Here is a 261,895-nt window from a genome sequence, read left to right on the forward strand (position 1 = left end):
TGTAGTACAGAAGAAGGCCATGAGAGGGCAGTATGCCCTGACTTTCAACCCAGCTTTAGTAGCTTGGACTTTTTCCATCAGGATGCCTTACTCTGTACTGTACGTGTATTGTGAGCAATTACATCTAGACAAGGAAGGACTCTGCGCCTCCTAAGCAGCTTGCTTGATCCATGTCCATCTTCCTAGGATTACAATCAGGTGGCCACTGATGGATTAAACAAGCCCTTGGGTTCCTTCCAATGCACAGGTAAAGTTGACAGGTTTTATGCGGCAAAGACATTGTGGATTTCTTGGTAACCCTCTGGATCAGGCATCCCCAAACTGCGGCCCTCCAGATGTTTTGGCCTACAACTCCCATGATCCCTAGCTGACAGGACCAGTGGTCAGGGATTATGGGAATTGTGCCGAAGTGGGGATTTTGTGTTGTTGTTTTGTAAAACTTCAGCTAGAGGAGACAGAGGCCACCACCTTGGTTGTTGAACGGCTTGGCTCCTGAACAAATCAGCTCCCAAACACCGCAAACCCAGAAGTAAGTGTTCTGGTTTGCAAACGTTTTTCGGAAGCCGAACATCCGACACAGCTTCCTATTGAGAGCAGGCAGCTCCTGCAGTCAATCAGAAGCCACACCTTGGGGGGTTTTTTTGTGTGTTTGGTTGCAGGGGTGGGGGGAAGCTAGATGCATTGTGAAGAGCTGCACAGTGGCTTTCCGGGTTGTAGTTCAGCCATTGCATCGAGGAGAGATCACCTAAAGTCATGGATGTAGGCCCAGGGTGCCTCGAGGAACTGGAGGAAAGGTCAAGAAAACTTCCTTAGCTTTGCTTCATCCCACTGAAATTCTCCCGTGCAAATCAAAATCTTTCAATAATCGGTTAAGTAAGTACAGCTGACCCAATGCAAATGCAATACGTAAGCGATAAAATGCGTGGGGGGGGGGAGAGAATTGAGTTGATATGGCATCCTGTCCTTAAGTTTGCTTTCCTGATAGCTTGCTTATGCTGCTGCATTGAAATCGTGTGAGAGAGGGAGAGGGAGGGAGATGCCAACATTCCAAGACATTCTGGTATCCGAGGCGGACCCCAAAATTGTGCCCTCTTCCCTGCCAGGTAAGAAGGGGTGAGGGAAGAGCTACCGTACATCAGGAAGCAAAGGGGAAAGAAAGTTTCACATTGGGATCTGTTGCCTCTGTGGATCCTACGGTATCGCCTCACCTTGCCTCATGCGTGGGCTGTGGTGTGTATGTGTTTTGAAAGGTAATCAGTGATCCCTTTAAAAAGGCAATGAAAGGAGCCTTCCCTTCTTTTGTTCTCCACTATCACATCCTGTAGGGGATTGATCATTTTGCAATATCAACAAGCCTCAAGTCCACCCTTCCCCAAGTTGTGCACTAGTTCTGAAACCCATGGGAGTCCAGGTCGGAGGTGCTGGACTTTTTATTTATTTATTCCAATACAGTCATACCTCAGTTTAAGTACGCTTCAGTTTGAGTACTTTCAGTTTAAGTACTCCACGGACGCATCTGGAACGGATTAGTCCACTTTCCATTACTTTCAATGGGGAAGTTCGTTTCAGGTTAAGTACGCTTCAGGTTAAGTACAGACTTCCGTAACCAATTGTGAACTTAAACCAAGGTACCACTGTAATTTTGCAACCATTTTAACATTTTGAAACTCAACTTCCTTCTCCCTCTTCCTGCGGTCCTTAAATTTTTTTATTTTTATTTCCTGCATATTCCAAATTAACTTAATCATTTGTTCTGTCTATGTTAAATGTATACTCTTAATAAAACTGCAGATTATTACAGTAATCCTACCAAGGTTCTTATCAGTTTACAGTTTTTTTGTCAAAACTGACAAAAAACCTTGCAGAAAAATAACTCGGGTGATTCTAAATAATGTCACCTTCACCCACTATTGTGAAACAGATGTAAAAAGAGCGCTTTTCAACCATTGGCTACACAGCTTTGGGCCACAGACAGCCAAAGCAATCGTTCTCTTAGTGCTGCATGGATTAATCAGAAGCAGCGATTCCCTATGAAATGTCCCCCCTTCCTTCCTTCCTTCTCTCCCCTCCCTGTCTTGGAGCAGAAACAATACTCGGATTGAACTTGACATTCTTCCTTTCTGAATAGACTCTCTAGGAATGGGGAAGGGCTTTGAATCACCTCCGCATACCATTTAATTTCCTATAGTGGCTAGAAAAAGAACATTGTTTCAGCCAATATAACTTACCACAAGGAGAGTATTAGAAAGAGTAGCATCCCCCACCCCCGGGGAAAAAATGCAGGATGGCATGGAATAGATTATAGGGTTTTTTAACACACACACACAAACATTTTTAGCTTTACTACTTTTCTTATCGTTGCTTAGTGTCACATTTTGTTATGCTCATTTGTTGGTCTCTCCCCCCCCCCCTACACCTCATTTGTTGGTTATTTCTTCTATTCATATGTTGTGCGAATTAACCTCCCCCCCGCCCACACACACTTTTCGCTGCCCTTGAACCTTTGGGCAAAAAAACATTTCAAATAGAAACAAATAAGGACCTTTTTGCACTGTGAACATTGCAGCCAGGTTTTTCACTACTACAGCCTGTATTTTGTTAGCCCCAAAATGGAAAACGAGTGAGGTCCCAACTAAAGAAGAATGAAAACTTAAGCTGATGGAATATGTGCAGCTTGCAGACTTAACATAAAGAATAAGAGAACAAGGAGAACATACATTTAGACAAGATTGGAAATTTTTTATTGAATATAAGGGGGGAATTTGTGTACACTTGAAAACATTGGCAGCATTAAGATAAATGCAACAGTGCAAATAATTTTTGGTGGATGTAATAATGAAATACTGAAAGGTTTAGTTGTTGTAAAATATGCAGGGATTTCTGATATGCAAAATGAACCATTGAAAGAGGAGGGAAGTCACTGATATTTTAAGGATGTATTCTAAATTGTAAAACATAAAATTCAATAAAAATTAGATAGATAGATAGATAGATGATAGAGATAAATTGGTCTTAAAAGCTAAATAATAATAAATCTCTGTTAATGTGTTCCAGTAACCAAGTAGGCAGTTTTCACAGCCCAGTGTTTTATGTGAAGAGGCTCCCCTGCTATGCAGTTCAGGAGATATTTAACCAGGTCAGTATAGCCTTTTCTGCAGTTTCTACCCCAAACTGCATTAATGATCCACCGTGCAGAAATGCCTCCAGGGTGCTTTGTGTCTGGCAGCCTTCTGTCGCATATGGCTGCTTGAAGATATGAATCAATACAGCAGGAATCCAGATGTTTAACTAGGCAACATCCTGATGTCGCAACTGGACAGGACTCCGTGTGGCGAAGTTTCTGCATGTGAACAGGTCAGCCTGTGAAAGGTGCTTAGCTGCTTATGCATTCGATCACACAGGAATCATCATCATCATCATCATCATGATATTTTTTTAAAAATTGATTTCTTGCCTGGCTTTTAGCATAAGGACCCAAGCTTGGGTTACTATCATGTAAAATGCAATATTTGCATAATGGAAATGTTTAAGCATACAGTTTAGTCTTGGTGATCCATATCTTTGTAGATTCTTTTATTACGTGGTAGATCAGAACAGACAGTGTTATAGTGCTCGTCTCACTTTCAGGCCGAGGGAACCGGCGTTTGTCCACAGACAGCTTTCCAGGTCATGTGGCCAACACGACTACACTGGTACCTCTAGTTACAAACTTAATTCGTTCAGGAGGTCCGTTCTTAACCTGAAACTGTTCTTAACTAGAGGTGTGCTTTCGCTAATGGGGCCTCTTGCTGCCGCTGTGCTGCCAGCACATGATTTCCATTCTCATCCTGAGGCAAAGTTCTCAACTCGAGGTAACTCTTCCAGGTTAGCGGCGTTTGTAACCTGAAGTGTTTGTAACCTGAGGCATTTGTAACTCAAGGTACCACTGTAAACTGCTTCTGGCGCAATGGAACACCGTGACAGAAACCAGAGCGCACAGAAATGCTGTTTACCTTCCCCTCGCAGCGGTACCTATTTATCTATTTCCACTAATGTGCTTTTGAACTGCTAGGTTGGCAGGAGCTGGGACAGCACAACAGGAGCTCACCCCGTCATGGGGATTCGAACTGCTGACCTTCTGATCAGCAATCCCAAGAGGCTCAGTGGTTTAGACCACAGTGCTACCCATGTCCCGCTAGATCAAAACAGACAGTGCTATAGAGTTTGGGCTAAAACCTCACCTCTCGGAACAGTTCCTGGAAAGGGGAAACATTGTCAAAGGCCACATGCTGAGTCCGTTGGGCATTGCTAGCTCACCAGGATTTCAGGAGCTAAGCTGGGGCAGGAGAGTGGACTGTGGACAGCCTCAAGCTATAGGGTCCATGGGTCTAACTTAGTATGAAGCACACTTTTCAAATAGTGTTCAACGTTCGGGGAAGGGTAAAAAAACAGTTGACCTTCAAACACAGCAATCAGTTGGGCTGGCCTAGTTTTGAATTAAGTTAGAAAAGGGGGGGAAACCAGAACAGGTGAGGGTTGGAAGACATTATTACTTTGTGCAAACAGTTCTTCAAGCAAATAAATTATTATGGGACAAAGTTAAGAAAGACCTGAGTGGGACAAGGTATGGGGAATCACCCAGTCCATTCTCCACAGCTCAGGGACATTTGCTTCCAATGTCATATTCCTCCCCCCCCCATTGTACTTTGTCCAGACTAGTTTTGAAATACTTTCAGTCTGGTGTAACCAAGAGCACATGTTGTATTTTAAACAAGCAGACAAGGCTCAATTTTGTCTGCTGCTAGACTGCAATGTACTCTTACTAGATCAGTGAAACAGAGGGATGGGCACTCAAGTCCTTCGCCGCCATTCGTAGGCACCTTATATTCATTTGAGATGGTCCTTACTTTTCTCCCAAAAAAAAGCAACAAGAAAAATGAGAAACCCCGATTGAAGCATTCTTTGCACACACAAAAGCCTCTCTGAGCAACCAGGGGGAATTTCCAAAAAGCAGCGCTTTGTCCTCGATCTTAGGCAAGTTAATTGAAAAGCTCAACAATTTTCGGGGGGTCCTGATTTTTACTTTTTGAAATGGGGCAATCCTACTACTACTGGTATACACGGATAGGCAGTAGCTCGCAAGGATTTTGGATCAGGGCCTTTCCAAGCCCCAGGCATCAGAGACACTAGGGATTGAACCTGAGAACGTTTGCATGCAAAATGGGGGCTCTACCCCTGAGCTACTCACCACCATGGCATTTTTAGTTGCATTTGTTCAGTACCAAGCAGCAAAATGCAGCTTTGGATTTCTCAACTATTACAAAAGAGGCAGCCAAGCCCATTTATATGCTTTCCTTCGCTCTACATGACCCTGGATAACAGCTGAATAACGATGAACATATCTACTCAGCATTCCAAAACATCAGATGACTAAGAATTGTTTGCATTATTGTTTCCGAAATAGTTTCCATATTTGGAAAGCTAGTTGACATTTTTAGATGGTAGAACTAAGGTCAGGGATATGAACAGATAATTCAGTTCTGGGGTAAGTTCACAGTTCATATGGTATTCATCATCAACATTGTGATGTAAAGATACTTCTGAGTGGGTTACAGCAACTGGAAGTGAGAATAACATTCTGACTTCTTGTGATATTTGACTTTATTGTACCATTACATCATTCATATATATATATATATATATATATATATATATATATATATATATGAGAGATATTCAACAAAGTTTGGGAATAACAGTTTTCATAAGAATGCATACATTTTGATTCTTGCATCATCTACACCCATAATTTCAAAACCTCAATATCTATAAAATAATAGATCAGATGGTGCAAGGCGCAATAAAACACAGACAAATAAAGCAGGGACAGGACTATCGTTCCCCCAGCTTCCCTTCCTGAATCTTTACCAGCAGATGTTCAAGGGTATGATGTGACATATTAATACATCCCAGAATCTAGGGATCTTCAAGGCCCACCAGCCTGACCATGGTTTTATGGATCAAAAGTTTCATCCACATTTCCTCAAAGTTTGAAATTGCTTGACAAAACACAGCATTGCAATCTGGTGTGTGCAAAGGTTTATCTTGCCTCTTCCACCATTCCAAATAAGTGTTTCATTTCAGGCCGCTTTGAAAAGGAAAAAGTGATGAGTAGGAAAGTCAACTTATGAGTCAGCTTCATCCTCAAGATAATTGGATAATTTGCAAAACGCGTCTAGCCACCTGGTGTCCCTGATCCTATATATTTGGGCAGCTGCAATGATGGCAACTCTAGCAAGTGCTTCTGCAGCTACAGCTACATCATCATTTTGTGTCTGGTAAACAGGGCAGAGCAGACCTGCCAGTAGAAGCCTCATTACCCTTCCGACAGCAGGACTTAGGGCCTTTCCAGACGATGTTCCTCTTGCATAAGGCATATGTAATTGTTATCAGTCTGCCGGAGGGCAACCAGATGATGTTCCTCCCACGTAGTGTATCCGTTCCTAGGAAATAATATTTTCCCTGCAGTCAGAATCCAATCCTGAGAGGGAGCTAAGCAACGATGGGCTGCTTGTATAAAGGAAAACTGACACACACACCATTCTAAGCCACTCCAAACTTCTGAACTGAAGATTGGGTTTTACGTACAGAAAATAAACATTTAAATAGAGGACTTGATTATTACTTTATTTACACAGAATTTACTTCATTGAGGTCTCAAAGTCAATGCATTGTAAGTTCTAATTTTGGCATGCTATTGCAAGAGTGTTTTCCAATTTTTGGACCGTTAATCAAAGATGTACTTCCTTTTCCTAATAATCTGTATCACCACCTAGCAATATATTTTATCAACATAGTCACGCAGAAAGTTCCATCAATGCATGTAAGGAACTGAGTATCTGTGCATCATACTCAAATATGCAAAGGATGGACTTGTAGGGTGACTAACTGTTGGAAAATCCTGTTGAATGGCAGCTGCTCCCCCCCCCACTCTCTTCTCCCTCTGGCCACAGCTGCAGTCATTTCCCTTTGCAGATGCATAATTTTCCCGAGACACATCCTGTCTCACAGGGCCTTGGTGTCTGTGTCTGTTGCTCCAATTTTTTGTCTCATTCATTCAGCAGATTGCCAATGCGCAAGGTTATCTTCTGATCCTGGTCTTAATTTTACTCACTAGTCTCAGTGACTTTTTATAGAAACACTTATTTCTGCAACTCAGAAGGTCAAGATTAATCCTTAGGAACCTGTATAAGTGTGTTGGGTCCAGTACGAGCGCATTGACAGCTTCAACTTGTAGTGACACAACTGAGAAATGGGTACTATGACCTTTGAAGTGAATCCTAATATTTGAGATGAATGCCAGTGGCGTGCGGTCATTGGACTAAGGGGACTTAATAATCATAATTAATTAATTAATTAATTATACCCCACCCATCTGACTGGGTTTCCCCAGCCACTCTGGGGAAGATTAAAAGATTAAAAATACCTTAAAACATCAGTCATTAAAAACTTCCCTAAACAGGGCTGCCTTCAGATGTCTTCTAAAAGTCAGATACAGTAGTTATTTCCTTGACATCTGATGGGAGGGCGTTCCACAGGGCAAGCGCTGCTACCGAGAAGGCCTGGTTCCCTGTAACCTCGCTTCTCACAGTGAGGGAACTGTCAGAAGGCCCTCGGAGCTGGACGTGAGTGTCCGGCAGAAGGATGGGGGTTGGAGACGCTCCTTCAGGTATACTGGACCGAGGCCGTTTAGGGTTTTAAAGGTCAGCACCAACACTTTGAATTGTGCTTGGAAACGTACTGGGAGTCCCCCTAAATGTTCCCCTGGCGCCTCCTTCCCAAAGCCCAGGAAGCTTCTGCCTGGCTTAGGGAGGGAGGCGCAAGGCTCACATCCGCAATGTCAGGACGTCACACGCATGACATCAACTCCCCCCGCCCCTCGCACACTCTTTCCTCGCTTTTAAGAACAAATCATAAAACTGTCTGTGAACTTACCGCCATTAAGGAGTCCTGTGTTTTCACGGTGCATTTATACTTCGTTCATATGGGATCATCCAGATCCCCGACAGACCCTAAGGATTTCTCCATTTCCCCTTCGTTTACACATTCCCTTCCACTCTGGAGACACACATGCTCAATTACTATCCTTTTGGCGGCTGCAAGCTCCCTTTTGAGCTTGTCAGTGTTGTGATCATCCAAAAAGTGAGCTGTTGGGTGATGCAAGGCACTCCCTTCCCTCTGGGACTGTGCTCTTTACCTCATCTTGAAAGGATTTTGTTGCTCGGTGATATCAGCCTTGAGTGAAACAGAGACCACTTGACAGAATTTAATGTTAATACTTGAATGCTCACATCACAGAACCCACTCCATAAAACACGCACAGTGACTCCTATTTTTTAATTTTTTATTTGCCACTTAGCTTTGAACGTTCAAATATGCCTCATACATCTGGGACCATCCATGCACAATCTTAATTTAAGAACGAATGCCTCTGTCAAAGTGTAGATGATAGCAGGGTGGAGCAGCAGGGGGATCATTAGAGGTGAAGACAGAAAACACCCTGAGTTACCACCGGTCACAGAATTTCCATTGCATTATTTCATGGAGAAGGAAGATGACTGCTTTGTAGAAGTGCCAAATGTTTCATTCCATACCCTCCAACATTTATCCGATGGAAATAGGGACGTCCCATTCCATAATGATAATTTTACTGTTTATACCCCCACCCATCTTACTGGGTTGTCCCAGCCACACTGAGCAGCTTCCAACATATATAAAAACATAATAAAACATTAAACATTAGGAAAACTTCCCTATATAGGATTGCCTTCAGACGGCTCGGGTAACTACATACCCTTTGACATTTCTCCAATGAAAATAGGGACGTCCTAAGGAAAAGCTGGACTGGGTGAATCCCAAACTGGAATTAAGATTGCCGGAAGAACTATCCACAGCCTCAGATATGCTGATGACACAACATTGATGGCAGAAAGTGAGGAGGAATTAAAGGACCTTTTAATGAGGGTGAAAGAGGAGAGCGCAAAATATGGTCTGAAGCTCAACATTAAAAAAAACCAAGATCATGGCCACTGGTCCCGTCATCTCCTGGCAAATAGAAGGGGAAGAAATGGAGGCAGTGAGAGATTTTACTTTATTGGGTTCCATGATAACTGCAGATGGAGACAGCAGTCACGAAATTAAAAGACGCCTGCTTCTTGGGAGAAAAGTAATGGCAAACCTAGACAGCATATTAAAAAGCAGAGACATCACCTTGCCGACAAAGGTCCGTATAGTTAAAACTATGGTTTTCCCAGTAGTGATGTATGGAAGTGAGAGCTGGACCATAAAGAAGGCTGGTCACTGAAGAATGGATGCTTTTGAATTATGGTGCTGGAGGAGACTCTTGAGAGTCCCATGGACTGCAAAAAGATCAAACCTATCCATTCTGAAGGAGATCAGCCCTGAGTGCTCACTGGAAGGACAGACCCCGAAGCTGAGGCTCCAATACTTTGGCCACCTCATGAGAAGAGAAGACTCCCTGGAAAAGACCCTGATGCTGGGAAAGATTGAGGGCACAAGGAGAAGGGAACAACAGAGGACAAGATGGTTGGACAGTGTTCTCGAAGCTACCAACATGAGTTTGACCAAACTGTGGGAGGCAGTAGAAGACAGGAGTGCCTGGCGTGCTCTGGTCCATGGGGTCACAAAGAGTCGGACACGACTAAACAACTAAACAACAACAAGGAAAAGCAGAACAATCCGGAATCAAACCAGAAACCAGGATGGCTTCTCTAAATCAGGGGCATCCCTGGAAAATAGGAACACTTGGAAGGCCTGTCATTCCACTAACATGTTGTGGCATACAGATTGTAGAACAGGGGTGGACTGACATCAGAACTGTGTGATGGTATCATCATCATCATCATCATCTTTATGTTTACAAAGCAAGAGTGTGTGCTTAGGATTTATCCGCAGTCAACTAATCTCTGTGCAGTGATTCTGAGTAATGTTATGTACCCTAGTTTAAGAACTGAAGAACATCCCAGCTGAATTGACATCTTGCTGTCCTTGGAAAACCCAGGCCCCAGAATGAAATCTATTGTGTGCATGTAAAATATCAGAGGGTATGTAGCAGGTTGATGCTCCCATCCTATCTACTCATAAATTAAATAGATTTGTTATAGACTACAAGTTAAAGTCTCCTAGCTCTTTTCTGCCCATAATCCTGTAATTTAGATTAGAACGTATTTGTGAAAATATAACAGTCTAAAATGCAACACGTATGGTAAATCGTTATCTCTTAAACTATGTAGCAGGGACAGCACAGAGACAATAATTAGTATCGTGTATATAACACCAGTCCTAAAGGATCTTCACTGGCTCCCAGCACGTTTACAAGGACAATTCAAAGTGCTGGTGCTGACCTTTAAAGCCCTAAATGGCCTCAGTCCTCTATACCTGAAGGAGCATCTCCACCCCCATCGTTCAACACGGACACTGAGGTCCTTCTGGTGGCTCCCTCCCTGAGAGAAGCAAGGTTACAGGGAACCAGGCAAGAGGGCCTTCTCGGTATTGGCGTCAGATGTCAAGGAAATAACTACTGTATCTGACTTTTAGAAGACATCTGAAGGCAGCCCTGTATCAGGAAGTTTTTAAGGATTGATGTTTTAATATGTTCTGATATGTGCTGTGAGCTGCCCAGAGTGGCTGGGAAATAAAATAATAATAAAATAAAATAAAATAAAATAATAATAATAATAATAATAATTATTATTATTATTATTATTTCTACAAAGGACTCCTCCCACCTCAAAATCTGTACTGAGTGGATACAGGTAGCTCAGAGATGCATAGTTACACCTATATTCAAGGTAGACAAGGTAGAATCACTGTGCCAATTTCTGTCACCTTTCCACTCAACCCTATTGAGACAATATTAGCATCAATACCATATATCCATTGAGGTAAATGATTTTTAGAATTACCACAGCAGTTGATGCCTAAATAACGAGGGACATAAATGTGCTTGCTGCTTTTTAATACTTCCTTTGAGCCATTATTTGAAATACTGACTTGAGTCACGTTCTTCTAATCATGCTTAATTGCTGATACATTAAATAGGAACGATGGCTTGTACGCCTGTGACATTCTTAAACCTCTTCCAAGGGGATTGCTCTAGAAGTAAGTATACATTAGCATGGATGATGTAACTATCAGAATATTCAAAAGAGCAGAGGGGCAACTTTGAAGTTAGCCACATGCTATCTCATGTAGGGTGAGTAATAATAATTCCTTCTAGCTAACTAGTTGCCAGACCCTCTGATCAAGCTGCCCTGTGACATGGGGATGGGTGGATGTTGTTTTTTTGGCATTTATCTGCAAGTGTACCTCATGGTTTCATTAAAGGTCAGGATGATGGGAACAGATTTGCTTCTGCCAGACTGCTGTATACAGTTAGGTATAGATCTCAAGAATGCTAGCAAGGCATTCTTAATAACCCCTATAGATATTAAGATACCATCCCAAAAATCTTCAACAATTCCCAAAGATATAGAAGGAATGTGTAGGAGGGGGGGAAATCATAGTGGAAAACTATACTTGATGATTCTGGTGTGCAGATAATACAGAAATTATTTCCTCTGAAACAATAGTGGATTAATTTTTGTTGGGAGTGAGAGGGGGAATATATGGACCTATGCTACAAGCAGAGTAATCCAATATGACAATATGAAGATATGCCATAGTGGCCAACTCCCAAGAGACTGCAATCTACTCACAGAGTTAAAAACTGGCAGTGATCTACCCCCTTTTGGGGGGTTCGGGTCAAAGTAGTTGAGTTTTTTCAGGGAGGAGGTAAAATGTTGAGCTTTTTTTAGGGGAGCCACAGTTGTTCAGCTTTTTTGGGGGGGAGCCAATGGTCTACCAGTGATCTACCGCAGACGTCCAGTGATCTACCGGTAGATCACAATCTACCTGTTGGACAGACCACCACAATTTTTTACCAGTGTATGGAGGGAGATCTGCCTAACTCCCATCTCTATAAGACGGGTAGGGCTTACACCACTTCCAAAAGCTACTCAGCTGACATAACTGCAGCATAGGATTGCTTCCTAAATCTATGAGCTAACAGCAAGAACGTAACAATTGCTCAGAAATGGGAAGCCATCACTTAATTCTGAAATTTAGCTCTGCAGAGAATGAAACACTAATGCACCTGAAAAGATATATTAAAACATTACAATAACAATAAATTTATTATTAGTACCCTGTCCATTAGTACCCTGTCCATCTGGCTGGGTTTCCCCAGCCATTCTGAGCAGCTGCATGGCTTGGAAGACATTAAACTCATCAAGGGAAGCAGAGCAGCTAACTGGTCCATCTAGCATAGGACTGTTTATTTCAACGGCCAGAGGGTGTAACAAAAGCTTGATTTATACTAACCTGTCACTTTAAGATCTCATTCTTCATTCCCTCCAAACAGGAGGTCAGATTTCTTCTTGAATATACTGAATAGGTTCTGCCTAGCAAAGGAAATGGAGTAATGGGAGGTAGTTAACACTGTAATCTTTCCCATCTTTCTGCTTCTAAGAGGTGTCAAAAAACATTTCTGCAACTGACTCCTGCTTGACTAGACACAAGACTTGTCAATCAACTCACCTAGGTCAGAAACTCTTAATTTAAATGACTGTTTCCAAACAGTCATTTGTCCCTCAAATCCCCCAAATGATCATCTGCTACAGAAGTTCAGAAATCTGCCTGTAAGCACCGGTAGCTGCAATAGGATCGTCTTCAAAGGAACTGAAACATTTCCTCCCTTTTTAAAGTACAATTCTGCCTTTACCTTTGTCCTCCTTTCTTTTCATTCACTGCCTTCGCCACGACAACGCAGTGATCCATGAAGGGGTTTTCATTCAAAATAGACTTCTTGAAATTGGTGTTGGGCTCTTGGGTACATTTCTGCAAGCCTCAAAGGAAATGTTCCCTTCAAGTGCCCCTGGATTGACTTCGTTCATGCTACAGGTGTGTTTAGGTGGGGGTTTGGCAGTTAAAAGAAGGCTACACCAATCTCTGGAGAGAGACAGGCAAGCTGGATATTCTGTTTTCTCATGTATTTGCCTTGGATCCCAGGAAAGCATTTTCCTCTGTTTGGCATGACTGGCCTACCCAAACTGGAAGTTGGGGAAGAAAGGGAGCAAAATGTCTCCCCACACCCACCCTGCTTGCCTTATCAGCTCTGAGATCTAACTAGAGAAGGGTTAAACCTGGTACCATGGCTAGCTCACCCATGAGGTGAGGCCTCGGGCAACAGATCCCAATAAGTATTTGATCCCCTATCAACCAGCCAGGTGTCAGGCTATCTGGTATCTTCACTGTATGTAACGAGCTGAGGTTAGAAGCACCTGCTGTAAGGGAGAGGTCTTACCTGTAATCCCAGCTCGTTACAGTACCTGCGCAAAAAACCATGTCAACAGAAGCCATCAACCCAGCAGATTCCAAAGCAGCCACCATGACCAAGACTAAAGAGCTATCCAAGGATGTCAGGGACAAGATTGTAGACCTGCACAAGGCCGGACTGGGCTACAAGACTATTGCCAAGCAGCTTGGTGAGAAGGTGACAACAGTTGGTGCAATAATTCACAAACGGAAGAAACATAAACTAACTGTCAACCTCCCTTGGTCTGGGACTCCATGCAAGATCTCATCACAAGATGAGTTGCAATGATCAGGAGAACAGTGATGAAGCAGCCCAGAACTACATGAGGGGAACTTGTCAATGATCTCAGGGCAGCTGGGACCATAGTCACCATGAAAACAGTTGGTAACACACTACGCCGTGAAGGACTGAGATCTTACAGAGCCCACAAGGTCACCTTGCTCAATACAGCACATGTACAGGCCCATCTGCAGTTTGTCAATGCACATCTGAATGACCCAGAGGAGAACTGGGTGAAAGTGTTGTGGTCAGACGAGACCAAAATCGAGCTCTTTGCCATCAACTCAACTCACCATGTTTGGAAGAGGAATGGTGCCTACGACCCCAAGAACACCATCCCCACCGTCAAACATGGAGGGGGACATATTATGCTTTGGGGGTGTTTTTCTGCTTTGGGGGTGTTTTTCCTAGGTGCCAGAAATCCTGCAATTCTGTGGACACCTGACTGATTTGTTAAAAGTGCATCAAAAGCTTTGGAATTCAGGGGAATCTTTATTTGCATCAGCCATTAGCCATAGCAATAAAATAAAATACAACATACTGAAGACAGAGGTAAAAACTCTTTGCTGAAGCCCGGTGTGAAGAACTTGTGGTGGTGATAAACCAAGAAAGCAAAAGCTTTGGAGCTGTGGTGCCTGAAACTGCTTCTTCTTCCTTTGGTGATCACTTGTAGCCAAGCAAGATTGCTTTCCATGAACACAGTCTTAACAGTGTGTCCGTAAGTGGAGGCCAATTCTGGATGTTCTCCAATTGGAACACTTGCATGCCAGTGTTTCTCAATAGTTGATGTTTATACATTTTTAAAGATTTGCCTTGAGAGCGTCTGTAAACCTCTTTTGTTGACCACCAGCATTACGCTTTCCATTTTTAAGTTCGGAATAGAGTACCGTATATTCCAGCGTATAAAACGACCCGGTGTATAAGACGACCCCCGAATTTAGAGAAGATTTTCCTGGGTTAAAAAGTAGTCTTATACGTAGGAATATATAGTAGTTGCTCTAGAAGACAATAATCAGGCATCTGAACGACACGACCAGTCCAACGAAGTTGATGTTAAAGAATCGTTGCTTCGACCCTGGTGATCTTTGCTTCTTCCGGTACCCTGACATTAGTTCCCCTGTCTTCCCAAGTGATAAGTAATCTTTTTTTTGAGACACCGTTGATGGAATCTTTTGAGGAACTGGCATTTATAAGTTGTCCAAGCATACAGTAAGCTTGGTAGCACCATAGCTTTGTAAACAAGCATTTTGGTTTCCCTGCGAACACTCTGCGCTTCCCTCAGGACAAAACTGTGCTTGCCGGCCCTTGTGGAAAGGTAGAAGAAGCAATCAACACTTTCCAACATTACACCACAGTTGAGTCGGGTTTGTGGCACTGCAGAGGGCTTGTTGGTGCAGCGTTTTGGCTTTTTTGGGGATGTCAAACGACAGGCCCAGCTTTTCTAGTAAGCTTCTGCTCTCCAAGTGGAGCGCTGGCAGATTGTTTCCCCATTGTGGGCGTTTATATTACATTTTTTGAGAAGAGTCTTTAAGCTTCTTTTGTTGGACCACCGGCACCACGGAGCTGGCCGTGCCTGGAGTTCTCGCAAAGCGCGCTGGGGGTCGGGCCCCCGTCGATGTTCTTCCGCGCGGCCTCCGGAGGCTCCAGAACGAGGGGGCCTTTCACCGAAGGGCCGCCCGCGACGCCTCGCCGCCGCCGCCTTGAAAGGGGGGGGGGCCCTGTCGTTACAGCTGCTCCTCCACGAGGAGGCGAGGCCTGTGAGGAACTGGGCCTGAGGCGGAGAGGGGGCGGGGAGGAGAGCGAAGCGGCCGGCCGGCCTTGGCGCGAGCGACTCCGCCGCCCGCCCGCTCCCCCCTCAGGCTTCTCCCCCGTCTGCCGCTTTGTTGTACTCGCCGCCTCAGCCTCGGGCGGGAAGGGAAGGGCAAGGCGGCTGCGCCTCCGCCTCCTGACGCTCATGGCGACAGTGGGCACATCCGGGCTTTTCTCCTTTCGGCGTCGTGAGGCGCGTCCAGCCCGACTCCATTAGAGGCTCTCTCTTTTTCCCTTTCCCTCCCGCGCCGCCCCGTCCCCGGCGGCAGGGAAGGAGGGTTACTGCCGGGCTCTCGGGAGGGATTCCCGGGGGTCATGTCCAACCAAGGGGCGAGGAGGAACGGGCCCGTCAAGCTGCGACTGACAGGTGAGAGGAGCCGTTGCGCGCGGCGGGGCGGGCAGGCGGCGCGCACGCTTCGCTCCCGATACACACGTTACGAGGAGGAGAGAGAGGCCCGAGGGGCCTTGTTTGCCTTGTGGGGTGGGGTGAGGGGACGGAAAGCGGGTCGGCTTTGACAATGGAAGAGCCACCCGAGAAGAAAGGCGTTGTGTGGGGAAAGAAGGGTGTTGCGAGGGGGCTATAATTCGGGTATGTGGAGAAGCCGTTCGGAAGTTGCGGGACGCTGAATAGGGCGGTGGGGGTGGGGAGAGAAAAGGGCCCCTGGTTTGTTGAGGAAAGGAGAGATAATTTCGCAGTTTATTTTCAAAAATAATAATAAGGGAAACGTGAGGTGTTTGTGTGTGTTTGTGTTTCAACCCACTGGCCGGGAGCCTCGAGGAGCGAGCTGTTTTCCCCGCTGCCCTGTGGATGTGAGCTCTCTAGGAAGCTTCCAGGCCTCGAGAGAAAAGTAAGCTCTTCACCCCACGCTCCCACCCCGCGATCTCAGCTATCGTGGGTGGGTGGGGGGTTGAAGAGTTTGCCGAGGGGTGTGAGCTTCCAGGTGCAACGGTTGCTGCACACACCGCAGGACGGCCTGAAGGGACGCATCCTGCAAAGCGTCGGGCTCCTCCGAAAAGCCCGTCTGAAACTCCAGGGCTCGAGCATCGTGAGAGGTTTTTCTTTCTCTATCTCTCCAGGATCTGGATTGCTCAACCGGTTCGTTAGGATGTGAGGCCGCTTTGGGACGTGGGTTTAAGTGTAAGTTGTGAAGCGGGGGGGAGGGTTAGACAGAGTTTGTTCCTTTTCCTCTGGCAGCTTAAACTTGAATGAGTCTCTGCCGCTTTGCGCCCTTGTTTTCGCCCTGCTGGAAATCCACTTCCGCAAAGGAAGGTTGTGTGTAAGGTTGTGCCTTGATGAGATGGAGAGGGCAAGAGCATGAACCTTTTGGGTATTTTATTTCTTTCTAATGTGTTTGGGTCATCTGGAGATGGAAGGAAAGGGTTTTTGGAACAAGCTGGTTTGACTGGAATGTGCAATAGCTGTGGTTCTGTTTTGATGCTTATGCTACCATAGCGCAGAGCAAAAACTTGCTTTTAAGCTTTGAAAATCATATTTTTTCAAGTTTATTACTGTTACTGTTACTATTATTAATTTTTGCAAAGTAATAAAAAATGTGCCACCCCATCCCCGAAACCATTCCATCTTAGCTATCCAGCCTCCCAAAATTTCAACACCTCTTGCGATGGTTTGACCCCTTTCCATTTTAACTGCACAAATTCTACGAATACCTTCCATATCTCCTCAAAATAATTTCTCCTCATATTCTCTGCCTTAACCTTAATAGCACATCTTTGAAAATCTTCAGATGCCTTGAGTGGGAAATGTTTTGAGGCAGTTGTCTTTGAGGACTCCTACTTCAGTTTCTATTTTCACCTCACATGTTAGGGTTTAGGATCCATGCTTGTTTGTTAGAGTAAAAAAATCTCTTCTTTTCTTTTTAAATGGGAACCTTGGGCAAAGCCTTTTCTTTATACTGTATACAGCTTTTCAGGTAAACCTTGTGAAATAGCTTAGATAAAATATTAAAACAGTAAGCATAAATTAAAACTAAAAAAACACACATATGTATGCCCTGGATTAATTTTATATGAAAGTTAGATTGCATCTCCCCTCAGGGCAAGATTGTTTTCAGATAGCACTACTATGATGGTTGTAAGGGACCGACTCTGGGGTTGGGGCGCTCATCTCACGTTATTGGCCGAGGGATCCGGCGTACATCTTCCAGGTCATGTGGCCAGCATGACAAAGCCGCTTCTGGCAAACCAGAGCAGCACACGGAAACGCCATTTACCTTCCCGCCTATTTATCTACTTGCACTTTGAGGTGCTTTCGAACTGCTAGGTTGGCAGGAGCTGGGACTGAGCAATGGGAGCTCACCCCGTTGCGGGGATTCGAACCACTGACCTTCTGATTGGCAAGCCCTAGGCTCTGTGGTTTAACCCACAGTGCCACCCGCTGATGGTTGTAAATCATTAATAAAAGCAGGCCTGTCCCCAGCCTGGCAGAGGTTGTAATTGGGAAATTTCCAAAGTTGATATATGTATATTTATAGGTTCTAAATGGGGGGGGGGGGCTTGTGGCCCTGCACATGTTGTTGGACTTCCACTCCCATCAACCCCAGCCAGCAAAGCCCAATGTATTCCAGCATCATTTGTTGTTGTTGTTTAGTCGTGTCCGACTCTTCGTTACCCCATGGACTAGAGCACGCCAGGCACTCCTGTCTTCCACTGCCTCCCACAGTTTGATCAAACTCATGTTAGTTGCTTTGAGAACACTGTCCAACCATCTTGTCCTCTGTCATCCCCTTCTCCTTGTGCCCTCAATCTTTCCCAACATCAGGGTCTTTTCCAGGGAGTCTTCTCTTCTCATGATGTGGCCAAAGTATTGGAGCCTCAGCTTCAGGTTCTGTCCTTCCAGTGAGCACTCAGGGCTGATTTCCTTCAGAATGGATAGGTTTGATCTTCTTGCAATCCACGGGACTCTCAAGAGTCTCCTCCAGCACCATAATTCAAAAGCATCCATTCTTCGGCAATCAACCTTCTTTATGGACCATATGATGTCCAGCATCATATGCAGAGTAAAAGAAATCAAGTAAAGCTGCAGAAAGAAGTTTGGGCAAATGCACTTTTTGGAGCGCAACATCCTTGGTCTAAAAATTGGCTGAAGGACTGTTTTGCAGCCGGTATTGCTGCTGCTCTGGAGAAGGAACAGTGAAGTTCAACAAAGACTGGATTTACCAAAGACGTGCTTTACAATCTTTTTAAACCAACAAGGTAGTCATTACGACTGTCCCTTCTCCTTGCACATTTTCTAATGCTCTCAATGCTCTCAATTTGTAATTTTGGAACTATAGAAGCTTGCCTCAGGGGAAGTACATTACAATACTTAAGTATTAGAAAAAATATAGGTAATTGTAAAATTATAGACAGCAAGCAGACATCCTATGACCTTTTAAAATGTGGGTTTTTTGTGTTATTGGGTTGTTGTTATTATTTTGATTATATATTTTGTGGTTTTATATTTTGATTTTGTTCTGTGAACTGCTCTGAGACCTCCGGGTATTGTGCAGTATATAAATTCAATAAATAAATAAATATAAACAAAAATAAGCAGACAAAAACACTTGATACTATTAAGATTAAATATTCTGTATTTTGGCTAACTTTAAATGTGCATGTCATGTAACACATTCTTTTTGGTAGGGAAGCTTTAAATGCATAAGGAAAGTTGCTATAGAAAAAATATTGTTAAGTATTTGAAGGCAACTAATATTGAACTCAGTGGGACATCTAAGTAAACATATATGGTATAGGAGTGGCTGAAAGTAGTTTTCCTAGGGTTTGCTTTAGAATAGCTAAATCTCATGTACTTTGTGGTTTTGATAATCCATTTTGGTATGAAACATACTTCAGGAACTTCTAAATGCTAAAACTATACTGTATTGAGCTAAAGTTCTTCCTTGAGTGTGATTAGAAGTAGTTAACTATAAGAATGTTGACATATCTAGTTTCAGTGTTTTTAAATTTTATGAGGCTAGCAGTCTTCTGTCTTGGCTTCAACATTTTCTCTTGTCCCGGTTTAATTCTGTAAGCAATATGTAGTATTTATTTATTTCACATTTATTATCTTGGTATTTGATAGTATAGACTGTGAAAACTGGATTGGAAAAACTGGATTCAATTAGCAGTTTTCAAGACGTAAACATTAAATGTTTTAGATGGAAACATTGTTTTGACTGACTGGATAAATGACAGGATAGTGTTTGATGTGAGGCCAGGAACTGATTTGGAGCTAATGCCCAACTTCTATGTCCATCTTGAGGAGCCAAATAAAATATTTAGCCTAGGCCTGATTTAGAAGAAAAGGTTGATTCTTTTGAGGCTTTAAGAATGTTCTGAGAAATGTTTGGCATACCTTTGCACTAAGTGTTTAACAGTTTATTTAGATCTCTGTTTTATAACCACTGTAGAGACATAACTTTGAATTTTACTGGATGTCCTGCTTATTCATAGTTCTTCTGTATCTTTGTTCACTGTGTGTCTTATTTACTTGTCAAAACATCAGTGTGCAGTCTAAAACAAGTTGCCATGTGTTTGGCTACTGACAATGCGCCAATATATGAAAACAACACTAAGAATATTATTAGAATGAGAATAGGTTTCTGGTTGTGCACTGTATTTCAAGCAGATCTGAACTTGCACTTTTACTACTGTTGATTTATGGGGGTGGGTCACCATCTGCCTTGTGTAACTGGATGTTGAAAATGGGCTAGCTGTTTGAGAAGGTTATTTTCCCCCCCTCAAAAATTGACTACTGAATTAAGTTGGATATCCAAAATACTATGAAAACTACATTGTGTATAATGTATTTTAGTTTTAAAACAGAGTTTTGCTTTGCTGCCTATACTGAAGCTGCAGCATTCAGATGTGTTTCATTGCAGATAAAAAGTAAGGCTGAAATCCTATTTAACTTGGTGGGATTTAGATGTGCTGCATGTATCATGAAAATGCTCTAAATTGACATACCAGTACAGTAATTAAATGTTTGGGGTGGTAATTGTATTGATAAAGAATCAATCTGGATGAAATGTGTTGGTTAGATGTTTTGATGCTTTAGGTTTACAGAGATAACTGTAAATACTGCTGATATTTTCCTTTCATTTCCAGTATGAATTCATGGGTCCACAAGGATGCTGACACCTAACCTTAGTGGTGAAGTATTTGTGCTATTTAAATAGATGTGGTGCATCATTATGGACAACATCAGAACTATTGGATAACCACTTAGTTAGTTAATGAGACTGCTGCTGCTGGTGAAACTTTAGTATAATCATATTAGTTCTCTTTTAAAGGCAACTGAAAGGGATTTTTTTCATTGGGGAAGCAGATGCCATTGAGGAATATATCCTAATACCGTAAGACTATATCACACATGCCAGTACTTCCGTACTTCACGTGAGAAATCCTGACTTTTTCCATCCAGAAACATGTATGGACTATAATGTGAATGCAGACTTGACAGCAATTCCTGTGATTCTGTTGGCTGGAGAAAGAGCAGTTTCAAAAATAGGACAGTCAGGATTGCAAAAGTGTAGAGTAAAATGTCTTCTCTAAATCTTCTTTTAGCTTTTTCTTCATTACACTATTTATAAACAACTAGTGTTTTCCCCCTCCTATAACCTTGTCTCTACCATTTGTAATTTCATATCTTTCTTTCTTTCTTTCTTTTTTTAAAAAAGGGTCTGTAACCAATATGGCCAGGTCATCTGCATACAAATTTAATAGGGTAGGCTCATCTTGTAATATTATTATACAAAATAATTTAACAAAATTAGTAAGCTTTATTGTACTTAGAAACACCAAATTTTCAATAGCAATTGAAAGGTACCCTCATTTTCCCAATTATAACTGATAGATATTATAATCACCAGGAATATGTTTCATTTATGTGACCAAAGAGAATGTGCAAGGGATCTACTGGGAGTTAATAGCCTGTAATGTATTCTATATGATCCACAACTGATTTCCAAGATGCATTTATTTTAGGACAAACCAAATATATATTGAAAGTGGCTAACCTATGGCATTCAAATGTTGTTAGACTACAACTTCCATACTCTCCAACTGTTTGCCAACTAAATGTTGCTGTTTATTTTCTATACTTTATATCCCTTTCTTCTGTTAGAACAGGAATGAGGAATCTGTGGCTGTCCAGATGCTGTTGGATTCCATCTGTCCCAGCCATTGTGGCCAATGGTCAGGGATGATGAAAGCTGTAGACCAAAAACACCTAGAGGATCATATTTTAGCCAGCCTTGTAATATATATTGATGAGATCCGCTCTGTCAGCTTGGCAGTGCCAACAAGTGTCCTTTGTTCCTGGGTATTTTCTACTTGGTTTCAGTGATGTTAGATACCATCTATAAAAGCTTTTATGGGAACTTTCCTTAAGGTAGGCTTGCCATATTTCAAACAGTGAAAATACACAGAAAAGTTGTTGAGCTTCTTTTGGCAAAGTTGTTGAGCAGTTTTTAAGGTATTTTTATGGAAAGTGACAAAAAAGGGCACTGCCGATATGGGCTGCCATACACCCGGATTTTCCCAGACATTTTAACGATTTCTGCCCGGACACTACTGACGACTGCAAAATTCTGGATATGTCTGGGAAATCCCTGACATATGGCAACCCTACTTAAGGTTCATGCTTAAAGTCATTTGTGGGAATTTTATATACCTTTCCAGCTGCCTAGAGAAGTACTTATCTGTAGATCTCTCTCCAATTTACCGTAACTTCATAGGGATTTGGGTGCAGGTTTGACTCAAATAACATTTTATATAGTTTACAACAAAATTCATTTATGTAGGGGGCAGTGTTAGCCATGGCTCATGTTAATTTTTAGCCCTATGACTAAGCATAGTTGAGGTTGGCAAGGGAGGGAAGAATTTTCATGTTCAAGGGGAGAGCAGCTAGCTGGTATGGTACCAGGGAAGAATTAAGGTGAAAGGCAGGAAATGCTTCCTCAGGAACTTCTGTTCCTATACCAGATTCTCAAAAAAAAACTCTGAAAACATTTTATGAGAAGCTTTGAGAATATCTTGGGACTATAAAGTGGGATGCAAGTATCCCAAGTAAATAAACTGGAGTTGCTGGCAGATGGAGCATGCAAACCCTGAGATGGGAGGTTATCATCTGCAGCTGCTCATAGTCTCATTGTTATTGATCTTTTCCTTTTCTTATCATCTTATTTTTATTTTTATTTTGTTCACTGCTTAGGCGCTTTCTTGCAATCAAGTGGTATATAAATTTTGTAAAATATAATAAAATAAAATGCTAAGCCAGTGTTTGCGTCCCATTTCTGCTCCTTTCTCACTGAACCTGCAACTGGAAAAAAAACCTTCCTTCCTTTGGAATCTCTGCCACCCTCTCCTTTCTAGATTTTTTTCTGTCATGAATTAAGGATATCTCAGGGTGGATTGGTTTAAACTGGTGATTGAAATCATGATTTAAATTACCCTGGAAAAAAGAGAGATGCTTAAATCAGCAATTTAAGTCAACTTTCTGATTTTGAAAATCATAAAACAACTGCAACTAAATGGAGCCTTTATATAACTTATTTAAGTTACGCATTTGCGTAACCTAAAACCTTGGTCATGCAGCTCACATGCCTTCTGTATTTATTAATACAACTCTTCATCAAAAATGATCCCAGGTCAGTTTACAATAAAAACAATAGTGAGACCACTTATTTGTTAAAACAATGGAGTGAGTACTGTACTGTAACATTGCGACTTGCTAGTTCCTGGCCACCAGTATAATACCAATTTATAAATAAATTTATAAATTAAAAAACTAGCATATCATGGTTTGTGTTTGTTCATCAAATCAGGATTATAGATCAGGATTCCTGACATTACATCTGAACCAAGCTTAGATTCCTTACATTAAAATGTTTTTCTTGGATTAAACTGATGCAGGGCATGGTGACCAATCTTATGGTATGAGTAAATCCCTAAAGCAGCACTGTGTGTGGTATCTTTCTGCGAACTTGTGGACACAAATTGCAGTGCTAGTTTTGTCCTCTAGTGCCATATATGAGCCCAGGGCCCCAGTACATCTGAGATTGTTGCCGAAACTCTTATTACTGAGGGTCTTATTCATATTCCAAGCAAGGGAAACAAAGGCCCATGAGAGGGGTAAGACCTCACTAGCTGTCCTATGCCTGTGAGATTTGCTAATCTTTGCATATCTCTTAGAAATGTTGTATGAATTTTTTTTAAAAAATAACTAGCTGTTGGTGGCTGAGGTTTTAACATTTGTTATGCACATTCATGTGTTTGTTTGCAGAAATAGGACATGGTAGAAAACATGGCAACTAAAATCTTGTTTCCTACAGCAAAAAACGTGTGTGTGCGAAACAGTGTAGGAGTATTTCTAAGATGTGAGATGCTTTTAGCAGGTGTTTTCTTTCTGGAGAAGTGGAAGAGTAAAAAAGACTTTGGATGGAAGAACATGACTGGCTGAAAATATGTGCAATTGTGCCAGGGTGGACACAATTTAACTGTATAAGAAACGTGGCAGACTGCCACTGAGAATTACAGCCTTGTGTCAGATGCCCCATATCTCCCATAGTTTCCTTGTGTCCTGACACCATTACATTTGTGTGCTGTCTTGCTCCACAGGAGTGTGGGGAATTCAAAGTGTAATGGTCATCTACAGTTATGCAGTCTTAAATCATTTCTGGAGTTAAAGTGATATGTGACATTTGTGCGAAAGAGAGGGATAAGTAACTCATGAATAAATATTGATAATGAATTAAACCTCTCCTCCCATCCACATTTTCTGTGATTTTAGAATGATTATGAGTTTTGATATTACCGTGTTTCTCATATTATAAGACACGTCTTATATTTATTTTTTCCTCAAAAAAACACATTATGGCTTATTTTCAAGGGATGTCTTATTTTTTTCCTCCTCCTCCTGCCGCGGCCGGCATTGCTGCTGCGCCTATCCCTATGTCTTATTTTCGGGGTATGGCTTATATTCATTGAACGCTTAAAAATCCTGCTATGGCTTATTTTATGGGTATGTCTTAAAATATGAGAAACAGGGGTAAGTGTTTTAGTTAAATAGATATGTACCCAGTTGTTCAGAATGGCATACCATCCTCTCCCCCTTTATACAATGTGAGTTGAAGTTAACCAGTAGATCACAGTGCTAATGCTTGATTAAGCTCACCGAACAGATTGAGTATATTTCTTTATTTGCTGTATGTGTATAAGAGAGCAATAATTCATGGATAACACATAAAGTATGGTTCAGGAATTATCCTTGATTGTGCTAAGTGGGTCCAAAATGCTGGGGAATGTCTCCTAGTTCTTAAGGAGGAAAAAGCAGGTTTCTGAATACACTGCTGATCTGAGCTGACTGCTGTAGTTGCATTCCATTTTGTATAGTTGTTAAAACATCTGTGCTTGTTGTAAAAAGCACAAGTTGCCACAGTGAATATAGTAAGAAGACTGCCGCAGTCTTTCAAACGGAATGAATATGGTTACTAAACAACTTATACTGTCTAGAACAGGGGTCCCCAGACTACGGCCCGGGGGCCGGATGCGGCCCAATTGGCCTGCCAATCCGGCCCGCGACGACCCCCGCCGCCCGCTCTTACGGCGCGCAGCGCGGCAGCGCTCTTCCGGGTCGGGAAAAAAGCGCCGAAAATCCTTTGTGCGCATGCGTATGGGCCTCTCCCGACCCGGAAGAGGTCATTTCTGGTGCACTTCCGGGTCGGGGGAGGCCCATACGCATGCGCACAACGGATTTTCAGCGCTTTTTCCACCCTGGAAGCGCGCCGCCGTGCCAGTAAGCGCCCGTGCGCATGCGCACGGGCGCGCACTCCCTCGCCCGCCGGCCCGCCGCGCGATTGGCGCGGTGGGAACCGGCCCAAACGCCAGTAAGTCTTGGGACCCCTGGTCTAGAAAGTAGCAGAAGTGACTTCAGGCTTACTTTTGTGTCTGTTAATATGCGGTAACTACAAAGTTAATAGTAGTTTCCTTTACCTTAGCTCTCTAATTTCCTGTCCACTAGTATCAGTTGCTATGAGCAGCCACTTCTTTTATTTTGAACAATATTATGTAATACTGTATGTATGATTTTCCTCCTCCTGTTTTATTTTGGTCTTGGAATAAAAGCTAGAAGCGCCTTTTATCAGTGCCTAAAGTGCCTTTAATCAACTGCAGTTGGTATGACAACTACAACGCTTCCTGAACTGGGAAAGCTTGGCCACGGTAGTTCATGCATTTGATTCTTCAAGACTGGTTCTCTGCAGTGTACTCTATGTAGGACTTCCCTTGTGCTTGATCTGAAAGCTGCTGTTAGGGCAGAATCCTGGAGCACGTTTGCTGACAGTAGTGTGAACTTTTTAGAATAGAACATCTGTGCTCAGAGACTTATACTGGTTCCTGATTTGCTACTGGACCAAGTTCAAGGTGTGACTATTAGTATATAAAACCCTTAACAGCTTGGGACTAGTTTACCTTTGAGAATTGGCACTGTTACAAGGTGCCACATAATATTCATTCCACATTTGCAATAAATCAGTGTTTTAGTGTGACAACACCTAGACTTTGGAACTACCTGTCTATTGACATCAGTTTAAACAAACCTACTCAGGGATGTAGAATGCTAATGTGTGTTTGAATCTATTTTTAGTTTGTCACCGATTATAGGTTTTTTTAATGCTTTAAATAGTTGTTTTTAACTTTTTCAAATTATATTTTATTACTTTCTAAAACATATATGAACAAAACACAATTTAGCTTGCAGCATATGAAACATAATTCATAAAGTTTACATTAGAGTTACAAAAATAGAAGTCCAGATTTGATACAATGTGTCGGTGTCAAAGTCTGTCTGGAGGTGAATGACTGTACAGTGGTACCTTGGGTTACAAACGCTTCAGGTTACAAATGCTTCAGGTTACAGACTCCGCTAACCCAGAAATAGTACCTCAGGATGAGAACAGAAATCATGCTCCAGTGGCGCGGTGGCAGCAGGAGGCCCCATTAGCTAAAGTGGTGCTTCAGGTTAAGAACAGTTTCAGGTTAAGAACGGACCTCCAGAACGAATTAAGTTCTTAACCAGAGGTACCACTGTATCCTCAAAGTATTTCACTGAATGATCACAGTCATTCTTTGGGGGTACCAGAGGATCATCTGCCATTACTGGCCATTTTATGATACAATAGGAGGTAAATTGTTTCAGTGCTTAAAATATTTGGGGGCATTGCTGAAATTGTTTCTGTGAATAACCCTAAAAATTTACCATATTTACATGGATCTAATGCACAATCGAATCTAATGCACACCTCAATTTTCAAAACCTTGAAACTAAAAAAGTATTTGCTGGTGAATGTAAATGTACCATCAAATCTAACGTGTGCCCTAATTTTTGTGTCATAGTTTGGCCAAAAGGTGTGCATTACATTCTAGTAAATATGGTAATTTAATTTCAAGAGAATCAAGTTATTGGTTGGCTTCCATGTTTTCTCAGTTGTCTATGACTATGTTGCAATTCTCCATAGAAAAATGCCTTTATTATTATTTTTATAACAAGCTGGTTTTTTTTTAATTTCCTTCAGTCTTGCATTGCCTTACATTATTAACCTGAAAACACTTTACAGAGTGCCATAAAGAAGGAAAAAATATTTTTCTGCTTTCCAGTGATGTATTAGATTATCTATGTGTAGATACCGGTAGTAGATACCAACATTCTTTATGGAATAGAAATGTAGTATTGAATACAACCCTTTTCTTTTAAAAGTTTTATCAAATCAGCTGTTTCCTGTACAAATAGATTTTAAACTTCACAGCTCTTTTGTGAAATAAATATTGAGTTGTGCTCTAATGATTTGAATCAAAATGTATAAGCCTACCACAATACTTCACTATTATGCACATATAATCATATGGGAAAGGGGTGCTCAGTTGTGGTTATTGGTTTTTACTAAGGATGTCAGCTACATTACCAAAGGTGTATAATTCTCACACTTACCGGTAGTTCTCAACATTCTTGATGGGAAATTCTCCCAGAAATTACTTCAAAGGGAGTTTATGTGAGATTGCATGTTATTATGTGTATGTAATAAATCTTTATAATTTCTTAAAGTTTTGCTTATATGACAGGAAAGACAGTAAGAATAATCTATCAATGCTGTCTTAAATGTATACATTAATAGAAGAAGCCCATACGTTCAAATAGGTACAGTATCTAAACATGATTATAAGCCAGGGGTCCCCAGACTTACCGCGCAGTGGGCCGGTGCCCGCCGCGCCGACCGCGCGGCGGGCCGGAGGGCAGGGGAGTGCGCGCGCAGCGGGCCGGAGGGCGGGGGAGTGCGCGCCCGTGCGCATGCGCACACGCACACGGGCGGGGGGAAAATCGCCGAAAATCGCTTGTGCGCATGCGTATGGGCCTCCCCCGACCCGGAAGTGCATCGGAAATGACCTCTTCTGGGTCGGGAGAGGCCCATACGCATGCGCAAAATGGATTTTCGGCGATTTTTTGCCCATTTTTCTGATCGTCGCCGCGCCGCGCGGCGTAAGAGCGGGCGGCGGCAGCGGGCGGCGGGGGTCGTCGCGGGCCGGATTGGGAGGCCGATTGGGCCGCATCCGGCCCGGGGGCCGTAGTTTGGGGACCCCTGTTATAAGCCATGTGTTCAAGTGTAGAAAGGGCAATGAGAGCTTCAGGCCACAGATTAATGGATGGTGATTTTTAATCCTTTCAGCCTTGCCACCATAAGAACTCACAGGATCCACTTTTGTTGTCCATCTGTTAGTGTCCATGCCATCCTATATAATAAAGTCCAAGTGTCCCTGCGTCCAAGTTGTCCCGTGTGTCCCTGGGGTACTGCGCATGTGCGCCAGGGACACAGGGATTGGACAGCAGACACTGCACGCGCGCACTCCCCCCCTCTGCCTCCTCCAACCGCCGCTCCCGGCCGGACACCGCCTCACTGCAGGGCACGTCAGGGAAGTGAGGGTGGAGGCCGGCGGAGGCCTCCTCCTCACAACCCTCCCTGGCCCATGAGAGGAGCGGCGGGAGGCCGCGATGCAGCGGCGGCGAGGTAGACGTTTGTGTCCCGCGTACTTCCTGTCGGCGGCTGGGGGAGAGGAAGGAAGGCGGAGAAAGCAGCACTTTCTCCTCCTCGGTTCCTGTCCCCTTGCCGCCGACAACAAGGGCAGGTCCCAGGGTTCGGAGAAGCGCTGCGCAAGCGCTTCTCCGAACCCCGGGCGTCTCCTTTCAGTGGCTGGGGGAGAGGGACGGAGGACCTCCGTTCCTGTCCCCTTGCTGCCGACAACAAGGACAGGTCCCAGGGTTCGGAGAAGTGCTGCGCAAGCGCTTCTCCGAACCCCGGGATGTCTCCTTGCTGTCGGCGGCTGCGGGAGAGCGCTTTCTCCACCTACGTTCCTGTCCTCCTGCCGCCGACAACAAGGACAGGTCCCAGGGTTCGGTGAAGCGCTGCGCAAGCGCTTCTCCGAACCCCGGGATGTCTCCTTGCTGTCGGCGGCTGCGGGAGAGCGCTTTCTCCTCCTACGTTCCTGTCCCCTTTCCGCCGACAACAAGGACAGGTCCCAGGGTTCGGAGAAGCGCTGCGCAAGTGCTTCTCCGAACCCCAGGATGTTCTAGCGCCCATTATTGAACGGGCTGAAATACACTAGTAGGAATATAATTTAAGAGTGTCAATATCTACCAATATCAATGACTTCTCCAAAATAAAATTAATATGACCAATATTTTCTGACTTGAAATTGAACGACAGGGTGGAGGACGAGTCCACATATGCCTATTTGTGCCCCACACTCAGATTTCTCATAATAACTAGCAATGCTAAATCTGGATATCAATGTGTTAACTCTACATTTAATTTCTAAACTGAATCAGTGATCCATTTTTAACATAATGAATAAACCACGATGTACCATTATACACACCAGCCTCTGTGAACCCCAGTGAAGCCTCAGACTCAAGTGCTCCCTCATCTCTTCTATTACTGCATGGCTACAAATAAGAATAAACCACAATTCAGTTTCATTTTCCATAATTCCTGGGCTGGCTTGTTACACCAGGAATTATGGTGTGTAAAATATCCTCAAATTTGTTAAACCAGTTTTGGAAGCATAATTCAAAGTCTGCTTTTTTGCAGTTGAAGTTTGTTTAAGCTCACAGAAGTTTGTGCACAGAACCCTAAACGGTGGTTGATTGCTATGTGTGAACGAGGCTAATTGATTTTACCAAACAGAGTTAAAGAAGCCTTTTCTATGTAAACGAAGAACCAGTTTGTTCAGTTCTCATCTCACATCTATGAATATTTACCCTCTACTTATGTATTTTGTTTTCACCTCATAAAAATGTAGTCTTCCCAGTAACTATCAGGTATTGTTTCAACATATCAGTCATGGACATTTCTTTTTTGCTTACTGCTTTGTATTTGTGGTAGCAGAGTAAAAGAGACGCACTGGAAAGAAGATAATAGCATTGTTCAGCGTACAGATTCCTGTATTCTCATATTTAATCTCTCAAACTGTCATGGCTGCTGTATCGGAATATTTTAAAAACCCCTATGTGTTGCATTCAATGCTTCATGAATAGATTTCTGCTTGCACAATAGGAGTTCCCTTCTCCTGCAGCCCCCCCTCACACTTCCATAGAGTACCCAACAAGCCTTTTCCACTCATACAGTGGTAGCATTGGATACAACCCAGTTCCTTCATAGGTTTGTTTTTGTTTGTTTAGTCGTTTAGTCGTGTCCGACTCTTCGTGACCCCATGGACCATAGCACGCCAGGCACTCCTGTCTTGCACTGCCTCCCGCAGTTTGGTCAAACTCATGTTCGTAGCTTCGAGAACACTGTCCAACCATCTTGTCCTCTGACGTCCCCTTCTCCTAGTGCCCTCAATCTTTCCCAACATCAGGGTCTTTTCCAAGGATTCTTCTCTTCTCATGAGGTGGCCAAAGTATTGGAGCCTCAGCTTCACGATCTGTCCTTCCAGGGAGCACTCAGGGCTGATTTCCTTAAGAATGGATAGGTTTGATCTTCTTGCAGTCCATGGGACTCTCAAGAGTCTCCTCCAGCACCACAATTCAAAAGCATCAATTCTTCGGCGATCAGCCTTCTTTATGGTCCAGCTCTCACTTCCATACATCACTACTGGGAAAACCATAGCTTTAACTATACGGACCTTCATAGGTAGAATGTGCAAAATTAATGCAGTACAGCAAAGAGATGCAAGGTCGGTTGTAAGAATAAAATTATGCAAGTGATACTCAACTTAATTGTAACTTAACATGGTTTAGTAGCCAGATTTGCACCATCGTTGAGGAAATATATGAAGTGGAAAATCTGTTTTACATCAGCACTTTTCTTGAAGATTTGAACCACCATTATTTAAATCGATCCACTCTGTGTGTGGAGGACTCTGTGGATTGGTGTGGAGATTGTGCAGATCGAAAAGCGGTTGGTGGGAGCCTCTGATCTCTTAGTCCCCTTCCACAGTGAACCCTTCCATTTGTGCAAGGGACCCTCTGGGTACAACCAAGAGCAATAAGGCTAAATTATTTCTTATTCTAGATTTCAATATTTTTAGGCAGTTGGGACAGAGGTAGAGGGTGACTTGGAGGCTTTCAGGAAGATGTCTAGACAAGCTTTGCTAATAAAAACGGGCATTTCACTGTAGAACAATACCCCTTTAAAGTTGTTACATTGAGCCTGATGTGGTGATGCAAAAAATGAATTTTGGTACTGCTTTGGCCTTATAATATGTTTTCTCCCTCCTAAAGTTGGGCTGAATCCAAATGTTCCCTTCCTACAGCTGAGGAAGAAATGTACTAATCAAAATGCATTGTTAAGGCATTTAAGGGTATTCATTATTGGAGATGCAAAAATATAACTTGTCTGTGTTTCCAGCTTTCAAGACTAGCCATTTAATCAGTTATCCTTCTAGTGCACTTGCATGGCATGAATAAAGTTCACCTTTCCATATGTGTATTTGAGTTTAATCACAGCAATAGCTATCTTTGCTTCTAAGTACGGTAGCTGGTTTATCCAAGGCCCTTAAGGTACAATCAGGGTGGATAAAAATCAATGATTTTTTTTAAAAAAATCAAAAAAATCGAATTTTTTTGATTTAAATCGGATTTTTTTGATTTAAATCGATTTTTTTGATTTAAATTGGATTTTTTTTAATAAAATGCTTTTTGAGGAAAACATATTACCATCCAAAGGTTATTCCATCATGAAATAAAGATTAGTTTTTTTAATTTTGTAGTATAAGGTTGTATATGTTTAATTTTGGGGGTAAATAAATTCCATTAATCCATTCACAATGTCATGCTCTTCCAGAGGTTTTTGTAAGATTATTGGGCAGTTTCTCTGCCTACAAGATATTATCACAGGTGCTTGGTTTACTTTTGCAGTTCTCAAAACTGAATTTGACTCAACAGAGATCACATGCCTCTTCTTCACAGCAAAAATGTTATAACATGAACAGAGTTGAGAAAAAGACCTTAATCCTATTGTTCTACAAACCTATGAATACAGAAGCAACCCCTTCAGTGCTAAGTTTCAAGAAGTTCAGTGAATAGAATAGAAACAATATTTTTCTGATTGTTTGGAGTGGACAGTATTTAAGTTTTTCATGTGTAGGCTGGGCTGACAGTCTAAGTTTCTTAAAATATATATATATTGTTTTTGTTTAGCCAAATTAGTTAACAAACATGGATGTTTGTTTAAGCAAATAACATTTGCTGAAGTGTTATTGTTTCAGTTGAATAAATCTATTTAAATTGTTATTATTAAGGTAATGATTATTTTTCTCCTTCCTAAGTACAACAGTAAAGTTGTCCAAATATGAATGATTAACCTATTAAACTGGGGATAAAAAAAACTAATATGAAAAGTTATTCTAAAAATCTTCATCTACTTGCATATTAAAGTTATACCAGCAAGAATTAGTCTTTATGATTTAAATCAACTATGATTTAAATCAAGCCTTACTGACTAGTGATTTAAATCGTGATTTAAATCGTGATTTAAATCAGTTTGATTTAAATCAAATCCACCCTGGGTACAATGATGGGCCCTGTAAAAGTATCCAGATTGGAGTTAGGTCAGTAACACAGAAACAGGTTTACTTTTGTGAAACAGATGCTAATGACTTGTAAAACCTAAATGTTGCTACATGTTGGTTCTCTTTAAAGTATGACTTTGTAGATTTAGCTTAGTTATGTTTAAACAGATGGACTGCCAAATTCCTTCAGTCTGCACAGAGTGTAATTTTTTAATGCTCCTTCTCCTCTCCTCTCCTACTCTCTAAGCTTCTGTCCACACACACAAAAATAAAGATGAACTATTCAGCTGACAAGAATAACCCTAAAAAATCCCAATTTTACACTTTTCTGTATAGCGTCACCTTCAGTGTCTTAAATTAGATAAAAATACAAATATGTTGTTGTAAACATGCCGAGTTCAGATACAGTCAATACAGTAAATTATTATTATTTTTCTCTTGGGGAAAAGCTGTGATTTATTCAAATTTTTCAGTACAATATTTGGAAAATGGCGAACTAGGATTATTCTAAAGTGCTTCTGTCACTTTAGCAGAAAGGGATGATTAATGTTGTCTGATAAAACAGCACAAGGTCTGGTCTGTCAATTGGTAGTAGGAGTTTTTACTTAAAACCAGGTATACAGAAGTAGTTAACCTATAACAAGGATACAGGAAAAGCCTCACAAGTCAGCCATGTAGGCAGAAAGGATGCCAAATGGGAAATGATTCACCGTCTCCGAATGGGATGAGCAATGAGCAGAAACAGTTTAAATTTCAGATTTTGGGCTGGATTCAACTAACTGGTCCTGCTGGCGGAAGTTTGCATAAGGACTTCCGCTATTGCAATGGGGTTTCCTCTGTCTCCTCTCCATGTGCGCCCCCCGAATTGGCTGGGGGAAGGGTCAGGAGAACCTCCAAAACAGCATGCGAGGGAAGGAAAGGGGAGAGCTATCAAGCAAGCAGAAATGCTTGTACTTACAAAGCATTCAGCTTAGTGCTTTGTTGAATTTCTACCTTATCATTTGGCTCATTACTAACCAAATACAGTGGTACCTCTGGTTACGGACGGGATCCATTCCGGAGGTCTGGTTAGATCCCGAGGTTTCCGCAACCTGAGGACCGCTTCTGCGCATACGCAGGCGGCGAAACCTGGTAAAATACTTCCGGGTTTGCTGCGTGTGCACCCCAAAGTTTACGTAACCAGAGAGTTATGTACAGTAAACGGAGGTACAACTGTATATGATCATGCCTGTAGCCTGTATCCACCTTACCCTGTGTCTCAGTGTGCCCTGTGCTTCAAAATTCTTAATGAAACATGGATGAAAGGCTAGTATAGTAGTGGCAAGGATTGGAAATCAGTTTAGTTTGTGTGAGGTATATATTTTTACATTCAGCAGATGCTTGTGGCCTTTGTAAATTATGTATGTGGTGAAAACCACACAATGTAACGTGCCAGCTATTCAGATGACAGACTCTCAGATTCATTGTTTCAGAATGTGCAATCTTCCTGAGTTTCAGTCATGTATGTGCATGCAACACATGCGTAGACAAGTGCACAAACCTTTAAGAGTGTGTGCATCTCAATCTTGCACATCTTTACTTGAAAAGAAGTTACGCTTGTGAAGAAAGACCCTGATCTGTCCCACCATTTCTCTAAGGCAGCTTGTCACATATCTCCTGCTAACCTCTTCAAACACATGTTGGGGAAAGAGGGGGAGAATTAAGGCAAGCTTCATTTCACCCCACCCCCACCCCACTTGGAACCCCTTTTGCAATTTCTGCACCTTCCTCCTCATTTCAGTAGTTTCCTTCATCTTGTAATTACAGTACCGGAAAGATCCTGGGCCGCCATTCTAGACTCACTTAACCCAAGAGCTTTAATCCCATTGAACTCAGTGGACAGAGGGACAGTTAAGTCATTTTGGACTCTTGCCCTTGTGAGGGTCTTACAGGGGAGGCGGGCCCTGAACTTTTCACTTGCTTCAATAGGTGGATGACCGCTGAGAGGCCTTCCTACTTATTCTCCTGGGGATACACACACATGGATTTCTGCCCCACCCAGAGAATATCACTGTCAGTGGAATTATGAAATTGTATAGCAGGAAGCGTCCCCAAGGACCCCACCCCGTGCAATGCAAGAATCTCAACACATACCGGTAGTCTCCCATCCTATTTGAAACCATACCTGACACTGCTTAGCCTAACAGGATTGCAGAATGAGGGAGAGTCCGCCTCCTTTCTTTAGTTGCAATTTTAGGAAGAAGAAAAAAGCAGGGGAAGAAGAGAGTAAAAACAAAATGCCGCTGTCCTACAGTCTTGGTAATATATTTAGAAGAATAATTCTTCACATATTTTTTTTCTTGATGGAGGCGATGATAGCCACATTCAGCTACCCATTGCAAATTTTGCTATAACAGAGGTGTCTGAAGCGGGGAAAGAAATACTATCCTTTCCCTTCCCTTCTTCATGGTGAGAGAGGGAGAGTTGTCAAGATGCCCCCCTCCCCCAAACAAATGACAACAAAACATACAATACAGATAAATGTGCTTCACCTGCGATTTGCTTTCTTGCATATCCGGACATTGTTGGATATTGAAAAAGATGATTTAATCAATGAACAAATTTAGCACACATGTTCTAAATACATAGAATTAAATGCTGCAGTTATGATCACCGAAATAAATTCCCTTCAGCACCACTTTGTCTTGTATAAGGAAGTCAATACTGATGAGCAGATTGTTAACTGGACAATCTAAGCTTTAGATTTGTTTTGGTGGGTGTACAAGTGGAAGCTGCAAGAGAGTTTGACTAACTTTGTTAGACATTTCATTACTCACTTTTTGTGAGTAGACTAGAACAACTATATTATAGTGAGTAAGGTAGAATTAGTCCGGTTTTGGAGCCACAGTGCTCTGATTTATTTTGTATTCTGTTTTGACCTTTTGCCTAATTTTGGTCTACCTTTTATTGTTAGTAACATTTCCTAATTTGACCACTGAAGGTTGTGTGATTTCCAAGTTCAGGGTTTTAGAATCCCCATGAACCTCTACTCCAAGGACGACTAACATTGAATGTCACTCTAAGACTTGCTCATGGGTTACGTTTTAAAACCAGGAGAGAGATGACACCTTTTTAAAAAGCACACCCTAATATATAGTTTAAAAAGAAAGCTTTTTGACAATAAGATTTGAACTGGTTATGCTGGATCCTGAATAGAAAGACAAGAAATCCTAGCAATCTAGTTGTTACTGGCTACAACTAATGACATTTTACTGAAATATTTATAATTGTGGTGTAGAAGCTTAAGACACTACCTGCAGTAGTTCTAGAAAGTATGCTCTCTTTGCAATACAAAGCATGGATTCACAGAGCTTGTGTAAAAAGGTAAATGGCTTAAATATTAACCAGTGTATATTTACAGATAAACTCTTCAGGAATAGGAAGGTTCCCTCCCATTTCCCTGCCAAGATCAAGGTTCTCTTTTCTTTAAGAAAAAACAAGTTACCATAATAATTTTGCAGATTCCCTTCCTCTTCCTACTTCAGTTCCACAAAAGACAAAAATCCACTACCTTCAGTGCTCCATTTTCATGTTTGTGATCTTAGTAACCACTCTAAGGGAGGAAAAAAGAATGTGGAAGCCACATGACTGCTACTGAAAGCAGCAGACCCCTGTTTTCTCCTCCTTTCTCTCTTCTAGAAGTGAAGCAAAGACACAGTAAGACATTATTGTGCCTTCCCACTTATTTGTTTGCCTCTTGCTGAAGCAAAGAACCTCAGAGTACAAGGATACATTATACATTTTGCTTTACTATACATTACTGGAGAAAACCTTTTGACAGAACGTTTAAGTTATAGGAATATAGCAACTAAAGCAACATGATAAATGCACATCATCTAGACACCCTGATGTATGTAGATGTGAGATTCTGTCTAATAATGGAAGAGGTCTGAGATTAGCTAAGGATGTTGTCATTTTCCTCACTGAATGTGTGTATAACATGTGTCTGATATTTTCTGGGTTCAACATAACTGTAGATGCCCTCCCCCCACAAAAATCAACCTGCCATATGGATTTGTAACTACATAATCAGACACTTAGAAAGAACTCTACGAGTCTATGATTCTATAATTGAACTTCCTGAGTATGAGTGAATGTTCATTTCCTTGTGCCATGACCAGCTGCAAATCAAATAAAACGCTAACCTATTTATTAATTAAATTTGTATCCCACACTTCCTCCCAACAAGCCCAAGGTTGCAAACAATAATCAATTAAAAAGAATTCTTTAAAATAATTCTAATGCATATGCAGACTGGGAAAGACCTCAACTTAAAAGGCTTGTTGGAAGGGAAGGTCTTTAGCAGGTGCCCAAAAGACAACATAAATGCCTAATATTCAAGGGGAATAAATTCTGAAGGGGGGTGCCACAACAACTAAAGGCCTGATTCTGACATTGTGAAGAGCAATTTCCTGGTAAGATCAGCGTTTGAAATTAGCCAGGCACCAGTCGCATTTTGCAACTGGCAACCGGCCTTTTGTAACTGGATGGAGATGTCCATCACCATACTGGGCACCTACCGTAGCATCTCCACCTTCCTGGCTGCAGTCAGCTGGTCTGCTGGGCACAGCAGCAGCAAAAGACATGCCACCCCCACCAAACACCTGATTTGCCCATCAGTTATCTGAACATGGCATCTCCTAGAATAGATCCTGAAGATTTAAAGGTATAATACTAAGCACACCTTCCTGTGAATAAGTCCCATTGCGCAGAAGGGGAGGAATTCAATATAGTGCCCTTAGTACTACCTATACTAGCGGAATGACTTCCAAAAAAGAAAGCACAGGAAGTCAGCATACTTCTCATGGCTTCCTGTGCAACAGACTGCTGTGTGGCCCTGATGCTTGTTGTGCAACAGGAAGTTTCTGCTAGCACAACTGTTGTACTGAATTTTATACTCTGCTACCATTATTCTTGCCCTTACAGTCTAGGGTTGCCATATTTGGAAGAGCAGCCCCCACTCCCTGAGTGTCTCCCAGATCACAGAAGAGCATGCTCATGTCACAACTTCAATCTTACACTTTCAGTAGCATGAATTCCAAGCATCTAGGTCAGGGGTCCTCAAACTTTTTGAACAGGTGGCCAGTTCACTGTCCCTCAGACACTGTTGGGGGCCGGACTATAGTTTGAAAAATATAAATGAATGAATATTTAACTCACCTGCTTTTGAAGGTTTGCGGCCTTCCCATTCCCCAGCCTTATTGCAAAAACGCAGGGAGGCTTTGCTATAGCTGGCTAGAAAGAAGCATGTCTCATCTTTAGCTGGCACTGAATCCTCAAGATGCCAGTCTCTCCCCGAAGCCTTCCTGCAGAGGAGGAAGTCCTCCCCCCCACCCCTCGGGTTGTTCTCCCTTGGAGGTTGCCTTCCCCAACCCCGTTCCTCTGAGCACATGCCTTCCTTTTCTACCCTGCCCCCCTCCTTTGTACTGGGACCCATAGAGGGTCGAGGCCAAAGGCAGCAAGAGTTCTCTTGGCAGTGCCCTGGAGAAGCGCTCTCCCTTGCAGGCAGGCTACCGGCCAGGCCCCCCAGCTGGGGCAGAAAAAACCTGGGACTCTCCCGGCCTGCAGTCTTTTGGGGGTGGGGGTCCTGCTGCTGCTGGACTGGAGCGCTTAGTTCTTGTGACTGCCGCTGCGGCAGCCAATAGACAGCTGCCCTTGTCGCAGCAAGCGGGAGTGTGATTGGCGGCCACTGGCAGTGATCGAGCAGCTGATAGGTGGTTTCTGCGACACGAGCAGTTGTGTGCTGCATTCCGGCAGGTGACCGATTTTCGGCATTCCCCCCACCCCCAACAATCAAGCGGCCAATGCTGAAAATCACTCACCTGCTGGAACGAAGCCCGAGCCTGAGATTGTAAGCGGCGATTGGCTGCTTGATTGTTGGGGGGAGTGCTGAAAATCGCTTGCCCGCCTGAACGCAGCACACAATCACTGGCGGTGGGCATGAGGAGGAGGAGGAGTCCAAGAGTGACCCTACTAGACGGCACTCTTGGTTGCCGCCAAAGCCCACCAGACACATTGCGGCGCTCAGATTGGCTCTTTCCATGTTAGACAGCGGCGGGTTCTGCAATGGCCAGGCGGGCTGGGTTCAGGACCTTGGCAGGTTGGAGCTGGCCTACGGACCATAGTTTGAGGACCCCTGTTTTAGACCTCTGATATTGCTCATGCAGTGCCTGCTCACGTTGCTTGATAGGCAAATATTGAGAGAGATTGCTTTGATATACTGGGATTTTGAATCTTTAAGCAGGCATGATGCATTCATATATACTAAACAGCAACAAGCAGTGGAAATTTCCTCAATTGAATATGCATCCTAGATTTTTTAAATGCTAAATACCTTAGTGGTTGACCTTACCTGGAATGTTGCATGTGCCTTTTCCCCATGCAAGTCAAAAGTGCCAGCAAATTGTGCACAGGGCGAGTGAACTCTGGAGTGCGAAACCAACAACAATGGCATCAAATACCTGTGAAATCTTGTTCATATGAAGTGCTCTTTGGTTTCAGGGTTTAAACACTTTACAGAGTTGCCATTGGTGGGGAAGCAGGCATCCGAAAGAACTTTTAGAGACAGAAACCTTATTTCTCAAGTTTTTATAGAAGGTGCTTTCAAGTAAATTTCCAGTGTACTTTTTGACAACTGTATTAAATTATCGAGCAGAACTAGTGCAAAAATGACATGAATTCATCATTGATCGAGTTGAAGAAATATGAATGTTTTATGTCTCTGGGAATTCAGTGTGCATGTTTTCTTTTTTCTTTTAATTTTGGCTTAGAAAGTAGAAAATGGGAGGAGGAGTGGAAAAGGAAGCCTTTTGTTTACTCCAAAACAATACTGTGAAGTAGACATGATGTTTAAAACAGGAGTCTAAACATGGCAAATGTAGGCAGACTGTGTCCACAAGTTACTCAGGAATCCTAAGTGCAGATTGCTGGAGTCTGATATTTCTTAAGGAAATTCAGATTTGCTTTTAAGAGGAAATTTACCCCAGAATTTTATCACTGAATTAGAAGACTAGCATTGTTCATATGCGTCTATAAAAACACTGTAATTTAACTGAAAATTGCTTGAAAGCTCTTCCGTCTTCCTCCGCTTTTTGGTGTCCTATGCAAAGTTTAAAATATTTAATCTTTTTTAAATTTATAAGCTTAATACAGTAATATACTTAAAAAACACTCCATTATCAAGTGGTCACTGTTACACTTTGCAGTACCTTAGTAATATCAATTGATTTAGGTGCTGGTATGCTATAATGTTCAGAAAACAATTCTGATTTATTTAGGCCTGGATTTTTAAAAAAGTTACAATATGCTCTGTGTAACTGCAAGTCACATTTTTATTTCATATGCACACTTGTCTAGGAACTTAAAGTACAAATAGAAATCTACAGTCATACCTCCGTTTGAGTACTTTCAGTTTAAGTACTCCGCGGACCCGTCTGGAACGGATTAATCCACTTTCCATTACTTTCAATGGGAAAGTTCACTTCAGGTTAAATACGGACTTCCTGAACCAATTACACTCATACCTCGGGTTAAGTACGCTTCAGGTTGAGTACTCCGCGGACCCGTCTGGAACAGATTAATCCACTTTCCATTACTTTCAATGGGAAAGTTCGCTTCAGGTTAAGTACGCTTCAGGTTAAGTACAGACTTCCGGAACCAATTGTGTACTTAAACCGAGGTACCACTGTACTTGAATCTATTATTTAAAACTAGTCTTTGTTTGGTAATTTCAAATATTCCTAGAAATTGCTGCCCCTGATCTTGCCTGTGTCCCACCACTTCATCCAGCTACATAGATAGCAACACTTGTCTCAGCAGGCTGGCTCCATGGCAGTGCCCTACTGTGCCAACAGCTCCTGAGTGAATTCCCACTCAGGAATATTTGGGGCATATTTGGGGCATAATCCAGCCAGAGGAAAGATTTAAGCAGATGCTTAACTCTTTCGGCTTAGCATCAGTGCTACCTAAGACTGGCTGGTATCCTACAAACTTTACTATAGTTCCTATAAGGAAGTTAAATGTTGAGCGCATTGTTGCAGTATGATTAGTTAAGAATAACATGCTTTTAACACACAATTACAAATATGGTAGTAGGATGCATAGGCTTTGTAGTTCCAAATTAAATTAGCTCTTTTAGAGATGAGATGACTAGGCTGTATTGCAGGATGCAAGATCTTGTACTCAGGACTGGTTAAATACCCACTAGCAATCCAAGGAGATGGAGATATGCATGAAAGTGTATATTTTGACTTGGTTTTTTGAAGAATTACACTCTACCACACAAGCTGTTTTTCCAACTCCCCTTGACTTTGAACAGTGGTTTGCCTTGTGGCATGTAATGCCTTGGTGCTTGTGGGGGGCCAAGCTATATTTTGGAAAAAGAAGAAGAATGAATGCCTATGCCCCACAAATAACCCAGAGATGTATTTTAAATAAAAGGGCACATTCTACTCATGTAAAAACACGCTGATTCCCGGACCATCCACGGGCTGGATTTAGAAGCCAATTGGGCCGGATCCGGCCCCTGGGCCTTAGTTTGCCTTCCCATGCTTTACACACACCCTCCAGCCAGGGCCAATGGGAGTGGCGTCAGAAGTGGAGTGGAGGCTTTGCGCTCTCCAGCATGCAAGCAGGAGCAGGGTGGGGATCTCTCAGTTGGGAAGTACTAAGCTCCACTTCTGAGAGATCCCCACCCTGCTCCTGCTTGCTTATAAGTAGGAGCGGGAGCGGGCAGCTCAGCTAGGGAGCGTGAAGCCTCCATTTCTGAGAGATCCCCACCTCCACTCCTGCTTGCACGCAAGTAGGAGTGGGAGCAGGCAGCTCAGCTGAGGAGTGTCTGGCTGCTTTCAGGTGATGCAGGGGCTCTCAGATGCAGCTGCCGGGCTGCCTCCACCTCCCCCAACCTCAGCAACTATTCAGCCTGGCTGCCTTCACTGGGTTGCAGGGGATCTGATGCGGAGGTGGGGGCTCCTTTAAACTTTAAACTCTTGAGGGAAGTGCCGCCATGAATGGAAAGTGTGATGGAGCCTGCACCTCCCCAGCTGAGAAGCCCCGATCCAACTTCTGTTCCCGTGCAGGCAGCAACGCTGCCTAGCAAAGCAGCCCAATCCCACTCCTACTTGCCTGCAAGCAGGAGCAGGTCGCGGTGGCATCCCTTGCTTGCTCGCTTGCCACCCCAGCCCAGCCTTCGCTCACTCAGTGCTGGGGCCTCTGGAGCTGGAGGAGGGGGTAGTTGCTGTTGTAGCTGCTGCGGCAGAGGGACCCAGCGCTGGAGGGCAGCAGGTGCCTGCTCACTTGTCGCCCGGCCCGCCTTCCCTCACTCTGAAAATGGTATACTCAGAACAGAGCATGTTCTGCTTCCGTAAAAAGTTGGAAAACAGGAACACTCATTTCCGGGTTTGAAGTGTTTGGGTTCCAAATAGTTCGAGAACTAAGCTGTTCGAAAACTGAGGTACCACTGTATTGCTCCACTCTCTCTCCGCATGGAGCGCCAACCTCCCCTAAACTAAAACCTCAGTACAGTGGAACCTCTATTTGCGGACGTAATCAATTCTGGAGGTCCGTCTGTAAGTTGATCCAGGTCGCTGGTAGAAGCGCCATTGTGCTCAGGCGCATTCGGCGGCAGCGCAATTCTGCGCATGTGCAGACGGCGGCAGCCGCTTCTGTGCGTGCGTAAATGGCAGAAGCCGCTTCTGCACATGTGCGAATCACAGCAAATGCGGTATTTACTTCCGGTTTTGCCATGGTCGCAACTTGGATCAGGCCCAAGTAGAGGCGGTCGTAAGTAGAGGTTCTACTGTATTCAGGTTAAATTGCTGTGTTGGCACTTTGCACTAAATAAGTGGTTTTTGGGTTGCAGTTTGGGCACTCCGTTGCTAAAAGGTTCGCCATCACTGCTCAAGAGACTCTGTGATGTTACATAGTGGATGTTGCAGGAAAGGAGACTTGGTATAAAGTGGAGAACCCTCCCTTGAGCTGTCATTTCATTGGATTCAAGCCATTATGTGAAGGGTGGGGAGCTGTTGCAGTTGGTAGACGGAACATTTCTCAACAAATTTAATTCACTGTTGCCACATGTTTTCTAGAAAGAAGAATATTAATGGCTAAAGTTTTATTGTCAAGTGTTTCCAGCTAGCTACAATTCCCTTTAGAAAGCTTGGTTCATATCATCTCTGGAATTGTGATGTGCTCTGGAAGGCAAATCACAGAAAAATGTAAGTGGCTGTGTAGCTTGCCAGCAGTTCAGCAAAAACATAGGAATTTGGTTAGAAGTACTGAAAAAAACCTAGGGTATTCTTTATGCTCTCTTCTGAAGTTTTTCTTCTAAGAAACCTCTTCTATAAAGCCTGGTAAAATGTCACAAATGTTTAAACATGTATTATCAACGTGTTTAAATTGCCAATGTTGCTCTTAGGTTTCAGAAGCATATTTTGAAATAGAGAGTTTCCTATTTTTTTCTCTCTTTTCTCTCCAGCGCACCCCCACCCCCTGCCCAAGTAGCTTCATTCCAATCAGCAGTGTAATTGGAATGCAACCACAGTCTGGAGGAGGAAAGGAAATTTTTGGCAAGAGGCAGCAGAGCAGTTGGGAGATTTATTCAGATTAAAGCATAGTCTATTCATTATCAGCGCAGCACACATTAACAGCAGTGTAGCATTGTGTTTCTACAGCTGGGACCTATTTTTAATTATTATATTCCTTGCATAATGCATGCAAAACAGCTGGGAACCAATCAGCAAAAGCCATGGTAATGACTTTCAGTGAAAGATTATTTTGGATAGCCTAGGGATTTCCTACCCACCCCCCTCAAGCTTGTGGTGCAGAACTTAACCTTTTTTGTCTTGTTCTCTTTCTTACCAATTTTAAAATGCATCCTTTGAGAAGCAAGAATAAGGTTGTATTATTGAATCTTTTGTTTTATTTTGGTGGAGCTAATGATTGACTTCACAAAGATTCAGTTGTTTTCCTGCAGTGATGACATCAGAAAACCAGAGGATTAGAAAACAAATTTATCTTTGGACCAAGTTATTTTTTCTGCTGTAATGTTGCTGTTTGCCAGTATGAAATTTGTTACTTTTGGACATTAGTAATAACAATAATGTAACAGTTCATAGATCAGCCTTATGTTTCAACAGTGGATAAGACATAATGACTGTCTTTGATTTAAAAAATGATGCAAAATTATAAAAATGAGACTATAAACATTTGTTTTTTGATGTTAATTGATATTAAGCATGTTAATTGTATGGAGTGTTGACACTAAAGACATTTTAATTTAAGTTCTTCTAAGTTATTTATATGGGCCTTTAAAAATTCCAAGTGCTCGGTTGCCCAGGTTTCTAAAACCATGGTGCTGGTTCCTGCATATGTAAACATTTTCTCAGTTTGTTCATTTTATTTCAGGTGGTATTTTTATGCATTGTTTTAGCTTGGAAACTTTAGTAAGCGCTGCATAAGAAAATCTACAAGAAAAAGTATAATTTTAATAATGTTAGTTCCATTCCATTTTTAATGAAAAGAAGCTGTCACTCAAACTATCCCCAGAAAAATGCTTCTCATTCAATTAAATGTTCACCAAAATATTTTTGCTTGGGTTATTTCTACTTCTGTAGACTTTTAATTTTGAGAAATATTCAGTGTCATGTAAGCTGTTTGCCTGAGGCAAGTTGCAGTTACCCTGGATGGAAAACCGCAAACTCATGTAGGCAGTCATCATCTGAGCTTCGCCTTGAGGCTTAACTGTGTGTTTGTTTGTTTTTAACTTTGACCAAACCACACCTATAAGCTATGCTGTTGTTTTTTTTAAATAAACTCTTGTTAAATTTAACTGTGTTGTAGTGTTAGGGGTGAGTCTGGTCCTTGTGTTGTTCTAAGGGGGAAAGCATCGTGTGTCACCTCAGAAAGCAGATGAGTGCATGCATTTGCTTGTGGCATGTGGATTGGGCAAGTACGATATAGGAAGGAGGGTTTGGAGTAGGGTGACTGTCTCCTGAACAATTATTTGCAAGGATTGAATTAAATATTAAACTGTAGGATAGACTCTACAGTGTACCTAACAAAATCCAAATTCTCAGTGCATAGGAATGGGAACGCAATTATTTAAATCCAGATGCATGGGGTCCTTAAAATTGCAACCCCTCCCCCCTTTTTCCTTCTTTAATGGCATTGTAGCTTTTCAGGAATACTTTCTGCCTCCAGCACTATAATATTTGTTCAGATTGATTGTTCAGCATTTTGTTTATAGTCAGTAAGAACAGCAGTTTTTTAAAAAAGGCTCACTTACTCATTTTTTGTACTCATTTGGAATGTACAATTCAAATCTTTGACAGCTCTAGCGTTTATGAATTTCCTTTTGGAAAGTTTGATTATTGGATTCCTGGTTTGGAGGTAAGGGCACTCATTTTTTAAAGGCAAATTATTTATTTAAAAATTTAATTTTTTTTAAGGACCTTAAAAAATACTGGGTACCTCCCCATTAATCTGGAGACACTGTAAATTGCCATAGCTGGAGACAGAATGTTGGGTAATGTGGACATGTGTTCTTTAAAAGTCATGTTGGGTGGAGTTTTGTTTTAGTTCTTGAGCATGAACCAGAAACAGAATGCCATATTTAGGATTCCAAAGGAATTTTCCTTGGGTCAGATTAAGGAGAATGCGATTGCCTTCAGTTTGTAGTGTATGCCCTTGTTTGAATATGTATGTCATCTGCAGTTCTGCTGGTATATTTCTGTGAAACACCTACTCTCCTTGTGACATACCGTACTTAAGGTTAGGATTGTATAGACCCGGCTTGCAGTAGAGGTTTAGACTTGATGACCTTGTACTCCTTACATGTTGTCACTTTATAATATGAACCAATATCCAAAGAAAGTTCTATTAAAATATAGGGATTGGATTCAGAGACTCCCTGAGTGGAGTTCCGCTCACAGGATGTTCTTGTTTATCCCCTATCACCCCCTGTGCCCTATAGTACAATGTGGTTCTGAAAAAGTAAAGTGTCAATGGTTGCCAAATGTTGTTAACCTGTGCTATGTCTTTGGGTTTTCCTGAGAGGCCCAGGTAATGAAAGCCAGTTGTTTCTTCCCTCCCACAACTGTGGACAAAATGTGTGAAATTGCAATGTATACTTGTCAGGATCGTAGTAAAGGTTTGGAACTAATATGCATATTTGGAATTAATCAGCAATATCTGTTCAGACTAGCAAGAATGAAAATATTTATATGAGTGTGGGCGAGATGCTCTAAAACAGGCATCCCCAAACTGCGGCCATCCAGATGGTTTGGCCTACAACTCCCATGATCCCTAGCTAACAGGACCAGTGGTAGGGGAAGATGGGAATTGTAGTCCAAAACATCTGGAGGGCTGAAGTTTGGGGATGCCTGCTCTAAAAATACTGTTCCCTCCTTTAAATGACTAGGAGAGGCTCCTAACACTACCAGATAATTTCTCTTCGCTGTAAGATGCAAATGAAATTGTCGTTCATTGTCCACAACTCAAGGGGTATAACAGTGTGTGTGTGTGTGTGTGTGTGTGTGTGTGTGTGTGTGTGTGTGTTCAGAATGCTATGTTCCATCCACACAGTTGGTGGGACAGCCCATTGGACAGTGTTGTTCTCTCCCCTTTCTTAACTCTTCATTGTTGACACACAACCCTCTCTCAACACTTTGAAGTGGGTGCTTGTTACCACCATTTTAGCATTGTGGGTGTATGTTTGTTTTTATGAGTTTCAAATTGGTCCACATGCACTGTTCTTAATTTTGTGTGTGTATTCCCCCACAGTGCAATTGCACAGCTCTGAGAAGTGGATGTTTTTACAAACCGTTTGTGGCAGAGGGCAAGAGGATTACAGTCTTACTTTCCAATAAACATTATTGCATTCAGGCTTCAGGCCCTGAGTTTTTCTAGTAAGTTTCACCACCCAACTAGGAAACTTGCCCACTTGTTTTTCACAACACAGTTGGTTAATATTGTTATTCCACTCTTACTATTGTCTAAAAAAGAAAGGACAGGGAAGCAAGCAGTGCTGTGGGAGTTGAGGACATCCCATACCAAGAGAAGAAGCAATCAATTAAACCTTTTGAGAGCTGAAATCCATAAGCAAAACATTGCAAAGGAGCCAAAAAGCAAAGCTCTTTAGGGAAAGGACTTTCAGTAAAAGAAACGAAAGGGTTCAACAACTGGTTGATGGCAAGAAACCTGGTGGCAAGAAACCTGATGGCAATAAATTAAGAAAGGGCCTCTCCAACACGTCATCCAATTTTCCCAGGGACTACTTCTCTCACCATACCTCAGTTGTACATTTTTCTGTTTGCACCTGGGGAGAGATTGCTATGTTGCTCTTTCCCTCCATAATGGATTTTTCTGTGGTAAGAAAAAAGATGCAGCACTGGGAAAATACAAGCTTTGTACAAATGGATCATAATAACTTGCTCCCCTTGGTGTAATTAAAAGAAACAAACCATAGCAATTGGACAATAAGCATATTGTCTGGAAGCACTCTATGAAAACAATGTCTGCAACCATAACTGAGGTCGAAGCCCTGGTCATTTTAATGGAATGATGCAAGTGTGTGGAGAAATGGGGCATGTGTTTGAGGAAGAATAAGAAAGAAGACAAAAAAATACAGCGCTGATGTGTTACATATTACAGTGGACGCTCGGGTTGCGAATGTGATCCGTGCAGGAGGCACATTCGCAACCCGCAGCGCTGTGTCTGCGCATGCGCGGGTTGCGATAACAGCACTTCTGCGCATGAGCAAAGCGTGATTTAGTGTTTCTGCACATGCGCGAGCGCCGAAAGCCAGAGGTAACCCATTCCGGTACTTCCAGGTTTGGCGTGGTATGCATCCCGAAAACGCGCAACCTGAAGCGTCTGTAACCCGAGGTATGACTGTAGTTCTATATCTTCTTTCTTTCTTTGATGATCACTTGTAGCCAAGTGATCATCAAAGAAAGATTGTCTTCCATGATCACAGTCTTAACGGTGTGTCCACAGGTGGCTGTGGAGGCCAATTCTGGATCCACGCATCCTTTCACAATGGGGTCTTAAGTTTCTGGGCGGAAGTTGATCATGGTGAGGGTTTTCCAAATGTGCCTTCCTCTTAGCTTGTTTCTGCCTTTCATCCTGAGTTTGAGTGTCTTCAGAGTCCATGACACCTTTGGTAAAGGCTGTTCTCCAATTGGAGCGCTCCCAGGCCAGTGTTTCCCAGTTGTCGTTGTTTATACTACATTTTTTTAATATTTGCCTTGAAGAGAGTCTTTAAACTTCATTTGTTGACCACCAGCATTATGCTTTCCATTCAGTTGCTTTGGAAGACAATAATCAGGCATCCAAACAACATGACCAGTCCTGTGAAGTTGATGTTGAAGAATCTTTGCTTCGACACTGGTGATCTTTGCTTCTTCCCATACACTGGCATTAGTTCACCTGTCTTCCCAAGTGATATGTAAATTTTTTGAGAGACACCGTTGATGGAATCTTTTGAAGAGTTAGAGATGGCGTTTATAATTGGTCTGTTTCACAAGCGTACAGTAAGGTTGGTAGTACAATAGTTTCGTAAACAAGCATTTTGGTTTCCCTGTGAATGTCCTGGTCTTCAAACACTCTGCACTTCAATTGGGAGAAAGCTGTACTTGCAAAGCTCAGTACTTGCAAAGCTCAGGCAGTGCTGGATCTTGGCATCCTTGTGGAAAGATAGCTGCCCAGGTAGAAGAAGTGATCAACATTTTCCAGCATTACACCATTAAATTGGATTTGTGGCACTGCAGAGAGGTTGTTTTCCGTTTGTTGGTGCAGCACTTTGATTTTTTTGGATGTTGAGTGATAGACCAAACTTTTTGTAAAGGTAAAGGTAAAGGGACCCCCTGACCATTAGGTCCAGTTGTGACCGACTCTGGGGTTGCGGCGCTCATCTCGTGTTATTGTAAACTGCGTTATTGTAAACCGCGTTATTGTAGCGGTTTATCTACTGGTACTTGCACTTTGATGTGCTTTCGAACTGCTAGGTTGGCAGGAGTAGGAACCAAGCAACGGGCGCTCACCCTGTTGTGGGGATTCAAACTGCCGACCTTCTGATTGGCAAGCCCTAGGCTCTGTGGTTTAACCCACAGCGCCACCCGCTGCAAATATATTTAGGACAGATAGTGACATTTAGTGCTAATTTGTTAGCTTCCACTGATGAAAATTGAACCACAGCTACAATATATACAAGATATGTGCAATACATATTAATAGATTCTATGTAGGTAAACTATTTGTATTCCATCTGGTGTGCTCTTGTGTTTTTATTCTCAAATGAAAACTGGAGATTTAAAAAAGATTTTTTTTAAAAAAACACAGTTTGTTTAAATCAGGAGATTCAGAACTGGCCCAGCCTCTGCAGGCCATATTTACATGTGGGTGGGACCAACCACCCGTCAATCACCTGACATCATAGGATACCATAGGATCTGATAAAAAGTCTGATAAAATCCTATGAACATTTCTAATAAATCATATACAAATGTGGGCCTGGTTTGCATGTCACATTAAACCATAGGGTTTTTTATTTTAAAAAAACCTATGGTTTAATGTGAGTGTTCAGAAATGAACCACAAGCCTAGGTTTGAATGTCCCAACAAGCCAGACTTCGGCTTCTTTTTGGTGGCCTGGCAGTGGTAGGAACAGGGAAGCGATAGAGTGAGAACTCTTTGCATTCACATTTAAGTCATAGGTTATTGTTGTTGTTTAGTCGTTTAGTCGTGTCCGACTCTTCGTGACCCCATGGACCAGAGCACGCCAGGCACTCCTATCTTCCACTGCCTCCCGCAGTTTGGTCAAACTCATGTTCGTAGCTTCGAGAACACTGTCCAACCATCTTGTCCTCTGTTGTTCCCTTCTCCTTCTGCCCTCAATCTTTCCCAGCATCAGGGTCTTTTCCAGGGAGTCTTCTCTTCTCATGATGTGGCCAAAGTATTGGAGCCTCAGCTTCAGAATCTGTCATAGGTTATAAATAGGTTATAAATGTAGTTTAACGTGATGTTTAGCAATACATTTGATTGTGTTGCTGCTCTTCTGTAAATGCTTTGTAGATAAATTCAAACGTATTTCATAATGTGTTTTGTTTTTCTTACAGTTCTGTGTGCAAAAAACTTGGTGAAAAAAGATTTTTTCCGTAAGTAAATGTTTATGTATTTGTATCCGAATTCTGTTACACAAGGTTTGAATGTCTCTTTGCCTTGGCTACCATGTGGTAATCAGTCAGCTAAATCAGAGAGCACTAATGTGATTTTAAATGAATTGTCACAATTTTTGTGGGATTCTAAAGTTCAAGGCAATGATCCAAAGCACTATGCATGTTTATTGCACACACAATGCACAGAGTTGGGTTTTTGCCGGTAGTATTGCCTTTTTAGAACCTGTTATCACAAGACACGAAAAGAACTCAGAAAGAAGGGTGGAAATTGTTATGAGAGAAGCTGAACAGGGCAGCAGACTAGTGTGAAAAAATGTTTTCATTCAAGCTTCCCTTTAGTAAATTTGGTGTGAGATCATGTGAAAAGCCTTGGTTTTAGCTGTATTCTCTTGTGTACTATGTAATATTTATAAATTCGCAAATTGTTATATACATTACTTAATCTGTGGTTACATAATCAGGTGTATTGATTTTGGAACTATTGAAAAAGTCTCCCCATTCTTTGAAGTATTTGATTAGTGAGAACATTTGTAAAGAACTACTTTCCTTCTAGTATTTGGGATCTCAGCCTACTGTGTCTTGAGGCACCTATGCCACGAGTCCAAGCAAGCAAACTCTGAATGGCATGTGAGTTGTAATGAATAAGTAAATAGAAAGGCAGGCTATGAACCGCCTTGTGGGTTTTATTGTAGAAAAAGCACCAGATAGTCTCTCTCTTTCCTTTTTTTAAATGTTACATTTGGCAACAATGCTGAAAGGTTTGATGCCTTCAAGAAGAGAGATGACTGAGTACAGAAACAAGTTGAAAGGCCTCTTAGTTTCTTAAAATTCCTAGGATAACATAAGAATACTAGTACAGTACTGTTTAGTGAAAAAAAGATAACTTGGAAGAATCAAAATATGTTATAAAAAGCCAATATTTGGCAACCATTCATGATTAAGATGACCTAATTTAATTATACTCCCACCCTATTATGTATTTTTCCTCCCTTCTGACAGGGCTTCCTGATCCATTTGCTAAAGTGGTGGTTGACGGATCTGGCCAGTGCCATTCTACAGATACTGTGAAGAATACCCTTGATCCAAAGTGGAATCAGCATTATGACTTGTAGGTGTTGATAGGAGTGATCACAATATAGCTAGAATTTGAGCTGGGCATTGATTGATAGAATAGAAATGTATAGCATTAGGTAACCCCTGATAATTTCTCTGAGAGTTGGTAAATGTTTATTAGCTTTTAAAAGTACAGTAACTAGCTAGTTCTTTTATGGTGCTTTTCATCTGTAGCTATCAAAATGCTTAATGGACATGGTGAGTATCTTTATTCTTCTGACAATTGATGAACACAGGCATGGGATGAACAGCTGTGCTACCATACTGACACATGAACGTGCACACACCTCTTTCTGGTCTCGGTTTATTTGTGTAATATGTTACTGGCATAAAATTGGTTAGGCTTTTATTGTAACATTTTCTTTCATACATACATAAAATATTCTGCATCTACTTGCATTATAGCCCAAGAAGACTCAAGATCATAGAAACACAGGATTGCAGAGTTGGAAGGGACCACAAAGGTCCCAACCCCCTACAATACAGGAATCTTTTTGCCCAGTGTGGGGCTCGAACCCACAACCTTGAGATTAAGAGTCTCATGCTTTACCAACTGAGCTGAACAGAAGGAAAATTGGTGAGGGAAATGCTAGACTGTATTATACACCACACAGGGGAATGCGAGGTCCAGGAGCAGTGAACAGGCTGAGGCCGGTAGTGAGTTAAACATGGTCACAACTTTATCGGTTACAACATATCAGAACTTTTCATGCATAAGGCAAAACTCCTCCTGTCGAACAGCCTACCCACTGGCAGATGTTTCTTCCGCAGCCTGCCTGCAAGGGAAAGAGCCGCTGGGCACATAGAGTCTCGACCCACTGCAATGCAGGCTGCTCTGGTTGGCCCCATCCACAACATGGGTGTGTGGCAACCAGCCTCAGCCCTCTGAGTGAAGCTGTTGGCATCTGCAGCTTGGCACAAATCTATATCCCAGAAGTGGACTGTATAAGTCTCTCTCCAGTCTACTTCTCAGGCCTCAAAGCCTCTGATTAGCCCCAACTGGGGTCAGGGGTCTGTCTGATTGTCCCCTTATTTGCCTTGGTAGCTGAGTCTGTAGTAGAGCATAATACTCTTAATCTTAGGGTCATGAGTTCAAGCCCCATGTTGGGCAAAAGATTCCTGCATTGCAGGGCATTGGACGAGGTGACCCTTTTGTTCCCTTTGAACTCTACATTTCTATGATTCTATGTTTCTCCATTTTCTCTGCAGACAGCATAAATGAGGCTAGCTGTGGCAATGGCGTTGTCCAGGAAGTTCTGCTGTTTATACTTAAATAGTTGCAGCAGAGGGGCAAATGTTGCAGTTCTGTGTTAGCCTGGGTTTGTGATTCCCTAGAGTCGCGAGGCTTTAGTACAAGGTGACCCAACTTTTCAAACCAAGTGGGCCACAAGAGTACTTTGACACTGAACACACGGGCTGCACACTGCCTTGTCATCCAGTGGGAGGTAGTGTAGTCAATATTTGTCACACACCACTCTCTTGCTGCCTTCCCAAAGTGGGCTTTTGGAAGGAGGCCTAAGGGCTTGGGGGGGGGGCGCGACAGATGTTACTGAGGGCCGCATGCAGCCCTTGGGCTACGTGTTGGACCACCCTGGTTTAGTAAGTGCTTGGGTCCCCAGCTCAAATTATTGCAGCAGTCTGCTTGTTGACAGCATATTGCTGCGTCAGGACAAAAGTCCTGGGAGTAAGTCCGTTTGGATCTAATGGACTTACTTCTGAACAACTATGCATAGGACTTTGCTGATGATCTTTTGTTTTAAGTAACCTTACAGTAATTAAGGGTGTTGATGGAGAAAGGATACAAAAAAAAAACCACAACCCCCCCATGTCATTTAAACATATTTATTTCAACATAACTTGGCCTGATGAGCTTCAGCTGTTTCAGACTACAACTCCCATCAGCTGTGTGCCAGATAGAGTTGATGGGAGTTGTAGTATAAAAATCAAATCTTTTGGGCAGCAGGTTGCAGAAGGCTCACATAACTCTTGCAAGTTCCCAACTCTTTGTGGAGAACACATATTCAGTATTTCTTTTCATTCACAGAAGACTAAAAAAATAACATATTACTGTACAGATAATATGTAGTTTTCTGCCAAACATTGGCGATTAATCCAGAAGTCTGTGATTATCTGCTGTACTATCAATTTCATACAGTAGATTCTGAAAGTATAATAATGTTTACCCTAACTACACACTGTTGCATGGGAATGCTGGTCTCTGACTTATGACACATTCATTGTTATAGGAAATAATTTGCTTGGCAGTCAGTGAACATTTCCCCCCTTATGGATACTGAAACTGTGGCTGTGTACACAGTACACAGTAGTTTGCCCCCAGAGTTATAATTCACAGCGCCCTCAACAAGCTACAGTTCCCAGGATTCTTTAGAGAAAGTAATGTGCTTTAAATGTGTGGTGTGTACACAGCTTAAGTGTGAAATGGATTTGTTGTGATGTAAAACAATGTTTAAATTGTGTTACATGTACTTGGTTTTCTATAAACTCTTTTAAATTATATTTTGGCATTTCAAGAGGCATGAAATTAATGTAATTTCTAACTAAGGTTTTGATGAGAGGAAACTGAAATAAAAAGATGATAGAATTAGTTCAGACTAGATTGTGGAAAAATTTAGGACCTCTTCCAGAATCATGTCCTCTTTTATGTCATCAACTTGAATGTCAACAAAATGTTGCTCATTTTTGTTAAGCACTCCTCTAATGCAATCTTCCTGTTTCCCATTTTTACTGTATGTTTTATAGCTTTTCCAGTACTTAAAGAATGGCATGCCTTTGTCTGTAGAATTTTCAAAAAGCAAGCATGGCATTGGTTAGATCAATTTGATGTAAATGGAGACGTCAAGGCAATAAAAAGCTTTTGTCAGAGAGGATTAAAAATCAGTTTCTGTTGGTTTCTTGCTCTCTACTATAGACAGAAATGTTGTTTCTATCCTGACAAGCAAAGTGGGCTTTTCCAACACAGATTTTTCATACTTCGCGGCTGCCTACATTTGGTTTCCCCCTCCCAAGCAGAGTTCTGTCACAGACATAGTTGGGTGTAGGACACGGTTGGTTAAGCAGTTTGTTGAAAATCGGATCCAGTGAAACAAATTTATTTGTTTATTGTCTGGATTTGTTTATTATCTGGATTTGAAACTAGTTTCTGGGACACTAGCATTCATAACTTTGTCTTTGCTCGCACACATGCTTCCATTATTCAAATTTTTGCCAAAGATTAGAAGACCAAAGAATGACTTGCAGCATTAGATGGATGAGAGAGTCAAGTGAATGATGAGTCTTAGCTGCTATTTGATACAATTTCTGGCTTTTCATTTTTTGTCGTTGTTTAGTTTCAGTTTGATTCAAAATAAAGATAAAGTAATGTCCTTCCAATCTACAGGTAGTGAAACTCACTATACTTTTATCAGCCTTCAAGTGCACAGTAGGCTAGACGAAAAGCTTTTTTTCCAAAAAGCTCAATGCAACCATAAAGGAAATGTTTTTCTTCCTCTGGAAAAACATTATTTACTTGGCAAGACGACTTTGCATTGATTCCTATGCTAAACACAGGGACTGTGTGTCCTCTAGCAATTCCTCAGTTTCTTTGAACTAGCTAGATCCAATAGGCATAGCAGCCTCTATCCTGAACAAACAAGACTTGCGCAGAATATTGTAATAGCTGAAAAAGTAAATATATTTATAAAGTTACGTATGAAATACATTTACCATATGCCTTCATGTTATGAATTTTTTTAAGAGCACTGGAAAAGGCTTTACAGTGAGCACAGTTTTTATTTAGTGCCCTGTAACTTGTTATGGTTTTAAAGCAGGCGGACAGAATATGAAACAAGATCAGCTTCACTTTTCCTATTGCTTATCTGGCACTCTTGACTTCTGAATAGAATTATATTGGAATAGTCATAGTGGATGAAATCAAAATATGACCTGTCAGAAAACTACATCAATCTCTGTTTATGTGGCTGACAACTAATAATTTCTTGACTCCCTCTTTGGGGAGGAATGGTGGGAAATAAAAATAAATAAATAAATAAAATAAATAAAATAAACAAACAAATAAATAAAATTAAATAACTAAATAATGCAAAGCTGTGCATTGCCTTTAATCTAAATATAACTAGAGTTCAATTTCACCCCCTGCTCAGTAGCACTGTTCCCTCCTGTGATTGTTTGCTGAGTTCTTTTATGCAAGCTGCCAACAGAAATCTTGGGCCTTTTTTTTGCATGTAGGCCTTCAGATAATGTGGAGCAGGGTGGGGGCAGCAGTGGGGTGGGAGGAAGTGTTCCCTGAACTTGAAAAAAAATTACCCTTGCAAGTCTTGGAAGGTACAACAGGGTTTTGGTCTGCCAGTCCTGACAGCTTCATTTATGGTTAGATAACTAAAGATATATTACAGCTCTGCGGGTGGGGGAAGTAGATAATTTAAATGGGTGAATGTAGGAGGATATGCTTTTAGTAAGTGGAATACTTGGATGTTTGTACTAACAGGGAATGTGTAATGGAAGAAGACTGCTAAACATCTCTCAGGGAGAACCATAATTCTTAAATTTTATATCCCCCCCAGGATTAAACACCCAATGATATACCAGCCATTTGCACTTAGACATACTGTCATTGTCTAGCCAAAGGACGACTGTGTTTGATTTACGCAAGACATTTTGAAAAGCTCTTTTGAAATTCCTTCGTGTAAAATCTATTTTACAAATAAATTACTTGGGGAGCTTTTGCCAATCTGTAGCATGCAGTTCCTGTGAATCTGACCTCTTCTGCCAGGGGAAACCATGTTTACACTTCTTAGCTGCAAAAACACACTGAAGTAAAAAAAATAAAGTGTATTCCAAGAGTGCAGTTAACAATTTGTGTTGCTCCAATTCTTGTCCTTTTTCAGATACATTGGGAAGTCAGATTCGATAACGATCAGTGTATGGAACCACAAGAAAATTCATAAAAAACAGGGAGCCGGTTTCCTGGGCTGCGTAAGACTTCTTTCCAATGCCATAAACCGCCTTAAAGACACTGGTTGTGAGTAGACCCTGCTTTGGAATGAGCTTTTTATAATTTAATTTTTTTAGTTAAATAAAAGCAATATTTTATGAAAACAAGCATGCTTTCCCCTCATTTAATAAAGTACAGACATGTTTAGGCAAAGAATGATGCACGAAACTTTATAGTATATGCGCGTATTAAATGATTGTCGTACATTGTAAGCTGTGCTGGGTTGTTTTTTTCATAGATCAGAGGTTGGATCTGTGCAAACTTGGGCCAAATGACAATGATACCGTTAGGGGACAGATTGTAGGTAAGTGCAGATTTGATTTTGCTAATTTGAATATGTGGTTTTAGCATGTAGTTAAAATATCAAAGATTTTAGCATCTGAATTTGAAAAAGTGTGCACGCAGAGGCCAGTCCCCCCCCCTATTACTGACATGTGTTTGGGCTCCTGTGTGGAGAACCTGGAATCTGAGAGGCATGGGGTTTGATGAATCCCTACTCAGTTTTGGCAGAAAATCCCACTTATATTGTGTGATGCAGCTGCCATAGCTACCAAACATGGGCAAAAGTTCGGCAAGGCTGTCATGGTACAGACTTGGCTGTAGTTATTATTTTATTATTTACTGCATTTATATCGTATCTTTTTCCTTAAAGAGCTCAAAATAGCGTATGTGGTTCTCCTCCTCCTCAATTAATCCCCACAACAACCTGGTGAGGTGGGTTAGGCTGAGTGGCAGTGACTGAACCAAGATCACTCGTTGAGCTTCATGGCCAAGTGGGGAATTTGAACCCCGGGCTCCTAGGACCTAGTCCAACGCACTGACCACTATGCCACACTGTGTTTTACTAGGTTGTTCCTGCCTCTCTTCCTCCTCCTGCATATGGGACACGTGAGGCAGGGCAGCCTTTTGGAGAGCTGTACAGTGCAAAGGTTTACAGTGTCCAAAAGAGGGTCCTGGAAAAAACATTGGAACATGCTGGGAATCACAAGTGGGTAGAGTGCTGTTGGACTCCGGTCTGCTTTGGGGCTTCTCACAGGCATCTAATTGGCCCCTGTGAAAAGAGGATGCTGGACTAGATGGGCCATGGCTCTGATCAAGCCGGCTCTAATTATGTTCTTAGAAATGGAGCAAACTAAACCAGGTTGTATCCAGTATTCACAGAAGATTCTTTGATCCAGTGAAGTATTCCATGAACAAAAGCAGAAGCACGGTATTTCTTCAGTTTCTCCCACAAACCCCTGTTTACCTCCCAAACTATTCTCAAGGGTTATCCAAGTCTCTGTAGCAGATTGTGGGGGGCAGGGAAGGGGGAGTGCAGAAGGAAACAGGAATAATAGCCTCCCCCTGTTCTATTCATGAAAATGTCTGCTGGCTTAAATTACCTTCGGTGAATGGAAAGATGGCATTGGATGCAATCTTCTAAATCTGTGTATCATCTTCCTTGCATTTATGTTTGTGAACACTATCTTGATTTTCTTCACTCCATTGCGAGCCTTCCCTAACGTGTTATTATTACCACCTTTATTTGATTGGGGAAATGTCTAGCACCCATAGATTTTGCAATGATGATGTATCAGGCAAGGATTAAGGTTCTTTTTGGAGATTTAAAGTTCAACTAACTTTGAATGCTTTTGAAGCTTCATTAATTTTCAGTGGGAGAGAGACAAGCAGAGTACTATTTCCCCATTGAAATAAGTAGGCCTTAACATTGCTCAACTTGAGCTGGATCAAATCCATTATACAGTGAGGGAAAAAAGTATTTGATCCACTGCTAAAGTTCTCCCCATGTAGCAAATGTTGCTCTGGTGCTTTCAAGTTATGGTGCCCTGAAAGAGGAAGCTATTTGACAACATCATTGTGAGAAATCACACATTCTATATTGCAGATTATGTTTTTATACCATTACTGCACCTATGATAAAAAAGAACAACAGTGTATTTTACCTAAAGGTCTTTGGATGGAATGAATTTCCGTTCATAGGAAGAGACTTCACAAAATGGAGCCTTTGGATCCAACCCAGTATATCTTACCTTTTGATTTAATTTTAAGAGCTCACTTACTTAAGTGGTTGAGGTGAAATGATCTGACTTAAATGATGCAACAAAGCAAAGCACTAGATTATTAATTGATGTCTCCATTATCTCATTTAACATTTGCATACTCAAGTCTGCCTGGGGAATGCTGACTCCAGCAAGTGGATCTGCAGGGTTTTTGTTTGCAAATGGTGCCTCCCATTCAGAAAGTTGGCGTGTCTTTTGGTTGCAAGGGGGCCTAGCTTCTCTTATTATCTTTTGCTGGATAGGTGCTCATTTTGGTCTAGACACAAGCATTCACTTCCAATCCAAACAGGATTAGGAAAAGCACATTAATCTTAATGCCACAGAAACCACAAATAATGTCGTGTGTTCAGTTTCATTCTTGACTAACCTGTTTATAAAATAAACCTAGCTACTTAGGCTTTCACAGGCAGCCTTTATTTTACTGTTTACAGCACTTCAGGCACAAAATTGCCAGGCTGATGTTCTATTGCGAAAAATCTTCAGGCATAAGAAATACTACCAAATGGACAAAGCTTGTCATTTTTTAAAAGGGATGTTCATATGTGTTTTTTCTGGAGCTGTGAGCTGCCTATTTGGACTCTTCTTACTTCTACAGTGTTCTCTGTCCAGCACTTCTTATAGGTGTATATATTTAATGTCTAAAAGTAATACAGTGCTTTGTTTCCATAATCCTGATGAAGAATCTAAATACGGTTGCATCTTGTAAAATACAAGTGCCAGTCCATATTAAAGGGCAAAGTAATTCTAAATTCAGTGAGAATTCCATATTTTAAGGATTCTTGAAGCTATGTTTACTATTGGTGCTGTGGTCTTTACAGAAACATACTCTTCTCCCTATAGGGTTCTTGTCAGTGGAGGGTAGACCCCAAATATTAAGGAGTGATGAGTTGGTTGAGATCCTACTTCATTTTTAAGTACAAGCCAACCAGCCAAACCTCTCTGTGGAGGGAATTCCTCAAACAGGGCACCACCACTGAAGGCTTTTTCTCTGGTTGCCACCCACCTTACCTTAGATGGCAGAGGTACCTCCAGAGATGACCTCAGCTTATGGGAATATTAGTAGGTGTTCCTCATGTACCTGGGTCCTAAGCTTTATAGGGCTTTAAAGGCCAGTACTCTGAACTGCGTTTGGAAACAGACCAGAAGCCAAGTGAGTTTATTTCAATACTATTGACCAATCATGGTCAACAGTCGCAACTGTTGCAGTCTACTGAGGCAGCCTCATGCACAACCACACCTACATGTCACCAAGTGAAGCTGCAGCTGGTGGACCAGCCTCAGTGGATGAAAGGCGCTCTTGCCAGAGAGGATAATTGGATCCTGGGTTCATTTATTATGGGAACCCAAGGTTATTGCAGCTCTTTGGTCCCACTTGCTCAAAGCAGCAAAGTTGGAATGATTAAGTAGTGTGCCCCAGTACGCTGCTTATTCCCAATAAACCAGAATAAACTATCAATCCTGCCTCAGTGTGACATTTAAATGGAGAAGGCTTTTTAGACTGTATCAACAAGTTGTGTCATTTCTTTCCAAATACAATCGTGATTTGAATTGTATTGTATTGTCGTATCTCTAATATTGACCTTTGTTTGTTTGTTTACTAGTAAGTCTTCAATCCAGAGACCGGATAGGTACTGGAGGGCAAGTTGTGGACTGCAGTAGACTGTTTGACAATGATCTACCTGATGGGTAAGGAAACACTTTTTACATTTCATAAATGCCATTTATGTTTTTGTCTGATATTTGCAGTGATGAAAAATGGAGGGAAGAATACTAGTGTAGACTTATTTCGGAGCTAGAGATGCCAATTGGCAATTTAACTTCATGAAAATACTGGACTACAAACTCCCATTATCCCTGAACATTTGCTATGGCTGGTGAGAGTTGAAGTTCAAAACACCTGGACAGCATTGGTCGGAGAAGGCTACTTCACCGATAGAAGAAACTCTGTGTGTGTGTGTGTGTGTGTGTGTGTGTGTGTGTGTGTGTGTGTGGTGAATCCTGATAAAAGTGAAACTAAATCCTGATAAGATAGACACAGTGAGTCCCCACATCCAGTAACTTGTATGTTTGCTTACCCTCAACACTGCTCTCCCTGAAAGAGCAGGAATGTGATTTTGGGGGTGCTGCTAGATTTATCACTGTCAGTTGATGGGCGAATGACTTGGATGGCAAGGAGTGCCTATTATTAACTATGGTTGCTGTCAGGGCTGACTGGCTGAGCCTCCTGATGTTTTTATAGTCTTTATTTACAGTATTTACAAGCGGTCATTAGCACATAATGATCATTCATCAGAGTCGCTCAGTTCAGATCTCTGCTGAGGTCTGCGTTGCCGTGCCAGCAAGCCATCTTTCACCCCTCCTCTTCTCTACACACCTCGTGAGAGCCCTCCCAGCCTGTTCCTCCAGACTGACTTCAATAACTCTCTCCTCCTCATCCCCCTCGGGCACACCTCCTCCTCCTTCCACCCCTACATCTCCCCCTCCCACTGGGAAACTAGAAACCTCTGGCTCATCCTTGACAGTTGCTTTGCCAACTACCAGCTTTCTGGATCGAGTCAGTTCAGAAACTATGATACATGCACTGCTAACCTCATGATCTTCTAGGTGGCATTGTAAAGCCCCGAACAGCTTGGGTCAAGGTTAGCTAAAGTACTGTCCTCTCTACAGTCCTCTATCCAGTCGGATATATGGAGAAGGCCTTTCTGATGGCACATTCTGCAATATGCAGAGTGCCACCTACTGGCAACATAAGAGGGCCTTATCCCTGGTGGCTCCTTCCCTTAGGAATGTCCTCTCCTGTCATTTGGGAGGTACTGGTAGTTGGGCACTTCTGAAGTTTACTAAAGAGTAATTTGGTTCCCTTGATTAGTAGCCCTGATGCTACTGCCCTATATTATGGATTGTCTCTGTAATGTTAACATTGTTATTTTTAACTGTATATTTCTTTTTATCTTTGGAATCTTTGTTTAAATAAAAATGAGTAATATAAAAATAATGTGGATAGTTAGCTAAATGTAATGTTCATGTTATGGTGTCTGTTGGCTAAAAACTTCTTTAAAACAAAACTTCTAAATATGGCGATTTTATTTCAATGTATAATTCTAGTTGGGAAGAAAGGAGGACGGCCTCTGGAAGAATTCAGTATTTAAATCATATTACACGAACAACACAGTGGGAGCGACCAACACGGTAAGAATTATTAGAGAACACTGTGCAGTAAATTTTTCAGTGACTCAAGCTGAGCACTTGGGCTTCTTGTGGATTTAATTGGTAGGAGCCCATCATTCCTTGAAATTGCTGCTAGTTATTACGTCAGTGCCACATCTCCCGAATAGAGGTTCCTCCCAAATATTGCTCCCATAATGCAAATTATTTCTATATCCCTCTTACAGAGTCGGATGTGGATATAAGGGGCTTGTGATGCATTACTAGAGTTTATAAATGGGACACAGGTGGCGCTGTGGTTGGTAGTTTGAATCTGTGCAACCGGATGAGCTCCCTTTGCTCTGTCCCAGCTTCTGCCAACCTAGCAGTTTGAAAGCACACCAGTGCAAGTAGATAAATAGGTACTGCTGTGGTGGGGAGGTAAACAGCGTTTCCGTGCACTCTGGTTTCCGTCACGGTGCTCCGTTGCTCCAGTAGCAGCTTAGTCATGCTGGCCACATAACCCAGAAAGTGTCTGTGGACAAATGCCGGCTCCCTCGGCCTGAAAGTGAGATGAGTGCTGCAACCCTATACTCGCCTTTGACTGGACTTAACCGTCCAGGGGCTCATTACCTTTACCTACCTTTACCTGACTAGAGTTTATATTGCAAGGCCATTCCTACATACCCCTCACCCCTGCCCCACAGATAGGGTTCTGGCCCACTGGCCCCCAAAGGTTCCCTGCCCCTGACAAATGAAAACTGTAAAATAAGAAGGCAATGTTGGCATTACTGTTTTGTATTAGATAAATGACACTTGGTTATGAGCCAGATTAGTATAGTTTTCCTTGTGGAAAGTAATTGTCAGATTCAACAGTTGTCCTCTTCAATTAGTAATATGGGAGAAGGGAATTGGGAATCGGGACTGGTCCATATTTGAGTTGTTGCCATCGGGCCATTACTTTATTCAGTGAGGATTAGTCTGAACATTAGTTGTCACACATCACTTTTCTGTTGGTTCCTTACTTGGTTTTAAGTATTACATATTATGTTGTTAGATTCTGCATCTGTTGAATATATTGTCAGGCCCTTTATTGCTGCATGCTCTCCCACTTGCTCCATTTGTAATAGGATACAAGCAGGGCATATGTTTCTCTGCAAAGCAGCTCTGGGCATCTTGTGGCCACAAGCAGTACTTGATTTTTATTGCCATGCTTCTGAATAGCATTGGAATCCAAACTTGTGTGTTGCCTTGGCATGTGTATTATATCAATGATGCATAACTTTTTAATTGAAGCTACCCGCAACTTAGGAGTCACCAGTGCGATGACCGCAGGCATACATGTACTCACAGAGGACTTTGCTCAGAATTGCCTGCCCTTGCTGATGAAATGAGTCTTGAAAGAAGGGGGATTCTGTAGCCAGAGAGTACGGTTGTGGGTGTGTGGTTGCCTATAACAATTTCTCCAATTTGCAAATTGCCCGATGCATCCAAAAAGGTTGGCAATCTATGGTTTAGAGACAATTCTCTAAAACAGAGAGGTCTCAACAACATTATTACTGTTAATAGGCCAGCATCGGAATATTCAAGTCCAGGTCGACCACTGAGTTGCTTTGTGGATGAGAACACACCGCTTACAGGAATAAATGGTGCGACATGTGGACAGGCATCAGATCCCAGGCTAGCAGAGAGAAGAGTGAGGTCTCAGAGGCACAGGAATTACATGAGCAGGACCCATCTACATACGCCTCCAGATTTACCGGAAGGATATGGTACGCATTTCTAAAACAGTGTAACTATCTGTCTGACTGCTTTTCAAAGGCTATGTACTTCAAAGGACTATTATTCTGAAGATCTAATGAGACGGATTTCCCCCTTCACGCTTTCATGATACTGGTCCCAGTCCAGCTCTGGTGGTTTAATTTTTGTATGGATGTAGTATAGTGCTTTGCTATGTGAGAGAAAAATCCTGTTACCGGTAATTCCTATTCTGATCATTGCTTCTTTTCCTTGAACCATGGAGTGGTGAAATTCACTAGTCCAGATCTCAGGCTTCTAATTTAATCAGTCATTAAAACTGCAGTTCACTTCTGTTGCTATAGGGCTCTTGCTTCAGTGTTTCCACATAATCTTCCTCTCTGTGTATCTGTGTGTCTCCTGCCCTATGATCTAATCATAAGGTGAATACATGGAAACTTAACCTCTAAAGTGAGAGTTTCACACCCACCCCAAGCTGCTCCAGAGGATTAGGGGGAAGCCCCAGAATAGATGAGGGGTACAGGGGAAAGGGGGAAATGTCCTGGTGAGCCGGCAGAAACCCGTTTGCTAAGGGGACAATTTTGTTGGATCCAAACCAGAATACAATATCCAACTGGGAAAATACATTGTTTAAAGATTAAGCTACCTCTACTCTTGTTTTGCTCTGGCTATTAAAGCTAGACTAAGCACAAAAGTCTTTTTAACGGTTCTTCTCAAAGACATTCAGGTTTTGACAAATCTCGAGGGGAAGGGAATTTATGTGGTTATTTCAAGTCTGTGAACTTGTCATCCTTTTGCATGGGATTTTCATTAGTAAACGAAGCAATCTTTTGTTTCCACATTGGCTCGTCTGAATGAACAGAGCAAAGGACAACTCAGCAAGGGCAGGTGTATTTCCTACATACTCAGACGGGTGTAAGCACATGGCATGATCCACGTGTACCGAGGTAAGTGGATAATCTGTCCTTTGATGCTGTAAGTTAAATAAAGTTTACAAATCAAATCAGTAATATTTAACAACATATACATTGGCTATAATAGCCTGTTGGCAGGAGGTATATTATCTATGAACCTGTGCAAGCCCAGATTTTGGAAGTGGTATCAGAAAATTCAGACTCCTAAGAAGCTCTGATATAATTTAAAGCAAGAGAAACAGAAAGTTTACAGCCTCAGACTCTGAAGTAATGTAGTGTTTGCAGTGCCTAGTGAATTCACAGAGATCTGAGAGGGACGGAGTAAGACTTTTCGCTGATCAGATTTTAGTGCGCTCCATCCTTTCCCTTTCTGTGTCAAGTGAGAAGTTTAAAACAGACCAGTGAGGAGCTTTTGCACACTTTTATCTACTTGCCTCAGAATTCTAGGGGAGGGTTTTTTTTGGCACAGAATATTCAAATATTTTTTAACGGTATGCACAGTGCTGGCTGATCGCTGAAATGTTGATTATGCATTTTTTCTTTTAATATTAATTGACATGGGCATAAAATAAATTTGGTAAATCACCTGCTGCGTACATATTTTAGAGCTAACTTGTTCCTTGCAGAGCTAGCATTGTGTAGTGATCCGAGTGTTTGACTTGGACCGATGAGATCCAAGTTCAAATCCCCACTCGACCATGAATCTCACTAAGAGACCTTGGGCCAATCCCTGTCTCTCATCCTGTCCTCCTTTAGAGGCTGGTAGTGAGGGCAAGGTTTTGGGGGAGAGCCATGTAGGCTACCTTGTGCTCCTTGGAAGGAAGATGGGATATGAATGAAATAAACATTGCTACAGGTTTGGATGTTTAATCTCTAGTAGATTGGGAGGCCCTGTACAGTGAAAACTGTGTTATACGGAGCTTTAGTGATGCAGTGCCTGAAATCAGTAGCCCAAGACCCCCCTGCCTGATTTGAGGTGATTTCTTCAGACTCCCTACTCCCCAGGAGAGCATTTTGAGGGGTGGACAGGAGGGGAAAAAGAGAGACTGAGGACTCAGCTACTACACTGCTGCAAATAAAACATTTTAAGTGTGTTTTAAGTGCAACATACAATGTGACACTAGATGGCGATGGTGAGCCTTATGGCAAATTCAATTTATTTTTAAAACGCTTTTTGTTTAAAAAAACATTTTCAGAACGTTTTTATATGTTTGTAGGTTCCACCTGTGTGACTGACTTCTAGTCATGCAATCACTGGACACAACCCTTCTGGGATTATGAATTTTTACGACATCTAGTGGCTAGTTTTCTTAGTTGGCGAAAATTGTCTGTGGCACACATGCATAAACCTTCATGGAAAACATCGTATTGACAAATGTGTCTGTCCACCTTCCACTGTTTCTAAAAAAACAAAAGTATTCCGATGTCCTTTAAAAAATGGCATTAAGAACATGCAGCTCCTGTAGGAAAAAGGATTTTGTTTTTGTTTTAACTCAGTATGCCATTAATTACCAATGTAGTTATTTTCTTTTTAAAGCAAAAAACATAGGTTGCACGTTAACAGTTTTTCCAAGATCAGTGTAGCGGGATGTGTTTTTCTGAGAGTACGTTTTTCTTTTCCTTTGGTGGGCTTGCTCCTTGAGAGTATACATTCCAGCTGTAGAGATCAAGTTTCTGAAACAATGCACACTCTCAGGCTTCATGGAATTGTAATGTTACATTTACACTGGTTTGGCTCAGAGGCCAAATGCTGAGGTTCTCTCTCTCTCTCTCTCTCTCTCTCTCTCTCTCTCTCTCTCTCATTTTTATGTTTGTTTTTGCAGGGATCTTAGCAACATCAATTGTGAAGAGCTTGGTCCTTTGCCTCCTGGATGGGAGATCCGGAATACAGCAACAGGCAGAGTTTATTTTGTTGACCATAACAACAGAACAACGCAATTCACAGATCCACGGCTATCGGCTAACTTGCACCTGGTTCTAAAGTGAGTTCATGATGTCACCAGCACATGCAGATTAATGTTTTGGAGCAGGAAAGTGGTTCTCTGGGAATGTGCAATAGGTTGATTCTGCCACCTTGGGTTATATAACTCCTTTGTGTTGACTCAAGATCTCTGGGGAGAAGCAATCTGAAATACCAGTACATATTATTGAGGGAATATGTGGAAGAATAATTATACCACAAGGTATTACAGAAGCTTGGTGATTTGCATTGTCTGCCTTTAATATTTTAAACCAATACAAAATAAGCGATTAGAAATAATTCTTGGTAGACATGGTTTTTTGATTTCACTTTGAAAGAACTGATTCAGTTGCCCTTGAGGAAGAGTTTTAATCTGAAATGCATAGGGCAATAAAATGGCCTTGCCGTCACCATCTGAGCTCTTCTTTCCATTCACTTCTGCATTTAATGCCTTCCTTGCTTTACTCTGTTAGCCATGTTTCCAAAAGCAGAAGAGACTATATAAATCAAAATTGCCATTGTCTAGACAGAACAATCCATTTGTTCAGACACTCCTGGAATTTTATTTCATTGTTCTTCGCTTTAACACCTTTTAAATGCTATTTTAGGAAACACCTGCATAGCATTAAGTAAATACTCCACAAAAGCTGGGTGGCTAGAATGTGACTGGGCATAAGAATCGGCAGAGCTAGACTAGTGATGAGATTCTGAAACCACTTTTTTATAGGAAGGGAGGCTGTGGAAGGTAAAAAAGTAAAAGTTAAATTGTCTTCTGTATATCTGAAAATGCTTAGTGTACCTTGTGGTCAAATATGCACATAGTTTTGTACAGAATCAAATCTGTTTGGAAATTTATGGGGGGGATTTTACTCAGACCCATTAAAATTAATGACCACGACTAATTTAGGCCCATTGATTTTAATGAGTCTACTCTGAGTAAACATTAGTTAATTAAAATCTCAGGGCTGTGGTCATCTCTTGGCTAGAATGTCGAGCGAATTCACATATAACGTGTGATATTTGAGGAGTCTGTAGTTAAAAATTATATTATTATTCTAAGATAAACTATTGCATTTGTTGTTGTTTTTAATTTTCAGTTTCCTAGCAGTAACCAATTTACATCTACAAAATTGTGGTCCATATAGATTTCCAAGATAGCTGTAACAACCTTCAGGTTGTCTTTCAGTAGAATAAACTTCAAGCTGTAAAATCACAGATCTTTTTTGCACTTCTCAGCCTATTGCTACAACGCTTAAGCTTTTTCGTTCATACATCTGTCTTTCATTATGAAAGGATTTCAGAAATCCAACCAATAGTCCAATAGTGTCATCAGCAAAGTCCTCAGTCTGATAAATTTTCTCCAGTGTGTGTTACTGTTTGCCACAGTAAGGCAAGATATGTGAAAACGATTTCTCCCTTCTTTTCACTAAAGAGGAGATAATTTCTGTGGTTTCGATATATCCAAAGCTTTAGATTAGTTAAACAAAAAAAAAAAAACAAATTTATCTGTCTCAGTTAAATTATACATAGCTTCAATTGCCTGTCCAACCTCAAATTTAGGGAACTCTAAATTTAAGAATTGTGGAGTGGAAGAACAGAAACTTCAGAGCTCAGTGTAAAAAAAAAGAAGCCAATTTTTACATTATTCAGCATAAAGTGGACCGGGTGGAAATAATTTGTTGCTGACATACAGAGTGCTTTCAGGGTCTGCTGTCCAGGCAGATGGATGGATAACTGAGCAAAAGGCATGACTCGTTATCATGGCAAGTGTAAGTCAATCCCACTGTACCCCAACCCAAGGGCATAGCTGGAAACAGATCTTCATGGCGGATGTGGACCAATTAGCCAAGCCCCAAGAACCAACATTGCCTTACCTGTTGCAGTTTATTTTGGAGCATAACAAATCACCATCCCTGGTTTGGACATACTGTACTGTTAAGCGAGGAGTTGTGGTTCACTTCCCACACTCACACTAGGACAGAGTGAAGCGGGAGCAACCTGGGCATTCCCAGTAAACCATTAACTATGATTCACCGTGACATGCAAATGAAGCTCTTGTTAAGTGCTATGCAGATCTCAGGTGGCACTAAGGGTTGCTGGGAAAAAGGAACACACAGTGGTTTCCCGCCCCCGCCCCCCCAAAAAGATTTTGTTGCGCTAATATGGCTTTTTGAACTTTTCTTATAGGCAACATACTGTAGCTACTTTTACTTTCAGTAAGGATGCCGAGTCCCGCTGTTCATAGCAAATTTTACATCTTGTCTGAGTTTACATGCAGTCCTGACCCGCCTGTTGAATAATTTTGCAGAACTGCAGATTAAGCTGAACCATTTAACCTGGAGATTGCCTTCCTTGCAGCCCCTTCAACACTCCTTTCCCTGCACAGAACATACTGGGCAGCAAAATTTGGCATGACAAATCTCCAGGAACATTTATGTAGAAAATATTTTTTATAAAGCTTCCCCTCCTTCCCCAGTTGCAACCTGAACTTCACTTCAATACATTTTTTAGAATAGCTAATAAAAAATAGTCATTCATTTGTATCTGTTGAGCGCATGTCAATCTGTTTCCCTTTTCACCAATCTGCCTACAATCCGGTGGTCCCGACTAGCCCAGGTACAAGGGACACCATCTTTGTCAAATGTTCTGTACCAGCGTTTTTTTAAGCTAATTCTTCTTTAAAATGTAAGGTTGTATCAAATTTAAATTGGCTGTGCCTTGACCTAACCCTGAACATTCACATGAATGTCCATAAAACATGCAAAACAAATCTGAAAGAGCTTTTGACCAGTGGGTTGTCAATATGGTGCTGCAATCTGCTTAACAGAAATGTTCAAAACCCCTCAAAGCTGGTTGAAAATGATCAAGACAGACAGATGGATATGTTCTTAGTCTCCTTTAGGAAACATTAGTGGAAAAGCAGGACACTCACATAGAAACCATTGTTACACTTGCCTCAAAATGTTGGTTGAAAGGCATATTAATTTGTTGTGAGGGGGGAAATAATGGGAAGTCTTTAATTACTGACAACAGCTGCAATTCTTTTCAGTCGTCAGAACCAACTTAAGGATCAACAGCAGCAGCAGCAGCAGGTAGTATCGCTTTGCCAGCTTCCAGATGAGGCCGAGTGCCTAACTGTGCCAAGGTATAAGCGGGACCTTGTGCAGAAACTCAAGATTCTGAGACAGGAGCTATCCCAGCAGCAGCCCCAAGCTGGACACTGCCGCATAGAAGTCTCCAGGGAAGAAATTTTTGAGGTAACTTTTGGTAGAGTTATCTTAGGTGTTAAATAATGCAGGGGAACATCCTGCCACCGAGATGGTTCTTGCTTTTTTGGCAATGTAAATGGACAAAGATTATGTGGAAACGTCTGAACTACAGCACATTTTTTGAGATTTCATGGTGAGCATGTGATAAAGTGAGGAGGCTAAATCTTATTCTCTGTGTATATCCGACATGTATCGTCAGGCATCATTTTACTGAATCTATAATTTAAAGCAAGTGCCTGAATTTTATGGGCATAGAATCGGGCTGCGCAAACTTGAGAGGGTTTTGGTGCACTGATGTATGAACTGCCCCCTTTTCTTGTGGCTGTAAGGAATAAACGTCCAGCCATGTTGAGCCGGGATGGCTTCCTGTGGCTTCATTCAGCAGGGATTGTGAAAACCATCTCACCGCAATTGTATTATGCCAAACTACTTTTCATGTGCGGAAAAGTACACCCAGAATAATCTTTAAGGTGCTGCTGGAAGGATTTTTTTTATTTTGCCTCGACTACGTCAGACCAACACAGCTACCTACCTGTAATCAAAGCATTAGCAATTCATGTAAGCTGTGCAAGAAAATGGGCAAGATACCTCTGCAGGTTAAAAGGCATTTTTAAGTGCATGTACCAATGACAAAAGATCCTCACATGTCTGCTTATACCTGTATATTATTTTGCCACCTCCTGTCAGTTTTGGATACTCTGATTTTTTCTTTCTTTGGGATCATGAGCAGAGGAACACCAGAGTAAGGACTATGATAATATTGATAAATGTATTATCTGGTGTAATTCCAGGAGTCTTACAGACAAGTCATGAAGATGAGGCCCAAAGACCTGTGGAAGAGATTAATGATAAAATTTCGTGGGGAAGAAGGCCTTGACTATGGAGGAGTTGCCAGGTAAATAATAATGTGCTACCTAAAATGCCTTAGGTCTGCCTCCTAAACCAGGATCAAGCAGCATCCAGAGTTGCTGCTGAAATAAATTCTGATACTTGGAGATTGGTCTGAAGGCACTGACAACAGCAGAGCTCAGCATTATATGGCAAGTCTGGGGAGAGAGGGAAAAACAGGAACGCTGGTGCTCTCCCCACCCCCTATCTTGACTCCCCAAGTTTATTCTCAGCTCTAGCAGTAGCCTATGTTCAAAGCCCACTCCTTATTTTGATTGCCATCTTATACTGAATGAATGCATTAGTATACAGTGGTATACAGTGGTACCTCGACTTACGAAGTACTCGACTTAGGAAATTTCGAGTTATGAATGAAAAAAAATGGCCGCACACTTATGTTTTTTTCAACATCCGAAAGGAAAACCGTTGTGTTTTAGATGCGGTTTTCTCGACTTACGAATTTTTCCGTTTCCAATGCATTCCGCTTTTTTCGACTTATGAACTTTTCAACCTACGAATGTGCATTCGGAACGGATTAAATTCGTAAGTCGAGGGACCACTGTATATTTACTCCTAGAAAATAAGCCACAATTTTTCTTACTCTCTATGGTCAGAAGTAATTTATGGTCCTACTGACCTTGAGATGTCAAGGAGTCTTACACACTCAAGGCATGTTATCTGCCAACACTCAACATACTACAAATGGTAAAATGTGATTAATAATGGGGAAATCAATTGTTGTATGTAAGGGTTTAACAGATTAGGTTAGAGCTTTGTCAACTCTGTTGAGCATATCCGTTTAAAGGTAACAGGCTGGATAAAACTGTTCTTCCACTCCCAGAATGGAATCTTGGCTCCAATATGTTGTGATTCCCCCCCCCCCCATCTAGTTAGTACAGATTAGAGAACAGAAGGTTTGCAATTTTTAATTTTTTTAAAAGGTTTGCAATGTTAAGAATTGCATTCTGTGTTAATAATTTCTTTCAAGAATGAAGGTTTGTGTAGGCTTCAAACAAACAAGGAAATGGGAATGACCTTTCCCTACTTGTTGCATACCATGAGATATTTTCTGCTGTGTGTTTGGACTAAACATTAAGTTGCCGCAATTCCAAGTAACATAATAGGACTGGGGAGTGCAACACTACATTTTCAGAATCAGCAATGCAAGTAGGCACTGACCTCGTGATTGTGAAACAATATTATGTGAAGTGTTTTTAGTGTGCTGTGGCTTTTCTGTTCACAAAAGGGACTGTGCGAAAGAGCACAAGCTACAGCTTGGAACATGAGAGGGAAGGGAAGCAAATCAGCCAAGCACCAACTGCTCCTTTTTCTTCACCACTGCCACCAAGTGGATGTCTTTAGTAGGAGGGAACTATTTCTACAGTTTGAATAAGATCAAACATATGCATATATGCTCTTCTATGATGTTTATCTAACCAAGCCAATACTCATCAATTTGCATCCCTTAATTGAGCTTTTGCATCCCTTCGTAGTTCTCTCCTGCAGTATCCAACTGTGCTCTCTTAACATTTTTCAGGGTTTCCGCCCTTTTCTCACTTGCAGCTTCTCAACTCTTGCTCTTGAAGTTTCCGACTCCGCAGCCTTTTGACCAACTAGCTTGACTTACGCACGATATTTTTTGCTTCTCCACCAAATGTGTTAGCGAATCAGGAGGAGAGGAGTGCTTCAGTTGTGTTTCTATTCCCCCTTAATTGTCAGGATAAACCTTTAACCCTTCTGTGCAGATGTGAGCAAGATACCCCTTGGCACTTTTAACTCGCCTTGAACTTTTGATTCCCATATGCACAAAACCCTTTAAAGCCAAAAGTAACCATTTTGCAGCCCAAGTTTTCCAACCAGAAGCCCAACACAAAATGACATAAAATTCTATTCCTTCAGCCCCCTTCAGCCAAGGCCTTCCCTTATCTGCCCGACACCTGATGTCTGGTTTAGGGCAGGTGGGAATGGTTTGCCCAAAACTGCCTCACAGCATGTAGGATAACGGGGATGAAGGTTGGCAACTAGTCTCAGAAGCGTTCAATAAATTAATTTCAGATTTCAGGTGCATTTCTTATCACATTGTTTGAACAGAATTCTTTTTCTTACATCCAGATATGTTAAGACTGCCACTCAGGGGTAGCTTTTAATCTTCAATATCTGCCCTCAACTTCGCTGCTCAGAGGGCCCCAGCAGATGTTTTTATTGGGTTTCTTGTAACATCACCAGTGGGCCTTTTTTCTCTCTCCTCCCCCTAACTCCACTGGCAGACCACAGGATATGAGCCTCCCTCTCCTTAAATTCCAAAGCATTAGTTGAACAAATGCTTGAAGTTTAGTTACTTATCAATTCCAAAGACCAGAAGCAGAGGAGTGTTCTCTTGGGTGATCTGAGGAGTCTGCCATCAATTTCATTTGGCATAAGCTGGCCTGTTGGCAATGAGCTTTAGTGACCCGTGCCAGGAAAGTAAATCTCAGAAGCACCGTGAAATTCTATGAATTTTTTTGCCGTTAGCTAAACCAATATTTACCAACTGGAGCAAATTTATTTAGCACTTTAAAATTTAAGCTTTTAAAGTAATAGTCCTTCAGGTAATGGGTATATTTCAGCATACTGTTAATATATCTATTCAGTATAGTGCATTAACTGCATTCAGTGTGGCTGTCACAATCAGTTATATTCACACTATGCTGAAACAGTAGAAGGTCTGTATTAAGTTAATTTAAAGCCTTCCAAAAAAACTGTGAATTAGAATGTCAGTTAAGCTCTCAAGTTTCACATTTAATAATATATAGATACTCCAACATTGCTTATGGTTAGAAGAATGATCTTTAAAACTTTCTTTACATATTTTTATTCTTTTTCCTTCTTGTACATTTACGAATCTGTGTGTTTTGTTAATAAATGAAAGGCAACAATGGCTCCCTTTATCTAAAAAAACGACTGTCTTCCTCCCCCTGCTTGAATCATGTCATAACCTTCAAGTGTCCCGATTCCCCTGGCACATTCCTGGAATTTCAGAAGCCACCCTGGCTTCTGATTTGATCCTGGGGTGTCCCATTTCCCCCCTCCAGCACTGCCATGGAGCTCAAGGAGGAGGATGAACTGGCGCTTGCACTTGCAGTGGTCCTGCAAGGTTATCTTATAGTAGGAAGCAAGCTAAAGTGTGGTGTGGCACACCCGGACCTCTTCTCGCTGCCTTCTCAGGCCTGGCCCTGCTGGAGTGGATGTGCGCACCCCTCTTGTGGGCCCCTCTGCTGCCGCCACTGTCATGACGGCCTGATGCGCGGTGCAGGTGAAGGAACCGAGCAGAGAGGTAAGGGAGCAAGCAACTGCCAGGTAGTGACTGCAGCAGGGGAGGCGGCCAGCTGACTCGTGCAGCGGCATGGCACACAAAGGGACACAGCACCAAAAGACACCCATCCTGATTTTCATTTTAGGAATATCGGAGGGTTGGTCCCCCATGCGTCTGGACATTTTCCCGGACATTACTGGGATTTCAAAGGTAGAATTGATGCCCGGGGGGGGGGGCGGATTCCCGAAATGTGTCACTTTGCCCTGGATCTTAGGCAAGTCAATTGAAAAATTGTGGGTATCTTGGTATTTTTTTCCTTTAAAAAAATAAAAGCTCAACAACTTTTGGGGTGTCCTGGTTTTTACTTTTTGAAATATGGCAATCCTACTACCACTGGTCTACACAGATAGGCAGTAGCTCTCCAGGGTTTTGCACCAGGGCTCTCCAGTCATCAGAGACACTAGGGATTGAACCTGAGAACTTTTGCATGCAAAACAGGGGCTCTAGTTACCATCATGGCAAACTTTGGGGTTTGTCTAAAAAACAGCTCCACATCTTCGGGGTTTCCTTAAAAAAAGCAAGCTCAACAATTTTGGGGGTGTCCTGGTTTTTACTTTTTGAAATATGGCAACCCTATTGGAGGGTAAGTCATGTTCTATTTAAGTTTTTCTTTGTAACTGCTTTTCTTCCCTGTGTGCTTCCTTGTTTTACATCTTTTTATTCTGGTGAATATCTGTGCAAGGTACGGAAATCGTTCCTTCCTTTCTTTTTGCCCCCTCAAATCCCCCTCCAAATTCAAACCCATCTTCAACATCCTGTTAATAAAGGGCACACAACCAATTACTGTGCATAGCTAGTGTAGTTATACAGTGCACAGCTTTTGACATATGCAACAGGGTGAGATGACTAAAGAGATTGGACAGGTCAGGTGAGAGAAATTGAAACAAGAAATTCTGAAAATGTGCTTATGACACAGTTGTGAATAAATGCTGTTCCCATTACCACATTCTGTTGTCATTGATTAAGAAATTATTTATCACTGAAGACCTGTGGTTTTTTTTGCATCAGTTTAACAATGTTGAGCCTTAAAGTGTTTTCTTTTCTTCAGGGAATGGCTCTATTTGCTCTCCCATGAAATGCTGAATCCGTATTATGGCCTCTTCCAGTACTCGCGTGATGACATCTATACACTACAGATAAACCCAGATTCTGCTGTTAACCCGGTATGGAAATGCACCCCATGTTTGTGGCCAGCAGTTCCTTTTTTATAATTTTGGTGTGCTAGCATTATGCAAATCTGAATTACTTTAGTGACGTTCAACTTCTTTTTTTAGAACAGATAGAAACTGCTTTGGGTGTTCCCTTTTTGTTTTTGCTTAGAAGTGCAGGGTATAATCATGAAAATTAATGAATGCTGCAGGTTGGCTAAGCCTTAGACAAGAAATAAAGGTGTTAAGTTGTAGGAGGAAACTTTGAAGTTAAAAATAAGAGGAAGTGTTCTAATCCTAAGAATAGCTGTTTAGAGGAAGTGTTTTCAAGTGAAAGTAGAAGTTTATACAACTCTAGGGGCTGCACCCTTGCTCACAATCCAGTATTGTGATGCAGTACAACAAATCCTGCAACAGGGGCTGTACAGTCTCTCTCAGATAGATAGATAGATAGATAGATAGATAGATAGATAGATAGATAGATAGATAGATAGATAGATAGTATTGATGGAAGTGAAGCAGGCATCTTAACATATTTTAAGCTTTTTTTATAAAAAAAAATCGGACTCTTCATTGTAACTTTTAAGTAAATCTTATTGCATACTAAAGAAAAGATTCTTGTTGAAAAATCTAAATGCTTTATCAGTTTTGGAATCAAGCCAAGAACCCCGGCATGAGTACATTTTTTCTTTCAATTCTAGGAACACTTATCCTACTTCCATTTTGTTGGACGGATCATGGGGATGGCTGTGTTTCATGGACATTATATTGATGGGGGCTTCACATTGCCTTTTTACAAGCAGTTGCTAGGAAAGCCAATTACGTTGGATGACATGGAATTGGTTGACCCAGATCTTCACAACAGCTTAGTATGGATACTGTATGTACTGATCTCTTTGAAATGATGCTTATTATTTAGAATGGTTGTATTATGTTTTAATTCATTTGCTATAAATGGGCAGGCTATGAATATAATTTTGCTAAAAAACAACAACCTATAGGTGAGCCATAGGAACTTCAGTCTTCTAATCCAAATCATTATTAGAAAGACTGGGACAGATGACACATATGGTAGCCCATTTGAGGAACCCTGCCAGCTTTAGGCAGTCTGAGCCACGATGGGGTGACTTGAGGGGTGTGTGTGTATTTTGCTTAGGACTGGCTAGGGAACCACAATATAGTCTACAATTGGCCATGGTCTTCTATAGAATGTTCTTCTTAGTCGTGTGCTGAAATGTAGGGTCTGTCCTCCCTTGTTACTTCTGAGCATCCCACAAGCTATGTAATCAGAGGGGATTTTTATCATGGAATAAAACAATTTTGTGGTACTTTCATATTAAAGAATATATCACACACACACCTCCAGAGTATTGGATTCATAGTGCCAGTACTGTATAAGCAAATTATTTATTGTTCTGTTTTTTAATGGCAGGCTATAGGATGCACGGTTAGGTATGCCTGAGACGTTTAGAATTCATATAATTTTGCTTTCTCTACTTCAGTGAGAATGATACTACCGGAGTCTTGGATCATACATTTTGTGTGGAACATAATGCGTACGGTGAAATTATACAACATGAACTGAAACCTAATGGCAAAAGCATTCCTGTCACAGAGGAGAGTAAAAAGGAATACGTCAGGTATCAAAAACTAGAGTCTTAAAAACCCCAAAAAGGTTTCTGTTACAGTGCTCTGTACAGAGGATAATATGGTATGCTTAAATTAATAGAGTGACTTTGCCATGTTAATGGCTGCTTAACTTTGACCCTACAGATGTTGCTAAACTATAACTCCCTTCATCTCCGGTTACACTGGCTGGGGTTGATGGGAGTTTTAGTCCAACTATGCCAACATTTGCACAGCCTCTAGCTTGTCTATGTAGATGCTTGGTTGAATAGTTTGTAGTAATGTTTGCAGCTTGGGATCAAACATCTAAGTCAGGGGTCCCCAAACTACGGCCCCCGGGCCGGATGCGGCCCAATCGGCCTTCCAATCCGGCCCGCGACGACTCCCGCCGCCCGCTGCCGCCGCCCGCTCTCACGGCGCGCGGCGCAGCGACGATCTAAAAAATCGGCAAAAAATCGCCGAAAATCCTTTGTGCGCATGCGTATGGGCCTCTCCCGACCCGGAAGAGGTCATTTCTGGTGCACTTCCGGGTCGGGGGAGGCCCATACGCATGCGCACAAGCGATTTTTGGCGATTTTTTTCCCGCCCGTGTGCGTGTGCGCATGCGCACGGGCGCGCACTCCCCCGCCCTCCGGCCCGCTGCGCGCGCACTCCCCTGCCCTCCGGCCCACCGCGCGGTCGGCGCGGCGGGCACCGGCCCGCCGCGCAGAAAGTCTGGGGACCCCTGATCTAAGTTGTTAAGTGGGAAGACACTCCTTTGCAAACAGGACTTGTAATTTATTGCAGGCTTTATGTAAACTGGCGATTTTTACGAGGGATTGAAGCTCAGTTTCTGGCTCTGCAGAAGGGATTTAATGAAGTAATCCCACAACATCTGCTGAAGACATTTGATGAGAAGGAGCTAGAGGTCAGTACATTAATGATATGCTAGGTCATCAAGTGTAACAAGAAAAAAAGCATTCTTCTTAAATTTTGCAGTATGCAAAGTTGATCCCCAATGCTTCTAGGGATGGAGGATTTGCAGTAATTTTAAGAGTACTAGCCATGGTTATTATACCAAATCACCAAAGGATTGGGATTCCTTATTTCTTTACGTTTTGTAGATGGGCTTCTTAATAATACTCGTCTTGCTAGATAATTACTTACATCACATACTGTGGAGGGTTTTTTTTATTACCCTTAGCATTATTTTGAGTGTTTTACAATTCCTTCAAGAAACGGATTCTTAATATTGTATCATAAGCCCTGTATGATGAAAGTTGAAATAGTAAAAATTTGTAGTTCTTAATGGTTGGGCAGAAAACCCTAAATTGTGCGGTGTGAGTCAAAGGATATCTTGGAAACTAAAATGTGTCTCTGTAGGAAAATATTTTCTGGTAACCATAGATAAACATATTCTATTTCCTGTAGAAAACATATTGGGGAGGGTGTCTGAACCATCCTACTATTAGTCCCATTTGCTGAAGATAGCACAGAACATGCAAGACACCCATGGGAACTCTTTCATTGCTCTCTTCTTCGGCGATCACTCGTAGCCGAGTAAGATTGTCTTCCATGAACACGGTCTTAACAGTGAGTCTGTAAGTGACTGTGGAGGCCAATTCTGGATCCACACGTCCTTCCACAGTGGGGACATTGGTTTCCGGGCAGGAGTTGATCATGGTGAGGACTTGCCAAGCATGCCTTCCTCTTAGCTCATTCCTCCCTTTTGTCCTGAGTTTGAGCATCTTCAAAAGTCCATGACAACTTTGGTAAAGGCTGTTGGAGGGCTCACAGGCCAGTGTTTCCCAGTTGTCAGTATTTATACTACATTTTTAAAGATTTGTCTTGAGAGAGTCTTTAAATCTCTTTAAAGCATTACGCTTTCCATTAAGTTCAGAATAGAGTAGTTGCTTTGGACAGGAGAGACGCACAAACCCACACCTCTCATCCTGTGCATGTGTGCCAGCCAAGCAGGGCATGTGAGAGAGGCAAAGACACGTGAGACTTTTATACGCCTTCCTCCTGGTTGGGGCAGGAGGGGAATTCACGGTGCATGAGAGATGGGATGATAATGGCACATGGATTTCCCCTATACAAAACCCATGAACAGCTTATTCTTGGCTAGGCTGTCTTTCTCCCTTGGCCGCCGTTGCTCCCAACTACTCATCTCAACCCTTTTTAATGTTGCATGCTATAATACCCCCTCCCACCCTCTTTCCGGGAAGCGATGATGGAGATGCATGGCTGTAGGGTTAGAAAGTTGTAGGGGAATAGAATGTGTGGGGAAAGGAAAAATCAGCCCAAGAAACCTGCATATAAGCCAAAAGGGGGCTGGATAGCAAGGGCTTGCTGTGGATCAGGATCTGTTCGCCGCTCACCTTCGGTGAAATCTGTTTATTTCTAAGACTTCTATAATGCACAGATAAAGCTGACTGTATTGTTTGCTCTTCCACTTAGAAAACTAGGGTTATTTACTTTGAAAGCTTAAACTTACTTGTCATTTCCTACTGGCCAACATTTCTTATAACAAAGGTGTTTTTTTTAAAAAAAGACAAAGAAAAACAGCTGTAGTTTTGTCATTTAGAGGGATAACTTTCTATTTGTAGCAGATTTGCGGGGGTGGGGTGGGGTGCGTTGACTGCATGCCGTCCTCCACTGACTGATGTTTTTACCGTTATGAACAGCTCATCATTTGTGGCCTTGGGAAGATAGATGTTAATGACTGGAAGGCCAACACCAGGTTAAAACACTGCACGCCAGACAGCAACATTGTGAAGTGGTTTTGGAAAGCCGTGGAGCTCTTTGATGAAGAAAGGAGAGCCCGATTACTGCAGTTTGTGACTGGGTCATCCAGAGTGCCTCTGCAGGGTTTCAAAGCATTACAAGGTTAAAAAAAAAAAAGCACAAAAGCAAATTTCTTTTGAATCACTGTCCAGAGTCCCATTCCTTTTTTTCAGTTACTGCTTTTTCAATCTTATAACATTTGTGATATATTCAGAATACATTGTGAAGACTTTACGTCAAAATTCTTAAATCTGTAGGCTTGTGTGTTTTCGTCTGGTATGCCCAATGAACTGGTTTTCCAAATGCATCTACTAGTCCAACTACTGCAGCATTTTATCATACATATATTGATAACTGTTGTTCCTGGCCGTTATAAGACTTGGCAGCACATGATACTCAATTCAGAAGGCCTCTTAAGATAGCCTACCTGACAGCTCTTGTAACATTAAAGGGCAGTCAAAAGCCCTTTGCGTGTCTGTGTATCAGAGCCATTGTTTTCACTTACTGAAAGGAATGGAAGGTTGGGGGTATATGGGATATGGTTTTTAGTATTCAGTTTTCTAATACATTCTAGAAAGCCGTAAATCAGCACATACAGTGGTACCTCTACTTACAAATTTAATGTGTTCCGAACGCACATTCGTAAGTTGAAAAAAATTGTAAGTCGAATCCCATAGGAATGCATTGGGAGAAAAAAATCGTAAGAAAAAATCGTATCTAAACCGCATCCAAGATGGCAGACGGAGCTCTGTTCGTAAGTAGAGTTATTCGTAAGTAGAGGTACCACTGTATCAGATTGGAGATGTACAGGTCACACTCCATGGATGCTGCTTTGCCTGTCACCTTCCAATGCTTGCTTCTGTGCCCAGTCTTTTACATGTTTTGGTTGTGCTCCAAAGTATTGGACGGTGATGCCCAATTTCTGATCCATTTGCAGGTGCTGCTGGTCCAAGACTATTCACAATTCACCAGATTGATGCTAGCACAAATAACCTGCCAAAAGCTCACACATGGTAAGCTTTATAGATGCATTACTATGCTCATTCTTTTCTACATGGAGAATATTGAATTTGCAACTAATTAGAGAAGAAATTCATTAATAATCCAGCTTCAGAAATAGGTTGTTATGAATAATCTACCTGCATATAATTAGCATATCAAAACCATTAGAAGAAATAAGCATTTATGATTTTTCTTTCTGCACGTCGTAGCCTAGTCATCAGTAGATTCTCTGATGCATATTTGTGGGAAACTTTTTTTCCGGCAGTCTTTATCCATTCATTATTTACAACACCATGTGCGTTTTTAATTCTTTGTCGAAGTGGATCAACATGGGCATAGTTCTATTGAGAATACAATGTTTGCGGTGGGGGAGGTAACTGTGTTCTTTTAACTGTAGCAGCCTGTTTGAAGTATATACTTATTACTGCCATTCAGCATACATTTGGTGTGCATATATTATTGAAAGCCAATTAAAGCTTTTGTTCTCTGCATGCAGCTTCAATCGAATAGACATTCCTCCTTATGAAAGCTATGAGAAGCTCTATGAAAAGCTGCTAACCGCCATTGAAGAAACATGTGGGTTTGCTGTGGAATGAACATTTGCAGACTTACCTGGGACTGTATTTATACTCCGTCAAGCAAAAGATCCTCTCCTCAGCCATGACACAGTTAAATGCTTGAAATATAGGAAACCCCTACCCCCACTCCCTTTTCTACTTTAGGACGATATGAGGGAAAGGACAATTTTTGGAGTTCTTCATTCAAGAAAATGTCCTGTGGCTCCTGCCAAGGAATCATTCAGCTGCTATTAAAAACAAGTATCTTGAATATACAGAATGCTGACTTTTCCTTCCTTTCAACAGCAGTATTCTTCTCTCAAAAAGACGACTACTATTTTTGTAAAAGGTGATCTGATCTATTTGCTTACCTGATTTCTATTCTCACAGGGCCAAGATATAGCTGTTGGTACAAGTCACGTTCCAGCCTACTTAAGTAAACATGTGATACTGAACAGCATCTATACCTATTTTTTTAAATAAAATATTTTGATTATTCTAATTTTTTCATATAATTGGCTAAGCAAATCATAACCCTTTTAAATTAAGGCCACTTAACGTGCAAACTGTGTTTTCTTATAGTGAATGATTTAATTCTCTGTTATGAGTTAAACTTCAATATTACTTGTGTAAGGATTTTTATATTTCTCAAGCATGAATTACAGGTTTTGGCTCCTGTTTTTCTCTTGTCCAGTTTCTTTAGCAGAATCCTAGTCAGAGTTAACTTGCACTGTATTTGGTACAGTACTTTGTGGTAAATGTGGAAACCCCCTTTTTTTTAAAGCGTCTAACATTTTTTTAAATGAGCATTTTTGTAAAAAGTCAATACTTGAGTTTTTTTTTAATTTGCTTTCCATTTTAAATGGAACTTGCTGCATTTTGTAAACTCCTAAATGTACGTTGATGATATCAACAGCCTTCTGCCAGGTCGTCAGTTCATTTTTCAAAACTCTCTGTGGATGTCATACCAACCAAAGTTTTTCTGTTCAGATACAGTGAATCTGCATTGTATATTAGTTGTTGCAAAACAATATTATCAGGTTAAAATGTTTTTATTTTAAATGGCTTGTGACATATGGGTTTGTGCTAGCTACAACTAAGGGAAAAAATAGTGATGCAATGGACTTAAAAGCAGAGCTTCTGTAATTTTCTATCTGAAATGCAAATAAGGTGTGATGTGCTCCAATAAATAGCTGACTGGAGCACCCCAGAAATCATCCTTGCATTGAGGGTAAATATATGCAAAATAGTTAAAATAAAGGGGGCACATTTAGAAGAAATATATTGTACTGTTAATCGGCAGTCATGCGACCAATTATATATCAATAACTAAAGTGGTTGAGCTTGTAACTTGGGGATAGCTCATATGTACACTTCTCTTTGCAATAGTGTGTTTAGTTGCTGTGAAAAGTACAGCCTCTCTTGTCGAAATCATTGCTGGCTGTTTCTGGTATGCTGGCAAATACCAATATTTCTTCATAGTTTTATGTACCCAACTGTGTGCAGAGGAAAGCGGAACTTGCATGTGCGAACTAGCTCTCACTGAACAACATGGAGAACGTCTAGCCAACTGTCAGCACAGTCGTTCAGTTGCTCATCTTCTCGTGCAAAAGCAAGGAATGACAAACACAGCAAGGCATATGGTAGTAATTAATCACAAGTAACCATCTAAAACAGGCATCCCCAAACTGCGGCCCTCCAGATGTTTTGGCCTATAACTCCCATGATCCCTAGCTAACAGGACCAGTGGTCAGGGATGAAGGGAATTGTAGTCCAAAACATCTGGAGGGCCGAAGTTTGGGGATGCCTGATCTAAAACCACCCACTTTTTCTGTACAAATGATAAATTGAGAGTGCCAAGTATATGGAGGCAACAGATTGAAAACTTATCTTGAATGTTTTGTTAGAGATGGCCTTTTTCCTTGTCTAAAATTGGAATAAGAGAAAGCAAGTTAAGTCAAAGGACATTCGCTAGATGGCATGTAGCCTGCTCTGACTTGAATCTGGCAGGTTGTACATTAACAACCAGTCTTGTAGGCTCAAGATGTAGAATTGGGAGAGGCGAGGATGAACGATCATTTCCATTTGTCGCATTGGTTCCAAAACAGCCTCGCTCCTACGTCGTATTGAACTATGAAGCAATTACACAAATTAGCCATAGTAAAAATAAATTAAAAATGGTGAAAGGTGGTCTGTTTATGATTAGATTGTCCAGCATTTGGAATAGCTAGGTCTTACTTCGTCTTCCTTTGCTCATTGACTGCAGCAGAACTGTAAGTCTACATTGATTGCTCTGAGTAGATTTAAGGCAGATTTTGGAATGCAAGCCTAAGCCCCAGTTAGGGGATCTGTTCTGGTTCTAGGCTGGCAGATGCAATCCTTTCTATCGGAGCAGATCCATCTGCTTCCACTGTTCTTTCAGGTTTCAGGAATAGCATTGCATTGATTTCTCTCTACTGTTGTCTTAAATTAAAAGCTGGTAGAATCCTGGTTTTCATATCCACAGCGGTGCGCGGCTACTGTTCTGCATATCTTTCAGGAGTTGTCATTCTGCCTGTGCACAGGTTGATGTAGGGCTTTTTGTTAACCATGTTTTGTACCAGGCCTTACTTGCTGCTTGTCAGCTGTGTACTTCCTTCTCTGAAAAATTATCACTTGATTCCAGTTGATAGCCTCGCCCTTACCTCATGGGAAGATGCCTCTTGTTCTGCATCAGATTGTGCTGAATGTTGTGGCCTCCACTGATGATCTCTGCTCATTTAATAAGGAGATGTAGCTTAATAAGCACAGAATGATTAACGAGAGCCTGTGACAGACTGCATTGACAGGTCTCTGCAAAGGAGTTTGTGTGTTACAGGGTTTTGATAAGCCGGACTCGAGTTGGGTCTAAGATCAAAACTTGATAGCAATTTCATTGTCATCCTGCTTTAAACACATTGTGTCCAGAGATTCTTCCGTCATTACAGGGCTAACTTTGCAAAATCTGATTCTCACTAATAGGCAAAACAAAAACATTTCTGCATATTGCTTTGACTGCTACGCTGAGCAGACTGATGCAAATTGAATATCGGGTCTCCTGAGTGCCTTCTTATCTGCATAACCATTAAAATGCTTTAAATCACACAACCTGTCAGAAGCTTCTCTAGACCCATTGAGTGTAGTCCTACGGCCATGCCACTTTTCCCGTCGACAAGTGCTAAACCCAATATTATGTTAAGACCTTTGGATTTTCAACCCAGATTTAAATGTGAATATTTATTTCCAGCTTGTCCCTCTTCCTACACGGTTTTTTCATCCATCCTAAATTTGCATTAAGTGGTTAAGAGAGATGTCACCTCACATTTACATGCTTCCTTTTCAGAAATGAATGTTTTAAAATATAGTGACTATTTTGTAGGATTCAGATATACAGTACTCGGTTGTGTTTCAGATTTAATTTTTAGATGTAAAGTTTTGTAATGGTGCTTTGTACAGTATGTATTCTATTTTTTTTGCACATAGGTTCAGTTTCCCTAAACCGATTATATTTTTACCAAAACATTGTGTTGTACTAGAGTCCAGAGCACACAGGATGCCCCCCCCCCCAACACTACATCTGTTAAACCTCTGGTGCATTAAAACTGGCTGCATTAATGGAAGTAAAAGTGTTGCTTCTATATCATACATCATAATGTAGCATGACCCCGTTGCTTCAGACTTTAAACTGCACCATATAGATAACAGGTGCAGTTTGTACTTAACACAATCTCTTTATTAGATTTCTGACTCTGCGGAATCCTAAGAGCTTTGTCTATAGCTAAAACTAGTCTATATTTTGTATGATTTTTCCTTCTTCCAGACTGACAGGTGGGGTTTTTTTTTAGTTGCATTTCTATTGTATTTATTGCAGAGTGTTTTTAGCATTGATATACATTGCATTTTCACCAAGCTGTTACATGAGCTTTAACAATACATCTGTATAAAATGTTTTTTGTTTTGTTTTTGTTTTTTTAAAAAGTATGTACTCATGCAGAAGTTGAGCAATAAAATTGTATGCTGTTTGCACTGTCACAGCATCAATGGTTTTAAAAAAAACCTGGTTTTTGCGTTTATTTTTAAGTAAAAGCAACACTGGTGATCATGTAATTTAATTTGTGTGTTTTTAAAGAGTACAGAGGCACCCTGGATATGCTTAACAGCGGCTTTATGTGGAGGAAAAATAATCTCAACAGCTACAACTACTGTATTACATGAAGAAAAATTTTTTTGAAGGTCAGTTCATTGATGTTCCTTTAATATATGAGCATAAGAAGAACCTGCTGGATCCAGCCAATGGCCAATCTAACCCAGCATCCTGTTCCCACAGTGGCCAAGCAGGTACCTATGGGGAAAGCAGGATATTCACACTTGTGATTCCTGGCAACTATTCAGAAGGATACTGCCACCTGCAGTGGGGGGTAGAACACAGCCATTATGCTTAGTAGCCTGGTCCTCCACGAATTTGCCTAATCCTTGTTTGAAGTTAGTGGACATCACTGTTTCTCATACCTATGACAAACTTAAGTTGGTCTCTAAGGTGCTACTGGATTTTTTATTTTTATTTTGACTGCGTCAGACCAACACTGCTACCTACCTGTAACTATCACTGTTTCTCGTGAGAGTGAATGCTAAGTATGTGCTGCATAAAGTTCTTTTTTTGTTGTTGGTTTGCCATATTTCAAAAAGTAAAAACCATCTTCTTCTTTTTTGTTTATTTGCTGAAGATCCAGGGCAAACTGCCACCTTCCAGACGTCCCCCCTGGATGCCACTTCCGCCTTTGAACTCCCAGTAATGTTTGGGGAAATCCGGACGTATGGGAGCCCTATTTTTTGCTTTCTTTCTCTGTCCCAAATCTGCCAATATTCAGCTTCCTTAGATATCCAGAGTTCTAGCGTTAAGTGAGAGGGAGAAAAGCTTGTCTCTACTTTCCCCACACCATGCATAATTTTATATAACCCTATCATGTCGTCTCTTTCTCTCAAGTCCAAAATATTGTAAACTTTCCTCATAGGGGATTGTTCCATCACCTTTATCTGAATCTCTTCCAGCTCATTTTGAGGTGAGGTGACCAGAAATGTACACAGTGTTCCAAGTGTGGTCACAACATACCGCATTTACTCAAATGTAATGTGCACCTTTTGGGGGGGGGCAAATTGATATGAAGTTTGGTACCAAAATCACTCTATAGGCTAGAATTTATCTTTTAAACATGTCCAGGTTTGATTTAAATGCATCATCAGTTAGCTATACTTAAGCAATAAGATTAATATTTAGATTAACCTGGAAGAAAGCTTCACTAGCTTAGTTTTGAAGGTTGAGAAGCTAACCTTTATTGAAAAAGTCTTGTTTTTTAAAAAATCATTTTTAAAATATCAGTTCAATATTTCCTTGACACTGTAACAGTCTATGGATTCCGGGCAGCAAAACAAGCTACTAACTTCATACTTCAGGTTGTGTACCGCCCAGTATCATTTTTAAATATAAAAAGCATATTTGCAAGAAACAAGAGGCATTCCAACACTTAAAGGAACTGGTAGTTTTTGCTATATTGAAAGGAAGCCACTAGGAGTCTGGTTTTTAGGCGATCAGCTTCCAGTTCTCGGAAGAATGAATCATCATCATCACGTGTGATCATGTCCTGCAGTTCTTTAATCTCCTTCTCCATCTTTGATCTCAGCTCACGTTTCACTTTGTTTAATGTCTGAAAGAGACCATTAGGATTAAGTCTAGTACGAGGTTTCCCAAACTTCAGTGTCCAGCTTTTTTTTGGACTACAATTCCCATCATCCCTGACCACTGGTTCTGCTAGCAAGGGATGATGGGAGATGTAGTCCAACCACTGCAGTTGGACTAGTTTGGGAAACACTGGTCCAGTAGTTGGTCAACAAGACACAAAGTTTAGAGCAATAAGACTTACTGTTGCCTGTGCTTTCTCTCTGGTTTGGATTTCTTGGCGTTCTTCAGAAACAGCTTCTGCCAGCATTGAAAACTAAGCAGAGCGCAAGAAAAACAAATTAGGTGAAGATTACATTAGTTTATCCTTGTGTTGTAAGGAAGAACCAAGCCTACCTGGTCCTTATAGTAGCACTCCATGGCCTCTAGCTCAGCCTGATGTTCTCTCTTCTGCTCAGCCCGCTTCTCCTTGGCATACGATCTCAGCTCATGCAGTCTCTGCTTCTGAATTTCCAAGCCTTCTTCAAACAGGTTTTTAAATATCTGCCAAACAAAACATAGCATCCACACACATAAGAACAGCTCCGTTTAAGAAAACTTCAGCCCAGGTGACCAAGTGGTGAAAGCTAGTCGCACTCAAACCTATTATTCCCAAGGGAACGTATCCTGCTTTGCAACAGGCGCACAAGTCCATTTGCTTCCTTGGCCATGGATCAGTAACTACAAAGTGTCAACTAATAATTTTTTAGCTGATTAAATAAGACAGTGATTACATAGTTCATTATGTGAAAGTGTATTTGTGTGTTACTAAAAGGCACCTTTGAGTTGCTCAAAGTAGTGTAGGAAATTAAACTAACAAAGTCACAATTCATTTTACTTTATTGACAAGCTTCCCCCCTCCCCACAGCTCTTAATCTCAAAGGAGATTACAAAGGAGATTAATCTATGTATTGTCATCACAAAGGTGATCTCCAGTGGGCAGGTCTCATCCCACCCTGCTAAGGAATGGGTAAGCTACATCATGTGGTACCTTGCAAACTGGTGTCACAACCCCAATAGCACCAGCACACCTAGTGCAAGAAATATCCATATGATGGCAGCCCTCTTGCATGATGAAAACATTCCTAAGTTACCAGAGTGGTGGGAGAGATGCCCATGGAGCAGGAGGAGCTATGCAGCTGCGATCAGAGGATGTTGGAAAACATGGAAGCTGGCCTGCAGTCTCAATACAGTCCTTAGAATCTCAGCTGAACCTTCCTGGGAGGAAGAGCAGGAGTCCTACTTCCTGCAGCGCAGTTCCCCTCAACTTACACGTTCCTCACGTGTCCTGGCTCTCATCATCTTTGCCCGCAGCTGAACTCTGTAATCTTGGTAGTACTTTTTGGCTCGGATAATTTGCTGTCGTCTCTCCCTTATTTTGTTCTGGGCACATTTCTGCCGATTAATGTGTTGCTTCAACTCTTGCTAAAGACAAAAACCAAGAAAGACAATTCATGTTTCCCTAAGGAGAAGAGAGAAGGTATTAACTATTTTCTGAAATAGGTGCAGCAACCAGAAAAGATGAATTCCCTTCTCGATCTTCTAGCGGAAATATAATTGGACAAAAGAATTTAGGAGGGAGGGCCGTTTTTCAGAAGTTTGACTGTCCAGTTTTTCCACTCCCATTTGCTGCAGGTCTATCAAGCATAATGTCCTGCTGAGCAATTGGTAAATCCCGGAACTAGATGAGGGTGTGGCAGTAGGGGTGTCTTGAGGACCTGGCTCACCCAACTTGAAAGCATTGCTCTAAGAAAATAACTTACAACCTACCAAATCAAGTACAGTAGTCCCCCCTCCCCCCCAAAGAAAAAAAATATTTGTGGTTCCAAGCAGGGAACGAAGGCAAGAGTTTTAAAAAGCCCATGCAGGGCAACCATGACTGGCCCGCCTGCCCTAACCAGCCCCACCTCCTGCAAGATCTCAGAACATACCAGTCTCCTGTTATGAGCCTGCTCTTTCTTAATGAGGTCAACAAGCAGTTCATGCCTTTTCAATGTTTCTAGTGCCTAAAAGCGGGGGGAAGTAAAGAATTAATACTGGTTTTGCACATGTCAATCTTCTGCATACTACATATAATGATCTCATGTAATACCTTTTTTTTTAAGTGCCCTTCCTCCTTTTTTACCCATCACATTTGGATGTAGAGTTTCTCTCAGAAACCCTTTCTGTATGCTCTGTCTTCCTCTGCGAGCAGGAAGGCAGTCACATTGAAAGGCGATCTGCTTCCAAGAGGAAAGACGCATGCCGCTCTAAAATCCCCTTCTGCTTTCCTCCAGCCACCCCCTCTCATCTCTCACCACAGCTGGTGTTAGTTGAGCCCTGCCACAAAGGTACCTAGCTGTATGGCCCAGTTCCCTCTTTGCTCCTTGTGGAAAGAATCTGCTCAGGTGGAATCTGGAAAAGCCCCCCCCCCTTCTTACAGCCTTACCAGGACTGCAGCGAAGAAAAACCAAGCAGAAGACTCGGGTACCGATCAGCACATTTTGCAATGCCATCTTATGTACATTTACTCAAAAGCAATCCCTCTCCTACCCCTCCGGAAGGCATGCATTGGATTGGAGCCTAATATAGCTGGTACACACGGCCTCATCTGATCTTTAAAAGACCGTGACCCTCCTTGGCCTGGGCAGAGTAACTCACTTCACTCTGCATTTTGAATTTGTTTTTACTGGCGATTGACTTCAGATGGTCTATCTGTGCAAGCTGCTGGTGCCACATCTTGTTCATGACAGGGCGGGAAATGTGTAGGTGGGGGAAATCCTCCAGGAGCAGAGGCAGGAGGTCGTTCTCCTTGACCTTCACTGCAAGAGAGAGAAAGGCAGGTGTCAACCACCCAGCTCTGGAAGACAAGGGCAGGGCGGCATAGCCTGAGGTCCCAGTCCTCAAGCTGTCAACATCTTGTCTAAGGAAGATGTTGCAGGTCTATGCCCCTGGAGAATAAATATGTATGGAGGGCATTGCTAAATTCTCACACATTTTAAAAAGGGAAAAAGAAAAATAACTGCCCCAGAGTGTGGGTAGGACCTAGCTATTATGTCCCATGCATGTAACATTACCAGTTACTTTGCTGCAGAAAGAAACAAACTGTACAGAGAAATGGTGGGCATTGGAAAAATTAAGCCCAGGCTCACATTGTCATGTCTGTGCTTCATCTCAAAACTGTTTTTCCCTTAAAAAAAAAAAGCTGTCAGATTCTGTTAGACATGTGCATGTAATGTGCAACTAGTCTCTCAAATACCATATTGCTCCATGCAATACCTCGAAATAGGGAGCTACGCAATTATTGCAGGTATCACACTTGACCAACAAAGCTGGAGTCACTTGGACTGTGGCTTTTCACCGCAAATGGAGAACATGCAAGGTGAAAAGTGAGTGTGCAATTTATGGAGCGTGCTCTTTTCTTTGACAGCATCCTCTCCCAGCATTCTTGCAGCGACCACCACAATTGCAGCCTCTGCTTTCCTAGTCAGCTACAGGTGTGTAGCAAAGGAAAGCAGGGTTGCCCATATTGGCACAGATGCTTTCAGTATCTTTCGGAAGAACATCAAGCTGTATAAGCATGGCTGGCATACGTGGCTTGGGCGCCTAATTTTAAAGCAACAAACCCTTGCCAGTGACTACACTGAACTCGGAAGAACTCCTAGAGCAGAGTGCTGGGAGCCTTGGCTTCTCTGATGGCTTTTGGGAAAGGGGTTGGGATGAGCTGTGTGCCCTTGGTTAGAAACTGGTACATGAATTTGCTTCCCTTACACAAGTCTAGACATATGGAGGTCATAAGGCAAGAAGCCAGTATTCTTGGCCTTTAGCCGACGCTTTCAAAAGGTGCCAAGCTTTCTATTAAGAAGCTCTCTGTAGTTCTTACTTGGAGCGGCTTTCTTTGGCTTTGCAAACCCTCCTCTTGAAATCCACTGGCTGAGTTTGGGATTCCGAGGGCCATTTTTTCTAGAATAAATCTTTGCTGCTTGCGAGGCTCTTGAAGGTTCTTTAAATAATTTCTCCTTGTATTTTTGTTCCTAGACGCAGACAGACACAAAGAACAAGTTACTGAAAGGCAAGCATTTCCAAAAATAGCCACTGGCTACTTGCAAGGAGATTTACACAGACCGGGCCAAATTCTTCCTGTAGAGCAAATGGATTCTGAGCAAAGAAGAGGAGCATTTCTATGCACCTTGAAAGAGAGGAAACCCATCCTCAGAATCCCAGGAATTAAGAGACCAGCGCAAGAGAGGCACACCACCCCCAACTCCTCAATTCTCTTCTGCTGCCCCTTACAATTTCCTTTGCCTTGGCTTTCAGCTCTGCCAGTTCGAATCTCTCACGAGCCTCATAAGTTCTTAATTCATCCTCGTAGGCTTTGGTCAAGCGCTGGAAGGCAAAAAACAAAACAAAACAAAGCCCGGTCAATGTCCACAACAAGTGTGTCGATTTAGCAAAACATTCTATGCCACTTTTCCACATTTCTACTCCCAGGGCAGCTAAAAGTCAATTAAACCATATAAAAACAGCAAGTCAACATACCAAAGCAGAATCCAAACATAAAGGTATAAAAGCTTCACAGAAGAAGAAAAGGTCTGGGTTTTTTCAAGGCCTGGGAAAATAGACCGGCCCCAAAACACAGCTGCCAGACGAGCCTCCCCAAGGAAAACGTAGCACAGCTAAGGCAGGGCAGCTCTCGCCAGTTGCTGCAACTCTGTTCTCAGAAGGCTGGGGCACTGAGAGGAGGCCTGAAAAGGTTAGCTTTAATGCACAGGCAGGGGAATGCAGGGTACCCAAGGCCAAAGCCATGTAGAGCTTTAAAAAGGTATGGGTCAGGAATTGGAACAGTGCTCAGAAACAGACCCAACAGTCAGATTGGCCCCTGTATGACTCACACCAATTAAGCCCAATACCACCAGTGCAGAGAACAGCCATGAGGTAGAGACTTAGGCTTGCAGGATGATGCTTGTATCTTTACATGTCAGCAAAAATATATCCAGCACTGCAGTTCTGTTGGCCAAATGGACTTCTGTGTGTGCATCTGAGGTTCCCCTTCTTCTCCTTGCACACCTTCAAAATCAGCTCCAGGGGGGTTGGGGGACCCCCTGCAGTAGACTAGGGGGGTTGTAAAGGAAGGGCAAGTCTCATAATCCCAGCAGAATTACATGTAGGGAGCACTGGATACAACCCATAAAAACAAAGCAATTGGCACAATGAAACTGAATGTGTCTCCCCACAAAGTGAGAGCTATGTTTGCTGCAGCTAATATTGGGAATGTTAATGCATATGGCGTTGCCAATTCGTATATATTTTAAAAAATACCAAACTGGCAGATATGAACATTTCAAAGAGCTAGTTACTTAATAGCTAACAGCACCAGGAGGCTGCAGCCCACTGGACCCCCTGCCCCCCAAAGCATCAGACGTGGGAAGGAATTTTGTTAAGGCCTGAACCAAACCTTTGCCTGTACTGGGCTGGGTCCTGCAATGCTAATCTGGGCATAAGATCCTTTTCAAGAAATTACAGAGCCAAGTAATCACGAAACATGGCAGCAAAGATTAACTAAGGCAGTCAACTCTTACGCAGTTTAGAATAGGGTACAGTGGTACCTCGACTTACGAACGACCCAACAACCGAATTTTTCGACTTACGAATGAGGCAAATGGCCGCACGCTTAAGAATTTCTCGACATCCAAATGGAAACCGTGGCGGTTTTAGATAGGGGTTTTTTGACTTACGAATTTTTAGATGGGGTTGCTTCGACTTATGAATTTTTCCGTTTCCAATGCATTCCTATGGGAAATCGCATTTCCAATGGCGCTTTTCTACTTACGGATTTTTCAACCTATGAAGGTGCCTTCGGAATGGATTAAATTCGTAAGTCGAGGCACCACTGTATTTGATAAGGGAAAGCATCAGAAGTCAGCACATCAGAGAAATAAAACCTGAAGAATTATTTGAGCTGTTTTATTACTTGGCTGCTTAAGTACAGGCTAGAAAGCTGATTATAGGTGCCAAAGCACTTTGCTCAAGCCGCATAACAAATCCAAAACAGAATTGAATGCCTCTTGTTTTCCAGGGTGTCTGTGTCACATCACAACTCTAGCAAATTCACAGGGTGGATGTTGAAGCAGACAACAGATCTCTGGACATGCTTCCCCCCCTTTTTTTTTAAAGAAAACCTTAAAACTTCCCTTTTGGGCAAGCGGATAAACCATCTGCATCCCCAGTGGAAGAGACCTGGAAAGGCTCTTCAGTGTTGGGTATGCCTACCTGCCTATTGAGGCTATCGGCGTTTACCTAGAAGGCTGCATCTTGCAATCCTGCTGCCCTTACCTTTACTCTTAACTTCCTCTGGTCTTCTTCCTTTTGCACACGGTCGTACATTCTTCCCGTTGGGCCCCATACATCTTTCCGAAGTGCACCACCCGATTCAGAGCTTAGGTGGTGGCTTGACGGAGGAGGTGAAGCAGAAAGTGACCGCCGTCTGCTGGGTGCCCTTCCGAAACGTAGCACACCTGTGAAAGAAAACAGCTCTGAGCGATTCTAGTAGCAGCAGCAGAAACAAGAGGCGCTTGTAGAGACACTTTTATTTGGTTTGCACGTAACGTGAAGCCAAATTGGCTCAGTGCAGAGAAAATCTGGCTCCCGCTTTGCTCCTCCTTTGGTCCTGGTGCTGCAAGCTAAGCCACGGCTTGGCTTAGCCTGTTGTCTGAACCCAGGCTCATGGCTGAATTCCTATGCTCCACAAATAACCCAGAGATGCATTTTAAATAAAAGCACACATTCTACTCATGTAAAAACACATGGATTTCTGGACCATCTACAGGCCAGCTTTAGAAGGTGATTGGGCGGGATCTGGCCCCTGGGCCTTAGTTTGCCTACCCATTGTTTAGCTCGTAGCAATTCAGCACAGCTGAAGGAGGATCAAAGCAGCTGTACTTCCTCAGGAATTGTGAATTTGTGTTAAACTAGGGTTGCCATATTTCAAAAAGTAAAATTCCTGAGATTTTGATATTTTTTTTAAAGAAACCCACCAAAATTGTTAAGCTTTTTTAGGGGAAACTACCACAAAAATTGTTATGTTAAGCTTTCTGGGCTGTTTCCGCTGCTTTTTCCATCGCGTTGCCATACATCCGGGTTTCCTGACATTTTGCCAATTTGGCAAAATTCTCCCCATGTCATTTTTACACTCGAAAACCAGGACATGTCAGGACAAGCCTACGTTAAGTCATGGTTTATATTAACATTGTGTGCCAGCTTGAGCCACAGAGGAGTTACAGTTCTTTACAGTGAATGCCCTTCAGTTGCCAGTGGGACTCTCTGGGACCACATACTCTACTGCCTCGTATTCCAGTACAGTGGAACCTCTACTTACGAATTTAATCCATTCCGAATGCACATTCGTAAGTAGAAACATTTGTAAGTCGAAATGATGTTTCCCATAGGAATGCATTGGGAACGGATTAATTCGTTCTGGGGCCTTAAAAAAAGGCACTTTAAAGGCCAGCGGGAAGCCGGCGGTGGTGGCTGCAATGGGCCCTATCAAGCCCTATGGCCGGATTGACAGCTGGGGGGGGGCTGTAGGAGGCCGGCGGCCTTACACAGCGCCTCGCCGAGTGGGACACCTCCTGCTCCCGGGCGCCAGCGCACAACCTCGCGGCTCAGGCAGCTGCAGCGACGGGTGGCAAATCTGCTTGGCAGACGGCCGGGCGGGCACCTTGCCGCAAATTCCCCGGGCAACGCGGGGCTGCCCATCATACCCCTCAAAGCAGGCCAGTCAGTGGCCGCGCCGCAAACAGGGGGCCCGAGGCAATGCTGCTCCTGAAGGCGCTCAGGGATGACTTTCCCCCTTCCTCGGAGGCGAGCGCGGGGCTGGGCTAGCTGGGCTAAGGCACGCGAGGCTGTCTGGGTTGCTGGCGCTGCCGCCACCTCTGCGCGGAGCTTCGGTTGGGCACCGGCTCTGCCAAGGCGCTGAAGCTCCGCATCCCTCTCCCTGGGCAGTGAGGAGGAGGAGGAGGAGGAGGAGGAGGAGGCGGCCAGGCGGGCTCGGACACAGCCCGGCTCGGCACGCGCCCCGGCAGCAGCATCTGCTCACGGATCGGCAGCTGGCGGTGCGGGCCGGTAGGCCGCCGGCGGCGACGGGGAGGGCGCGATCCGGCCATAGCCCGAGCAGTGGGGGGCCGGGAGTGCTGCCAATGGTGGCGAGGGCCCAATCCGGCGGGAGCCGGCTGAGCCCCGATCCCTGGCCCCATTCATCCTAAGTCCTGCGCGCGACAGGCAAGCTTCCCCAGGTCCCAACCAAGGCGAGAGGTGCTGGGAGCACTGGCGGCAAGGGCCCCATCCGGCCGTGGGCCAAACAGCAGGGTGGCGGGGCGCTGGCGGCGGCAGCAAGGGCCCTTCGGATGTAGAATAAATTTGTAAGTGCGCGCCAATTTTTTCTACTCGTAAGTAGAATTTTTCCTAAGTAGGGTCGTTCATAAGTAGAGGTTCCACTGTATAACATTCCTTCCTTTCACAAGGCGTTAGATCCACACTTTGCCAATCAAGGCTCAGCAGCAGGTTTGCAGTTTACTGAAGGGAGTCCAAATACACATGCAGAAGGAACAACTGGTTTTCGCCTGAAGGGCATTTCTTTAAGGTATTGGGACACACAGCATTGGTGGATTATGCTGCCCCCCTTGTGGCTGTCTGCATCCTCTGTCTTTCACCACAAGAGGGCAGCATAACCCACCATGAAGTGCACACATCACCTATCAAAGAAAGGGGCAGCTCACCAGGATGCCGTCAAACTTAACACTCTGAACTGTTACCCGATTCCGGTTTCCTTTGGCGGTAATCCATGATACTATCACTGTGCTGAGAAAGATTATCTTCATCGGCTGATGACTCTTCCTCCTCCTCCTTGCTTTGCGCGCCCAGAGCATGCTTTAACATCTGTTATTTAAAGAGATTCCCCCCCATCTGTCAAGAATGCATTCCAATAGCACAACCTAGTACTAACAGTTAATAATAATAAATTATTATTATTATTATTATTATTAATATATTATTATTATTATTATTATTATTATTATTATTATTATTATTATTATTTCTACCTCGCCCATCTGGCTGGGTTTCCCCAGCCACTCTGGGCAACTCCCAACAGAATACTAAAAACACGATAAACATTTAACATTAAAAGCTTCCCTAAACAGGGCTGCCTTCAGATAGTTGTTTATTTCCTTGACATCTGATGGGAGGGTGTTCAAAACATCTGTCCGATGTTCAAAACATCGGTCTGAAAACTCCGGCCTCAAGTATATAGATAGTCTCATATTTACTACCAAAACCAAGGTTGGCACCTTGTGGTACCTTGATTGAATTTATTGCAGCCTGGTCTATGCATGAAGCAGAATGGTTGGCAGAATCACAAGGTGGCAGAACGGACTGTGCCACTACAGTACTACTACAAAATGCAGCCAGGAATGCTTCCGAGTACCGAAGAAAAGTTTTCTGCAAGCATCTGGGTGGCCATTGCAAGAACAAGATGCTAGAGTAGGTGGACATCTGGCCTGATCCAGCAGGCTCTTCTTATGTCCTTAAACTTCTCATTATTTTTGGTCGCAGTTTTAATATTGGACTGTCTCTCTTTGGAAAAAGTCAATCCCAGGAAGGAGTAACTGACCTAACATGCTACATATATTGATTTTATTAGAATGTTTGGTAAAGCCCAGGGTGGTGTATTTTGGACACCAAATGGTCTCCCAGCTGGTTCTTGGATACCAGGGGCTGCTAAAGGATTTTAAATTCAGAAGGTGCCTCCCCGCTCTCCTGGTCATCCCACCCCTTTCACTAGGTCTTCTCACAAGTTAATGGCAACAGGAGAGCTGCACTATATTGGGAGAAGGTGCTGTCAAGAATAGATGGGGCTTACTTACTCCATCTAGTTCATTCATCCTGCGGGACAGTTTGTCCGACATCTCCTTCAGCTCCTGTTCAGACAGCTTTTTCTTTGCCGTTTGGTGTGAAGAAGCTTCCTCTGCAAGCGAGTCTGTGATGGAGCGTTCTTTCTGGCTGAGAAACCACATGGGGCCAACAGGCTGAAAATGAATGTTGCTTTTTCTATCAAAGACCTCATTTCAGCAACACTCAGACAGCGTTCCCAGGAGTTCATCTTGGCAGCAATACAATGAGAGTTCATACATGGACCTCAGGGATCACACAGGCCTCCCTAAATATTTAGCTACGTATCTGACATGCTATTCCCTCCGATGAGAAAAAAAAACTTGTGTTGCAAGACTCAGTGCCCAGGTTGCATGAATAGGCTTTTGAGGAAATAAATGAAGAATATGACAACTGTTATTAGCATGTATCACCTTAAGCTGCTGATAACATCGCTGGTTTGGGAGGAAGAGGCAAATATTGAGGTTTTAAGTCAGAAGGAAATAACCTTTTGTTGTTGTTGTTGTTGAGGACTACATTCCCCTTGGAGGGAACCTACCTGGAACAGAGCCAGATCATCAACACTTCAAATACCCCCCTTTTCTCTCTCACTACCTCATACTTAATAATCTTGGTAGTTCCCCACCTCTGTCTTAAACAATGCAAGAAAACCTTTAGGATCTCAGACGATCTAGGAAATGCATACCTTTTTCCAGCAAGCAGATTCCTTTGTTTTGGTCTCGTGCTTTGCTTTGTTGTAAACTGTGGCAACCTGTCCTTCTCAAAGCAAGGAGCTGGTGTGTACGGAACATTCTCATTCCTTTCCTTTTAGATGAGAGGGAGGAAAAAAAGCTCTCACTGAAGAAGTCAAGAATAAATTAAAGAGAATGCCTGGTGTTAAAACTGAGCAATGAGTGCCACACCATATACTGAGGGGCTGCCAAATGGAATTGCTGGTAATATTAAAGCAGCTTTTAGGGCATTAGCAGTCCTTCAAAGGATGATATTCATTTATTGCAATGTTGTTTGTCAGCCTAGAAATATATTTTGGGTTCCGAGCACCCAGCACTCGCTCTCTTTCTGAGCAAAATAAAAATCAGAAATGCAGCCTTTTAAAATCTAAGCATTCCCGAGTTTGACTTACAAGCAAAACCTGTCACACGTTTTGCAGATGGCACACTTTTTACTATGGCAATTCATAGAATCTTAGAGTTGGACCCAAGGGTCATCTAGTCCAACCCCCTGCAATGCAGGAATCTCAGCTAAAGCATCCAGGACAGATGGCCATCCAACCTCTGCTTAAAAACCTCCAAGGAAGGAAAGTTCACCACCTCTCGTGGGAGTCGGTTCTACTGCTGAACAGCTCTTACTGTCAGAAAGTTTTTCTGCATGTTTAGTTGGAATCTCCTTTCTTGCAACTTGAAGCCATTGGTTTGAGTCCTACCCTCCAGAGCACGAGAAAACAAGCGTGCTCCCTCCTCCATGTGGCAGCCCTTAAGATATTTGAAGATGGCTATCCTATCTCCTCTCAGTCTCCTCTTTTCCAGGCTAAACATACCCAACTCCTTCAACTGTTCCTCATAAGGCTTAGTTTCCTGACCCTTTATAATCTTTGTCACCCTCCTCTGCACAAGTTCCAGCTTGTCAACATGCTTTTTAAATTGTGTCGCCCAGAACTGGACACAGTATTCCAGGTGTGGTCTGACCAAGGCACAATTGTTGTTTAGTCCGACTCTTCGTGACCCCATGGACCAGAGCACGCCAGGCACTCCTGTCTTCCACTGCCTCCCGCAATTTGGTCAGACTCATGTTGGTGGCTTCGAGAACACTGTCCAACCATCTCGTCCTCTGTCGTCCCCTTCTCCTTGTGCCCTCAATCTTTCCCAACATCGGGTCTTTTCCAGAGAGTCTTGGAAAAAGACTCAATACTATTACTTCCCTACACTATACTTCTGTTGATGCAGCCTAAATAGTGTCAGGGTTTTTTTCCCTGTTGAATCACACTGTTCAAATACTATAATACTATAAACATGTAATATAAAAGATAAAGGACCGCTGGACGGTTAAGTCCAGTCAAAGGCGACTATGCCGTTGCAACGCTCATCTCGCTTTCAGGCCAAGGGACCCGGTGTTTGAGCACAGACAGCTTTCCAGCTCATGTGGCCAGCATGACTAAACCACTTCTGGCACAACAGAACACCATGACAGAAGCCAGAGTGCACGGAAATGCAGTTTACCTTCCTGCCGCAGCGGTACCTATTTATCTACTTGCACTGGCGTGCTTTCAACTGCTAGGTTGGCAGAAGCTGGGACAGAGCAACGGGAACTCACCCCATCGTGGGGATTCAAACTGCCGACTTTCTGATTGGCAAGCCCAAGAGGCTCAGTGGTTTAGACCACAGCCCCACCCGCGTCCCTATATAAACATGTATCTACACCCAACAGGGTATGAATTAACAGCTACCTTTCCTGCATCATCTATGGCGTCTTCTAGCACTGGCTCATCAGATTCTTCATTCACATCAGCTTCTGGTTCATTATCTACAGCTGGAAGAGCCAACAGCAGAAACCACAAGAAATTAGTTTATATAATTCACTTCTTTATATACACAAGTAGAGGCAAACCCAAGTCCCAAAAAACTAAACACATTTGTCACAGCATATGCAAACAGGATAACACAGTGACTTATTGTAAAACTACCTCCACATGAAGACTTCTATAGATTTTTCTGCCAGGATAATTGGCGATAATAAGTTTAACTTGTAAAAATAACACAAACATCCAAATAAAAAGTGTGGTGGGGGGGTCAATTTGTTTTCTCTGGCTGTGCCTATCACAGAATTGTTAATCACATTTTCTAGAATGGTTTCTCTTCAGCATTTTTTTTACTAATGTTAGTTCAGTGATGTAATTACCCAAGAAGGTGAGCAGGGAAAAGAAAGGCTTAAAGATGAAAGGTAATCAAATGTTCTTGCCAACAAGAATTGGTGCCTTTGTTAATGCTGCACTCAAACTGTGGGTTAAAGTGATAAAGGGTATCAACATGGTGCCCTCCAAATGCTGGACTCCAATTTCCATCAGCCCCAGCCAGTGGCCAGGGATGATGGGAGTTGTGATGCAGCAACATCAGTACTGGTTTACAATGCAATCCTATATAATCTGCCAAAGAAAGTAACTGAGACTGAGTTCAGTGGGACCAGCTTCTGGTTTGCTGAAAAGTCTGTTTGGGATAATGCAGAGCTCTTTGAGAGAAGTGAGTTTCTAACAGAATTCGCCATACCATTATAAAAACTTCACTTCCCAAGGTACCCTTGGGAAGGTGAAAAATGAAACTGAACATAAGCATACAGTGATGTTCCCTGACAAATGAGAACATTTTCAGAGGAAAGAAAGAAAGAGAGAGAGAGAGAGAGAGAGAGAGAGAGAGAGAAAGAAAGAAAGAAAGAAAGATCCACAAGTAGCCACTTTTACAAGCACTTTTCAAAAGTCTGTTTCTCCCTATGTCAGTAGCTTTAATTAGAGTAGTAAAAGAGATATTAAGATTACACTTTTCAATAACTCAAGGAATGTTCTTACCAGAAGTGATCGTGGATAAAGAAAGGATGTCACCTGAGAGGGTTCCAGACTCTTCCCCAAGGGACTCTGCAGGCTGTTAAAAAAAGTGGGACATACAATTTTTGTGTGGCATTTGCTTATTTGTTTTTTTAAAATGCATATACGGGCAACTCCCTGTTTGCACGGGGGTTGCATTTCAGGTCATCGTGCATGTCAACAGTCGCACGCCAATCAAACGCCTGCAAAATGGTCACAGTTTGTGCATAAAATATTACCCAAACCGTAAAAATAACCAGATGTATTAACACCACATTAAAATTTCTTTGTGTTTGGTGTAGGCCTTGTCATTTCTCATCTAAATAGCTAATAGCATCAACAGTATATTATGACCGACACACACACTCCAAAAGTAAGTGAAATAATTGCCAATTCTCCTAACAGGTTATTCACCTTATTCATCCCTTCTCTTCCATCCAGATATGACACCAACTGAGTTTGCTTCAACATACAGAGAACACCCCTGATTCTCCTTGTGCAATTATAAAGGCTCTGGCTTACTTCCATTTACTAGTCATCTCATTCCTTGGTACTGCTAGTAGATTAATCATTGCCTTTTGATGTCCTGTTCAAACAATATCTTCTATATTCCCTAAATGACTTACTGCTTTAAGAGAAACTCACTATGAAGATGTGCCTCTTCCCACACCATTGGGCAGTGTTAGAAACTGAGATATTAAAGCTAGGAGCTAAATGTCACCTTAAACCTAGGTTGTGGGCCCAACAACGGAATGTCTAGGCACACTTTTTTTTTTAACAAGAGTACATAGCTGAAAATGAATGAACTGCAGCTAAAATCTTATGTTAATTTTTCACATGATCTAGTCTTTCCTCTGCCCACCACCCCTAATATTCTAAAGAGGGTCTCTTCTCCAATCTTCAGAGAGTAGCTGGAAGTGCGGAGGCAGGAAAAGGTCCTCCTTTCCTTCCACTCTGCAGTTTTAATCTGAAAATCTTAGGTGTAGTACTACACCCAGAGCTCAGAAACAACATGTACTAATGAAATTCCCTGTCGCAAAATGCGCCTAGAACAATGGGAGTTTCGAACACAGCATTTGGGACTCTATCATGATTCTTATATATTGGTTTTATCTTAAATCAGCAGGCATGGTAGTGGTTTAATACGCTTAGACAGTGTATTGTAACTCAGTCAGAAATACACTCTTCCACCTATGTTCTGAAAGTGATACATATCGAGCTTCCTGGACACAGGAAGGCCTAGCGACGATAACCTGGAAGCAGTTCGAATTAAGGATCCCACGGCAATGCATTTCTACAAAGGCTGACAATACAAACAGAAACAAATGAAGCTTCAGCACTTACATCAGAGGACGCAAGTCTGGAAGGTTTAGCCGGTGGCGGCGAACGTCTGCCTGAACTTCCAGCGCCTCTTTCGGTTAGGTAAGGGGGCCTGGATGCGGAAGGCTGGAATGGTGGCTGTAAAGGAATGGCTGGGCGGATTGGTTCCCCAAGCTTTTTCGCACTGGAAGAACACAACTGCTCCTTAGACGACAAAGCAGATTTGGCTGTTCCTTAGGAAAGATAAGCAGTTTAGAGGTTCAGTCCATGTACTTTTAAAGGGGGGGCATATAATTATTATAATTAATCGCTCTGCTGGGAAGTTTCCTTTAGAAATTTTGGGCCCAATGCTGGAAGCAAGCAATTTATGGGATTTCATTGAATTGATTAGGATATTTCCCCCACAGGTCCTATCAACTTGGCCCATCCAGACTTTTCACACACACATACACAAAAAAGAACAGCTTTATTTAACTGAATAAGATGCACAGGTAAGATGAAACGTAGTAACAAACTTAAGCCAGTTCTCTTTCCCCCACCAGATCACCGAAGAAAGCTCAAACCCAGGTGGTAAAACAAAGGGAACCCTTACTTGATTAAAATACAACGGACACAAGAAAAGCCCAGTAATATATTTTAAATATATATTTCTGAGGTTCTTTGATATACACTCACCTTGAGTTTCTCTGACAAGAGCTCTTCTGCCACTAGATGGTCCCCTAAAAGTCATAAGAACTTCAGGTTTTGTAATCATCTTCGAGATGTCTCTTTCTGCAGGTAAGTCTATAAGAAATTTGAAATTTTAAGGGCAGCACGAGTCAAACATTTGTGTTTGACTACCGTATTTCACTGCTAATTACAAAGATGTATTATCCAAACAGACTACTGCTGTAGCAGGGAGCAGAAAAAGAGAATAAAATATTAAGTTGGCATCCTGCACAAGGAATCCCACACACAGCAAATCCTGCCAATTCCACTGTGCTGCAGCCCCCAGTGCTTCATCCCATTCCATTTCACAAGGTCCTTTAACCCTCAGGAGCAGCTTGGGATATATGTGTGGATGCAGAAAGCAGAAATAGGAAGGAGGAGCCAGGTAAGCCCCATAGCATGAGAGCTCCCCTGGCACGTTTTGGGTTCAACCCAGTGAGTGATCCTGAAAGTTATCATATTGTAAGTACCCTTATACAATTATTTATTTAATTTAATTTCTACACAGCTCTCCATCCAAAGATAGATAAAACCACAAAGATACATACCATAATAATAAACCAAAACAATACCCCCCCATTTTAAAAGATCACAGACTGTTTAATTAGCCAAAGGCCCGGGAGAAGAGGAATGCTTTTGCATGGAGCCTGAAGGGAGAGCATTTCACAAGCGGGGAGACACCGCAGAAACATCCTGTTCTCGTATTGCTGCCCTCCAGACCTATCACAGAAGAGGCACACCAATAACAGCCTCAGATCATGATTGCAAGGTCCAGGTCAGTTCATATGAGAAGAGGTGTTCCTTGTGGTATTGTGGTCCTGAGCAATATCTCGAAAATATGCATGCTAAGGTTTGGGGAACATGCAAAAGCCAGTGTAAATGTTCAAAACTGATGGGTTTAAATGCAGATCAAACAACTAATTTTTTTAGTAAGTTAGTAATTTAACCAACCACTCAGTGTGGTATCTGACTAAAACCCCAGCAAGTTACCATTTTTATCAACCAGCTCATTCCATTTAATCACAAAATGTCCAAGAACCCAGAGAGAGAAATTGACAGAGAAATGTAGACTGTAGTGTGTAAATAAGTCCTGGATGAGTTCAAACCCAGCAATGAACTCTGGAAGTCGGGAATGTACAATAATCCCAAGTCAGCAAGTAGTAGTATTTCTGTAAATGATGATTAAGTTATGATCTTCCCACAAAAGAGGGGCCAAAAGGGACCACTGGTTTTCCCACATAACTTTGTCAATCGGCATATTGTTGCATGAATCTGACATAAACATTATACCCCGTACTTCTGCTAATACTATCTGCAGCAGAGATGGTTGCTTGCATTTATAGCCTGCCAAATGTGTTGATTTCAAGTATTAGTTACTTGTGGAGTTATATAAACTACTCAAATGAATTACATCTTTCAGCTTCATGGTTCAGGCCATTAAGATGCTGGTTTCAATTGTATGCTAATAAGCAGAATTGGTGGGATCTCAAACTTTGTTCAACCTTTTACACTATTTCGATCCTTGAGTACCAACTTCCAATTGACACCAGGATCTACACAAAAAAAGCAATCTGAATTTTTCATTTGTGTTTGTAGTTAAAGGGTTACAATTTATTCCATCTGCTGGTGGGAGTGGCTGACCTTGTGACTCTTCCGGTTTTTTACAACTGTGCTAGAACTATAGATTTCATAATTGTTTGTCTGATGCCTATTCATCTCAAGTAAGTTGTGAATGTGGGGAGAGAAATTGCCAATTTCCTGTAGCAAGCTGCTGCATACCAACAGTTTTTGTTTGTGGGGAAAGTGCCTGCACAGGGAAGAAACTATTTAAAGTGGTCTCTACACGGCAGCCATTCAGTTACTCAGATTTGGCTGCTCTTGGGTGTTGCTTGAACTCACCTTCATTTCTTAGAGAATATAAATAAGCAGTGTCACCAAGCTTAATGAGCTCACTTGTAGATTCCGAACAGTCTACCTCGCATGATGGAACATCTATCTCTGACGACTGAGAAGACCTAAACAGAATGCAAGGAAGTAAATTTGTTTACTTGACTTGGCCACAAGGTGGTGCTTCTAGCTGAGAGGCGTACACTTCCAACGCCAAGGATCACCGCTACATGTTTATCAACTGAAGGCGGTTATGACACCACATTAACTGGAGAAAACGCATTTTCTCATTCCATCAGTGAAATATACTCGGAGTCGAGAGTGAATTTCATGCTCTTTATTCAGCTCATATTCATCAAGGAGAAGAAGAGAAGACGAATGGCTCTTTTCCCAAAACCATCTGCTTATATACATTATTTACACAATGGGCCTTGCGTGATTGGCTACTTCAGGGCTACACCTGTGGGCCAATTATATTGTGGATTGACTTCTGCCTGCAGCCTGATTGGCTGCTCCTACAGGCCAATCAGGTAGCAGATTCACTTCTGCCAGCCGCCTGATTGGCTGCTCCAGCAGGCCAATCAGGTTGCGGATTCACTTCCACCTGGAGTTGGATTGGGTAGCTCCCGCTGATTCTGAATCCTATTGTTCTAGGATTCAGCTCAGTACATAACACCCCTCCCCTCTAAGTTCCAGTCCTGCCCGGGAAGTTGCATTCGTAGTCCCCAAGGTCTGCTGGCCGCCTCCGTGTGCGTTGTGGCCTGGGGTGTTCCTTGGTCAGGGGTTCTGGTTCTGGCTCGTGTTCCGAGGCTGCTGGCTGTGCCGGGGCTTTCTGGTCTGGCGCCACTGAACCACTAGGTTGTGACTCTGGTTCCGGTGTCCTTCCAGCCTCGGGGCGCCCCTCTGTGCCTACTGCTTCTGCTTCCCCTGCCCACCCCTCTCGCTCTACAGGCCTCACTGCCCTGCTGTCCCCTTGGGACCCCTCTGTCCCGCTCTCCTCCCGGGTTCCTCCTGGGAATCGTCGCCGTAGCTGGTCGCAGTGGCGGCGCCAACATTGCCCCCCTTCCGTTAGTACCTCGTACGACACGGGACCGGTCACCTTGGTGACTGTGGCGGGTACCCATGCTGGGCCTGCCCCAAAATTCTTTGCATACACTGGGTCCTGGGCCACAAATGTCCGGGGGTTCCTGCCTTTCCCCACCACTACCTCATCCTGAGCTCTGTCGGGGTGAAGTCGGTCCAGTCTAGTTGCAAGGCGCCGGCCCATGAGTAGTTCAGCTGGGCTCCGGCCCGTCGTTGTGCTTGGGGTGCTGTGCTGTGCTAGAAGAAATGCGGCAAGGCGGTATTCCCAGTCCCCTTGTGTTATGCGGCGGAGGCTGTCCTTGGTGGTCCGCACCATGCGCTCCGCTTGGCCATTGGTGGCAGGGTGGAATGGTGCTGAGCGGATGTGGCAGATGGCGTTCTGCGCTGTGAAGGTCTGGAACTCCTCTGACGTGAATGCGGTTCCATTGTCCGAGACGAGGGTGTCAGGGAGCCCGTGGGTTGCAAACAGCTTACGTAGTACCCGGATGGCTGCCGCCGTAGAAGTGGACGGTACCAGTGCGACCTCCAGCCATTTGGTGTAGGAATCCACCACTATGAAGAATGTTTTTCCCTGGAAGGGGCCAGCGAAGTCCACGTGCAAGCGTGACCATGGATGTCGGGCGGACTCCCAGGGCTGGACTGGGGCCCTTGGGGGATCCGGGCGGGATTCTTGGCAGGTCTGGCAGTGTTGGACCCAGGCCTCTATCTCTCTGTCAATCCCCGGCCACCACACATAACTCCTGGCGAGGGCCTTCATCCTCACTACCCCTGGGTGTGTCTCGTGTAGGGCTGTGAGGACCCTTTTGCGGAGGGGCTGGGGAACAACAACCCTGCTTCCCCATAACAGGCACCCCTTGTGGGCCGACAGTTCATGTTTGCGGTTTGTGTAGCCAGCGAATTCTGGCCCGGGGCTGCTGCTGGGCCATCCTCGCCACACCCAGTCCAGGACCCGGGAGATGACCCTATCTTTTGTGGAATGGTGCGCAACTTCTTGTGCCTGAATGGGTCGGTCGGGAAGCAGCTCCGGGGTCATAACCTCTTGCGCAGGCGCTGGGTCGGGGCCTGTTTCTGGTAGTGGTAGCCTGCTGAGTGCGTCTGCGTGGCCCATCGCCTTCCCAGGGCGGTGGATTAGTGCATACTGGTAGCCGGCAAGGAAAATTGACCACCTGAGGACACGTGGAGACAACACTTGGGGGGTCTGCTTCTCGGGGGCAAACAGGCCAAGCAACGGCTTGTGGTCAGTCACTATGGTAAAGGGCCGCCCGTACAAGAAATCATGGAATTTTTTTACGCCCTTCACGATTGCCAGACCCTCCTTGTCAATCTGTGAGTAGTTTCGTTCGGCTGCAGCAAGCGTCTGGGAGAAGTATGCCACCGGCACCTCTCTTCCATCCGGGAGTTGGTGTCCCAGGACAGCGCCGATGCCATAGGGAGAGGCGTCGCATGCCAGCACCACTGGCTGCCTCTCGTCGAAGTGTGCCAAGACCGAGTTCGAGACGAGCAAGTCCTTGACTGCCTGGAATGCGGCCCTTTGTCGCTGGCCCCACACCCAAGGGGCCCTTTTATCTAGGAGTCTGTGTAGGGGCTCCGCTACCGCTGCCTTATGGGGAAGGAAGGCATGGTAAAAGTTCAATAGTCCCAAGAATGACTGAAGTTCGGGCTTGCTCTTGGGCGCTGGGGCCTCACAAATGGCCCGTACCTTGTCACCGGTTGGATGGACCCCTTCTGCGTCCACCTTAAATCCCAGAAAGTCCACCTGCGGCACTCCCAGTAAACACTTTTCCCGCTTCACCTTGAGGCCCGCCGTCTGGAAACGGTGCAGGACGGAGCGGAGGCGGTCCTCAAATTCCTCTGGTGTGGGCCCGGCGATCAGTACATCATCGAAGAAGGGGGTGACGCCAGGAATCCCTTTAAGGAGAGAGTCCATTAGATTCTGGAATATGCCTGGTGCCACGCTAACGCCAAATTGCAGCCGCTTTACTCTGAATGCCCCTCTGTGCGTCACAATCGTCTGAGCCTCTGCTGTGGCTTCGTCCACAGGCAACTGTTGATACGCTTGGGCCAAGTCCAGTTTGCCAAAGATTTTTGACCCAGCCAGGGTGGCGAGGACATGGCTGACCACTGGCACTGGGTATGCATGGGCCGTGAGAGCCTTGTTTATGGTGCATTTGTAGTCTGCACAGATGCGGACCGAACCGTTAGGCTTGACGGGTGTGACAATTGGAGTTTCCCAGGGGGCGTTGGGCACCGGCTCCAGCACTCCTTGCTCCACGAGCCGGTCCAATTCCTCGTCTATGCGGGGTTTCAGGGCGAACGGGACCCGGCGGGCCTTGTGCCTGATGGGTCGTACAGCGGGGTCTAGCTGTAGGGCAATGGGGGGGTCCTGTATATCGTCCCAATGCCCCATCGAAAACCCCTGGAAACTCTTTGCATATGGCGTCCACGTCCACTTGTAAGCTAGTGCGGTTCACCCCGGTAACGGCTAGCCCCAGAGGTCCAAACCATGCCAGTCCCAGTAAGCTAACGTAGGGGCCCTTAACTACCAGCAAGTCCAATTGTTGCTTTCGCCCTCGATATTGCACCCTGAAGGTCCCCACCCCCATTGTAGGGACCTTACGTTTCTGGAAGTCCCGGAGGGTGAATGGGGCCGGCCTTAGTTTGGGACCCCCATTAGGGCACAGTTCCCTTAATGTTCGGGCCGAGATTATGGATAGAGTTGAACCCGTGTCCAGCTCCATGCGGCATGGGGCTCCCTCTATCTGTACCTCTATATAAATTTTCTCTGTGCTGGGATGGGGCAACTGGAATACCTGGTAGTCCGTGATCTCCGTCGAGTTGCCTTGGTGCATGGTGCCGTGTGACCTGGGGCTCCTGGGTCGGTCATCTGATGCTTGTCGACGGGTGAGTCGAGCCCGACACACCCGGGCGATGTGTCCCAATTTTCTGCACTGCCTGCACTCTGCGTTGCGGAAACGACAGGTCCTCCTCTCGTGGTTCTCCCCGCAGCTTGCACAGTTCCCTCCTTCTCGTCGAGGCTGCTGTGGTGTGTGTGCTGCTTGAGTGCGCCGCTGTGCTTGGTGTACTTCCTCCCTGTCAGATTCGGATTCGTCGGTGAGGTCTTCGTGGTAGACCCTCGGTTGGGATGGCGGGGCCGGTCGTGCCTCTTGCGTTGACCTCTCAGCGGCTTCGGTTGCCAGGGCTTCCTCCAGAGCAATCTGGAACGTGAGGTCTTTTTTGGCGTAGAGGCGTCGTTGCAACATCTCGTCCCTCAGGCCACCGACGAGGCGGTCACGAAGCATGTTCTCCAACTCTGAGAAGTTGCATAACCGGGCGGCTTGGCGGAGGGAGGTCACAAACCCAGTTATGGTTTCCCCTGGGGCTTGCCGCTTTGCGTAGAAGGCATTTCGGCAAGCTACCACCGAGGGCTGTGGTGAAAAGTGCTCCTTCAGCCGTTCCATTATTGTTTTGTAAGAGACGGTAGCGACATCTCTAGGTGCAAGGAGAGCCCGGGCGATTTCAAACGTCTCCTCTCCACAGACGCTGAAGAATGTCGCCCTCTTCATGGCATCGTTGGTGACTTCTTTCGCTTGCAGGAGGAAGTTGAAACGGGCGGCGTACCCTTCCCAGTCTCCTGATGCTGGTTTGAATGGCAAGAAGCTGCTGTCGGTTGCCATTCTGGGTTCCTTGGGTCCTGGAGCTGAAGCCTGGATGCACGGTGCGATGCAGCGGTGCAGCAGGTGGCGGTGCTGCGGTGCAGTGCGTGGTGGCGGTCAGCTCAGCAGGATCCCACCTTCGTCGCCAGTGAAATATACTCGGAGTCGAGAGTGAATTTCATGCTCTTTATTCAGCTCATATTCATCAAGGAGAAGAAGAGAAGACGAATGGCTCTTTTCCCAAAACCATCTGCTTATATACATTATTTACACAATGGGCCTTGCGTGATTGGCTACTTCAGGGCTACACCTGTGGGCCAATTATATTGTGGATTGACTTCTGCCTGCAGCCTGATTGGCTGCTCCTACAGGCCAATCAGGTAGCAGATTCACTTCTGCCAGCCGCCTGATTGGCTGCTCCAGCAGGCCAATCAGGTTGCGGATTCACTTCCACCTGGAGTTGGATTGGGTAGCTCCCGCTGATTCTGAATCCTATTGTTCTAGGATTCAGCTCAGTACATAACAATCAGCTTGCAGAGGCTCTAGCACAGGCATCCCCCAAACTGCAGCCCTCCAGGTGTTTTGGCCTACAACTCCCATGATCCCTAGCTAACAGGACCAGTGGTCAGGGATGATGGGAATTGTACTCCAAAACATCTGGAGGGCCGAAGTTTGTGGATGCCTGCTCTAGCATATCAGGGATGCAGAAGCAGTTGTGGAGAAAGCAATGGTGGGGAGCGAGAAGAAGAGAGATGTTAACTGCATGCTCCACAACTAAAGTGGTGCCCATGGTCATCGAAAGGCCATAATCTAAAATTACCTAGCTGCACCACTGCCTCACCTATGGAAGCAGAGAACAGGGGTACTAACATGTTACACACTTTGCAACCTAGTAAAGACTTGGGTAGCTAAGGGAGCTATGAACCTGCCTTACCCCGAGGCAGACGGAAGTGTCAGGGAGGGAACTGGCACATCAAGAACACCACCTTCTTCCTCTTCAAGACCGGTAGTCTGGACTTCATCTTCAGCCCTCTGGTTAAGATCTTCTGTTCATAAACAAAACTATTATGAGCAAGGAGCAAGACAGACCTCTGCCTGCCACAAATATTACTGTGACAGTATCAATTCCCTCCTCAGCCCACACATCTGCAGTGGCATATCGGTCAGCGTATGACTAACGCAGCAAATTATTTATTCCGGCACAGAAGCTAATACGATCCACTGTCTGCTTATGTAAGGTGTGCTGGCACTGTTGTAAAAACCCAGTTTCATCCAGTACCAGCCACTTTGAGCTTTAAATCTGACAAGCTTGATTGCTTTGCAACCAATATTGTTAAATAAAAACTACTTGCTAAGAAATTTAGCATTGTTTTACTCCATATTTTGTGGTTTTATATTTTGATTTTGTTCTGTGAACCACCCTGAGACCTCCGGGTATAGGGCGGTATATGAATTCAATAACTAATAATAACCTTTTTCTTTCTTTTCTATTATTTCCTATGCTCTTATTTTTTGTTCCTGTAATTACAGCCTGACAGTGACTGAGAGGCACTGTAAGTCCTTTCACTTTATGCCAACATAAAGTCATAGCAACTGATGCTAAGCAAGGCATTGAAAGTGCCCTCTCTTTTTAAGAATACCCCTCTAGGTGCAAAAAGTGATACAGCTACATACAAATAAATAGAATACGCTATCTGCACAGAGGAAGCGCATGCCATTGATTATGCCCCTTCTCTCACCGCCATTCTGAGAAGCCGTCTCACTGGTTTCTTCTGTCAGGTACTCGAGCAAGCCATCAAATATTTCCAAGAGATTTCTGATGGACTCCTTATTTCCTTTCACAATGTTCTCCCCTTGACAAAAATCAGTGTTAATAGATTGGCAGAGAAGGGGGGGGACACCACACATGGGTAGCGTATGCCTTTCACAACCGGTAGAATGATGGGCAGGGCTGGCCTCCATGCAAATGGCTCAAAGTCCTGCTTAAATCAAGCCTAATGCAACAGTCGGTGTAAAGCAATCTGTGTTGTGGATTGTTCTCTCTGCTCATTACGATTAGATGAAGTAAAGGGAAATTCACGGTGAGAGAAAATCATGCAGAGGGTGTTTTCCTTTCTCATTCCAAATCCCTTAGAATCCCTTTTTAAAAAATTTGGAAGCCCTTGGAAAGCATCTGAGGCTGCTCCATGGAGCATAGTGTTGGAAAGGAAACTCACACAGGTTTCAAGTAATCTCACCTCTGAGTCACAGTTCTAAAATGGAAGGAAAGGGTAGCAGCAGGGAATGTCAACTCTGTAGCTTTGTTTAATGAGCTGCATTAGAACACTTGGGGCACAATCCTGCATGCCAAGGATTCTTGCAAGCTCCATCTCCAAAGTGCAATTGTTTTGCTAGGAGAGGAATAACGGTTTCTGACATAAGCACAGGTGAAACTCAGAAAATTAGAATATCGTCAAAAAGTGCATTTATTTCAGCAACGCAACTTAAAGGTGAAACCAATATATGAGATAGATGCATGACATGCAAAGCAAGATATGTCAAGCCTTTATTTGTTGTAATTGTAATTATTTGTCGTTAGGCGGGTCAATTATAAATGGAATGTAATTAATGAAATGTAATAGCGATGTTTATTTTTGTAGTATTGTAACTATTTGTTTTATTACTGTGGAATTTCCAAAAGAAAAAAATTGTAAAAATTAAAAGGAAAAAGAAAAATAATAAGTTGCATTACTGAAATAAATCACTTTTCGATGATATTCTAATTTTCCGAGTTTCACCTGTATATTTGTACCTTGGTGGCGGCTTGACCCTCCTCACAGTGCTAACAATAGAGATCCACGAACAAATCCATTATCCAAAGCAGTGACATTTCCTCTTTAGATAACTGCTGATATAGGGAAGAGTCAGCCAGAAAGAAATGCAACTGGTATTGAGTCCCAAATGTCTTTCAACTTGGGACCAGTTTACCTACGAGATCGCTTTACCCCACAGGCACCCAGTTGAACCCCTTGATCTGTAAAATTGGAACTACTACAAGTGCCACGTAATACCCCTTCCGCATTTGTAAAAACTTGGCCATTTATTTGGGCAGTGCCTAAACTTTGGAACTCCCTGCCTTTTGAGATCAAGCAGGTGCCTTCACTGTACTCTTTTTGGTGCCTGCTAAAAAGCATTCTTGTTTAGAAAAGCCTATCCAGATGCTCAGAAAGTTGAGGTGATCTTAATCTGCTTTAGTACTTTAATAACTTTTGTAGGGTTTTAAATTTTTCTTGATTTTACCTTTTTGTAAACCACTTTGAGGGTTTTTTTTACAATTAAGTAAATTCATAAAATATAAATATTGCACTGTCAGACTTACATACATCCAGCATAATTAAATCATTGCTCGTCCCAACCATAAAAGTACATACAATTTTTTATTATTAATTTTTCCAATAGCAATCATAGAATGGTAGAGTTGGAAGGGCCCCCGAGGGTCATCTAGTCCAACTCCCTGCAATGCAGGAATCTCAACTAGATCACAAATGATAGGTACCCACCAGTTATATGCGATAAGCTGATCTGCAAGTAGTCCAAAGCCAACGAATCTATCACTGCCTGCACATTATGGGCATCGTCTTCAGGGCAACGAGGTGCGGCTATGACATCTATAAAATAATGGGATTGCATCATGCTATTATTTCACAGAACGGTATACTGCGTAAGCTGCTTTTAATGTAATCTGAGAGCAAGTCTGCACAGACTCCATGAGTCAGTTGGCAGAAATCTATATGACAGTAGATTGTTCAGTGCTCTCATGTGCCAATGTTGTTAAAAATAAGTTTAGGGCAAAGTTTCCATTTGTGTTTAGTTACAATTAGAGATGTGTGTGTGTGAGGTGTTTTTGTGTGTGTGTGTGTTCTCTCACTATGTTATTAAAAGCTATTGAATACAGAGCATATGATGCCTATTTACGTCCAAATCTCACAGCATTACTATTTATTTCAAATATGCACAGACAACAGGAAAAAAAACATTACCCTAGAAAACCAAGACATGGTAGGAGGCATGCATTCTTACCTGGCACTCTCTCTCCCAGTATCGATTCATAAAGATGAATAAACACTTTAGCTCCACAGTCTGAGAGATTGCTGACATGCAGATCTATGTTACATTTTGTCAGGAGATCATTGGCAACATTGACCCATTCTATTAAAATAAGAGATGAAACATTATGGCTTTTCAGAGAATGTGTTTGCATAAAGGAGGCTACAAAATCTTCTATCAAGGACCCAAAAAGGATTTAACAATGTTTTTTTAATCTCTGTCAAAAACAAGTTTTCTGAAATAATGGGTGCAAAATTGCCATTTATCTCATAATGCATACATTAATCACCAGCAATTGAACTGACAGGCCTATTTATTTATTACCACTGCAGTAGCACATGATGAACCAACATTCTCACCAATCTTGTTGGGTAGGAAAAGTGGCGTTTAGAGGTCAAGGTCAAACTCTTATAGGAGTATCAAGTTTAGTAATTAAAATATATATATTTAAAAATATATTATCACATTTTAAAAATAACTCTCTAGTCTAGACCTTATCATTCATCTAACTACAAGTGTATGTAAAATACTAGCTTAAAATGTAGCATGTGTTTGCTCTGTCAGCCTGGTATAGAACTGCATGACATTGCAGACAATTCAGGAAGGAATATGTGGCAGTGTTGCTTTTGAGTCTTTTAATGATCGATTTATTATCTTCAGATTCCTTTTTTTTTAAATGCTTAGAGGGGAAAAGGTAATATGATAGTTGATTGCACAATACTCTTCAGGCTGCATGCCATCCATATGTAAGAATCTAGTCTTTTCACATTTGTCTTTCCTATATTTTTTCAGCTGTAAGCCCTTTGGAAACAGCAATGTAAAGTATTTTTTTCTACACAACACTAACCATGCTGGTAGGGAATCTGCAGGTCAAATTAAGCACCCAAGACCTCCAAATTTGGCCTGTGAGGCCATTTTCATTCACACCCATCAGGTGTGGGACTCGTATAGTGATGAGTGCCAATGAAGAACCAGGAGCATAAAGCTCAGAGTGTGCTCCTGATTGTTCCTTCTCACCAAGCGTTTGCATTCCTGAGTAGATCCAACTACTGCTAAAAGTAATTGTGCTTGCCAACCAGGAATTAAGTGGTGTGTCAATCATTTTATAGTAATAATAATTCACTGACAAATTTAAGCAATGCCAAATGTCAGCCTTGCTGCAAAAAAAGCAATCAGGAGAGCATGGCTTAGAACCATAACTTCAGGTGACTGACAGGTGGGTGGTCCCACCCTCCTGACAAAAGCAGCTCCCCACCCGTGACCTAGCATTTTGTTGCGTCTGTAACATGCAGCAGGAAGCCAAAACTAAAATATATTTTGATGAATGATAAGGGTTGTAATGCCACTGTGACCGTTTTAGTTTAGCTTTTGCATGCATTGTTTTAATGATATAGACCACTTTGGGTATCAAAACATTGGTGAGCTCCTATATTTGCATTGTGATGTACTAAATAATATTTCTGAGTAATATAATAATAATAATAATAATAATAATAATAATAATAATAATAATAATTTATTTATACCCCGCCCATCTGGCTGGGTTTCCCCAGCCACTCTGGGCGGCTTCCAACAGAAAAATAAAACACAGTGATCTATTAAACATTAAAAGCCTCCCTAAACAGGGCTGCCTTCAGTTGTCTTCTAAAAGTCTGGTAGTTGTTTTTCTCTTTGACATCTGATGGCAGTATAAATAAATGGTTTAAGAAAGAAAAGTATTGGTGGGCCTGCAAACTTTTAGTCAATTTCCAGCTTCTGAAACAAACTCTGTTCAAAGACTACAACCTAATTTGGGCTAGCATTCTGTACTCAAATATATGGAAATCTGATAAACCTTGCCAGATAATATATGTTTAATATAGAGCCCTTTGAACCAGTTATTGGATATCATGTTGCAATTGCATACTTGTTTTTGTATAGTCACTGTCAAAACCTGTCGGAAAGAGCTGCAAGCCACAGGTCTCTTTCAGAGCAATACCAAATATACTCTCTTAGATTAGTGCCAAGTGAGGAAGCCAAGACAAAAACCAGGACGGCACTATGTGCTCAGTTTTCTAAGAACATGAGCTTCCCCCCCACAGTGCAATCCTATACAGATATACTCAAAATTCAATGCAAATGACTTCAGTGGGGCTCACTCACATGCAAGAGTGTTATTCATACAAATAAGATACAATACATTGTAAAGGCACAAATTAAAGAGAAAACGTATGCAACAAACTAAAGTTTGCTTATACTGCTAAATGGAAACATACAGTACATGTTATTACAAATATAATGAAAAAATGCTTGCTTCCGAGGTGCTAAAAGAAACAGCATTTTATCAGGTGTTTAGTTATCTGAAGGCAAGGAATCAATCTTGTATTTATTGTAAGCGCTCACAGTTGGAATAGTCATAAGGATTGATTCCCTTTTAACTGTGTGTTGATAAGAACAAAATTCTTCTAAGGGTAGCTTTCTCATCTGTGTCATCAGATAAGTTAAAAGAATTATTTAACAGCACTTCACAGGCAAGAGTGATAAAGACATGCAATAGAATGGTCACGTATATGTCCTTCTTGAGCACCTTGTGTTTTCCTAGGCGAGGGCCCTCCTCACCATATCTGATGAAGTTGGTTCAAATCCACAGACACTTATACCATACCAGATAGACTTAACATATAGCTCTCTTGACTTTGCCAGTAGGGAGTCAGATTGTATGCCTAGAGGAGATGAATTAGAGGGGTGTGTGGTGCAGAATTTCCCTCTAAAAATTCATTATTAGCAACCATTCATGAATACTGGTTGCAAATACAATACTGGGCAACCCAGTATTCGTGCTGATTGGAAGTTTGGCTTCTACCCACCTAGCAGTTTGAAAGTAGATAAATAGGTACCACTGCGGCAGGAAGGTAAACGGTGTTTCTGTGCGCTCTGGCACGGTGTCCCATTGCGCCAGAAGCGGTTTAGTCATGCTGGCCGCATGACCCAGGAAAGCTGTCTGCGAACAAACACTGGCTTCCCTCAGCCTGAAAACCGAAATGAGCACTGCAACCGCATAGTTGCCTTTAATCGAACTTAACCATCCAGGCGTCCTTTACCAATTTACCTTTTTACCTTTACAGTACTGGGTTCTTTCAAAGTTTGTTAGGTCTTTTTTTTTTAAAAAAAAGGAAAAATAACCATGTTAAATTAGATCATACTGTGTAGTAGAGCATCAGAAGATTTCCAGATAGGAACGTTGTGGGAGTGGGGATCTGATGCCTTTAAGAGAAAACTAACATCACATACGACTGAGCTGTGTTTCTATAGAGATAAGGGGCTGATGTGGCCCCACTGTTTTACATAGGTAAAAAGTTAGAGGTAGGTAGCCATGTTGGTCTGCCGTTGTTGAAACAAAATAAAAAATTCCTTCCAGCAGCACCTTAGGGACCAACTAAGTTTGTCATTGGTATGAGCTTTCGTGTGCATGCACACTTCTTCAGATACATAGGTAAAAAGGTAAAGGACCCCTGGGGGTTAAGTCCAGTTGGCAGAAGATGGGAAGGAACCAATGTTTGGAGGTCACCCCGTCGCGCGGATTCGAACCGCTGACCTTCCGAATAGCAAGCCCAAGAGACTCGGCGGTTTTGCTCGCTCCCGTGCAAGGGGAGAGGCATATGGAACGCATTACCACAGCGAACGGGAACCTGTGGGACCCCAGCCAACCCCAACCCGGCTCTGCTAAACTCCGGCTCCTATCAGCCCCGGCGGCCAGCAGGACCAATGCTGAGGGGCAACAGGTGTTAGGAGAGCGTGGGAATGGGGTGAGGGGGGAAAATGGGTGTCGCCCTCCCTACTCCCGCCTCCGAAATTAGGGTCCCTCGCCTTGGGGGGGGGGGTTCCTTCCTGCACCACCCCCTGCCCGGAACTCGTCGGAGCGGGCCCGCCCACCTCTTTCAGCGGCGCCCATCTTGGGACGCGGAGGCGACTTAGTCTCCCGCAGCCGGGCCCAAACGAGCGGCCCCCTCACCTCCCGCTTCGTTCGCCCTTAAGCGATGCCCAGGGATATTTAAACGATTGGCCCGCTCTACGGCCTTTTGCTCTGCGATTGGCCAGCTGGGAGCGGAAGAGGCAGGACTTCCTCTTGTCTCTGTCGTCTCGCGCCTTCCCCGCCCCCCTCCCGCCTGTCCGCCTTGTTGCTGCGAAGCGACGCGGCTGCTTATTTTCCAGGCCGCTCCAGTTGCCGTGGCAACGGCGGCGGGGGAATTGATGGCGGGATGGAGCGGGAACGAGGCTCCGTTTTGCCTTGTTCGATTTGCGTCCTGTTTTTTTGCCCTGCCTTTCCTTCGGGGGCCCGCAGGGCGTCATCCCCTCTCCCACGCGCTCTTTATCCGCACAACAACCCTGTGAGGTGGGGTATGGAGACAGAGACAGAGACAGCGAGAGGCCTAAAGTCACACACACAGACACAAAAACACACACCATGCGGCCCAGCTAGGGTTGCCATGTGTCCTCTTTTTCCAGGACGCATCCTTCTTTTTACGGGTATCTGATCAAACAGCGGGAGGCAGTGGAAGACAGGAGTGCCTGGCGTGCTGTGGTCCATGCGGTCACGGAGAGTCAGACACAACTAAACGACTACAAAAGGAGAGCCGTCATAGTTAAAAGCAGAAGTTGGCAAAGGTGTCCTTCCCCCCCCCCCCAAGACTCACAGACCTAGGCCACTGCCCAGCAGTGCTTGGGTCCACAGCCAGGTTTCCAGACAGGGCAGAAGAACCCTCTTGTCTTCAGATGGCGGCACTCGTGTTGATTTTGAAAGATGTAAACCAGTGGAACAGGCCCCTTGGCAGATGTCATTTTGGATGATCAAGGAGAATGTGCCAGCCTTGAGAGCGCCTGCTCCTGCTGCCAACGAGCCATGAAGCACATGGTTATAGGTTGGAAGGCGAGGGAAGGTGGGCAGGAAAATAAGGGCTTGCGTGGCACGTTGGGCACACATGACTTACGGGGAGCCAAGTCGAACCTAGCAAGGTCAAAATTACAGGAGTCTTCGAAGGCGATTCCTCTGAGAAAGAGCAGTTTTCAGCATTTCATCAGTGGGATCTGAGGAGTTTGTGTGTTATTTGTTTGATTTTAGAGTGTATGCAGAATTGGAATTCTGCTATATCCCATCCCAGGCCTTTGCCATTTGTTCCTAATGTTCCATTGGAGTCCATAAAACTAACCTTAACCATTTCTATCCTCTAGCTGTCGTAGAACCATTTTGCTCAAATGCCTGTTTCAAAGAAATAAATTTGAGAAGCGTGATACAAAACATTCATTTGTGACTTTATGGAATTCACTATTTTATCCATTCCATTGTCCATTGTCCAGAAATGTAACACTTGATATTAGCTTAATAACCTTTGTACACTATTGAGTTTTGACAATAATGGTTTTGGATTTAGCATCCATGTTGTAGTTGAGTTCAGTCACAACAGAGATAAAGCTGAAGACTGAAAACACTAGATTAAAGTGAGTCTAATGTCTCGAAACGTATTTCCTTTAGTCCAGGAAATACCAGCAACACATACTTGCTGAACTACACAATTGTGTGTAGTTTTGCAGTATGCCAAAGTAACATTCATTGCCCTGGGCATTGCCAAAGTACAGATCCTATATCTTATGGTAGGTTGTACTTGGATTAGACCCATTATTATCAATGAATATGGCTAACTTGGGTCCATTCATTTCAGCATTGGCTACAACCTTGTGTAACTCAGGTATGTACTTCATGGGTATTCGTGGATACAGCACTGTCACTTGAGGCCTTTGTGGTGAGAAGTGTCTCTTTCCAGTTTCAAGTAGTTCACCAGCTACAACGGTTCCTGGATAGTCTGACTAGAGTGGTCCATGCCTTGGTAACTTTCTCTGTTGATTATTGCAATAAATTATCCTTGAAGCCAGAGAGTCAATTAGTGCTGAATGCAATAACCAGATGTTTAATAGGTATGGCTAGCATGGTTAATATTTCACTGATCCTTAAAACTGCATTGACTGCATATTCAATTACAAGCCCTGTCTAAGGTGCTGATATTACCTTTAAAGCCATAGCTATAAAGCCATAGGCTACAAACTTTGGAAGAAATAAAGCCTTATGCTTGGGGAATTTATCTGGGACCTGTTGCATACTGGAGCTACGTAGCTCTGAGTTTTTGCTTTCATTTTCCATGGTTTTTGCTTTGATGATGCAGTCCCTTAGTCTGTTGTAAGCCTTTAGCTGACACTTCAACTAGCGTACACACGTACAAACACACAGAGTCTATGATCATTTGAAATTCCCAAGGTAGGTATAGTGTGGGGGTACAGGGGTATTAGCACTGCTGATTTTATACACCTGACCTCAGCTCTCCTTTTCCAAAAATGGATTATGCACTTAAATGGTGTTGTTTGTAGCTGTTGTTGGGAGTCCCCACTGGTATCTTTATCCAGAGGCTTGACAGTCTTCTGGGAAATCTGATAATTGCTGTACTGTTACTTTGCTTTTTGGCAGAGTACTCCTTCGGGTAGTGATAAAGCAGGATATCAAATCCAAACTCTTTGTTTGTTGTATGGGTATTCTTTGCTTGGTTCTGTGCACTTTCAATGTCTATTCCAATCATCATTTTTCCTTTATAATACTAATAGTCCTGGCACTCCAGTCATGTTCTGCAGCCTTACTCAAACTGAATCAATTCCTGGATAATACCAAAATAGGTTTCGGATGAGTAAATAAAAATAATAAAATGTGTGGGGAGGAAGTTATTCTTGTTTTTATTATTTCTTTTGTCTTTTTTATCTTGTATATGTTGTGAACCACTCTGAGGTCTACAGATGAAGGGAAGTATACAAATTTAATTATCAATAATAATAATAATAATAATTTTGTGCTGCCACCTTGTTTCCAATGGGTAGTCTTTAGATAGGTTCTCACCAAATGTTTAAACCACATCCAATACACATCATTCCTCCAAAAATCCCTGAAACCATAGCTATAATTCTCAGCACCTTTAAAAAAAACTACAGTTCTCAGGATTCTTTGGGGAAGTCATGTGTTTTTAAAGTGTGTTAGATGTGCTTTAAATATAGGGTGTGGATCAGCCTCAAGTTTCCTGTGAGTCCTGTGAGAGCAGAATGCTATGGTCTTACGCCATGTGTCTTATTTATTTTTAAATACCTGTTTTGGCTCACCCTCCATCAGATGACCCCAGGGGAATTAAAAACACAAATGTGTGCACTCTTTCCCTTCTACAGCTCATATGCACTTGTGGCAGTGACCTCTGCAATGACTCTTTTCAGTGCTGCAAGTTGGCCTGTGACATTCTAGTACAGTAGAACCTTGGTTTATGAACACCTTGGTTTACGAATTTTCGGTTTACGAACGCCGCGGACCCATCTGGAACGGATTAATTCACTTTCCATTACTTTCAATGGGAAAGTTCGCTTCAGTTTATGAACGCTTGTTTATGAACAGACTTCCGGAACCAATTGTGTTCATAAACCGAGGAACCACTGTATTGTGATGGTTGTCATCATCCAGAGGGGTGTGTCCTTCCCCTCTCCTCCTATCCTGCGTGTTGCATCCTCTCGGTATGATGCCGTCCCTATAACCTGTTGTTTCATGTTCTGAACTACAATCAAGAAAAAATAAATCACTATTATTGCTACTCTTTTTGGCAAGCAAAAAGGGAACCGAGCAGGGTGCTTGGGAATGGGGGAATGAGCCTGTTGTCTTGGGGCAACACTATTGCCGCAGAAAGGTCGCTCTGCAGTTGAAATTTAGAAGCAACTTCGCCAAAGAGGAGCACGATGCACAAAATTAATAGGATCGGGTTCTCATCAGGTCAGGGACTCGAGACTTTTATATTACTGCTGTTAAGTGCAGTGCAGTCAGGTTCGAAAGATATTCCTCTTGCCCTGACAATAGGATTGGATTTTCCAAAGTGGGTACCATGAAAGGTAGGCCTTTTGTTAGTGGGCAGAACCCGAGTTTGCTATATGTTGATTTTTATTGATTGTGGGGGCAGCTGCCCCTCCCTTGGCTACGCCCATAGTGGGTGCTGTACATTTCCTGTAAATATATGCGCTATGAAGGGCTTCCTTCATTACCATCGCTTTGAAAGGCTCCCTAAGCCATAAAGAGTTCGCCATTATCGCTAACCGCACGGTATTTCACTTCCCGGGGGCGCAGGCAGCTCGCTCCCTAAGGTGTGCGGGGGCGACCCTCCTTTCGATTTTAAATGGGGGAGGTCGCGTAAAGGGGTGGGGTGGGGTGGGGTGGGGGAAAGGAAGGCCCTACAGGAAGTTTCAGGCCGAGACTCTTCCTAGGCCGGCGTTGATGGCAGCCCGGACAAGGAGAGCCGCTTCCGTTTGGCCTCCTTTACAACCACGCCGGCCGGCCGGCTTCGAGGACGAGAACGCGCGGCCCCCCCTTTCCCTGCCCCGCCTTTCGAGGAACAGCAGAAGAGAGTCTTCCGCCCGCTGGAACCCGCGTGCGGGGGCGGGGGAAGAGGGCGCGAACAAACTTGTCGCTGACGTCACGAGCCGGCTTCCCGGCATTCGCGGCAGCGCCGGGTATATAACCGGCATCCGCTCGGCCGAACCCTCCCCATTCAGTCGCCCTCGTCATCGGCGTTTCGCTTGTGGACCGTCCTTGCCGTTTCATCGACGTCTTGATCGCCGCCGCCGTCGCCGTCAGCATGCCTGGGTATTCCAGTGAGAGGGACCGCGGGTGAGCCTGAGGGGCTCAGTTCACTTAACTCGCGGCCGGCTCCCGAGGCTTAAAATACCATCAGGGGCTGGGATGGCGGGGTCGTTAAAATGGCGGCGGCTAGAATCAGCCGTTTCCCGGCGACCGCTCGAGCCGCGCGGAATGTGGGGAGGGGGCGGAGGAGAAGCATGAGCGACCGCCTCAAGGATGTTGTCGCTGGCCAAGGCCCGATTGTTAGGATGGGCGGGTGGCGGGGGGCCAGGAGCGGGAGGGAAATTTGACGGTGGTGTTCCGCGGGGGAGGGGGGGAGAGAAAAAGGGCGATTTAGGCAGGGGGCGGGGAAGAGAAGAGCAGCGGGCAGGAGGGAGGAAAGGGCGTGCGAACTGGGATTTTTCTTATCGGCGAAACCGGTTTCCCCTACCCCCCTCCCTTTTTTTTTGTCTCTGGACTCGGGCGGATGTCAATGGCTGGCCCCGCCATGCGGCGACTGAGGGGGAAATCAAAATGCCGGCGGCTGCCTTTGTTCCTCCTCCGTCTGCTTCTCTCTATCCCCGCCCCGGCGTCAAAATGGACGCGCCGACTAGAAAATGTGGCGTAGACGGAAAAGACAAAAGCGGGAGGGAGCGAGAGACGGAGGGAGGAGGGAGACGCCTCTCGGCCTCCTTTGTGTGCGGCTTGGCGCGTTTGGGCGGGCGGCCTCCCCCGCCACCTCTCCCCTGCCACGCGCCCCGGACAAAAAAGCCCAGTCTAGAAATGGGATTAATTTAGCGAACGAAGGCTAGGCGGGGGGGGGTAGACTAAGCGGGATTTAGAAGCCCTTTTGGGTGCGCGCAGGCGCCCTACAGATTTATTCGAATTTCTCCCCCGGCTCTGAATGTAGCGTTAATATATGTGTCTAAAAAGAGAAGTAGCCTAATCCCGCCGCTTGAAAAAGCTAGCTTCTTACCGGAACCTTGTAGGTTTCATAACCATCCCCGCCCACTTAGGAGCCTGACGCAAAGAGGGAGTGCCCGGCAATTACCGTCAGCTACATTTGTTTTTTTTAGCGTTAACCCAACTTCAGTTCTCTTTTTCTAGCATCATACCAGTTCTGAACCTTACTGTGTTTTTAACTTTTGGACTGGAAGCTATGGGATATACTGATGCAGCCATTGTTTTTTAATATGCCCCTTAACCATGGCTATTTAAGACACTGAATTAAAATTTGCTTTGGCAGGTTTGGTGGCCCTCGTTTTGGAGGAAGTCGAGGGGGATCTTTAGGTGGGAAGAAGTTTGGGAACCCTGGAGAAAAGCTTACAAAGAAAAAATGGAATCTAGATGAGCTTCCTAAATTTGAGAAGAACTTCTACCAGGAACACCCTGATGTTGCCAGACGTCCTATGGTATGAAAACTCACTTTGTAGACAATATTGCTTGAATTATGCTGCAATTAAAGCGTGTTTAAATCATTGTTTTAGTGACTTCAGTAAATATTACACCTGATGAGTCATGGTTTTTTTATTTACAGCAAGAGATTGAACAATACAGAGCAGGCAAAGAGATCACAGTTAAAGGCCACAATTGTCCAAAACCAGTTATGAATTTCTATGAAGCTAACTTTCCTGGTAAGTAATAAATTCATTGGTAATAAATACATATTTGTATACACCTCTTTAATAAAGTTGTTGGACGTAACTAACATACTTCCTTGTATTTTAGCAAACGTTATGGAAGTTATTCAGAGACAGAACTTTACGGAACCAACTGCTATTCAGGCACAAGGTTGGCCTGTTGCCTTGAGTGGACTGGATATGGTTGGCGTAGCACAAACTGGATCGGGGAAAACACTGTCTGTAAGTACTTCTATTTAGCTGTTCAGATGATTGAAATGAATGAACAAAAATTCTTGAACTAAGATTCTTCCTTTTTTTCCAACAGTATTTGTTGCCTGCCATAGTACACATTAACCATCAGCCATTCCTAGAACGAGGAGATGGGCCCATTGTAAGTATAGAGCAACATGAAATGTGTTGTTTGGCAGGGGTAACAAGAGCTTAAACCTGGATGTCAAGGCTGTAGAAACTTGTATTTGTGATAAGAGTGAGGTGAAAGTTTGGATTTTTGATCTTTGGGTTCAAATTTTGGGGGTGCAGCTTGAACTGGAGGACTAAAAAGGGCAGGGACCTCAGGGTTAAAGTTCTGCGAATAACTAATGGGAGCATGTCTATTTCATTATTTTTAAGCTGCTGGGCCTTCTCAGCAGCTTCCATTTTTTCCCCCGAGTGCCACAGAACAGTACTGCCACTGCAGTATTGATGAGTTTTGCTTTGCTCCCTATGACCCTCCAGTGGCCAAAATCCCTGTTACAGTAGTATAAACACAGCTCATTACATCTTCCATAGCAGTAGTTGAAGCCATATGATTTATTTGTCCACCACAAACTTGCAGAGAGATGGAAAAATGCTAACCGAAAGGCATAAAGTCGTAATGAACTTTACTGCCAGAAGTGAATCTGCACCAGTGTGTTTACTTTGAAGAGAGAAGTAAAAAAGTAAAGAATGGAGTAAAAAAAATAGAATGTCCTGTCATTTTCAGTGCAATCTGTACCAGTAATTACGCAGAGTCCAGTATGACTATATTTCTACTTCTGTTCACAGTGTTTGGTGCTGGCACCAACTCGAGAGCTGGCTCAGCAGGTGCAGCAAGTGGCTGCAGAATATGGCAGAGCCTGCCGTTTGAAGTCTACTTGTATTTATGGAGGTGCTCCTAAGGGACCACAAATACGTGACCTGGAAAGAGGTATGAAAAAGACAGCTGAACAACGTTCTAATATGTTAAGGCTCACCATGATAGCTTATAAGCCACAGAGTGCAAAATCATTTTGAGAAATGACTGCTAAGTACCTTAAATTTTGCTTTCAGGTGTGGAGATTTGCATTGCAACACCCGGTAGGCTCATAGACTTCTTGGAAGCTGGAAAAACAAATCTCCGGCGATGCACTTACCTCGTTCTTGATGAAGCTGACAGAATGCTTGATATGGGATTTGAGCCCCAGATTCGAAAAATTGTAGACCAGATTAGAGTAAGTTCACACTTTTATTGGACACAGTTGGGAAGTTGTGCCCAGGAACTTGCTGGTTCCAGGAGCTGGGCAACTGACAGTGTTAAAAAATATCCCTTTACTTCTAGCCTGACAGGCAGACTCTGATGTGGAGTGCAACATGGCCCAAAGAAGTTAGGCAGCTTGCAGAAGACTTCTTAAAAGAACATGTACACATCAACATTGGCGCATTGGAACTAAGTGCAAACCACAATATTCTGCAGATAGTGGATGTATGTCATGATGTAGAGAAAGATGATAAGTAAGTAAAATTGGAATTGCTTTCTGTTGAAAGAATAGTTTAAGCATTCTGCAGATCTTTAAATGTCTTATACTCTGAAGTCATTTGCATTGGGGCTTGACCGCTTCCCTTGAAGCAAGATGTGCCAAATCCCATACTTCTGAAAGTTTTTGATACTACCGTTTTCTTGCAACAGGCTTATTCGGTTGATGGAAGAAATAATGAGCGAGAAAGAAAACAAAACTATTGTCTTTGTGGAGACCAAAAGAAGATGTGATGATCTTACTAGAAAAATGAGGAGAGATGGGTAAATATTTCCAGTGAACCAAATTAGCATAGGCACTGAAGGAATAATTCAGTTCTTTAAATATGAAAAATTTGTATACCTGAAATGTGGGGAGGGGTAGCCTATTCCGTGGTACCCATGCTGGTGCTGCAGAACCCCAAGCAATTATGTCTCCCTACCATAATTTCCAGAACTGTCAGGTAAGGATTAATGTAATTCCATATTTCAAGAGCAACATTTTCCAATAGATTTTATGAAGTGTGAATTTTGTAGCAAGATAAAGACTGTAGAAGTGTATTCTTGATAAAAGTAGAACAACTTCCTGGGGTAGGGGTGCCATGTGCGTTTACTGGCTGTGCAGGACAAAATAAAAGGTCACTGCTAATGTACTACTTGTTAATTTAGTGACTTTGATAAAAGATACTTATGGGACGGTAAATATTACTGCAGGTGGCCAGCAATGGGTATCCATGGTGACAAAAGTCAACAGGAGCGCGACTGGGTTCTAAATGGTGAGTAATTCAGAACGGCTTCTAAATTATGAATTCAGTGGACGGAGGGTTATTCTGCTAGAATAACAAATGTTTTTTTAAATGAATTACGGTTTTCTTTGTTTCAGAATTCAAACACGGAAAGGCTCCTATCCTGATTGCTACAGATGTTGCCTCCAGAGGTCTAGGTTAGTATAACTATTTTGGGTGACAGACAACTTTAAAGAAAGTTCATTGCTTTCTTTAACCTCTGCATTTTTCTAAGTTTTTTCACATAAAGGTGCAGTCTTTGTGGCAAGGCCTAGGCATGACAATCGGAGGACTCGAGGGGGATGGAGGACTAGTGGAAGTGATCGTCTGGACGCTTCCAGTCCAATAGAGAGGTGAAAGTTGAACATTGTGTGCCAGTAATCTTCAAAAGGCAAAGACAAAAACTACGAGCCCATAAACTGTTCTCTCAAACGGTAGCATCATTCACGGTTCACTTTTGCCCGGTTATTTCTACTGTTCCATGCTTTGCATGACTGCCATGGTGCACTGCTGTTTTAGTCTGTGTGCATACTGTTTGCTGTGGTCCGTGAGTCTTTGGATTTCAGTGAGTTTGCTGAAATGTCGAAGAATAATTAAACTACAGCGATCTCTGGTTTTTTTCCAACCTTTGAAATGGAGAGAGAGCAGCTTTAAAATGTACTGAGCCTTGTACAAATTGGTGAGTACTGGCACATGAAATTTGAAAGTCCACCTCTCAATTTTACAAGTTGGGGTGGGAAAAGCAGTGGCTTTTCAAACCTGGAGTTCCTCCGTCACCTATACCCTAACCGTCATGTCGAGACCTGCCAGAGAGAGACACACACTCAAGTGAACGCTGGCTTCTTGGAAGCGCTTGCCTAGACGAGACACAGTGCATGAAAACAACTTGATGACCTTTCGGGGACAGGTATGTTTTTCTTGCAGCTGCGGTTGAAAGGTCTTGGCAAGACAAGCAGTGTGGCCCTCTATTAGAGCTTCTGGTGTGTGGCAAGACCTCATTTTTTTATACCGAGGTCCTTGGGAGCACACGGAAGAGGCTACTGTGAACTTATTTGGTCTTACTGCAAGAAGCATTCAGATGTCACTTGACTTGTTAGGGGCACTCTGGTAAGGACTTAGATCACGGGGTGAATTGCAAAGAGGTTCAGAGGAGAGAGAGCATCCATGATCTCAGGTGTTGTGGTTTTTTATTTTTTTATTTTTTCAGGAATAGATAATTAACATTCTTTACAGCAGTTACCATCTTAAAATCTATTACTGTCTAACTTGCTTTTTCATCTGGCTGTTGTGGTGTGCAAAATTTTGTACATTGCTTTTTGCCGCACTGCAACACTTTACAGATGTGGAAGATGTGAAATTTGTCATCAATTATGACTACCCTAACTCCTCTGAGGACTATATCCACCGAATTGGACGAACTGCCCGCAGTACCAAAACAGGCACAGCATACACATTCTTTACACCTAACAATATAAAGCAAGTAAGCGACCTCATCTCTGTACTTCGTGAAGCAAATCAGGCAATCAACCCAAAATTGCTCCAGTTGGTTGAAGACAGAGGTTCAGGTAAATCTTAACTTGTCTTAGTATGATATTTCTAGTATTTGATTATTCCATTGCATGTGTTATTTAATGGACATCAGAATTGCTTTTTGCCCTAAAATGGATCTTCCTTGTAATATCACAGTAGAAAATAACTCTTAACAGTAGCTTTCAGTGCTTAAATGTAACCAGTAAAGACGTGTTCAGTTCTAGTACTATTCCTCTTTGGTTGGTTGTTAAGAGTTGGAGGTCCTAAATGGTAACGAATAGTTTTTTAAACTTTCCTTCTAATTTTTCTGCAGGTCGTTCCAGAGGTGACCGACGTGACAGATACTCTGCGGGCAAAAGAGGTGGATTTGGTTTTAGAGAGAGGGAAAACTTTGAAAGAACCTATGGTGCAGTGGGCAAGAGAGACTTCGGTGCAAAAGCTCAGAATGGTGGCTATGGTGCTCAAGGTTTTGGTAATGGAACTGCCTTTGGAAACAACTTTGGAGGAGCTGGCATGCAGGGTGGATTTAGAGCTGGCACTCCAGCTTATCAGAATGGTTATGATCAGCAGTATGGGAATAACATGGCAAACATGCACGGTGCAATGAACCAGCAGCAGTACGCATACCCTGCAACTGGCACCACGCCAATGATAGGTTATCCAATGCCAGCAAACTATACCCAATAACTTAGAAGTATATTTAAGTGTCTTGTTTTTCATAATTGCTCTTTATATTGTGTGTTGAGACAGGATAGTTATTTAAAATCTTATGGAACATGCAGACATGTCTGCAGTGCAGCTGTTAACTATGGTGCACTTTTCCGCTATTTAAGTTGAATATTCTCTACATTCCTGAACAATTTTTAGTTTTTTGTACTAGAAAATGCAGCCAGTGTTTTCACAAAGTAAATGTACAGTGATTTGAAATACAGCAACTGGGGGCAATGCATGGCCTTCCAATAAAGATATTTGAAAACACAATTTGTGTGCTATGTGATTCTGAGCATAAATTAAGCAAGTTGACGATCAGTGGTGAACGCTTTCTGTCTAATGGGAGGAGGGGGCTCATACTTTGAAGGACAAGAAAGGCTTCATGAAGTGGCTTACCCCTGCTGTTTAACTACTTTGAGCTCTTCATTTTGCTCTAGCTGCTATCCAACTAAATGGTTGAAAATGATGGGTTGGTGTGGACTGGCAGTAGCTCCCACAATGTTAATGTTTTGATCAGTCCTTCATGTCTTCACTTGGCAGTTTAGGAGACAAAATATCATTTCTCAAACTTGGTGCAACATATAGCCTTTGCAGCAACAAACCTGATGGGCTAATAAAGTATAAAGTAACAGTAACCAAATTTCCGGTGTTGAAGCTCCCCTGCCTGGCCTGTGGTGGAAGGCAGATGATCAACCTTAGCTTTGTATTGGATTTCCTTTGCTAAAAATATTTCATAACCTCAGGATTTTGACATGCTGATTTCATACATGCTTTGTCTTGCATTTCCAGTTTACTGATTCACCCATAATAGGATTACTCGGATTCGCTGTAACTTAACAATGTCTGATTTCCCTCCATCCTTGATAACAAGCTCAGCAGGTTTAATGCTGCTCCATAAGCTCCACCTAATGGAAGTAGGTTATAACTATGATTTAACAAATCTTGTATGATGGAAATTTCCACTGGCCTCCTGATGAGTCAAAGTGCCAAACAAGAATAATTAATACTGGCAAAGCAACTTTCCATACTTCATCCAGTGGATTATACTTTTAAATCTGGTTTACTGATTAGTAATGCAACAAGAGGCAGTCAACCATAACAAGATTTTTGTTATTTGCTTTCTACCTAAATCTACAGTGCTACAGACCCTAAGGGGTCTGGAGTTTCGACATTAGACCCACAAGTTTCAGCCAAATGACTTCAGAGACATGTAACACTTTGCTGTGCAAAGTTTACACAGCAGCAAAGACCAAGCTAATTTAATTGCTACTTCAAATCTGGCTCCAAGTAAGCATTGAGCTGAATGCAGGTGTGCCTTCTCCACTTGCAGCCACAGTAGTGTTGATACTACTCCAGTACCATCATTACAGCAGGAACATGATATGAGTGACATGCCAGCACCAGAGGAGGAAAAAACTTAAAATATGTAGCAGAGTTTTCAAAAAATAGACCAGAGGCAATTGTACTTCATGCAGCAGAGCTTTACTGCTACTGAAGGCAAATGAGCATAATGGTCACAAATCCAATACATTCAGGATTGCCACAGTCCATAAAAATCTAGTTGCAGCACTTACAATAAAACTTACAAAAACTTATAAGGCTAAACCTTAACACTATAGCATACAGAAACAAACACTAGAACAAAGAGAAAGCAAAGTGAGTGAAAACCCAGGCTCCTGGCATGACTATTATAGTCAGTACAACCTTGACAGAAAGATAAAACCAGTTTAAACCAGATGTACTCCACTTCCCAGAAGAAATAATCCAAACAAGAACCTTCTTCCTGTTCCTTTCACATAGAAGGAAAACCTCCTCTACACAGCAGATCAATACTGTACTTTATGTACTAAGAAATGAAAACTGACTCTTCACATTTATTAGGTGCAGGAAGTATTGATATGTAAAACACCTATAGAAAAACATTGCATGTAAAACCTTAGCAATCATGGAGATCAATGGGATCTGATGTACAACTTTCTTTTCCTGTCTTTTTACAGTACTAGCAATCACAGCACATCACAGTCCTCATTCTACTTTTAATTTGAAAGCTGCCATAGCTGAGTGTCTTGACTCCCATCAGTGCCTACCAGAACTGTGGCTGTGGTTTCATTTACTCTTGTCTTTTGGTTAAGGAGATGCTCCCCAATGGCATGCAAAATGTTTATACTGAACCATTTTTCACTTAAATGTGCCATCCCTTGGTTCTAATTGAGAACACATTTTAAAATACATCAGGGGTGCAAATGGGCACTGTCCAAATAAATCAATAGAGAAACCAAAGATTTCAGCAAAGATGGGACAGCATTAGCAAAGAGAGAAACTTATGATCTTCCTAACTCAGGTCTTTTGTAGTCCATTATCTCCATAATGCAAACTGGAGGAGACTAGCTGAGAAAGTGGCTTACAACAGCCCTATAATGTATAATTGAGGTCAGGTTGTGGGCAGGAGACTGCTTTTCAACATTGCAATGTACAGTACTCTGCTTCTATTACCATATTGGAAATAGGTATGAGAGAGAAGCTTATAACATCCCTGCAGTGTTGTCCATTGTTACTCCTACATTTCAAGTTGAGGACCCCGAGAGAGAAGCTTAAAGTGACCCCTGACAATTAAGTCCAGTCGCGAACGACTCTGGGATTGCGGCACTCATCTCGCTTTACAGGCTAAGGGAGCCGGCGTTTGTACGCAGACAGCTTTCCGGGTCATGTGGCCAGCATGACTAAGCCGCTTCTGGTGAACCAGAGCAGCGCACGGAAACACAGTTTACCTTCCCGCCAGAGAGTTACCTATTTATCTACTTGCACTGTGTGCTTTCAAACTGCTAGGTTGGCAGAAGCTGGGACAGAGCAACAGGAGCTCACCCTGTCACAGAGATTCAAACCGGCGACCTTTCGATCGGCAAGCCCAAACAGCACAGTGGTTTAACCCACAGCGCCACCCGCTATGGCACTGTAAATACTAGAGGTCAGATGTGGGGTTGAGGTTTGTATGGCTTTCCACTCAAAATTAATCCACATAATCCCTTCCTATCGGGTTACAACAAAGTCGGTCTGCATTCTTTCATTGATGTATTAATAGTTTGCTCTTTCATTACATGGTCATAATAAAACCAGTAAATATTTACAAACGACTGTAAACAAATTAAGACATTAGCAGAATTATTGTAAAAACTTGCAGATGAGGAAAAGAATAAATAGTTAACTGGGATATGAAGAAAAAGAAGAGGGTAAATTCATGGAACCGCTGAAAGGGGGGAGTTGAGGTTTGATAGGTGAGAACTGTTTCAATTTTTTTGTGGAAATGCTTATTTGTTCAAAATTAAAATTATAAACTTCTGGGAAATAAAACCAGTAAAGCACAAATTAAAAGGATCAATAGTGGCTGGTTAAAAGTGGCAGGGAATTGTGTTGTAAAGGCCTGTTCAAACAAATAGTTTTCAGGAGAAAAACCTAAAATGCAAGGACAGCTCTCACCAAGCCTCCCTTGTTCTGCAAGCCTCCTGTGACACATATAGCACTCAGCTAGATTCATAGGCCTCCTACTGCTTTGATAGCCGAGTTGTTGACAGGCACCACTTTGAAATGCCCCAAAAGGAGGTTGCAATCTTATCCCCACTTACCTGGGAGGAAGCCCCTTTGAACTCAGTAAGTATTAATGCAGGCATCCCCAAACTTCGGCCCTCCAGATGTTTTGGACTACATTTCCCATCTTCCCCGACCACTGGTCCTGTTAGCTAGGGATCATGGGAGTTGTAGGCCAAAACATCTGGAGGGCCGCAGTTTGGGGATCCCTGTATTAATGCATACATATGATTGCGCTGAAAAGGTCTCGCATGAAAAACAAAGACTAATGTATTTCCCTAAGATGATAGAATTTGCAACACTAGCTGGTTTAACATACAGAATAAGAGAACAAGAAGAGTATCTATATAAAGAGGCATGGAAAAATCTTTGCTGAGTATTTGGAAAATAACTGTACAGCTGAAGATGCAGCATTAGGATAAATTCAACAGTGTGATTAATATCTGAATGATGTAAACTGGAGAACTGACTAAAATGGTTACAGTTACAGGTAAGTAGCCGTGTTGGTCTGACGTAGTCGAAACAAACAAACAAATATCATTCCAGTAGCACCTTAGAGACCAACTAAGTTTGTCATTGGTATGAGCTTTCGTGTGCATGCACACTTCTTCAGATGGTTACAGTAAAATATGCAGGAAAGCTAGGCAAATGAAATGAACCATGGAAGGCGGGAAGTCCCTGGATATATGCTATTACCATATGTGTTATATGAATTCTAAGGTCTCATATATAGAATAAATGTTCATAAATATACAATGCAAACACACATACATAAGTATATAAACCATGCGTCTGAAATAGTGCAGGAGAGCAACCCTGAAGCCATTTTGACTCTCCCAAATTGACCTCAAATATTTCTCTGCAAGGAGGAAGGAAATGGGAAACGCTTTTCAACTGTCTTTGGACTGTAGGGGCTTACACCTCCCTGCAAATACTGTCTGGCAAGTATCAATATGTGTAAGAGATAAAGGAACTACGGTATTTACCATCTCCAAGGAATGGCCCAGCTACCCAGAAAATGCAAACAAGGCATTGTCAGGTATCCTGGCAGACAGGAGAGAAGCAACATTCTTGATTTTCTGCTGAGACCCACCTTCTGTGATGTACCGATATGTATGATGTTGGGTTAGTGGTCTTGTGGGCAATTTCAAGTCTTTATAGAAGCTTTGCACACCATTGTAGGTTTCTCTTGCTTCCTTGCTAGGAGGGGAGGGGACTCTGTTGCAACAGAAAAATAAAGATCTGCCTTATTTTCCACTGGATCCGGCCCCCCATCCATTCATCTCTGACTGATCATGAACTTTAGGGGACTCAGTTGCTTGTGGAATTGGCCAGCAAAAGCCAACCACCCCTATTTTTCCACATGTAAGATGTTTAAGATGTATAATTTGAAAATTTAAGAATAAAAAACCAAGAAGCCACCAACAACATACGAATTAATCGGGCTTACCTGACCCATCCCTCACACAAATGCAAACAAATCCCACTGCAGCCAAGCACAGGCAACCAACCACACCCTGCCCCCAAAACATCTCACTACCAAGGAAATATAATAAACGAAAAGAAAGAGAACCTACCCAGTTGACGCTGACACAAAACCCCACATTTACACTATACAAAATAATATAAGCCTCTTCCCACCTTCCCTTCCTCCCTCTTCTTCCCCAATCTTCTACAGTACTGTACTCAACACAAAGGCCTCGCAACAAAGGTAGATGATTTGTAAGAAAGGTTGTACAACTTGAAAAAAGACAAGGCATATACCTGTTATGAAAAATGTACCCCAAAATGCGTTGCCTTTTAAGAAGGACAGACGCGGGTCGGAAGCTCCAAAATTTGCACTAAGTTCAGCTCCGCCGGGAAAATGACAGAGACCACACGATGCTGTCAGGAAAAACAAACTGATCCCTTTATTGCAGAATGCAAAGCTACAGCTGTAGGGTCCCTGCCTCTGGAAAGAAGGAAGGAACCCCCGGAAATGGTGAAGTCCCCCTATATACCCTCCTGTTCATGCATGGAAATCTCTGGACTAGGAGGGAGGGGGAGACAAGGGCGACGGGTGGGAGATCGGATTAGCTGGGTGCGGAGATGACTTCTCCTTTCAGATGGAGAGATGTCAATCTCTCTTCTCCTGTCGTTGATGGTGCTCCCTGTTGTTTGGCAGGAAGGGCAATCAGTCGAGATGGGTGCAGAGGTGGGGCAGTTCCTGGCGATTTCCATGGGGTGGAAGTCCGCCCGGCAGGTGTTTTCCTCCAGGCCATGGAAGGGTGGGCTACGTTGAGGATGGCAATTTATTTGAATAAAGTTGTTCCAGCTAATCCCTCTATTGTCCGTGTGTCCTTGAATGGGTATAGGGTGGTAGTAGGGCAAGGTTCAGGTGGGTTGGGATCATACAGGGTTCATACAGAAAATATACCTGGAAAACATACCTAATGCAGGGATTTCTAATTAAAAGGTAGCAGTCCTGACATATACAGTTCTAAGATATAAAACAGCAATTCTAATACAGAGGCAGCGGATAGAGATTTCATGGTAAGAGAACATATAATAGGCTGTATTATTAACTTGAGTAGAAAAGTTTAACTTTGGATTTGGGCGGTTTCCCCCCCCCTTCTTCTGAAAACATTGTTTTGTTCTGGGCGGAGGGGAGGTGGAGAGGGGAAATGTGTGAGTTTATGCTAACTGTTGTGCATATGCAGATCCTTAAGCCTTCCTTCAGGCAGGGTCGCGTCCTAGCTGGAGGGGTGGGGAGACAGGGAAGATGGCATTGAACAGGATTCTGGGTATTGCAGCTGTCACCCCTCTCTGTTCATTAATAATGGTGTCCTGCAACCCCCCCCCCCAATATGATTTTATAACAGCCCCCTCTCTGAGGCAATATTGTTGTGTAACAACCAATCATTGCCTCACATAATATTCTCCATTTCCCAGGTGGTACATTGGCACAACCTAGGGGTATGTGGTGGCGGCTCAAAGGGGGGCTTGGGAGAAGCATTTTATAAGAAATGGTATATGCCTTACATTACCGGGAAGGTCCACCAATGACTGAAAAATGCAGTTTCCTTGGAGTTTGCCTTTTGTGTGTTCTCAGGTGTAAAAGTTAGCTTTCTGGTCCCACACCTCCATCATGGCACAGCAGCAACAATCCCTGGTGAATCCCCTTAGGGCTTTCATATCGACCATGTCACCTGGCACTCACCATAGCTGCCACAGGTTTGGGCATGTCATGAGAGAGATGCCTTTGCCTTGGGCTTTCTATGGGATTTTTTTATTATAGGCTCTGGTCTTGCACTGTAGTAGGGAGTTGCTCAGTTACTCTTAAAGGGAGAAAGCTACTTGCACCTTGGATACACTTGCCCAATTAGAACTGACCCAATTATAATTTATACAGCCCCATAAAAACCATTCTGAAAAGGGCACATGTCCAAATTGGTCAATTTAATTCTATAAGGAATCATTCCAGGTAAATCAAGGCATATACACCTTCTTGTATCTGCTGGTTTCATGAATCCTGAAACTGCTTCTTGGTAAAAAGAAGGCTGGCACACTACAAAGTGCCAGGTGAGATAAGGAAATGTGGTCATAAATTGATCTAAATCTCAATAATGGACTATGCAATAGCCTGATCTTTTAGAAAACATGAGTCCTCCATTGGGCGTATAAGGAATAATACCACCATACAATAACTTACTATACATTAAACATGAAAACAATTACACACAAAAATGCCCCCCCCCTTTGTGGAAATAACATATACTTGTCAGGCATAGGTCAACGTTTCTGCATAATATCACGTAACATAAAACATAATTATATATCAGTTGCATATCTTGAGGCCAACTCTTAACAGGGCACAGAGTCCTGAAGTCAAAAGAGAGCATATGTCCTTGCAATTCACTTTCCCCCCTTTGTCAGCCCATATCCTTTTGGAATGAGATAGTTGTGGCCAGTTTGAAAACTCTGGTGTCTGTTGTTGCAGGTAAAAGTCTTGTGGTCCGGAGGATTTGGGTTCAAGGTTTTTTCCATCATTGCGTCTGTAGTAACATCTGTAGAAGGAGTATGCTGTAAGGGGCAGGGTTAGGGTACTTAAGGGCACAGTTAGAAGAAGGAAAGGGCAAAAGCCAAAGGGAAGAAGAGGGAAAAAGGGGAAAAAACATCTCCTGGAGTTTTCTTAGGAAGCTGCAAACAATAAAATCTTGATGCATTAAGTATTTTTTCTATATAATTACTACTGTTGTTAGCTGCTAAGTCTGTTTTCCTTTACCTAGGGGTTTATTATTATCATTATCATTATTATTATTATTATTACTACTACTACTACGGAAAGAATGACTTAGATGTTACATTCACATGTACAGAAATAAAGAGTAGAAATACAAAAAAAGTAGAAGTGCAAAATAAATCAAAAATAAGAACAAAATAATATTTAGATTACCACTCAAACAACAATTTTTTCAGATGGACTTGACACAAAAATCTCAGATTAAAAAAAAGAATTATTATCAAATAATATGAAGACATTATAAAGACCATACAGGTTAATATTGGACTGTAACCTAAAGATTTGAAGGTGAATGGTAAAATAATGGGGAAAAACCTTAAAAGTCATCATGTGCTATCTGATAAAAGAGAACTCTATGGGGAAAAACACAGATGGTACCTGAATAAACATCAGTCTAATAATGAGCATCTCAAATGAAAATAAAGAGTAGCAATCTAAAGTTGTACAAGTATGGTTAGATTAATTTCATAGACATAATGGAAAAACTGATTTAATAAATGAAAGCAGATTATTTGCAACCTAAAGAGAAGCATCAAAGTAAAGGAAATATATAAAACTATAGCGGGAAGTAAACTAATACAGCAGGGATTTAAGCTCGTTTTGCAGACTGTAAGGAAAGAAATTACTGTTTGTATCTCTTCACTACCCCCCCCTTTTTTTTTTGCTGTGGGAGAAAGGAAAAAATAAACACTTGTTACTGGGGTTTAGTCTTCTTAAAGGTTCACATATCCTTTAGAAATGTTCTTCCTGGGAAAGCTGTGAGAATAATTTTTGCATGTTAGGTTGGAACTTTGCAAGGGGGGAGGTTATGCAGGAGTTAATGCTTGGGGTGAAATGCAAATGCGAGATAAGTATCTGAAGGTGCTTCCTGAATACCCATTGGAAAGGGGGAGCAGACCCTTGGTTTGCATAGTCTGGAGTTTTTTCTAAGCCCTTGACTAAAATCACAATCAGTATCCTGTTGAAAGGGGAAACAAACAACAACAAAAAGTACTCAAGCGATGAAAGTACTCAAGCGATGAACTCAAAGTGGGAGTGCTGAGATATTTACCTCTGGAAAGAATTTTGCATATTAGATTTGGAATGATGGTCCAACACTTGACCCTTTTGTTTTCTCAAGTGACCCCCTGGAGTCAAAGACACATAAGGAAATTTAAACAAATTTTCCCCTGCATGGCACAGGCCCTTCAGCATTTGGTTGCTGTTTTTGTTTTGTTTTGTTTTTAACCTCCTTTTTCTCTCTATTTTTTCTCTTCAAGCTGGCATAGCCTCTGTGCATGTACAAAGTTCATGATTCAGAAATCCATTGTACCATTTGAAAGTGTTGCTGGTGTTGGCTGAATTACCATTTGAATAGAGGAAGGGAAGGGTGAATAGGTTAGATTTTACACAGAAACCCAACAATTTACACTTCCACCAAACCAGCAACAAAAAGTGGTCAAATTAAATTATTTTTGGTCAGTTTAAATCCATTTCTATAGCTTTTGTGTCCTGAGATATTTCTGACACCTCTTACTTCCTGTTCCTTGCTGCTTAGGAAGCAGGCTTATAAATCTTAAACTTTAAATATATAAAACTTCAACATCCAGACAACCCAATATTTTCACAGACAACCCAACCCAATATTTTCACAAGAAAGCTGCAAGAAAAGTTTGGTCAAATTAAACTCCTTAATGAAGTCATGGCACTAATTAGCCATGTTTACTGTACTATATAAACATCTCATACCCCAGGCAAAAGAAATCTAGATTTGCCCCCTTTATCTACAGGGTTTTTGGGGATACCCCAGGCAAAAGAAATCTAGATTTGCCCCCTTTATCTACAGGGTTTTTGGGGTGCAGACTTTTATTCAAAATATTTCACAAATGTGGATTATTATTATTAGTGTGCTTTCCCTCTAGTCATTAGCGGAACAATGACCCGCCCCCTTATGTACGGGTAAATGACCAGTCAGAATTCATAAATTGCAAATGTTTGGTTTTTTTTTAAATAACTTCAGCCATGGGCAGACTAAAATTCCCTGCCCCCTCATATATGGGAAAATGGCTACAGGGTCACAATTCATAAGATATTTTCTGCCATTTATTTACAAGGGAAAATGGTCAAGACTTTCATATGTGCTTAAACTTTAAACCTTAATAGACAAAATGGTACAAACTTATATAATCACTCCTTAAAAACCAACGACACTCTTGTTCTAACTCTGAAAACCAATAATCTTTCCTTGCCAGAAAGCAGAGCTGGGCTGAATTTCAACCCATCACCACATCAGACACATTGCCTTTCACATAGCTCTAAAATGGAAGTTAGAAGGGACCCTGAGGTCATTTAGTCTAACCCTCTAAGATGCAGGATTCAGAAGATTTGACTGAGAATACCAACCCTATACAGAACCCTTTAGCAGATGAGTTTTTTCCTTAAGAGACTGATATCAGGAGCCCAACAAGAACCCTTCTGTCCAACACAATCAAAGTTAAAACTAGACTCAGATAGACAATTCCTGGCTATGGAAGCTCTACTTTTGACAAACAAATCGCCTTTATAGGAATAGCTGTTCAATTTTCCTTTAGTCAATATTCCTCTAGTCACTTGGAGAAAGACTCCCCTTTGTAGCCTCTCTCAATAACAACATTTGCACACCTCATTCTCATATTTATCATGTTTAAGATTGATTGGTTCAACATTGTTTCTTTATACTAGAAATTTAAAACAAGTTGGCAGTTTTAACTATGCACACTTAAGAAGGCAGTCTATGGATGTTGTGGCCAATTTATACACAACCCCATAACATTTCTAAACATTGAGTACATCTCTTATCCACTTATAGCTGGAGTTTATGAAGTGAACATTTTCAAGTTTCGAAATATTTTCAAAGCATTGAGCAAGCATTTTCAAAGTTACAACTCTTTATTTTCCTTCATCCTGCCCCTCTTTTTACTTTTGGAGAGGAAAAAATGGCCTTCTACAGCCTCTTTAAAATAAACCTTTACACACTACGTCCACTCTTTTTAATATTTGCCATGTTTTTTTGGGTTGATCAAGCCCTTACATAAAAATTATTTAAGCAAGCTTGCATTTTGTTTTGGTTTTTTTTTCTTTTGTTTTTTTAGACCCTGAAACATTTCTTAAATACAATTGGAGGCGTCTATCAGAGTTCAGACGGGAAGTAAGCTCTCCTTGGGCTTATTTCTCCCCTGAAGCCTGCAGAGTTGTCTCTTTGGACAGGGGTGCACCCATTTTTGCCCTGGTCAGTCTCCGAAGGGGCACTTGCGCAAGTTCTAGCCCTGGGCAGTCTCCGACGGGGCTGTGGGGTCTCTCGGGGTTCTGGGGACTCCTTGGGAACCTGGGGCACGTCTAAGGAAAGTGGACAGACTCCGATAGGAAAGTGGACCGACTCCGATAGGAAAGTGGGCTTGGGAAGGTTTGCTAAAGGGCTCTCTAAGGGAAAATGGGGTTTGGAAAGTCTCCTTAGGAAAACGTTCTAGGAAAGTGGACACACTCCGAGGAGGACTCCTATTCCCACCCACAATTTAATAGTGCCACAGCAATCTCCCTGCCTCTTGCTCTCTAGACTCAGGTCCTACTGAACGCTTGCCTACGCAATGCCAGATCGGACCTGAGGAATGCAAAGTAGGAAAAGGGAACGGGCGCACTTGCAATCTCTGGTCATGGGTCATACCTAACAAAAGGTCGCCATGGCAGAGGGGCGTCTTCACCCGGGATAGCTAAGCGAGAGAAGGAAGAGTTGCCAAGGCTCGCTATCTGGGCAAAACTCCGACGGACAACAAGCCTTGGGGAGGAAAAGGGCAGCCGCAAAACCTCCAGCCTGGGCAGACTCCGACGGGCTTTGGGCTTTTTGGCTATGAAAAATAGGAAAGAGTTTGATTGCTGTGACAATTCCCACCCCGAAAAGCCAATTTCCCTATTGATACTCACGTCGCAGCGCGCTGCCTTCTTTTCCTGAAGCTTGATCACCTCGCGACAACAGGAGAAGAAAATCTTGGAAAACAACCCCCACGGCCGTCTGGATCCTGTTTGTTTTCCCTGTGTGGTCCCGCTAAGGATCCCAGTTAGGCCAGAACTCCAGGGACAGTCGGGGAAGGGGATCCCCCCTGCAAATGGCTGGGTGCGCTTGGGCTCCCCAACCACGGCGCCCCAAGAGTACGGCTAAACGGAGTCTCCTGCCTGGCTCGCCATATTGTTATGAAAAATGTACCCCAAAATGCGTTGCCTTTTAAGAAGGACAGACGCGGGTCGGAAGCTCCAAAATTTGCACTAAGTTCAGCTCCGCCGGGAAAATGACAGAGACCACACGATGCTGTCAGGAAAAACAAACTGATCCCTTTATTGCAGAATGCAAAGCTACAGCTGTAGGGTCCCTGCCTCTGGAAAGAAGGAAGGAACCCCCGGAAATGGTGAAGTCCCCCTATATACCCTCCTGTTCATGCATGGAAATCTCTGGACTAGGAGGGAGGGGGAGACAAGGGCGACGGGTGGGAGATCGGATTAGCTGGGTGCGGAGATGACTTCTCCTTTCAGATGGAGAGATGTCAATCTCTCTTCTCCTGTCGTTGATGGTGCTCCCTGTTGTTTGGCAGGAAGGGCAATCAGTCGAGATGGGTGCAGAGGTGGGGCAGTTCCTGGCGATTTCCATGGGGTGGAAGTCCGCCCGGCAGGTGTTTTCCTCCAGGCCATGGAAGGGTGGGCTACGTTGAGGATGGCAATTTATTTGAATAAAGTTGTTCCAGCTAATCCCTCTATTGTCCGTGTGTCCTTGAATGGGTATAGGGTGGTAGTAGGGCAAGGTTCAGGTGGGTTGGGATCATACAGGGTTCATACAGAAAATATACCTGGAAAACATACCTAATGCAGGGATTTCTAATTAAAAGGTAGCAGTCCTGACATATACAGTTCTAAGATATAAAACAGCAATTCTAATACAGAGGCAGCGGATAGAGATTTCATGGTAAGAGAACATATAATAGGCTGTATTATTAACTTGAGTAGAAAAGTTTAACTTTGGATTTGGGCGGTTTCCCCCCCCCTTCTTCTGAAAACATTGTTTTGTTCTGGGCGGAGGGGAGGTGGAGAGGGGAAATGTGTGAGTTTATGCTAACTGTTGTGCATATGCAGATCCTTAAGCCTTCCTTCAGGCAGGGTCGCGTCCTAGCTGGAGGGGTGGGGAGACAGGGAAGATGGCATTGAACAGGATTCTGGGTATTGCAGCTGTCACCCCTCTCTGTTCATTAATAATGGTGTCCTGCAACCCCCCCCCCCCAATATGATTTTATAACATACCTTTGTAAACTAAGAAAATATTTAATTTGTTTTTTAAAAAACACACACACACAACAACCACCCTGTGAGGTAGTTTAGGCAGAGAAATGAATTTCATTGTTTAAGTGGGGATTTGTACCTGGCTCTTCCCAAACCTAGTCTGACACACTGAGGTAGATTATAACATGGGGGAAAACTAAACCTTATTCTCCCTACAGGCCACACAGGAGCTGGAAACACCCCGCCCCCCGCCAACTAAACCGGAAATCAGCCCAGTGGTTGCGTCTAGGAAGTTACGTCTCTATGCACCCGCCTCTGCGTTCCAGCCCGGGGGGGGGGGGTCTGAGAAGCGGCACATGCGCTACGCGGCTCGCCTGTTGTTTCTTTTAAAAAAGGGGGCGGGGCTAGCAGAGCGCCGCCGCGCTTAAGAGAGACATGTTACCTCGCCGCTTCGTTTCCTTCTTCAGCACCGGCGGCGGAGCGCGTGGCTGCGGTCTCCGCAGGGTCCAAAAGCCCGTCCAACACCGGTGGCCGGAGCAAGAGAGGCTGGCGGGGGCAGCAGTGCCCGACCGGCCCAGGCTCCTGACAGGGGAGCGCGGGGGGCAGCCGTCCCCGCCGCCGGGGCGTTTCCTGAGCGGCTCTGCGGGCCCTGTGTCCGTCCGCCCCGGCAGCGCCGACGAGGAACCCCGCGGCTTTCCAGAAGCGCTCCTGGGTTTGTGTCAGAGGAGGCGCTTCCTGCGAGGAGCCGAAGGTTCCCAGAAGCTCACCTGGGACTCTCACCTGAGCGGGGAGCACCCGGGCTTGGGGCCTCTGGGGGTCGAGCTGAGGAAGAACCTCGCCGCCCGGTGGTGGGAGTCCGTGGTCGCGTCCAGGGAGCAAGTGCTGGGGGTGGATGGCCCGCTCTGCCGCTCTCCCCTCGCGGGCCAAGTGCCGCCCGCGGAGGCTCTCCTTGCGCTGCGCCCGCGAGGCGTTCGGGAAATGTTGGAGAATGACCAGTTAAGCAAAGAGCAGGTGCTGGACTCTCTGAGGAAGATGTTGGAGGCGTCTGGGGTGCTGCGGGACAGCCTCCTTCACGGTATGGCTTTATATATATCTCTCTCTCTCTCCAGAATGCCATACCCAAGTTTTATCATGGATGGAGGAGTTGTATTAGGATGGTAGCCCCTTAATACAGGTCCTCTTATAGTAGGTTTGCAGACCGGAGAACGAAAGGTATGGTGAAAAGGCAGCCGTTCGAAATGGTGAAAAGCACATTGAAAAGGTTCCTTTCTTCTCTCATCTGCAGGAGGGGGAAAGTTATCATAAAGAACCACAAAGGGGGAGGAGGGAAGTCCAGGGGAATCTACGGAATTCTCTTTTTATTTTGGTGGTGGTTTTTAAATAAATAAATAAAAAGGTTCCTTTCTAGCTGCAGGGGAAAAAATATGAAACAAACCTGCAGCCCAGATTAAAAGATGTTTAAAAGGCTATAAAAAAATTCAGCCTGTATCTTTGGCCACGGTAATTCCTCCTCCTCTTTTATTTTTTAAAGATGGAAAGGTGAGGTTGAGCAGCATCAGCTCAGCCAAAAACAAGCAAAAAGGAAAGTTGTCATTTTAACAGATGGCAAAGTGTTTTGTGACTATTCTGAAATGCAGGTGTTTATGTTGGCAGTTTTGCTGTGTAGTAGTGCCATCCTCCAAAATTAACAAACCAGGTGCTGTCTTCGATATACAGCCTGGCTGAAAGGAATGCCTACTAGGTCATCTTCAAACCCTTCTTCAACAAACCTGATATTAAAATAGTATAAGGACAAGCAAATGGATATTATTTTATTGACCGTTTGTACTGTTTCGTAACTTGCAGCAACAAACACTGATAACTGATACCAATATAAAACTTTGGTGAATAAAAAACATTTCACCTACGTATTTATTATGCAGACACCTTGTTTTAGAGTTAGCATCTTGAAGTGTTATATGAAACATCTATTGTGCTGTATTTCATAGCAGAAAATGCAGGCATTTAGACAGGTGGTTGATTTATGAATTCAGCATTGGCTGCTTCTGAAGTTGCAATGCCCAAAGACTTGCTCACATTTGGGTATTAGGTTGGCTGTGTTGAATTAGTTACGATGAATTCTGCCAAACTTGCAGCTGTAACTCCAAAGCTGTGTGACAGCAGATACATATTTTTGTCAAAAGTGCCTTTCCACCACCCCACACAATTTGAAGTTTAGTACATATTTTTGTCAAAAGTGCCTTTCCACCACCCCACACAATTTGAAGTTTAGTGCTGCAGTTGATGGGATATGCAACTCCGCAAGTACAGCTAAGGTTCTGCTACCCATCTGGAAAATATAGCTAAGGTTTTTGTATCTCTGAATGTGTGCATGCTGGAATGTGTGGCTATTCTATCACACATTTATATTATGGTATTGGAACTTTCAGTTGAAAGAAGATACATTTTTTAACTGTTCTCTGAAAATACAGGCACAAAACATATTTAAACTCTGAAGTAACCCAGGCAGTATACAGTTGTATATAACAAACCAGTTGTAAGTTTGTGTGAAAAGGTAAAGTGTATAGTTATGACACTACTCTGTGTAGTTCCTAAATTTTGTCCTGGGCTGTCTATGTCCCAGATTATTTTCCATTATAAAACAGATAAACATATAGGAACTGTTAACACTTCTATGAATGCTGAAGCCTATTTATTTATTTATTGATAGGTGCCTTACAGCAATACATTGAGTGCCTGGAACTGGTCAACAAGAGATTGCCTTTTGGGGTTGCTCAGATAGGAGTATGTTTCCATCCAGTAAGAAATAATGAAAACGAGAATTACATGAGGTACTGTAATTTATGTTCCTAAATAAGCTTTGGTAGAATATTTGGCCGCAGGTGCTTATCTCTATTTCTGTTCTACGTTTGTTCTATTTCTGGAAGAAAAATAATCTCTTCTATTTATTTGTGTTTTAAAGTGTTAATTTGATGACCTCCTGCTGTTGTTTAAAGAACAGGTGAAAGCACAATGACTTCCCTAGTGTGGTACAGCTCTGCTAGAACTGCTGGACAGTGGCTGGACTACTGGTTACGTCAGCGTCTCCAGTGGTGGAGAAAGGTATTCAGTATAGTACTTGCATTATAAGCTTTTAAGGTACAAAGAGAGTGAATTGTCTGCCATTGTTTTTATATGCCCTAAGGAGGCTGCTGAAGGTTAAAAGGCTGTAGGTCATTGCCCTCAATATTAGAATAATGATGAACAAACCCACTTTTAGCACTCAAGCAAACATTTGCTTAATTTAAAATATATGAAGCCAACAAGATCCTTAATTAGACTTGCAAGCAATTCTGCCTCCCGCAGTCACTAAAAATTAGATCCAACTATATGCAAGCATGTGACTTACTAAAAATTCTTCTGGACTGGCAACTAACGTAGAATTATTTGCAAGCTTTCCAAACGAAAAGTAAAGTCCAGTGAAAGGAAAGTAAGGCATTTTGCTGCTGCTTGGTGTTTTATACTTCAGCTTGCTACATTATCTTTCACAGTCTGTGTATGGTTTCTTCCCACTAATGCTAGGGTAGTATTCTTGTCACCTCTGACCTCCGTCTGACATTGTGAAGTGTAGGCATTAGTCTCCTGTGCTTTGAATTATCAGCCAAGTTCTCACCCTCACACATGCCATCTCCCCATGAAATTACAGCTGAAATTTCCCCATGTGTCTTTTACTCCACACCCTTTCTGCACTGATATACACTCCATCTATGGCAGAGCATGCCTAAATTCCTTGCATTGGAGTAGGTTGTGAAACTTCTGACTGCACTGGGCCAAAGAAGCAGTTTTTGCCAGGATTTAGGCAGGGAAGGAAGGGGCTAATCTTCTCCCTTCCTCCCTGCTACAGTTCTAATACAGTAATTCCCCCCAGGGCAGGGGTCATCAGACTGTTTAGGACTTGAGAGCACTTTTGCAAACTGGAGAAATTGTGGTGGGCAACACCTATCCTATTGGCTGTAATGGAATGCTTATTTCATGCATAATTTCAGCAAAGATAGGAACGCTGTATGTGCCCAGGAAGGAACGGTGTGGGTGCACTCGTGGGTGTCACGTTGGTGACCCCAACATAGTGGCTATTGGTTGTTGCACATTAAATGTGTGTCTCATTTGTCCTTGAGCCACAGCCAATATACAGACATGCCACTTTCTGTCAGAGTGAAAAGACAGCTAACTAGAGAATACGGTAAGATTAAACATTAATGCATATGCTTCTATTTAGACCAGGATAAAACACAGTGTAGTTGGCATAAATGTCATCTGTACATTCACAGATCCTTCTGTTACTTTTCTGTAGTTTGCAATAAGCCCGTCTAGCTTCACCAGTAGTGATCATCATGATGAAGAAGGAAGAAGAAGAAGCCATCTCTATTATAACTTTCCTTGGGGGAAGGAAGTCATAGAAACTCTGAGCAATCTAGGGGATAATGAACTGCTACAAATGTATGCAGGAAAAGAATCCAGTTTGCATGTAAGTTTTATTAAATACTTTATTTTAAGAGCATTTCTAGGCAGCTTTTCAGCCCCAAACAAGGGCTCCCAAAGTGGTTTACAACATGCACTGCTTAACTAATATACATTCAAGTGAAGCAGATGGGACAAAAACTTTGCCCGGAGGACAGTTTCAAGACTATAAATGAGCAACAAGACTCGAAGTAGAAGCAATCCCCCAATCATAGTGCATTCAAAGTCACTAAGTGCAGAATTGTCATGAAGGTGGCATGCAGGAGGGCAGCAGGTGCTGAGTGGCTTGTTTCTTTCTTTGGAAATGAATAAATGAAATATGTAGGCACCTTTTCTCTGCTCATCACACATTCCAGCTCTTTTAGAAACACTTTTTAACCTATCTTTCCCGTTCTCCCCCACCATCACCGTGAACTCTTTTTTTTATTGAGTCAGCATGTCAAATGAATGGGATTTAATCTGCTTCTTTACATCTTTATTGTAGAATGCATTTCCGGGTTTTAAAGATTGCCAAATGCACATTTTTGTTTTTTCTCCTTCAGGGTCGAGATGGGAGGAAGAATGTTGTTCCTCATATCCTATCTGTGAGCGGCAATCTGGACTGTGGAGTGTTAGCATATCTCTGTGATGGTATGCAGTTGGCTGAAAATGCTTCAACAAGGAAGAAAGCTCTGCAGAGAAAGGTGATCTTCCTCTTAACGCATATGCACGCCAGCTAGGAGGTTGAAAAATTAATATACACTGTGGCAGCCTATAACTAAAACACTTGAGTCACTCCTACACAGATGAAAACTAATGGGCATTATTCTTGTGTTGGATTGTGACCTAGCATATTGCATTATGTGATTAGGGTACTGAATTTTCTATAAAAGGTGATATTCCCCATATTCACTCACAATTATAAAGCATATTCCAGTGCCAAGTGAATGAACAGCAGCAAGCCCCCGGCTCAAATGCTACTGAGTTCAGAAAGTTTGTTTTTTGCCTTTGATTAAGTGCAGCTTGATGTGTTACCTGTAGCCAGAAATGTAGTTGAGCTCAACTAAGGTTAGTTTAAGCAAGCCTACTTCAATTGTTAGAAGTTGTAACCATTGTTAGAAGTTGTAACCAGCCATCGCTAATGTTAACCAGTTTATCAGTTCCGACAACACAACGAACTGATCAAGCAAAATGGGAGTTAAGCTGCCAAGCTCCTCATTCTTGCCATACAAGGGCAGGGGAAACATCCTGAGAATGTAAACATTGCCATTCTCTTTCTTAGGCTTAATTGGCAACATTAATTCCCTGGCTTGGGCTCCATTTCCCACGAGTTCAAAAATAAAAATGAACATTACATACTGCCAGTGATTTGTATAGTCCTGGGAATGTTTCATGGATGTGTATCTCTTTTACTGTTTTGTATTTCAGGTACTTAAACTTCACCCATGTTTGACGCCAATCAAAGTAGCTTTGGATGTGGGAAGAGGCCCTACAATAGAGCTGAGGCAGGTAAGCTATGAAAGTAGGTGTGCTTATTTTATTTTAATGCAGGAGTTTTAATGTAGATAAGCACAGCTTCAGTTCATTTGGCTCAAATGCTGCATCCAATCTTTTTGTCCTAGCTGCTATGAAAGGCACTGGCCTGGTTTGGCCAACCAATGGATTACTTAAGTAGGATTGCACAAATGTGCAGGTTCTCAGACTCACTTGCTTAGGCACGTATAAATCTTGTCCCTAGTTATTACTTTCTTGCAGGAGTTGTACTGGAGAGAAACTTCTCAAACTGATGATCCTAGGGATTAGCATTAATTGCTTAGGAAGCAAAGTAACTATATACAAAATAAAGAGGAACAATATTTTCACCGATTCCTAAGTTAATTTCTGTTGCCAAAAACAAGGAAATGTCAAATATATTTGAGGTAAATGAACCAAGGTTAAATTGTTGGCATTAGGTGATTTCTTTTTTGGTTCTTTCTCCTCCTAAATGTATCTTGAATGTTTTTACATCATTAATGCTGTCAATTTATTATAATTAAAAAGGTATGTTTGTTTTCCAGTTTAACATTCCAATCTCTGACAGTGTTTCCTTCTCGTAGGTGTGCAAGGGATTGTTCAATGAATTATTAGAAAATGGTATTTCTGTTTGGCCTGGATATCTTGAAACCGTGCAGTCGTCACTGGAGCAGCTTTTTGCAAAGTAAGAAACATGGAATCTTAGAGCTGTAGAGCTAGAAGAGACCACAAAGGCCATCCATTCCAACCCCCTGCAATGCAGGAATATTTTGCCCAACGTGGGGGTAAAGCTGTGATATAAAATCCAGGCACTGGTCTAGAGACCACATAGCCTCTCCTGATTCAGATGTTATGGAGAAATAGTGCTGATCGCTCCCTCCCCCAAAACTTTTAATGACCACTTCCAGCAGCTTCTTATAGCTATTAAGTAGCATTAGCGATAAGAGAGTACTCTGCAGCACTCCATAATGTAACCACTAGGCAGCCAAAAAGCACTCTTCCAATGCTGCTCTCTGGACTCTGCCCAGAGGTAGGACCAGAACAACAGTAACACAGCACCTCCAATTCCCATTTCCCAGAGCCAGTACAGGAGGATACCATGGCCAATAGTTTCAAAAGCTGAAGAGAGATTAAAAAGCAGGAGCAAGGTCCCGCTCCCACTGTCCCAGTCTTTGCAGAGGTTAGGGTTGCCATACGTCCGGAATTTCCCGGACATAATGGTATTCTGCCCTTGTAAACAGTGCCTGGACAGAAATCGCTGAAAGTATAGATTTTGACAAATTCCATTAAGATTAGCTCAAAAACTCATTTTTATTTTTAGCCAAACGAGGCCAACAACCTTTGTGTCCGGATTTTCACTTTTTGAAACATGGCAACCCTAGTGGAGGTCTTCCGACAAGTGTGACCAAGGTTGACTCACTGCCATATTTTAATAATAATTTGTTACAATATACTCAGTACATTGCCTTGCTTGCCTTTTAAAAAAAACCCTGAACTGCTTTTGAGAAATTCTTTTTTATTATTATTATCTTAGCATTGCAAATACTTTTGCAGTGGATCATCACACTTCCACAGCCCTTCTCCCACCAACATGCTGTAGCCCTAAACTGTTTTGTGGCTTCTACACTGTTTCACAAATTGGTATAGAATTCTATTGCTGTTGTCAGTTTGGGGAAACAAGATATGGGAATACCAAGGCTGTTTATGCTCTCTGTTGTACCGTATCCTTAAAAGTCCAGGGATAGCAGGGTGGCGGCCTGTGGGAGATGCACAGGATAGTAAATAGTGGCTGGGAAAGAAGGGGCCCTGTGCAGTTTGCCCCTCATCATCTTGTCTTAGAGACAGTGGGCAAATTGCACCTCTACATTACCTTCACCTGCTGCAGGACTGAGTGACTCACTTGGAATGAAATTGGTCTTGGGTTAACAATGGCAACATTGAACCCTGAAAATCTTTTCAACAGGTCAGTTAGTAAACAAACCCTTCCCCCCAAGGAGAAGTGAATGCCTTATAGCAGGCATCCCCAAACTTCGGCCCTCCAGATGTTTTGGACTACAATTCCCATCATCTCTGACCACTGGTCCTGTTAGCTAGGGATCATGGGAGTTGTAGCCCAAAACATCTGGAGGACCGCAGTTTGGGCATGCCTGCTTTATAGCAATATTTCTGTAAGTTATTTTTGGAAACCGCAAACTCTTGGAAAGTGCTGGTTTTTAAAGTACAGAACGCCTAGCGGATTATTTCAGTGTGCTTCCCCTAATACAATTTGTCATACTGCTACTGAATACAACAAGAGCACCAGTTCCACAGGCTTGTTTTTTTGTTTGCAGGTATGATGAAATGAGTATCCTCTTCACAATCCTTGTCAGTGATACCACACTAGAGAATGGTGTGGTCCAGCTAAGGAACAGAGATACCACAATGAAGGAAATGATGCACATATCCCGATTAAAGGACTTCTTAACCAAGTACATTTCAGCAGCTAAAAACATCTGAGCTTACAATAAAGACAAATTCTCTCCTTCCTGGCTGAATGGATCTTTTCCCTGGTTGTAGCTAACAAAAGTCAGGAAAATGGACTTCTTTTTCTGATACATTGTTCTGTTCGCTAGGGGGCTCTTTCATCATGTGATAAGATGAGGCAAAACCATGCAAATGGAAAGCCGCAGCTTTCAGTTCATAGTAACATTGCAGAACATTATCTAAAGTAAGAAGCAGAGGACAAGCAAAGATATGATCCTTTGATAACTAGCAGTTTGGAGCCTTCCAGACCCCAGGAGATCTTAATTTTATCACAACATAGCAACATCTTCATCTGAAAGTAATTGGTGTACTGTTGATCAATAATTTTGTCTTTTTCTATAGTAGAAATAGGCATGGATGACTTTTGTGCAGTGGAACAACTGTCATCTGAACATGGACCCATCCTAGTTAGCCAAATTCTGCTTCCATTTCCAACATAAGCTAACGTATATTCCAGTTTATGGGAATGCCATTTATATATGCTTTAAGTGTCTCAGGTTCATATGCAAAATCATTCCCTATTGTAATTTAATTTGGGGGGTGGGGTGGAGAGGAAGACTTTGAACAAATGAAGTGAGGTTGTTGTTTTCCACTTCCTTGATTGCTGCTGTGTCAGTTTGAATAAATGCTGAACATCAGGTTGGAGACATGTAGCAGGTGCAAGCAGGTAATATTGAACTTTTCAAAAGGTAAAGGAAAGGTTCTAGATCTGCTGTGTCATTTTGGCTGCAGTATCTTGAGACAACTTGTATCAGACTAGAGTCCTGTAAAGACAAACAAACAGGGACATGGGCTTTGTTGATGAATATTCTAAAGCTACTCGGAAACAGTCAGAGTTAGATGAACAATTGACAGCTTCCTGCTGGTTGGGTAATCTAATCAATATGTGAAAAACAATTCTTATGAGATTAGGTGGAATGGCGGGGGGGGGGGGTAAGGCAGTGACTTCAAAAAAAATATTGTGTGCAATATATATTATATGAAAGGATTATTGAAAAATGAAGGTTTGGCTGCTGTTTCTACACTCATAGTAGTATGTCTTTTGGTTTGTGGTTCCTTCTTACACCCCATATTTTTTCCTCAAGGCGTTGCAAATCACTAGAAACTATTTTTGGATATAATGCTCGAGCTTCAGTTTTATAAGCTTCCTCCTCCCGTTGCATGTTCTGAATCCCTCTCTTTTGCATCCAAATTATGGTTTGTGCATGTCCTCCAAACCACATTTGTAAATCATAGCTTGGTTCTGGTGGTCTGTAATATAGAAGGAAGTAGTAGAGTGTTTGGGGGGACGGCGACAAAATGAGACCCAAGTCTTGCTTTTGTCTGAACCAAGCTTTGGAAATTACAGTGGCTGAAAATTGGCTATCAAGCATTTAAGAGAAAAAAGGGTACTATCTTCAACACATCACAAATAGTAAGTAAATTAAAGATTTGGGCCTACCCTCTGCAGGCAGAGACATGATCAAAATGGACATAATAAGAGAATCTGAAAAAACCCGGTTGCTTGTGAATAATGAGGAAGGAAATGTACCTTTTTATCTTCGGATGACAACTTCTGCATAGTGCACAGTACTATCCCCACCAAGGATCACTAGAATAAATAAGAAATGAACTTAACTTTAAAAAAGGCTGTGTACACACTATATATTTGAAGCACAATAATTACATCAAGTAATTCTGAGCACTGTAGTTTACCTCCCAGAGTTTCCATTCCCAGCAACCCTTAACAAATTGCAGTGCCCAGAACTGTTTGAGGGAGCAAAAGTGCTTTGAATATGCTTTAAAGGCATAATGTGTACATAACCTTAGTCATATCAATTTCCATGTTGGTATATCTTGCCATTCCATAACTTATTACAGGTAGCGTCATATTCATGTGGTAATCCAGGGAAGGAGCATAGTTACAGGTTTCAGTGGGGCACTTTCCGTGTCTTCCCATCTAAACTTGCAAAATGTAGGGTGCAATCCAATAGTACTTGCCATGCGCATTCTCCACTAATTTTGGTGTCAGCTGTGGATAGCAACTTGTATCTTCAAGTGTTTGCATTTTTAAAAGACATTTTTGCTATAATATCAGCTGTAAAGTTATTTGTAATATGTGTCTAAAATACATTTTTATGTGAATTTTCTCCTACCTATTTGCAGGGGCAGTGCCTATTTATAAATGCTCAATTTCTTTTATGTGAAATGTTGCTTTTTTAGTAGGTCCAGAATTCCTTAGGAACTCGTAAACAGAATGCTGCATCTTGTGAGATACCAGTTTGCAGCAGTCATTAACAATCTTAACAATATAACGGCTGTGTTAGTATAAAGTAAAGCTCTCCACAAACAAACATGAAGTGCAAGAATATGAATGTTCCTCAATGTCACAGTAGCCCAGCCTGTTTGTAGAACTCACCGTAAAGTAGCAAAGGATGCATTGAGTAAAAATTTGGAGTACTGTACCATGTTAATTAAAAAATATCTCAGTTCAATTCTTTCTCTCCTAGGAAGTAAATCCCACTGAGTTAAATAGGACATTCACAACATGAGACTGCAGCCTTAGACTGCTTATTTAGGACAGGGATGGGGAACCTGTGGCTCTCCAGATGTTGGACTACAAATCTCATTAGCCACAGCCAGCATTGCCAGTGGTCAGGGGTGGTGGTAGTTAGTCCATCAACATCTGGAGGGCATAGGTTCCCCATTACTGCTTTGAGGTAAGGTATTTTGGGGTAATTCCAAAAAATCATATATATATATATATATATATATTGTGGGCTCACTAACGGTTGTAATGAGTCATAAAACTGGTTTCCAAACTGAAATGAAGCTTAATAAATATTTTCAGTACCACTAATATTGCACGGTGGGGGCTATTACTGTGTTTCAATATATCATCATTTCTTAAAGGTTCTAAACAAAACTAAATGTTTTGTCCTTTTAATATTTTTTTTTTGAAATGAAAGTTCATGGAGTTTTGGAAATTTTCTCATATTGGTTGAGTTTGGACATTATTTTTAACCATAATGCGCATGAGCTGCATGCTGGTAGTCCTGTTTCATTTCTTTCTTTGTTTAGTATAACTCTCTAGTACACATACCCTAATACGGTATATAGTTTGCTTTTAGTAGGATTGTCCAACTCAGGAGGGCAAACCTGTATTCAACCTAGCATTGTTTTATTTAGGGAATTCAAGATAGACTTTACCATTTCTGTTGTCTTCCTTCTTGGTGTTAAGTTTCACATTGCAATACTCATTTTCTTCATATACTGAATAGAATGCAAGAAAGAATAAGTGAAAAGATGAGTTAACTGGCATTTCTGGCCTGCAAAAACAGATCAATCTTTTATATTTTATGCCTCAAATCAGAAATTATATTCTTCATCCTAAAATCCATGGTCTTGAAAGGTCAGGAATGTGATGTCTGAAATGAGACTATTTAACAAAACTGAATCTCTGTTAAGATGCAGGGAAATACTAAATACAATTCTCAATTGTATGGTTCCCAGGTTGAGTTTTTAATGATTGATAGGAATGAAACTGGGCATATTTTGTAGCTTCTGGAAGTGCTAAAATTGCTTTTCTATATATCCCTTTTCAGGAAAGAGTTATTAGAGTTTGGGTTTGTCCGTTCTTTGCATTTGCTCCTTCAAATGAAAGAGTTCCTTATTCTTGGCCCTTTTCATAAATATGTTCCATGTAGATGAGAAAAGGTACCTGTAGTTGCCGTGAATGCCCCTCATAAAATAACCACCTTGAGGCTTTGGAACACAGGGAGGTACAAATTTACATACTGTAAATCTCCAGGCTCTCCTGTTATTGAGCCTTATGATTTTAGCACTAGGCCTATTGCAACTCTTTTCAGCCCTGTTTTCTATTCTCTTCTCAGCCAGCTTTCAAAGCTCTTTGCACAAGCTCCTGGTAGTCAACTGGCTATATGGTTTGGCCCATTGGCACATGTCATTCTACACACTACAGGGTCTCAATGCAGTATATATCATGTACTGCTTCCGTATGAGCTATAATCTCCTTTATTACATGTGCCTAAAAGATTTGTTGTGTGTGTTTCCACCCCCCTACCCCTTGTGGCAATGTTACAACAAAGGATTGGTAAAATATTCATTCCCCTTGCCATATAGAGCCAGAATTCCTTGAACCAAATCTTGTTTCTTTCAATACGATACTTTGTCTTGCTTTCCACAGTGGCTGGGTCAACCCAGTCAGATGTGTGGGGGTATAAATAGTAAAATTATCATTACGGAATGGGATGTCCCTATTTTCATCGGGGAAATGTTGGGAGGGTATGGAATTGTTTGGTCTTTACCAGTATCATAAACGTCACCGTTGTCACTGCTTGGGTGACGGGCTGAAACGACAACAGTTGGTTTGCTGCCTGTACTCTGTTTTCCTGTGAAATAAAAGCAAAATACAGTGATAGGGTTAAAATGTGTTTCTGATAAGCAAGGCCTTGCTTTCCCCTATGAAGCATCCTCTTCTCTTGGCTCTAGGTCAGGGGTGATGAACTTGGGTCAAATGTAATGCAGTTGGGGGAGCCCAGAGAGACATGGACAAAATAATGTGCATGGTCTGAAACGGACTGAGCAATTGAAGGATGAAGTGGGGGAAAGCCCTATGAAGCTTGCATGTTCTTGCCACGGTTGTCCCTCCCCTAGTTCAAGGAGGGACTGATGGGTGGTAGAAAGGGAGATGCAGAGAGAGGGAAAGGGGGTGGCAGTAAGAAATAATAGCCCAATCTCCACAGGCCCTGCCCACCACCAGCATGCCACCCTGACAGGTTTCCCTCAAGGGATGAGGCCTACAACAAAAGGTTCCCTGCCCTTGCTCTAAATACAGGAACCATTTCAGAGAGATTAGGCTGGCCTCAACCAAGGCCAGGGCCTTTTTGGCCTTAGCCCCGGCCTGGTGGAACGTTCTGCCACAAGAGATCAGGGCCCTGTGGGATTTGACATCTTTCTGCAGGGCCTGCAAGACAGGAGTTGTTCTGCCATGCCTTTGGTCAGGGTTCAGCCTGACTCCCCTTTTCTTTTTGTATAAGAACTAATATGAAAGAGGCCTCCCAGCATTCTCACAGGCCCATCCATATAAGATCAGCCTAAACAGTTGGGCCGATGAGCGCTTACTGTTCCCTACCCTAACCCTCCGGAAAGCCATCTAATTAGACTTTAATTTGATTTGACCTGTTTTTAGGAGGTAATTTAATTATTGTTTGATTTTATACTAATGTTGAAATGTAAGGTGCTGTTAAGCAAGTTCCAGGACTTCAGAGATTGACCAGAAATGAAAGCCAGGCAGCGATATTCTTTTAACAAGAAAGTTTATATAGATTCAAGTTGTTTTGTACAAAGCAAGTTGGATGCATTTAGAAATGGAAAAAATGCATGCTGTGACCAAAAATTGATCCATCTTTTATACTCTTAGCACAAGCAAGGCCCAACCCCTCTTCCAACCCAGTAACCTCCCCCCAACCAATGGCTAGCAAGTTCTTATACTTCCTGATGCATATTCATTAAAGCTCAACCAATGAAAATTGGTGGTTGCCTTGTTTGGTTCCAAGCTGCCCTATCCACTAGATGGTGCTGCAGGCTTATTATTGAGAGAAACTTCCTGACACTTAACTAATTCCGATAACCACGGCCCCCTTCTTAGAAATGTACGCAAGAGAGTTAGTGGTCTTGACAGCTCATAACAGTGTGTCGCACCTGGAGTCCTGTGGTGGGCACATCCTGGAGAAGCGAGAACTAACTAGTTTTGTGGGGAGCTGAACATCCTGCTCTTTGCTTGCTTATCGTGGTTCATCTAAGTTTTGAGGCAAATGTCAGGGGATCATTTCTCATAAATAGCTTAAAGCTTGCAAAATACCCTAACCGCAGTAGCTTGCTGCCGTTTGCAAAATTCTATTTTTGATACTGCTGTTGCAAGCCGGAGAAAGAGAAATAGATTTTAGCTTTTAGCTTGCTTTTATAAAATGGCTTTTCTGGCTATATAAAATGGCTCTTGCCTGGTCTTTACAGTGTTCCAAGATAGGTCACTGGCTTTCACTCCTTCATTCCCCCCTTTTCATCACGAAATGCTAACCATTTATGGTTCTGCATCTTCGCTTGATGAACCTCTAGGTACCAGATCATAGAGAGCCAGGACACGAGTACGTGTAGCTGCATTAACTGAGCGGCTTACCATTCGGCGTACAATCTGAATAAGGCAAGGCACAATGCATGATAAGGCTAAGACAATAATAAAGAAAACCAATACAACGAGCAGAATCTCTTTTAACCATGACCACCCTGGGAGCCAGGAAGTAAGCCAACTCCATACACTGGGGAGCCCTTCACCATCTAGGCTAACTTTGTGGTACAGATCAGCCTGTTTTTTTATGTTTTGAACATCACCCTGCACCCGGGTGCTCTGGTTGTACACATTTGCTAACTTCCTAATCCTTCCAATATCGGTGACCACCCGCTGGTCCTGATTGATGTACACACAACAGGAAGAGTTAAGGAGGGCACATACCCCTCCCTGGCTGGCCAGTAGGTAGTCTAAAGCCATCCTGTTCTGCAGAGAGGTTGTGGCCATCTGTCTGACCTCTAGCTGAAGGGCCAGTAAGGCATCAGCCGTAGAGTTGGCCATCAAGGCCATCTGTTCTACCTCCCCCTGAAGGGTGGTTAAAGCATCAGCAGTGGAATTGGCGAAGAGTTCCAGCGATGCTGAGACATTGACCAGTGCTCGTTCTAGTTCAGCAACCCCAAGCCAGGGTAGGAAGGCTCTAACGCCTGAGTGGAATTTGGTTTTCCTGACCACCAGGGGGTTACCTGTATAGGGGTTCCTTGCTCTACGAAAGCGAGTGCGTTCTCTTCCTGGGAGGGTGTCGTGGATTGTGAGCCCCGGGGCCAGGGTACCCAAGGTGCAGGTTCCATACCAATTAGCAGGCAATGTCTTGTAAGCAGTGTGGTCACACAGCCAAAACCAGCCCTCTCTCTTCCCCGGAACCGACCAGGCAAACGTCCATGGGTTTGTTACCCATGGGTTAGTCGACCCTGTCACTGGGTCTATGGGGGGGGGTCTGGTGTAGTTGTGTAGACTGGTGCACCCCGAGTAGTTGCCCACAAATTTCCCTTCCGGGAGAGGATCTTGGGCATATGCATAGGTCCGTCTGGTCCATTCCGAGACGTACGAGAGGGGTGGAATCTCCCTATGGATGCAGGGGCCTCCCTCTTCGACCCTGTCAATACGCCAGATGTGGTGTTGGGGGACCACGTATCTGGTGTATCTGGTGCCCAGACGTTGGCGAGTGGCCATCAAATCATGAAACTGACTCTTGTTCATAAAAAGGGGAACTCCTATTAGTGGAATTCCCTGTCCTAGGTGCATAGGCACATGCACACATACCCAGCATTCTGACCGGTTCAGGGCTTTTGCTACAGCAGAGGTCAGATTCAGGAAGGTGTTCTCCCTCCACCCTGTGGCAGTCTGGGAGGTGAGAACAATCAGGAGGCAGGGTATGATCGGATTCCTCATCCTGATCAGAGGGATGTCTGATGCCCCAGAACAAATGGCTGTACCAGCAACACAGAAATAGCACAAACGAGGTAATACCACAACCCAGAGGGATGGGGGTCCACCAGGGCAAGGGCATGTGGGACTCTAACCTCCGGTCCTACTGGGGCGTGAACAGCGTCGACAAACGAATTGTTCCCACTTAATAAAGGGAAAAGTGACCATCCGTGGACACCACTGTTCGGCTCCCTCACTAAGTTGGGACTGATACACCGCAAAGCCTCGGTAGCTGTAGAGGTGGCAGTAAATTCTATACAGTTCAAATGCTGGACCTACTCTCCGGATGAGGATGAAGGGGCTATGAGCCCATCCCTGAGCCTCAGTGGCTCTGTAAACCAGCCACAAAGGAAGGCAGGGGTGTTGGAATAGGACGTAGCTATGGTGGCCACACCTTAAGCTTCCTGCGCAGAGGAAGACGCCCCTTCGGATCACTGGTCGGACAAACCACTTATAGCACTGCAGCTCCGACCAGTCCTCTTGGTAGGGGTCTGAGGGTGAAGGGCGCCTCTGCATAGGAGGAGGTCCCTGCCTCTAATTGCCTAGATACCACCGCCGGAGTCCAGCCTGGGCCTGAAGGTATGCAAGGTCCAGGATCTCCGCTATTTCGGGGCCGTCGGCATACCAGGGTCTGTACCAGGGTCTGGATTCTTCTGGAGCTAGGAGCCCTGTCTGTCTTCCTGCCGGACCCACTGGGTGGCGGTCACCTATGTGGCCCCTGACTAGGGCGTATGGGGGTTGAAACCCTGGGGTGGCCACTCTTATGCAGCCACAAGAATACCCTGCCACATCCAAGGGTATTAGGTGTGGAGTCACCAGGCCTACAAGCGCAGGTGTTGTTTTGGAATTCTGGGAGGTGCGAGCCACTACAACAGTCACAGGTGGAGCTGCCGGATTTACTGGCACCTGTTCAGCAATTTCAATGTGCACCTGATTCAAGCTCCCTCCCATGCAGCACCTGGACCAAGATTAGGGCCTGGTCTATTAAGTGGGGTTGGTACACAGCTCTACCCCCCGATGGACAGTTGGTTACCCCCCCACAACAGCAAGAGCGGTCCAGAACTCGATAGATTTCGACCGTCTCTGCAACTTCCCGCAGGAGCAACACCCACGCACGCTGGGCAGTGTTGTGGTAGAGGAGCCACAGTGGGGACGTGGGGTGTTTTACTACCTTAGCTGCGTTAGATCCCTGTTCCCAATAGCCAATGAGCACGCCGTCCCTCACCACCGGCAAGACAAACCAGTCGTAGCAGAGGTCAGCAGGCCAGTGAGGTTGGTATGGCCCGGTGGGGGCAGACCAATAGGACATAGAACAAATCAATACAGAATAGAGGAAAAGTAGAAAGAGGAAAAGTCCTTGTGCTGATCAGCCGCAGGATCTCGGTGCCCGTGGCCCAACGCTCTCCCGGTAGCGTCAGACACAGGGGTTCTTGGAGAGAGTCAGTTTCAGAGGGTCAGCCGGGTTGCCTTTGCAAGTCCAAACACCCTCTGACTTCTTCAGACGCGTGTGATGCACCCAGGGAATCACCTCGGCCACTTTCACCGCAGTTGGAGTGGAGAGAAGGACGGTATATGGGCCTCGCCACTTGGGGATGAGGGGATCGTGCTTCCACTCCTTCACCCAAACGCTGTCGCCCGGCTGGAACTGGTGGACCGGCTCAGCGAGACTGCACGGTGTACGCTCGAGGGAGTACCTGGAAAGAGAAGCAAAAACACGGGACAGGGATTGCACTTGTTCCTGGGTGATGTGATCTCCCACCCGGCCCAAACTTGCGGGGATGTCACGGACGAAAGGGGGTGGTCGGCCATACAAGAGTTCAAAGGGTGAGAGCTTTAGTCTCTTGGTTGGAGCACACCGGATGCGGAACAAGGCAATAGGTAAGACATCTGGCCAGGCTAGGCCTGTCTCCTGGGTCAGCTTAGCCAAATGGTTCTTCAGGGTGCGATTCATTCTCTCAGTTTTTCCCGAACTTTGAGGTCTGTAGGCTGTGTGTAGCTTCCAGTCTATCTGCAGCGCCTTGCACACTTCTTGCACCACCTTATCAATGAAGGCTGGGCCGTTGTCACTGCCAATACTCCGGGGGAGGCCAAATCTGGGAATGAGTTCATGTAGCAGTTTCTTGGTCACCTCCCGGGCTTTCTCAGTCCTGGTGGGATAAGCTTCTGCCCAGCCAGTCAGCGTGCAGACGAACACAAGCAAGTATTTGATTCCCCTTGCCTGGGGTAATTCAGTAAAGTCCACAATCAAGCTTTCCATAGGTGTGTAGCCCACGTGTTGCACGCCTGGTGGAGGTAGAAGGCCTTGCCTGGGGTTGTTTTTGGCACACAGGATGCACCTCTGGGAGATAGCAGCAGTCAGTTGGGATAAATTGGGGATGTAGAGTATTCTCCCAAGGTGTTCCCTAGCTGCCGGACCTCCGAAATGGGTGGACTCATGATGATTTTTCACAATGATGCTGGCAAGTTGGTGGGGCACAAAAACACGGTTGTCTGGTAGAAGGAACCATCCCTTCTGGACTCTGGCTCCTTCCTGGCGTGCCCACTGCTCTTCATCTGGGGTGTAATGTGGTTCCACATCGTCTGGAGTGAGGTCTGGTATGAGGGCTGCGGTGACCGCTGGTAGAGGTTTCAGAGCTGCTGCACGGGCGGCGGCGTCTGCCTTTCGGTTGCCTCTGGTGACCATGTCCCGTCCTCTCCCATGGCCTTTGCAATGCATCACAGCAATCTCCTCGGGGCCCCATACGGCTTCCAGTAGCGTCTCAACTTCAGGCCCATATTTCAGGGGTTGCCCGTGGGCCCCAATCAGGCCTCGTTCTTTCCACAGGGCTCCATGCGCATGCAGGGTCAAGAAGGCGTATTTGGAATCTGTGTAGATGTTAGCCTTGCATCCAGCTGCCAATTGCAGGGCCCTGGTCAGTCCAATCAGCTCGGCTTTCTGGGCAGAGGTACCAGGGGACAATGGTTCAGCTTCCACTACTTCCTCATTAGTTACCACCGCATATCCTGCCTTTCGGATGCCGTCTAGGATGAAGCTGCTGCCATCCGTGTAATACACTACATCGGGATTCTTCATTGGCTCATCCTTCAAATCTGGTCTGCTGGAGTAAACCTCATCCATCACTTGGAGGCAATCATGGTGCTCCGTGTCCTCGGTGTCAGGCAATGGCAGTAGAGTGGCCGGGTTAAGGGTGTTGACAACCCTTAAATGTATCCTGGGATTTTCACACAAAAGTCCTTGGTACTTGGCCATGCGAGGGTTGGTCAGCCAATAGTTCCCTTTATATTCCATGAGGGTGAGAACTGCATGGGGAACATTCACATACATCTCCTGGCCGAAGGTGAACTTATCGGCTTCTGCCACCAGGGTTGCTGTTGCAGCAACAGCTCGCAGACAGGGTGGCCAGCCTTTGGCCGTGGGATCCAGTTGTTTGGAGAGGTAGGCGACAGGGCGATTCCAACTTCCTAACTTCTGTGTTAATACTCCGGCAGCGACGCCGCTTTGTTCATGCACATAAAGTTGGAATGCTTTCCCGGGATTGGGCAGACCCAGGGCTGGGGCCGCCATCAGACATTGCTTAAGAGTTTCAAAAGCTGCTTGCTGGGCTGGTCCCCACTCGAAAGGGTCCCTTTCCCCGCCTCTGGTACTCTCGTTCAGGGGTTTTGCTAAGACACTGAAGCCTGGGATCCAGATTCTGCAAAAACCTGCCGCTCCGAGGAATCCCCGCAGCTGTTTTCTGGTGGTAGGTTCCTTCATGCAGCAAATAGCTTCCTTTCTTTCAGGTCGCAGTGACCTCTGCTGGTGTGACACATTAAAACCTAAATATTTGACTTCTTTTTGACACAATTGAGCCTTTTTCCGGGACACTTTGTAGCCAGCTTCCCACAGCAAGTGGAGAAGTTCCTCGGTACCCTCTGCGCAGGTCTCGTAGTCTACTGCCGCCAGGATTATATCATCAACGTACTGCAAGACAACCTTTTGGCCAGGTACTGAGGGGTACTTTGCTAAGTCCTGTGCCAATGCCGTTCCAAAAAGAGTGGGCGAGTTCTTAAAGCCTTGCGGAAGTCTCGTCCACGTAAGCTGTCCCTTCGTACCGGTCAGTGGGTCCTCCCACTGGAAGGCAAAGAGTGGCTGGCTTTGGGGAGCCAACCGACAACAGAAGAAGGCGTCCTTGAGGTCCAGCACGGTGAAGAAGGTAGCTTCAGGCGGGATGAGGCTTAGTAAAGTATATGGGTTGGGCACGTTGGGGTGGAGGGTCTCTGTGGCTTGGTTGACGACCCTCAAATCCTGTGCCGGACGATAGTCATTGGTCTGGGGCTTTTTGACCGGAAGTAAAGGGGTATTCCATTCAGATTGGCAAGGTTTGAGTAGCCCATAGTGGAGCAGGCGGTCTAGATGCTTCTGTATACCTTCCACTGCTTGGCGTGGTAGGGGATATTGTTTAACAGAGACGGGGGTTGCAAAAGGCTTCAATTTGACTATGATAGGTGGTATATTGATGGCTAATCCTGGGGGATTGTCCTCAGCCCAGACACCCGGTGGCGCTTGAAGATTTTTAGGGATCTGGTCATTGGGGACGGCTTGCTGGGTTTCGGTGGTTAAGGCTGCCAGAAGTTCCCATGAGTGCTCTCTGGGCACCGTGACCGACATTATGCCGCTTGCCTGTGGGGGCAACTTCAATTCTGGTCCTTTGGGGGTGAAGGTAATTTGAGCCTGTAGTTTGGAGAGGACATCTCTACCCAATAAGGGTACGGGACACTCAGGTATGTACAAGAACTGGTGGGTCAGGTGTCGCCCCCCGATCTGACAGTCCAAGGGTTGTAGAAAAGGTTTTCTTGAGTGGTTGCCAGTTGCTCCCACTATGCTCACTGTTCTGTGGCTTTCCCGTTGGAGGGGAGTGGTGACCACTGAATATTGAGCTCCGGTGTCTATCATAAAGTCCATGAGTCGGTTCCCTAATTTAATCTGGACCATGGGTTCCGATTGGGAACCTAAAAAGGCTTGCTGAGTGCCTACAAAGGAGGAACCCGGTCCGTCCTAGTCTTGGTATTCTCCCATGGCTGCCAGGCCCACAAGGTCTGTCCTGTCCGGTCCTCTGGCGTATCTTCCTTCCACTATTCTGCCACGGCGGTCTCGTCCTCTGTCTTCTCCCCTTCTTCCTGGCTGATTCTGGGGACATTCGGCCTTCCAGTGCCCTTCCCGCTTGCACACCGCACACTGGTTTCTTCCTAAGGCTTGACCTCTTCCGCCCCCTCGGCCACGGGTTTCTGAGTTGTTGCGGCGCACCTCCCGGGTCACTGGGGTGTGAGCCATTGCCGCGGCTATCACCGCTGCCTTTTCCTTCATCCACTGCTTTTTCTCTCTCTTCTCCACATCTCCCCTCTGTTCAAACACCTTTTGGGCAATGGCCATGATTTGGGATCTAGACATGCCTTGGAACCCGGCCTGTTTCTGGATCTTTGTTCTGATGTCCTTTGCACACTGTCCTATGAAGGAGGCGTTCACCATTAACTCATGTGCAGCGTCTTCAGGGTCGAAAGGGGTCCAAATTCTATAGGCTTCCATCAGGCGCTCAAGAAAATCACCGGGACTTTCATCTGGTTTCTGTGTTACAGTCGAGACTTTAGACAAGTCTGTTGGTTTTCTAGCTGCCCTACGAACGCCATGCAGGAGAATTTCTCGGTAGGTTGTCAGGGCAGTGCGCTGGTCTGGGACATTTGGGTCCCAATGTGGGTCGGTCAGGGGATAGCGGCCAGGCCAGTCCCGTTCGGCCACCTGTTGATCTTTTAGATGTTCACATGCCTGTGAATTAATTCGTCTCCTCTCCTCTGAAGTAAAAAGGGTGCTCAGCAGCTGCTGACAGTCTGGCCAGGTAGGTTCATGGGCTGCAAATATGGAGGACAGCAAGTCCACCATTGCCTGGGGTTTCTCAGCAAATGCAGGGGTGTGGGTCTTCCAATTCATCAAATCGGTGGTGGTGAAGGGGACGTACTGGAGGGTGAATGTCCTACGTGGAGGGTCAACTTGTGCACCGCCTTGTCCTCCCTGAACTGCAGGGGGTGCCGGTGGTGGATTGTCCCAGACTACGCGAAGGGGTGTCAGGACTGCTGCTCCTGCCTCTGCGGTGGACCTGGACCGCTTTATGTAGTCCCCCAATGCCTTATTTCGCCCGTTGCGATAAGCCTCTTCAGCCTTCCGATACATGGTGGTGGAGGACCGGCACCTACTCATTTTCTCCCTCAATTCTTTAAGATTGGGGTATAATTCCTCCAGAACCTGTTCAGTAGGCTCTGTCCCTTTGCTTTCTGGGCTGGCTGAGGGCACCCCGCCTCCTGCTTCGGCTCCTGGGGCCACATATTGGGGCAGCGGTGGAGCGTTGGGGACATGGGGTGCTTGTCCCTGGTCTCCCAGTGGGGCCACCACGGCACTTGGAACATATGGGGGTGGAGCGAGGACTTCTGCCTCTGGTCCCTGGTAGATGGGCTTCTTAAGACATTTTCCTACTTGTCCTCCTCTAATTTCATTCCCGAGGGCCATGACCTTGCATTGGTCAGTCTTGCATTTCTTCAGCCAAGGGGGGTCTTCTATTATGACGTTCAGCCAACTGTCCACAAACGGTATCTGATCGGGATGACCTCCCTTGTCCTTGATGATGTTGGCCCACAAACGTCCGACCAGGTACCTATCAAAACTCCCCTCTGAGGGCCACCCGGTGCCTTGCGTTGGCCAGTCTAATTCACACAAGTTCCGTAAGCGTTCTGGTGTCATTTCTATGCCATAGTCACCGGAGAAGCCCTTATCGAAGTTGTTCAGCATGCATTGAAGGGGGGTCATTGGACCCTTTGAGCCTCCCCCTCCCATATTTAGTATGGCCCTGTGCAGCGTTCACACACTCAAGCACTCACAGACTCAGTTCGCAACTTTCCCTGCCCAGACGCGGTCGCCCGGCTGAGAACCGAGGTACTGGTTGCTACTACCCCAGGGGAATGCCCTGGGGTTGTCAAGCACACATGCACACCAAAGGTGCCTCTTTTGCTGGACGCTGCACCACACTCTAACCTCCCGGTTCCCCCCCTTTCTCTTTCTTCCTTTTTCCTAAGCGTGGGTGCTTGTCAGGGGGACAATCCTTCCCCTGTTACCACCAACACGCTGGAGATGTGATCAGGATCTCCCTTCTCCTTAATTAAAAGGAGGTCTTCCTATTCCCCCTTAGGGCTTGTTTTACTCACCCCCCAGCCGGCTGGTTTCTGTCCTGTCCTCTCAACCTCGGTTCTTCAATCCGTTGCCTCTTTGGTGCAGGGCGCAGGGGGTCCAAGTGCCGTCCGCTCTCCTCCGAAGAAAGGTTTTCGGTGCGCGTTGGAGTAGCTGGTTAGCCGGTTGGCTGCCGCCCCGCCCTGCCCATAAAGGGCAAGGGAGCTGCCTTCTGGTCTTATTAAGGACTTAAGGTCCTTTTGATCCGAGTCACCTGGGGCACCAGAAATGTAAGGTGCTGTTAAGCAAGTTCCAGGACTTCAGAGATTGACCAGAAATGAAAGCCAGGCAGCGATATTCTTTTAACAAGAAAGTTTATATAGATTCAAGTTGTTTTGTACAAAGCAAGTTGGATGCATTTAGAAATGGAAAAAATGCATGCTGTGACCAAAAATTGATCCATCTTTTATACTCTTAGCACAAGCAAGGCCCAACCCCTCTTCCAACCCAGTAACCTCCCCCCAACCAATGGCTAGCAAGTTCTTATACTTCCTGATGCATATTCATTAAAGCTCAACCAATGAAAATTGGTGGTTGCCTTGTTTGGTTCCAAGCTGCCCTATCCACTAGATGGTGCTGCAGGCTTATTATTGAGAGAAACTTCCTGACACTTAACTAATTCCGATAACCACGGCCCCCTTCTTAGAAATGTACGCAAGAGAGTTAGTGGTCTTGACAGCTCATAACAGTGTGTCGCACCTGGAGTCCTGTGGTGGGCACATCCTGGAGAAGCGAGAACTAACTAGTTTTGTGGGGAGCTGAACATCCTGCTCTTTGCTTGCTTATCGTGGTTCATCTAAGTTTTGAGGCAAATGTCAGGGGATCATTTCTCATAAATAGCTTAAAGCTTGCAAAATACCCTAACCGCAGTAGCTTGCTGCCGTTTGCAAAATTCTATTTTTGATACTGCTGTTGCAAGCCGGAGAAAGAGAAATAGATTTTAGCTTTTAGCTTGCTTTTATAAAATGGCTTTTCTGGCTATATAAAATGGCTCTTGCCTGGTCTTTACAGTGTTCCAAGATAGGTCACTGGCTTTCACTCCTTCAATATATCTAATGTTAACCGCCCTGAGCCCGACTTCGGCCGGGGAGGGCGGGATATAAATAAAAGTTTATTATTATTATTATTATTATTATTATTATTATTATTATTATTATTTATTATCAGCAATCAAACAAATGTGCTATACCACTTATATACATGGGTGAGGGACCTCAGGCCTTGGCTGCCAATGCAGCCCTTGACACCTATCTTTACAAGTCTCGAGGCTTTCTCCAGGACACACCCATAGGAACATAGGAAACTGCCTCATCCCGAGTCCGCTCATTGACCCATCTAGCGCCATGTTGTCTACTCTTGACTGACGGCGGGTTGTCTCCAATGACGTTCTAGTCAAAGACCCGCTGAAATGAATGAGCCAAAGTTAGTTGTGTCTATAACTTCAGCAGGTCTGTTCTAAGTACCGGTAAGGAACAGGGGTAAAATCCCGGGCCTAGACGGAAAAACCAAGCGATACTTTACGAGATGAATTTTGGCATCTTGGCAGACCAGAGTGGTGGCTATGAGGTTGCTAAACCCCAATTTTTCTATAGGCCTTTATGAATAGGATTAAGGCGCACAGAGACCAGAATGACTAGGCCCCAGTTCACATTTCCTACAGTTCTCTTAAAAAGGACTTTACTACGCCACAGCGGCAGAGAGAAGCTATCACATGAGAATGCATGTTGCCGCCTCTTGTTTGGCCTAGAACACGTAGGGACAAGTCTACATCTGTTTTGGCATTGTTTTAAGGCGAAGTTAACAACATGGAGTGCAGATGTGATCTGGAGCGACAGAAAAGTGAGAAAAGGTCAGGGAAGTTCATTCAACCTGGGCTTGGTTTCAAAATCACCGTGTGGTTCTGAGTGACATTGTGAAAGCTGGCTGCCAGATGCTCAAGCACTTTTATTAGGAGGAAAAGCTGATAAGGATTCTGCCGAAGCACAGAGATGTTGCCACGCCAGCGCTACTCAAGGTAAGGAAAGATTACTCTTTCATTATCTAATGCTTCATTGTGAATTAATTTGCCTGTATGCTCAGCACACCAGAATAAATCTGCATGGTTTTTTTTAAACTTTCATCTTTGTGAGTGTAAAACCAAATGCGAAGCGCTTGTTCCCTCAAACCTCAAGTTAATATTTGTATGTACCATGTGCTAGGGTACAAGACTCGCAGGAGGTTTAGGAGCGCCATGAATTTTCTCGACAGAAATATGTTTGTCTTGCCAGGGAAGGGCTTAGCCACACAGAACAAAATCAGAATATAAAACCACAAAAGATATAAACAAAATAAAAACAAGAACCCAATCCCCCCCCAAATACCTCAGCAGCACGCTGAGAAAGCCCTCTCTTGCATCCTCACCGACGTGTCTCCGAGGGTGATGGGACCAAGAGAAAGGCCTCCTACGTAGATCTCAAACCCTGGGCACATTTGTACGGGAGAATATGGTCTCTTAGAACATCGAGATCCAAGCCATTATTTAAGTTGTTAGAAGATACGTTAAATTAAAAAAAATTACAGAGAGGTGCCTTAAGAAGAGGAAATCGATTCATGATGAAATGACAGAACCGAAGTGACAGAAATCCAAAGGATCTATTCAAGACAGATGGTTTTATGTAATTGTTGATAATCTAATTTCCAGTCTTAAAAATCATTATGAAGCTGTGGGGCTTTTAGATGAGAAACTTTGGGTTTCTGTGGGCATACACAAAAATGACTAAAAACCAGGTTGAATAAATGTGCAAGGCCTTCACCAAAGCACCAAATCACAACAGATTTGTTTAAAGAAGTGAAGTATCTGAAAGCAATTCATTTGGTTCCCTTTGGAAAAACCGTTTGAAACCGTTTAACATCTCAAATAAGATTAATGAACTTAACATTTCAAGCTTATTTCCAAATGTTTGTGCAGTTCAATTTTTTTTTGCACTCTTGCAGCGATGGTAGCTAAAGCAGAGAGGTCATTGGGCACTTTGGCATCTGTTCAAAACTGCCTCAGGTCAAATATGGGTCAAGACCACACCACAAATTTGGAAACCTTGGCCGCTGAATCAAAACAGGAAAGAAAACTAAACTTTAATTATAACATTTAAACATTTCCTAATAGAAAAACCTGCACAGGACTGTTAAATGTGTTGTAGGCAGATAGATTGATGGCCAATAGTGTGATATCAGAAGTTGAAGTCTAAAAAACAAAAAGAGATCCTTATACAGTATAGGTAAACCAAAGTCATACTTACTTGCTTTACACCAAGGAAGAATCAACAGTGCAATTGCTGTGCTTACTGCTAGCAGCAACAGCAACAAAAGCAAGGGAGCCACAATGTATGCTACCAAGTTTTTGTTCTTTTTCTCTTCCGCCACTGGGAGAAATATAATCATATAGATGTTAGGTAAACATGGATGAGGTTCTTGTCCAATGTGATGCATTTTTAAGTAAAAAGAAACAACAACAGCAACTAAATAGATTCTAGATTGTTCTTATACAAGTTATATTCCAATCAAAGCGCTGCTGGGCAATCCCTGGTTTTTGCTGATGTTTAGTCCCAGGTTGTTGTTGTTGTTGTTGTGTGTGTGTGTGTCCCATTCTTATGTCTTTAAGTGCATTTTCCTTTAAACCTTTAGTTTGTTCTTTAGCCATGGATGTTCGTATGGCAAATGTAGACTCTGGCCCTGCATGCAGAGGTCTTACTTTTTGAATTTGGGCACACTGGCTTTTCAAGTGCAAATGTCACCTGTCATGACAAGTGCTTGGGTTCTTACAAGCTGTAAATTCTCAGCACGACAGGCTCATAATTGATGAGATTCCCAACTGACACTTTTCAAGATCACACCCTAAAACCAGAACTCTCTAGATATTATAAAACACACATACCTCTTAATGTAATGTTGAGTCCACGGCTGTATTGGGATTCCGTAAATCTTTGAGCTTTACATTTATATTCACCCAGATCGCTGGTGGACATGACTGTGAGGTTAAACACAGCCTTTTCTTCTGTTCCGTATGTTGTTGCATAGCCTACAGCCTTGGCCTGGTTTCTGAAAAGTGTGTAGTTAATTGGCAGCCAATCATTCTTTGAGTAGTAGCACACTAGGATCACATTCCCGCCTATGATGGTTTCGTTTGGATGGCTGTAAATGCTGAAAACAGCTTTGGACCCTGAGTGAGTAGCGAAATTGTCAGACACATCTGTAATGAGAAGTCAAGACGCAAACAACTCCTTAGAATATGCTGTGTGCTGAATTGGAAGCTGCACTTGGCCACTGTTGCTTTGCTGACCAGCAGCTGTTTTTTGCGTTGTGGCATCAAGTGGCTGCAGAACACGGTAGTTCCATATAGACATCCTGATCAATATCACTAGACCATGAATTGATAAAATAACCTCTGGGAGATATCTAAGTGTCTTCTGGCAGTGGATTCCATTAATTCCAAATGGCAGTGAGGGGATTGGGAGCAGGGGAAATGCTATTCTCAAACGTTTCCTGTGCTTGTGCTTCTCTGCTCCAATCCTGACCCTACCCAGCCTTCCTTCATCCCTTCCACACGGGCAAAGCACTGCAGAGAGGGAGAATCAGCTTTCAGGAGTGAGTTGGAGTTGACATTGTAAAGCGTTGGGGGGGGGGAGAAGAGAGGTAGAACACCCCGTGCATTTGCTCTACTTCAAATCCCCCCTCATAAATCAACATTTCCCAAAGTAAAACAATCCCTGCTGTGTCAGAACTTTAATATACATCTTTGTGTGTAGCACATAACCAACCCCGAGGTCTTTACCAGTTATCAAAAGCTTGGGCAGGATAGTATTAGCGGTAGCAATTGTAGCAATTCACTTATAATCTGCGCTTGTACAGACACATTCAGAGAGTGGTTTACAGCAAAAAAGAGAGAGAGAAATACGTAACCATGAAATACATTGAAACCTATCCTACAAATTAACAGCAGCAATGTCACAATATATAGCTGTAAAACCCAGCACATAGAGAAAATCCCTACTCGTATATTCTGCCGTATAAGACGACTGGGCGTATAAGACGACCCCAACTTTTCCAGTTAAAATGTAGCGTTTGGGATATACTTGCCATATAAGAAATACGACCCGGCGTATAAGATGGCCCCCGACTTTTGAGAAGATTTTCCTGGGTTAAAAAGTAGTCTTATACGCAGGAATATATAGTACTTGACAAGCTCCTTCTCCGTAAGCCTTAATCAAAACTTGATGAAACAACAACAGCAACTAAATAGATTATAGATTGTTTCAAATTAGTGCAAGAGGGGGCATTCTGGAAACTTTCCACGTAGAGTCACCACACCATTACAAATAGTTCTCCAATTCCTAGGAGCAGATTTGTGAGGAGGCTGCAAGGGGGAAGAAACTTACATTTCCCCATAAGCAGAACTCTGTGCCGTTCACAGAAAGGAAGTTAGCCTAAGCCAATGCTTTTTAACCATGGGTGCATCCTTAAGCCTGTCAGTAGGGAGGACTGTTCTTATACAAACCATATTCCACTTAAAGCTCTGCTGGGCAATCCCTGGTTTTTGCTGATGTTTAGTCCCAGGTTGTTGTTGCTGTTGCTGTTGCTGTGTGTCCCATTCTTATGTCTTTAAGTGCATTTTCCTTTTAACCTTTAGTTTGCTCTTTACCCATGAATGTTTGTACGGCAAATGTAGACTCTGGCCCTGCATGCAGAGGTCTTTCTTTTTGAATTTGGGTGCACTGCCTTTTCAAGTGCAAATGTCACCTGTCATGACAAGTGCTTGGGTTCTTACAAGCTGTAAGTTCTCAGCACAGCAGGCTCATAATTGATGAGAACACCATGAGGATTCCCAACTGACACTTTTCAAGATCACACCCTAAAACCAGAACTCTTTTGATATTAGAAATACACATACCTTTTAATGTAATGTTGAGTCCACGGCTGTATTGGGATTCCTTAAATCTTTGAGCTTTACATTTATATTCACCCAGATCGCTGGTGGACATGACTGTGAGGTTAAACATAGCCCTTTCTTCTGTCCTGTACGTTGTTGCATAACCTATAGCCGTGATCTGGTTTCTGAAAAGTGTGTAGTTAATTGGCAGCCAATCATTCTTTGAGTAGTAGCACACTAGGATCACATTCCCACCTATGATGGTTTCGTTTGGATGGCTGCAAATGCTGAAAACAGCTTTGGACCCTGAGCGAGTAGCGAAATTGTCAGGCACATCTGTAATGAGAAGTCAAGACGCAAACAACTCCTTAGAATATGCTGTGTGCTGAATTGGAAGCTGCACTCGGCCACTGTTGCTCTGCTGACCAGCAGCTAGTTTTTGCGTTGTGGCATCGAGTGCCTGCAGAACACGGTAGTTCCATATAGACATCCTGATCAATATCACTAGACCATGAATTAATAAAATAACCTCTGCTCTTGTACAGACATACTCAGACATAATCTGCACTTGTACAGACATACTCAGAGAGTGGTTTACAGAAAAAAAGAGAGAAATACATAACCATAAAATACATTAAAAACTATCCTACAAATTAACAGCAGCAATGTCACAATCTATAGCTGTAAAGCCCAGCACATAGAGAAAATCCCTACATGACAAGCTGCTTTTCTGTAAGCCTTAATCAAAACTTTACATCAGATTTGAACAGATGATTCTATATTTTCTGCTCACATTGGTGTTTGATACAAAGAGGTTTCCAGAAAAGAGAAAGGTGAAGAAAGACCTCAGGACCTGTTGAGGCCGGACTTTTCCACCCCTCGCCCCCCATTAATTTTCTCGTGGGATGGACTTCAGGTGAGAGGGGGAGGGAGGCAGTCCGCCTCATTTTCCTCCACCAGAACAAATGTTTCTCAACCTTTTTAAACCCACATCCACTTTTAGCTAACATAAATATTCCACACCCCTTCAAACCTAGCTCTCCTAATTCTTTTTTTTTAAATTTGCAAGTGTATTGAAATTTTGTGACTTTTATTTTTGTACTTATAGTATTTTTGGAAACACTCCTCCACCCAATAGCTTCATACACTCCTTTGGGGGTGTCCTCTAGTTGAGAAACACTGACCTTCAGTGTCTTCTCCCCCACCACAGGGTTATTCTACCACCAACTTCCCTGTGGCCTTTTATATTTTGATATTATTTGTTGTGGGTTTAAAAAACAATTTAAATGAGATACAGTATAAGTAACTGAAATAAAGTAGAATTATTGCACTAAGTAAGAATTATTGCACATGCGCCAAGGCTAGGATGATTTACTGATCTTATACAGTACACATATAGTTGAACATACCATCTATTCTAGTATAGCACTTTGAATCTCACTACTGTAAGTTGAAGGAGAAACTTACCTTTTTGATCAACTTTCTTACCACCCCCGTGATCCAGCTTGGGTAGACATGAATGAGCTGAAAGAAGAAAAAACACCTTGAGTGAGGTTTATCAAATGGGCAGCATTGTAGAAATAGGCACCACTAATAACAGGAATATTTCATACCACATACTAAAGGGAGACACACAAACACTAAGCACTTCAGCATTTTTAACAAGAATGGAGAAGTGGTTTAGTTTTCATCTGCAAAGCTTTGGTTCTGCTAAGTAAGTATTGTCTGAATAACGTTGAGCAATAAATGTGAGGAAGTTGATTTAGGGGAAATAGATTTCTGTTTGCTGAAAGAAAGAAAAAAGTCGACATTTATCTTGTGTTCAGATTCAAGCTTGATTGTTCTGATGATCAAACATTCATACTACCTAGTATTCGGAAAGTGAGTTGTGAGGGATCTCAGACTGTGATGTACTGTATAAATGATCTGAGAAGGATCAGCCTCTAATGCAAATTGCATTGCTTCACCCACACAGCCCTTTGCAGCTTGAGTTTCTGGCTCAGACAGCTATTTTGCATGTATGTGGAAGGGGGAAGCTGGACTGTAGTGCAGCTGGAAGAAAAGAACAGAAGAGAAAGGGTAGGAAATGATGTTTTTCTTAGAAAACGACTTTCAAGACAGCACAGGCATTTGGGTGTTGCATCCCTGTTGTGGAAGCCCCTCTCCTCCCAAGTAAGACTGGTGCCCACTGGCTTGAGTTCATGACACCAGCCCAAGGTGCTAAAGACTTATGTATTTGTCCGGACCATTGGGTGAATAGGATTTATTCTTCTCGTTGGTATTGTGTATATCAACTGCTGAACCACAGCAAGCCCATTTCGGTCAGCCACACAATCGAGAGTGAAGGAGAAACTGCCTTTGCTCATTAGCAGTGAAAGTCTATGGAAGCAAAGGGTCTGACCAGCTGCACTGAACTGCCCACTAGATGGTGCCATTATGCAATGCAGTGGATTTAAAATGACCATTTTAGCACACGCAAAAGGATATGCAGGTAATTTTGTGTTCTTTCGGCATTGCTATTTCTGGCGGATATTTTCGTCTCTTCAAAGAGGTGTGTTCTTAAAGGCATTTGGTTGGGCACAGTACGGACAGTGTTCAGAACTATATGAACCTTTTGGTCTGATTCAACAAGGCTCTTCTTAGTTCTTAAGGCAAGCTGATATTAGGAGACTGACAAACATCAGCCTCTAGCACCCTCTAGTAATATATACAATGATGTATAGTCAACAAACGGGTGGAATCTACACACATATAAAAAAAGTTTAGAAAAATATACAGAACTTGCCATAGCTCACCATCGCCATCTAATGTCACATTTGTATATTGCACTTTACAACACACTTAAAACGTTTTAATTGCAGCTGTATAGCTGAGTCCAGGGTGCAGAGCAAGCCTTTTAAGTAGAGCGCTTTGCTAGTTTGGACGTTTTAAATACATTTTTAGGGCTTTATATCCTGTGGTTTCCTGCCCTGAACTCCTTTGTAAGGAAGAGTGGGATATATATTAAAAGCACCAGCAGCTATTCCAGCCCATTGGTTTCCATTGGGGTGTTAAGTGTAGACATATAGTCCTCTATCTCAGAAACCAATGGGACTTTGAAGTGCTTTAACTTTGGCTGGATTCCACCTGAAATATTTCAGATAAGTTATTTAGGTAGTGAATGGCAAGTGGGGGATACTAACGTAGATAAATTTATTATATTCAAATTCAGATTTATTAGTAAAGCTAGCCCTGAATCTAAGCATTTTATAGCTCTATCGTGGAACCTGAGGGTGGGGTACTTGGTGATTTGGAAGCGAGAAATGTGTCCTTTTGCCTTTCCTTCCTCCTGCAACATCCCTGTATACTGCAAGGTTTTTAAAAATCTTCCAAATCCTCAAAGACAAAACTTTTAGGGGCTTGAGCAAGCTAGTTTCCTCTTCTCTTTCCCACCCCACCAGCTCCATTCTTCTTTTTTGCCCCTCAACATTCTCCACAGACATGAATAAGTTTTGCAGGTACTTAGGCTGTTCCTCCATGTCTTCTGCATACCCCTTGAGTTCCCTATAAACCGCTATCTTGTTTTTTTCAATGGCTCCATTTAATTTCCAATCTGACAGGCACTCCAGCAGCCAAGTTCGCAATTAAAAGGAATGATGATTCATATGCAATCCTAGCCATTGCGTCTTGACCTTCAGCATCTTAAGTTTCCTCAAATCATGAAATTGGTCTTGGTTCAATCTAAAGGAAAACAATCATCTGACAAGACAGTGAATGGATGAGCAACAGGCTTCATTATTCCCCTTGACCGCAGGTCATGGGATTGGTAATAGGAAAAAGTATACTGTACATTGTCACGACACCGAGTTTTGTAGTGATGCAGCTGATAATGTATTTTATAGACCCCTTTCACCAGTGTATGCAATTAACAGCCACCAGATGGCATAAAGGTGTCTGGTTTTTTCCTTTCCTTTCAGCACCATCACATTGTGGGTTATTTCCTCAGACCACCTCTGTACATTTTTATACCACATGTCTACTTCAAAAACCTATAGATTGTGCCACATTTGGGCAATAGATAGTTTCACTGCAGCAAGCAAAAATATCAAGAGATGTATTGTCTCAACAGACTTATTAGGCCCCATTGGACATCCTAGTCTTAACAGACTTATGGCCAAGCTTTTTAAATGCATTAACCCAATCATAGAAGCCTGTTAGAGCCGTGGACAAATTCTAAACCTTTAAAGTAACAGAAAGGAAGGAGGAAGATTACTCCAGGAGAGAAGTATAATTATTTTATGGCCATCACTGAGACTTTTAATGAGCTATTTAAAACCTAAAATAGCGGCATGTTTCTAGCCAGCATGTTTATGAAAGAAAATTTATATTATTGTGTGCATTTCTATTTCTATTATTCTGGGTGTTTTTCTTCATTGTGTGGTTTTGCCAAACAAGTGGCAGGTTATACACTGCCCTTCCCCAGCTATTTAAAAACAACTCTTGATTTAATTTCTTGATTTGAAGGTTATAACTTTGAGCCCCAAGATTCTTGTTTAAGGAACTTCACTTTATGTTGTTGTTGTTGTTGTTGTTGTTGTTGTTGATTGATGGAAACAAGAATACAACAGTGTAGACGATAATACACAGGTTTTGGATCTTTGCCAGGACAATGTGATATACCAATTAAGGTCCACTGCTAAAACACAAAAAATAGATGTCCCCTTACGTTTCTGCACCCATGAAGGAAACTGAATAAGCAGCAGCACATTAAACATAAATACCAATGTTGATTATGCTGATGTTGACTGATGCATTATTATTTCAATTTATTAGTCACCTAATGCACCACACCTCTGGGCAATGTATCAGATGTAACAATAAAACATTATTCCCCAGCCCACACAGAGAGAAGGAGCTGTAAGCATGATTATCACAATCCCTCAAAAGCCTGGGAAAAGAGATTTGTCCGAACCTATCACTGAAAGGATGTTAATGTTGGCAGCAGTCAGGCTTCACTGGGGAGAGCATTCCATGCTGCAGAGCTGGAGTGGTGAAGGTCAAAACTGAAAAGGTCCTCTTCATTGCTGCCACCCTCCAAACCACTCTCAGAGGGGGCATCTGGAGAAGGGCCTGTAATTGATTGATTGATTGATTGATTATTCTATACCTCTTAATATATTTTAAAATATCTCTAAGTGGTGTACAGAAAACTGAAGCGACAACTGGCAACTTAAACAAAACATTACAAAAACACACAGCTACGTAAAACATGTACTGTTATTTGGGGTAGGTGATAAATACACTGGTCCCCACTTTCTAGTGCTTTATTCCCCCCAAAAAAAATCCTGTAGATGAATCCAGAGCCAGCAGCAGCCCTTCGTTCCTCCCCAACAACATCCCTGTCAATTCAGGGAAGCAATTAGCCAAAACAGTTGCATGATTCGCATAGAAAGATAACAGAAATGGATGCGTGTGAGCAAAACCATCTTTAAACGAGAACGCAGTTTGAGAGTCCAGGGCGTGATTAGAGGCTTTCATACCATGCCTCTGACTGGTTTCCTGCGATGGGCTCAACTGCATCTCTGTTGATAAGAAACCAACTTGCTCCTCTCAGCGACTCAGATCCCTTCCACGAAGAGCTGAGTCAAACTTCCAGGTTCTTGAGACGAAGCCAATCAACTGTGACGTTGCAACTTTTTGCCAGAACATCAAGGCCGTGGCCCACCTGGCCCAGCCTCCTGTTCTCACAGTGGCCAGCCAGTTGCCTCAAAGGGAAACCATCATGCAGGATCCGAGTGCAAGAGCAGCTCTCCCCTCCTGCGGTTTCCAGCAAGTGGCATTCGGAAACCTTGCTGTCTCCAACTGTAGAGGCAGAACAGAGCCCTCTCCCCCTCCATTACTCTTTTAAAGCCATCCAAGTTATTGGCCATCCCTGTCTCCTGGGGCAGGGAGTTCCACAGTTTAACTCTGCACTGCGTGAAGAAGGATTTTCTTTATCTGTCCTGAATTTCCCAGTGTTCAGCTTCAATTGCATGTCCATGAGTTCTAGTGTTATGGGAGATGATCACCTGTCCTGGGTGCTTTAGCGGAGGTTCCTGCAATTGCAGGGGACTAGACTAGATGACTCTCGGGGTCCCTTCCAATTCTGTGCTTCTAGAGAGAAAAGCTTTCCTCTATCCACTTTCTTCACCCACCTTCTCACTGTTTGGGTGTCCCAGATCGTAAGCACCAAAGCCGTAGCCCCCAGGAGGGAACCGGGGGGGAGGTCCCCAGTTTGACATAATTCAGCAAGGTTCCCAAAACATAGCACCACAGAATTGTAGAGCTGGAAGGGACCCCAGGAGTCATCTAGTCCAGCCCCTACAATGCAGGAATCGCAGTTTACGCATCTCTCACAAATGCTTCTCCGGCCTCTGGATTGGATTGCATTCGAGAACCAAGGTATGACTGTACACACATTAGGGACAAACAAACTTTCAGCTCACCCATAAGTCACACAACGAAAAGAGTTCCTGGAAATAATGGACATCACCCTAGTCTCTCATTCTTGACTTGCTTTTTATGGACAGAACCAAGGTGGATGGTACTTCCTCAGGCTGCCCACATTTATGTCCCATTCAGCTGCACTCTGCACCCCCAGTTCCAGGTACAGCAGGTTTCCCATGGGGTCCAAAGGGTCAGAAAAGCCTTCCCCCTCCCTCAACTTGGAAGAGGCTTATCGGGTGAGGCATTCCATTGGATTGTGGAGTCCTGAGCCAGGTAATATTTTGTAGGTTAAAATCAGTGCTTTCAATTGAATGCAGAAATGTATAGGTAGCTAGTACAACTGTGTCAGAACTGTATCAAACCACTTTGCTTAGCAGTCTGGCTTCCACATTCTGTATGAGCTGCAGTTTCTGAGTCATCTTCAGAGGCAGCCCCACACATAGCACATTGCAGTAATCAAGTCTAGAGGTTACTAGAGCTTAGATTCCTGGAGCCAGGTTATTCCTGTCTAAATAAGAGCATAGCTGGGCTACCAGCCTCAGCTGGTGGAAGGCACTCGAGTGCCTCTGTGACCACTGTGCCTTCAGTAGCAGTAGAGAACCCCCAAGCACGATCCAGCCAAAACAAGCATTTTCAAATATCAATGATTTAAAACATGTTGATAAAGACATGCTTGAAACATTCTAGGTGAAACTGGACTTAAAAGTGTTGCATCACATCTTTTGACTGCATCAGAGTCACACAGACTGATCTAAATGACAACGTTGCTGACCAATGAAGTCCCCACTGCTGTTCCAGTCACAACATCCAACTAACAATGACCCCGTGGTTGGTAGACGGGCTGCATACAGAATTCGTATGACGCAGGCTTCCAAAGAGAAAGATTAAACTCCTGCTGTGGCACCAGGTTTTCCACACCCAGAGAACACCGGGCAGTTTGAACGCAGCATATTTGCACCGGGTCAGGAGTTAGTGAGAGGAATTAACATGCTGGAAGGCAGCCAAGTAGATAAGGAAGAAGAACGGACACTGCTAAAGCAAGTTCACAGGAGATAAGCACTGTGACTTGGCCCAGTGGGAAACAGGAGCTATTGACTTAACTCTCATACTTTGGAAGATCCAAGTATGTCCTCTGGAAGACTGAATGTATGTTGCTGATAATGAAGAAGAAGGCTATCAGTATCTCTTCATCCTGGAGAGAAGTAACTAGTGGGGTGCCACAGGGTTCTGTCTTGAGCCCAGTCTTATTCAACATCTTTATACACGACTTGGATGATGGGCTTGAGGGCATCCTGGTCAAGTTTGCAGATGACACCAAATTGGGAGGGGTGGCTAATACCTCAGAGGACAGGATCACACTTCAAAATGACCTTAACAGATTAGAGAACTGGGCCAAAGCAAACAAGATGAATTTTAACAGGGAGAAATGTAAAGTACTACACTTGGGCAAAAAAAAATATATATGAAAGACACAAATACAGGATGGGTGACACCTGTCTTGAGAGCATGTTGTAAAAATTTTGCAGAGCTACACGGCCCTAGAATTAAGTGGATCCTTGACCCAGGAAGAGTCCAGGTATCCTGGCAAGCAGACAAAGTTTAAGCGTCTCCTGCCCACCAAATAACAGAGACCAAACCAGGACGTGCGAAGCAAGGCACTTTTATTTTTGCTGTTGCAACAGGGTCCTTCCTCTCACACAGGAGAACAAGGAAGGAACCCCAAACAAAGATGTCTTGTCCTTAAAAAGAGATTTGAAATTGGTTTCAGCCCACCCCCCAGAAGCATCATCCATATGTCACAGAAGGGGTGTAGCCCAAGACCCCCCCTCCCTAGATTCATCATAGGCACATCATGAACGGGGAGGTCTGGTGGCAGTAATCTGAGCATCCTGGACCCTGCCCCCTGCCCCCTAAAACCTAATCAACAAAATTGAGAGATATTTACATTTCCCTGTTTCCCAGCCAAGTTAATCACACCCTTTTGTCTGGCAGTCAGGTATCAGGATGCCAGGGATTATCACTTTAATTCCTGAGACAATGAGAAGGTTCCCCCCACCCCCCTTCTTCCTTGCAGAGGAACACCTGGTCAGAGAGAGTCAAAATGGTGTCAGTCAGGCCTGTTTTCCTGTGCTGCTTCAGACATGTTTCTGTACATTCATGTACATGTTTTATGAACAATTATTATATATATATATATGACCTCAAAATTCTTATAACAATATCCCCCATTTGGGGCTATAATTTTTCTTAAAAATTGTTGCCCCACAAAAGAATAACCAGATGTGTTGTTTTAGTACTTTGGGAGAAGCATTTCTCAAAAATGGTCTACGTATTTCATTTAACAGGATGGTCCACCAATATTGACTGGAAAGTGCAGTTTGTTTGTTTACCCTTTTGTGTGTTCTTCAGGTGTCAAAAGCTAGCTCTCCTCTGGTTGCACACCTCCATCGTGGCACAACAGCAACAATCCCTGGTGAATCCCCTTAGGGCTTTCATATTGACCATGTCGCCTGGCACCCCCCATAGCTGCCACAGGTTTGGACATGTCATGAGAGAGATGCCTTTGCCTTGGGCTTCCTATGGGCCTTTATTATAGGCTCTGGCCTTGCACTGTAGGGAGTTGCCCAGTTGCTCTTAAAGGAAGAAAGCTACTTGCACCTTGGATACACTTGCCCAATTAGAACTGACCCAATTAGAATTTATACAGCCCCATAAAACATGTCCAAATTAGTCAAATTTAACTCTAAAAGGGATCATTCCTGTTAAATCAAGACATAAATACCTTCATTTATCTGGTGTTTCATGGATCTTGGGGCTTATTCTTGGTAAAATGAGTAAAAACAATTTTAAAAAATGTGTAGAGAAGGTTGGCACACTGCAGAGTGCCAGGTGGGACAAGAAAACATGGTCATAAGTTGATCTAATCTAAATACTGGACTATGCAATATCCTGATCCTTTAAAAGGCATACAATGCATGGCAATAATACAAAAAAAACATTGGGACACTATACATTAAACATTAAAAAACAATTAAACACAAAATTGGTTCACCCCCCCTCCTTGTGGAAATAACATACTGTCAGACATAGTTCAATGTTTCTGTCGAATATCACACAACATAAAACATAATCATATATCAGTTGTATGTCTTGAGGCCATCATGATCTTGAGACAATTCCGGCTGCTTTTAAATCCTAGGGCACAGAGTCTTGAGGTCAAGGAGAGAGAATATCCTTGCAATTCACTTTCCCCCTTTGTCCCAAAGTCATTTGACACATTTCAGTGTTCCTATATAACACATAATGCACAAAACCTTCAAATTATTAATTATACGCCACTTGTATATCTTGAGGCAATCAGGTGAACTTGAGATAATTCTTGCTGCTTTTGCATGTATCTCCAACAAGGGGGTTTTCTTGTCTGCCTTCGAGTCACTGGGAGGAAGTTAACAGTACTTCTATGCCAGCACTTCTAAACCTTGCTGAAACGTTATAGCTTTCTAGGTCCTCCTTCTTAGGTTGTGATCAAAGAGATAAAATGTCAATTTGGTTTCCTGTAAAACATCCTTTTGAAAATAGGCCTGCAGGGGGTTGGGGTCTGAAGATATAATTAGTTAAAAAATAATAATAATAAATAGTATAATAATGATAAAGTCAAGAAAGGGGAGAATATTCTAGAAATTTCTTCTTGGGAAGCTGCAAAGAATATAAGATCATAGTTAAGCATTTTATTCATCTAAATATTATTATTATCATTCATATTTAATTACTGCTGTTATTGTCTGCTCAGTCAGTTTAATTTACTTCACCTAGTTTGGCTGTGGAGGAAACAAAGGACAAAAATTTTGTTAATTAGGACACAATCGATAAGTTATTAACATTTTCCTTATGTGGTTCTGAATTCTCTTTGAGGTTCACGTATCTTGTTTGAAAGGGATTAATATTATTATTATTATTATTTACAGGAAAGAATGAGTTAGATGCTACATTTGTATGTACAGAAAGAAAAAGTAGAAATACCAAAAAAAAGATACAAAAATAAAACAATAAAATTTAGATTACCACTCACACAACAATTTTTCAAATGAAATTGGACTTGACACAAAGATATCAGATTTTTTTAAAAAAAGAATTATCATTAAATAATACAAAGACATTATAAATTGGAGAGGAACCTTAAAGATCTGAAGGTGAAATATCCAATTAAGATGGAAAAATGGTAAAATAACGGAAAAAGCTTTGAAATTCATCATAATAAGAAATACTCAGGCAAGACTACCTGACAAAATACAGTCACAAAACAATACCTGGTTATTGTTAGAATAATTTCATAGACATAATGGAAAAACTGATTTAATAAATGGAAGCAGATTATTTATAAGCTAAAGAGAAGCGCCAAAGAGAAATGAAATTACTGTTTGTATCTCCTCACTCCTCACTTTTTCTTTCTTTCTTTTTTTTTTTTGTGCTGTGGAAGAAAAAAATTGGCAAAACACTCAATCATTGCTACATTAGAAAAGGGAGGGTTATATTAACATAGGGTAATGCTTCGGGGTGAAATGCAAATGAGAGATAAGTATCCATCCTGAGTACCTGCTAGGAAAGAGATGGAGCCTTTTGTTTGCATAGTCTGTCAACTGGTAGACAGCAATTTTCTATGAATTTCCAAGTGTGGAGGGGGCTTGTTTAGGTGGCGTCCCCCCTCCCCCCATTGGGAGATAATTTTGCATTAAGGTTCTGAAAGAATTTCTCTGCACACTGAATCTCAGTATCCTGCTGGAAAGGGAAAATTATTTCATGTGAAAATCAGTCAGGAAATGTTCCTAAAATGTACAGAGTTTTGCATGTTGAACTGGAATTGGCAGCTTCTAAACAGTTGATGGTTCTCAATGGTTCTTTATCTATTTATTTATTTTTACATAAAGAAATTTAAATTTAAGTTTCATGTGCAAAGCATAACCTTGAACCTCTTAATTAATTTATAAACTACTCAAGAGACAGACTTATAGTAGTACTCTGCTATTTATACCTGTGGAAAGAATCTGGCATGTTAAGATTTTGAAACTTGGCAACCATTTAACTTTGATGGACCAGTAACATACATGAGGTTGTTTTCCCTCAGTGGTTCAAAGCTTTACATTAAGAAATTTGAATAATATTTCATGAGCAGATTATAACCTTTTCGCCCCTTAGTTTAAACCTCCTTTTTCTCCTCTATTTTCCTCTTCAAGCTGACATAGCCTCTGTGCATGTACAGAGTTCATGATTCGGCAGTCTATTATACCCCTTTTTTTTTTTTTAAAGTGCTGTACCTCTTGACAACATTACCATCTGAATAAAGGAAGGGAAGGGGAAAGAGTAGATTTTAAAGTAGGGTTAGATTTCAAACAAAAGATAGAAACATAGCAGTGTTTTTTTTTTCAGAGCCAGTTTAAATTCTTTTTCCTTGTTTGGAGTCCTAATACAATTTGATACATTGTTTCTTGTTTCTTGCTGCTTAAGAAGCAGGCTTATAAACCTTAAACTAACTTGGAAGCTGCAATAAAAGTTGGGTCAGATTAAAGTCCTAATGAAGTCACCAAATAAACACCTCATACCCCAGGCAAAATAAATCTTGATTTGCCCCCTTTATCTACAGGGTTCGGGGTGAATTCGTAATTGCAAATGTTTTCGTTTGTTTGTTTGTTTTTAATTAATTTATTACAGCCATGGCAGACTAAATTCTCTGCCCCCTTATCTATGGGTAATATGGTCATAGAGCCAGAATTCATAAAATCCTTTGCATTCTCATTGATTTTCAGCCTTACCAATTCCAGACAAAATTTTCTGGCCCTTTATTTACTTGAACTGTTGGCTGGAGTTTTGCAGTTAAAAAAAATAGCTGACAATATGGTGGAAAAAATAACACCAGACATTCATTTTCAATGCATGATATACCATCTCTACCTCTTTCTGAATGGCACCTCAAACTCTTCATGCCAAACTTTAAAAATCTATCTTTCCATCCTTCTCCACCAAAGAGTAATGCTTGACTGAATTCAGGCCATTTCACTATACCACCAGGGTTTAAACTCACTTTTCAGTGCTTACAAACACATTTTCTCTCCCTCCTTTTTCTAAGTTTGGAAAGGGTTGGAAGGGATCTTGAGTAATCTAGTCCCCCCCTTCTGAAATATGGGGATCTCAACACTATCACTGCCCTTAGGATACACATACATTTGAGTACAGACGCCTGACTGGGAAGGAAACACAGGCTATGCCCTATCACGGAAGCACATGTGTGTACTAAGGGAAAAATAAGGAAGGGGAAGATTAAAAGTACCAACGTTATATAGAAGCCTTTAGCAAACCTTAAGATTGGATAAACAGTTTAAGAGGGAATTTACTTCCTTACTAAAATCATTCTGTCCGTTTGAATCAAGGTTAAAGTGACTCAGATAGACATTTGCTGGCTATGGAGCCTCTACTTTTAATAACATTTCCCTAGAAGGAACACCATATTCCATAGTCACATGGTGAAACATTACATACAGAGCACATGGCTCCCTTGTGACACAGACCTTAAATATTGTGAGTTCACAAACAAACATTTTCAAGGTTACAATTTCCCTTTTCCCTTCCAGCTCCCCCCTTTCTGTAGTGAAAGGGGTAGGTATGCACATACACCCCTCTTTCACTCTCTAGAGAAAGATTGGGAAATGTTCAATACTTTCATATGTGCTTAAACTTTAAACCTTAATAGAGAAAGTGATAAAAACTTATATAATCACTCCATAAAAACAACAATTACACTCTTGTTCCAACTCTGAAAACCAATAATCTTTCCTTGCCAGAAAGCAGAGCTGGGCTGAATTTCAACCCATCACCACATCAGACACATTGCCTTTCACATAGCTCTAAAATGGGAGTTAGAAGGGACCCTGAGGTCATTTAGTCTAACCCTCTAAGATACAGGATTCACAAGATTTGAATGAAAATACCAACTTTATACAGAACCCTTTAGCAGATGAGTTTTTTCCTTAAGAGACTGATATTAGGAGCCCAACAATAACCCTTCTGTCCAACACAATTGAAGTTAAAACTAGACTCAGATAGACAATTCCTGGCTATGGAAGCTCTACTTTTGACAAACAAATCACCTTTATTGGAATAGCTGTTCAATTTTCCTTTAGTCAATATTCATCTAGTCACTTGGAGAAAGACTCCCCTTTGGAGCCTCTCTCAATAACAAACATTTGCACACCTCATTCTCATATTTATAATGTTTAAGATTGATCGGTTCAACATTGTTTCTATACTAGAAATTTAAACAAGTTGGCAGTTTTAACTATGCACACTTAAGAAGGCAGTCTATGGATGTTGTAGCCAATTTAAACACACCCCATAACATTCTAAACCTTGAGTACATCTCTTATCCACTTATAGCTGGAGTTTATGAACATTTTCAAGTTTAAAATATTTTCAAAGCATTGAGCAAGCATTTTTAAACTTACAGCTCGTTATTTTCCTTCATCCTGCCCCCTCTTTTTACTTTTGGAGAGGAAACAATGGCCTTCTACAGCCTCTTTAAAACAAACCTTTACACACTACCTCCACTCTTTTAAATATTTGCCATGTTTTTGGGTTGATCAAGCCCTTACATAAGATTATTTAAGCAAGCTTGCCTTAATTTTTATATTATTTTAAACTATGCATGCTTTAAAAAAGGCAGTCTGTGGGTGTCATGGCCAAATTTTAAACACAAACCCCTAATTTCCTAAACCTGGATTATATCTCTCATTTACTTTAAAGGAAACAACTATCTATAGCAGACACAAGGAACAGACGCACATACACGTAACAGACAACACAGACAACATGTAACATGCAAACATATATAATTTTATACCATAACATACTTTGCAGGATTCCTCACAAAACTTTTCCCATTCAGAGTTCACCAGGGTTAATTTTAAAGCGGAGATTCACTGTATGTTAAAGGAACCTCCTGGTAGCCATTTCCCCTCATCTGGGTGGTCCATAGTAAATCGGACCCAAGGTTTTTTTCTTACAAAGTTTTTGCAATTGGTTCCCTTCAAGCTTGTCCGCCCCGGGGATTTCATGCCAATTTAAGAGAACGAATTGGAGTGGACTTTCATCCTCAAAGTCCTTACCGGAGCAAAGCCTCAGTTGTGCTTTGCCTCGGTTGGGAGTCTGGGAAAGGAATTCCTTAGAGTGGGTTGCACCCATTTTACTTCTGTCTTTTTATACTGCAGTTCTGGGTCCCCGACCCTGTTCCTGGACACTCTTAACTTCCCGAGTCTATGACTCACCCCCACGTCCTAGTGGTGTTCCTGCCTGCCGTTCGCGTGCACTAACTACTAGGCGGCCTGGTGCAGCTAAAACCCTATTGGAACCCTCCCACTGGTCATCAATTGCCTGAGGGTTCCACAGCAACTTCCCTGCCTCTTACACACTAGACTCAGGTCCTACTGAACGCTTGCCTACGCAATGTCAGGTCGGAACTGAGGAATACAGAGTAGAAAGGAACAGGCGCACTTGCATTCCCTGGTCACGGGTCCTACCCAACAAGGGTCGCCGTGGCAGGGGGGCGTCTTCACCCGAAGATTAAGAGCAGAGGAATAGGAAACAGAGCTGGGATAGCCAGATTCCCAGATTGGTAGAAAAGCGACAGTTTGCTCAGACTTCTGCTCAGTTTGGCAGAAGGGAGCTGGGACAGTCTTTCTAAGCTCTGCGTTTAACGTAAAGACTGTTGCCCGGGACCTCAGTTCTACTCTGTAACTGTGCCTGGCAGCCTTGCTGCAACTTAGGTCCAAAGAGGAGAGTAGAAAAGGATAGTCCAAGTGGAGAAATAGATTTTTAGTTGCTGTGGTTCTTAGCTCACCCAAGGTGTCCCCTTTTAATACTCACGACCGATCCTTTCAGTCGAATCCCGTTGTCTCCAGCTTCCAACTGGTTCCTAAAAAAAAAACAGCCTTGTCCCTTTAAACGTTGCTTCGTCCTGGGGGTCCCGCTTGGACTCTCAATTACTACCAAGTGCCTCGGGTCCTGAGGTTGGTTTACCCCCCTGCAAAAGAGGCAAGGGCGCGCTGGGCTCCCCTTCCTCAGTGAACCCGGAGCTCAAGGCAAAACTGGGTCCCCGAAGTGGTCGCCAAACTGTTGTAAAAATTTTGCAGAGCTACACGGCCCTAGAATTAAGTGGATCCTTGACCCAGGAAGAGTCCAGGTATCCTGGCAAGCAGACAAAGTTTAAGCGTCTCCTGCCCACCAAATAACAGAGACCAAACCAGGACGTGCGAAGCAAGGCACTTTTATTTTTGCTGTTGCAACAGGGTCCTTCCTCTCACACAGGAGAACAAGGAAGGAACCCCAAACAAAGATGTCTTGTCCTTAAAAAGAGATTTGAAATTGGTTTCAGCCCACCCCCCAGAAGCATCATCCATATGTCACAGAAGGGGTGTAGCCCAAGACCCCCCCTCCCTAGATTCATCATAGGCACATCATGAACGGGGAGGTCTGGTGGCAGTAATCTGAGCATCCTGGACCCTGCCCCCTGCCCCCTAAAACCTAATCAACAAAATTGAGAGATATTTACATTTCCCTGTTTCCCAGCCAAGTTAATCACACCCTTTTGTCTGGCAGTCAGGTATCAGGATGCCAGGGATTATCACTTTAATTCCTGAGACAATGAGAAGGTTCCCCCCACCCCCCTTCTTCCTTGCAGAGGAACACCTGGTCAGAGAGAGTCAAAATGGTGTCAGTCAGGCCTGTTTTCCTGTGCTGCTTCAGACATGTTTCTGTACATTCATGTACATGTTTTATGAACAATTATTATATATATATATATGACCTCAAAATTCTTATAACAATATGTACATGTGAAAAGGATCTAGGAGTCTTGGTAGGCCACAAACTTGACATGAGTCAACAGTGTGAGGCAGCAGCTAAAAAAGCCAATGCAATTCTGGGCTGTATCAATAGGAGTATAGCATTCTAGATCAAGGGAAGTAATAGTACCACTGTATTCTGCTCTGGTCTGACCTCACCTGGAGTACTGTGTCCAGTTCTGGACACCACAGTTCAAGAAGGATACTGACAAGCTGGAACGTGTCCAGAGGAGGGCAACCAAATGGTCAAAGGCCTGGAAATGATGTCTTATGAGGAATGGCTTAGGGAGCTGGGCATGTTTAGCCTGGAGAAGAGAAGGTTAAGGGGTGGTATGATAGCCATGTTCAAATATATAAAAGGATGTCATATAGAGGAGGGTGAAAGGTTGTTTTCTTCTGCTCAAGAGAAGCGGACACGGAGCAATGGATTCAAACTACAAGAAAGAAGATTCCACCTAAACATTAGGAAGAACTTCCTGACAGTAAGAGCTGTTCAACAGTGGAATTTGCTGCCAAGGAGTGTGGTGGAGTCTCCTTCTTTGGAGGTCTTTAAGCAGAGGCTTGGCAGGCATATGTCAAGAATGCTTTGATGGTGTTTCCTGCTTGGCAGGTGGTTGGACTGGCTGGCCCTTGTGGTCTCTTCCAACTCTATGATTCTATGATTCTATCTGCTAGCCATGATGACAATATTTTATCTCCAGTGTCAGAGGCAGTGTGCCTCTGAATACTAGTTGATATACAAAATCAGGAGTGCAGAGAGTCCTGTTGCACTTATGTTCTGCTTTCAGACTTCCCATAGATATCTGGTTGGCTACAGGGAGAACAGGATGCTGGACTAGATGAGCCTCATATTGTGGTCCTTAAAATGATTTTAGATGGGGAAAGTAGACACGAGAGGAGTAAAACTCGAGACTCTTACTTTACAGAATGAAACTTCAACCACAGTCAGAGGATCAGAGAGAAGGGAGACCTTAGTTATTTCAAGGGATATGGGTAATGCATGCCCCATTAGTTCACCTCAGGCATGGGACCATTCTAGCTATGATATTGCATGTGCCATGAGCCTTCCTCGTGATTAAAAGGGGAATTCGTGATCATGGAATAGTTAGGCTAATTCATGTAAGTTAAGCAAAATATTGGACAGTGAGACAAAAGTATTTGGCAGAAACTGACCTGCAGAAGAACAGGTGGATACAGGCAAGAATGGAAACCACTTTCTAACATCCCTAGTGATGAACCACCTGTAGTGGTTCTTTATTTTAAGCACAAAACAGTTTACAAAAGAGAAAAGCCTTGAGCTCAGTTACTTTACTAGCCCAGGGATAACAAAGGTAAAAAGAAAGAATGCTGATGTTTTGTTGCTCTTCTTCACCTTTAGTCTCTTACAGCTCTGCCCCCTAGAAACAGGTTCTGGAGACAAGTGATCCTGTACAGGAGGCTCAGAAGCTGGTTTGCATTGCAGTGGGGTTACTGAGCAGGGCAAAGTCAAAAGAAGCAAGCTCTGCCAACATCCTTCCAGCTGGTTCCACAGCATCATCGTTCTCCCTCCCTCCCTGGCTGGAACTCTGGGCGCTCAACTCTTCATGGGGTGCCTCTAAAGGCAGCTACGGTAATTGTGAATTTCCATTTGTGGAAGTTGTACAGGATCTACAAAATGTCATCCTTATCAAAAACACCATCCGATCTCCCTCCCACCCTTTTGATCCAATATTTACCATTTCAGTGTTGTGAGGACAATGTCAGGTGGAAGTGACCATGATCTCAAGCCATGGTCTGGAGCAGACATGTTAAGGGTGACAGATCAGGAATCCTTGTTAACAGCACAACTCTCCCTGCTGGATCTCATTCAGGCTTCCAGCTGATGATATGTACTCGATTGTTTTCACGCAGCAGGTGAAAGCAGGCTTTGGGGAAACTGGCATTCCTCAATCTGTATTGTTTTTAAATACTTTTCATTCTTGTGCTTGTTACCAGTGGGGGAAAGTTACTGATTTTTGTTCTTCATGCTTGAAGTGACGTGTCATTGCAAGAGGTAATTGTGCGCTCCCTGTATGTATTTCCCTTTCTTTCTGGTGTCTGCGACATTAAGATCAGTTCCAGATTTTCCCACTCTTTTTTGCCTGAATTAAAAAAACCTGGAACTTCTACAGATTAAAATCTACATCTATTGTGTGTTATTCAATGCTTGTTATATAGAAGGATTGGTTTAGTTTTCTTATTTGAGCAATTTTAAAATAGTTCAGAACTACATACAGAATTGACATTACATTTACTACATTTATTCCCCACCTCCAAAGAACTCAAAATAGTATCAAAAGTACTTTATATATAAAGCAAATTAATATATAATATAGTAAATTATGTATAGTAAATTATATATAAATTCAATAAGTATAACAACAACAACAACAACAACATACTACCGGTATTTCCCCATTTTATTGTCACAACAACCCTGTGAAGTAGACTAAGCTGAGAAATAGTGACTGGCCCCAGATCACTCAGTGAGATATATAGCTAAGTGGAAATTTGGATGAACACTAGTTAAACACTCTAAGCCAGGGAAAGCCAATGTGGTGCCCTCCATATGTTGTTGAGCTATTTTAGCTTTTGTTTTGCTCTTGAGTGGATTGCCATTTGCTCTGAATGAGCTTTAAAGAGGAGATTTTCATGGGGAAAGCTCCAGGGGTGGGTGGGGTGGGGGAAGGGTGTTCAGATACAGAGCTTTAAAGTGTAAACCATGCTTGGAAAGTGTGGAGGGAAACGTAAGTGTGCATAAGCCCTATGCCAGTTGTGGACAATGGGATTTGGAGTCCAGCAGCCTCTGGAAAGCACCATGTTGGCTACCCCTGCTCTAACCACTGTGTGGCGCTCTCTCCCTCTGTCCCCGAGTGGGGGTGGTCTGTGTCTGCTCCTTTACTTCTGCCTCAATGTGTAGCGGTAGATTGGCATGTGGCCAGTGTTTCAAAGCTGTGTGATAAGTATATTTAAAGAGAATCAGGATAAGGAACAAACATCATGCTAACAAGCCTCCAAAAGTTGCTTCCTGGTCGTTTATTGCTATGGCTACTGTGTTATTTTTTTATTGTAAAATTGTGACTAGGGTACTTTCCTAGACCTTGTTACCCATAATATTTCCTTCCTGCTTCCTGTTGCAAAATGCCACAGAAATATGTGCAACAGAAAGACTCTAGCACAGATTACACCTGAACTTATGGATTTGGGAAGAACACTTCCCACTGAACACAAGAGAAACAAAGGACGCTTTATGTAAACACGGAAGGCTATGAGAACAAAGGCCATGCTTTGTGAGACTTCCTTGATTTATACTGCCAAGGGCTAATGTACATTGCAGCTTAGAACTATATTGATTTTTCAACTCTTAATGAGGTGCCTTTTGAGTTTGTAGCCCATTCTTTTCTCTTTCTCCAAAGTTTTCCTATTAACCACCTCCTCTTGAACCAAGAGGCAGGACTCAGGAGTATTTTTGTAGGGTGGGTCGAAAGGGTATATTGAGGCCTTCTGGATTTAGTGAGTTGTATGCATTTAGGCATCTGTATTTTTATCCTAACCTAACTACTGTGAATATATATATATATATATATATATATATATATATATATATATATATAAACACACATGCCACCACCAGGTTCTTCTGCAAAAGCAATTCTATAATTCTATGTCTATAATTCTGGCTTGCTGTGACATGGAAGCCCGAATTCTTGGTTACTTTCCTCCTAGTGAACCATGACCGGTAAGTCAAGAATGTAGCTAGGCTTCCACTTGTGGTTTGTTTGGAGAGAAATGAAGTACGAGCCTGAGTTCACTTGTCATAAGACAAGTTAGAGTCAGGCGTGGTTTTTCCCTGACCCAGCACAATCAGGAGGAGAGAGGAACCATACCCTTACATGTGTTTAAAGTTGGGTGCAAACTAGGCTCAAATACTGTTTTGCACTTCCCCAAGTGGTAAGATGTTCCAGGGTAGCACTTTCTTGGTTTGCTTTGCTTTTGAGAGCACAGGGGACCAATGTTGCTTTTAAAAATATTGATTTCTTTCCCATCCCACCCATTCTGTAGTTTTAAGGATTTATCCCACTAACCCATAAAATAGAACACATATCACTTATGTATTGTTGTAAATTTTAAGGTTATATAATAATTGTTCATAAACATGTACATGAATGTACAGACACATGTCTGAAGCAGCACAGGAAGACAGGCCTGACTGACACCATTTTGACTCTCTCTGACCAGAATCACACACACATTTCCACATGGCTGTCAACTTGGGAGCCATAATCCTGTAAGCCGGAGACTCTGCCAACTGAACATTTCCCCATAAATGGTGCCAGACTACTAGCCATTTCATTCACAATGGAAGACTCCTCCAAACAAAAGATAGTGATCAACTTTTAGGAAACTGTTAATTTCTCTTTCTGTTTAGGAATTCACACCTGGGAGGGGTAAGAGGAGGACTAGGAAAGGTGTCAAAGGTGCTCAGATTTCTACCTTGAACCCTCCCTTTTTGTGAGGTATTGATTATGTAGCTGTGATGTAGGAATGATGTATTTTGGGGGTGTTTCTTGGTGGTGGGAAAACTGATAAAAGTGGAGGTTCTCTTTTGTTCTGGGTTCCTTTCTTGTTCTCCTGCGTGAGGGGAAGGACCCTGTTGCAACAGCAAAAATAAAAGGCTTTGCTTCTCAAAATTCTCTGGTTGGCCTCTGTTATATTCTCCGACCGATGGAGAACCCCATAAGGGCAGATTTTTGCTTATTTCAGTATGATCTCTTATTTTTATCTCCTCTTCCCCTTCTGTCTTTTTGTGTGTCTTAGTTTCATTCAAATCGGGTAGATTTTGGAGACATGTCATGAATTTGAAGAGGCTGAGTATAAACTTTGCACGCAGGCGTTGCAAATGGTTGTGAGGTAACTGGGGAGCGATAGTACACAAACTCCGATTAACAGAGCCTGTGGAAAAATTGACTTCAGCTAAAACAAACATGTCTTGATCCAGGCCATATGCTGGGTGTGGGAGAGAGTGTGGAGGGAAACAAAAGATACTGAGGTTTCCAGTTGCTAAGCTTAACATTTTTGAAACCCATGCACTCTTCTTTTAGTCTAGGACATAGCAAATTGCTGGTGTTCCTTTCAATTTGTATGAATTCACACTAAAAAGCAACAACACATTGCACATCTTCATAATTTCTAAAAGTTAGAGCAGTGTGTCCTTAGCATCACTGTTGAAAGCACCCTTGGTTATTGCTCCCCATAAAGTTCCACCCTGTTTCATGTAACAACTGGCCTCAAAAACAGCATATTTGGCTGAGCTATATGTAACATCTATGAAAATTTTATGCAATACTGTATATATAACATGAGTTAAAATGCACCCAGTGTATTATTCCTTGGGAAATGAAATTAAATAAAAAGAACATTGCTAACTTTAAACAGTTGAAGAGTGATTGTAAACTAATGAACAGAGTCACCGGAAAAATGTCACTGGTACTTCTTGTTTTCGATATACCTTAAGAAACTGAACAAAGCAAATGTGTTCACTGACTCCCTCAGGAAAAGGCCTGTCATTTCCTGAGCAGTAATCTGCCTGTTTGCAGCAGAGAGATCCTCATTGTTTGCCACTTCCAGTTTCCAGTAATGGGAATGATTACTTGACCAATATCTAGCCAGTTGGTGTTAGGGTCCTGGAAAACATAGCTGCTCACTTCTACGGTTGAAGCTGCACTGCCAGACTTTTACTTTCAGAAAAATAAACTGAAAGTTCTTCATAACTGAAGGTCCTTGAAGGAGGGAGCTACCAGAACTCATGACAACTTCTTCATTCTGGAGTCTCATGTCTGCTTTCCGATGAGGAGATGTATTGTGTTTTGCTGCTAATCTTCTTGCACTGTAAGTTAAGGGCTGAACATCTTGATTTTTTTGTTTTAAAAAAGCAAAAAACAAACAAAAACAACAACCGCAAACCCTCACTTTTATACTTTTTTTTACAATGTTCCTTTTGCTTTTCCAGGCTGCACGCTGAAAGCTCAAAGTAATGGTAAGTCTACAATTTTTAAAAAAAATTGTATGTTTTTGCAGTCTAGAGACTTATGGGGTTATTGAGGTTAAGTAAAGTAACATTGGTTACTTACTTTAGTTTTGTATGTATGAAACAGAAGAACTTTGTTCCGGTAGACCAGGCATCCCCAAACTTCAGCCCTCCAGATGTTTTGGACTACAATTCCCATCTTCCCTGACAGACTGGTCCTGTTAGCTAGGGATCATGGGAGTTGTGGGCCAAAACATCTGGAGGGCCGCAGTTTGGGGATGCCTGCGGTAGATTTTCAAATGAGTTCTGTGAATTTTCCGACAGGACGCATAGAATTATATATGCTTCTTTCTTTCTATCTAGTTTATGGGTATGTGATATCTGCTGATTGAGGTCACATGTGATAACCCAAAATGGTTGATGTAATTATCGGCCTGAATCGTAACACTTCACTGAAGGGGAACTTTAGCTGTATACCCAAGGCTGGCCCAAGACAGGTTCCTACTTGAGCCTAAGGACAAAATGATGTGCCCCTCCACCCCACATATAGAAATTGTTAGTAGCAAAAGCTGAATCTTTCAGTGTTGGTGCTGTGGCAGCATTCTCCAAACCTGCGACCACAAACTAAATAAGGGTACCATTTTGTTATAGTTCAAAGACCTCCATGCTGTGTTTTCTCTTTAACCTGTTCTCCATAAATCATCTCTCTCTCTGCTGTATCATACTCTTATACCGGTATGTTACTTCCTCTCTTTGAACTCTCCCCATCCTTCTCTACCCAGTGCATATGCTATCTTTCATTATCTTGTCCAGTGCACATCACCACAGGTCCGCATCCCATCTTTCAGCTGCTCCCCTTTTCTCTTTTTTTCACCTTCTGAAGGACTTTCCGAGCCATGTGTCAGATTCCCTTTATTTATTTTTTGTCCTCTCCCCCCACCCCGCCAATACTCCTTGCTAATTTCAGAAGGAGCAACTCAAAAACATAAATACTCCCAGCAATTCACATACTGGTGCCAGTTGGCTGTTTGCAGCAAGTTGCAAATGATGCCACCAGTGGCCAGTCTCACCGTAAATCCAAAGAGAAGGGGAGCAATACAGATGATGTAATACAGCGATTCTTTCCTTCCTCCTCCATGTTTGGTTGGCTTTGGAGAGCCCTACAGGGTAGCCATTTTTACCTCATCACAATAACAAGGGGACATGGGTGGCACTGTGGGTTAAACCACAGAGTCTAGGGCTTGCCGATCAGAAGGTCAGCGGTTCGAATCCCTGCGATGGGGTGAGCTCTTGTTGCTCGGTCCCAGCTCCTCCCAACCTAGCAGTTCAAAAGCACGTAAATGTGCAAGTAGATAAATAGGTACCGCTACAGTGGGACGGTAAACGGCGTTTCCGTGTGCTGCTCTGGTTCGCCAGAAGCGGCTTAGTCATGCTGGCCACATGACCTGGAAGCTGTACGCCGGGTCCCTTGGCCAATAACACGAGATGAGCGCCACAACCCCAGAGTTGGTCACGACTGGACCTAATGGTCAGGGGTCCCTTTACCTTTACAGGGTAGCCATTTTTACCTCATTACAATAAAAAGGGGAAACAGGTCACCCAAAGAAGAGGCAAAAGGAGGATGCAGATTTACATAAAATATGCATAGAATCATACGTATAAATGCAATAGATTTAAGACATTTAAATAGGATTTCAGCACTTCTCACCATAGTTGCGAAGACTATGACCAGGTGACCTGTGTGCCTGCTCATTTTGCTGGCCAGGTGCTAAAACCCATGGTCACCCGCAAGGAAGTGAAAAGAATCACAAGTTATTTAGAATTCCACCAGCAGGCCACTGGAAGTCAGGAAGCATGGGCCTATGGGATGTGGGCCTGATTTAAGGCATTGCCTACAATGGCACCATCATCATTATGTCTTGTTCCAAAGGTTCTCACAATGACACACAAAATAACAAAGAACTGTGCTAGTTATTAAAATACGAGCATACACAATAAAAAGCAGCTCCTAGCCTATTCAGTTTACCATCAATTCAGTGGGTCCCCTTTTGATTTTATCACAGTAGGTTGAAGTTAAACCTTGTAAGTGTTTGGGCTGCTAACAATGACAATAAATATACAGTATTTCAAAGGGAGTAAGACGGACACTGACACTGCATTATTTTGGCACCAGATTAAGATGCTTTTATTTGCCCAGGCTTTAAAAATGTACCATATAGCCTTAGCTGCTTAGATCAGTTGTTGTTGTTGTTGTTGTTGTTGTTGTTGTTGCTGCTGCTGCTGCTGCTGCTGCTGCTATTTCTATGGTTTTATTGTGGTGTTTTGATTTTTTAAAATGTATAATGTTATGCACTCCCTCCAATGAGGACTTTAGGAGTAAATATGTGTAGAATAAATCATAGTTCTTAAAGACGCTAACATCTGCTTTGCCTCAATTTTCCCAACGCAAACACAACCATGGGTGAGCTCCTGGAACCCCTTGCATTTTGCTGCTACTTGGCAAATTCTACTAATTTTTTTCAGTTTAGATATTCAAAATAAATGACAGCAGTCATTGATAGCTTTTGCCCCCTGAAATGAAGACTGAAATGACATGTAACAGCAGCCAACCTGTTCATTTAAACTTGGCCAGGCTCAATGACATGGAAAGAAGGAGGATTCGGTTTTTTATAGAAGAGCTAAATCATCGTTGTGACTACTACTGATTTTTATGGAACTGCAACCCCCTCCCCCTACACACACATACCAAAACACTTTTTCCCCCCTCAGCTGGGTTCACTGCCTGGATGAGAGTCTAGTTGGAAATGTGACAATCGGGAAACGCTTTGGGGAAGTAAACCAGAGTTTTATCACACATCCCACCTACCTACCCTTTTTGCTCTAAAATGTACATACCCCCACCCCCACCCCCGATTTATACCGTTACAAAAGTTGTGCATTGCTCAGTCAGTAGAGCATGAGATTCTTAATCTCAGGGTTGTGGTTTCGAGCCCCATGTTGGGCAAAAAAGATCCCTGCATTGCAGGGGGTTGGACAAGGTGACTCTTGTGGTCCCTTCCAACTCTACAATTCTATGACCACCCCCAATCTCTGCTGAGTAGTAGCAAATTTCTCAACCACCCTCTTCACTAGGTCTTCCTTTCCTCAACTATGGGGAAAACTAGGCTTTATTTCACCCGGGTCAAAGACCCAGTTTGGCACCCCCTACACCCATTTGCGTACACACACAGAAAGAGGGGAGCTGGGAGCCTCAATGACACCCTTCTGGAGGCTTCATCTGGGGCAAAAATCCCAGATACCCCCCCCAAATAACTACATCACTGACTTAACTACTTATCTTCTCTGCTCTTGCTTTACTCAGACTTTTGCCTTGCAATTAGCCTTCCCTAAGGTGCCTTCATCTTACAGCACTGCCTACTCCAGCACTGCCTTCCTTCATCCATTTTGTCTCCACTTCTAATCTTCCTTACATTCCTGGAGTACTTCCTCCCTAGCTTCCAAGCCCTCAGCCTATCCATATTTCCTCACTGTTCCTAGACCCTATTTGTGTTTTAAATAGCTTTTAAAAATTATTTTATCCCTTCTTGTTCGATGACAGGCCAGGCTCCTTTGGGAGGAAGGGTGGCATATAAATTTAATTAAAAAATAAATACGAGTTTTTAGTTTCAGGCAAACGAACAACTTTCCCTTCTCACAAAAGGATTCATCACAAAAGTCAGCAGCACTTTCCATTATACAGTGCTGTGAGTTTGCAAGGTGTGTTTGCCATGTGCATGGGTGTGAAGGCTCTGAGACAAAAGACTCTGAGGCAGAGCCTTAATTTTGTAGGTAGATAAGGGAAGCAAGCTATTATCAGGCTGATCACAACCCCAGGGAGGAAATGTATCATTTTGTGGACCTGGTGCATCCACTACCGGTAGATAATCTGTTGATTAAGAATGAAATTTTATATCAGTTTTAGGCTGCAATCCTAAATACCTTTACTATGAAATAAGTCCCACTGAACATAGTGAGACTTACGGCACAATTTATATGCTGTGGGTTAAACCACTGAGCCTAGGGCAGTGATGGGCAACCTTTTGAACTTGGTGTGTCAAAATTCGCCAAAAAACCGAGCATAAACCCATAATTTTGCGATATTTATAGTTTAAATAACAAAAATGTATAATTGTAATATATAACTCTATTTAATAAACCAAAAACTAATTATTTAATGAAACCAAACCAAAAACCCCTTATTTATCATAAAGTGCCCAGAGTTGTTGAGTTTTTTTGGGAGCTGCTGACCAAAGTTTTGGAGATTTTTGGGGGGGAGGTGCAGAAGTTGCTTTGCTTTTTTGGGGGGTGCCCCAAAGCTACTGCACTTTTTTTGGGGGAAAGAAAACAGAAATAAATGACGAATAATACCTTTGCTGGAACTAACACGCAGCACCGACATAGTCTGCCAAAGCGCCAAAAAACCAGCACAGAACGGGATAAAAAAACGAACGCTGTTACACCCATAGTCTGCTAAAGCGCCAGAAAAAAACAGCACAGAAAGGGTTAAAAAACCAATCTCTGGCTCCCAGCAGCAACAACAACAACAAAAGGACCGGGTTTTAACAGCGGAGGAGGAGTGGGAGAACAAATAGGGGGGGCCAACAACAACAGTGTGAATGGGCCGATGGGGCAGATGGGTCACGTGCCAGCAGTGAGGGCTCTGCGTGTCACAGGTTCACCATCACTGGCCTAGGGCTTGCCGATCAGAAGGTCGGCGGTATGAATCCCCGCAACGGGGTGAGCTCCCGTGGCTCGGTCCCAGCCCGCCCACCTAGCAGTTCGAAAGTACATCAAAGTGCAAGTAGATAAATAGGTACCGCTCTGGCGGGAAGGTAAACGGCATTTCCGTGTGCTGCTCTGGTTCGCCAGAAGCGGCTTAGTCATGCTGGCTACATGACCCGGAAGCTGTACGCCGGCTCCCTCAGCCAATAAAGCAAGATGAGCGCCGCAACCCCAGAGTCGTTCGCAACTGGACCTAATGGTCAGGGGTCTCTTTACCTTTACTATGGAGTATCTTAGCTCCCCCAACCCTGTTTTGCAAAGTTCAGTTGCTGATCACCCTTTTCAGGACACACCTGCATGGCAGTTTGTTGTGAACTCAGTGCTGCTCGTGCTTCCACATTTTGTGCAGCATCCACAAAACATCATTCTCATCAAAATGCTTTCCCATGTTATTTACAATTTCCATGGAAAATCTGATAACTAAAAAGGCTTTGGATAAATGGTGAATCTGGAATAAATAAATTTCTTTGATCAATAAATTGCGAAAAGGTAGGGTACCTGAGCAGCCCTGAAGCTGGGATAAACCCTCCCCCCAAAACCTGCTACCAATCTTTGGAAGGTAAGGCCTTTCAGGTATTGGGAGAGAAAGCAAAATAGTGTCAGGAAGCACTGGGATACAGAAATCCACATGGCCGTTGTGAAAATCAGACGCAGGATCAGCAGTGTTGCCTGTTCTAGGAGTCCATTTGTTTCCATTGTGCACTGGTGTAGATTTGTGATTTATTTGTTAAATTATCACTGATATGCCAAAATGGCTTCCAACTACAAACTCAATGAAACATAATGAAAAAGCAATAAATCAATATTTTTAATATAAAAATTAATAAAATGAAATACACAATAACAGTTCTATTGGGTGCTAAAACGCCCTTAACTAAAATATAAAATAAAGCAAAAATTTAAAAGCATGACAATTAAAACAAAACAGTTTTTTTAAAAGAAAAACAACAACAGTTAAAACAATAACATCAAAAATTCAGTTATGGGAATGCTTGAACAAGGATATTTTCAGTAGCGGGCAGACTGCCAACACTGATGGGGTTTCTTCTTGTGTTTTTAATAAGTACATACTGTACTGCAAAATGTGCTCCCACTGAAAGGAAAGGAAACCCAACTTTCACCATCATCTTCATCATCATCAAGGCTACTTTATAAGTCAGTGATATTTATTATTGTCAGGAAGACTAACAATCATATGACTTTTTACAGACATCTGAAGGCAGCCCAGTTTTGGATTTTGAAACATGTTTTCTGTTTGGATGTGTTCCTTTATACTTTGTACTTTATACCAGGCATGGGCAAACTCGGCCCTCCAGCTGTTTTGGGACTACAATTCCCATCATCCCTGACCACTGGTCCTGTTAGCTAGGGATCATGGGAGTTGTAGTCCCAAAACCTCTGGAGGGCCGAGTTTGCCTATGCCTGCTTTATACTTACTGGAGCAACCCAGCCAGATGGGTGGGGTACAAGATATTTATTGTTATTGTTATTACTTAATTCCTTATCCTGCTTTCTGCTCCTGCACAGAGGGTATGTGTACCAACCAATCGCATGCTGCTGCCCCAGCTAGATTGAGAAAGTTTGTTTCACCTTTAGTCATCATGGACTCCATAAAGATAGCGAAATAACTTGGCACCTGGGGCAGCCTGAGAGGGGAGGAGGGAGCTTTTGACACCTATAATTCTCCAGTTCTACCCACTGCTTCTGCCACTGCTTCTGTTGGGATGGAAGAAGCTGTCATACTTTTGACTGGATGAGGAAAGCACCCCCTCTAAAACATCGGTCTGATGACTCTTTACTTGGGAGTACTGTGACCCATTGTGGACAGCACCACAGTTTAGAAGGATACAGTATTAGCAAACTAGAATGTACCTAGAGGAGAGTCACAAGGATGGTGAGGCACCTGAAAGTTGCACCCAGTGCTATTCTTACTCAGCGTGGACCCATTGAAGTTAATGGACCCAAATTAGTCACAAGACTAATTGTATTTACAACAGCCCTGGCAACAGGCACCATCTTAGAAGAGGCATTCTTCCTCCTCCTCTCTGCCAGCGGATTATATATTGTCACTAACATTTCTCCTCCTTTCCAGTGTTCACCATCAATAGCGTGACACTCCGCGCTGCTCCATCCGTGGAAGTGAATAATGGAGAGTCGGTCACGCTCAACTGCTCCGCAGACATCAGCAAGAGCAAACAATTCCAGATGAATTATACTTTTTCATTTTTCAAGTATGGACTGCTTCTGGTCAATAGTTCATCAGAGAAAGAGTGGGCAGATTATACAATCCCAATGGCTAGATTTTCTGATTCTGGACAGTATAGCTGTGCGTTGGATGTGGAGGGGAAAAAAAGGGACAGTAGTATTGTGGCTGTTCAAGTACATGGTGAGTGCTTTATATTCATCCCCCCTATGTTTTATCTAATATGACTGTATGCTAAAATAACACCATTGCTAATATCAGAAGTAGCTGACCTGTGGTCCTGGACAATCAACGCCAGCCAGAATGACCAATGGCCAGGAATGATGGGAGCTGTACTTCAACCAGTTCTAGAGGGCCACATGTTGGCCAAACCTGGTTAATGCATATGAAATATTGACCACTACGTTCTCTATCTACCTTTGTGTAATTGTTTCCTCTACCACTGATACTCTTTCCTTTGATTTCTCTGTTGGTGTCCCTTCCAATTATCTCCTTCGTCCTCTACTCTTTTTCTGTTTTGTTTCATTATACGGTCTCTTAGCATTAATATCATTTTTACTCAGCTGACCTTTAGCTCCCCCACCCTTGCTTCTTCTGGTATTTTCTCTCAGTTTCTCGCCATCGTTTCTTCACGTCTTCCTGCAGTTTCTTCCTGGGTGTCCTGTCACTGCTTAAAATTCAGTTTCTAACTGGGTTTCACACCCCTAATTTCTACCTTGCTCTCAGGCTGTCTCTCCCCCTGCTCTCTCAACAACTGTGCAATTTCCCCCTTCTTTGCTTTTTTTGTTTTCGTTTACACATATGGCCCTTCAGATGTTGTAGGACTACAACTCCCATCCTCCTTGACCATTGGCCATGCTGACTAGCGCTGATGGGAGTTGAAGTTCCACAGCATATGGAGGACCACACTGGTTCCCCACTCCTCATTTAAAGTATTTCTTATTTGCCTTTCTGTATTAAGTCCCATCTGATTAACATCTCAAGTTTGTTTTCGTTTCAAAAGGAATAACGAAGCCCATTCTGACTGCCGAGAAAACAGAGGTGATGGAAGGCGAAACTGTGTCTTTAAGCTGTAAAGCACCAGAAGAAAAGGCCCCATTTTATTTTAAATTTTATAAAAACGACCAGCATGACCCTGAACAGCAGTGGGAGAGGCATGCATTTACAGAAAACTTTGCTGAACTGAAATATCAAATTAATGCGGGGGACACCATTTTGTTCTTTGAATGCGAGGTCCATAAGACTTTGGGGGATCGATCTGAGAAATCGGAGCGCAGTGACAAAAGAATTGTAACTGTCATTGGTAAGTTGGTCAATTTTTAATTTATTGTCATCCCTAAATATTTAAATAATTACTCCTGCATGTGTAAAAGGATTTCTAGTCAAAAGCAGATGTAGGAATGAATGGCAAACTACCAAAAGCAAATCTTATATCATCTGTGCACATGTTGTTTTCTTTAGGTTTGGTGTATATATGTATGTATGCACACACACACACACACACACACACACACACACACACACACACATATACTAGCTGGCCCTGCCACGCGTTGCTGTGGCTCATCCGTGTGATTCCCCCCACCCCATGACATATCCCGCCCCCTCTTCCCCCCCACCCCCGGGCTCATCCCTGTGACTGGCCCCACTGTGTCCTGACCTATCCCGTCCCCTCCCCCCACCCCCACCCAGAGGAGTCAGTACCTCAATTTGGCCTAGTCTGTAAAGGCTTCGGCCTCGTATGTAAATGGGAGCCGAGGTGCTGTTGAGAGGGAAGTTTTTATAGGTACAGTACCAGTGTAGTCGCCGCTAGAGGGCGCTGGTTTGCAACCTGGTTCTTTTCCCAGCATGCATTTTTGTCTGAGTGGTGTGTTTTGAAAGACAGGGTTTTTGGGGTTTTATCTGGCACAGGTGTGACATCTGTCTTAGCAAACTTTCCTATAGGCTTCGGATATTCGCATGTGATGTTGTGTCAAAATTTCACCTCAATCGGCCCAGTTTACATTTATATATATAGATAGATAGATATTGGTTTCCCCCCTCTTCTGTTGCAGAACCGTTTTCCGTTCCCACCTTAACCATCCACCCACCACAGAACATTACAGAAGGAGATAACCTGCGTGTAGACTGTACAACCATCGCACGTCACCAGGATCGAATCAAAATTGAAATGATAATCCAGAAGAACAAAACGATTCTTAACAGCACTAAGTCTGGTCGGTCTGTGCAGTACTCTAAAGTAGCCACAATGGAAGACAATGGCAATTATATGTGTAAAGTGGAACTTGGGAGTGTGTCCAAAATCAGCACAGTAAATGTTGTGGTGGCAGGTAAGAGCTTTCTCTCACTTGTGCGAATTCACACACATGGAATGCTTTTATTTGTACTAGGTCTGGACTTGTATGAGTATCCAGGGCTGGAATATCTAAAGATCGAGATTTATAACCCGAAAGATGAAAGTTCTGGTCGCAGTTGCTTTGGATGAGGATGATTGAGAGAGGGGGCAGCAGTATAGGGGAATAAACTATATTAGCCTGAATACAAGCCTCACTTTTTTCCCCCCAAATTCCGACTCTGAAAATCTAAAGTGCAGCTTAAATTTGTGACCTTACAAAAATTGGCTTTTACAATATTGCTGCTGAAACAGACGTACGGTAAAACAGAAAAGGTGTGAGTGCCTGAGAAATTTTAAGGGAGCTGCTTATATTTGGGTATTGTCTTTTTCTCTCCCCCCCACCCTGAATTTTAAAGGTGGGGCTTATATTCAGGCCAATACGGTAGGTGCATCTCCCTCCCCCACCTCATCACTATTTGCACACTCCAAATTGTCCTACCTTCCTTCTGGCTTCCCTCCTGTGGTATTTCGATTGCAACTGGGAGAAAAGGTAGTACCATAGCTGATCGTGCAGTTTGTGTGTAATGTGTAGTCTGGCCTTCAGGCAAGCTGCAGCCATGTGCAGGCAATGCAACTCAACCCAAAGGTTATGTAAAACCTCCACTAATAAATGAGTTCTGTTTATCCAGCTGAAGTCTGAAGACTCCCCCCCCCCCACAAGGTTTAGCAACAACGCAACTAGTTTAGGGACTACGGTATTTCAAATAAACCAATAGATCCAAGAGTGCCTTTTAGAAATCTCACAGAAGTTGCATGCACCTACGAGTAATTGCAATGACTGTAGTCAGGCCTGCTTCTAATTTGATTCAGGGCTTGCCATGCTGCAAGGGGAGAATTTCATTCATGTTTAATGTCTGATGTGCTATTACTGTTCAGTTATAGCTGCTGATTTATTTGTGTGCTTTAGAGTTCTAAAAACAACTGTGTTTTGCAAGAATGCATTATGTACTTGGTGCCTTTGTGTGGAGACAAAAAAATTGTAAATGGTGAACTGAAAAACTAACAAACTAAAACCCAAACTTTTACAGTCATCTACAAATGAGTAGGTGAATGAACAGGTCCAATCATAATAAAAGAGCAAAAATTAATCATCTTAACGCAGCACGGCATGGCATCTCCTGAAAATTAGAAATGGAAGGGGCAGGGAAAGCTGTGAAGTGAATGTTCATACTGTGCATGATTTGTGACATCGTCTGACATTAAACAGAATTTTTAGTATAACTTGTTGAAACACTTGTCAATTAGTGACGTGTTGCAATATAATATGACACTTTCATACAAGCAAGATCAGTCTGAGTTTATACGATGTGTATTCAGGAAGCAGAGGGTACTGTTAACTTAACACATGTAAGGAATTCCAGGCCTTGAACTGGAAATCTTATGGTCTGAGGCTCAGGCTTGGCTTTTTTTAGCTGCCTGGGACTATATAGACTCCTGAGATGCCCCACCAATATTGAACAATTGCATATTTGTTATATTATAACTGGATCATGTGGAAAGGCTCTGGATAGATAACTTGTTTGTTCCCCACATGTCTTTTGCAGAACTGTTTTCCAAGCCAATTCTAGTTCATAATCAAACAAGATGGGATGAAAACAGTATGTTACAAATTGAATGTCAAGTTAACAGCTCACTGCCAATACATTTCTCAGTCATAAAAGACAACAGAGTAGTGGCAAGCAGAGATGTCTATACTGTTACCAAGGTCCGCGTAAGTGACAGTGGAGTCTATGTTTGTCGAGCTGAAATAAATGGGATTGCCAAGGAGAGTGCCCCTGCACGGCTACACGTTTATGGTAAGTTGATCGAGAAATATGAGAGTCTTTCATCTGATGAAGCGATATACAATTATTTGCAGAATGGCGGCTTTCCTGGGTATGCTCACTAATGTGGATAGGTGATGGCCCCAGCAAAAGGGAGGTCAGTAGTTCCACTCAGACAAGCAGGCAAGGTAAAGCAGCAACAGTGACATGGGGAGGGGTCTAAGTATGGGTTTCAGGAGCACAGCTAGTGATTCTGCAGCTAGGGCAGGCCACATAAATCGTCTCAGTTTCAGCAGTGCCCTGGATCATTGCAGCCTGGGCTAGGTGTTCATCTACCCAGTTCATCTCTTTGAATACTGCATCCGGCCCCATGCAAAACTGGTGCTTTCTCTGCAGCTGTTAGCTGCTTCTAGGCCCTGGGGTTTCCAGCTGTGGGGCTCTCTCTGTGGACCAATCATCAGCATGCAGTGGCAGAGATGCCCTCTCAGGGTTTCAGAGGAGATGTGGGCTCTGCAGGCTGCGTGTCCACATTTTTTGCAGTGCTCTTCTGTCAAATAGGCTCCCACAGCAACTTACAAGGATCAGTAAGAATTAGGCTTACAATCTGAAAAAAAGGGGGTTGTTAATGGTACAGGAATCCAGCTCCCCTTTACTGCTCACAGATGGGTTAAGATTAGTTTCTTTCAATGAACTGTGTTTGGCTTGAGAGTGAACACCAAAACCCACTGCAACCTACATTCCTGTTGAGGGTCAGCCGTGCTAGGAACAGCACAAAGATCCAAGACCCCTTGGGTTTCTTCTGGGTTTTTTTTTAAATGAGCCATAGTTTCTTCTGTATCATCAGCATACATTGGCCTGTAAGGTTTTCCCTCTTGCAGGCATCTTAAAGAGGGAATGTTCCTGAAAACATGCACAGTGCTGCTTTCTGTGTGATTAGAGTTCTTCAAGTGCACAGAGCATTGTTTCCTGGCAGCTTTGTGCATTTCTCATTGGTCACCTTATGAAATGACTTTAAGCAGGATTATTCATGCAGCCGCTTATGCACCTGTTTCATTTAATTTTTCCCCAGCTCCTGTTTCCAAACCAAGACTTTCCCCACCAACTTCCCAAGTAGCAATATTGGGGAAGTTTTTCACTGTAAAATGTTATTCCAGTAATGGAACTCTACCCATAACATATACTCTGTACAGAGGAGGCATATATGTTAATAAGACAGAAGTAAAAGAAAATGAATCAGCAAAGTTTTCGGTCAAAGCAACCAATGCCCATGTTCCAGAAGACTACAGTTGTGAAGCTAAAAATGGCCATTCCGTTCCACAACGAAGCACTAGGGTAAACATTACAGTGATAGGTAAGTTTCTGGTGGTTTTTTAAAAGGGGCATTTAGTTTTTGTTTTAGAATGTTAAATGCTTTAACTCTTCTAAGCAATACACTTTACTATACTTAATTTCATATCTGTAATAATTGTAATAATTTTGGTATATACCACTTTGACACAACTTTTTTAATATATTCAGAAACACTTATCCGACTGTTTATTATTGCTTTATTTTTAGTTTTAATTTTATGTAATGGTGGGAAAGATATAACTCGGTGCAACCATGTTAAACAGTGACTTATTTGAACTCAAAAACAAGGAAACAAAAGTACTAAATAACTAGGTTGTATTGGCAGGGGTTCCTCCCATGCTAGCTAGAAATGAATTCTATGTATAATTGCCCTTAACTTAACCTACCTCCAGCATTTATAATTTGCCAGCACTAGCCAGCACTTTCCCACTGCTGTTCAACCTTTTCCTATGTACTTTAATCCACAGCTCCCGTTGGCAACATAAACTTGGGGAGACTTTCACAGGGAGATGTGGAAGATGGCAAAGAGCTCGCAATTTCCTGCTCTGTTGGTTCAGGATCTTATCCTATTGAATTCACCTTCTTTAGAGAAAACCACCCCAAACCTGTGTATAAAGTAACAGAGAAGACAAAACGCACTGCTGTTTGGTACAGAGACAGCCTTACAAGCCAAGATGGAGGGAAGTACTTTTGCAGAGCTGACAACCAAGCAAAATCACCTGTAGAGAGCAACATTATGATTGTCAAGGGTAAGTTCTGTTCATGGATTTATTTATTTTTTTGGACATATGGTGCCATATCATTCGAATTGATGAAATTCTTTAAATAGCACCTCGGGTATTAATGCATTTTGATCCAAATGCTACCCATATTTCAGGAGGTTCCAGATAGGTGTATTCCAAGGTAGCCCAGTTTGGACAGTTATTGTTGGTCATGGGTCTCCAGAATTGTGTACTGTACATGACAGTAAATATGTGTGGTGACATCCTCCTTCATTTGCATTTGCATTTTCTGCAAGGATATTCTTGGGATAAAAGGAAAGAGAAGAGTGGCCAGAAGCAAGGAGGATGAGGCTCATGAACCTCTTCAAGGCACACCTGCAGTGTAAACTTTAAGGGGGTTTTAGCAGATGTTTCCTCTTTCTAGGAAACCCTGGAAATGTCATTCAGCAAGGGTACCTTGGGGTCTCTAGCAGTGAATTGTCAGCGCCCTGATGTCATGTCAGTGGAATGATGCTTCTCCCTGATGTTAGAATGAGGGAAGTCAAATAGGAGGGTTTGACAACATTACTACTTCCTACATCAGTGCTGCTTAAGTTCAAGGTTGCCTGTTTATTGAGTATTCATCCTGATTTGTTGGATGGATTTGTGTCAAGCAAATATTTATCCCACGTTTTCCAGTGCATCTTCCTGTCACTTTCCTTATTGAAAGTGTTTCAACAAGTTATACTAAAATTGTGCTTTTGCTTATTGAAAAAGTCTGAATGGGGAAGTGGGGAAGTGACAGGATGAATGCTCAATAAACAGGTCACCTGGAACTTAAGCAACATAAGAACAGGAATGATTTTGGGGTTGGCAATATTTTGCACACATTTTTCATACTGATGTGGAATTGCATCCCTGAGCACCAGAAGAGATTTGTTGCTTCTTGTGAAGGATTGGTGTTGTTGCAGGTGATGGTGGTGATACCATACCATGCCTGACGCATGATCTGCTTTTCCCTTAATTTTTAGTTGTTCTGGCTTCATGGAAGAAATGGCTCATTGTGGTAATCATCATGCTGATTCTCTTTGGTGTTGCCATTGCGGCTTCCTGGTGGTATGTTCGGAAGAGGGCAAAAGGTAAGATACTTTCTTCAGATGTGTGGTGAATAGAACAGATGCTTTTCTGTCTATACCCAGGGAAGCTATAGACTAGATGCTGCCCTCCAAATGTGTTGAACTACAACTCCTGCCATCCCTGACTTTTTACTACGCTGGTTGGGGCTGATGGGAGTTATAGTCCAGCAACGCTGAATAGTGCTATTCTGATTAAAGTAACAATATTATGGTCAAAACTGTGGGTCTGGTCTTTTTGATTCCTATAGTGTGACAGCAAAGTTGATGAAAGTGGTATTTAATGCTCATTACAATAACTAAATGATTCCTGGTATTTTTTTTAAGTTTAATTCATTCTATTGTATTTGCAATAGCTGACAAAATTCAATGTTGCCTGTCCCTGTGTACCACTGTACACATTCATACTGTACGCATAACTTTGTGGGTTAGTAACCACGGGTTTTTATTACCGGTAACAACCAAATAGCAATGCTCATTGTTGGACATGAGGCAGTGCTGGGTGAGCTACGCACTGTTTGTATTCAGAGTTCTTCACCAGAACGTATGTGCTAACATGGTTTGCTTGTTCATTTATTTATGCAATTGACTTTCTATACATGTGGTATATTTTAGTAACTTTCTGTTATTTTCCCTTATGAAGCTAAAGGCAATCCTTTGGAGTTGACTAGGTAGGTTGGCTTTCTTACTGTGCTAATAGTGAGTTATTTCTAATAAATGTGGTGATGATGTGTCCCTGATGCTGTCCTGTGTGCATAAGCATGTTCAGGCATTCACCTGAACATTCAAATGCTCAAAGGGTGGACAGGAGCAGGTGTTCACATGCAAACCCTGCCCCAACATACTTGCACACAAACCACCCACCCCAGCCCCCAATCTTCCTCAGATTGCATGGGGTTCTTCTCATATCTGCTTGAACGCAAGAAGACTCCTCTATGTTATCGAAAGCCCTGCTTTATCAGAGTCCGAAATAGTAGGAGGTGTTCTATTCGCATGCAGGAAAATGCCAGCAAAAGCCCTTTGCAGACATCACCCATGCGACAGGAGGAAGACTGGGGGCTGGCAGGGTGGGTGGGATGCAAGGAGTACACAGATGTTGGGGATATGGGGATAAAGTTTGCATATTCACCCCTGCCCCGTCCACAGATGTGTCATTTGCCTGTGCAAATCTTTTGCGGTGGAAATGGTAACCATAATCCAAGCAGATATAGGAGTTTGTGTTAAGAACGTCAGAAGAGTAAAGAAAACAGAAGATTATGCCACTGAGGTGCTATCCTCTCCCTGTAGTCATTTTACTGCCTTTCTGCTAGTGTGGTTTTCAGTGTTAAAATACTAAAGCAAACAAATGAGATAAAATATAAAGTTGGCCTGGTGGGGTGGGGGGCGGCAGTCTAACTGCAGCAGGAAAGCATTATGCCTCAACATCCCAGGCAAACTAATTAGTTTGTTTCCAAATAATGATTTTGCTTATTCATATTGTTATTGTTGTGAGCCACTTTAAAGGCAAAGCAGGACACCCCCCCCCAATGGCACATAAAATATCATATAAATAGTTGTTTATAAGAATAATTCGGCTTTTTATCATCCTTCAGATCTGAGGCTCTTCTGGTATCACATTTCCAATGAAAAATGGCGTAACCGGGCCAAGCCAACCTAGATTGTAATTGCCAGGGACTTGTGATAAGGGTAAAGGTAAAGGTAAAGGACCCCTGACAGTTAAGTCCGGGTCATGTGGCCAGCATGGCTAAGCCGCTTCTGGCAAAACCAGAGCAGCACACGGAAACGCTGTTTACCTTCCCACCGGAGCAGTACCTATTTATCTACTTGCACTTTTTGGTGTGCTTTCAAACTGCTAGGTGGGCAGGAGCTGGGACTGAGCAATGGGAGCTCACCCCATTGTAGGGATTCGAACCGCTGACCTTCCAATCGGCAAGCCCTAGGCTCAGTGGTTTAGACCACAGCGTCACCTGCATCCCACTGTGATAAGCGTGCTTACTATCAAAAGGCACATCCAATGATGTCTTTGCACATCTATGAAACTGCTTAGTGTCTTAGAAGCATCTGTGGACACTCCATAATTCTTTAGATTGCATGTCCCCAGAATTATATCTCTGACATCAAGGGGAAGACTGAGCTTTATTAAAAGATGACCTTCTGTTGTTAAAATACCAGTGCTTCATATTCTCTTCTTTGTTCTTTTTTTCTTTTCTCAGTTCTATAACAGCAACCAATTCAGTGGGTGAGAAGCTGACACCACGACAGAATAATGAAGGGGAATTCTATTTCGGTAGCTTATGGTTAATGACCTTTTTGATAGTGTCTGCTTCAGACTCCTTTTCCCTTTCTCTCTCCTAGTCTTAGAACCTCCATCTTGAAATCATGCCATTATTCAGACTTGGCCCAAACGAAAGATTCTTATTCATATACCCGAAAGGGTTGACTATATTTTGCTTTTCAGTTGAACTTGGCTTTGATAGATACAGTTACATAGGGACATGGGCCACATATTTTGTTATTATTAATTATATTTATATCCCGTCTTTTCCTCCAAGGAGCTCATGGTGGCATACATGGTTCTTCAGTTTGTTGTGTGCTTACAACAACCCTGTGAGGTTGCCTCCACATGTGGTGGGAATGTCCTAAAATCCAACCCTTCTGGACAGCAGTCCTACAAGAGATATGCAAAATAACTAAACAGGTATTAGAACTCACCCCAGAACTGGCCCTACTGAACATCTTCCAAGATCATAATGACCACTCACATTATACACATCTTATCACCCACCTACTCACAGCAGCCAGGCGCTCATAGTCAGACACTGGAGAGACCAGTCAGGAGTAAACATGCACCGATGGTATCAAATTTTTATGGGAATCGGCCTTAATAGAAAAGCTAACCAATAAACTGAAACTGACACGGGGACAAATAGAAGAGGACGCCATCATCCCAGTATGGCTCCCCTTCATCACATACACAGCCCAACAAGACAACAAGAATCCACCAACAGCATGTGAATCAGTCTGGCTTACCTGACTCAACAAGCCCTCCCCACCCTCACAAATGCAAACAAACCCCACTGCAGCCAAGCACAGACAACCAACCACACCCTGCCCCCCCAATACCTCTCACTACCAAGGAAATGTAATAAACGAATAGAAATAGAACCTACCCAGTTGACTCTGACACAAAACCTCACACATACACTATGCAAAATAATATAAGCCTCCCCCCCTCTTCTTGCCCAACCTTATACTGTACTCAACACTAATGTCTCACAACAAATGTAACTGATTTGTAAGAAGTTGTTTAAATTGTTATTATGGAAATGATTATTTTTCTCCCTCCAATAAAGTACAGTAGGAAAGTTGTCCAAATATAAACAGTTAACTTATTAAGAAGGTAAAGGGACCCCTGACCATTAGGTCCAGTCGTGACCGACTCTGGGGTTGCGCGCTCATCTCGCATTATTGGCCGAGGGAGCCGGCGTATAGCATGACAAAGCCGCTTCTGGCAAACCAGAGCAGCACATGGAAACGCCGTTTACCTTCCTGCTGTAGCGGTTCCTATTTATCTACTTGCATTTTGACGTGCTTTCGAACTGCTAGGTTGGCAGGAGCTGGGACCAAGCAACGGGAGCTCACCCCATCACAGGGATTCGAACCACCAACCTTCTGATCAGCAAGCCCTAGGCTCTGTGGTTTAACCACAGCGCCACCTGGGTCCCTTGGTCCTTCGAGCCGGAACCTCACAATAATTTCATAATTATCTGTCTATGTATTTCTAATAGTATAACCAGATCAGTAATTTTTCATATAACTGTAAAAACTACTCTAAAAATGTATTATTCAAAAAATCCACCCTGGCTACAAGCATCCTCTGCACCTTTCAAAGGATGTGGGTGAAGTAGGAGAGTCTTGGGAGGGGTCTTCCCTTATCCCTTTAGCTGCAACTGTAGAACCTGCTACGTATGCCACCCTGGCCCCCAAGTAGGGATGGGGGAGAAAATCAATTCAGTCTGAATTAAAAGGTGGACCTACTCAATCTGTACTTTCTAAAATAATCTGCAAACCAAAATACAGCTAGCCTTCATAATTTGCATTTCTCTGAATTTTGTAAAGAATACAAAAATGCATTTGATTAGCAGTAACTAGGAATTACACTGGTTTCAGATGTCAAAGTAAAACACATTTATTACTAACCAGGAAAGGGAGGGGTAAAGGAAGAACCAAACACACCTGAAGAGGGTGTGAGCCTGCTAGACACTCTCAGGTAGATTGTGTGCTGTGTGTACTAGACTGCTAAGTATGATGTTCAGACATAGGAAATTAAGCACAACATTCTTATATCAGTTACAGGTAGGTAGCCGTGTTGGTCTGACGTAGTCGAAACAAAAAATTAAAAAAAATCCTTCCAGTAGCACCTTAGAGACCAACTAAGTTTGTCATTGGTATGAGCTTTTGTGTGCATGCACACTTCTTCAGATACTCTTATATCAGTTGGCTTGGCTTTGCATGATCCTAAAATGGAGTCTTTACCTGTTAAAATGAGACCCAGTAATGTCAAATTGGTCAAACCTTTGCTGTCATAGTCAATCTAAGCAAAGTTCATCATACAAATGTGTAGTCAAAAGCACAGAAGAGTTGCCACCCAGGTAATTAGCATACCTTCCAACATTTCTCCGGTGAAAATAGGGATGTGTGATTGCATAATGATAATTTTACTATTTATACCCCACACATCTTATTGGGTTGCCTCAGCACTCGGGGCAGCTTCCAACATATATAAAAACATAATAATACATTAAACATTTTTTTTAAAAAAAACTTCCCCATACAGGATTGCCTTCAGACACCTTGGGGGTTGGATAACTCCATAACCCTCAACATTTCTCCAATGAAAATAGGAACATCCCAAGGAAAAGTGGGACATTCCGGGATCAAATCAGAAACTGGGACAGCTTCTCTAAATCAGGGACTTCCCTGGAAAAGAGGGGCACTGGAGGGTCTGAATTAGTTCCAGCTGGTCAAATGAGCTTAAAGAGAAGCAGAAAAGAAGGGACAAAAAAAAAAGAGTACGAAAACCTCTCAAAGAGCAGGGCATAGGAAAAAGGAATAACCATCAGTGGAGCAGGCTGCAGAGCATAGCTCAAGAATCAAGTGAGGGGCGTGACTCTGTGAGTATTTATAGCAGGCAAGGATAAGGAAGATTCAAGGATGGGGCACATTGGAGACTGTGGAGGGCAAAACCCCAGATTTAAGACTTTCTAGACGTGATATGTGATGATACAAATATCAAGCCTGAAAGGGAGTTGTAGCTTTTTTTTAAAAAAAACTGCTGCTAATTAGTTTGTCTGCTCATCTCTTGTTTGTTTGTTTTAACATTGTAGGGTCAGGTTATAATGAAGATGGTGAAAAAAATAATTTAAAATCAAACGAGGATGGTCAAGGTAACTTTTGGGTTTTTATTTTTGAGTGTATTTCTAACTTTTCAAGAGAGTATAGTTCATTGAGGATTAGAACAGAATCTATTTCTTCCAGCTTGGAGTGATTTCACTCTGCTTGTATATCTTTTCCAGGGATAAATTTCAAAATACAATATACATGGATGCCACTTGGATTCAGATACTGAAAGATTCCACAGAAAGCCCAATCACAATCAGGCTTGTTTCTGTTTTACAAATGTTAAAATATTTTAGAGGGACCTTTCCATCCTTACCCCCTTCTTTTTATCATTGCTGCTTTGACATCACTTGACATTTTGAATATGTAAAGAGATCTATTACAGTATTATTTCTATCACCCACCAACAGCGTCCCTGCAGCAAAGCAAACCTGCCACCTTCCACTACCTGTTTTGTTGACACAAGGTCAACACCATTAGTATAGCATATGAGCAAATGCTTTTAATGCTTAGATATATCCCTGCCATGTTTTATACTAATTGCCAATCCAAGAATGCTTTGATGGTGTTTCCTGCTTGGCAGGGGGTTGGACTGGATGGCCCTTGTGGTCTCTTCCAACTCTATGATTCAATGACTGAGTGGAAAAGCTCAAGTTATGTGTTGTCAAGTCTTGCTAGATTCTACTAGGCACATTATATATAGATTTATTTCCATATACGAATTACAGGCATGGGCTCCTCAATCCATGTTGGAGTCAGAGAAGGGGGCAATTGGCTAAAGCTCCACATGCTAGGATCTCAATCCAGATCGGAGAATCACACCTGCAATCTGTGTTAAACATGCTGCACTTAAGGGCACAGATAGGTAGCTAATATATCATTTAGTCTAGCTCTTAGAAAGACTGATACCCCCATTAGGCCTTGGGTTGTGTCAGGAAAGCTAAACTTCCTTTTTGCTTGGTTTAAAATTCCCTAACCCTAACCCCCTAACCCCCTAACCCCCTCAAATAAATTTTAAGCCCAGCCTCATGTTAACCAAGCAATTATAAAGAGCACATTGTTGAATGAATTAAGATCTGCATGTTATATATATATTTAAAATAAATACATATCCACTGAGAGAAGTAACAACTATAAATAAATGTAAATCAATCTAATTGCAAGTTATCAGACATGGCTCGTTCATGGTGGGTTGCTTCTTCAGCAGCAATTTATTTGAAAGGTGGGATCCACATTTACTTAAAATTAAAATACAACATTAGATACGTATTTGAAGTTGCCACTTCTTGTTTCAGAGGCCCAAATAAAGGGGGAGAGATTCTGCAGAAGCAGAGGTCGGGTCAAATGTATCATGGCCCCTCCTCCTCCTCCTCTCCACACATACATGGCAAAAGCAAGTCCCTACAAGTCTCTCCAACTCTCTGGGTTTGTTTTGGTCACTGGTGGAGGGAAAATCTGCTGCATTTATTGGGATTCCAAAACGGGGGGGGGGGGTCCTAAAAAATTCTGAATTGCGGATGTAATGTACACAAGCTTTGTTTTTGCATCCTCTAAAGTCAATGGGAGTGTGAGTGGTTTATTCCAGAGATAGCAAAAAAACCCAGGCCCTCAGCAAGTTCAGAGTGCAATACAAAGAACCATCTTCTTGCTATTTTTGGGGCAGGACCTGATCTTGAGAATTCCGAGGTGGAATATACAGACGTGCAAGTGTCGGCTGCTGACTCTTACAGAGGTAACTAAATAGCTGACTTGTGCCATTACACATGGCAGGAAGAGCAATGAGCTTACCATTGAGTGGTGTCAATTGTAATTTTCCAATTCATTTTAGAAGAAGCAGGTTTATATCTTAAAACCGTTGTTCCGCACTACTAGTAAACAGGAGGAAACAAAGCTTCCGCTTCAAGGGCCAGCAGGTGTTTCTGCATAAACAGGACACTGCAGCCACCTGCATATAGTCAGAAATCCAGAAAGGACATCAGAACCGTGCAGTTCTGCTCGCAGCCCTTGACATATCACCTGCATCCCCTAGAGATGAATACACACCATCCTAATTGCAGAGAGCAGGCGTGCATAAGGTGCATCCTTCCCCAAGGGTGCCTGCAGGCAATTGGTATATTAGAAAAAAAGAATGGGTTGGGGAAGTGAGCTAACCCACATACTATAACCAGAGTCCAAAAATCCCACACGAAAAGGGGAAAAGAAAACAAGGGAAGACATGGTAGCTTTATTATGCCTTCCTAGATAATCTTAACAGTTGGGTTCCTTTTTTTTCTGAATGGGTGCCCTTATTCTTCAGAGTTTGATTCTAGCACAGCTCGTAGTGATCCATTCTGCAGTCACAGAGATAAGATCACTGTTAATCCAGTTTCACAGTGACAATATTATGCTGAGGATGTGTCCTTGTGTTGTGTATGGAAGTGTAGGCAAAAATGAGCAGCCATTGCAATGTTGCTCTCCCCGCAAAACGGCATGCCAGTACTTTTCCTTTTTCAATAATACGAGCATGAATATGCCATTCCCAGGCTGAGTGTAGCAGGTCAATTGATTTATAGGCTTATCATCTACATGGAGCCATATAAATAGCAGCTAACTTTTTACTCTTAATGCCATACATGTAAGCCTTTTTTTTTTAAAAGAAAGAAAGAAACAGTCTAACTGATGATAGTCTTTGTGCCACAATATAATCATTACATGGACCATTGATTAGTTTTACTTGGTAACATTAGCCTGTGTCTAGGTCCGGTGTCATACTAACTTTTTAATCGCAGTGGATAAAGCAGCATGCTTGGTCTGTGGGATTTGTTCCTGGGAGTGAAAGCCCCTAGATGGCCAGCTCAGTGTCAATATCTTGAGATGAAGAACTTGGCAGGGGATGAATCGTCTGAATCAAGGATGTTGCTTGTTAGAAGACCTCTTTGGCAAACCATCAGGAGGAAGAAATAGGAAAAGGCAGAGGCACAGATCCTGCATTGCTTAGACCCAGACAGTCGAAAACCACTGGCATTGCTGCCAGTCTCAAACATTTTGGTACAGATATGCTGGTAAACGTAAAAAATAACCAAACCAAATTTAGAACTGGACAGAAGTGTATGGTTAATGGTGTGTTTTAACAACAAACATGCACATTTCTTGAAATGGTTGGTATTAAAAGTTCAGCAATACTCTGCTACTTCATAGCATACCCTCCAACATTTCTCCAATGAAAATAGGAACGTCCTATTCAATAATAATAATAATAATAATAATAATAATAATAATAATTTTATTATCTATACCCTGCCGATCTGACTGAGTTGCCCCAGCCACTCTGGGCAGCTTCCAACATATATAAAAACCATAACAAAACATTAAACATTTAAAAACTTCCCTATACAGGGCAGCCTTCAGCTGTCTTCTAATGGTTGTAGAGTTACTTATCTCCTTGGCTCGGCAGTCAAATCAGTTTGTGGCCAGCAACTCAGCTAGGCAAGTTATTTTCCACAGAGCACAGTGATCCGATTTATGGAAGTGACACATATTTTGTCAGCTATAAGACCCGCCTCTTCACACACTTCCTCCCATTAAGGGCTTCCTCGTTGACTTCCTTGCACCTGAAGGGGCTGGAGGAGTGCTGCAGCAGCACTAGCCTCCTGACAATGATATTGCTGCTACTTAACTGCAACTGGGGTGGGCAGGCTGCTGCACTTTCACTGCTGCAACTCTGCCTCTGCCCCTGCCCTGCCTGGGTAAGTGGCAGTGATGCTGCTGTCAGGAGGCTGGCTCTGCAGCCTTGCTTCATTGTTTATGGTTGCTTTTGTGTTGCACCATAAACAGGATTGGCTAAATAATTGGAAAATTACTGAGGTACGTCTTGCTCATATTTGTGTATCAGAAAGCAAAATTGCACCTTGGTTATGGATAAACATCACATCTATTTATAGTGCACTTTCAGGTCTGGACAGATAGTAAAGGCCAGTTTCCTAATTGGTAGTCATGTACACGCACTGCAAAGTAACTGATTCTATATTAAAATAAAAAAATTCATTCAGTAGCACCTTAAAGACCAACTAAGTTTTTATTTTGGTATGAGCTTTCGTGTGCATGCACACTTCTTCAGATACAGTGAAATAGAAGTCCCCAGGCACTTATGTAGTGCCACCCCTTCTCTACATAAGTGCCTGGGGACTTCTATTTCACTGTATCTGAAGAAGTGTGCATGCACACGAAAGCTCATACCAAAATAAAAACTTAGTTGGTCTTTAAGGTGCTACTGAATGAATTTTTTTATTTTACTTCGACCCAGACCAACACGGCTACCTACCTGTAACCTGATTCTATATTGATCCCTTTCCCAGCTCCTGTTGTACAGAAGACTGAAACGGTTTATACTGAAATCAGAAAAGCTACTAATGGTAAGTAAGCCAGGGGAAAAGATCAAACACATAAATAATACAGAACCCATGTGGCATTTTTATATGTAAATACAGTTTCTTTGAGGAAGAAAGCATTTATGACGAGTTCATTTGGAAACTTACGAAAGAGCTAGTAACAGAGCAATCCAAGCCAGCCTTATACTGGTCTGGGGAGCGTGTGTGCTGGAACAAGCAGAGATATCCTTCTATTCAACTTGGCCAACTAGGTTCTGCCAATCTTCCCCTTCTGCCAACCAAACTATTGTGGAAATGTGGATAACTGAATTTAAGATTGCATTGATTTTTTCATTGTCCAATCAAAAACTGGCGGATTTGGCCTGCTCCCTAACACTGACACTACTCTTCGTCTGCATAGGTCCCTCTAAGATTCATTCTTGTTCATACTAGACTGCAACAAAAAGGAACCCATAGCCACCTTTGACTGGACTTAACCGTCCAGGGGTTCTTTACCTTTAACCTTACAGATGAATACACCTGTTTAAACATTTAGGGTAGTGCGTGTGAAGAAACGTTAATGAGCACAGCATTCTTCCAAGGCTGTCAAGAACTATATACCCTCCAATACTTCTCTGATGAAAATAGGGACGTCCCATTCCATGATGATAATTTCACTATTTATACACCACACAATTTATTGGATTGCCCTAGCACTTTGAACAGCTTCCAACATATATTAAAAACATAATAAAACATTAAACATTAAAAAAGACCCTTCCCTATACAGGATTGCCTTTAGACGGCTCAGGGGTTGGATAACTCTATACCCTCCAACATTTCTCCAATGAAATTAGTGACATCCTAAGGAAAAGTGGGACATTCTGGGATCAAATTAGAAACCGGGACAGCTTCTCTAAATCAGGGGTGTCATTGAAAAATAGGGACACTTGGAGAGTGGAACTGTCCTCCAGTTTTTAGGGGCCTAATCTTCCAAACATGTCCCCCAACTTCTTGAAGTGTAATATCCGGCTCTATAGTAATAAGATAATTGCAAGATTTAAATCAGCTTGCACTAGAGGTCTGCCTCTCAATAAAATGAATGCTTCTCTGCTTTGTACCCTATTAGATGGCAAAGTGGGACATTCCAGGATCAAATTAGAAACCGGTGGCGCTGTGGGTTAAACCACAGAGCCTAGGGCTTGCTGATGAGAAGGTCGGCGGTTCGAATCCCTGTGACGGGGTGAGCTCCCATTGCTCAGTCCCAGCTCCTGCCCACCTAGCAGTTCAAAAGCACGTCAAAGTGCAAGTAGATAAATAGGGACCGCTACAGCAGGAAGATAAACGGTGTTTCCGTGTGCTGCTCTGGTTTGCCAGAAGTGGCTTTGTCATGCTGGCCACATGACCTGGAAGCTGTACGCCTGCTCCCTCGGCCAGTAATGCGAGATGAGTGCACAACCCCAGAGTCAGTCACGACTGGACCTAATGGTCAGGGGTCCCTTTACCTTTACCTTTACCTAGATGGCAAAGTGAGAATTGGTATAACTTCCACAATAAATCTCCTTTGGGGAAGCTTATAGTTTTAAAACTTTATAGTAAACAAAACTTACTATCATTATTTACGGTAGTTTATCTGCTCAAATGAGTTTGAGATGGGCATATCTTACTTAAAATCCTTTTAATCAATACTTTGATGTAGAGCCAGGAAGTCCAGTGAAATGAGATTTGATTAAAAGTGGGAGCTGGATTAGGCTGACAATAAGCAAACACCCCCTTAATCTTGCATTCCACCTTCTCTCCTACACATAGCCAGCTACAGCTTCAGTTATTTTTGGAAATGTAATAACAGTGTATTGTTCTAATTGCGCCTGCTTTTCCTGACTGATACACAGGAAAAGTGTTTCAAACAGATAAGCAGGGCATCACACAACAGCAAAGCCATTTTGGAGGCTTACTGCATTACTTACTGAAACAGAACCATGTTGACTTTGTGTATGGAGATGATTATTGATAGCATTTATATAAAGAAGCGCACACCCAGATGAGGCATGGCTCATAAAGAAAGGAGGGTGTTAAAATGGGGGTGACTAAATTTCCTGGCTTTGGAGGCACATTTAAAGCCCTTCAAAACTGGAGCCTTTCAACAGAACTCTTGTTTAACATTCTGCCATTCTTTAGAGTGTAGCCAATGAAGAATCCATGGCAGAACTATGCAGATAGGATAAGGTGTTGATTCTTATTTATTTTATCACAGTACACCCCTACTTTCTTCTGTCATGGAACCCAAGATGGTTCCCAGAGAGCTTCTCATCTAGTATAACTTCAGCAAGGCGGTGGCCTCGTGTGCTTTTGCATCAAACTTATTGGAATAATATGAGCAAGAAGCAAGTTTAGTTCCCATCTGTATGCCTCTAGAAGTATAACTCTCATGAATTTCCTGTGGGACAAACTAAAGAGCTCTGCTTTGGAGGCAGTGTTGCAGTATATGCGTTGAGGGGGCCAAAATCTGAATGATCCAGCCATCAGCCGTGGGGAACAGTATGTCTCCTTTTCCTTTCTGAAGGCACCTCCCAGTGCAGGGGACATTTTCCTGGGATAAGGAAAACCTGATCAACAAGCTTCTGCATGAGTACTTGCACTGGAAAAATGAGTCAGTTGCTGGGAGGCAGTTTCAGTGTCCAGACAGGAAACGCTCACAGGGTCCCATTGCCACCCACAATATGCTGTGGAAAAACAAATGTTCTCAAGCGGAGAGAGGCCTGAGAAATCCTTGCTGCCTTTCTCATTTTTGGAATAAGACCCTAGAAGTGGCTTTGTGCCTCAGGAAACCTGTTTTACCAGTTTCCTGCTTTCAGACTCCAGACATTACCCCTGCAAGTGCCCTCTTGGTGGAACTGAGACGTTTCCCAACAGGAGGCCACAGTAAATTATGTGCCATTGAAAAAGCCTCTAAACTTCTCATATGCTAATCTAAAGATTATCCCATCTGTGATTCTACACTTGCAAAATAGTTGGGATCATTTTACCATTTTTTTTCATTGGGTGTCCTTCAGCTAAGTCAGGGGTCGGCAACCTAAGACCCATGGGGGTCATTTAACCGACCCCTGAGCCACCCCCAAACCAAGCCACCCACGCTGCGTTAAACTGGTGTGGTGTGGGGACTTGCTTCCGCGGCGCCAGAAATCACGTCTGTGCAGATGCCGGAAATCACGTGCGCGTGTGTGATCCAGCCCGTGGAGGGATCTCTGCTGGAGTGAACCGGCCTAGGCGAGGTAAACCTTGCTAATCCCTGAGCTAAATTTTACTCAGTGTATAATGAGTATTGGAATGAATGGCCCTAATTTAGTCATTAGGTTCATTAATTTCAACAGGTCTTACTCTGAGTAATGTTTAGTTAAATACCACCCATTGTAATGCTAAACTGTATAGCATGGATTTGCGGTTGTGTAATTAATTGAATGTCATTCTCTTCCCCCCTGCATGCCCCCTAAATCTATTCTAGGGGAGGGCAGATTTGGAGATGGGGTGGAATTCCATTGCACAAGCGTAAATCTTTCTATCGGTGGAAAGAGGGCTCATCCACACTTACTTTTGTTCTGCATTTCTAGGCACAGGTCCGGGCTTTCAAGGTCCGTGTCCGACAGGAAAGCACGGGGCAAAAGGTAAGTGTGGATTAGCCCTTAGCAGAATACCACCCATCATTGTGTTCAACACAGTTTTGTTGTCTACGCCTTTCTCTTAAAGCGGAGGGAAAGCTGGTTATGATAACAGTGAATAAATTGTTGGAAACACAATATTCAGAATGGAATGTATGAGTGTTTTCATGCATTCCAGGGAGCTGGATATCCGCTGTATATAGTATTCCTTCCAGTAGCACCTTAGAGACCAACTAAGTTTGTTATCGGTATGAGCTTTCATGTGCATGCACACTTCTTCAGATATGTGCATGCACACAAAAGCTCATACCAATGACAAACTTAGTTGGTCTCTAAGGTGCTACTGGAAGGAATTTTTTTTATTTTGTTTCAACTACGGCAGACCAACATGGCTACCTACCTGTATCTGTATATAGTATGTGAGCAATGCCTCTCTTGTTTTTCAAAGTTGGGACTCATGCCTCATTGACTTGCAGAGGGTGCAATGAAACTTGGCAACCATGTCCATTGCTTTTGTTCTGTTTTAGGCCAGATTTTGGGGGCTAAACGATCATTTAATTGCATCACTTTATTAAAGTCAGAGGACATCTGTACCAAAGGATTTGTTGCAGAGCAAGACACACTTGTAAAACCTCTATGAGACATACTTGTAGACCTACTCGTAAAACATTGCTGACCACCTAGACTTTTGATTTAGGGTGGCAAAGACATGGGATATCCGTTGGTTTCCCCCGGTTTCTACACCCACCCAGCCACTGTATAATTAACAAACATCCCTTCATTTGAAGCTTTCGAAATACACAAAATTTATAATTTCCTCTTTCCTGGTAGTACAATGCTTAGCATGCCACATGTGACTTTAATAAATTGTTTCAGATTTGTTTATTTCAAATGGCTCTTTGATCTAACCGTTGGTGAAAGGAACTGTTCTGAACTGTATCTACTTCAACAATCCCAAATGTTGTGCCTACTTTATCATGACCTGTCAGTATGGATTAAGGAGTTGAGTCAACTACTCCATCTCCCCCCCCCATCTCTCCCCTTCACATTGCAAAACCATCCCTGTACTTTGGTGGGCAGAGCATAGAATGGGAACTGGAATCAGTGCCAACTCCTGACTGTTTGGAAGCTACTTCAGCACAATATAGAGGGAGAACAATTAATTAGCACTGGAACTTTGTGCAAGGGCAAGACTGCCATACGTCTGAGATTACTGGGATTTCAAAGGCAAAATTTCCAAAATGTGGCATTTGTCTAAAGAAAGCTCAGCAACTTTGGGTTGTGTGGGTGTGTGGGTGTGTGTCCTGGTTTTTACTTTTTGAAATATGGCAACCCCATGGGTTGGCTGAGAGTATATTATTTTATTCCACACACAGAAAGAGAAATGAGTATTATATGAAGATAGCTCTACAGTAAAAACTTATGTTAGCTTTGTATAATTTTTCTTCATTTATAATGATAATTTTTTAAAGGAGTTTACCGACTTCCTCTTCTTGCTTAACATAATTAGTTTTCTGCTTCATTGCACAAACCTCTAAGCAGTTTACATGGAATGGAATACACTTTCAAATTATTGATAAATGTTATGAAGGTAAGATGAACACAAAACAGGGAATCAGGATAAATTAACAAAGATATACACACTGTAACACCTTCCCTCAATGAACCTTGGGAGCTGTAGTTTGATGAGAACAGCCTGGCGACATCAGAAAACTCACTGCTCACCCCTAACTCTAGGTCATTTCTAAGCAAATACAAAAGGGCAGGTCCTAATACTGATCTTTGCTAGAACTCCACTTCCTCCATTCCTCCACCGGGAGAACTGTCATTTCATTCCTACTTTCTGCTTCCTGTTCTTTAACCATCTACAGATCCATAAAAGGACCTGCCCTCATATCCTGTGGCAGCTAAGCTTACTTAGGAGTCTGATGCAGAATTTTATTGCAGGTTTTTTGAGATTCTGGGGACTGTACACAGTGTTGACTGGGTCACCTCTCTATGCTTGTTGACAATCTCAAAAGAACTTAAAAAGTTTAGTGAATATGGATGTATCCTTGCAGAAATCTTGCTCTTCTATAAGCTTTGATAATGCTTTCCACCCAGGAACAGGTGTGGGAGGTGTCTGATGTTAATTTGTTACGTTTTGTGTAATAAAAACAACAACAAAATATGTTGAAAAATATAATGCTTTCCCCCAGTTTTCCTAGAACTAGACATTACACTATCTGGCCTGTGATTTTCCAGTTCCCCTTTGGATCCCTTTAAAAAAATTGGTGTCATATTGGCCACTTTCCAGTCCTCGGGTGTGGAAGCTGTACTATGGGACAAATTACATTTTTTTTGTTAGAGGATCAGCAGTTTGACGTTTGAACACACCATGGTTACCAACAAAGGAATGCCACGGAATTGGCAAAGCAATTGAAATGTTAGTTTTTGTTTCGACTTCAAAATTAAAACCAACCACTTTGACAGTAAAAGCTTTTCAAAAAGGAGATTCCAACTAAACAGCATGAAAAACTTGCTGGCAGTAAGAGCAGTTTGGCAGTGGAACAGACATCCATGAGAGGTGGTAGACTTTCCTTCCTTGGAGGTTTATAAGCAGATGTTGGAGGGCCACCTGTCATGTATGATCTAGCTGAGATTCCTGCATTGATGGGGGTTAGACTAGATGACCCTGGAGGTCCCGTCCAACTCTACAATTCTATGATTCCATGATATGTTTATTGCAAATGTAACTGTGAAAGCTAGAAAGCACTCAGATAAAAATGGCAGATCTCTTGTTTGTACCTCTTGTTTGTACCTTGATGTGTATGATTGTACTGTTTTGTTAACTCTCTTACCAGTTCCTAAACTAGATTTTGTAATTTTCAGATGCTGGAGGAAACAGACATTCAGTAAGTATGCATTTTATTTCAGTCATAAGAACTTGGGAGATAAAAACTTGATTGTCAAAGCAGAAGCCTAGAATTCTGTTTTAATAAACGCTTTTTGTATTTTGTTCATTCTTACAATGTATACTTACAGTGTACATACTGAGCTGGTAAACCTAATAAGAATAATAAGCAACTAGAGAGAGATTCTATAAATTTTAGTTTTTTTAATGTTTGGAAGAATTTAATTATTACTTTTTATTTATTCCTTTTTAAATTTTATATCTGCACCTTTCCCCAGTGCAGAGTATAAATTAAAACAGATACAACTAAAAACACACAAATATATATGTAACCCACCAATTAGCTTCATCCATTAACCTTGAATGTCTTTGGAGAAACAGGTAGAGGAGGTAGGATGAAAATAAATAAATGCAAACTGCTGGTATGGTGGGTCTGATCTGGTTTGAAATCACACTGCAGGGGGATAAAATCTTCCCTATCTGCCACATTAGTGTCCTGATATAGAGTCTTCCTCAAAAACACACATACAACTCAATTCTGGCAATTGTGTAAACTTGCAGGGGTGGCCAACTCCCAAGAGACTGATCTACTTACAGAGTTAAAAACTGGCAGTGATCTACCCCCTTTTTGGGGTTCAGGTCAAAGTTGTTGAGCTTTTTTGGGGAGGAGGAAAGCCCTATTTTGGGGGTGCAGGGCAAAAAAATTGAGCTTTTTTTAGGGGAGCCAAAGTTGTTGAGCTTCTTTGGGGGAGCCAGTGATCTACCAGTGATCTACCACAGACGTCCAGTGATCTACCGGTAGAACACGATCTACCTGTTGGACGTGCCTGGTGTAAAGAAACAAACCCTACACTTAAGGACACGAATATGTATAGCTAGCATATTGATTAGCTTGGTCCCAAAGCATTATTATTATTATTATTTATTAAGTTTGTTCACATGCCTTCAACAAGACTGAATCAGGGAGTTCTTGCTGCTCCCTGAGAACAGCAACTTATAGATCTGGAGTGGGGTTATTGGGTTGTTTTTATTTTGATTATATATTTTGTAAGCCGCCCTGAGACCTCCAGGTATAGGGCGGCATATAAATTCAATAAATAATAATAATAACTAGAAGAGAAAATGCCTCTGGCACATCATAATAGCTTGCATACACAACAATATATGATATGCTTATTTATATGATATGCTTATTTTACAACAAAGACAGCCTTCTTTTCTAACAACACAGAACACAGATGAATCAGTTGCCATGTGGGTAGTCAGAAACAGATTGCATATATATATTTTAAAGACTTGTTTAGTGATCTCTCACAGCGGTACTTGTGCTTTCCTTAGGTTGGAAACATGGCAATCACAACATCACCTGGTGCATGATCACTGTTTATAGAAACAAGCCAGGGGAAAATTGAGCACATGATGGTGCCCAGACCAGGACCTCCTCACTGTGTGCCTCTGCATGTGGGATACTGCTCTTGGCTTGCCTTTATGAATGCTCAAAGAGTGATATTTAGCAGTGCGATGCTGTGAGCATCTGTTTGAGTAGCAAACCAACAGCAGTAAGCTTTGGGTGTGGTCAGAAGACGGCACTGGATACACAAGGAAGTCTCCAAACCAAGCTTCACAGATGTAGGAAGTCACGTCCTTTGCCTGGTTGCACATGACCAACTAATCATAGCACATTCAGGATATTCAAATGCCCCATAATGATGTGAGTAGGCCCTGACTCTGAATCACAATAGCATCAGTTGCATCACTCAGTGACACAAAATGTGTGCGTGCACACACACACACACACACACACACACACACACACACAAACATTCTTGTTAATAGGTGTTTTTGTTAATAGGCATCTGAGTCCTTGTGAGATTAGGAAGAAACTTTTTGTATTCTTTATATCCGACTGGGACAGGACTGAAGGTCACAGAGTCTGTTAGAATATAAACAGACCTGTTTTAACAGAGGAACAGTAGTTACCTCATCCCTGTTCATTTCAGATTAGCATTTAACTTCTCTGTTGCCTTAGACTTGCATTGTTCATTGTTGAAGTGCTTCCAGACGGGTATTTGTGGGGTGGGATCAGTGCTCCTCATGCGTGCAAGTTTTTTGCAGGGTCCACGCAATGTTGTTAAATGTATTTTCTGCCATTTAATTATCTTTCGACTGAAGCACTCTGACTCTAAAGCAGCATATTTTTGGTCAACGTCAATAGGTGGAAGAATAAACAAGAGTGACTGATGGTTACTATCTAAATGACTTTGTAGGAGAAGTTATTTAATAGTTTGCCCCATCACTCCTTCTTTAAAATAAGAATTTGTCCAAGGCATTGACCTCTAAAGCTTTTACAACAGAAGCAACGAAAACTCAGCAAAACAATTCTGCCTTTGTACTGGCTTCTTATAGCCTCTTGGGAATATTCAAAGAGTCTGTTTTAATTATAAGACCTTAAACAGATATATATATATATATATATAAAGAGAGAGAGAGAGAGAGAGAGAGAGAGAGAGAGAGAGTATGTAAGGACAACATATATTTATTGTCATCATCACCATAAGAATGTGGTGCCATTTTAGCCCAAAAGAGCTGAACTTGTTTGGTAAGATTATTTGGGGATGAGAGGGGCACAGATTTCCCCAAAATGACAAGAGCGTCAACCAAATTTTGGAAGGCCGGCCAGTTGAATCTAGCTAGATTTACATCCGAGTCACCACGTTTTGGGTTGGGCTGAAAAGTGCTTTTTGTTTCAATGGGAAAGTGAAACAGACCCTTAAGCTCTCTCATGTTGAAGACAGTGGAACTTATTAGTGCTTAACTTATTAGTGCCGAACCAGAGAACAGCCATATACTTTTACACTCCCCACTGACGCAGGGATCGAGCTACTGAACTTCTCCTATCGATTCCCTCCCCAACCCTCTCACCCACCCTCCCTGCCACCTTCTTATAGTGTGGCATACATGGAGAGGCTGTGCTCAAGCAGGGGAGGATGGTGGGTGACTGTGCCAGGCAGGGAACAGGTACGGTAGGAGAAGAAATTGTGATTGCCTTATCTCCTGCAGTATTGCAAGATCTTAAGGCATGTGAATGTTCTCCAGCTTTAAATCCTGCAACCCTGCTGCTGTGAGTGATGCCCTTGCTGTCTTCACCTCCTGTTTTCTGAAACGTGAGGGTTTACCTTGGCAAGTGCTTGTGCACAAGAAACAAGGTCCATAAGCTTCATTTGTTTTATTTAAGGTGGAGGGGGGGGTGAGGAAAATCAAGTGGCACTTCTCACAAGCAAGGTGTTCAAGGACTGTTTCACCCGATGCAGATTGCAGACATACAATGTATTTCACTGTCTCCTCACAGCAAAAACATGCTGCAGAGAGACGTGATTGCCTCCAGTTCTCTACAGGAAGCATATTTCTTTTTTCCTCTGAGATCCACAATGTACATTTAAAGCACATTACTTCCCCCAAAGAATATTGGAGACTATAGCTTTTTACGGGGTGCTGGGAATTGTAGCTCTGTGAGGTTAAAATTACAGTTCCTAGGATTCTTTGGAAGAAGTCATGTGCTTTAAATGTATGTTGAAGGACTGGGGTCAGAAAAACCACCCAACATAGTTTATAGTACACCGGTCGGAGCTGGGTTTTTGTTTGTTTGTTCGTTTGCACTTTTTGAATTGTATCAAACTGCTTTGAATTTAAATTGGATCAATTCTTTTTTAATCAATTATAACAGAAGCTCTAAGAACCACTGCTTTGAACTTTTTAAGCTGCAGGGATATATGGAATTACTTTAATATATGCCCCTGCATCCCATAATAACCTCATGGATCTTCTTCTACGGTAATTCAAGCTTCCTCAACCTCGGCCCTCCAGATGTTTTGAGACTACAATTCCCATCATCCCTGACCACTGGTGCTGCTAGCTAGGGATCATGGGAGTTGTAGGCCAAAAACATCTGGCGGGCCAAGGTTGAGGAAGCCTGTTCTAATTGAGAATTATAGATGTCATGCATTGCATGTGATGCATGGGACTTGTTTGCAGATGCTTCTAAGTGCTCCTTGCCCCTTAATGAGTTCTGTCTCAAGCTAGTTTTGAAAGTATCATGGGCAAATTTTGAATTACTCAGAAAGGAACTGGGTGGGGGTTTCCTTCCTGGAATCAGAGCTGGCAATCTTTCTGTGCTATTTAATAGCTACCACCAGTTTCTGAAAACATATGAAAAGGAAATATCTTAACAATGAGCAACCACTTCTTCAAATACTGATTTGGTATTGTGCTTGATTTGCTTCAGCAATGCAGCTTGACTTTATCAACGTTTCCCCCTCCATTACTTTGTCTTGTTGGTTTGCTTTATATGGTCTAAAGCAAAATACAGCCAGAACGGACTTTAAGTGTTAAATTACTATAGATTTAAAGGGTGCCATATTGGAAGATATCTACTATCTACCTCTACCTCTTTGAACAGCTGTCCATTTGGGCCACCTTCTGCTGCCATTGTGGTCAAATGAACCCAAGCCACTCTGGGGAAATTCTGAATTGCAGAAAAGATGCTTTTCAATAACTCAGCTACTCTTCAGAAGGGGATGTGAGTGTTTTCATCAGTACCTAAGAAAAACTACTTATGATGGAACAATAAATTATTGTGCTGAAGGCATCCATTTTAAATTCCAGGGAAAACATTACACTGTTGGTGTGGAGACACAAAGAAATACATAGTTAAAACCCACCTAAAGACAACAGAGTGGAAACTATAGGTACACTTGGGTATGTCTTTTGTGTGGAAATAAGCAGTCCATTTTGCTCAGATAACCTTACTTTCAAGTACATTTGTATTTACATGTCTATTGGTACTTGTTGGCTGGGCAGAAAATCCACCCCAGATGCCTTGAGGGGAGATGGTGCTGACCAATTCATGTTGTCCACCATTGCAGATGTGCAGTAATTATGCAGTAGGAAAGGAAGAACATATGCTTGAAAAAACTCTCTTCTTTGTCAAAGGTCTTTAGAACATATTCCAGGCTCTAATTCAGGGGTGGGGAATCTGCAACTCTCCACATGTTGTTAGATTCCAACTCCCTTCAGCCCCAGCCAATAATGCCAATGTGGACTGCATAACTTTTCGAAATTGATTTTGCATGTTTTTAATTTTTTGCAATCTATTTATTGGATCCAGAGGAGTATCATATTTTGATGTGATATTTGAGCAACATGTTGGATTTGTGCTTACTGTGTTTTCTTCCCATTGTTTGCAGCGAATAGAAAGTTCTCCTGATGAGACTTAGAAAAGCAGGCAACAGACACCTGTGAAAACAAGGAGGAGGACGATCTACTGGTTCCCAACATTCTGCAGCATTTAGGTGCTCTCAGAAGTCACATTTCGCTTGAGCTGTTGGTAACCCCCGTGGGGCGAACCTAGCATCATCTATACAGTGTTATTGCTGTTCTGCCACTGCTACTGCTTAACATAGGGCTCACCCACACTTCCACTTGCCCCGCTGCTTCCTCCAGGGAAACCTGCTTTTTTACAAACCTCAATAGGGCTTTCCACAGATTGACATTTGCTTCAGTTTAGAGGTAAAGAGTGTGTTTTTTTCTGAGGAAAGCGGCAGGGCAAATGGAAAACCACTTGGACCTGTTCTTTGCAGCCATCGGACAAGCATGAGGATGTGGGTGAGCCCAGAGTGATGTACCCTCTCCCAATGTTTGAGCTGTATTATTTTTTAATGCCATTCTAATCAACAGATGTGTGTGTACATATGGAGACTGTTTGCCCACCTCTCTTCTTTTCAGTCCTCCAAACCCTTATGGATAGATGATATGCCCTATGATCCCCGAAGACGGTGCAAGCCACTCTGGCAATTGATTTGTGGGCATAAATGCTGCTGGTAGCAAAACATCAGAGTGGGGTTGTTGTTTTTCCGGACAGAGGGGTGTCTTACACACATGGCACTCTTTCACACACAGGAAAAATGTCCAGTGTGTTTAGTAGCATCGACATTTCATGTCCTGTTTGCATCATCCATGGAATTCCTTGGTGCTCTGTGGCTAGGGTGGGTGGTTTAGAAAATGATTATGAAACACCCATTGTCTGCCCCCAGCATTCACTTTCTGAAAGTGTACAATAAATAAGTCCCTAAAGGATTTGCCTTTTTTAAAAATGAAGTGCTACTATTATAGCTGTCTGAAAAAGCAGGTTTTTGCTCTTGAGACTCAACCTCATCTGCAGACCTGGGGATGTCACAGTGAACCAAAATAACTATATTTTAAGTTGAATATCTGTGCAAAATTTCTGACTTTCCCAAAGGAATAGTGCCAGTGCAACTGTGATCTTCAGTTGTTCTTTGTCAAACAGCTTCTTGCATCGAGGGTTCTTTCATATGCTACTTAATAGTTCACTGCATAAATTACAGTACAGTTCTTCCCATGAGTCAGATGACACAAAGCAGAGATCACAGATACATTATAGGACTGTGAAGACGTCATATTATGTGTGTAAACTAAAGCAGATGGGGGGCAGAGCAGGAGCACACTTGCTGTATCCACCCTCTGTGACATTCAGGACACTGTCTAAAAAAGAGTCTGCACATGTACAAACTGCACTTGCATATTCCTACTTGCACAAAGGGTACACACAGACAGCTTGTACATGCTTAGCTTTTTCAGAAGTTACGTTGAACATATGTTGGAAGCAGGGGGGGGCATGATCTCATTTCCACCTCGCTGGCACATTCCATCTACCCAAAGGGTTACATGTGCGTAGTCCACTCTTTAGATCCTTGGTTGGGATTTGAAACAGAACTTGATTTTACAGTTGCAGTGTTTTGCCATTCCGTCCTCTCTTGAATATATCTCTGGAAATCTGGAAATCAGAAATGATTCCTGAGTATGGGAGGGGTACCTAGGATTCAATAATTCCAGTTTAAAATGTCCCTCTCCTTTATTTATGATAATTTTTTAAAAGACACTAAGATGACGAAAATGTTATGCAGTACTTATATGTGCCACATCTTTTATAATAGGGATTTCATTTAAAACATGTAGCGTGGATTCAGTGTCACTATTTTGGCCCAGGACAACAATAAGGATTTCATTTTAAAGTGATTGCTATGATACAAAAAGCTGCAATGCTTATAGCCCAATAAGTAGTCTCACTTTTTATTGGACTTACTCCCAAGGCAGTAATCCTAAAGCAGCCTTTATGCTGGTGCAAGCTTCCATTGATTTTAGCAAAGCTTCTTCTGTCTGTCTACTGTGATATTTGTGCTGCTCATAAAAGCAGGACGTAGACTCCAACAGAAAGTGATGTGTAAATGCTCAAGCACATATAACACCAGTCAATAATTTATTAATGTATTTACCCACAAAAACCATGAAGCTACATATAACAAAGAAGTGAAGAATACTAATATCAATGAAACATGGCTCAAGCCATGTTCCTTCTGTAAATGATTTATAGGCAGATGTTGGGACTAATCTTGTTACCTCTGGATTGGTAACCATTTTTCAAGCAAGGTTTATTATGATCCACAAAAAAAGAGTGAGCCGCTCAGGTTCTTGCCGATGCGGTATATTTTAATTAACCTCCCTTAAGTTGCTGCATTGCACTTTTGAAGACTCGCCTTTTTAAAAGTTTAGCAGTGGCAGGCTCTTTGCAACACGTGTCCCTTGGCAAATGCACTTAGGAGAACCTTGGCCATGCTTCCCCATTCAAATGTTATTACACTGAATTTGATGAGGTATTTAATTAAAGAATTGACTCAAATGTAATTTGTGGCGGAATCTTTTCTTGTTACATATGTCACACGTGTGAGAATATACAAGTGCGGACAATAGATAGCCATCAGACTGAGAGCTGCGTTGAAAGCTTCAGTGATGCTCTTAGTTAATTTTAGACTCTGAACTTCATGGTTTTGGAAACAGTCTGTGTGACTTTTATTGGATGCAGCCTCTCTGTAGCCAGGCGTGACATTCTGGCAATAATTCTGTGTCTGGCAGCCCGTGTCTGTTATCAGAAATGTTTGGCCCAACCCATCCAGCTGAGTCAAGTTATGATGGAAAAAAGCTACGGCTTATGCCATTCCCACGATTGTCCTAGTGCTATCACTTTGTATGTGTACCACTGAGTGAAGGCCCTTTAGGGGACTTTTCCCTGTGCAAAGGGCCAAGAAGCCCATCCCTTGTGCTAGCTGAAGGCACTTCAAAGTGGTGATAAAAACATCCCTGGTAGAGGGCAACGAGGTAAGCACACAAGGTGTACGCACTGAAAATGAAAACACAATATAGGGTCCACTGGCATTCTTGTTTCTTTTTTTAAAAAAAATTGTTTTTATTAAGGGTTTTCATACCAGCCCTTTTGTTAGAAGCTGGAATTGGAATGCACATCATTTTTTGTCCAGCTGTCCAAGGTTTGGGGGGGCTGGAGGTTTAAAGAATATCTAACACCTTATGCCAGAAGGAATGTTTTGGTTCTCTTTGCAGTAGCTTATTACTTTGTCTAACCATGTCTTTGCACCCATCCACCTACCCTTGCTGCTTTGCAGGGCATGGGGAGAAGATCAGCATTCTGCTTCTCTGTGATAATGACCAGCTATCAGTGGTGCTGTCAGGGTAGGACTTTGGGGCAAGACCCAATTCAGCAGAATGCAGCAGGGTTGGCTTCCTCCGTGTTGAAGTAAGTGAAATAACACATTTTAAATAGCACTCTCCACTCCAGTAAGACCATCAAGCTCCAAGTGTAGCACTGTGGAAATTGGCCTGTATAGAATAGGACATATTCCTGTGCAAATGCTCCATACAAGAGTTCCTCTGAACCCTAACAGAGCCACCTTTAGCATCTTAGGACTCAGCTAAGACAGTAAAGGTAAAGGACCCCTGACAGTTAAGTCCGGTCGTAGATGACTGGGCTTGCGGTGCTCATCTCACTTTACTGGCCGAGGGAGCCGGCGTTTGTCCCCAGACAGCTTCCAGGTCATGTGGCCAGCATGACTAAGCCGCTTCTAGCGAAACCAGAGCAGCGCACGGAAACGCCGTTTACCTTCCTGCTGGGGTGGTACCTATTTATCTACTTGCACTTTGATGTGCTTTCGAACTGCTAGGTTGGCAGGAGCTGGGACCAAGCAACGGGAGCTCACCCCGTTGCAGGGATTTGAACCGCTGACCTTCTGATTGGCAAGCCCTAGGCTCTGTGGTTTAGACCACAGTGCCACCCGCATCCCTAGGACTCAGCTATACAGCTGCAAATATAACGTTTTAAGTGCATTATACAACTGTGACACTAGATGGTGTTGGTGAGCTAATGGCAAATTCCCCATATATTTTAAAACTTTTTAAAAAGTATGTGTAGATTCAGCCTTAGTTACTATTCTCTCTGTACTATATACTGGTATATGTCCCAATCGCTTTTCAGCCCATATTCTTCGGGCCATGCTAGGACTTGATTTCTTACTATTATTGATAATAAACAAATTTATGGACCACTTTAAAGCACAGACCTCCTCTTCTTGGAAGTCTTAAGTCTCAGTGAGTTCAACAAGGACTTAATTATTCAAGGGCTACTGGAAAGCACCATATAGAATGCAAAGTCAGGGTGGGAATAGCTTATAATGCAAGCGTCTGTATTGAAATGTCCTTTTCGACAGAAGTATTTAAGATCCTACACTGTTTTTCACCTGGTCATCCTAGCTTGTAGCTACTACAGATATATATATCTCAGTTTCCGTTCCCTTTTACAGATAGATAAGGGAAAAGGTGGTGGAATAAGTGTTTTCTTTTTTAAAAAAAAAATATTCTCATCTGAGTTGGAGCTGTCAGTGCTCCTCTTTGTGTGTTGCAAATGAAGATGCACTTTAAGGCTATGTACACACTGTACATGTAAAACACATTTGAAGCATTAAACACATTCTGCCCCTCCAAAGAATCCTGGAAACTGTAGTTTCTCCTCACAGAGCTAGAATTCCCAGCACCCTTAAATTACAGTTCCCAGGATTCTTGGGGGCAAAAAAGTGCTTTAAATGTATCTTCTTCTTCTTGTGGTGTGTACATAGCCTTAGAAACAACCCTCGCCAGCCTCCCTCATGGAACTGTAGGTCTCTGAAGAGAGTCAATTGATTAAGCCAACTTAAGTCTGTGGCACAGCTAAGACCAAGCAAAATGAATGCATTTTCATACCTACAGAAGTAGAGGGGGGGGGCTGGAGTATTCAACTGCATGGAGGTCAATGTCCTTTTATTCAGACAAAAGGTTTTGGAAACCAAGAATGCCCATCTGGCAGCTAAGCGTAAGACTTTGGAAAGAACTTTGTGTCAACTCAGTTCGAATCTGGGCTTGGTTTCAACAAGATGCAAACAATGAGCCATTAAAACTCTGGATGTTTAGTTCTCTGTGTATCTGCTGTCTCGCCAAGGCTGGATCAACAGCCATAAAACAAAATGTTGTTGACCTTTGACGAGACCATTAGCAAGGCTACACCACTGAAATTAATTGGGTTCATTTGAAAGATGTTTGAGGGGACAGTAGTTCTCAAGAAAAGCAATCTGATAAGGTAGGAATACTCCCTTGGGTGTAATGTACTGTTTCTGTTTGCCTGGTAATATCCTAAAGTGAGATGAAATTGGGCGACCCTTATCACTTAAGACTGTTGCCTTATGGAAATACGAGCTAAGGGAATCTTTCCAGATTGCAGGCAACTTGTTTTAGTGCCCCCCCCTTTTCTGGAATTTTATGGAAGGGGTATAGACTCTTTCCCATCAACATTCAGTAGGAAAGGGTTTTCCAGAAAAAAACTAACAGGGGCTGCCTAATTTACTTCCTGTTGTCTGCATGTAACATTGCAGAGAAAAAAAAATATCCTACGCCAGAAAGCACAGAGAAAACATTAAATGTCTGAATCCAGTATGCCACACTCATTTGCATGTTGGATAGAATTGCACTTCATGTTTTATTGTAACTGTCGGACTAAGTTATTGAACGGAAGGGTGCCTGGGCCACTTGTGCCTCCCTGGATCAGCTACCTATCCTCAGTAAGAGCGCTGATGCTGGTTCATATTGAACCAAAGTGACCTCTGGGCTCTGGACAGATCTGGACGGAGAGGGGAAACTTTCTCTTTGTGAAGGGGAGATGGCTTTGAAAAGCTGGTCTTCCGCTGAATGCTTCAGTTACGAGATTGTTAAACTTTGTCGGGTGAATCACTACAGACTAAATCACTATTCCTGAAGTGGAATCCACCTAGGAGGGGAAGCAAGAGCTGCCCTAGATATATCTTAGAAATTCCTATTGGCTTGAAGTTGCAGGGCCACAGAAGCCTCCGCAGCCACATGTTGGAGTTCCCTCTTGCAATGCTCACCAGTTGCTGTTGCAAGCCTCTCTACTGCTGTCTGCTGATTGGAGTTCCATGCTGTGATACTCTCAAATTCCTCATCTAGAAAGAGGTGAGTGGGCAAGTTCTGAGTTCCAGACTATCCCCCACCCTAGGGCTGCCGTCTGTCTGTACATACACGGAATACTGCATATATGTCGGCACTGCCGTTTTTCCATAAAAATAGCTCTAAATGGCTTTCCCCCCCCAAAAAAAAAGCTTAACAACTTTGGGTAAAACTAAAACAAATCTCACCAACTTTTCTGTCTGGATCTATTTGAAATAGGTCAACCTTACCCCGCCACCATTCATGGGAGGGGGGTGTTGTTGTTGTTGTTGTGCATTCTGTGTTCTCTGTTTGTGTTTTTATGTTGTGAACCAGGAGAAAGGTGGTATTCAAATGTAACAAGAGTAATAATATAATAACTTTTAAGTCTAAGGTTATTCCAGGGCTGGTGGGATACACATGGCCACTTTGCACCTCACAGGGCATGCAGGCAAGCAGCCTTCCGTTCTTCTCTGGGATCTTCTCTGCTTTTGTGGCAAGGGAAAGAGCCCATTTGTAAAAACTTGTATTTGGGGGGGATGCAGAGAGAAATTTCTGAGTAGATGGGAAAGGCTACAGTCCATGACTGCCATTCTAATCTCACTTGCCCGGGAGTAAGTCCCATTGAATTCAGCAGGGCTTACAGAGCTCCTTCAGAGGAGACATTGCAGTACAAATACCCTTTATTCACCAGTGCAAATACCCTTTATTTACCAGGGTTGGCAGTAGGGGTGAGGAGAGGAGGATTCCGGCTGAGAAAGGGAGCAGGAAACAGTAACGCTTGTTGGCGTGATTTCCTTGAGACACAATACGTGTGTGGCACTGCAATGGAAAACCACACCAGGTGTGCATGCCTCATTGATGAAACTCACTCACAAGATTTGGAAAGCTCGCAAGAAAAGGTTTGTGTCTGAATGCACCCTAAAAGTGTGATCCCGTGCATGTCTACTCAGATGAAAAGACCATTGAGTTCAAGTCAACTCCTTGGTAAGTGGGGATAGGACTGCAGCCTGAGAAACTGCTCCAAAGTCAGTGCAGAAAACTTGGCTGACTTCTGTGAAATCATAGGTCAGGGACTTACTGCGCTCTTTGGGACACATTAAGCCATGTTCCAAGTTTTCCTGGTATATCTTGGCACAGCAGCACAGCTGGCTTGCTTCAAGCCTTTCCACTTGAAAAATAATCAGCGATAGCCTATCACAACAGAAGTTCAGAGAACACTTCTCTTTCCTCAGTTGCCAGTGGGGTTTCCCTAGATTATAACTCTGTGGAGACTCTCATAGTATTGCAGTTTCATTCCTCATCTTAGTATTAAGCTTGCATATTGAACTTTCTGCCCCTTTAAAAAAAACACACACACATAGCTATCAATCACCCCAAAAACCACAGAAGATGGTCACAGGACGATCAGATACCATAGAACAGAGGACCCTTGCACCTTCAACAACTATGCAGAAGAGGGGATGTTTTTCCATCCCTGCAGCAACATGACATGGCAAACTATATCTGCCAAGGGCCCATCTTCAATGCAATTATTAAAGGCACAGAAGCCCTGTACTGTGGTCCAGGGGTGTCCAACATGATGCTCCAGGCAGCATGAACAACTGTGAAGGATGATGGGAGTTGTAGTCCAACAATATCTGGAGGGCATCACATTGGCTTCCCCTGCTCCCCCCCCCCAAAAAAAACTTCAGCAACCTGCCTTGGGTTCTGCAAATGGGCACAACTTCTTGAAATCCTGACTCGGCACAAAAAGATGTGGCGGGGGTCGTACCTTTGTTCTCAGTCATCTGTAAGGGTTACACAGATCGCTGCACCGCAGTTCAAAGCATGCACATGGGCACACACACACCCACATATCTGTTGGATTGCTCGATCTGACCCTAATTTATTATGCACCATCTTTACTCTGTTTGGAACAAGAAGAACCTATTCATTTGACTTACCAGCACCTGATTTTCAGTTGCCAAAGAGATAAAAGATGTGCCTGACAGTGTGCTTTCATGCTCTAGGAACACTGATGCATGGTGTGCTATTTCTTGACGTGCTGCAGGTGCCCGGCAGGAAGAGCCGCAGGTACTGCAGCAGGAAAGTACCAGGATGACAAACTCTTTATCACTTGCAATAGCTCACATTTCCACATCAACAAATTCCTCTTTGTTTGCTGATTTCATTTTCTTCTGTAAAGAAAAACAGCTACCTCTCTGCTGCCTATTTTATGCTGCTGCTGCAGCAGGAGAAAATAAACAGAAGGAAATTCAACTTTGCTTGTTTGCTAGAATCTTGAATTCCTGAGGCATGAAATATGTTGTTGTGATATTAATAACCTGGTTCATTTAACACAGCATTTCTTGGCACAGAAGTAGAGACAAGAGATGGCATTGTTAGGCATCACTTCTTGTGAGCGGCGCCTTGATGCATAGTGTCCTGAAGCAAGAGGAGACAGGTGGCTGGTTACTTAGCAACCCACCAATTTTTTTCTCCCCCCCCCCCTTCAGCCTTCCCAGAGTGGGCCCCATGCCTGAGTAACTGGCTATGATTCTGTAACTATGACTGTGAAACACTTCCTGTTTTTATTGGCTGGCCGAAATTGCAGGGTGTCTGCCTAAACTGCAGGTAGGAAACACAAACACCTTTATCCATAATTGGAAGGTGACGATTTCCCCTTTCTTCTCATGTTTTGTCACATTGCAAATGGCTATTCTTCACCTTCTTGTTTTGGTGTGTAGTATATTTCAGAGGGGGACCCAGGTGGTGCTGTGGGTTAACCACTGAGCCTAGGGCTTGCTGATCAGAAGGTCGGCGGTTCGAATCCCTGTGACGGGGTGAGCTCCCGTTGCTTGGTCCCAGCTCCTGCCAACCTAGCAGTTCAAAAGCACGTCAAAATGCAAGTAGATAAATAGGAACCGCTACAGCGGGAAGGTAAACGGCGTTTCCATGTGCTGCTTTGGTTTGCCAGAAGCGGCTTTGTCATGCTGGCCACATGACCTGGAAGCTATACACCGGCTCCCTCGGCCAATAATGCGAGATGAGCGCGCAACCCCAGAGTCGGTCACGACTGGACCTAATGGTCAGGGGTCCCTTTACCTTTACCTTTATATTTCAGAGGAAGCTAGAAGAAGCATTGCGCTTGGATTATCCTAATTAGCAACTTGTGGACAGACCTGCAGGTCTCTTGGTTGTGGCAGGTGTGCAGATGTGACTCAGTCTCCCAATGCACAACCCTTTTGCTGACCATTTCGTTTTTTGCAGGGGATTGGAGACCAGGTTTGCTTTCTCCATCTTTAATTTAGGAACATAGAAAGAAAGATGCTCTGTACTGAGCCAAAGCATTGGTCCATCCAGCTCAGGACTGTCTACACTGACTAGAAGTGGCTCTCCTGGGTTTTTGATTGGCGTCTCTCACAGCCCCAACTGGATATGTTGGGGGTTGAACCTGGGAACTTCTGCTGAGCTACCACCCTCCCCCAACCACTCTGTTTTTTTAAGGTTTCTACAGGAATGATGGATAACAGCTGACCCATGCACCACAACAAACTTGATATGCACTGTGCCAAAAATAAAAAAGGAATCACCCAACAAACTTGATATGCACCATGCCAAAAATAAAAAGTAATAATCCTTTTGCTAGAGTAGCCCAAAGCTCTCTAGAGAAGAATATGAACCTTCAGTCATTACATTAGAATTACCCCCTCTGGAAATTACCTCTGGCCAAATTTCCGCAGTCTGCTTGTTCATTCTCTGGTCTGAAAGGGAATATCATCATTTAGTTAGAGGTGGGAAGCTCCTACCATATGAGTGCTAAGCCACTTCTGACCCCTGGTGGCAAAAATGTTTTCATGGGCCATTTGTTAAACATTTCAGCACCGAACTGAAAGCTCTAATTTATCCACCCCTCACTGAGTATGGATCAAAATAAAAAAAATCCTCCAGTAGCACCTTAAAGACCAACTAAGTTTATATTTTGGTATGAGCTTTCGTGTGCATGCACACTTCTTCAGATACACACAACACGGCTTCAGACCAACACGGCTACCTACCTGTAACTGAGTATGGATGACAGACTTTGACTATAATTGTGAGACCTAACCATCCCCGTCATGTAATGTAATTGTTCTTTGAAAAACTTCTATATTTGGTTTCAAAAAGGTAGCTATCAGAAAAACACGAATGTCTGATGATCTAGCAACTTCTGGTTGGATGGTCAAGAAAAATGAAAGGGATGCAGACCTCGCTCTTTAATTATTTCTTGCTTGTTTTTAGATGTTGAACTGAGATTGGCAGTACTTGTTCCTATAAAAGAAAGACAAGAACAGTGTTTAGACATTTGATAACTTCTCTGGATTGCATGAGTAACATATTATTAAGGTAGCCTATCCTGCTTTACTTTTTATTTTTTGCCTCATAATTATTTGCTGATTTTGTTGTCTATGAGAAACATGAAGATGAGCTATCATCCGTGTTGCTATCCATTCCTTTCTCCTGAAGCAATGAGAAATTCCTGGGCAGAGCTACCTGGGTTTAGGTTTGTAAAGAGGTGTGCCAATCTGAACTTGATTCTATGGTTTATTTCTGTAGATTGTGGCATGAGTAAATGTTGACAAACATAAGGTAAAGGACCTCAGTCAAAGGCAACTATGGGGGTTCAGCGCTCATCTCGCTTTCAGGCGGAAGGAGTCGGCGTTTGTCCGCAGACAGCTTTGCAGGTCATGTGGCCAGCATGACTAAATCGCTTCTGGCACAACGGGACACTGTGACGAGTGCCAGAGTGCATTGAAACGCCATTTACCTTCCCAACACTGTGGTACCTATTTATCTGCTTGCACTGGTATGCTTTCGAACTGCTAGGTTGGCAGAAGCTGGGACAAAGCAATGGAAGCTCATCCCACCACGCAGATTTGAACCACCGACCTTCCGATCGGCAAGCCCAAGAGGCTCTGTGGTTTAGACCACAGTGCCCCCCATTATGATCGTACAAATCTTTATGTTCTAGAAGGCTACCTGGGCTCCTAGTACTTTATGTAAAGGATCACCACAGTAATCTAGTGTTACCAGAAAAATTTTATTAACATCTCATGTAAAGATAATGCATTCTTCAGACATAATATTGCAATGAACTTAGGCCCCAGGGTAACCAGTTGTTATTTCTCACCCGGGGGGGGGGGAGGCATTCTTTCAGTTACAACTGAGCAGAGTAAACAATATGGCAAATGGGAACTTGTAGGGGGAAAACAATGAAACAAAGCTATATAGGTGTTATAGCAAATCACTTATCCCAAGACCCCCCTCCCCTTTCCATAACCTAACATTGGTTCAAAGTGGTATTTAAACCCTGGATTTCCAATGGTTGGTTAATTCTCACAACCTCCGACATAGACCTTTTTTCACTATGGGCTGTCCACATTTCCACTTCTCCTGTGCCTAGAAAGTACAAGTCTGAGCAGTTTTCTGCATGTCGCATGTTTTCTCTGAGATACAAACTCTTTACCACTGAATCGGAACAAACTGTGTGGTGACCTCATCAACAATGTGTCTCCCTCTTCCCCCAAGTATCGGTTATGGGAGGGTGAGGCCTGGAGATGATGCCTTTGAGAAACACAACTTGAGAAACACAACCTTTCTTTCTATGCATGGTATCTGATTATGGGCTTGTCTGCACTGGGTTTACTAAGAGGATGCTTGAGTCCAAGATTTCTGGGTTTTCCTGGGGGAAAGCAGAAGTCTGGATGAGCCCTTAAACTTTACATGCTAAGCCAATTAATGGCAATCAGGGCTATACTGTAGACCCTGTCAATAGCCCCAAACCAGAGAAAGATACTTGAACTTGAGTCCCATTAATCTCAAATGAAACAGAATGGTCTATACCAGGCATGTCCAACACTGGACGTCTGTGGTAGATCACCGGTAGATAATAATAATAATAATTTATTATTTATACCCCGCCCATCTGGCCGGGTTCCCCCAGCCACTCTGGGCGGCTTCCAACAAAACAGAAATTCTAAAATACAGAAATCCATCAAACATTAAAATACAGAGATCCATCAAACATTAAAAGCTTCCCTAAACAGGGCTGCCTTGAGATGCCTTCTAAAGGTCTGGTAATTGTTGTTCTCTTTGACCTCTAGTGGGAGGGCATTCCACAGGGTGGGAGCCACTACCGAAAAGGCCCTCTGCCTGGTTCCCTGTAACTTGGCTTCTCGTAGTGAGGGAACCGCCAGAAGGCCCTCGGAGCTGGACCTCAGTGTCCGGGCAGAACGATGGGGGTGGAGACGCTCCTTCAGGTATACCGGACCGAGGCCGTTTAGGGCTTTAAAGGTCAACACCAACACTTTGAATTGTGCTCGGAAACGTACTGGGAGCCAATGTAGGTCTTTCAGGACCGGTGTTATGTGGTCTCGGCGGCCGCTCCCAGTCACCAGTCTAGCTGCCGCATTCTGGATTAGTTGTAGTTTCCGGGTCACCTTCAAAGGTAGCCCCACGTAGAGCGCATTGCAGTAGTCCAAGCGGGAGATAACTAGAGCATGCACCACTCTGGAGAGACAGTCAGTGGGCAGGTAGGGACTCAGCCTGCGTACCAGGTGGAGCTGATAAACAGCTGCCTTGGACACAGAGTTGACCTGTGCCTCCATGGACAGCTGTGAGTCTAAAATGACTCCCAGGCTGCGCACCTGGTCTTTCAGGGGCACAGTTACCCCATTCAGGACCAGGGAGTCCTCCACACCCGCCCGCCTCCTGTCCCCCACAAACAATACTTCTGTCTTGTCAGGGTTCAATCTCAATCTGTTAGCCGCCATCCATCCTCCAACCGCCTCCAAGCACTCACACAGGACCTTCACCGCCTTCACTGGTTCTGATTTAAAAGAGAGGTAGAGCTGGGTATCATCAGCATACTGATGGACACCCAGCCCAAACCCCCTGATGATCTCTCCCAGCGGCTGCATATAGATGTTAAAAAGCATGGGGGAGAGGACAGAACCCTGAGGCACCCCACAAGTGAGAGCCCAGGGGTCTGAACACTCATCCCCCACCACCACTTTCTGAACACGGCCCAGGAGGAAGGAGCGGAACCACTGCATAACAGTGCCCCCAGCTCCCAAGCCCTCTAGACGGTCCAGAAGGATGTTATGGTCGATGGTGTCAAAAGCCGAGGATGTTATGGTCGATGGTGTCAAAAGATCAGTGGCTCCCCCCAAAAGAAGCTAAAAAACTTTGACTTCCCTTAAAAAAAGCTCAATATCTTTGCCCTGCACCCCTAAAATGACCTGAACCACCAAAAACAGGGCTTTCCTTCCTTTTTTAAAAAAAAAGCTCAACGTCGCTTTCCTCTTTCCTAAAGAAGCTCAACAACTTTTACGTGAACCCCCAAAACAGGGCTTTCCTTCCTTAAAAAAAAGCTCAACTTAGCCAGCCAGCCCTAGTGTGTGTGTGTGTGTGTGTGAGTGTGTGTGTGTATTTGTAGATTTGCTTTGTTTAAATTCAATTTTCATGTGGTGCTAGAGCTTGGGGCACTTTCAGATGAAAATATGTTGCTGTAAATCAGAAGCAATTCCTTTGATATAGAACAGGCATCCCCAAACTGCGGCCCTCCAGATGTTTTGGCCTACAACTCCCATGAACCCTAGCTAACATGACCGGTGGTCAGGGATGATGGGAATTGTAGTCCAAAACATCTGGAGGGCTGAAGTTTGGGGATGCCTGAATAGAGCCACCAAGCAGGCTATGTATATATCAGCTCCTGAATAGGTTTTCACCTCTCCCCGATTTGCAGAAATGAAACCAGAAGCAAAAGCGACAATCCCAGACTGCCACAAATCCTGATGTGTATAATTGGTGAACAAATATAGGTTACAAAGCTAATGATGGGTTTGTTTGGTTTTTTTTTTAAAGAAATCTCATTTGCCTGACAGCATTACTAAATAGATGCAGTGTAAGATACTCACTATTCAAATTTGTTTAAAGTAAGAATTTTTAGATGTCTCTGTATTGTGCCTCTATTCTTCCATACTACTCTCCAAAAAACAATACTCCAACAGGCTATTGTTGGTACAATAAATAGGCCGTGATTGCATCCATTGAGAGTTGGTGCCTATGCAAAAGTGACATTCTCTTATCTGTTAATTAGTCTGCATAATCCAAGAGTGATGCAATGCTTGCAGTGTAAGCATGAATAATAGTTTAATCTCTCTCGCACAGAGCATTTACTGGCAGTTTTGCATACCAAGTGATTGGGTTTTTTTCAGCACTCCTGTATTGTCTACATACCCATTCCCCTTTGGGATAAAGATCCACAGCTCCACTTTCATAATTGAAATCAATGACATGATGCAAGAGAGAGGGCAATGCTATGAAACACGAAAGCATAAAGTGTTACTTATACACCATTAATGCCAACTGTTCACATGGTGGGCAAGAAAGAGAACCTTATTTTGAGCCTTTAACCTCCCCCATCCACAATTGTCAGGGACTGCAGGACTTAGGCCAGGAACCTTGCACATTTCTCTGATGAAAATAGGGATAATAATAATAATAATACCCAACCCATCTGACAGGGTTGCCCCAGCCACTTTGGGAGCCTTCCAACATATATAAAAACTTAATAAAACAGATGGCTCAGGAGTCGGATAACTCCATAGCCTCTAAAAATTTCCAATGAAAATAGGGACATCCAAAGGAAAAGTGGGACATTCCAGGATTAAATCAGAAACTGGGACAGCTTCTGTAAATCCAGGACTGTTTCTGGAAAATAGGGACACTTGAAGGGTTTGACCTTGTTGTCAGAGGCTGGGACTTGGCCAACTAGGCTGTGGGCTCAGATGTAGATGGAAATAATGGCCTCTGCAATTGGCAACTCTGTGAAGCATGTGTATGGGCCAGGCAGGATATACAGTAAATACTAGGAGCAAGCAGGCCTTTTGCTTTTCCCCTGGTCAACAGAGCCAGAACCTCCTCCTTGGTGGTGCTCATCAGATTCCATCTAACCAGGAATGTCAGACACCTTGAGACCCCTGGAGACCTTCCTAGCCTCATTTCAGGTATTGTCCTGCAACTAGCTTCCCTTTGAATGATATTGGTTATCAGAAGGCTCTCAGTCACACCCCTGGGAACTTTAGGGAATGCTGTCTGGCTCACAACCTGCTAAGCTGGTTGTTTGCAGGCTGGTTCGGTGAAAACAGAGTCTCTCTGTCTCTCCCTCTTTCTCTCTCTCTTTCCAGGATATGTACATGGTTGTGATAGCTGCTGCTGGAATCTTGACATCCCAGATGGTTGTTGAGTTTGCGTCCATGATTAGACCAGGCTTGCTTGGGAGATCATGTTTTTCTGAAATCAGTTGGTTAGAGTGTGGTGCTGATAACGCCAAGGTTCAATCACAGGTACAATCCATAATAATAATAATAATAATAATAATAATAATAATAATAATATTTATACCCCACCTCTCTGGCTGGCTCCCAACAGAATATTAAAAACACGCTAAAACATCAAACATTAAAAACTTCCCTAAACAGGGCTGCCTTCAGATGTCTTCTAAAAGTCAGTTGTTTATTTCCTTGACATCTGATGGGAGGGCATTCCACAGGGCAGGTGCCACTACCGAGAAGGCCCTCTGCCTGGTTCCTTGTAACCTCACTTCTCGCATTGAGGGAAATGCCAGAAGGCCCTCCGCGCTGGACCTCAGTGTCTGGGCTGAATGATGGGGGTGGAGGACCTCCTTCAGGTATACTGGGACGAGGCCATTTAGGGCTTTAAAGGTCAACACCAACACTTTGAATTGTGCTTGGAAATTTACTGGGAGCCAATGTACCGTAGGTCTTTCAGGACCCATGCTATATGGTCTCAGTGGCCGCTCCCAGTCGCCAGTCTAGCTGTCGCATGGGGCAGCTGCATATTCCTTCCTTGAAGGGACTACATGATCCTCAGGGTCCCTTCCAACTCTACAATTCTATGATTCTATTATTAAGACCTTAGAAAGGATGCAAGGCTCTCACAAAATATGTTATTTGGCGCAATCAGTAGTTTCAGAAGACAATAGCTCTTTCCTGATGTGTAGCGATAATCCCCATGCAAAAAAAATGTGTGGAGCAGGATTGTCTTACTGTCCCAACTCCACGTTCATTATCTATCAATGAAGAGAGGCTATTCCTGTACCAGCTGTATTCTGGAACCCTGCAGAATGCAGGGAACAGGAGGCGTCATACCACTCCAGGCATTCATTTGGTTCCCAGATGTTTGAAAAGGGCTTAGATGCATCATTGCATGCCACCTTTCCATCATAAATCAGGCTCAAGGTGGCTCACATCAAAAGGTTTACACAAGTCACCTACCGTTACGAGACTTGGCAAAGTTTCAATTGTCATAAACAACAAGTTAATGAAAACAGCTCATATTAATGTACATATCGTAGAATCAAAACAATTCACTGATAATTCATAATAAACAATAAAAATACCGGAATGTAATCCAGGTGATAGCAAAAAAACACTGCTGCAAAACTAAATATTGACCTAAACTACATCACAGAATGTCTAACGGGACATATCAGAGTTAGAAATTAGAAACTGAAAAATAGGAAAGATTTTTCTGCTAAAGCTGTCTTTCCAGGTTGATGCTTACTCCCACTTTCATGTTATGGTTTAATTTATATAATCGTACACAGCTGCCTGTTGGGTTTAGCAAAGGAGACTTGATTAACTGTCCCCTGCAAAGGGAAGGGTATAATTTATTCTTCTTAATTATATGTTTCCTGTATTATGGTATTTTTTCAACTCTGCATCATTAACACATAATTTCGGTCTTTATGCAATTGCTGCCTTTTTATACTGTACAGTACACAGCCCACACGTTCACGTCTGATGCTTATTATGTATGACATTCTAATCGGCACCCCGGTTCTACACGACAAAGGCCTTTGGTATTTCCACCCCATCACATCCAAATATGGTTCCATTCCACAGAGACGTACTTGAAGTGCAGTCCTAGGCATGTTTACTCAGAAGTGCCATGGTTCTCGTGAGCTCCAGAGTGCTGTCGGGATCAGGCTCGATCAGGCTCTAACACACTTAGGAGGAGGAAGAAACAGAGGGGGTTGAGTGGTGGTAAACTGAGTTGGAGGAGAGGGGCTCTTCCCTTTTCACACCAACTTCCATCTCTTGGAAAGAGGAAGCAGGGATGTCAGCTCTTATCCCCACCACCACCCAACTTTCATGTAGCGTAGACAGACTCAGTAGAGGTTCAGGACGGCTTGAAGCAAGCAAGCGGGGAAGCAGAACCAGACACAGCAACAACGGAACAGGAGCCCAAACAAGAAGATGCAATCTTGTTGCTTAGAATCAGGTACCACCTTTGCAGATGGGAGCACACGCACTCCACGGGAGCCAAGGCAACAGACTCCCTTGTGGCTTACTCCCGTTGTAAGAATGCCTAGGAGTATAGCCTTGGGGCTGTCATAATTCAAAGTAGGGAATTGTGGCTCTCCAGATGTTGGACTACAAATCCCTTCATCTGTCACTATTGGCCATGCTGGCTGGGGGCTGATGGGAGATGGAGTCCAACAACATCTGGAGAGCCACAGGTTTCCCCTCCCTGATTTAAGGCTCGCCATTACATTTTCAGCTTTTGCATGTATGCAAGTGTGTGTTTGTGTGTGCGCGTGCACGCCTGCGTGAATTAAAGTCTGGTTTCGCCCCTGCAGGATAATATTACATCCATCTGCCATGTGAAATCTAGTTTTGCATGACCTACTAATAGAACTACTAATAGATTTCACCTCAACTGGTGATGGGAGAGGATGGAACAAGAAGGAAATTATTGCTTTTATTACATTTCTATCCTGCCCTTCTTCCCAAAGAAAGCAAACGCCAAAGTAGTAAAACAATGCAATTAAAAATGAAACAAAACAAAAAAAAAACCTTACCTAAAAACATGTAAAACGGTCACATACCCTCACAGCTTAATATTGTCAAAGTTGCAGCTAGCTAGCTACAAGCAGGTTAAGCGTGGCACCAGGACTCGGGTCTATTGGGCACAGCGAAAAACAAAATAATACACAACCACCAAATCACCTGCCTACACTGGGCTCAGATCATAGATGAGCTGCTCTGAAACTGATATCAAACAATCTTCCACATGGGGGCCTTGTTCTACAACGAAAACCATGCAGCTCTCCCATACACTTGCCACTTGTGTGCATTGAGGCACCATCTCCTAAATGCTCCACTCCACATAAGATGAAACCATGTCATGTGAGGCAAATGATGCTCTGTTAGGCACCCAGGTGTATTTTCCTTGCTTCCCTAGCTATAGAAGCAGCAGCAGCAGCAGTTCTCCCATGAAGCTGTCTTCAGGTGAGAAGACAGCTGAGAAGGCTTCCAAAGAAAGAGAGGAAGCAGTGGGATCAGGGCCGGATTTAGGGTTTCCAGACTCAATAGAGGACAGGACTCCTGTGCCTTTAATTGCCCTGCTCTCTTTTGAGTCTGAAAACCTTAAAGAGAAACCAGCAGACCCTTTGTTTAATTTCCAAGCAAAGGGTCTGCTGGTTTCTCTTTAAGGTTTCCAGACTCAAAAGAGAGCAGGGCAATTAAAGGCACAGAAGTCCTGTCCTCTATTGAGTCTGGCAACCCTAGCCGGATTTATGTTTGATGAGGCCCTAAGCTACTGAAGGTAATGGGGCCCTTTATATGTCCAGCTGTCCTTTGTCAACAACAAATTGTCACTTTTTTGTGTTGAATATATTCTATATAGTAATTTACAACCAGTCCATGCAGAATGTAGGCACCCTATATATAGAAATGAGCAAACCAGTGATATTTTAGGGGGGAGGCTAGCAGGCGGGGCCCAGTACTTACATCATAGGAGCCTAAAGGTAAATGTACCCCTGACCATTAGGTCCAGTCGCGGACAACTCTGGGGTTGCAGCGCTCATCTCACTTTACTGGCTGAGGGAGCCGGCGTACAGCTTCCAGGTCATTTGGCCAGCATGACTAAGCTGCTTCTGGTGAACCAGAGCAGTGTTTACCTTCCTGCCAGTGTTTACCTTCCTACCTACTTGCACTTTGATGTGCTTTCGAACTGCTAGGTTGGCAGTAACAGGGACCGAGCAACGAGAGCTCACCCCGTCACAGGGATTCGAACCAGCCGACCTTCTGATTGGCAAGCTCAAGAGGCTCAGTGGTTTAACCCACAGCGCCACCCGCGTCCTATCATAAGAGCCTGCACAACACAAAACACTGTTGCTGTATGTAGGTTTTATTTTATTTGTTTCTTATCTTATATTTTGGAAGTGTACATCCAGTTTTTTTCCTTTAATTTTTTTTGGGGGCCCCAAGAGAGTGGGGCCCTAAGCTATAGCTTGTTTAGCTTATTCGTAAATCCGGCACTGAGTGGGATGTTCATATGATTTCACGGCGCAAGAGCATGTCAGTCTCCAAGTTTCAGGGGGCTCTCAGCAAAGCCTTCTTGGTTTGTGGGCTGCATAGCTTACCAGGTGGCAACAGTGGGTGGCTTCAAGCTGCCGTTTGTTGTTTCCCACAATGTCCCAGAACAACACTATGTTGAGCACTCCAGAGCATTGTGGGAAGAGGAAGGTGAGATCACTGTGCAAATCTTTCTCTTTCCTGTAGTTCAGGGGTGGCCAACTCCCAAGACACTGCAATCTACCTCATAAAGTTAAAAACCGGCAGTGATCTACCCCCTTTTTGGGGGTGCAGGCCAACACTGTTGAACTTTTTTTAGGGGAGCCAAAGTTGTTAAGCTTGTTTGAGGGGGGGAGCCAGTGATCTACCAGTGATCTACAACAGACATCAAGTGATCTACTAGTAGATCACGATCTACCTGTTGGACGTGCCTGCTGTAGTTCATGCAAAAGTTGCTGAACATATCTTATAAATATATTAAAATTAATTATAAACAAATCTGTAAATTATGAACATCGCAAAGAGCACTCCTCATAAAACACACCCACAGAGGTGTGTCTGGCTTCTTCACTATAAAGTTTTCAGTGAATGCTGAAAACACTCCTCTTTATCCTGGCCTTTGACTCCTGAGATGTGTGTTTTCAGGGCCCACCCTATTATTGTGACTGTACTCTGTTTTAACTGTTTTTAATTCTAAATTTTAAATAGTTGTAACCCGCCCTGTGACTTACTGGTGAAGGACGGGTGAGGATGATGATCATCCTTCCTGAATAGAAATACTTGCAAGCTGCCACAAGGCTCTGTGAAGCAGAGCTTTCAACATGCACATCAAAGGGGTGCTATTTAAATGACCTTTATGTAAGTGCCGGGAAGTCCATTTCTCTCCTCTGTAATTATCTGCAACCTTTACAAGATCAGCTTGGGTGCTGTCGTACATTTCCTAACACACGGGCACACCCACAACTAATCCCCACCAACTCAGGTGAATGTTATGGTCCAAGCCAAAGGCCGTAACAAAAAATGGACACATACACCATTAATCAGGAAAACAATAGGGGGGCCCTAGACAGGCAGCTGTAACCTTTCCTCAAAAACAGAAATGTTGCTCTCCTCAGATGCCGTCTGACTTAACTGTAATTTGGTATTACACTCCAATGAATTTGCTGGGTCAGAAGCAGGAGGAAGGTAAAGACCTACCGGGTGAGGAGTAAAAATTTGGCAGGACATCTTTTAATAGCAGCCTGCCTTACTGTTGCTAAACATTGAAGAGATGTCTCACTCCACATACAGTATGATACTGTCCTACTAGTACCAAAAGGTTGGGTGCCTAGTGAATACAGTGGTACTTCAGGTTACAGACACTTCAGGTTACAGACACTTCAGATTACAGACTCCGCTAACCCAGAAATAGTACCTCGGGTTAAGAACTTTACTTCAGCATGAGAACAGAAATCATGCCACAGCAGCAGCGGGAGGCCCCATTGGCTAAAGTGGTACCTCATGTTAAGAACAGTTTCAGCATAAGAACGGACCTCCAGAACGAATTAAGTTCTTAGCCCGAGGTACCACTATAGGTAAAAACTGACAAACTCTCAGGTTTTGCATGATATTTCAAAATTTCATAAGTTTATTCCAATATGGTTTGCTTTTATTACCTATGTTTATGTTAATAAAATACAATATAAGTACTCTAGCACAATATGGAAGGCATAATAACCCCTAAACTCAATTTAATTAACTTCTCTTCACCCTTCTTGAATTCACTTTCTGCTACTTCTCCAGTTTCGCAATGCTTTTTATTTGAAAAGAAACCAACCTTATGCAATTATTTCCTTGCTGTCTTTGGTTAAGTCGGTATTAAAAGGATGTTGTTGTTGTTGTTTAGTCGTTGAGTCATGTCCAACTCTTCGTGACCCCATGGACCAGAGCACGCCAGGCACTCCTGTCTTCCACTGCCTCCCGCAGTTTTGATCAAACTCGTGTTTGACCAAAAAGTATACTGTGTTGTAAAGGAAGGAAATTCTCTCAGTTTCTCAGTTTGTATGGTTTTGGTTTTTTTCAAGCTGTGTATATGTCAAAAATGATGTTACCAGAATTTTCTTTATAATTAAAACAATAACAAATATTTTAAAAAGAATGAGGAAGGCAATATTCAAGGAGTGCTTCTATCACCTGAATTTAAAAACTGAGACACTATAAATCTTTGGCTCTCTATTATCAAGGATTGCTGGTGTAAAAGGCTGTGGGAAGGATCTGAATTTATAGCAGTTAGTTGCTGTAGCCTTCAGAGCAACTACCGTATTAGTTCTCAAGGTTGTGCCAAACAGTCCTCAAGAGGCTGTTCCTTCTGCGTGTAACAGCTCTCCTCTCCTCTTGCAAAGCAGGAGAAGCCTATCATGTTCCAATCCAATACCAGTGATTTAGAGTTGAGCAACTGCCAAGCCCTTTAGTTATCAATATACCAGCACATGTAACCTTCCTGTGACTTTGGCAGCTGGCCTGGGACATTGCTGTACATGCATGGCATATACAGGTTTGTGCTTCCCTTTGGGGAGACAAATGGTGCAAGAAGGGAGGGGATTGTCAACTCTGTGCCTAGGAAACATGGCCCAATCAATGGATGCTTTGCAGGGCTTCAGTTGAGGCAAGGTTCAAATCCCAGAACTATTTTTTGATGTTATGGTTTAATACTGGAGTAGGAACAGAATGTCCCCAAGTCATTTCTTCACCACAGAGAAATCATGGCCTGCCTTCACCCATCTGAGACCTCTTCCGTCTATGCAGGTTTGAGCCCTGATGGTGCCCTTTTTGGAAATGACCCCCCAATTGCTCCTGAGGTTAGTTGATTTTGGTGAAGCGCAACTTTACATCAAAGCATTGCTGAAGATACTCTCCTTGCGTAAGATGCCTCTTGGGCAAAAGGTATGTTCTTTGTGTTCCTGTCCCTGGTCCTCAAAAATGCCTGATGCAGAGGAAGCATTGAGAGGGGTGGGATACACATGATAGAGTTTGGTTGTATTTTAACCACGATTAGCTTTGCAGAAGCCCCAGAAGCTGGAAACCCAAATGTTAATAAGAAAGCACACCGCAGACCTTCCCAGTGGGTTAAATTGGATGGAGACCTCTGTGGAATAATTTTCTGCGTCTCCACATCTTGTAAACATGAGGTAGATAACAGGATCCAGATGGATCCAGAACTGGCCACACACTCCATGGCTTATTTGGGCAGGTGGGCGTAGCCACCCACGTGTCAATCATCTTAACATCACATGACATCCTTTGACCCATGGACAATGTTCTTCCTTTGCGAGTGCAGCTTGAACACTGAACTGTACACTGTAGATCCTACTTATAATGATAGCAGATTCTCACCTGGAAGGTGAGAAAGAGAACCTTTCTGTTCTCTGAGCCTGAAGCACGAAGCAAGAGTCTGATGCTGTGCATCCTACTACCCCGTTCTGGACCGATCCCCTTGTGCAACATTGCCTACTAGGAAACAATGTGAAATGTGCAGCCGCCGACTTGAAACATTTCAAGCAGGGCTGAGATTTTCCCCCCCAGAGTTCTCTACACCCATATGGGCAACTTTCCTGAGGCTGAGTGCCCGAGGCAGAAAATGAGCAGAGCAACAGATATATCACTTACTTCCGCAGAGTGGGCCACATTACACTGCATTATAGCCGGGCAAAAGTAAAAGGTTTCTGCCCTGTTCTTCTCCATCCTAGCAAGCATCATCACCATTCCAAGGACCAGTGAGAGGTCTAGTCTGAGGAGCAGGGGGAGTTGCAGTCTAGGGAGAATACCAAGGGCTGGATAGAGAGGCCTGGAGGTTACCTTTGCTTGTTTGGGCCTGAAGTTCCACACCCCTGGTTTAAAGGCAAGGGCACTGTTTCTGGGCGATGACCTGGCAACTCCACCTGATTTGCTTGCAGATATGCAGGGATGCAGATGCTGTTCTTAAAAAAAGAAAATATTTCTCCTGTGCAGCGTTCTCCTCACATTAATATCACATGCTACAACTATTACCATTCATGTCCAGTGAATGGTAGGAATATATATGAAAATACGCCCATCCCGATAGTTCAGGGACTAGACAAGGGCTAGTTGTTTTTCTCTTTGGTGTGCCTTACATTTTGTTGATGCTTGGCTACCAGGCTTCCTTAAGCATATGTGTCTTCACTGCTTTTCCTTGGCGTGAAATGTGTTGGTTGCTAGGCATGCAAATAATGCTAAGAGGTGTGTAAATATTGCTATAAAAGCTTCGGATGTCACAAAGGCACTGAAGGCTCCCTTGCGTTCGGAGAAAGCAACAATATTCTGCTGTGCAGCCAGGAGGTGGAATACAGGGAAATAATCTCCCAAGCAAAAGGTTTATTTTATATTTCTTTATTGTCTCTGTTTACTCTTTGAAACTGGCATTATTTTCAGATGGAATTCAGTAATGTACCAGCAATTTCAGGTTGAACAATTAAAGTGGATTTGGCAGTCTCTTGCAACAAAGCACCTTCCCAAAATTGGACTTTGTGTGATAAGGAAAGTGACAGGAAATTGGGATATTATGTCCCATGGCACCCAGTTTTTGTCTTGTTAACCTATCTGGAAGGTTCACTGAGGCAAGAACACAGAGAACTGATTTTGCATTAGTTAGGAGCAGCCAGAATTTTATAGGAGGGAGAGTGAAGATGAGCAACGACACCATCTATCAAAGAATATGAGATTACGTCTCAGTGGCTAAACTAATTCACTTTATTAGATTCAGAGCACAAAAACAAAGGAAGGATAATTTTAGGTTAAGGTGGATTGATTTTAGGGATCATTGTGGATATGGGCTACTACCAAACGTATGTAATGGTTTTACAATGTTCTGATGGAATAAAATTTATGACAGAAGGAAATTTGTACTATGAAAGGCCATAAGAGTGATATCAACAACGGCAATTGTATAGTTTACCTTTCAATTATACAGTAAGCCCGCAAGTTACAAACATTTAACTTGTGCACATTCAGCTTTACGCACATGGCAAAAAATAAAAATTAAATTAAATTAAAGGGGCAGAAAGTGGGTGGTTTTCCAGGAAAAATGACTTTGGCAATCCAGCCCACCGTTGAACCTATATATACGTGATTTTGGCTTTAGGTATGATCCCCAGAACGTAACGCCCGCATAAGTTGCAGGCTTATTGTATCTTTCTTTCAAAGCTTATGTAACTTATAATACAGTGGAATAGAGATATACACGCACATACATACATACATACATACATACATACATACATACATACATACATACATATGATTGAGGAAATGCTCTGGAAAGTGTGGGAAAAGAATTGTTTGATGCAACATCCATGAAGTCGGAAATGATAGAACTGGGCACCGCAGGGCATGTGACAAACGTAACAGGGCGTGTGACAAGGAGACAGCAGCGAGCGTGGCCTGGTCAGTTAAGTGGGAGAGAGGAAGCTCAGTTTCAGAGTGAGAAGCAGATTACTGGCAGGAAAAGTAAGGAAAAGGAATTGGAGCAGTACTGTCATATATGCTTATATACAAAGGAAGCACTTCTATTCCTCTGAAGCGTTTAAATGACAGGTAGACGTGAGGCTTGTTCAAAGGCGGAAAGGGGAGAGGCAGAGTCATTCAGCATCCACCTAAACTCCCTCCACCATCACCACCTGCTGCTCAAACGTGTCTGGGCGTGTGCAGAAGCTTGCCAGTATTGTGAGGATGACCTAAGTAACAAAGGCGCACACAGGTCTTCAAACTGTCTGGGCACTTTTAATAGCCCGTTGCCCCACAGAAAATAAAATGGCGCAGTGGAAGAGAAGAGACACACGGGTGCGGCAAAACACCCCCAGACACATTTGGGTACATATCCAACAGACATGGAGGTACCTGAGTGGAGGCACATTACGGTGGTTTCCAGGGTAACGCAAACAATCCCCAGGGCTCTTAAAAGAAATAATATCAAACACCAAGCACTTGGGCAAATAATACAATTAAGAAGCGAAGATGTGAAGGCTGCCAACACAAGCAAGCCAAACACTCTTTGAGCTTCTCTTTGCAAATGGGTGAGCAACCTGTTATCAAGTTACATTGCTTTAGTTACACATTGCCTGCTCCCCTTCCCCTTATATGTACAAGTTTCATGTGCTGAATATATACTTCATATTGTGCACCAGTGTTGGGGTGGGCTGGCCACATGACCCAGGTACATGACCCAGGTAGCTGTCTGTGGACAAACGCTGGCTCCCTCGGCCTCAAAGCGAGATGAGCACTGCAACCCCATAATCACCATTGACTGGACTTAACCGTCCAGGGGTCCTTTACCTGTACCTTTTTTTTTACCTCTGGCAGTTCTCCCTCTGTGGTAGCCACCAGGAAACCGGGAACCAGCAAGGCATTTTGGAGTAGGGGCAGAGTGCCACAGGCTTTGCTGCAAGAAACTGACCAAAATGGAAGGGCTTTGGATACAGCAGAAGGTATATATATTGCTATACATTTCTATACCACTATTCAAACAAAAAAACCCGGAGCGGGTCGACAACAATTATTCATAAAACCATACAATCATAGAGTTGGAAGAGACCACAAGGGCCATCCAGGCCAACCCCCTGCCAAGCAGGAAACACCATCAAAGCATTCCTGACATATGACTGTCAAGCCTCTGCTTAAAGACCTCCAAAGAAGGAGAAGGAGTGTTCCTTGGCAGCAAATCCCACTATCGAACAGCTCTTACTGTCAGGAAGTTCTTCCTAATGTTTAGGTGGAATCTAAACATGATAACCATATAAAAAGTGATAACTATAAACGATAACTATATAAATGATAACTATATAAAAAGTTGGAATCAACCAATTACTATGGAAAGATGTAACCTTGACTGCTTGCATAAGCTTGATGGAATAGCAAAGTTTTCAGCAGGTGTTTTCAGATCCACTGCTACCCGGCTGCAATCCTATGCACACTTTCTTAGGAGTCCCATCAAATTCAAATAGGCTTACTTTGGAGTAGACATGTAGAACAGAATCTATCAAATTAGACCATATCAAAAGAGAACAAAATAAAATACATTTCAACTCCACGTAAAAGGAAAATACATTTCTCACATAACATTATACATAAGAGAGACTTGTATTGAATGGCAGTGTAAAATATTATTATAAACGTATATGGCAACATTGACAGATAATACATTTTACAGAGTAACAATCTTACACCACTACTTGCAAATTCACTGAATTTCCAGATAGTGAAAACTAATAATGGGGAAGTGGGGAAGCAATGGATTGCAACAGTAAAATATATATTGGAGGAAAATCCATAGTTTCAAAATAATGGTTGAAACATTCTTTGGTGGGGCATGCCTAGTCCCTTAAAGCATTCCTTACAAAATTATTTAAATGTATTGATTGATTCTGTTGTTAGCTGGTTTGGCTGTTTGCAGGATAGCCTGTAGATGTAGTTGTTTGCAACCAAAACTTGAAAAGCACCAGTTGCTGAACCTGCAGCACATCAGGCCAGGATGGGGTACTTTTGGCCCTGCAGATGCTGATGGAGTCCAACCCCCACCAGCCCCATCAGTATGGCATGCATAGTAGAGCGTGCTGAAATTTCCAGCTTCCAAATTCCAAAAATGAGGAGCGGTAAAAAGTCGTAACATGAGTTGGGAATTTAAAATATATTTTTGTTATATTAATACTGTATAACTTAGTTTAGCTTATTAAGTTAAATGCATTTAAAATTGCATAGAAATAATTAAAAATGATTGCCAAGTACCTGCAACTATATTGTGCATTATTATTATTATTATTATTATTATTATTATTAAGCATTACCAGACCTTTTCAGAAGGTAAAATTAAAAATTATTTGGTTTTCTTAAAGTAGTTTATCTGCTTGGTAGACCTACCAAGCTAAATGTTATATTCAATCACAAAACTGAATTCTTCACACCCCAAAACAAAAATATGATCCCTTCACTGAAGAAATTTGCTAAAATTAAGTTTCACCCACTAAAACGACACACTCTGAATGCATATGGTGGGTATCTGAATGCTGCTTTTCCATGGCAAACCAGACCCACATAATCATCAATGTCTCTTGTCTCTGGACTAGTTAATCTATGAAGTTTAGGAACAAATCTATTGATTTCAGAAGCAGCTTCATAATGTAGTCAAGAGGGAAATCACATGACATGGATTTAAAAATAAGCACCAATAAGCTTTACCCTGTAAGGAAGAAACTGCAGCAAGGACATGGGTATAAATCCACTAATAATAATAATAATAATAATAATAATAATAATAATAATAATAATAATAATAATACTCCACCCATCTGGTTGGGTTTCCCCAGCCACTCTGGGTGGCTCCCATCAAAAGAGTAAAAACACAAAGCAGAAAAGAAATTATTGAGCATTCCTTTGCGCAATACATCAGATCCTATTGCTGCTGTGTTCATGTTAATCTTGACTTAAATGAACCAAGAAGGCAAAGGGATCAGAAGCCTTCTTTGCTGCATACTTTGCTCCTCTTTGAGTAAACATTATTTGCTGCAGGATTCCTTAACGGCTTAGTAGAAAACTGCTTTGCAGTTGTACAAAATGCCTTCCGACAACAATCTAGCTGCTTTTCAACTGTCTAGGCCCAGGTCAGAAATAAGCCCTGCCAGGAGGAAAGGTACATGAAAACCCTGGAGGAGCAGGAGCAGGAAGATGGTTTAAACACAGAAATCAGAAATGGCCAGTGGATTTGTCATGCCTTCCCACCCGCTGTTTTTCTGTTTGGCAGAGACTATGGTCTGGCCGCCACCACATGTTGTTATTGTTGTTTAGTTGTTTAGTCATGTCCAATGCAAGGCACTACTTTCTTCTACTGCCTCCCGCAGTTTGGTCAAATTCATGTTCGTAGCTTCGAGAACACTGTCCAACCATCTTGTCCTCTGTTGTCCCCTTCTCCTTGTGCCCTCAATCTTTCCCAACACCAGGGTCTTTTCCCAACATCAGTCTTCTCTTCTCATGAGGTGGCCAAAGTATTGGAGCCTCAGCTTCAGGATCTGTCCTTCCAGTGACCACTCAGGGCTGATTTCCTTCAGAATGGATAGGTTTGATCTTCTTGCAGTCCATGGGACTCTCAAGAGTCTCCTCCAGCACCATAATTCAAAAGCATCAATTCTTCGGCGATCAGCCTTCTTTATGGTCCAGCTCTCACTTCCATACATCACTACTGGGAAAACCATAGCTTTAACTATACGGACCTTTGTTGGCAAGGTGATGTCTCTGCTTTTTAAGATGCTGTCTAGGTTTGTCATCACTTTTCTCCCAAGTAGCAGGTGTCCTTTAATTTCGTGACTGTTGTCACTATCTGCAGTGATCATGGAGCCCAAGAAAGTAAAATCTCTCACTGCCTCCATTTCATCCCCTTCAGAAGGTGATGGGACCAGTGGCCATGATCTTAGTTTTTTTTATGTTGAGCTTCAGACCATATTTTGTGCTCTCCTCTTTCACCCTCATTAAGAGGTTCTTTAATTTCTCCTCACTTTCTCCCATCAAAGTTGTGTCACCTGCATATCTGAGGTTGTTGATATTTATTCCGGCAATCTTAATTCCGTTTTGGGATTAATCCAGTCCAGCCTTTCGCATGATGAATTCTGTATATAAGTTAAATAAGCAGGGAGACAATATGCAGTCTTGTTGTACTCCTTTCCCAATTTTGAACCAATCAGTTGTTCCGTATCCAGTTCTAACTGTAGCTTCTTGTCCCACATAGAGATTTCTCAGGAGACAGATGAGGTGACCAGGCACTCCTATTTCTTTAAGAACTTGCAATTGCTGTGGTTGACACAGTCAAAGGCTTTTGCGTAGTCAATAAAGCAGAAGTAGATTTTTTCTGGAACTCTCTAGCTTTCTCCATAATCCAGTGCATGTTTGCAATTACAGTGGTGCCTTGGGTTAAGAACTTAATTTGTTCTGGAGGTCTGTTCTTAACCGGAAACTGTTCTTAACCTGAGGTACCACTTTAGCTAATGGGGCCTTCCGCTGCTGCCACACTGCCACCGCACAATTTCTGTTCTCATCCTGAAGCAAAGTTCTTAACCCAAGGTACTATTTCTGGGTTAGCGGACTCTGTAACCTGAAGCACCTGTAACCTGAAGTGTCTATAACCCAAGGTACCACTGTAGGTCTCTGGTTCCTCTGCCCCTTCAAAATCCAGCTTGCACTTCTGGGAGTTCTTGGCTAGCGTGTGAAATGAGGGCAATTATGCGGTAGTTGGAGCATTCTTTGGCACTGCCCTTCTTTAGGACTGGGGTGTAGACTGATCTTCTCCAATCCTCTGGCCACTGCTGAGTTTTCCAAACTTGCCGGCATATGCCACCACATATAGTTAGACCCAAAGTGAGCAACACTAGCACCCCCAGTCCAACCTGCCAGGCCAACAGGGCTTTACAGAACAGCAGACCCAATTTCCATCCGCCAGATAAATTGCTGTGCTCAGCCATGCCCCTCCACACCACTAGGGCTTTCCCCTGGCTGTGGGCAGGGATCCTGCAGGTGGCGGGGGAAGCGCCATTGCTAGCAGAGCAACACTGATGTCATTCCAGAAGCTGGTGGGAGCCAGCAGAGGTAGCCCAGAAAAACACCTGCCTAATCCTTACCCCCCAGCCCGACACAAAGGAGGGCTGGATAGCTCTGCAAGCCCCATAGGCTTTGAATAAATTGATGTTTCCATGCCAACAGCCATTTTGCATTTTGAGAAACACAAGTCCAGCACAAGTAAAACACCGGCTGTGTGTATCTAAGGTTGCTTCCCTGTGGACCTGTTTGTTGCTTAACAAACAGGACCATAGGGAATCATCCTGATTTGCTTGCACAAAGTTAGTGGGGAGGTCGTACAGTGTCCACTGTTTACTAAGTGTTCATTCTGATTCGTTTGTGGAGCAGTTCTTGCATGACGTTGCGTCATTCAATTGTTATCCCACATTTCCAGGGCATTTCCACCCTGTCCATTTTCCTTACCACTAAAAGTTCAATTTGTGGTGGTGGTGGTGGGGCAGAGCAGGTCTGCTGTGGAAGAGTGCCCAACCCCTTTGTTTGAGCCCCAGGTCAAAGGCCCATATGTGATTATCTTATCTTCAGACTTTGGAATGCATTTGACAGATCCACTCTACAACACAACAGCATACCCGAGAGTCTATTTGCCTTGCAAATGACACAAACGCTGGACTTTACATCTCCTCAGCATTGGTGGTTCTTCAGATAACCTTTTTCTTGTAAGAAGCAACTCGGAACTTGTGGCTTGTACATCTTCTTGTTGTTCTTTGCTCCTTTGAAGGGGAAACACCGGAGATATTATATTACTGTAATAGTTGCCTTACTTACAAATATACAAGTGGAGCATAACTAGAGAGTATGTGTAATTTTCCTATCTTCAATAGGCATAACACTTAAACAGAAAGATCCCCCACTTATAAGGGAATCTAACAATTGGTCCCTGTCGAAAAGACATGGGCAACTGACTATGGACAGCTGGTAGCCATATGATTCCGCCAGGACCATCCGAATACATTTTGCTACCTACGGGAAAGGGCAAAATGGTGACTCCTCCCCAATTCTACTGCCAGAAATCAAGTGGACTGGGAATGGATGGAGGTTCAGGATAAATAGCTACGGGACACTTCTGCTGCCTCTGAGTATCCGCTGCCTAAGATGGTTGCTTCATTCTGCCCATTCTGCCCAGCACTGGATTCTGCTCAAGACAGTTAAGTATGTTTAAACCTCTTTCGTGGAGCTTTGCCCTCTTTTTGATTGTGACCATAAAGTGCAGTAGGACAACTTGTTGTTTTTGGTTGCAATCCTTTGCAACCAAACCCGTGGAAAAACCTCATAGATTTTATTCAAATTTCCATGGGTTCTATTCAGCATTTCAGATTGTGCCTGTAACCTTGGCACCTTCCATATGTTCAACTGGACGCACATTTAAAGGGGAGTGGGGTTGTGCATGCCTACAAAATGTACATGTGCGGGCTTTGACTGCACAATTGTGTACCTGTGAAGAGGCAGCGCCTGTGATTGTGTGGACAAATCCCTTGCGGAAACAGGGATGAGGCCAAGGCCTGCAGCCATGAGTAGGCACAGTCTTGGGGGATATTTATGCATATTCAGCTGAACATGTGGAAGGTAATTTAAGGAAAGGACCACAGCTCAGTGGTAGATGGATGGACCAAATGAACTGTCTCCGTATGAAGCAGCTTCCTATGTTCCTATCTGATATACCTCACAAAGAAAATCCTTTCTTTTCAGTGGGAACCTCTGGTTTTAACACCAGCTTTTGAATTTGGCTCTGTGAGTGATTTTCCACCTCATGCTGGCAATTCAATGACTACAAGGTTGGAAGGAATTAGATCTAAACGTGTCAATTTTATCTGCCTATTAAAACTAGCAGCTCAACAAAAATATGCAAATCCCTCACCCATATCTCTATGTGTGCGCAAAGTCCAAGACAAAAGGCGAGGGATTTGCATAATAATCTACATTTTTCTTTATTGTATTAGCTCTGTTTTTGTATTATGTGTAACTCAAATAAACCACACTGCGGACCGTCATTGGTATAAAAACCAAGGGGGATGTATCTCTTATCTATTAGATTCCACACAGTCCAATGACGCAATCATGTGGGAAGCCTAAGGTTTTACCCTTAAGCGGGCTGGTGGTATTAAACAGCATTTCTGAATTAATTAAGGGCACAATCCTATACTGAAGATCGCCAGCTTGGGGGGGGGGTAGGTTCTAGGATCGGGCAGAAGCCCCAGTACGCAGGTAGAACACCAGATACACACAAGGATGAGAGATATACCGGGGAATTATCCCAATCGGCAGGTGGAGCACTCAGTTTGTGGAAGTTCTTCCACCAAGGAATTGCAGAGATGGAAGGGACCCTGAGGGTCACCCAGTCGAACTCCCTGCAACCAACTGTGATACTTCAGTTGGCGGAATATGGCTCAAGGCACCGGAGATTCTATACTCCTCCAGTCCACAGCCTATCCATGGTGCAACTTTATGACCGAGAGGAAATAATTCCTCTCCCATTAGCTTGAATGGGAAGGAGGAGAATTAAAAAGTAGTCAGCTCTGCATCGGTTGCCATTTCACCATGACAGAGCACAGGATATGGTGTAACTCTGGGGCGCAGGTGGCGCTGTGGTCTAAACTACTGAGCCTCTTGGGCTTGCCGATCAGAAGGTCGGTGGTTTGAATCCTCACGACAGGGTGAGCTCCCATTGCTCTCTCCCAGCTCCTGCCAACCTAGCAGTTCAAAAGCACACCAGTGCAAGTAGATAAATAGGTACCGCTGCAGCGGGAAGGTAAACGGCATTTCTGTGCGCTCTGGCTTCCATCACGGTGTTCGGCCAGAAGTGGTTTAGTCATGCTGGTCGCATGACCCGGAAAGCTGTCTGTGGACAAACACGGCTCCCTCTGCCTGAAAAGTGAGATGAGCGCCCCAACCCCATAGCCGCCTTTGACTGGACTTAACTGTCCCTTTACCTTTACTTTATGGTGTAACTCAGCAGCCCTGAAAGCTGCCCCTTTATTTGTCCCTTATCTATTTACCGGTACATAAGCTGACACATGCTTTTGACTCAGCATAGGTTAAATTGCCTGCAGCTGGTGGAGGTGAAGGGGCTCAAAATGAGGTAGCTGCCTTAAATAAGAGGATGTGGATTGCTGAGAACCTGTTATCTGGAGCCCCTAACAGTTGGACTTACTAATGGTAAGTGGCTACCAATTATGATGGGTAAACACAGACAGTAGGCTCCTGAATTTCTGAATAGCAGTTCTTGGGGTTTGGGGTTCATGAGTAGGAGAGGACCACTGCACTCATCCCACCTATGGGATTCCTAAACGCACCTGAGAAAATAATGCTGGACTAGATGGGCCTTTAAACTGAACCAGCAAGGCTCCTCTAATGCCCTTATGTTCATCTAAAAAAACTATACATTAATGCTTTCCCCCCCTTCATAACTACTGTATTGTTTTAGTTACCTTTAACTTGTTTTAAATATTTTCATGTAACAATTTCTTTTAAGTGGATGCAAGCCCATAATAATACCACCATCATCAACAACATTCCTAGCCACTCAGTTTTTTTCAACACACTTGTTCAGGAACAAGTCCCACTCTGAACACAGCGAGACGTCTTTGCACAAACTTGAATAGGCCTCTCTGCCACAAGGTTCAAGTTCCAATCTCCTCTGAATCTCACAAGCGCATCTTTAGCAGGGACTTCTGAGTATGGATGTCTTACGGCAATAGCCCTGCGATACG

General features: G+C 42.9%; 6 protein-coding genes across 19 annotated transcripts; 4 read left to right on the forward strand and 2 right to left on the reverse strand.

The window, feature by feature from the left end:
• The first annotated feature begins 15,431 nt into the window (after positions 1 to 15,431).
• On the forward strand, positions 15,432 to 87,871 carry SMURF2 (SMAD specific E3 ubiquitin protein ligase 2). Its single transcript, XM_035103986.2, has 19 exons — positions 15,432 to 15,869; positions 49,716 to 49,754; positions 50,775 to 50,883; positions 55,793 to 55,926; positions 56,138 to 56,203; positions 59,561 to 59,645; positions 61,065 to 61,148; positions 62,673 to 62,875; positions 63,724 to 63,808; positions 65,599 to 65,757; positions 68,785 to 68,992; positions 69,796 to 69,899; positions 74,293 to 74,407; positions 75,094 to 75,272; positions 75,895 to 76,032; positions 76,805 to 76,925; positions 78,685 to 78,886; positions 79,722 to 79,797; positions 80,283 to 87,871. Exons 1-19 carry the CDS (start codon positions 15,818 to 15,820, stop codon positions 80,380 to 80,382), a joined length of 2,259 nt encoding a protein of 752 aa, XP_034959877.1. The 5' UTR covers positions 15,432 to 15,817; the 3' UTR covers positions 80,383 to 87,871.
• CEP95 (centrosomal protein 95) lies at positions 83,645 to 116,361 on the reverse strand. Of its 2 annotated transcripts, none has more exons than XM_035103985.2 (22): positions 116,219 to 116,361; positions 112,280 to 112,408; positions 111,760 to 111,867; positions 109,960 to 110,073; positions 109,155 to 109,263; positions 103,497 to 103,612; positions 101,565 to 101,672; positions 100,914 to 101,122; positions 99,555 to 99,627; positions 98,442 to 98,524; positions 96,684 to 96,802; positions 95,974 to 96,109; positions 94,864 to 94,987; positions 92,387 to 92,568; positions 90,347 to 90,439; positions 89,937 to 90,087; positions 88,715 to 88,875; positions 88,006 to 88,080; positions 87,347 to 87,499; positions 86,432 to 86,578; positions 86,280 to 86,351; positions 83,645 to 86,063 (listed from the first exon to the last, which is right to left on the reverse strand). In XM_035103985.2, the coding sequence occupies exons 1-22, from the start codon at positions 116,235 to 116,237 to the stop codon at positions 85,884 to 85,886; spliced, it is 2,661 nt and encodes an 886-aa protein (XP_034959876.2). In that variant the 5' UTR covers positions 116,238 to 116,361; the 3' UTR covers positions 83,645 to 85,883. The 2 variants fall into 2 exon arrangements, with proteins under 2 accessions (XP_034959876.2, XP_034959875.2); XM_035103984.2 differs by having other exon boundaries at positions 109,155 to 109,266.
• Positions 116,362 to 120,836: 4,475 nt separating this feature from the next.
• DDX5 (DEAD-box helicase 5) lies at positions 120,837 to 127,633 on the forward strand. 4 transcript variants are annotated; one of them, XM_035103983.2, is made up of 13 exons: positions 120,837 to 120,992; positions 122,212 to 122,377; positions 122,503 to 122,599; positions 122,694 to 122,827; positions 122,913 to 122,978; positions 123,632 to 123,773; positions 123,896 to 124,056; positions 124,164 to 124,336; positions 124,512 to 124,622; positions 125,052 to 125,113; positions 125,221 to 125,280; positions 126,463 to 126,687; positions 126,966 to 127,633. In XM_035103983.2, the coding sequence occupies exons 1-13, from the start codon at positions 120,985 to 120,987 to the stop codon at positions 127,337 to 127,339; spliced, it is 1,779 nt and encodes a 592-aa protein (XP_034959874.1). In that variant the 5' UTR covers positions 120,837 to 120,984; the 3' UTR covers positions 127,340 to 127,633. The 4 variants fall into 4 exon arrangements, with proteins under 4 accessions (XP_034959874.1, XP_060127964.1, XP_034959872.1 ...); XM_060271981.1 differs by having other exon boundaries at positions 124,512 to 124,621; positions 125,048 to 125,113; XM_035103981.2 differs by having other exon boundaries at positions 120,864 to 121,016.
• A 13,277-nt stretch (positions 127,634 to 140,910) lies between these two features.
• Positions 140,911 to 149,017, forward strand: POLG2 (DNA polymerase gamma 2, accessory subunit). Of its 3 annotated transcripts, none has more exons than XR_009557215.1 (8): positions 140,911 to 141,579; positions 143,215 to 143,335; positions 143,501 to 143,606; positions 144,835 to 145,008; positions 145,544 to 145,684; positions 146,409 to 146,489; positions 147,061 to 147,177; positions 148,823 to 149,017. XR_009557215.1 is itself a non-coding variant. In XM_035098451.2 (8 exons), the coding sequence occupies exons 1-8, from the start codon at positions 140,940 to 140,942 to the stop codon at positions 148,986 to 148,988; spliced, it is 1,530 nt and encodes a 509-aa protein (XP_034954342.2). In that variant the 5' UTR covers positions 140,911 to 140,939; the 3' UTR covers positions 148,989 to 149,017. The 3 variants fall into 3 exon arrangements, 2 of the variants coding, with proteins under 2 accessions (XP_034954342.2, XP_060127965.1); XM_035098451.2 differs by having other exon boundaries at positions 147,077 to 147,177; XM_060271982.1 differs by lacking the exon at positions 144,835 to 145,008 and having other exon boundaries at positions 147,077 to 147,177.
• Positions 149,018 to 149,092: 75 nt separating this feature from the next.
• Positions 149,093 to 171,639, reverse strand: MILR1 (mast cell immunoglobulin like receptor 1). 2 transcript variants are annotated; one of them, XM_035103976.2, is made up of 9 exons: positions 171,332 to 171,639; positions 171,186 to 171,242; positions 169,740 to 170,054; positions 167,727 to 168,041; positions 167,092 to 167,214; positions 153,323 to 153,406; positions 152,205 to 152,267; positions 150,547 to 150,606; positions 149,093 to 149,779 (listed from the first exon to the last, which is right to left on the reverse strand). In XM_035103976.2, the coding sequence occupies exons 1-8, from the start codon at positions 171,372 to 171,374 to the stop codon at positions 150,551 to 150,553; spliced, it is 1,056 nt and encodes a 351-aa protein (XP_034959867.1). In that variant the 5' UTR covers positions 171,375 to 171,639; the 3' UTR covers positions 149,093 to 149,779; positions 150,547 to 150,550. The 2 variants fall into 2 exon arrangements, with proteins under 2 accessions (XP_034959867.1, XP_034959869.1); XM_035103978.2 differs by lacking the exon at positions 167,092 to 167,214.
• A 20,019-nt stretch (positions 171,640 to 191,658) lies between these two features.
• Positions 191,659 to 230,535, forward strand: PECAM1 (platelet and endothelial cell adhesion molecule 1). 7 transcript variants are annotated; one of them, XM_035103968.2, is made up of 17 exons: positions 191,659 to 191,977; positions 192,099 to 192,125; positions 199,030 to 199,323; positions 200,144 to 200,443; positions 201,195 to 201,470; positions 203,080 to 203,331; positions 204,368 to 204,649; positions 205,116 to 205,397; positions 206,381 to 206,488; positions 207,126 to 207,153; positions 208,696 to 208,769; positions 211,870 to 211,929; positions 213,546 to 213,614; positions 216,217 to 216,273; positions 219,837 to 219,890; positions 222,756 to 222,778; positions 228,021 to 230,535. In XM_035103968.2, exons 1-17 carry the CDS (start codon positions 191,944 to 191,946, stop codon positions 228,048 to 228,050), a joined length of 2,250 nt encoding a protein of 749 aa, XP_034959859.2. In that variant the 5' UTR covers positions 191,659 to 191,943; the 3' UTR covers positions 228,051 to 230,535. The 7 variants fall into 7 exon arrangements, 6 of the variants coding, with proteins under 6 accessions (XP_034959859.2, XP_034959862.2, XP_034959864.2 ...); XM_035103971.2 differs by lacking the exon at positions 213,546 to 213,614; XM_035103970.2 differs by lacking the exon at positions 219,837 to 219,890 and having other exon boundaries at positions 191,660 to 191,977.
• Positions 230,536 to 261,895: the final 31,360 nt, after the last annotated feature.

The sequence above is a fragment of the Zootoca vivipara genome, chromosome 2, assembly GCF_963506605.1.
Source record: "Zootoca vivipara chromosome 2, rZooViv1.1, whole genome shotgun sequence".
Taxonomy (NCBI): Eukaryota; Metazoa; Chordata; class Lepidosauria; order Squamata; family Lacertidae; genus Zootoca; species Zootoca vivipara.

Bases quoted from the DNA above. Each gene is read 5' to 3' on its own strand.
- DDX5 (XM_060271980.1), top strand. From the start codon at position 120,985: ATGCCTGGGTATTCCAGTGAGAGGGACCGCGG. The intron at 122,828-122,912 runs GTAAGTACTTCT...TTTTTCCAACAG, and splicing joins GATCGGGGAAAACACTGTCT to TATTTGTTGCCTGCCATAGT. The intron at 124,057-124,163 runs GTAAGTTCACAC...CTTTACTTCTAG, and splicing joins AAATTGTAGACCAGATTAGA to CCTGACAGGCAGACTCTGAT.
- PECAM1 (XM_035103968.2), top strand. From the start codon at position 191,944: ATGTATTGTGTTTTGCTGCTAATCTTCTTGCACT. The intron at 216,274-219,836 runs GTAAGTAAGCCA...CTGCATTTCTAG, and splicing joins AATCAGAAAAGCTACTAATG to GCACAGGTCCGGGCTTTCAA. The intron at 219,891-222,755 runs GTAAGTGTGGAT...TGTAATTTTCAG, and splicing joins AGGAAAGCACGGGGCAAAAG to ATGCTGGAGGAAACAGACAT.
- POLG2 (XM_035098451.2), top strand. From the start codon at position 140,940: ATGTTACCTCGCCGCTTCGTTTCCTTCTTCAGCACCGGCGGCGGAGCG. The intron at 145,685-146,408 runs GTGATCTTCCTC...TTTGTATTTCAG, and splicing joins AGAAAGCTCTGCAGAGAAAG to GTACTTAAACTTCACCCATG. The intron at 147,178-148,822 runs GTAAGAAACATG...TTTTGTTTGCAG, and splicing joins CTGGAGCAGCTTTTTGCAAA to GTATGATGAAATGAGTATCC.
- SMURF2 (XM_035103986.2), top strand. From the start codon at position 15,818: ATGTCCAACCAAGGGGCGAGGAGGAACGGGCCCGTCAAGCTGCGACTG. The intron at 15,870-49,715 runs GTGAGAGGAGCC...TTTTTCTTACAG, and splicing joins CGTCAAGCTGCGACTGACAG to TTCTGTGTGCAAAAAACTTG. The intron at 78,887-79,721 runs GTTAAAAAAAAA...ATCCATTTGCAG, and splicing joins GGGTTTCAAAGCATTACAAG to GTGCTGCTGGTCCAAGACTA.
- CEP95 (XM_035103984.2), bottom strand. The intron at 101,673-103,496 runs GTGAGTTCAAGC...AATTTCTTATAG, and splicing joins ATATTCTCTAAGAAATGAAG to ACTTACCTGCAGAAAGAGAC. The intron at 101,123-101,564 runs GTGAGTGTATAT...ATCTTTCCTAAG, and splicing joins TCTTGTCAGAGAAACTCAAG to GAACAGCCAAATCTGCTTTG.
- MILR1 (XM_035103976.2), bottom strand. From the start codon at position 171,374: ATGCTGAAGTGCTTAGTGTTTGTGTGTCTCCCTTTAGTATGTG. The intron at 168,042-169,739 runs GTATGTGTATTT...TTCTCATTACAG, and splicing joins ACTCAACATTACATTAAAAG to ATGTGTCTGACAATTTCGCT. The intron at 153,407-167,091 runs GTAAGTATGACT...TTTATTTCACAG, and splicing joins TCTTCCTTGGTGTAAAGCAA to GAAAACAGAGTACAGGCAGC.